Below are 286,388 nucleotides of genomic sequence, written 5' to 3' on the forward strand. Positions count from 1 at the left end.
TACCTAGGGTACTCACGTAGTTTACCAGAGGAAGCAGATAGGCTGGGGTCCTGGATAGCAGGGCCACAGCCTGGCTAAAGTCATAAAAACAGTCAAAACATCAGCAAAAAGTTGGGGGCAACTATGCAGTCGATGCCACTCTCCTACACTCGTACTCTGGCCTAATGGTTAAGGTCTTAACTCCTACTCTGGCCTAATAGCTAAGGTCCTAGACTTGTACTCTGGCCTAATGGTTAAGGTCTTAACTCTTACTCTGGCCTAATAGCTAAGGTCTTAGACTCGTACTGTGGACTACAGGTTAAGGTCTTAACTCTTACTCTGGCCTAATAGCTAAGGTCTTAACTCTTACTCTGGCCTAATAGCTAAGGTCTTAGACTCGTACTCTGGCCTAATGGTTAAGGTCTTAGACTCATACTCTGGCCTACTGGTTAAGGTCTTAACTCTTACTCTGGCCTAATAGCTAAGGTCTTAGAATTGTACTATGGCCTACAGGTTAAGGTCTTAACTCTTACTCTGGCCTAATAGCTAAGGTCTTAGACTCGTACTGTGGACTACAGGTTAAGGTCTTAACTCTTACTCTGGCCTAATAGCTAAGGTCTTAACTCTTACTCTGGCCTAATAGCTAAGGTCTTAGACTCATGCTATGGCCAACAGGTTAAGGTCTTAACTCTTACTCTGGCCTACTGGTTAAGGTCTTAATTCTTACTCTGGCCTAATAGCTAAGGTCTTAGACTCGTACTCTGGCCTACTGGTTAAGATCTTAACTCTTACTCTGGCCTAATAGCTAAGGTCTTAACTCTTACTCTTGCCTAATAGCTAAGGTCTTAGACTCGTACTCTGGCCTAATGGTTAAGGTCTTAACTCTTACTCTGGCCTACTGGTTAAGGTCTTAACTCTTACTCTGGCCTAATAGCTAAGGTCTTAGACTCGTACTCTGGCCTAATAGCTAAGGTCTTAGACTCATACTCTGGCCTACTGGTTAAGGTCTTAACTCTTACTCTAGCCTAATAGCTAAGGTCTTAGACTCGTACTCTGGCCTAATGGTTAAGGTCTTAACTCTTACTCTGGCCTAATAGCTAAGGTCTTAGACTCGTACTCTGGCCTAATGGTTAAGGTCTTAACTCTTACTCTGGCCTAATAGCTAAGGTCTTAGACTCGTACTGTGGCCTACAGGTTAAGGTCTTAACTCTTACTCTGGCCTAATAGCTAAGGTCTTAACTCTTACTCTGGCCTAATAGCTAAGGTCTTAGATGCGTACTCTGGCCTAATTGTTAAGGTCTTAACTCTTACTTTGGCCTAATAGCTGAGGTCTTAGACTCGTACTCTGGCCTAATGGTTACGGTCTTAACTCTTACTTTGGCCTAATAGCTGAGGTCTTAGACTCATACTCTGGCCTAATGGTTAGGGTCTTAACTCTTACTCTGGCCTAATAGCTAAGGTCTTAACTCTTACTCTGGCCTAATAGCTAAGGTCTTAGACTCATACTCTGGCCTACTGGTTAAGGTCTTAACTCTTACTCTGGCCAAATAGCTAAGGTCTTAACTCTTACTCTGGCCTAATGGTTAAGGTCTTAACTCTTACTCTGGCCTAATAGCTAAGGTCTTAGACTCGTACTCTGGCCTACTGGTTAAGGTCTTAACTCTTACTCTGGCCAAATAGCTAAGGTCTTAACTCTTACTCTGGCCTACTGGTTAAGGTCTTAACTCTTACTCTGGCCTACTGGTTAAGGTCTTAACTCTTACTTTGGCCTAATAGCTGAGGTCTTAGACTCGTACTCTAGCCTAATGGTTACGGTCTTAACTCTTACTTTGGCCTAATAGCTAAGGTCTTAGACTCGTACTCTGGCCTAATAGCTAAGGTCTTAGACTCGTGCAATGGCCAACAGGTTAAGGTCTTAACTCTTACTCTGGCCTACTGGTTAAGGTCTTAACTCTTACTCTGGCCTAATAGCTAAGGTCTTAGACTCGTACTCTGGCCTACTGGTTAAGGTCTTCACTCTTACTCTGGCCTAATAGCTAAGGTCTTAACTCTTACTCTGGCCTAATAGCTAAGGTCTTAGACTCGTACTCTGGCATAATGGTTAAGGTCTTAACTCTTACTCTTTCCTACTGGTTAAGATCTTAACTCTTACTCTGGCCTAATAGCTAAGGTCTTAACTCTTACTCTGGCCTAATAGCTAAGGTCTTAGACTCGTACTCTGGCCTAATGGTTAAGGTCTTAACTCTTACTCTGGCCTACTGGTTAAGGTCTTAACTCTTACTCTGGCCTAATAGCTAAGGTCTTAGACTCGTACTCTGGCCTAATAGCTAAGGTCTTAGACTCATACTCTCGCCTACTGGTTAAGGTTTTAACTCTTACTCTAGCCTAATAGCTAAGGTCTTAGACTCGTACTCTGGCCTAATGGTTAAGGTCTTAACTCTTACTCTGGCCTAATAGCTAAGGTCTTAGACTCGTACTCTGGCCTAATGGTTAAGGTCTTAACTCTTACTCTGGCCTAATAGCTAAGGTCTTAGACTCGTACTGTGGCCTACAGGTTAAGGTCTTAACTCTTACTCTGGCATAATAGCTAAGGTCTTAACTCTTACTCTGGCCTAATAGCTAAGGTCTTAGATGCGTACTCTGGCCTAATTGTTAAGGTCTTAACTCTTACTTTGGTCTAATAGCTGAGGTCTTAGACTCGTACTCTGGCCTAATGGTTACGGTCTTAACTCTTACTTTGGCCTAATAGCTAAGGTCTTAGACTCATACTCTGGCCTAATGGTTAGGGTCTTAACTCTTACTCTGGCCTAATAGCTAAGGTCTTAACTCTTACTCTGGTCTAATAGCTAAGGTCTTAGACTCATACTCTGGCCTACTGGTTAAGGTCTTAACTCTTACTCTGGCCAAATAGCTAAGGTCTTAACTCTTACTCTGGCCTAATGGTTAAGGTCTTAACTCTTACTCTGGCCTAATAGCTAAGGTCTTAGACTCGTACTCTGGCCTACTGGTTAAGGTCTTAACTCTTACTCTGGCCAAATAGCTAAGGTCTTAACTCTTACTCTGGCCTACTGGTTAAGGTCTTAACTCTTACTCTGGCCTACTGGTTAAGGTCTTAACTCTTACTTTGGCCTAATAGCTGAGGTCTTAGACTCGTACTCTGGCCTAATGGTTACGGTCTTAACTCTTACTTTGGCCTAATAGCTAAGGTCTTAGACTCATACTCTGGCCTAATGGTTAGGGTCTTAACTCTTACTCTGGCCTAATAGCTAAGGTCTTAACTCTTACTCTGGCCTAATAGCTAAGGTCTTAGACTCATACTCTGGCCTACTGGTTAAGGTCTTAACTCTTACTCTGGCCAAATAGCTAAGGTCTTAACTCTTACTCTGGCCTAATGGTTAAGGTCTTAACTCTTACTCTGGCCTAATAGCTAAGGTCTTAGACTCGTACTCTGGCCTACTGGTTAAGGTCTTAACTCTTACTCTGGCCAAATAGCTAAGGTCTTAACTCTTACTCTGGCCTACTGGTTAAGGTCTTAACTCTTACTCTGGCCTACTGGTTAAGGTCTTAACTCTTACTTTGGCCTAATAGCTGAGGTCTTAGACTTGTACTCTGGCCTAATGGTTACGGTCTTAACTCTTACTTTGGCCTAATAGCTAAGGTCTTAGACTCGTACTCTGGCCTAATAGCTAAGGTCTTAGACTTGTGCAATGGCCAACAGGTTAAGGTCTTAACTCTTACTCTGGCCTACTGGTTAAGGTCTTAACTCTTACTCTGGCCTAATAGCTAAGGTCTTAGACTCATACTCTGGCCTACTGGTTAAGGTCTTCACTCTTACTCTGGCCTAATAGCTAAGGTCTTAACTCTTACTCTGGCCTAATAGCTAAGGTCTTAGACTCGTACTCTGGCATAATGGTTAAGGTCTTAACTCTTACTCTTTCCTACTGGTTAAGGTCTTAACTCTTACTCTGGCCTAATAGCTAAGGTCTTAACTCTTACTCTAGCCTAATAGCTAAGGTCTTAACTCTTACTCTGGCCTAATAGCTAAGGTCTTAGACTCGTACTCTGGCCTAATAGCTAAGGTCTTAGACTTGTGCAATGGCCAACAGGTTAAGGTCTTAACTCTTACTCTGGCCTACTGGTTAAGGTCTTAACTCTTACTCTGGCCTAATAGCTAAGGTCTTAGACTCGTACTCTGGCCTACTGGTTAAGGTCTTCACTCTTACTCTGGCCTAATAGCTAAGGTCTTAACTCTTACTCTGGCCTAGTAGCTAAGGTCTTAGACTCGTACTCTGGCATAATGGTTAAGGTCTTAACTCTTACTCTTTCCTACTGGTTAAGGTCTTAACTCTTACTCTGGCCTAATAGCTAAGGTCTTAACTCTTACTCTAGCCTAATAGCTAAGGTCTTAACTCTTACTCTGGCCTAAAAACTAAGGTCTTAGACTCGTACTCTGGCCTAATGGTTAAGGTCTTAAATCTTACTCTGGCCTAATAGTAAGGTCTTAACACCTACTCTGGCCTAATAGCTAAGGTCTTAGACTCATACTCTGGCCTAATGGTTAAGGTCTTAACTCCTCCTCTGGCATAATAGCTAAGGTCTGAGACTCGTACTCTGGCCTAATAGCTAAGATCTTAGACTTGTACTCTGGCCTAATGGTTAAGGTCTTAACTCTTACTCTGGCCTAATAGCTAAGGTATTAGACTCGTACTCTGGCCTAATAGCTAAGGTCTTAGACTCGTACTCTGGCCTACTGGTTAAGGTCTTAACTCTTACTCTGGCCTAATAGCTAAGGTATTAGACTCGTACTCTGGCCTAATGGTTAAGGTCTTAACTCCTACTCTGGCCTAATAGCTAAGGTCTTAGACTTGTACTCTGGCCTAATGGTTAAGGTCTTAACTCTTACTCTGGCCTAATAGCTAAGGTCTTAGACTCGTACTGTGGACTACAGGTTAAGGTCTTAACTCTTACTCTGGCCTAATAGCTAAGGTCTTAACTCTTACTCTGGCCTAATAGCTAAGGTCTTAGACTCGTACTCTGGCCTAATGGTTAAGGTCTTAGACTCATACTCTGGCCTACTGGTTAAGGTCTTAACTCTTACTCTGGCCTAATAGCTAAGGTCTTAGAATTGTACTATGGCCTACAGGTTAAGGTCTTAACTCTTACTCTGGCCTAATAACTAAGGTCTTAGACTCGTACTCTGGCCTAATGGTTAAGGTCTTAACTCTTACTCTGGCCTACTGGTTAAGGTCTTAACTCTTACTCTGGCCTAATAGCTAAGGTCTTAGATGCGTACTCTGGCCTAATTGTTAAGGTCTTAACTCTTACTTTGGCCTAATAGCTGAGGTCTTAGACTCGTACTCTGGCCTAATGGTTATGGTCTTAACTCTTACTTTGGCCTAATAGCTAAGTTCTTAGACTCATACTCTGGCCTAATGGTTAAGGTCTTAACTCTTACTCTGGCCTAATAGCTAAGGTCTTAACTCTTACTCTGGCCTAATAGCTAAGGTATTAGACTCGTACTCTGGCCTAATGGTTAAGGTCTTAACTCCTACTCTGGCCTAATAGCTAAGGTCTTAGACTTGTACTCTGGCCTAATGGTTAAGGTCTTAACTCTTACTCTGGCCTAATAGCTAAGGTCTTAGACTCGTACTCTGGCATAATGGTTAAGGTCTTAACTCTTACTCTGGCCAAATAGCTAAGGTCTTAACTCTTACTCTGGCCTACTGGTTAAGGTCTTAACTCTTACTCTGGCCTACTGGTTAAGGTCTTAACTCTTACTTTGGCCTAATAGCTGAGGTCTTAGACTCGTACTCTGGCCTAATGGTTACGGTCTTAACTCTTACTTTGGCCTAATAGCTAAGGTCTTAGACTCGTACTCTGGCCTAATAGCTAAGGTCTTAGACTCGTGCAATGGCCAACAGGTTAAGGTCTTAACTCTTACTCTGGCCTACTGGTTAAGGTCTTAACTCTTACTCTGGCCTAATAGCTAAGGTCCTAGACTCGTACTCTGGCCTACTGGTTAAGGTCTTCACTCTAACTCTGGCCTAATAGCTAAGGTCTTAACTCTTACTCTGGCCTAATAGCTAAGGTCTTAGACTCGTACTCTGGCATAATGGTTAAGGTCTTAACTCTTACTCTTTCCTACTGGATAAGGTCTTAACTCTTACTCTGGCCTAATAGCTAAGGTCTTAACTCTTACTCTAGCCTAATAGCTAAGGTCTTAACTCTTACTCTGGCCTAATAGCTAAGGTCTTAGACTCGTACTCTGGCCTAATAGCTTCGGTCTTAGACTTGTGCAATGGCCAACAGGTTAAGGTCTTAACTCTTACTCTGGCCTACTGGTTAAGGTCTTAACTCTTACTCTGGCCTAATAGCTAAGGTCTTAGACTCGTACTCTGGCCTACTGGTTAAGGTCTTCACTCTTACTCTGGCCTAATAGCTAAGGTCTTAACTCTTACTCTGGCCTAATAGCTAAGGTCTTAGACTCGTACTCTGGCATAATGGTTAAGGTCTTAACTCTTACTCTTTCCTACTGGTTAAGGTCTTAACTCTTACTCTGGCCTAATAGCTAAGGTCTTAACTCTTACTCTAGCCTAATAGCTAAGGTCTTAACTCTTACTCTGGCCTAATAGCTAAGGTCTTAACTCTTACTCTGGCCTAATGGTTAAGGTCTTAAATCTTACTCTGGCCTAATAGTAAGGTCTTAACACCTACTCTGGCCTAATAGCTAAGGTCTTAGACTCATACTCTGGCCTAATGGTTAAGGTCTTAACTCCTCCTCTGGCATAATAGCTAAGGTCTGAGACTCGTACTCTGGCCTAATAGCTAAGATCTTAGACTTGTACTCTGGCCTAATGGTTAAGGTCTTAACTCTTACTCTGGCCTAATAGCTAAGGTCTTAGACTCGTACTCTGGCCTAATAGCTAAGGTCTTAGACTCGTACTCTGGCCTACTGGTTAAGGTCTTAACTCTTACTCTGGCCTAATAGCTAAGGTATTAGACTCGTACTCTGGCCTAATGGTTAAGGTCTTAACTCCTACTCTGGCCTAATAGCTAAGGTCTTAGACTTGTACTCTGGCCTAATGGTTAAGGTCTTAACTCTTACTCTGGCCTAATAGCTAAGGTCTTAGACTCGTACTGTGGACTACAGGTTAAGGTCTTAACTCTTACTCTGGCCTAATAGCTAAGGTCTTAACTCTTACTCTGGCCTAATAGCTAAGGTCTTAGACTCGTACTCTGGCCTAATGGTTAAGGTCTTAGACTCATACTCTGGCCTACTGGTTAAGGTCTTAACTCTTACTCTGGCCTAATAGCTAAGGTCTTAGAATTGTACTATGGCCTACAGGTTAAGGTCTTAACTCTTACTCTGGCCTAATAACTAAGGTCTTAGACTCGTACTCTGGCCTAATGGTTAAGGTCTTAACTCTTACTCTGGCCTACTGGTTAAGGTCTTAACTCTTACTCTGGCCTAATAGCTAAGGTCTTAGATGCGTACTCTGGCCTAATTGTTAAGGTCTTAACTCTTACTTTGGCCTAATAGCTGAGGTCTTAGACTCGTACTCTGGCCTAATGGTTATGGTCTTAACTCTTACTTTGGCCTAATAGCTAAGGTCTTAGACTCATACTCTGGCCTAATGGTTAAGGTCTTAACTCTTACTCTGGCCTAATAGCTAAGGACTTAACTCTTACTCTGGCCTAATAGCTAAGGTCTTAGACTCATACTCTGGCCTACTGGTTAAGGTCTTAACTCTTACTCTGGCCAAATAGCTAAGGTCTTAACTCTTACTCTGGCCTAATGGTTAAGGTCTTAACTCTTACTCTGGCCTAATAGCTAAGGTCTTAGACTCGAACTCTGGCCTACTGGTTAAGGTCTTAACTCTTACTCTGGCCTAATAGCTAAGGTCTTAACTCTTACTCTGGCCAAATAGCTAAGGTCTTAACTCTTACTCTGGCCTAATGGTTAAGGTCTTAACTCTTACTCTGGCCTAATAGCTAAGGTCTTAGACTCGTACTCTGGCCTACTGGTTAAGGTCTTAACTCTTACTCTGGCCAAATAGCTAAGGTCTTAACTCTTACTCTGGCCTACTGGTTAAGGTCTTAACTCTTACTCTGGCCTACTGGTTAAGGTCTTAACTCTTACTTTGGCCTAATAGCTGAGGTCTTAGACTCGTACTCTGGCCTAATGGTTACGGTCTTAACTCTTACTTTGGCCTAATAGCTAAGGTCTTAGACTCGTACTCTGGCCTAATAGCTAAGGTCTTAGACTCGTGCAATGGCCAACAGGTTAAGGTCTTAACTCTTACTCTGGCCTACTGGTTAAGGTCTTAACTCTTACTCTGGCCTAATAGCTAAGGTCCTAGACTCGTACTCTGGCCTACTGGTTAAGGTCTTCACTCTAACTCTGGCCTAATAGCTAAGGTCTTAACTCTTACTCTGGCCTAATAGCTAAGGTCTTAGACTCGTACTCTGGCATAATGGTTAAGTTCTTAACTCTTACTCTTTCCTACTGGATAAGGTCTTAACTCTTACTCTGGCCTAATAGCTAAGGTCTTAACTCTTACTCTAGCCTAATAGCTAAGGTCTTAACTCTTACTCTGGCCTAATAGCTAAGGTCTTAGACTCGTACTCTGGCCTAATAGCTTCGGTCTTAGACTTGTGCAATGGCCAACAGGTTAAGGTCTTAACTCTTACTCTGGCCTACTGGTTAAGGTCTTAACTCTTACTCTGGCCTAATAGCTAAGGTCTTAGACTCGTACTCTGGCCTACTGGTTAAGGTCTTCACTCTTACTCTGGCCTAATAGCTAAGGTCTTAACTCTTACTCTGGCCTAATAGCTAAGGTCTTAGACTCGTACTCTGGCATAATGGTTAAGGTCTTAACTCTTACTCTTTCCTACTGGTTAAGGTCTTAACTCTTACTCTGGCCTAATAGCTAAGGTCTTAACTCTTACTCTAGCCTAATAGCTAAGGTCTTAACTCTTACTCTGGCCTAATAGCTAAGGTCTTAACTCTTACTCTGGCCTAATGGTTAAGGTCTTAAATCTTACTCTGGCCTAATAGTAAGGTCTTAACACCTACTCTGGCCTAATAGCTAAGGTCTTAGACTCATACTCTGGCCTAATGGTTAAGGTCTTAACTCCTCCTCTGGCATAATAGCTAAGGTCTGAGACTCGTACTCTGGCCTAATAGCTAAGATCTTAGACTTGTACTCTGGCCTAATGGTTAAGGTCTTAACTCTTACTCTGGCCTAATAGCTAAGGTCTTAGACTCGTACTCTGGCCTAATAGCTAAGGTCTTAGACTCGTACTCTGGCCTACTGGTTAAGGTCTTAACTCTTACTCTGGCCTAATAGCTAAGGTATTAGACTCGTACTCTGGCCTAATGGTTAAGGTCTTAACTCCTACTCTGGCCTAATAGCTAAGGTCTTAGACTTGTACTCTGGCCTAATGGTTAAGGTCTTAACTCTTACTCTGGCCTAATAGCTAAGGTCTTAGACTCGTACTGTGGACTACAGGTTAAGGTCTTAACTCTTACTCTGGCCTAATAGCTAAGGTCTTAACTCTTACTCTGGCCTAATAGCTAAGGTCTTAGACTCGTACTCTGGCCTAATGGTTAAGGTCTTAGACTCATACTCTGGCCTACTGGTTAAGGTCTTAACTCTTACTCTGGCCTAATAGCTAAGGTCTTAGAATTGTACTATGGCCTACAGGTTAAGGTCTTAACTCTTACTCTGGCCTAATAACTAAGGTCTTAGACTCGTACTCTGGCCTAATGGTTAAGGTCTTAACTCTTACTCTGGCCTACTGGTTAAGGTCTTAACTCTTACTCTGGCCTAATAGCTAAGGTCTTAGATGCGTACTCTGGCCTAATTGTTAAGGTCTTAACTCTTACTTTGGCCTAATAGCTGAGGTCTTAGACTCGTACTCTGGCCTAATGGTTATGGTCTTAACTCTTACTTTGGCCTAATAGCTAAGGTCTTAGACTCATACTCTGGCCTAATGGTTAAGGTCTTAACTCTTACTCTGGCCTAATAGCTAAGGACTTAACTCTTACTCTGGCCTAATAGCTAAGGTCTTAGACTCATACTCTGGCCTACTGGTTAAGGTCTTAACTCTTACTCTGGCCAAATAGCTAAGGTCTTAACTCTTACTCTGGCCTAATGGTTAAGGTCTTAACTCTTACTCTGGCCTAATAGCTAAGGTCTTAGACTCGAACTCTGGCCTACTGGTTAAGGTCTTAACTCTTACTCTGGCCAAATAGCTAAGGTCTTAACTCGTACTCTGGCCTACTGGTTAAGGTCTTAACTCTTACTCTGGCCTACTGGTTAAGGTCTTAAATCTTACTCTGGCCTAATAGCTAAGGTCTTAGACTCGTACTCTGGCCAATGGTTAAGGTATTAACTCTTACTTTGGCCTAATAGCTGAGGTCTTAGACTCGTACTCTGGCCTAATGGTTACGGTCTTAACTCTTACTTTGCCCTAATAGCTAAGGTCTAAGACTCATACTCTGGCCTAATGGTTAAGGTCTTAACTCTTACTCTGGCCTAATAGCTAAGGTCTTAACTCTTACTCTGGCCTAATAGCTAAGGTCTTAGACTCATGCTATGGCCAACAGGTTAAGGTCTTAACTCTTACTCTGGCCTACTGGTTAAGGTCTTAACTCTTACTCTGGCCTAATAGCTAAGGTCTTAGACTCGTACTCTGGCCTACTGGTTAAGATCTTAACTCTTACTCTGGCCTAATAGCTAAGGTCTTAACTCTTACTCTGGCCTAATAGCTAAGGTCTTAGACTCGTACTCTGGCCTAATGGTTAAGGTCTTAACTCTTACTCTGGCCTACTGGTTAAGGTCTTAACTCTTACTCTGGCCTAATAGCTAAGGTCTTAGACTCGTACTCTGGCCTAATGGTTAAGGTCTTAACTCTTACTCTGGCCTAATAGCTAAGGTCTTAACTCTTACTCTAGCCTAATAGCTAAGGTCTTAACTCTTACTCTGGCCTAATAGCTAAGGTCTTAGACTCGTACTCTGGCCTAATGGTTAAGGTCTTAAATCTTACTCTGGCCTAATAGTAAGGTCTTAAAACTTACTCTGGCATAATAGCTAAGGTCTTAGGCTCATTCTCTGGCCTAATGGTTAAGGTCTTAACTCCTACTCTGGCCTAATAGCTGAGGTCTTAGACTCGTACTCTGGCCTAATGGTTACGGTCTTAACTCTTACTTTGGCCTAATAGCTAAGGTCTTAGACTCATACTCTGGCCTAATGGTTAAGGTCTTAACTCTTACTCTGGCCTAATAGCTAAGGTCTTAACTCTTACTCTGGCCTAATAGCTAAGGTCTTAGACTCATACTCTGGCCTACTGGTTAAGGTCTTAACTCTTACTCTGGCCAAATAGCTAAGGTCTTAACTCTTACTCTGGCCTAATGGTTAAGGTCTTAACTCTTACTCTGGCCTAATAGCTAAGGTCTTAACTCTTACTCTGGCCTACTGGTTAAGGTCTTAACTCTTACTCTGGCCTACTGGTTAAGGTCTTAAATCTTACTCTGGCCTAATAGCTAAGGTCTTAGACTCGTACTCTGGCCTAATGGTTAAGGTCTTAACTCTTACTTTGGCCTAATAGCTGAGGTCTTAGACTCGTACTCTGGCCTAATGGTTACGGTCTTAACTCTTACTTTGGCCTAATAGCTAAGGTCTTAGACTCGTACTCTGGCCTAATAGCTAAGGTCTTAGACTTGTGCAATGGCCAACAGGTTAAGGTCTTAACTCTTACTCTGGCCTACTGGTTAAGGTCTTAACTCTTACTCTGGCCTAATAGCTAAGATCTTAGACTCGTACTCTGGCCTACTGGTTAAGGTCTTCACTCTTACTCTGTCCTAATAGCTAAGGTCTTAACTCTTACTCTGGCCTAATAGCTAAGGTCTTAGACTCGTACTCTGGCATAATGGTTAAGGTCTTAACTCTTACTCTTTCCTACTGGTTAGGGTCTTAACTCTTACTCTGGCCTAATAGCTAAGGTCTTAACTCTTACTCTAGCCTAATAGCTAAGGTCTTAACTCTTACTCTGGCCTAATAGCTAAGGTCTTAGACTCGTACTCTGGCCTAATGGTTAAGGTCTTAAATCTTACTCTGGCCTAATAGTAAGTTCTTAACACCTACTCTGGCCTAATAGCTAAGGTCTTAGACTCATACTCTGGCCTAATGGTTAAGGTCTTAACTCCTCCTCTGGCATAATAGCTAAGGTCTGAGACTCGTACTCTGGCCTAATAGCTAAGATCTTAGACTTGTACTCTGGCCTAATGGTTAAGGTCTTAACTCTTACTCTGGCCTAATAGCTAAGGTCTTAGACTCGTACTCTGGCCTAATAGCTAAGGTCTTAGACTCGTACTCTGGCCTACTGGTTAAGGTCTTAACTCTTACTCTGGCCTAATAGCTAAGGTATTAGACTCGTACTCTGGCCTAATGGTTAAGGTCTTAACTCCTACTCTGGCCTAATAGCTAAGGTCTTAGACTTGTACTCTGGCCTAATGGTTAAGGTCTTAACTCTTACTCTGGCCTAATAGCTAAGGTCTTAGACTCGTACTGGGGACTACAGGTTAAGGTCTTAACTCTTACTCTGGCCTAATAGCTAAGGTCTTAACTCTTACTCTGGCCTATTAGCTAAGGTCTTAGACTCGTACTCTGGCCTAATGGTTAAGGTCTTAGACTCATACTCTGGCCTACTGGTTAAGGTCTTAACTCTTACTCTGGCCTAATAGCTAAGGTCTTAGAATTGTACTATGGCCTACAGGTTAAGGTCTTAACTCTTACTCTGGCCTAATAACTAAGGTCTTAGACTCGTACTCTGGCCTAATGGTTAAGGTCTTAACTCTTACTCTGGCCTACTGGTTAAGGTCTTAACTCTTACTCTGGCCTAATAGCTAAGGTCTTAGACTCGAACTCTGGCCTACTGGTTAAGGTCTTAACTAGGCCTGGGCAAAAATTTCGTTCCGTTCGCGGAAATTGCGATAATTTGACATTTTTGCGTTCCGCGGAGAGCGCGAAGATGTCAAAAATTCCGGTTTCCGCAGCTTGGCGATAATTTGTTTCTTGCTCGCGCTGTAAAATGATACATTCTCGCGCGCGCGCGATCGCCTTACCTGATTCCCTGCGTTCGCCGACAAGTTTTCTTGATCCGGTCGCGTTCTCCATGAGATGTTGTATTGTTTTTAGCCATTTGCGCTGTCTCGCGACAGTTCGCGCCCGCAGTGACGTCATGCGTCGCGCGATCACGTCTTTCTTCTCGCGATCATGCACCGCGAGAACAACTCAAAACAAGATGGCCGCGCCCGCAAGCAGCCACATGGGTAAGTTGGCGACCCGCAACCATGCAGAAAATCGCGCGAACATGCCGGAAAAAAACTTCCGCATCTTCGCGATATTTCTGCTTGTTTGCGATAATTTTAAACATTCTCGCGATAATTTGCGAAGGTTAATTCCGCAAATTCCGCCCACCCCTAGTCTTAACTCTTACTCTGGCCAAATAGCTAAGGTCTTAACTCTTACTCTGGCCTACTGGTTAAGGTCTTAACTCTTACTCTGGCCTACTGGTTAAGGTCTTAAATCTTACTCTGGCCTAATAGCTAAGGTCTTAGACTCGTACTCTGGCCCAATGGTTAAGGTCTTAACTCTTACTTTGGCCTAATAGCTGAGGTCTTAGACTCGTACTCTGGCCTAATGGTTACGGTCTTAACTCTTACTTTGCCCTAATAGCTAAGGTCTTAGACTCATACTCTGGCCTAATGGTTAAGGTCTTAACTCTTACTCTGGCCTAATAGCTAAGGTCTTAACTCTTACTCTGGCCTAATAGCTAAGGTCTTAGACTCATGCTATGGCCAACAGGTTAAGGTCTTAACTCTTACTCTGGCCTACTGGTTAAGGTCTTAACTCTTACTCTGGCCTAATGGTTAAGGTCTTAACTCTTACTCTGGCCTAATAGCTAAGGTCTTAGACTCATACTCTGGCCTAATGGTTAAGGTCTTAACTCTTACTCTGGCCTAATAGCTAAGGACTTAACTCTTACTCTGGCCTAATAGCTAAGGTCTTAGACTCATACTCTGGCCTACTGGTTAAGGTCTTAACTCTTACTCTGGCCAAATAGCTAAGGTCTTAACTCTTACTCTGGCCTAATGGTTAAGGTCTTAACTCTTACTCTGGCCTAATAGCTAAGGTCTTAGACTCGAACTCTGGCCTACTGGTTAAGGTCTTAACTCTTACTCTGGCCAAATAGCTAAGGTCTTAACTCGTACTCTGGCCTACTGGTTAAGGTCTTAACTCTTACTCTGGCCTACTGGTTAAGGTCTTAAATCTTACTCTGGCCTAATAGCTAAGGTCTTAGACTCGTACTCTGGCCAATGGTTAAGGTATTAACTCTTACTTTGGCCTAATAGCTGAGGTCTTAGACTCGTACTCTGGCCTAATGGTTACGGTCTTAACTCTTACTTTGCCCTAATAGCTAAGGTCTAAGACTCATACTCTGGCCTAATGGTTAAGGTCTTAACTCTTACTCTGGCCTAATAGCTAAGGTCTTAACTCTTACTCTGGCCTAATAGCTAAGGTCTTAGACTCATGCTATGGCCAACAGGTTAAGGTCTTAACTCTTACTCTGGCCTACTGGTTAAGGTCTTAACTCTTACTCTGGCCTAATAGCTAAGGTCTTAGACTCGTACTCTGGCCTACTGGTTAAGATCTTAACTCTTACTCTGGCCTAATAGCTAAGGTCTTAACTCTTACTCTGGCCTAATAGCTAAGGTCTTAGACTCGTACTCTGGCCTAATGGTTAAGGTCTTAACTCTTACTCTGGCCTACTGGTTAAGGTCTTAACTCTTACTCTGGCCTAATAGCTAAGGTCTTAGACTCGTACTCTGGCCTAATGGTTAAGGTCTTAACTCTTACTCTGGCCTAATAGCTAAGGTCTTAACTCTTACTCTAGCCTAATAGCTAAGGTCTTAACTCTTACTCTGGCCTAATAGCTAAGGTCTTAGACTCGTACTCTGGCCTAATGGTTAAGGTCTTAAATCTTACTCTGGCCTAATAGTAAGGTCTTAAAACTTACTCTGGCATAATAGCTAAGGTCTTAGGCTCATTCTCTGGCCTAATGGTTAAGGTCTTAACTCCTACTCTGGCCTAATAGCTGAGGTCTTAGACTCGTACTCTGGCCTAATGGTTACGGTCTTAACTCTTACTTTGGCCTAATAGCTAAGGTCTTAGACTCATACTCTGGCCTAATGGTTAAGGTCTTAACTCTTACTCTGGCCTAATAGCTAAGGTCTTAACTCTTACTCTGGCCTAATAGCTAAGGTCTTAGACTCATACTCTGGCCTACTGGTTAAGGTCTTAACTCTTACTCTGGCCAAATAGCTAAGGTCTTAACTCTTACTCTGGCCTAATGGTTAAGGTCTTAACTCTTACTCTGGCCTAATAGCTAAGGTCTTAACTCTTACTCTGGCCTACTGGTTAAGGTCTTAACTCTTACTCTGGCCTACTGGTTAAGGTCTTAAATCTTACTCTGGCCTAATAGCTAAGGTCTTAGACTCGTACTCTGGCCTAATGGTTAAGGTCTTAACTCTTACTTTGGCCTAATAGCTGAGGTCTTAGACTCGTACTCTGGCCTAATGGTTACGGTCTTAACTCTTACTTTGGCCTAATAGCTAAGGTCTTAGACTCGTACTCTGGCCTAATAGCTAAGGTCTTAGACTTGTGCAATGGCCAACAGGTTAAGGTCTTAACTCTTACTCTGGCCTACTGGTTAAGGTCTTAACTCTTACTCTGGCCTAATAGCTAAGATCTTAGACTCGTACTCTGGCCTACTGGTTAAGGTCTTCACTCTTACTCTGTCCTAATAGCTAAGGTCTTAACTCTTACTCTGGCCTAATAGCTAAGGTCTTAGACTCGTACTCTGGCATAATGGTTAAGGTCTTAACTCTTACTCTTTCCTACTGGTTAGGGTCTTAACTCTTACTCTGGCCTAATAGCTAAGGTCTTAACTCTTACTCTAGCCTAATAGCTAAGGTCTTAACTCTTACTCTGGCCTAATAGCTAAGGTCTTAGACTCGTACTCTGGCCTAATGGTTAAGGTCTTAAATCTTACTCTGGCCTAATAGTAAGTTCTTAACACCTACTCTGGCCTAATAGCTAAGGTCTTAGACTCATACTCTGGCCTAATGGTTAAGGTCTTAACTCCTCCTCTGGCATAATAGCTAAGGTCTGAGACTCGTACTCTGGCCTAATAGCTAAGATCTTAGACTTGTACTCTGGCCTAATGGTTAAGGTCTTAACTCTTACTCTGGCCTAATAGCTAAGGTCTTAGACTCGTACTCTGGCCTAATAGCTAAGGTCTTAGACTCGTACTCTGGCCTACTGGTTAAGGTCTTAACTCTTACTCTGGCCTAATAGCTAAGGTATTAGACTCGTACTCTGGCCTAATGGTTAAGGTCTTAACTCCTACTCTGGCCTAATAGCTAAGGTCTTAGACTTGTACTCTGGCCTAATGGTTAAGGTCTTAACTCTTACTCTGGCCTAATAGCTAAGGTCTTAGACTCGTACTGGGGACTACAGGTTAAGGTCTTAACTCTTACTCTGGCCTAATAGCTAAGGTCTTAACTCTTACTCTGGCCTATTAGCTAAGGTCTTAGACTCGTACTCTGGCCTAATGGTTAAGGTCTTAGACTCATACTCTGGCCTACTGGTTAAGGTCTTAACTCTTACTCTGGCCTAATAGCTAAGGTCTTAGAATTGTACTATGGCCTACAGGTTAAGGTCTTAACTCTTACTCTGGCCTAATAACTAAGGTCTTAGACTCGTACTCTGGCCTAATGGTTAAGGTCTTAACTCTTACTCTGGCCTACTGGTTAAGGTCTTAACTCTTACTCTGGCCTAATAGCTAAGGTCTTAGACTCGAACTCTGGCCTACTGGTTAAGGTCTTAACTAGGCCTGGGCAAAAATTTCGTTCCGTTCGCGGAAATTGCGATAATTTGACATTTTTGCGTTCCGCGGAGAGCGCGAAGATGTCAAAAATTCCGGTTTCCGCAGCTTGGCGATAATTTGTTTCTTGCTCGCGCTGTAAAATGATACATTCTCGCGCGCGCGCGATCGCCTTACCTGATTCCCTGCGTTCGCCGACAAGTTTTCTTGATCCGGTCGCGTTCTCCATGAGATGTTGTATTGTTTTTAGCCATTTGCGCTGTCTCGCGACAGTTCGCGCCCGCAGTGACGTCATGCGTCGCGCGATCACGTCTTTCTTCTCGCGATCATGCACCGCGAGAACAACTCAAAACAAGATGGCCGCGCCCGCAAGCAGCCACATGGGTAAGTTGGCGACCCGCAACCATGCAGAAAATCGCGCGAACATGCCGGAAAAAAACTTCCGCATCTTCGCGATATTTCTGCTTGTTTGCGATAATTTTAAACATTCTCGCGATAATTTGCGAAGGTTAATTCCGCAAATTCCGCCCACCCCTAGTCTTAACTCTTACTCTGGCCAAATAGCTAAGGTCTTAACTCTTACTCTGGCCTACTGGTTAAGGTCTTAACTCTTACTCTGGCCTACTGGTTAAGGTCTTAAATCTTACTCTGGCCTAATAGCTAAGGTCTTAGACTCGTACTCTGGCCCAATGGTTAAGGTCTTAACTCTTACTTTGGCCTAATAGCTGAGGTCTTAGACTCGTACTCTGGCCTAATGGTTACGGTCTTAACTCTTACTTTGCCCTAATAGCTAAGGTCTTAGACTCATACTCTGGCCTAATGGTTAAGGTCTTAACTCTTACTCTGGCCTAATAGCTAAGGTCTTAACTCTTACTCTGGCCTAATAGCTAAGGTCTTAGACTCATGCTATGGCCAACAGGTTAAGGTCTTAACTCTTACTCTGGCCTACTGGTTAAGGTCTTAACTCTTACTCTGGCCTAATAGCTAAGGTCTTAGACTCGTACTCTGGCCTACTGGTTAAGATCTTAACTCTTACTCTGGCCTAATAGCTAAGGTCTTAACTCTTACTCTGGCCTAATAGCTAAGGTCTTAGACTCGTACTCTGGCCTAATGGTTAAGGTCTTAACTCTTACTCTGGCCTACTGGTTAAGGTCTTAACTCTTACTCTGGCCTAATAGCTAAGGTCTTAGACTCGTACTCTGGCCTAATGGTTAAGGTCTTAATTCTTACTCTGCCCTAATAGCTAAGGTCTTAACTCTTAGTCTAGCCTAATAGCTAAGGTCTTAACTCTTACTCTGGCCTAATAGCTAAGGTCTTAGACTCGTACTCTGGCCTAATGGTTAAGGTCTTAAATCTTACTCTGGCCTAATAGTAAGGTCTTAAAACTTACTCTGGCCTAATAGCTAAGGTCTTAGGCTCATTCTCTGGCCTAATGGTTAAGGTCTTAACTCCTACTCTGGTCTAATAGCTGAGGTCTTAGACTCGTACTCTGGCCTAATGGTTACGGTCTTAACTCTTACTTTGGCCTAATAGCTAAGGTCTTAGACTCATACTCTGGCCTAATGGTTAAGGTCTTAACTCTTACTCTGGCCTAATAGCTAAGGTCTTAACTCTTACTCTGGCCTAATAGCTAAGATCTTAGACTCAAACTCTGGCCTACTGGTTAAGGTCTTAACTCTTACTCTGGCCAAATAGCTAAGGTCTTAACTCTTACTCTGGCCTAATAGCTAAGGTCTTAACTCTTACTCTGGCCTACTGGTTAAGGTCTTAACTCTTACTCTGGCCTACTGGTTAAGGTCTTAAATCTTACTCTGGCCTAATAGCTAAGGTCTTAGACTCGTACTCTGGCCTAATGGTTAAGGTCTTAACTCTTACTTTGGCCTAATAGCTGAGGTCTTAGACTCGTACTCTGGCCTAATGGTTACGGTCTTAACTCTTACTTTGGCCTAATAGCTAAGGTCTTAGACTCGTACTCTGGCCTAATAGCTAAGGTCTTAGACTTGTGCAATGGCCAACAGGTTAAGGTCTTAACTCTTACTCTGGCCTACTGGTTAAGGTCTTAACTCTTACTCTGGCCTAATAGCTAAGATCTTAGACTCGTACTCTGGCCTACTGGTTAAGGTCTTCACTCTTACTCTGTCCTAATAGCTAAGGTCTTAACTCTTACTCTGGCCTAATAGCTAAGGTCTTAGACTCGTACTCTGGCATAATGGTTAAGGTCTTAACTCTTACTCTTTCCTACTGGTTAAGGTCTTAACTCTTACTCTGGCCTAATAGCTAAGGTCTTAACTCTTACTCTAGCCTAATAGCTAAGGTCTTAACTCTTACTCTGGCCTAATAGCTAAGGTCTTAGACTCGTACTCTGGCCTAATGGTTAACGTCTTAAATCTTACTCTGGCCTAATAGTAAGGTCTTAACACCTACTCTGGCCTAATAGCTAAGGTCTTAGACTCATACTCTGGCCTAATGGTTAAGGTCTTAACTCTTACTCTGGCCTAATAGCTAAGGTCTTAGACTCGTACTCTGGCCTAATAGCTAAGGTCTTAGACTCGTACTCTGGCCTACTGGTTAAGGTCTTAACTCTTACTCTGGCCTAATAGCTAAGGTATTAGACTCGTACTCTGGCCTAATGGTTAAGGTCTTAACTCCTACTCTGGCCTAATAGCTAAGGTCTTAGACTTGTACTCTGGCCTAATGGTTAAGGTCTTAACTCTTACTCTGGCCTAATAGCTAAGGTCTTAGACTCATACTGGGGACTACAGGTTAAGGTCTTAACTCTTACTCTGGCCTAATAGCTAATGTCTTAACTCTTACTCTGGCCTAATAGCTAAGGTCTTAGACTCGTACTCTGGCCTAATGGTTAAGGTCTTAGACTCATACTCTGGCCTACTGGTTAAGGTCTTAACTCTTACTCTGGCCTAATAGCTAAGGTCTTAGAATTGTACTATGGCCTACAGGTTAAGGTCTTAACTCTTACTCTGGCCTAATAACTAAGGTCTTAGACTCGTACTCTGGCCTAATGGTTAAGGTCTTAACTCTTACTCTGGCCTACTGGTTAAGGTCTTAACTCTTACTCTGGCCTAATAGCTAAGGTCTTAGACTCGAACTCTGGCCTACTGGTTAAGGTCTTAACTCTTACTCTGGCCAAATAGCTAAGGTCTTAACTCTTACTCTGGCCTACTGGTTAAGGTCTTAACTCTTACTCTGGCCTACTGGTTAAGGTCTTAAATCTTACTCTGGCCTAATAGCTAAGGTCTTAGACTCGTACTCTGGCCCAATGGTTAAGGTCTTAACTCTTACTTTGGCCTAATAGCTGAGGTCTTAGACTCGTACTCTGGCCTAATGGTTACGGTCTTAACTCTTACTTTGCCCTAATAGCTAAGGTCTTAGACTCATACTCTGGCCTAATGGTTAAGGTCTTAACTCTTACTCTGGCCTAATAGCTAAGGTCTTAACTCTTACTCTGGCCTAATAGCTAAGGTCTTAGACTCATGCTATGGCCAACAGTTTAAGGTCTTAACTCTTACTCTGGCCTACTGGTTAAGGTCTTAACTCTTACTCTGGCCTAATAGCTAAGGTCTTAGACTCGTACTCTGGCCTACTGGTTAAGATCTTAACTCTTACTCTGGCCTAATAGCTAAGGTCTTAACTCTTACTCTGGCCTAATAGCTAAGGTCTTAGACTCGTACTCTGGCCTAATGGTTAAGGTCTTAACTCTTACTCTGGCCTACTGGTTAAGGTCTTAACTCTTACTCTGGCCTAATAGCTAAGGTCTTAGACTCGTACTCTGGCCTAATGGTTAAGGTCTTAACTCTTACTCTTGCCTAATAGCTAAGGTCTTAGACTCGTACTCTGGCCTAATGGTTAAGGTCTTAACTCTTACTCTGGCCTACTGGTTAAGGTCTTAACTCTTACTCTGGCCTAATAGCTAAGGTCTTAGACTCGTACTCTGGCCTAATAGCTAAGGTCTTAGACTCATACTCTGGCCTACTGGTTAAGGTCTTAACTCTTACTCTAGCCTAATAGCTAAGGTCTTAGACTCGTACTCTGGCCTAATGGTTAAGGTCTTAACTCTTACTCTGGCCTAATAGCTAAGGTCTTAGACTCGTACTCTGGCCTAATGGTTAAGGTCTTAACTCTTACTCTGGCCTAATAGCTAAGGTCTTAGACTCGTACTGTGGCCTACAGGTTAAGGTCTTAACTCTTACTCTGGCCTAATAGCTAAGGTCTTAACTCTTACTCTGGCCTAATAGCTAAGGTCTTAGATGCGTACTCTGGCCTAATTGTTAAGGTCTTAACTCTTACTTTGGCCTAATAGCTGAGGTCTTAGACTCGTACTCTGGCCTAATGGTTACGGTCTTAACTCTTACTTTGGCCTAATAGCTGAGGTCTTAGACTCATACTCTGGCCTAATGGTTAGGGTCTTAACTCTTACTCTGGCCTAATAGCTAAGGTCTTAACTCTTACTCTGGCCTAATAGCTAAGGTCTTAGACTCATACTCTGGCCTACTGGTTAAGGTCTTAACTCTTACTCTGGCCAAATAGCTAAGGTCTTAACTCTTACTCTGGCCTAATGGTTAAGGTCTTAACTCTTACTCTGGCCTAATAGCTAAGGTCTTAGACTCGTACTCTGGCCTACTGGTTAAGGTCTTAACTCTTACTCTGGCCAAATAGCTAAGGTCTTAACTCTTACTCTGGCCTACTGGTTAAGGTCTTAACTCTTACTCTGGCCTACTGGTTAAGGTCTTAACTCTTACTTTGGCCTAATAGCTGAGGTCTTAGACTCGTACTCTAGCCTAATGGTTACGGTCTTAACTCTTACTTTGGCCTAATAGCTAAGGTCTTAGACTCGTACTCTGGCCTAATAGCTAAGGTCTTAGACTCGTGCAATGGCCAACAGGTTAAGGTCTTAACTCTTACTCTGGCCTACTGGTTAAGGTCTTAACTCTTACTCTGGCCTAATAGCTAAGGTCTTAGACTCGTACTCTGGCCTACTGGTTAAGGTCTTCACTCTTACTCTGGCCTAATAGCTAAGGTCTTAACTCTTACTCTGGCCTAATAGCTAAGGTCTTAGACTCGTACTCTGGCATAATGGTTAAGGTCTTAACTCTTACTCTTTCCTACTGGTTAAGATCTTAACTCTTACTCTGGCCTAATAGCTAAGGTCTTAACTCTTACTCTGGCCTAATAGCTAAGGTCTTAGACTCGTACTCTGGCCTAATGGTTAAGGTCTTAACTCTTACTCTGGCCTACTGGTTAAGGTCTTAACTCTTACTCTGGCCTAATAGCTAAGGTCTTAGACTCGTACTCTGGCCTAATAGCTAAGGTCTTAGACTCATACTCTCGCCTACTGGTTAAGGTCTTAACTCTTACTCTAGCCTAATAGCTAAGGTCTTAGACTCGTACTCTGGCCTAATGGTTAAGGTCTTAACTCTTACTCTGGCCTAATAGCTAAGGTCTTAGACTCGTACTCTGGCCTAATGGTTAAGGTCTTAACTCTTACTCTGGCCTAATAGCTAAGGTCTTAGACTCGTACTGTGGCCTACAGGTTAAGGTCTTAACTCTTACTCTGGCATAATAGCTAAGGTCTTAACTCTTACTCTGGCCTAATAGCTAAGGTCTTAGATGCGTACTCTGGCCTAATTGTTAAGGTCTTAACTCTTACTTTGGTCTAATAGCTGAGGTCTTAGACTCGTACTCTGGCCTAATGGTTACGGTCTTAACTCTTACTTTGGCCTAATAGCTAAGGTCTTAGACTCATACTCTGGCCTAATGGTTAGGGTCTTAACTCTTACTCTGGCCTAATAGCTAAGGTCTTAACTCTTACTCTGGTCTAATAGCTAAGGTCTTAGACTCATACTCTGGCCTACTGGTTAAGGTCTTAACTCTTACTCTGGCCAAATAGCTAAGGTCTTAACTCTTACTCTGGCCTAATGGTTAAGGTCTTAACTCTTACTCTGGCCTAATAGCTAAGGTCTTAGACTCGTACTCTGGCCTACTGGTTAAGGTCTTAACTCTTACTCTGGCCAAATAGCTAAGGTCTTAACTCTTACTCTGGCCTACTGGTTACGGTCTTAACTCTTACTCTGGCCTACTGGTTAAGGTCTTAACTCTTACTTTGGCCTAATAGCTGAGGTCTTAGACTCGTACTCTGGCCTAATGGTTACGGTCTTAACTCTTACTTTGGCCTAATAGCTAAGGTCTTAGACTCATACTCTGGCCTAATGGTTAGGGTCTTAACTCTTACTCTGGCCTAATAGCTAAGGTCTTAACTCTTACTCTGGCCTAATAGCTAAGGTCTTAGACTCATACTCTGGCCTACTGGTTAAGGTCTTAACTCTTACTCTGGCCAAATAGCTAAGGTCTTAACTCTTACTCTGGCCTAATGGTTAAGGTCTTAACTCTTACTCTGGCCTAATAGCTAAGGTCTTAGACTCGTACTCTGGCCTACTGGTTAAGGTCTTAACTCTTACTCTGGCCAAATAGCTAAGGTCTTAACTCTTACTCTGGCCTACTGGTTAAGGTCTTAACTCTTACTCTGGCCTACTGGTTAAGGTCTTAACTCTTACTTTGGCCTAATAGCTGAGGTCTTAGACTCGTACTCTGGCCTAATGGTTACGGTCTTAACTCTTACTTTGGCCTAATAGCTAAGGTCTTAGACTCGTACTCTGGCCTAATAGCTAAGGTCTTAGACTTGTGCAATGGCCAACAGGTTAAGGTCTTAACTCTTACTCTGGCCTACTGGTTAAGGTCTTAACTCTTACTCTGGCCTAATAGCTAAGGTCTTAGACTCATACTCTGGCCTACTGGTTAAGGTCTTCACTCTTACTCTGGCCTAATAGCTAAGGTCTTAACTCTTACTCTGGCCTAATAGCTAAGGTCTTAGACTCGTACTCTGGCATAATGGTTAAGGTCTTAACTCTTACTCTTTCCTACTGGTTAAGGTCTTAACTCTTACTCTGGCCTAATAGCTAAGGTCTTAACTCTTACTCTAGCCTAATAGCTAAGGTCTTAACTCTTACTCTGGCCTAATAGCTAAGGTCTTAGACTCGTACTCTGGCCTAATAGCTAAGGTCTTAGACTTGTGCAATGGCCAACAGGTTAAGGTCTTAACTCTTACTCTGGCCTACTGGTTAAGGTCTTAACTCTTACTCTGGCCTAATAGCTAAGGTCTTAGACTCGTACTCTGGCCTACTGGTTAAGGTCTTCACTCTTACTCTGGCCTAATAGCTAAGGTCTTAACTCTTACTCTGGCCTAGTAGCTAAGGTCTTAGACTCGTACTCTGGCATAATGGTTAAGGTCTTAACTCTTACTCTTTCCTACTGGTTAAGGTCTTAACTCTTACTCTGGCCTAATAGCTAAGGTCTTAACTCTTACTCTAGCCTAATAGCTAAGGTCTTAACTCTTACTCTGGCCTAAAAACTAAGGTCTTAGACTCGTACTCTGGCCTAATGGTTAAGGTCTTAAATCTTACTCTGGCCTAATAGTAAGGTCTTAACACCTACTCTGGCCTAATAGCTAAGGTCTTAGACTCATACTCTGGCCTAATGGTTAAGGTCTTAACTCCTCCTCTGGCATAATAGCTAAGGTCTGAGACTCGTACTCTGGCCTAATAGCTAAGATCTTAGACTTGTACTCTGGCCTAATGGTTAAGGTCTTAACTCTTACTCTGGCCTAATAGCTAAGGTCTTAGACTCGTACTCTGGCCTAATAGCTAAGGTCTTAGACTCGTACTCTGGCCTACTGGTTAAGGTCTTAACTCTTACTCTGGCCTAATAGCTAAGGTATTAGACTCGTACTCTGGCCTAATGGTTAAGGTCTTAACTCCTACTCTGGCCTAATAGCTAAGGTCTTAGACTTGTACTCTGGCCTAATGGTTAAGGTCTTAACTCTTACTCTGGCCTAATAGCTAAGGTCTTAGACTCGTACTGTGGACTACAGGTTAAGGTCTTAACTCTTACTCTGGCCTAATAGCTAAGGTCTTAACTCTTACTCTGGCCTAATAGCTAAGGTCTTAGACTCGTACTCTGGCCTAATGGTTAAGGTCTTAGACTCATACTCTGGCCTACTGGTTAAGGTCTTAACTCTTACTCTGGCCTAATAGCTAAGGTCTTAGAATTGTACTATGGCCTACAGGTTAAGGTCTTAACTCTTACTCTGGCCTAATAACTAAGGTCTTAGACTCGTACTCTGGCCTAATGGTTAAGGTCTTAACTCTTACTCTGGCCTACTGGTTAAGGTCTTAACTCTTACTCTGGCCTAATAGCTAAGGTCTTAGATGCGTACTCTGGCCTAATTGTTAAGGTCTTAACTCTTACTTTGGCCTAATAGCTGAGGTCTTAGACTCGTACTCAGGCCTAATGGTTATGGTCTTAACTCTTACTTTGGCCTAATAGCTAAGTTCTTAGACTCATACTCTGGCCTAATGGTTAAGGTCTTAACTCTTACTCTGGCCTAATAGCTAAGGTCTTAACTCTTACTCTGGCCTAATAGCTAAGGTATTAGACTCGTACTCTGGCCTAATGGTTAAGGTCTTAACTCCTACTCTGGCCTAATAGCTAAGGTCTTAGACTTGTACTCTGGCCTAATGGTTAAGGTCTTAACTCTTACTCTGGCCTAATAGCTAAGGTCTTAGACTCGTACTGTGGACTACAGGTTAAGGTCTTAACTCTTACTCTGGCCTAATAGCTAAGGTCTTAACTCTTACTCTGGCCTAATAGCTAAGGTCTTAGACTCGTACTCTGGCCTAATGGTTAAGGTCTTAGACTCATACTCTGGCCTACTGGTTAAGGTCTTAACTCTTACTCTGGCCTAATAGCTAAGGTCTTAGAATTGTACTATGGCCTACAGGTTAAGGTCTTAACTCTTACTCTGGCCTAATAACTAAGGTCTTAGACTCGTACTCTGGCCTAATGGTTAAGGTCTTAACTCTTACTCTGGCCTACTGGTTAAGGTCTTAACTCTTACTCTGGCCTAATAGCTAAGGTCTTAGATGCGTACTCTGGCCTAATTGTTAAGGTCTTAACTCTTACTTTGGCCTAATAGCTGAGGTCTTAGACTCGTACTCTGGCCTAATGGTTATGGTCTTAACTCTTACTTTGGCCTAATAGCTAAGGTCTTAGACTCATACTCTGGCCTAATGGTTAAGGTCTTAACTCTTACTCTGGCCTAATAGCTAAGGTCTTAACTCTTACTCTGGCCTAATAGCTAAGGTCTTAGACTCATACTCTGGCCTACTGGTTAAGGTCTTAACTCTTACTCTGGCCAAATAGCTAAGGTCTTAACTCTTACTCTGGCCTAATGGTTAAGGTCTTAACTCTTACTCTGGCCTAATAGCTAAGGTCTTAGACTCGTACTCTGGCCTACTGGTTAAGGTCTTAACTCCTACTCTGGCCAAATATCTAAGGTCTTAACTCTTACTCTGATCTACTGGTTAAGGTCTTAACTCTTACTCTGGCCTACTGGTTAAGGTCTTAAATCTTACTTTGGCCTAATAGCTGAGGTCTTAGACTCGTACTCTGGCCTAATGGTTACGGTCTTAACTCTTACTTTGGCCTAATAGCTAAGGTCTTAGACTCGTACTGTGGACTACAGGTTAAGGTCTTAACTCTTACTCTGGCCTAATAGCTAAGGTCTTAACTCTTACTCTGGCCAAATAGCTAAGGTCTTAACTCTTACTCTGGCCTAATGGTTAAGGTCTTAACTCTTACTCTGGCCTAATAGCTAAGGTCTTAGACTCGTACTCTGGCCTACTGGTTAAGGTCTTAACTCTTACTCTGGCCAAATAGCTAAGGTCTTAACTCTTACTCTGGCCTACTGGTTAAGGTCTTAACTCTTACTCTGGCCTACTGGTTAAGGTCTTAACTCTTACTTTGGCCTAATAGCTGAGGTCTTAGACTCGTACTCTGGCCTAATGGTTACGGTCTTAACTCTTACTTTGGCCTAATAGCTAAGGTCTTAGACTCGTACTCTGGCCTAATAGCTAAGGTCTTAGACTCGTGCAATGGCCAACAGGTTAAGGTCTTAACTCTTACTCTGGCCTACTGGTTAAGGTCTTAACTCTTACTCTGGCCTAATAGCTAAGGTCCTAGACTCGTACTCTGGCCTACTGGTTAAGGTCTTCACTCTAACTCTGGCCTAATAGCTAAGGTCTTAACTCTTACTCTGGCCTAATAGCTAAGGTCTTAGACTCGTACTCTGGCATAATGGTTAAGGTCTTAACTCTTACTCTTTCCTACTGGATAAGGTCTTAACTCTTACTCTGGCCTAATAGCTAAGGTCTTAACTCTTACTCTAGCCTAATAGCTAAGGTCTTAACTCTTACTCTGGCCTAATAGCTAAGGTCTTAGACTCGTACTCTGGCCTAATAGCTTCGGTCTTAGACTTGTGCAATGGCCAACAGGTTAAGGTCTTAACTCTTACTCTGGCCTACTGGTTAAGGTCTTAACTCTTACTCTGGCCTAATAGCTAAGGTCTTAGACTCGTACTCTGGCCTACTGGTTAAGGTCTTCACTCTTACTCTGGCCTAATAGCTAAGGTCTTAACTCTTACTCTGGCCTAATAGCTAAGGTCTTAGACTCGTACTCTGGCATAATGGTTAAGGTCTTAACTCTTACTCTTTCCTACTGGTTAAGGTCTTAACTCTTACTCTGGCCTAATAGCTAAGGTCTTAACTCTTACTCTAGCCTAATAGCTAAGGTCTTAACTCTTACTCTGGCCTAATAGCTAAGGTCTTAACTCTTACTCTGGCCTAATGGTTAAGGTCTTAAATCTTACTCTGGCCTAATAGTAAGGTCTTAACACCTACTCTGGCCTAATAGCTAAGGTCTTAGACTCATACTCTGGCCTAATGGTTAAGGTCTTAACTCCTCCTCTGGCATAATAGCTAAGGTCTGAGACTCGTACTCTGGCCTAATAGCTAAGATCTTAGACTTGTACTCTGGCCTAATGGTTAAGGTCTTAACTCTTACTCTGGCCTAATAGCTAAGGTCTTAGACTCGTACTCTGGCCTAATAGCTAAGGTCTTAGACTCGTACTCTGGCCTACTGGTTAAGGTCTTAACTCTTACTCTGGCCTAATAGCTAAGGTATTAGACTCGTACTCTGGCCTAATGGTTAAGGTCTTAACTCCTACTCTGGCCTAATAGCTAAGGTCTTAGACTTGTACTCTGGCCTAATGGTTAAGGTCTTAACTCTTACTCTGGCCTAATAGCTAAGGTCTTAGACTCGTACTGTGGACTACAGGTTAAGGTCTTAACTCTTACTCTGGCCTAATAGCTAAGGTCTTAACTCTTACTCTGGCCTAATAGCTAAGGTCTTAGACTCGTACTCTGGCCTAATGGTTAAGGTCTTAGACTCATACTCTGGCCTACTGGTTAAGGTCTTAACTCTTACTCTGGCCTAATAGCTAAGGTCTTAGAATTGTACTATGGCCTACAGGTTAAGGTCTTAACTCTTACTCTGGCCTAATAACTAAGGTCTTAGACTCGTACTCTGGCCTAATGGTTAAGGTCTTAACTCTTACTCTGGCCTACTGGTTAAGGTCTTAACTCTTACTCTGGCCTAATAGCTAAGGTCTTAGATGCGTACTCTGGCCTAATTGTTAAGGTCTTAACTCTTACTTTGGCCTAATAGCTGAGGTCTTAGACTCGTACTCTGGCCTAATGGTTATGGTCTTAACTCTTACTTTGGCCTAATAGCTAAGGTCTTAGACTCATACTCTGGCCTAATGGTTAAGGTCTTAACTCTTACTCTGGCCTAATAGCTAAGGACTTAACTCTTACTCTGGCCTAATAGCTAAGGTCTTAGACTCATACTCTGGCCTACTGGTTAAGGTCTTAACTCTTACTCTGGCCAAATAGCTAAGGTCTTAACTCTTACTCTGGCCTAATGGTTAAGGTCTTAACTCTTACTCTGGCCTAATAGCTAAGGTCTTAGACTCGAACTCTGGCCTACTGGTTAAGGTCTTAACTCTTACTCTGGCCAAATAGCTAAGGTCTTAACTCGTACTCTGGCCTACTGGTTAAGGTCTTAACTCTTACTCTGGCCTACTGGTTAAGGTCTTAAATCTTACTCTGGCCTAATAGCTAAGGTCTTAGACTCGTACTCTGGCCAATGATTAAGGTATTAACTCTTACTTTGGCCTAATAGCTGAGGTCTTAGACTCGTACTCTGGCCTAATGGTTACGGTCTTAACTCTTACTTTGCCCTAATAGCTAAGGTCTAAGACTCATACTCTGGCCTAATGGTTAAGGTCTTAACTCTTACTCTGGCCTAATAGCTAAGGTCTTAACTCTTACTCTGGCCTAATAGCTAAGGTCTTAGACTCATGCTATGGCCAACAGGTTAAGGTCTTAACTCTTACTCTGGCCTACTGGTTAAGGTCTTAACTCTTACTCTGGCCTAATAGCTAAGGTCTTAGACTCGTACTCTGGCCTACTGGTTAAGATCTTAACTCTTACTCTGGCCTAATAGCTAAGGTCTTAACTCTTACTCTGGCCTAATAGCTAAGGTCTTAGACTCGTACTCTGGCCTAATGGTTAAGGTCTTAACTCTTACTCTGGCCTACTGGTTAAGGTCTTAACTCTTACTCTGGCCTAATAGCTAAGGTCTTAGACTCGTACTCTGGCCTAATGGTTAAGGTCTTAACTCTTACTCTGGCCTAATAGCTAAGGTCTTAACTCTTACTCTAGCCTAATAGCTAAGGTCTTAACTCTTACTCTGGCCTAATAGCTAAGGTCTTAGACTCGTACTCTGGCCTAATGGTTAAGGTCTTAAATCTTACTCTGGCCTAATAGTAAGGTCTTAAAACTTACTCTGGCCTAATAGCTAAGGTCTTAGGCTCATTCTCTGGCCTAATGGTTAAGGTCTTAACTCCTACTCTGGCCTAATAGCTGAGGTCTTAGACTCGTACTCTGGCCTAATGGTTACGGTCTTAACTCTTACTTTGGCCTAATAGCTAAGGTCTTAGACTCATACTCTGGCCTAATGGTTAAGGTCTTAACTCTTACTCTGGCCTAATAGCTAAGGTCTTAACTCTTACTCTGGCCTAATAGCTAAGGTCTTAGACTCATACTCTGGCCTACTGGTTAAGGTCTTAACTCTTACTCTGGCCAAATAGCTAAGGTCTTAACTCTTACTCTGGCCAAATGGTTAAGGTCTTAACTCTTACTCTGGCCTAATAGCTAAGGTCTTAACTCTTACTCTGGCCTACTGGTTAAGGTCTTAACTCTTACTCTGGCCTACTGGTTAAGGTCTTAAATCTTACTCTGGCCTAATAGCTAAGGTCTTAGACTCGTACTCTGGCCTAATGGTTAAGGTCTTAACTCTTACTTTGGCCTAATAGCTGAGGTCTTAGACTCGTACTCTGGCCTAATGGTTACGGTCTTAACTCTTACTTTGGCCTAATAGCTAAGGTCTTAGACTCGTACTCTGGCCTAATAGCTAAGGTCTTAGACTTGTGCAATGGCCAACAGGTTAAGGTCTTAACTCTTACTCTGGCCTACTGGTTAAGGTCTTAACTCTTACTCTGGCCTAATAGCTAAGATCTTAGACTCGTACTCTGGCCTACTGGTTAAGGTCTTCACTCTTACTCTGTCCTAATAGCTAAGGTCTTAACTCTTACTCTGGCCTAATAGCTAAGGTCTTAGACTCGTACTCTGGCATAATGGTTAAGGTCTTAACTCTTACTCTTTCCTACTGGTTAGGGTCTTAACTCTTACTCTGGCCTAATAGCTAAGGTCTTAACTCTTACTCTAGCCTAATAGCTAAGGTCTTAACTCTTACTCTGGCCTAATAGCTAAGGTCTTAGACTCGTACTCTGGCCTAATGGTTAAGGTCTTAAATCTTACTCTGGCCTAATAGTAAGTTCTTAACACCTACTCTGGCCTAATAGCTAAGGTCTTAGACTCATACTCTGGCCTAATGGTTAAGGTCTTAACTCCTCCTCTGGCATAATAGCTAAGGTCTGAGACTCGTACTCTGGCCTAATAGCTAAGATCTTAGACTTGTACTCTGGCCTAATGGTTAAGGTCTTAACTCTTACTCTGGCCTAATAGCTAAGGTCTTAACTCTTACTCTGACCTAATAGCTAAGGTCTTAGACTCGTACTCTGGCCTACTGGTTAAGGTCTTAACTTTTACTCTGGCCTTCTGGTTAAGGTCTTAACTCTTACTCTGGCCTAATAGCTAAGGTCTTAACTCTTACTCTGGCTTAATAGCTAAGGTCTGAGACTCGTACTCTGGCCTACTGGTTAAGGTCTTAACTTTTACTCTGGCCTAATAGCTAAGGTATTAGACTCGTACTCTGGCCTAATGGTTAAGGTCTTAACTCCTACTCTGGCCTAATAGCTAAGGTCTTAGACTTGTACTCTGGCCTAATGGTTAAGGTCTTAACTCTTACTCTGGCCTAATAGCTAAGGTCTTAGACTCGTACTGGGGACTACAGGTTAAGGTCTTAACTCTTACTCTGGCCTAATAGCTAAGGTCTTAACTCTTACTCTGGCCTATTAGCTAAGGTCTTAGACTCGTACTCTGGCCTAATGGTTAAGGTCTTAGACTCATACTCTGGACTACTGGTTAAGGTCTTAACTCTTACTCTGGCCTAATAGCTAAGGTCTTAGAATTGTACTATGGCCTACAGGTTAAGGTCTTAACTCTTACTCTGGCCTAATAACTAAGGTCTTAGACTCGTACTCTGGCCTAATGGTTAAGGTCTTAACTCTTACTCTGGCCTACTGGTTAAGGTCTTAACTCTTACTCTGGCCTAATAGCTAAGGTCTTAGACTCGAACTCTGGCCTACTGGTTAAGGTCTTAACTCTTACTCTGGCCAAATAGCTAAGGTCTTAACTCTTACTCTGGCCTACTGGTTAAGGTCTTAACTCTTACTCTGGCCTACTGGTTAAGGTCTTAAATCTTACTCTGGCCTAATAGCTAAGGTCTTAGACTCGTACTCTGGCCCAATGGTTAAGGTCTTAACTCTTACTTTGGCCTAATAGCTGAGGTCTTAGACTCGTACTCTGGCCTAATGGTTACGGTCTTAACTCTTACTTTGCCCTAATAGCTAAGGTCTTAGACTCATACTCTGGCCTAATGGTTAAGGTCTTAACTCATGCTATGGCCAACAGGTTAAGGTCTTAACTCTTACTCTGGCCTACTGGTTAAGGTCTTAACTCTTACTCTGGCCTACTGGTTAAGGTCTTAAATCTTACTCTGGCCTAATAGCTAAGGTCTTAGACTCGTACTCTGGCCCAATGGTTAAGGTCTTAACTCTTACTTTGGCCTAATAGCTGAGGTCTTAGACTCGTACTCTGGCCTAATGGTTACGGTCTTAACTCTTACTTTGCCCTAATAGCTAAGGTCTTAACTCTTACTCTGGCCTAATAGCTAAGGTCTTAGACTCATGCTATGGCCAACAGGTTAAGGTCTTAACTCTTACTCTGGCCTACTGGTTAAGGTCTTAACTCTTACTCTGGCCTAATAGCTAAGGTCTTAGACTCGTACTCTGGCCTACTGGTTAAGATCTTAACTCTTACTCTGGCCTAATAGCTAAGGTCTTAACTCTTACTCTGGCCTAATAGCTAAGGTCTTAGACTCGTACTCTGGCCTAATGGTTAAGGTCTTAACTCTTACTCTGGCCTACTGGTTAAGGTCTTAACTCTTACTCTGGCCTAATAGCTAAGGTCTTAGACTCGTACTCTGGCCTAATGGTTAAGGTCTTAATTCTTACTCTGCCCTAATAGCTAAGGTCTTAACTCTTACTCTAGCCTAATAGCTAAGGTCTTAACTCTTACTCTGGCCTAATAGCTAAGGTCTTAGACTCGTACTCTGGCCTAATGGTTAAGGTCTTAAATCTTACTCTGGCCTAATAGTAAGGTCTTAAAACTTACTCTGGCCTAATAGCTAAGGTCTTAGGCTCATTCTCTGGCCTAATGGTTAAGGTCTTAACTCCTACTCTGGTCTAATAGCTGAGGTCTTAGACTCGTACTCTGGCCTAATGGTTACGGTCTTAACTCTTACTTTGGCCTAATAGCTAAGGTCTTAGACTCATACTCTGGCCTAATGGTTAAGGTCTTAACTCTTACTCTGGCCTAATAGCTAAGGTCTTAACTCTTACTCTGGCCTAATAGCTAAGGTCTTAGACTCATACTCTGGCCTACTGGTTAAGGTCTTAACTCTTACTCTGGCCAAATAGCTAAGGTCTTAACTCTTACTCTGGCCTACTGGTTAAGGTCTTAACTCTTACTCTGGCCTAATAGCTAAGTCTTAGATGCGTACTCTGGCCTAATTGTTAAGGTCTTAACTCTTACTTTGGCCTAATAGCTGAGGTCTTAGACTCGTACTCTGGCCTAATGGTTATGGTCTTAACTCTTACTTTGGCCTAATAGCTAAGTTCTTAGACTCATACTCTGGCCTAATGGTTAAGGTCTTAACTCTTACTCTGGCCTAATAGCTAAGGTCTTAACTCTTACTCTGGCCTAATAGCTAAGGTATTAGACTCGTACTCTGGCCTAATGGTTAAGGTCTTAACTCCTACTCTGGCCTAATAGCTAAGGTCTTAGACTTGTACTCTGGCCTAATGGTTAAGGTCTTAACTCTTACTCTGGCCTAATAGCTAAGGTCTTAGACTCGTACTGTGGACTACAGGTTAAGGTCTTAACTCTTACTCTGGCCTAATAGCTAAGGTCTTAACTCTTACTCTGGCCTAATAGCTAAGGTCTTAGACTCGTACTCTGGCCTAATGGTTAAGGTCTTAGACTCATACTCTGGCCTACTGGTTAAGGTCTTAACTCTTACTCTGGCCTAATAGCTAAGGTCTTAGAATTGTACTATGGCCTACAGGTTAAGGTCTTAACTCTTACTCTGGCCTAATAACTAAGGTCTTAGACTCGTACTCTGGCCTAATGGTTAAGGTCTTAACTCTTACTCTGGCCTACTGGTTAAGGTCTTAACTCTTACTCTGGCCTAATAGCTAAGGTCTTAGATGCGTACTCTGGCCTAATTGTTAAGGTCTTAACTCTTACTTTGGCCTAATAGCTGAGGTCTTAGACTCGTACTCTGGCCTAATGGTTATGGTCTTAACTCTTACTTTGGCCTAATAGCTAAGGTCTTAGACTCATACTCTGGCCTAATGGTTAAGGTCTTAACTCTTACTCTGGCCTAATAGCTAAGGTCTTAACTCTTACTCTGGCCTAATAGCTAAGGTCTTAGACTCATACTCTGGCCTACTGGTTAAGGTCTTAACTCTTACTCTGGCCAAATAGCTAAGGTCTTAACTCTTACTCTGGCCTAATGGTTAAGGTCTTAACTCTTACTCTGGCCTAATAGCTAAGGTCTTAGACTCGTACTCTGGCCTACTGGTTAAGGTCTTAACTCCTACTCTGGCCAAATATCTAAGGTCTTAACTCTTACTCTGGCCTACTGGTTAAGGTCTTAACTCTTACTCTGGCCTACTGGTTAAGGTCTTAAATCTTACTTTGGCCTAATAGCTGAGGTCTTAGACTCGTACTCTGGCCTAATGGTTACGGTCTTAACTCTTACTTTGGCCTAATAGCTAAGGTCTTAGACTCGTACTGTGGACTACAGGTTAAGGTCTTAACTCTTACTCTGGCCTAATAGCTAAGGTCTTAACTCTTACTCTGGCCAAATAGCTAAGGTCTTAACTCTTACTCTGGCCTAATGGTTAAGGTCTTAACTCTTACTCTGGCCTAATAGCTAAGGTCTTAGACTCGTACTCTGGCCTACTGGTTAAGGTCTTAACTCTTACTCTGGCCAAATAGCTAAGGTCTTAACTCTTACTCTGGCCTACTGGTTAAGGTCTTAACTCTTACTCTGGCCTACTGGTTAAGGTCTTAACTCTTACTTTGGCCTAATAGCTGAGGTCTTAGACTCGTACTCTGGCCTAATGGTTACGGTCTTAACTCTTACTTTGGCCTAATAGCTAAGGTCTTAGACTCGTACTCTGGCCTAATAGCTAAGGTCTTAGACTCGTGCAATGGCCAACAGGTTAAGGTCTTAACTCTTACTCTGGCCTACTGGTTAAGGTCTTAACTCTTACTCTGGCCTAATAGCTAAGGTCCTAGACTCGTACTCTGGCCTACTGGTTAAGGTCTTCACTCTAACTCTGGCCTAATAGCTAAGGTCTTAACTCTTACTCTGGCCTAATAGCTAAGGTCTTAGACTCGTACTCTGGCATAATGGTTAAGGTCTTAACTCTTACTCTTTCCTACTGGATAAGGTCTTAACTCTTACTCTGGCCTAATAGCTAAGGTCTTAACTCTTACTCTAGCCTAATAGCTAAGGTCTTAACTCTTACTCTGGCCTAATAGCTAAGGTCTTAGACTCGTACTCTGGCCTAATAGCTTCGGTCTTAGACTTGTGCAATGGCCAACAGGTTAAGGTCTTAACTCTTACTCTGGCCTACTGGTTAAGGTCTTAACTCTTACTCTGGCCTAATAGCTAAGGTCTTAGACTCGTACTCTGGCCTACTGGTTAAGGTCTTCACTCTTACTCTGGCCTAATAGCTAAGGTCTTAACTCTTACTCTGGCCTAATAGCTAAGGTCTTAGACTCGTACTCTGGCATAATGGTTAAGGTCTTAACTCTTACTCTTTCCTACTGGTTAAGGTCTTAACTCTTACTCTGGCCTAATAGCTAAGGTCTTAACTCTTACTCTAGCCTAATAGCTAAGGTCTTAACTCTTACTCTGGCCTAATAGCTAAGGTCTTAACTCTTACTCTGGCCTAATGGTTAAGGTCTTAAATCTTACTCTGGCCTAATAGTAAGGTCTTAACACCTACTCTGGCCTAATAGCTAAGGTCTTAGACTCATACTCTGGCCTAATGGTTAAGGTCTTAACTCCTCCTCTGGCATAATAGCTAAGGTCTGAGACTCGTACTCTGGCCTAATAGCTAAGATCTTAGACTTGTACTCTGGCCTAATGGTTAAGGTCTTAACTCTTACTCTGGCCTAATAGCTAAGGTCTTAGACTCGTACTCTGGCCTAATAGCTAAGGTCTTAGACTCGTACTCTGGCCTACTGGTTAAGGTCTTAACTCTTACTCTGGCCTAATAGCTAAGGTATTAGACTCGTACTCTGGCCTAATGGTTAAGGTCTTAACTCCTACTCTGGCCTAATAGCTAAGGTCTTAGACTTGTACTCTGGCCTAATGGTTAAGGTCTTAACTCTTACTCTGGCCTAATAGCTAAGGTCTTAGACTCGTACTGTGGACTACAGGTTAAGGTCTTAACTCTTACTCTGGCCTAATAGCTAAGGTCTTAACTCTTACTCTGGCCTAATAGCTAAGGTCTTAGACTCGTACTCTGGCCTAATGGTTAAGGTCTTAGACTCATACTCTGGCCTACTGGTTAAGGTCTTAACTCTTACTCTGGCCTAATAGCTAAGGTCTTAGAATTGTACTATGGCCTACAGGTTAAGGTCTTAACTCTTACTCTGGCCTAATAACTAAGGTCTTAGACTCGTACTCTGGCCTAATGGTTAAGGTCTTAACTCTTACTCTGGCCTACTGGTTAAGGTCTTAACTCTTACTCTGGCCTAATAGCTAAGGTCTTAGATGCGTACTCTGGCCTAATTGTTAGGGTCTTAACTCTTACTTTGGCCTAATAGCTGAGGTCTTAGACTCGTACTCTGGCCTAATGGTTATGGTCTTAACTCTTACTTTGGCCTAATAGCTAAGGTCTTAGACTCATACTCTGGCCTAATGGTTAAGGTCTTAACTCTTACTCTGGCCTAATAGCTAAGGACTTAACTCTTACTCTGGCCTAATAGCTAAGGTCTTAGACTCATACTCTGGCCTACTGGTTAAGGTCTTAACTCTTACTCTGGCCAAATAGCTAAGGTCTTAACTCTTACTCTGGCCTAATGGTTAAGGTCTTAACTCTTACTCTGGCCTAATAGCTAAGGTCTTAGACTCGAACTCTGGCCTACTGGTTAAGGTCTTAACTCTTACTCTGGCCAAATAGCTAAGGTCTTAACTCGTACTCTGGCCTACTGGTTAAGGTCTTAACTCTTACTCTGGCCTACTGGTTAAGGTCTTAAATCTTACTCTGGCCTAATAGCTAAGGTCTTAGACTCGTACTCTGGCCAATGATTAAGGTATTAACTCTTACTTTGGCCTAATAGCTGAGGTCTTAGACTCGTACTCTGGCCTAATGGTTACGGTCTTAACTCTTACTTTGCCCTAATAGCTAAGGTCTAAGACTCATACTCTGGCCTAATGGTTAAGGTCTTAACTCTTACTCTGGCCTAATAGCTAAGGTCTTAACTCTTACTCTGGCCTAATAGCTAAGGTCTTAGACTCATGCTATGGCCAACAGGTTAAGGTCTTAACTCTTACTCTGGCCTACTGGTTAAGGTCTTAACTCTTACTCTGGCCTAATAGCTAAGGTCTTAGACTCGTACTCTGGCCTACTGGTTAAGATCTTAACTCTTACTCTGGTCTAATAGCTAAGGTCTTAACTCTTACTCTGGCCTAATAGCTAAGGTCTTAGACTCGTACTCTGGCCTAATGGTTAAGGTCTTAACTCTTACTCTGGCCTACTGGTTAAGGTCTTAACTCTTACTCTGGCCTAATAGCTAAGGTCTTAGACTCGTACTCTGGCCTAATGGTTAAGGTCTTAACTCTTACTCTGGCCTAATAGCTAAGGTCTTAACTCTTACTCTAGCCTAATAGCTAAGGTCTTAACTCTTACTCTGGCCTAATAGCTAAGGTCTTAGACTCGTACTCTGGCCTAATGGTTAAGGTCTTAAATCTTACTCTGGCCTAATAGTAAGGTCTTAAAACTTACTCTGGCCTAATAGCTAAGGTCTTAGGCTCATTCTCTGGCCTAATGGTTAAGGTCTTAACTCCTACTCTGGCCTAATAGCTGAGGTCTTAGACTCGTACTCTGGCCTAATGGTTACGGTCTTAACTCTTACTTTGGCCTAATAGCTAAGGTCTTAGACTCATACTCTGGCCTAATGGTTAAGGTCTTAACTCTTACTCTGGCCTAATAGCTAAGGTCTTAACTCTTACTCTGGCCTAATAGCTAAGGTCTTAGACTCATACTCTGGCCTACTGGTTAAGGTCTTAACTCTTACTCTGGCCAAATAGCTAAGGTCTTAACTCTTACTCTGGCCAAATGGTTAAGGTCTTAACTCTTACTCTGGCCTAATAGCTAAGGTCTTAACTCTTACTCTGGCCTACTGGTTAAGGTCTTAACTCTTACTCTGGCCTACTGGTTAAGGTCTTAAATCTTACTCTGGCCTAATAGCTAAGGTCTTAGACTCGTACTCTGGCCTAATGGTTAAGGTCTTAACTCTTACTTTGGCCTAATAGCTGAGGTCTTAGACTCGTACTCTGGCCTAATGGTTACGGTCTTAACTCTTACTTTGGCCTAATAGCTAAGGTCTTAGACTCGTACTCTGGCCTAATAGCTAAGGTCTTAGACTTGTGCAATGGCCAACAGGTTAAGGTCTTAACTCTTACTCTGGCCTACTGGTTAAGGTCTTAACTCTTACTCTGGCCTAATAGCTAAGATCTTAGACTCGTACTCTGGCCTACTGGTTAAGGTCTTCACTCTTACTCTGTCCTAATAGCTAAGGTCTTAACTCTTACTCTGGCCTAATAGCTAAGGTCTTAGACTCGTACTCTGGCATAATGGTTAAGGTCTTAACTCTTACTCTTTCCTACTGGTTAGGGTCTTAACTCTTACTCTGGCCTAATAGCTAAGGTCTTAACTCTTACTCTAGCCTAATAGCTAAGGTCTTAACTCTTACTCTGGCCTAATAGCTAAGGTCTTAGACTCGTACTCTGGCCTAATGGTTAAGGTCTTAAATCTTACTCTGGCCTAATAGTAAGTTCTTAACACCTACTCTGGCCTAATAGCTAAGGTCTTAGACTCATACTCTGGCCTAATGGTTAAGGTCTTAACTCCTCCTCTGGCATAATAGCTAAGGTCTGAGACTCGTACTCTGGCCTAATAGCTAAGATCTTAGACTTGTACTCTGGCCTAATGGTTAAGGTCTTAACTCTTACTCTGGCCTAATAGCTAAGGTCTTAGACTCGTACTCTGGCCTAATAGCTAAGGTCTTAGACTCGTACTCTGGCCTACTGGTTAAGGTCTTAACTCTTACTCTGGCCTAATAGCTAAGGTATTAGACTCGTACTCTGGCCTAATGGTTAAGGTCTTAACTCCTACTCTGGCCTAATAGCTAAGGTCTTAGACTTGTACTCTGGCCTAATGGTTAAGGTCTTAACTCTTACTCTGGCCTAATAGCTAAGGTCTTAGACTCGTACTGGGGACTACAGGTTAAGGTCTTAACTCTTACTCTGGCCTAATAGCTAAGGTCTTAACTCTTACTCTGGCCTATTAGCTAAGGTCTTAGACTCGTACTCTGGCCTAATGGTTAAGGTCTTAGACTCATACTCTGGCCTACTGGTTAAGGTCTTAACTCTTACTCTGGCCTAATAGCTAAGGTCTTAGAATTGTACTATGGCCTACAGGTTAAGGTCTTAACTCTTACTCTGGCCTAATAACTAAGGTCTTAGACTCGTACTCTGGCCTAATGGTTAAGGTCTTAACTCTTACTCTGGCCTACTGGTTAAGGTCTTAACTCTTACTCTGGCCTAATAGCTAAGGTCTTAGACTCGAACTCTGGCCTACTGGTTAAGGTCTTAACTCTTACTCTGGCCAAATAGCTAAGGTCTTAACTCTTACTCTGGCCTACTGGTTAAGGTCTTAACTCTTACTCTGGCCTACTGGTTAAGGTCTTAAATCTTACTCTGGCCTAATAGCTAAGGTCTTAGACTCGTACTCTGGCCCAATGGTTAAGGTCTTAACTCTTACTTTGGCCTAATAGCTGAGGTCTTAGACTCGTACTCTGGCCTAATGGTTACGGTCTTAACTCTTACTTTGCCCTAATAGCTAAGGTCTTAGACTCATACTCTGGCCTAATGGTTAAGGTCTTAACTCTTACTCTGGCCTAATAGCTAAGGTCTTAACTCTTACTCTGGCCTAATAGCTAAGGTCTTAGACTCATGCTATGGCCAACAGGTTAAGGTCTTAACTCTTACTCTGGCCTACTGGTTAAGGTCTTAACTCTTACTCTGGCCTAATAGCTAAGGTCTTAGACTCGTACTCTGGCCTACTGGTTAAGATCTTAACTCTTACTCTGGCCTAATAGCTAAGGTCTTAACTCTTACTCTGGCCTAATAGCTAAGGTCTTAGACTCGTACTCTGGCCTAATGGTTAAGGTCTTAACTCTTACTCTGGCCTACTGGTTAAGGTCTTAACTCTTACTCTGGCCTAATAGCTAAGGTCTTAGACTCGTACTCTGGCCTAATGGTTAAGGTCTTAATTCTTACTCTGCCCTAATAGCTAAGGTCTTAACTCTTACTCTAGCCTAATAGCTAAGGTCTTAACTCTTACTCTGGCCTAATAGCTAAGGTCTTATACTCGTACTCTGGCCTAATGGTTAAGGTCTTAAATCTTACTCTGGCCTAATAGTAAGGTCTTAAAACTTACTCTGGCCTAATAGCTAAGGTCTTAGGCTCATTCTCTGGCCTAATGGTTAAGGTCTTAACTCCTACTCTGGTCTAATAGCTGAGGTCTTAGACTCGTACTCTGGCCTAATGGTTACGGTCTTAACTCTTACTTTGGCCTAATAGCTAAGGTCTTAGACTCATACTCTGGCCTAATGGTTAAGGTCTTAACTCTTACTCTGGCCTAATAGCTAAGGTCTTAACTCTTACTCTGGCCTAATAGCTAAGGTCTTAGACTCATACTCTGGCCTACTGGTTAAGGTCTTAACTCTTACTCTGGCCAAATAGCTAAGGTCTTAACTCTTACTCTGGCCTACTGGTTAAGGTCTTAACTCTTACTCTGGCCTAATAGCTAAGGTCTTAACTCTTACTCTGGCCTACTGGTTAAGGTCTTAACTCTTACTCTGGCCTACTGGTTAAGGTCTTAAATCTTACTCTGGCCTAATAGCTAAGGTCTTAGACTCGTACTCTGGCCTAATGGTTAAGGTCTTAACTCTTACTTTGGCCTAATAGCTGAGGTCTTAGACTCGTACTCTGGCCTAATGGTTACGGTCTTAACTCTTACTTTGGCCTAATAGCTAAGGTCTTAGACTCGTACTCTGGCCTAATAGCTAAGGTCTTAGACTTGTGCAATGGCCAACAGGTTAAGGTCTTAACTCTTACTCTGGCCTACTGGTTAAGGTCTTAACTCTTACTCTGGCCTAATAGCTAAGATCTTAGACTCGTACTCTGGCCTACTGGTTAAGGTCTTCACTCTACTCTGGCCTAATAGCTAAGGTCTTAACTCTTACTCTGGCCTAATAGCTAAGGTCTTAGACTCGTACTCTGGCATAATGGTTAAGGTCTTAACTCTTACTCTTTCCTACTGGATAAGGTCTTAACTCTTACTCTGGCCTAATAGCTAAGGTCTTAACTCTTACTCTAGCCTAATAGCTAAGGTCTTAACTCTTACTCTGGCCTAATAGCTAAGGTCTTAGACTCGTACTCTGGCCTAATAGCTTCGGTCTTAGACTCGTGCAATGGCCAACAGGTTAAGGTCTTAACTCTTACTCTGGCCTACTGGTTAAGGTCTTAACTCTTACTCTGGCCTAATAGCTAAGGTCTTAGACTCGTACTCTGGCCTACTGGTTAAGGTCTTCACTCTTACTCTGGCCTAATAGCTAAGGTCTTAACTCTTACTCTGGCCTAATAGCTAAGGTCTTAGACTCGTACTCTGGCATAATGGTTAAGGTCTTAACTCTTACTCTTTCCTACTGGTTAAGGTCTTAACTCTTACTCTGGCCTAATAGCTAAGGTCTTAACTCTTACTCTAGCCTAATAGCTAAGGTCTTAACTCTTACTCTGGCCTAATAGCTAAGGTCTTAGACTCGTACTCTGGCCTAATGGTTAAGGTCTTAAATCTTACTCTGGCCTAATAGTAAGGTCTTAACACCTACTCTGGCCTAATAGCTAAGGTCTTAGACTCATACTCTGGCCTAATGGTTAAGGTCTTAACTCCTCCTCTGGCATAATAGCTAAGGTCTGAGACTCGTACTCTGGCCTAATAGCTAAGATCTTAGACTTGTACTCTGGCCTAATGGTTAAGGTCTTAACTCTTACTCTGGCCTAATAGCTAAGGTCTTAGACTCGTACTCTGGCCTAATAGCTAAGGTCTTAGACTCGTACTCTGGCCTACTGGTTAAGGTCTTAACTCTTACTCTGGCCTAATAGCTAAGGTATTAGATTCGTTCTCTGGCCTAATGGTTAAGGTCTTAACTCTTACTCTGGCCTAATAGCTAAGGTCTTAACTCTTACTCTGGCCTAATAGCTAAGGTCTTAGACTCATACTCTGGCCTACTGGTTAAGGTCTTAACTCTTACTCTGGCCAAATAGCTAAGGTCTTAACTCTTACTCTGGCCTAATGGTTAAGGTCTTAACTCTTACTCTGGCCTAATAGCTAAGGTCTTAACTCTTACTCTGGCCTACTGGTTAAGGTCTTAACTCTTACTCTGGCCTACTGGTTAAGGTCTTAAATCTTACTCTGGCCTAATAGCTAAGGTCTTAGACTCGTACTCTGGCCTAATGGTTAAGGTCTTAACTCTTACTTTGGCCTAATAGCTGAGGTCTTAGACTCGTACTCTGGCCTAATGGTTACGGTCTTAACTCTTACTTTGGCCTAATAGCTAAGGTCTTAGACTCGTACTCTGGCCTAATAGCTAAGGTCTTAGACTTGTGCAATGGCCAACAGGTTAAGGTCTTAACTCTTACTCTGGCCTACTGGTTAAGGTCTTAACTCTTACTCTGGCCTAATAGCTAAGATCTTAGACTCGTACTCTGGCCTACTGGTTAAGGTCTTCACTCTTACTCTGTCCTAATAGCTAAGGTCTTAACTCTTACTCTGGCCTAATAGCTAAGGTCTTAGACTCGTACTCTGGCATAATGGTTAAGGTCTTAACTCTTACTCTTTCCTACTGGTTAAGGTCTTAACTCTTACTCTGGCCTAATAGCTAAGGTCTTAACTCTTACTCTAGCCTAATAGCTAAGGTCTTAACTCTTACTCTGGCCTAATAGCTAAGGTCTTAGACTCGTACTCTGGCCTAATGGTTAAGGTCTTAAATCTTACTCTGGCCTAATAGTAAGGTCTTAACACCTACTCTGGCCTAATAGCTAAGGTCTTAGACTCATACTCTGGCCTAATGGTTAAGGTCTTAACTCCTCCTCTGGCATAATAGCTAAGGTCTGAGACTCGTACTCTGGCCTATAAGCTAAGATCTTAGACTTGTACTCTGGCCTAATGGTTAAGGTCTTAACTCTTACTCTGGCCTAATAGCTAAGGTCTTAGACTCGTACTCTGGCCTAATAGCTAAGGTCTTAGACTCGTACTCTGGCCTACTGGTTAAGGTCTTAACTCTTACTCTGGCCTAATAGCTAAGGTATTAGACTCGTACTCTGGCCTAATGGTTAAGGTCTTAACTCCTACTCTGGCCTAATAGCTAAGGTCTTAGACTTGTACTCTGGCCTAATGGTTAAGGTCTTAACTCTTACTCTGGCCTAATAGCTAAGGTCTTAGACTCATACTGGGGACTACAGGTTAAGGTCTTAACTCTTACTCTGGCCTAATAGCTAAGGTCTTAACTCTTACTCTGGCCTAATAGCTAAGGTCTTAGACTCGTACTCTGGCCTAATGGTTAAGGTCTTAGACTCATACTCTGGCCTACTGGTTAAGGTCTTAACTCTTACTCTGGCCTAATAGCTAAGGTCTTAGAATTGTACTATGGCCTACAGGTTAAGGTCTTAACTCTTACTCTGGCCTAATAACTAAGGTCTTAGACTCGTACTTTGGCCTAATGGTTAAGGTCTTAACTCTTACTCTGGCCTACTGGTTAAGGTCTTAACTCTTACTCTGGCCTAATAGCTAAGGTCTTAGATGCGTACTCTGGCCTAATTGTTAAGGTCTTAACTCTTACTTTGGCCTAATAGCTGAGGTCTTAGACTCGTACTCTGGCCTAATGGTTATGGTCTTAACTCTTACTTTGGCCGAATAGCTAAGGTCTTAGACTCATACTCTGGCCTAATGGTTAAGGTCTTAACTCTTACTCTGGCCTAATAGCTAAGGTCTTAACTCTTACTCTGGCCTAATAGCTAAGGTATTAGACTCGTACTCTGGCCTAATGGTTAAGGTCTTAACTCCTACTCTGGCCTAATAGCTAAGGTCTTAGACTTGTACTCTGGCCTAATGGTTAAGGTCTTAACACTTACTCTGGCCTAATAGCTAAGGTCTTAGACTCGTACTTTGGACTACAGGTTAAGGTCTTAACTCTTACTCTGGCCTAATAGCTAAGGTCTTAACTCTTACTCTGGCCTAATAGCTAAGGTCTTAGACTCGTACTCTGGCCTAATGGTTAAGGTCTTAGACTCATACTCTGGCCTACTGGTTAAGGTCTTAACTCTTACTCTGGCCTAATAGCTAAGGTCTTAGAATTGTACTATGGCCTACAGGTTAAGGTCTTAACTCTTACTCTGGCCTAATAACTAAGGTCTTAGACTCGTACTCTGGCCTAATGGTTAAGGTCTTAACTCTTACTCTGGCCTACTGGTTAAGGTCTTAACTCTTACTCTGGCCTAATAGCTAAGGTCTTAGATGCGTACTCTGGCCTAATTGTTAAGGTCTTAACTCTTACTTTGGCCTAATAGCTGAGGTCTTAGACTCGTACTCTGGCCTAATGGTTATGGTCTTAACTCTTACTTTGGCCTAATAGCTAAGGTCTTAGACTCATACTCTGGCCTAATGGTTAAGGTCTTAACTCTTACTCTGGCCTAATAGCTGAGGTCTTAACTCTTACTCTGGCCTAATAGCTAAGGTCTTAGACTCATACTCTGGCCTACTGGTTAAGGTCTTAACTCTTACTCTGGCCAAATAGCTAAGGTCTTAACTCTTACTCTGGCCTAATGGATAAGGTCTTAACTCTTACTCTGGCCTAATAGCTAAGGTCTTAGACTTGTACTCTGGCCTACTGGTTAAGGTCTTAACTCTTACTCTGGCCAAATAGCTAAGGTCTTAACTCTTACTCTGGCCTACTGGTTAAGGTCTTAACTCTTACTCTGGCCTACTGGTTTAGGTCTTAAATCTTACTCTGGCCTAATAGCTAAGGTCTTAGACTCGTACTCTGGCCCAATGGTTAAGGTCTTAACTCTTACTTTGGCCTAATAGCTGAGGTCTTAGACTCATACTCTGGCCTAATGGTTAGGGTCTTAACTCTTACTCTGGCCTAATAGCTAAGGTCTTAACTCTTACTCTGGCCTAATAGCTAAGGTCTTAGACTCATACTCTGGCCTACTGGTTAAGGTCTTAACTCTTACTCTGGCCAAATAGCTAAGGTCTTAACTCTTACTCTGGCCTAATGGTTAAGGTCTTAACTCTTACTCTGGCCTAATAGCTAAGGTCTTAGACTCGTACTCTGGCCTACTGGTTAAGGTCTTAACTCTTACTCTGGCCAAATAGCTAAGGTCTTAACTCTTACTCTGGCCTACTGGTTAAGGTCTTAACTCTTACTCTGGCCTACTGGTTAAGGTCTTAACTCTTACTTTGGCCTAATAGCTGAGGTCTTAGACTCGTACTCTGGCCTAATGGTTACGGTCTTAACTCTTACTTTGGCCTAATAGCTAAGGTCTTAGACTCGTACTCTGGCCTAATAGCTAAGGTCTTAGACTCGTGCAATGGCCAACAGGTTAAGGTCTTAACTCTTACTCTGGCCTACTGGGTAAGGTCTTAACTCTTACTCTGGCCTAATAGCTAAGGTCTTAGACTCGTACTCTGGCCTACTGGTTAAGGTCTTCACTCTAACTCTGGCCTAATAGCTAAGGTCTTAACTCTTACTCTGGCCTAATAGCTAAGGTCTTAGACTCGTACTCTGGCATAATGGTTAAGGTCTTAACTCTTACTCTTTCCTACTGGTTAAGGTCTTAACTCTTACTCTGGCCTAATAGCTAAGGTCTTAACTCTTACTCTAGCCTAATAGCTAAGGTCTTAACTCTTACTCTGGCCTAATAGCTAAGGTCTTAGACTCGTACTCTGGCCTAATAGCTAAGGTCTTAGACTCGTGCAATGGCCAACAGGTTAAGGTCTTAACTCTTACTCTGGCCTACTGGTTAAGGTCTTAACTCTTACTCTGGCCTAATAGCTAAGGTCTTAGACTCGTACTCTGGCCTACTGGTTAAGGTCTTCACTCTTACTCTGGCCTAATAGCTAAGGTCTTAACTCTTACTCTGGCCTAATAGCTAAGGTCTTAGACTCGTACTCTGGCATAATGGTTAAGGTCTTAACTCTTACTCTTTCCTACTGGTTAAGGTCTTAACTCTTACTATGGCCTAATAGCTAAGGTCTTAACTCTTACTCTAGCCTAATAGCTAAGGTCTTAACTCTTACTCTGGCCTAATAGCTAAGGTCTTAGACTCGTACTCTGGCCTAATGGTTAAGGTCTTAAATCTTACTCTGGCCTAATAGTAAGGTCTTAACACCTACTCTGGCCTAATAGCTAAGGTCTTAGACTCATACTCTGGCCTAATGGTTAAGGTCTTAACTCCTCCTCTGGCATAATAGCTAAGGTCTGAGACTCGTACTCTGGCCTAATAGCTAAGATCTTAGACTTGTACTCTGGCCTAATGGTTAAGGTCTTAACTCTTACTCTGGCCTAATAGCTAAGGTCTTAGACTCGTACTCTGGCCTACTGGTTAAGGTCTTAACTCTTACTCTGGCCTAATAGCTAAGGTATTAGACTCGTACTCTGGCCTAATGGTTAAGGTCTTAACTCCTACTCTGGCCTAATAGCTAAGGTCTTAGACTTGTACTCTGGCCTAATGGTTAAGGTCTTAACTCTTACTCTGGCCTAATAGCTAAGGTCTTAGACTCGTACTGTGGACTACAGGTTAAGGTCTTAACTCTTACTCTGGCCTAATAGCTAAGGTCTTAACTCTTACTCTGGCCTAATAGCTAAGGTCTTAGACTCGTACTCTGGCCTAATGGTTAAGGTCTTAGACTCATACTCTGGCCTACTGGTTAAGGTCTTAACTCTTACTCTGGCCTAATAGCTAAGGTCTTAGAATTGTACTATGGCCTACAGGTTAAGGTCTTAACTCTTACTCTGGCCTAATAACTAAGGTCTTAGACTCGTACTCTGGCCTAATGGTTAAGGTCTTAACTCTTACTCTGGCCTACTGGTTAAGGTCTTAACTCTTACTCTGGCCTAATAGCTAAGGTCTTAGATGCGTACTCTGGCCTAATTGTTAAGGTCTTAACTCTTACTTTGGCCTAATAGCTGAGGTCTTAGACTCGTACTCTGGCCTAATGGTTATGGTCTTAACTCTTACTTTGGCCTAATAGCTAAGGTCTTAGACTCATACTCTGGCCTAATGGTTAAGGTCTTAACTCTTACTCTGGCCTAATAGCTAAGGTCTTAACTCTTACTCTGGCCTAATAGCTAAGGTCTTAGACTCATACTCTGGCCTACTGGTTAAGGTCTTAACTCTTACTCTGGCCAAATAGCTAAGGTCTTAACTCTTACTCTGGCCTAATGGTTAAGGTCTTAACTCTTACTCTGGCCTAATAGCTAAGGTCTTAGACTCGTACTCTGGCCTACTGGTTAAGGTCTTAACTCTTACTCTGGCCAAATAGCTAAGGTCTTAACTCTTTCTCTGGCCTACTGGTTAAGGTCTTAACTCTTACTCTGGCCTACTGGTTAAGGTCTTAAATCTTACTCTGGCCTAATAGCTAAGGTCTTAGACTCGTACTCTGGCCCAATGGTTAAGGTCTTAACTCTTACTTTGGCCTAATAGCTGAGGTCTTAGACTCGTACTCTGGCCTAATGGTTACGGTCTTAACTCTTACTTTGCCCTAATAGCTAAGGTCTTAGACTCATACTCTGGCCTAATGGTTAAGGTCTTAACTCTTACTCTGGCCTAATAGCTAAGGTCTTAACTCTTACTCTGGCCTAACAGCTAAGGTCTTAGACTCATGCTATGGCCAACAGGTTAAGGTCTTAACTCTTACTCTGGCCTACTGGTTAAGGTCTTAACTCTTACTCTGGCCTAATAGCTAAGGTCTTAGACTCGTACTCTGGCCTACTGGTTAAGATCTTAACTCTTACTCTGGCCTAATAGCTAAGGTCTTAACTCTTACTCTGGCCTAATAGCTAAGGTCTTAGACTCGTACTCTGGCCTAATGGTTAAGGTCTTAACTCTTACTCTGGCCTAATAGCTAAGGTATTAGACTCGTACTCTGGCCTAATGGTTAAGGTCTTAACTCCTACTCTGGCCTAATAGCTAAGGTCTTAGACTTGTACTCTGGCCTAATGGTTAAGGTCTTAACTCTTACTCTGGCCTAATAGCTAAGGTCTTAGACTCGTACTGTGGACTACAGGTTAAGGTCTTAACTCTTACTCTGGCCTAATAGCTAAGGTCTTAACTCTTACTCTGGCCTAATAGCTAAGGTCTTAGACTCGTACTCTGGCCTAATGGTTAAGGTCTTAGACTCATACTCTGGCCTACTGGTTAAGGTCTTAACTCTTACTCTGGCCTAATAGCTAAGGTCTTAGAATTGTACTATGGCCTACAGGTTAAGGTCTTAACTCTTACTCTGGCCTAATAACTAAGGTCTTAGACTCGTACTCTGGCCTAATGGTTAAGGTCTTAACTCTTACTCTGGCCTACTGGTTAAGGTCTTAACTCTTACTCTGGCCTAATAGCTAAGGTCTTAGATGCGTACTCTGGCCTAATTGTTAAGGTCTTAACTCTTACTTTGGCCTAATAGCTGAGGTCTTAGACTCGTACTCTGGCCTAATGGTTATGGTCTTAACTCTTACTTTGGCCTAATAGCTAAGGTCTTAGACTCATACTCTGGCCTAATGGTTAAGGTCTTAACTCTTACTCTGGCCTAATAGCTAAGGTCTTAACTCTTACTCTGGCCTAATAGCTAAGGTCTTAGACTCATACTCTGGCCTACTGGTTAAGGTCTTAACTCTTACTCTGGCCAAATAGCTAAGGTCTTAACTCTTACTCTGGCCTAATGGTTAAGGTCTTAACTCTTACTCTGGCCTAATAGCTAAGGTCTTAGACTCGTACTCTGGCCTACTGGTTAAGGTCTTAACTCTTACTCTGGCCAAATAGCTAAGGTCTTAACTCTTTCTCTGGCCTACTGGTTAAGGTCTTAACTCTTACTCTGGCCTACTGGTTAAGGTCTTAAATCTTACTCTGGCCTAATAGCTAAGGTCTTAGACTCGTACTCTGGCCCAATGGTTAAGGTCTTAACTCTTACTTTGGCCTAATAGCTGAGGTCTTAGACTCGTACTCTGGCCTAATGGTTACGGTCTTAACTCTTACTTTGCCCTAATAGCTAAGGTCTTAGACTCATACTCTGGCCTAATGGTTAAGGTCTTAACTCTTACTCTGGCCTAATAGCTAAGGTCTTAACTCTTACTCTGGCCTAACAGCTAAGGTCTTAGACTCATGCTATGGCCAACAGGTTAAGGTCTTAACTCTTACTCTGGCCTACTGGTTAAGGTCTTAACTCTTACTCTGGCCTAATAGCTAAGGTCTTAGACTCGTACTCTGGCCTACTGGTTAAGATCTTAACTCTTACTCTGGCCTAATAGCTAAGGTCTTAACTCTTACTCTGGCCTAATAGCTAAGGTCTTAGACTCGTACTCTGGCCTAATGGTTAAGGTCTTAACTCTTACTCTGGCCTACTGGTTAAGGTCTTAACTCTTACTCTGGCCTAATAGCTAAGGTCTTAACTCTTACTCTAGCCTAATAGCTACGGTCTTAACTCTTACTCTGGCCTAATAGCTAAGGTCTTAGACTCGTACTCTGGCCTAATGGTTAAGGTCTTAAATCTTACTCTGGCCTAATAGTAAGGTCTTAAAACTTACTCTGGCCTAATAGCTAAGGTCTTAGGCTCATTCTCTGGCCTAATGGTTAAGGTCTTAACTCCTACTCTGGCCTAATAGCTGAGGTCTTAGACTCGTACTCTGGCCTAATGGTTACGGTCTTAACTCTTACTTTGGCCTAATAGCTAAGGTCTTAGACTCATACTCTGGCCTAATGGTTAAGGTCTTAACTCTTACTCTGGCCTAATAGCTAAGGTCTTAACTCTTACTCTGGCCTAATAGCTAAGGTCTTAGACTCATACTCTGGCCTACTGGTTAAGGTCTTAACTCTTACTCTGGCCAATAAGCTAAGGTCTTAACTCTTACTCTGGCCTAATGGTTAAGGTCTTAACTCTTACTCTGGCCTAATAGCTAAGGTCTTAACTCTTACTCTGGCCTACTGGTTAAGGTCTTAAATCTTACTCTGGCCTAATAGCTAAGGTCTTAGACTCGTACTCTGGCCTAATGGTTAAGGTCTTAACTCTTACTTGGGCCTAATAGCTGAGGTCTTAGACTCGTACTCTGGCCTAATGGTTACGGTCTTAACTCTTACTTTGGCCTAATAGCTAAGGTCTTAGACTCGTACTCTGGCCTAATGGTTAAGGTCTTAACTCTTACTCTGGCCTAATAGCTAAGGTCTTAACTCTTACTCTGGCCTAATAGCTAAGGTCTTAGACTCATGCTATGGCCAACAGGTTAAGGTCTTAACTCTTACTCTGGCCTACTGGTTAAGGTCTTAACTCTTACTCTGGCCTAATAGCTAAGGTCTTAGACTCGTACTCTGGCCTACTGGTTAAGGTCTTAACTCTTACTCTGGCCTAATAGCTAAGGTCTTAACTCTTACTCTGGCCTAATAGCTAAGGTCTTAGACTCGTACTCTGGCCTAATGGTTAAGGTCTTAACTCTCACTCCGGCCTACTGGTTAAGGTCTTAACTCTTACTCTGGCCTAATAGCTAAGGTCTTAGACTCGTACTCTGGCCTAATGGTTAAGGTCTTAACTCTTACTCTGGCCTACTGGTTAAGGTCTTAACTCTTACTCTGGCCTAATAGCTAAGGTCTTAGACTCGTACTCTGGCCTAATGGTTAAGGTCTTAAATCTTACTCTGGCCTAATGGTAAGGTCTTAACACTTACTCTGGCCTAATAGCTAAGGTCTTAGGCTCATACTCTGGCCTAATGGTTAAGGTCTTAACCCCTACTCTGGCATAATACCTAAGGTCTTAGACTTCTACTCTGGCCTAATAGCTAAGATCTTAGACTTGTACTCTGGCCTACTGGTTAAGGTCTTAACACTTACTCTGGCCTAATAGCTAAGGTCTTAATCTCGTACTCTGGCCTAATAGCTAAGGTGTTAGACTTGCACTCTGGCCTACTGGTTAAGGTCTTAACTCTTACTCTGGCCTAATAGCTAAGGTCTTAGACTTGTACTCTGGCCTAATGGTTAAGGTCTTAACTCTTACTCTGGCCTACTGGTTAAGGTCTTAACTCTTACTCTGGCCTAATAGCTAAGGTCTTAGACTCGTACTCTGGCCTAATGGTTAAGGTCTTAACTCTTACTCTGGCCTAATAGCTAAGGTCTTAACTCTTACTCTAGCCTAATAGCTAAGGTCTTAACTCTTACTCTGGCCTAATAGCTAAGGTCTTAGACTCGTACTCTGGCCTAATGGTTAAGGTCTTAACTCTTACTCTGGCCTAATAGCTAAGGTCTTAACTCTTACTCTAGCCTAATAGCTAAGGTCTTAACTCTTACTCTGGCCTAATAGCTAAGGTCTTAGACTCGTACTCTGGCCTAATGGTTAAGGTCTTAAATCTTACTCTGGCCTAATGGTTAAGGTCTTAACTCTTACTCTGGCCTAATAGCTAAGGTCTTAACTCTTACTCTGGCCTAATAGCTAAGGTATTAGACTCGTACTCTGGCCTAATGGTTAAGGTCTTAACTCCTACTCTGGCCTAATAGCTAAGGTCTTAGACTTGTACTCTGGCCTAATGGTTAAGGTCTTAACACTTACTCTGGCCTAATAGCTAAGGTCTTAGACTCGTACTTTGGACTACAGGTTAAGGTCTTAACTCTTACTCTGGCCTAATAGCTAAGGTCTTAACTCTTACTCTGGCCTAATAGCTAAGGTCTTAGACTCGTACTCTGGCCTAATTGTTAAGGTCTTAGACTCATACTCTGGCCTACTGGTTAAGGTCTTAACTCTTACTCTGGCCTAATAGCTAAGGTCTTAGAATTGTACTATGGCCTACAGGTTAAGGTCTTAACTCTTACTCTGGCCTAATAACTAAGGTCTTAGACTCGTACTCTGGCCTAATGGTTAAGGTCTTAACTCTTACTCTGGCCTACTGGTTAAGGTCTTAACTCTTACTCTGGCCTAATAGCTAAGGTCTTAGATGCGTACTCTGGCCTAATTGTTAAGGTCTTAACTCTTACTTTGGCCTAATAGCTGAGGTCTTAGACTCGTACTCTGGCCTAATGGTTATGGTCTTAACTCTTACTTTGGCCTAATAGCTAAGGTCTTAGACTCATACTCTGGCCTAATGGTTAAGGTCTTAACTCTTACTCTGGCCTAATAGCTGAGGTCTTAACTCTTACTCTGGCCTAATAGCTAAGGTCTTAGACTCATACTCTGGCCTACTGGTTAAGGTCTTAACTCTTACTCTGGCCAAATAGCTAAGGTCTTAACTCTTACTCTGGCCTAATGGATAAGGTCTTAACTCTTACTCTGGCCTAATAGCTAAGGTCTTAGACTTGTACTCTGGCCTACTGGTTAAGGTCTTAACTCTTACTCTGGCCAAATAGCTAAGGTCTTAACTCTTACTCTGGCCTACTGGTTAAGGTCTTAACTCTTACTCTGGCCTACTGGTTTAGGTCTTAAATCTTACTCTGGCCTAATAGCTAAGGTCTTAGACTCGTACTCTGGCCCAATGGTTAAGGTCTTAACTCTTACTTTGGCCTAATAGCTGAGGTCTTAGACTCATACTCTGGCCTAATGGTTAGGGTCTTAACTCTTACTCTGGCCTAATAGCTAAGGTCTTAACTCTTACTCTGGCCTAATAGCTAAGGTCTTAGACTCATACTCTGGCCTACTGGTTAAGGTCTTAACTCTTACTCTGGCCAAATAGCTAAGGTCTTAACTCTTACTCTGGCCTAATGGTTAAGGTCTTAACTCTTACTCTGGCCTAATAGCTAAGGTCTTAGACTCGTACTCTGGCCTACTGGTTAAGGTCTTAACTCTTACTCTGGCCAAATAGCTAAGGTCTTAACTCTTACTCTGGCCTACTGGTTAAGGTCTTAACTCTTACTCTGGCCTACTGGTTAAGGTCTTAACTCTTACTTTGGCCTAATAGCTGAGGTCTTAGACTCGTACTCTGGCCTAATGGTTACGGTCTTAACTCTTACTTTGGCCTAATAGCTAAGGTCTTAGACTCGTACTCTGGCCTAATAGCTAAGGTCTTAGACTCGTGCAATGGCCAACAGGTTAAGGTCTTAACTCTTACTCTGGCCTACTGGGTAAGGTCTTAACTCTTACTCTGGCCTAATAGCTAAGGTCTTAGACTCGTACTCTGGCCTACTGGTTAAGGTCTTCACTCTAACTCTGGCCTAATAGCTAAGGTCTTAACTCTTACTCTGGCCTAATAGCTAAGGTCTTAGACTCGTACTCTGGCATAATGGTTAAGGTCTTAACTCTTACTCTTTCCTACTGGTTAAGGTCTTAACTCTTACTCTGGCCTAATAGCTAAGGTCTTAACTCTTACTCTAGCCTAATAGCTAAGGTCTTAACTCTTACTCTGGCCTAATAGCTAAGGTCTTAGACTCGTACTCTGGCCTAATAGCTAAGGTCTTAGACTCGTGCAATGGCCAACAGGTTAAGGTCTTAACTCTTACTCTGGCCTACTGGTTAAGGTCTTAACTCTTACTCTGGCCTAATAGCTAAGGTCTTAGACTCGTACTCTGGCCTACTGGTTAAGGTCTTCACTCTTACTCTGGCCTAATAGCTAAGGTCTTAACTCTTACTCTGGCCTAATAGCTAAGGTCTTAGACTCGTACTCTGGCATAATGGTTAAGGTCTTAACTCTTACTCTTTCCTACTGGTTAAGGTCTTAACTCTTACTATGGCCTAATAGCTAAGGTCTTAACTCTTACTCTAGCCTAATAGCTAAGGTCTTAACTCTTACTCTGGCCTAATAGCTAAGGTCTTAGACTCGTACTCTGGCCTAATGGTTAAGGTCTTAAATCTTACTCTGGCCTAATAGTAAGGTCTTAACACCTACTCTGGCCTAATAGCTAAGGTCTTAGACTCATACTCTGGCCTAATGGTTAAGGTCTTAACTCCTCCTCTGGCATAATAGCTAAGGTCTGAGACTCGTACTCTGGCCTAATAGCTAAGATCTTAGACTTGTACTCTGGCCTAATGGTTAAGGTCTTAACTCTTACTCTGGCCTAATAGCTAAGGTCTTAGACTCGTACTCTGGCCTACTGGTTAAGGTCTTAACTCTTACTCTGGCCTAATAGCTAAGGTATTAGACTCGTACTCTGGCCTAATGGTTAAGGTCTTAACTCCTACTCTGGCCTAATAGCTAAGGTCTTAGACTTGTACTCTGGCCTAATGGTTAAGGTCTTAACTCTTACTCTGGCCTAATAGCTAAGGTCTTAGACTCGTACTGTGGACTACAGGTTAAGGTCTTAACTCTTACTCTGGCCTAATAGCTAAGGTCTTAACTCTTACTCTGGCCTAATAGCTAAGGTCTTAGACTCGTACTCTGGCCTAATGGTTAAGGTCTTAGACTCATACTCTGGCCTACTGGTTAAGGTCTTAACTCTTACTCTGGCCTAATAGCTAAGGTCTTAGAATTGTACTATGGCCTACAGGTTAAGGTCTTAACTCTTACTCTGGCCTAATAACTAAGGTCTTAGACTCGTACTCTGGCCTAATGGTTAAGGTCTTAACTCTTACTCTGGCCTACTGGTTAAGGTCTTAACTCTTACTCTGGCCTAATAGCTAAGGTCTTAGATGCGTACTCTGGCCTAATTGTTAAGGTCTTAACTCTTACTTTGGCCTAATAGCTGAGGTCTTAGACTCGTACTCTGGCCTAATGGTTATGGTCTTAACTCTTACTTTGGCCTAATAGCTAAGGTCTTAGACTCATACTCTGGCCTAATGGTTAAGGTCTTAACTCTTACTCTGGCCTAATAGCTAAGGTCTTAACTCTTACTCTGGCCTAATAGCTAAGGTCTTAGACTCATACTCTGGCCTACTGGTTAAGGTCTTAACTCTTACTCTGGCCAAATAGCTAAGGTCTTAACTCTTACTCTGGCCTAATGGTTAAGGTCTTAACTCTTACTCTGGCCTAATAGCTAAGGTCTTAGACTCGTACTCTGGCCTACTGGTTAAGGTCTTAACTCTTACTCTGGCCAAATAGCTAAGGTCTTAACTCTTTCTCTGGCCTACTGGTTAAGGTCTTAACTCTTACTCTGGCCTACTGGTTAAGGTCTTAAATCTTACTCTGGCCTAATAGCTAAGGTCTTAGACTCGTACTCTGGCCCAATGGTTAAGGTCTTAACTCTTACTTTGGCCTAATAGCTGAGGTCTTAGACTCGTACTCTGGCCTAATGGTTACGGTCTTAACTCTTACTTTGCCCTAATAGCTAAGGTCTTAGACTCATACTCTGGCCTAATGGTTAAGGTCTTAACTCTTACTCTGGCCTAATAGCTAAGGTCTTAACTCTTACTCTGGCCTAACAGCTAAGGTCTTAGACTCATGCTATGGCCAACAGGTTAAGGTCTTAACTCTTACTCTGGCCTACTGGTTAAGGTCTTAACTCTTACTCTGGCCTAATAGCTAAGGTCTTAGACTCGTACTCTGGCCTACTGGTTAAGATCTTAACTCTTACTCTGGCCTAATAGCTAAGGTCTTAACTCTTACTCTGGCCTAATAGCTAAGGTCTTAGACTCGTACTCTGGCCTAATGGTTAAGGTCTTAACTCTTACTCTGGCCTACTGGTTAAGGTCTTAACTCTTACTCTGGCCTAATAGCTAAGGTCTTAACTCTTACTCTAGCCTAATAGCTACGGTCTTAACTCTTACTCTGGCCTAATAGCTAAGGTCTTAGACTCGTAGTCTGGCCTAATGGTTAAGGTCTTAAATCTTACTCTGGCCTAATAGTAAGGTCTTAAAACTTACTCTGGCCTAATAGCTAAGGTCTTAGGCTCATTCTCTGGCCTAATGGTTAAGGTCTTAACTCCTACTCTGGCCTAATAGCTGAGGTCTTAGACTCGTACTCTGGCCTAATGGTTACGGTCTTAACTCTTACTTTGGCCTAATAGCTAAGGTCTTAGACTCATACTCTGGCCTAATGGTTAAGGTCTTAACTCTTACTCTGGCCTAATAGCTAAGGTCTTAACTCTTACTCTGGCCTAATAGCTAAGGTCTTAGACTCATACTCTGGCCTACTGGTTAAGGTCTTAACTCTTACTCTGGCCAAATAGCTAAGGTCTTAACTCTTACTCTGGCCTAATGGTTAAGGTCTTAACTCTTACTCTGGCCTAATAGCTAAGGTCTTAACTCTTACTCTGGCCTACTGGTTAAGGTCTTAAATCTTACTCTGGCCTAATAGCTAAGGTCTTAGACTCGTACTCTGGCCTAATGGTTAAGGTCTTAACTCTTACTTGGGCCTAATAGCTGAGGTCTTAGACTCGTACTCTGGCCTAATGGTTACGGTCTTAACTCTTACTTTGGCCTAATAGCTAAGGTCTTAGACTCGTACTCTGGCCTAATGGTTAAGGTCTTAACTCTTACTCTGGCCTAATAGCTAAGGTCTTAACTCTTACTCTGGCCTAATAGCTAAGGTCTTAGACTCATGCTATGGCCAACAGGTTAAGGTCTTAACTCTTACTCTGGCCTACTGGTTAAGGTCTTAACTCTTACTCTGGCCTAATAGCTAAGGTCTTAGACTCGTACTCTGGCCTACTGGTTAAGGTCTTAACTCTTACTCTGGCCTAATAGCTAAGGTCTTAACTCTTACTCTGGCCTAATAGCTAAGGTCTTAGACTCGTACTCTGGCCTAATGGTTAAGGTCTTAACTCTCACTCCGGCCTACTGGTTAAGGTCTTAACTCTTACTCTGGCCTAATAGCTAAGGTCTTAGACTCGTACTCTGGCCTAATGGTTAAGGTCTTAACTCTTACTCTGGCCTACTGGTTAAGGTCTTAACTCTTACTCTGGCCTAATAGCTAAGGTCTTAGACTCGTACTCTGGCCTAATGGTTAAGGTCTTAAATCTTACTCTGGCCTAATGGTAAGGTCTTAACACTTACTCTGGCCTAATAGCTAAGGTCTTAGGCTCATACTCTGGCCTAATGGTTAAGGTCTTAACCCCTACTCTGGCATAATACCTAAGGTCTTAGACTTCTACTCTGGCCTAATAGCTAAGATCTTAGACTTGTACTCTGGCCTACTGGTTAAGGTCTTAACACTTACTCTGGCCTAATAGCTAAGGTCTTAATCTCGTACTCTGGCCTAATAGCTAAGGTGTTAGACTTGCACTCTGGCCTACTGGTTAAGGTCTTAACTCTTACTCTGGCCTAATAGCTAAGGTCTTAGACTCGTACTCTGGCCTAATGGTTAAGGTCTTAACTCTTACTCTGGCCTACTGGTTAAGGTCTTAACTCTTACTCTGGCCTAATAGCTAAGGTCTTAGACTCGTACTCTGGCCTAATGGTTAAGGTCTTAACTCTTACTCTGGCCTAATAGCTAAGGTCTTAACTCTTACTCTAGCCTAATAGCTAAGGTCTTAACTCGTACTCTGGCCTAATAGCTAAGGTCTTAGACTCGTACTCTGGCCTAATGGTTAAGGTCTTAAATCTTACTCTGGCCTAATAGTAAGGTCTTAAAACTTACTCTGGCCTAATAGCTAAGGTCTTAGGCTCATTCTCTGGCCTAATGGTTAAGGTCTTAACTCCTACTCTGGCCTAATAGCTGAGGTCTTAGACTCGTACTCTGGCCTAATGGTTACGGTCTTAACTCTTACTTTGGCCTAATAGCTAAGGTCTTAGACTCATACTCTGGCCTAATGGTTAAGGTCTTAACTCTTACTCTGGCCTAATAGCTAAGGTCTTAACTCTTACTCTGGCCTAATAGCTAAGGTCTTAGACTCATACTCTGGCCTACTGGTTAAGGTCTTAACTCTTACTCTGGCCAAATAGCTAAGGTCTTAACTCTTACTCTGGCCTAATGGTTAAGGTCTTAACTCTTACTCTGGCCTAATAGCTAAGGTCTTAACTCTTACTCTGGCCTAATGGTTAAGGTCTTAACTCTTACTCTGGCCTACTGGTTAAGGTCTTAAATCTTACTCTGGCCTAATAGCTAAGGTCTTAGACTCGTACTCTGGCCTAATGGTTAAGGTCTTAACTCTTACTTTGGCCTAATAGCTGAGGTCTTAGACTCGTACTCTGGCCTAATGGTTACGGTCTTAACTCTTACTTTGGCCTAATAGCTAAGGTCTTAGACTCGTACTCTGGCCTAATGGTTAAGGTCTTAACTCTTACTCTGGCCTAATAGCTAAGGTCTTAACTCTTACTCTGGCCTAATAGCTAAGGTCTTAGACTCATGCTATGGCCAACAGGTTAGGGTCTTAACTCTTACTTTGGCCTACTGGTTAAGGTCTTAACTCTTACTCTGGCCTAATAGCTAAGGTCTTAGACTCGTACTCTGGCCTACTGGTTAAGATCTTAACTCTTACTCTGGCCTAATAGCTAAGGTCTTAACTCTTACTCTGGCCTAATAGCTCAGGTCTTAGACTCGTACTCTGGCCTAATGGTTAAGGTATTAACTCTTACTCTGGCCTACCGGTTAAGGTCTTAACTCTTACTCTGGCCTAATAGCTAAGGTCTTAGACTTGTACTCTGGCCTAATGGTTAAGGTCTTAACACTTACTCTGGCCTAATAGCTAAGGTCTTAACTCTTACTCTGGCCTAATAGCTAAGGTCTTAACTCTTACTCTGGCCTAATAGCTTAGGTCTTAGACTCATGCTATGGCCAACAGGTTAAGGTCTTAACTCTTACTCTGGCCTACTGGTTAAGGTCTTAACTCTTACTCTGGCCTAATAGCTAAGGTCTTAACTCTTACTCTGGCCTAATAGCTAAGGTCTTAGACTCGTACTCTGGCCTAATGGTTAAGGTCTTAACTCTCACTCCGGCCTACTGGTTAAGGTCTTAACTCTTACTCTGGCCTAATAGCTAAGGTCTTAGACTCGTACTCTGGCCTAATGGTTAAGGTCTTAACTCTTACTCTGGCCTACTGGTTAAGGTCTTAACTCTTACTTTGGCCTAATAGCTAAGGTCTTAGACTCGTACTCTGGCCTAATGGTTAAGGTCTTAAATCTTACTCTGGCCTAATGGTAAGGTCTTAACACTTACTCTGGCCTAATAGCTAAGGTCTTAGGCTCATACTGTGGCCTAATGGTTAAGGTCTTAACTCCTACTCTGGCATAATACCTAAGGTCTTAGACTTCTACTCTGGCCTAATAGCTAAGATCTTAGACTTGTACTCTGGCCTACTGGTTAAGGTCTTAACACTTACTCTCGCCTAATAGCTAAGGTCTTAATCTCGTACTCTGGCCTAATAGCTAAGGTGTTAGACTCGCACTCTGGCCTACTGGTTAAGGTCTTAACTCTTACTCTGGCCTAATAGCTAAGGTATTAGACTCGTACTCTGGCCTAATGGTTAAGGTCTTAACTCTTACTCTGGCCTAATAGCTAAGGTCTTAGACTTGTACTCTGGCCTAATGGTTAAGGTCTTAACTCTTACTCTGGCCTAATAGCTAAGGTCTCAACTCTTTCTCTGGCCTAATAGCTAAGGTCTTAGACTCATACTCTGGCCTAATGGTTAAGGTCTTAACTCTTACTCTGGCCTACTGGTTAAGGTCTTAACTCTTACTCTGGCCAAATAGCTAAGGTCTTAACTCTTACTCTGGCCTAATGGTTAAGGTCTTAACTCTTACTCTGGCCAAATAGCTAAGGTCTTACCTCTTACTCTGGCCTACTGGTTAAGGTCTTAACTCTTACTCTGGCCTACTGGTTAAGGTCTTAAATCTTACTCTGGCCTAATAGCTAAGGTCTTAGACTCGTACTCTGGCCTAATGGTTAAGGTCTTAGACTCGTACTCTGGCCTAATGGGTAAGGTCTTAACTCTTACTCTGGCCTAATAGCTAAGGTCTTAACTCTTACTCTGGCCTAATAGCTAAGGTCTTAGACTCATGCTATGGCCAACAGGTTAAGGTCTTAACTCTTACTCTGGCCTACTGGTTAAGGTCTTAACTCTTACTCTGGCCTAATAGCTAAGGTCTTAGACTCGTACTCTGGCCTACTGGTTAAGATCTTAACTCTTACTCTGGCCTAATAGCTAAGGTCTTAACTCTTACTCTGGCCTAATAGCTAAGGTCTTAGACTCATACTCTGGCCTAATGGTTAAGGTCTTAACTCTTACTCTGGCCTACTGGTTAAGGTCTTAACTCTTACTCTGGCCTAATAGCTAAGGTCTTAACTCTTAATCTAGCCTAATAGCTAAGGTCTTAACTCTTACTCTGGCCTAATAGCTAAGGTCTTAGACTCGTACTCTGGCCTAATGGTTAAGGTCTTAAATCTTACTCTGGCCTAATAGTAAGGTATTAACACTTACTCTGGCCTAATAGCTAAGGTCTTAGGCTCATACTCTGGCCTAATGGTTAAGGTCTTAACTCCTACTCTGGCATAATACCTAAGGTCTTAGACTTCTACTCTGGCCTACTGGTTAAGGTCTTAACTCTTACTCTGGCCTAATAGCTAAGGTCTTAGACTCGTACTCTGGCCTAATAGCTAAGGTCTTAGACTCGTACTCTGGCCTACTGGTTAAGGTCTTAACTCTTACTCTGGCCTAATAGCTAAAGTATTAGACTCGTACTCTGGCCTAATGGTTAATGTCTTAACTCTTACTCTGGCCTAATAGCTAAGGTCTTAGACTTGTACTCTGGCCTAATGGTTAAGGTCTTAACTCTTACTCTGGCCTAATAGCTAAGGTCTTAACTATTTCTCTGGCCTAATAGCTAAGGTCTTAGACTCGTACTCTGGCCTAATGGTTATGGTCTTAACTCTTACTCTGGCCTACTGGTTAAGGTCTTAACTCTTACTCTGGCCTATTAGCTAAGGTCTTAGACTCATACTCTGGCCTAATGGTTAAGGTCTTAACTCTTACTCTAGCCTACTGGTTAAGGTCTTAACTCTTACTCTGGCATAATAGCTAAGGTCTTAACTCTTACTCTGGCCTAATAGCTAAGGTCTTAGACTTGTGCTATGGCCAACAGGTTAAGTTCTTAACTCTTACTCTGGCCTACTGGTTAAGGTCTTAACTCTTACTCTGGCCTAATAGCTAAGGTCTTAGACTCATACTCTGGCCTACTGGTTAAGGTCTTAACTCTTACTCTGGCCTAATAGCTAAGGTCTTAACTCTTACTCTGGCCTAATAGCTAAGGTCTTAGTCTTGTACTCTGGCCTAATGGTTAAGGTCTTAACTCTTACTCTGGCCTACTGGTTAAGGTCTTAACTCTTACTCTGGCCTAATAGCTAAGGTCTTAGACTCGTACTCTGGCCTAATGGTTAAGGTCTTAACTCTTACTCTGGCCTACTGGTTAAGGTCTTAACTCTTACTCTGGCCTAATAGCTAAGGTCTTAACTCTTACTCTAGCCTAATAGCTAAGGTCTTAACTCTTACTCTGGCATAATAGCTAAGGTCTTAGACTCGTACTCTGGCCTAATGGTTAAGGTCTTAAATCTTACTCTAGCCTAATAGCTAAGGTCTTAAATCTTACTCTGGCCTAATAGTAAGGTCTTAACACCTACTATGGCCTAATAGCTAAGGTCTTAGACTCATACTCTGGCCTAATGGTTAAGGTCTTAACTCCTACTCTGGCATAATAGCTAAGGTCTTAGACTCGTACTCTGGCCTAATAGCTAAGATCTTAGACTTGTACTCTGGCCTACTGGTTAAGGTCTTAACTCTTACTCTGGTCTAATAGCTAAGGTCTTAGACTCGTACTCTGGCCTAATAGCTAAGGTCTTAGACTCGTACTCTGGCCTACTGGTTAAGGTCTTAACTCTTACTCTGGCCTAATAGCTAAGGAATTAGACTCGTACTCTGGCCTAATGGTTAAGGTCTTAACTCTTACTCTGGCCTAATAGCTAAGGTCTTAGACTTGTACTCTGGCCTAATGGTTAAGGTCTTAACTCTTACTCTGGCCTAATAACTAAGGTCTTAGACTCGTACTCTGGCCTAATGGTTAAGGTCTTAACTCTTACTCTGGCCTACTGGTTAAGGTCTTAACTCTTACTCTGGCCCAATAGCTAAGGTCTTAGAATTGTACTATGGCCTACAGGTTAAGGTCTTAACTCTTACTCTGGCCTAATAACTAAGGTCTTAGACTCGTACTCTGGCCTAATGGTTAAGGTCTTAACTCTTACTCTGGCCTACTGGTTAAGGTCTTAACTCTTACTCTGGTCTAATAGCTAAGGTCTTAGATGCATACTCTGGCCTAATTGTTAAGGTCTTAACTCTTACTTTGGCCTAATAGCTGAGGTCTTAGACTCGTACTCTGGCCTAATGGTTAAGGTCTTAACTCTTACTCTGGCCTACTGGTTAAGGTCTTAACTCTTACTCTGGCCTAATAGCTAATGTCTTAGACTCATACTCTGGCCTACTGGTTAAGGTCTTCACTCTTCCACTGGCGTAATAGCTAAGGTCTTAACTCTTACTCTGGCCTAATAGCTAAGGTCTTAGACTCGTACTCTGGCCTAATGGTTAAGGTCTTAACTCTTACTCTGGCCTACTGGTTAAGGTCTTAACTCTTACTCTGGCCTAATAGCTAAGGTCTTAACTCTTACTCTAGCCTAATAGCTAAGGTCTTAACTCTTACTCTGGCCTAATAGCTAAGGTCTTAGACTCGTACTCTGGCCTAATGGTTAAGGTCTTAAATCTTACTCAGGCCTAATAGTAAGGTCTTAACACTTACTCTGGCCTAATAGCTAAGGTCTTAGGTTCATACTCTGGCCTAATGGTTAAGGTCTTAACTCCTACTCTGGCATAATACCTAAGGTCTCAGACTTCTACTCTGGCCTACTGGTTAAGGTCTTAACTCTTACTCTGGCCTAATAGCTAAGGTCTTAGACTCGTACTCTGGCCTAATAGCTAAGATCTTAGACTCGTACTCTGGCCTACTGGTTAAGGTCTTAACTCTTACTCTGGCCTAATAGCTAAGGTATTAGACTCGTACTCTGGCTTAATTGATAAGGTCTTAACTCTTACTCTGGCCTAATAGCTAAGGTCTTAGACTTGTACTCTGGCCTAATGGTTAAGGTCTTAACTCTTACTCTGGCCTAATAGCTAAGGTCTTAACTCTTTCTCTGGCCTAATAGCTAAGGTCTTAGACTCGTACTCTGGCCTAATGGTTATGGTCTTAACTCTTACTCTGGCCTACTGGTTAAGGTCTTAACTCTTACTCTGGCCTATTAGCTAAGGTCTTAGACTCATACTCTGGCCTAATGGTTAAGGTCTTAACTCTTACTCTAGCCTACTGGTTAAGGTCTTAACTCTTACTCTGGCCTTCTGTTTAAGGTCTTAACTCTTACTCTGGCCTAATAGCTAAGGTCTTAACTCTTACTCTGGCCTAATAGTAAGGTCTTAACACCTACTCTGGCCTAATAGCTAAGGTCTTAGACTCATACTCTGGCCTAATGGTTAAGGTCTTAACTCCTACTCTGGCATAATATCTAAGGTCTTAGACTCGTACTCTGGCCTAATAGCTAAGGTATTAGACTCGTACTCTGGCCTAATGGTTAAGGTCTTAACTCTTACTCTGGCCTAATAGCTAAGGTCTCAACTCTTTCTCTGGCCTAATAGCTTAGGTCTTAGACTCGTACTCTGGCCTAATGGTTATGGTCTTAACTCTTACTCTGGCCTACTGGTTAAGGTCTTAACTCTTACTCTGGCCTATTAGCTAAGGTCTTAGACTCGTACTCTGGCCTAATGATTAAGGTCTTACTTCTTACTCTGGCCTAATAGCTAATGTCTTAACTCTTACTCTGGCATACTGGTTAAGGTCTTAACTCTAACTCTGGCCTAATAGCTAAGGTCTTAACTCTTACTCTGGCCTAATAGCTAAGGTCTTAGACTCGTACTATGGTCTACAGGTTAAGGTCTTAACTCATACTCTGGCCTACTGGTTAAGGTCTTAACTCTTACTATGGCCTTCAGGTTAAGGTCTTAAGTCTTACTCTGGCCTACTGGTTAAGGTCTTAACTCTTACTCTGGCCTAATAGCTAAGGTCTTAGACTCGTACTCTGGCCTAATGGTTAAGGTCTTAAGTCTTACTCTGGCCTAATAGCTAAGGTCTTAGACTCGTACTCTAGCCTAATAGTTAAGGTCTTAACTCTTACTCTGGCCTAATCGCTAAGGTATTAGACTTGTACTCTGGCCTAATGGTTAAGGTCTTAACTCTTACTCTGGCCTAATAGCTAAGGTCTTAACTCTTTCTCTGACCTAATAGCTAAGGTCTTAGACTCGTACTCTGGCCTACTGGTTAAGGTCTTAACTCTTACTCTGGCCTAATAGCTAAGGTCTTAGAATTGTACTATGGCCTACAGGTTAAGGTCTTAACTCTTACTCTGGCCTAATAACTAAGGTCTTAGACTCATGCTATGGCCAACAGGTTAAGGTCTTAACTCTTACTCTGGCCTACTGGTTAAGGTCTTAACTCTTACTCTGGCCTAATAGCTAAGGTCTTAGACTCATACTCTGGCCTACTGGTTAAGATCTTAACTCTTACTCTGGCCTAATAGCTAAGGTCTTAACTCTTACTCTGGCCTAATAGCTAAGGTCTTAGACTCGTACTCTGGCCTAATGTTTAAGGTCTTAACTCTTACTCTGGCCTACTGGTTAAGGTCTTAACTCTTTCTCTGGCCTAATAGCTAAGGTCTTAACTCTTAATCTAGCCTAATAGCTAAGGTCTTAACTCTTACTCTGGCTAATAGCTAAGGTCTTAGACTCGTACTCTGGCCTAATGGTTAAGGTCTTAAATCTTACTCTGGCCTAATAGTAAGGTCTTAACACTTACTCTGGCCTAATAGCTAAGGTCTTAGGCTCATACTCTGGCCTAATGGTTAAGGTCTTAACTCCTACTCTGGCATAATACCTAAGGTCTTAGACTTCTACTCTGGCCTACTGGTTAAGGTCTTAACTCTTACTCTGGCCTAATAGCTAAGGTCTTAGACTCGTACTCTGGCCTAATAGCTAAGGTCTTAGACTCGTACTCTGGCCTACTGGTTAAGGTCTTAACTCTTACTCTGGCCTAATAGCTAAAGTATTAGACTCGTACTCTGGCCTAATGGTTAATGTCTTAATTCTTACTCTGGCCTAATAGCTAAGGTCTTAGACTTGTACTCTGGCCTAATGGTTAAGGTCTTAACTCTTACTCTGGCCTAATAGCTAAGGTCTTAACTCTTTCTCTGGCCTAATAGCTAAGGTCTTAGACTCGTACTCTGGCCTAATGGTTATGGTCTTAACTCTTACTCTGGCCTACTGGTTAAGGTCTTAACTCTTACTCTGGCGTATTAGCTAAGGTCTTAGACTCATACTCTGGCCTAATGGTTAAGGTCTTAACTCTTACTCTAGCCTACTGGTTAAGGTCTTAACTCTTACTCTGGCATAATAGCTAAGGTCTTAACTCTTACTCTGGCCTAATAGCTAAGGTCTTAGACTCGTGCTATGGCCAACAGGTTAAGTTCTTAACTCTTACTCTGGCCTACTGGTTAAGGTCTTAACTCTTACTCTGGCCTAATAGCTAAGGTCTTAGACTTGTACTCTGGCCTAATGGTTAAGGTCTTAACTCTTACTCTGGCCTAATAGCTAAGGTCTTAACTCTTTCTCTGGCCTAATAGCTAAGGTCTTAGACTCGTACTCTGGCCTAATGGTTATGGTCTTAACTCTTACTCTGGCCTACTGGTTAAGGTCTTAACTCTTACTCTGGCCTATTAGCTAAGGTCTTAGACTCATACTCTGGCCTAATGGTTAAGGTCTTAACTCTTACTCTAGCCTACTGGTTAAGGTCTTAACTCTTACTCTGGCCTTCTGTTTAAGGTCTTAACTCTTACTCTGGCCTAATAGCTAAGGTCTTAACTCTTACTCTGGCCTAATAGTAAGGTCTTAACACCTACTCTGGCCTAATAGCTAAGGTCTTAGACTCATACTCTGGCCTAATGGTTAAGGTCTTAACTCCTACTCTGGCATAATATCTAAGGTCTTAGACTCGTACTCTGGCCTAATAGCTAAGGTATTAGACTCGTACTCTGGCCTAATGGTTAAGGTCTTAACTCTTACTCTGGCCTAATAGCTAAGGTCTCAACTCTTTCTCTGGCCTAATAGCTTAGGTCTTAGACTCGTACTCTGGCCTAATGGTTATGGTCTTAACTCTTACTCTGGCCTACTGGTTAAGGTCTTAACTCTTACTCTGGCCTATTAGCTAAGGTCTTAGACTCGTACTCTGGCCTAATGATTAAGGTCTTACTTCTTACTCTGGCCTAATAGCTAATGTCTTAACTCTTACTCTGGCATACTGGTTAAGGTCTTAACTCTAACTCTGGCCTAATAGCTAAGGTCTTAACTCTTACTCTGGCCTAATAGCTAAGGTCTTAGACTCGTACTATGGTCTACAGGTTAAGGTCTTAACTCATACTCTGGCCTACTGGTTAAGGTCTTAACTCTTACTATGGCCTTCAGGTTAAGGTCTTAAGTCTTACTCTGGCCTACTGGTTAAGGTCTTAACTCTTACTCTGGCCTAATAGCTAAGGTCTTAGACTCGTACTCTGGCCTAATGGTTAAGGTCTTAAGTCTTACTCTGGCCTAATAGCTAAGGTCTTAGACTCGTACTCTAGCCTAATAGTTAAGGTCTTAACTCTTACTCTGGCCTAATCGCTAAGGTATTAGACTTGTACTCTGGCCTAATGGTTAAGGTCTTAACTCTTACTCTGGCCTAATAGCTAAGGTCTTAACTCTTTCTCTGGCCTAATAGCTAAGGTCTTAGACTCGTACTCTGGCCTACTGGTTAAGGTCTTAACTCTTACTCTGGCCTAATAGCTAAGGTCTTAGAATTGTACTATGGCCTACAGGTTAAGGTCTTAACTCTTACTCTGGCCTAATAACTAAGGTCTTAGACTCATGCTATGGCCAACAGGTTAAGGTCTTAACTCTTACTCTGGCCTACTGGTTAAGGTCTTAACTCTTACTCTGGCCTAATAGCTAAGGTCTTAGACTCATACTCTGGCCTACTGGTTAAGATCTTAACTCTTACTCTGGCCTAATAGCTAAGGTCTTAACTCTTACTCTGGCCTAATAGCTAAGGTCTTAGACTCGTACTCTGGCCTAATGTTTAAGGTCTTAACTCTTACTCTGGCCTACTGGTTAAGGTCTTAACTCTTTCTCTGGCCTAATAGCTAAGGTCTTAACTCTTAATCTAGCCTAATAGCTAAGGTCTTAACTCTTACTCTGGCTAATAGCTAAGGTCTTAGACTCGTACTCTGGCCTAATGGTTAAGGTCTTAAATCTTACTCTGGCCTAATAGTAAGGTCTTAACACTTACTCTGGCCTAATAGCTAAGGTCTTAGGCTCATACTCTGGCCTAATGGTTAAGGTCTTAACTCCTACTCTGGCATAATACCTAAGGTCTTAGACTTCTACTCTGGCCTACTGGTTAAGGTCTTAACTCTTACTCTGGCCTAATAGCTAAGGTCTTAGACTCGTACTCTGGCCTAATAGCTAAGGTCTTAGACTCGTACTCTGGCCTACTGGTTAAGGTCTTAACTCTTACTCTGGCCTAATAGCTAAAGTATTAGACTCGTACTCTGGCCTAATGGTTAATGTCTTAATTCTTACTCTGGCCTAATAGCTAAGGTCTTAGACTTGTACTCTGGCCTAATGGTTAAGGTCTTAACTCTTACTCTGGCCTAATAGCTAAGGTCTTAACTCTTTCTCTGGCCTAATAGCTAAGGTCTTAGACTCGTACTCTGGCCTAATGGTTATGGTCTTAACTCTTACTCTGGCCTACTGGTTAAGGTCTTAACTCTTACTCTGGCGTATTAGCTAAGGTCTTAGACTCATACTCTGGCCTAATGGTTAAGGTCTTAACTCTTACTCTAGCCTACTGGTTAAGGTCTTAACTCTTACTCTGGCATAATAGCTAAGGTCTTAACTCTTACTCTGGCCTAATAGCTAAGGTCTTAGACTCGTGCTATGGCCAACAGGTTAAGTTCTTAACTCTTACTCTGGCCTACTGGTTAAGGTCTTAACTCTTACTCTGGCCTAATAGCTAAGGTCTTAGACTCATACTCTGGCCTACTGGTTAAGGTCTTAACTCTTACTCTGGCCTAATAACTAAGGTCTTAACTCTTACTCTGGCCTAATAGCTAAGGTCTTAGTCTTGTACTCTGGCCTAATGGTTAAGGTCTTAACTCTTACTCTGGCCTACTGGTTAAGGTCTTAACTCTTACTCTGGCCTAATAGCTAAGGTCTTAGACTCGTACTCTGGCCTAATGGTTAAGGTCTTAACTCTTACTCTGGCCTACTGGTTAAGGTCTTAACTCTTACTCTGGCCTAATAGCTAAGGTCTTAACTCTTACTCTAGCCTAATAGCTAAGGTCTTAACTCTTACTCTGGCCTAATAGCTAAGGTCTTAGACTCGTACTCTGGCCTAATGGTTAAGGTCTTAAATCTTACTCAGGCCTAATAGTAAGGTCTTAACACTTACTCTGGCCTAATAGCTAAGGTCTTAGGTTCATACTCTGGCCTAATGGTTAAGGTCTTAACTCCTACTCTGGCATAATACCTAAGGTCTCAGACTTCTACTCTGGCCTACTGGTTAAGGTCTTAACTCTTACTCTGGCCTAATAGCTAAGGTCTTAGACTCGTACTCTGGCCTAATAGCTAAGATCTTAGACTCGTACTCTGGCCTACTGGTTAAGGTCTTAACTCTTACTCTGGCCTAATAGCTAAGGTATTAGACTCGTACTCTGGCTTAATTGATAAGGTCTTAACTCTTACTCTGGCCTAATAGCTAAGGTCTTAGACTTGTACTCTGGCCTAATGGTTAAGGTCTTAACTCTTACTCTGGCCTAATAGCTAAGGTCTTAACTCTTTCTCTGGCCTAATAGCTAAGGTCTTAGACTCGTACTCTGGCCTAATGGTTATGGTCTTAACTCTTACTCTGGCCTACTGGTTAAGGTCTTAACTCTTACTCTGGCCTATTAGCTAAGGTCTTAGACTCATACTCTGGCCTAATGGTTAAGGTCTTAACTCTTACTCTAGCCTACTGGTTAAGGTCTTAACTCTTACTCTGGCCTTCTGTTTAAGGTCTTAACTCTTACTCTGGCCTAATAGCTAAGGTCTTAACTCTTACTCTGGCCTAATAGTAAGGTCTTAACACCTACTCTGGCCTAATAGCTAAGGTCTTAGACTCATACTCTGGCCTAATGGTTAAGGTCTTAACTCCTACTCTGGCATAATATCTAAGGTCTTAGACTCGTACTCTGGCCTAATAGCTAAGGTATTAGACTCGTACTCTGGCCTAATGGTTAAGGTCTTAACTCTTACTCTGGCCTAATAGCTAAGGTCTCAACTCTTTCTCTGGCCTAATAGCTTAGGTCTTAGACTCGTACTCTGGCCTAATGGTTATGGTCTTAACTCTTACTCTGGCCTACTGGTTAAGGTCTTAACTCTTACTCTGGCCTATTAGCTAAGGTCTTAGACTCGTACTCTGGCCTAATGATTAAGGTCTTACTTCTTACTCTGGCCTAATAGCTAATGTCTTAACTCTTACTCTGGCATACTGGTTAAGGTCTTAACTCTAACTCTGGCCTAATAGCTAAGGTCTTAACTCTTACTCTGGCCTAATAGCTAAGGTCTTAGACTCGTACTATGGTCTACAGGTTAAGGTCTTAACTCATACTCTGGCCTACTGGTTAAGGTCTTAACTCTTACTATGGCCTTCAGGTTAAGGTCTTAAGTCTTACTCTGGCCTACTGGTTAAGGTCTTAACTCTTACTCTGGCCTAATAGCTAAGGTCTTAGACTCGTACTCTGGCCTAATGGTTAAGGTCTTAAGTCTTACTCTGGCCTAATAGCTAAGGTCTTAGACTCGTACTCTAGCCTAATAGTTAAGGTCTTAACTCTTACTCTGGCCTAATCGCTAAGGTATTAGACTTGTACTCTGGCCTAATGGTTAAGGTCTTAACTCTTACTCTGGCCTAATAGCTAAGGTCTTAACTCTTTCTCTGGCCTAATAGCTAAGGTCTTAGACTCGTACTCTGGCCTACTGGTTAAGGTCTTAACTCTTACTCTGGCCTAATAGCTAAGGTCTTAGAATTGTACTATGGCCTACAGGTTAAGGTCTTAACTCTTACTCTGGCCTAATAACTAAGGTCTTAGACTCATGCTATGGCCAACAGGTTAAGGTCTTAACTCTTACTCTGGCCTACTGGTTAAGGTCTTAACTCTTACTCTGGCCTAATAGCTAAGGTCTTAGACTCATACTCTGGCCTACTGGTTAAGATCTTAACTCTTACTCTGGCCTAATAGCTAAGGTCTTAACTCTTACTCTGGCCTAATAGCTAAGGTCTTAGACTCGTACTCTGGCCTAATGTTTAAGGTCTTAACTCTTACTCTGGCCTACTGGTTAAGGTCTTAACTCTTTCTCTGGCCTAATAGCTAAGGTCTTAACTCTTAATCTAGCCTAATAGCTAAGGTCTTAACTCTTACTCTGGCTAATAGCTAAGGTCTTAGACTCGTACTCTGGCCTAATGGTTAAGGTCTTAAATCTTACTCTGGCCTAATAGTAAGGTCTTAACACTTACTCTGGCCTAATAGCTAAGGTCTTAGGCTCATACTCTGGCCTAATGGTTAAGGTCTTAACTCCTACTCTGGCATAATACCTAAGGTCTTAGACTTCTACTCTGGCCTACTGGTTAAGGTCTTAACTCTTACTCTGGCCTAATAGCTAAGGTCTTAGACTCGTACTCTGGCCTAATAGCTAAGGTCTTAGACTCGTACTCTGGCCTACTGGTTAAGGTCTTAACTCTTACTCTGGCCTAATAGCTAAAGTATTAGACTCGTACTCTGGCCTAATGGTTAATGTCTTAATTCTTACTCTGGCCTAATAGCTAAGGTCTTAGACTTGTACTCTGGCCTAATGGTTAAGGTCTTAACTCTTACTCTGGCCTAATAGCTAAGGTCTTAACTCTTTCTCTGGCCTAATAGCTAAGGTCTTAGACTCGTACTCTGGCCTAATGGTTATGGTCTTAACTCTTACTCTGGCCTACTGGTTAAGGTCTTAACTCTTACTCTGGCGTATTAGCTAAGGTCTTAGACTCATACTCTGGCCTAATGGTTAAGGTCTTAACTCTTACTCTAGCCTACTGGTTAAGGTCTTAACTCTTACTCTGGCATAATAGCTAAGGTCTTAACTCTTACTCTGGCCTAATAGCTAAGGTCTTAGACTCGTGCTATGGCCAACAGGTTAAGTTCTTAACTCTTACTCTGGCCTACTGGTTAAGGTCTTAACTCTTACTCTGGCCTAATAGCTAAGGTCTTAGACTCATACTCTGGCCTACTGGTTAAGGTCTTAACTCTTACTCTGGCCTAATAACTAAGGTCTTAACTCTTACTCTGGCCTAATAGCTAAGGTCTTAGTCTTGTACTCTGGCCTAATGGTTAAGGTCTTAACTCTTACTCTGGCCTACTGGTTAAGGTCTTAACTCTTACTCTGGCCTAATAGCTAAGGTCTTAGACTCGTACTCTGGCCTAATGGTTAAGGTCTTAACTCTTACTCTGGCCTACTGGTTAAGGTCTTAACTCTTACTCTGGCCTAATAGCTAAGGTCTTAACTCTTACTCTAGCCTAATAGCTAAGGTCTTAACTCTTACTCTGGCCTAATAGCTAAGGTCTTAGACTCGTACTCTGGCCTAATGGTTAAGGTCTTAAATCTTACTCTAGCCTAATAGCTAAGGTCTTAGACTCGTACTCTGGCCTAATAGCTAAGATCTTAGACTTGTACTCTGGCCTACTGGTTAAGGTCTTAACTCTTACTCTGGTCTAATAGCTAAGGTCTTAGACTCGTACTCTGGCCTAATAGCTAAGGTCTTAGACTCGTACTCTGGCCTACTGGTTAAGGTCTTAACTCTTACTCTGGCCTAATAGCTAAGGAATTAGACTCGTACTCTGGCCTAATGGTTAAGGTCTTAACTCTTACTCTGGCCTAATAGCTAAGGTCTTAGACTTGTACTCTGGCCTAATGGTTAAGGTCTTAATTCTTACTCTGGCCTAATAGCTAAGGTCTTAGACTCGTACAGTGGCCTACAGGTTAAGGTCTTAACTCTTACTCTGGCCTAATAGCTAAGGTCTTAACTCTTACTCTGGCCTAATAGCTAAGGTCTTAGACTCGTACTCTGGCCTAATGGTTAAGGTCTTAGACTCATACTCTGGTCTACTGGTTAAGGTCTTAACTCTTACTCTGGCCTAATAGCTAAGGTCTTAGAATTGTACTATGGCCTACAGGTTAAGGTCTTAACTCTTACTCTGGCCTAATAACTAAGGTCTTAGACTCGTACTCTGGCCTAATGGTTAAGGTCTTAACTCTTACTCTGGCCTACTGGTTAAGGTCTTAACTCTTACTCTGGTCTAATAGCTAAGGTCTTAGATGCATACTCTGGCCTAATTGTTAAGGTCTTAACTCTTACTTTGGCCTAATAGCTGAGGTCTTAGACTCGTACTCTGGCCTAATGGTTAAGGTCTTAACTCTTACTCTGGCCTACTGGTTAAGGTCTTAACTCTTACTCTGGCCTAATAGCTAATGTCTTAGACTCATACTCTGGCCTACTGGTTAAGGTCTTCACTCTTCCTCTGGCCTAATAGCTAAGGTCTTAACTCTTACTCTGGCCTAATAGCTAAGGTCTTAGACTCGTACTCTGGCCTAATGGTTAAGGTGTTAACTCTTACTCTGGCCTACTGGTTAAGGTCTTAACTCTTACTCTAGCCTAATAGCTAAGGTCTTAACTCTTACTCTGGCCTAATAGCTAAGGTCTTAGACTCGTACTCTGGCCTAATGGTTAAGGTCTTAAATCTTACTCAGGCCTAATAGTAAGGTCTTAACACTTACTCTGGCCTAATAGCTAAGGTCTTAGGTTCATACTCTGGCCTAATGGTTAAGGTCTTAACTCCTACTCTGGCATAATACCTAAGGTCTCAGACTTCTACTCTGGCCTACTGGTTAAGGTCTTAACTCTTACTCTGGCCTAATAGCTAAGGTCTTAGACTCGTACTCTGGCCTAATAGCTAAGATCTTAGACTCATACTCTGGCCTACTGGTTAAGGTCTTAACTCTTACTCTGGCCTAATAGCTAAGGTATTAGACTCGTACTCTGGCTTAATTGATAAGGTCTTAACTCTTACTCTGGCCTAATAGCTAAGGTCTTAGACTTGTACTCTGGCCTAATGGTTAAGGTCTTAACTCTTACTCTGGCCTAATAGCTAAGGTCTTAACTCTTTCTCTGGCCTAATAGTTAAGGTCTTAGACTCGTACTCTGGCCTAATGGTTATGGTCTTAACTCTTACTCTGGCCTACTGGTTAAGGTCTTAACTCTTACTCTGGCCTATTAGCTAAGGTCTTAGACTCATACTCTGGCCTAATGGTTAAGGTCTTAACTCTTACTCTAGCCTACTGGTTAAGGTCTTAACTCTTACTCTGGCCTTCTGTTTAAGGTCTTAACTCTTACTCTGGCCTAATAGCTAAGGTCTTAACTCTTACTCTGGCCTAATAGTAAGGTCTTAACACCTACTCTGGCCTAATAGCTAAGGTCTTAGACTCATACTCTGGCCTAATGGTTAAGGTCTTAACTCCTACTCTGGCATAATATCTAAGGTCTTAGACTCGTACTCTGGCCTAATAGCTAAGGTATTAGACTCGTACTCTGGCCTAATGGTTAAGGTCTTAACTCTTACTCTGGCCTAATAGCTAAGGTCTCAACTCTTTCTCTGGCCTAATAGCTTAGGTCTTAGACTCGTACTCTGGCCTAATGGTTATGGTCTTAACTCTTACTCTGGCCTACTGGTTAAGGTCTTAACTCTTACTCTGGCCTATTAGCTAAGGTCTTAGACTCGTACTCTGGCCTAATGATTAAGGTCTTACTTCTTACTCTGGCCTAATAGCTAATGTCTTAACTCTTACTCTGGCATACTGGTTAAGGTCTTAACTCTAACTCTGGCCTAATAGCTAAGGTCTTAACTCTTACTCTGGCCTAATAGCTAAGGTCTTAGACTCGTACTATGGTCTACAGGTTAAGGTCTTAACTCATACTCTGGCCTACTGGTTAAGGTCTTAACTCTTACTATGGCCTTCAGGTTAAGGTCTTAAGTCTTACTCTGGCCTACTGGTTAAGGTCTTAACTCTTACTCTGGCCTAATAGCTAAGGTCTTAGACTCGTACTCTGGCCTAATGGTTAAGGTCTTAAGTCTTACTCTGGCCTAATAGCTAAGGTCTTAGACTCGTACTCTAGCCTAATAGTTAAGGTCTTAACTCTTACTCTGGCCTAATCGCTAAGGTATTAGACTTGTACTCTGGCCTAATGGTTAAGGTCTTAACTCTTACTCTGGCCTAATAGCTAAGGTCTTAACTCTTTCTCTGGCCTAATAGCTAAGGTCTTAGACTCGTACTCTGGCCTACTGGTTAAGGTCTTAACTCTTACTCTGGCCTAATAGCTAAGGTCTTAGAATTGTACTATGGCCTACAGGTTAAGGTCTTAACTCTTACTCTGGCCTAATAACTAAGGTCTTAGACTCATGCTATGGCCAACAGGTTAAGGTCTTAACTCTTACTCTGGCCTACTGGTTAAGGTCTTAACTCTTACTCTGGCCTAATAGCTAAGGTCTTAGACTCATACTCTGGCCTACTGGTTAAGATCTTAACTCTTACTCTGGCCTAATAGCTAAGGTCTTAACTCTTACTCTGGCCTAATAGCTAAGGTCTTAGACTCGTACTCTGGCCTAATGTTTAAGGTCTTAACTCTTACTCTGGCCTACTGGTTAAGGTCTTAACTCTTTCTCTGGCCTAATAGCTAAGGTCTTAACTCTTAATCTAGCCTAATAGCTAAGGTCTTAACTCTTACTCTGGCTAATAGCTAAGGTCTTAGACTCGTACTCTGGCCTAATGGTTAAGGTCTTAAATCTTACTCTGGCCTAATAGTAAGGTCTTAACACTTACTCTGGCCTAATAGCTAAGGTCTTAGGCTCATACTCTGGCCTAATGGTTAAGGTCTTAACTCCTACTCTGGCATAATACCTAAGGTCTTAGACTTCTACTCTGGCCTACTGGTTAAGGTCTTAACTCTTACTCTGGCCTAATAGCTAAGGTCTTAGACTCGTACTCTGGCCTAATAGCTAAGGTCTTAGACTCGTACTCTGGCCTACTGGTTAAGGTCTTAACTCTTACTCTGGCCTAATAGCTAAAGTATTAGACTCGTACTCTGGCCTAATGGTTAATGTCTTAATTCTTACTCTGGCCTAATAGCTAAGGTCTTAGACTTGTACTCTGGCCTAATGGTTAAGGTCTTAACTCTTACTCTGGCCTAATAGCTAAGGTCTTAACTCTTTCTCTGGCCTAATAGCTAAGGTCTTAGACTCGTACTCTGGCCTAATGGTTATGGTCTTAACTCTTACTCTGGCCTACTGGTTAAGGTCTTAACTCTTACTCTGGCGTATTAGCTAAGGTCTTAGACTCATACTCTGGCCTAATGGTTAAGGTCTTAACTCTTACTCTAGCCTACTGGTTAAGGTCTTAACTCTTACTCTGGCATAATAGCTAAGGTCTTAACTCTTACTCTGGCCTAATAGCTAAGGTCTTAGACTCGTGCTATGGCCAACAGGTTAAGTTCTTAACTCTTACTCTGGCCTACTGGTTAAGGTCTTAACTCTTACTCTGGCCTAATAGCTAAGGTCTTAGACTCATACTCTGGCCTACTGGTTAAGGTCTTAACTCTTACTCTGGCCTAATAACTAAGGTCTTAACTCTTACTCTGGCCTAATAGCTAAGGTCTTAGTCTTGTACTCTGGCCTAATGGTTAAGGTCTTAACTCTTACTCTGGCCTACTGGTTAAGGTCTTAACTCTTACTCTGGCCTAATAGCTAAGGTCTTAGACTCGTACTCTGGCCTAATGGTTAAGGTCTTAACTCTTACTCTGGCCTACTGGTTAAGGTCTTAACTCTTACTCTGGCCTAATAGCTAAGGTCTTAACTCTTACTCTAGCCTAATAGCTAAGGTCTTAACTCTTACTCTGGCCTAATAGCTAAGGTCTTAGACTCGTACTCTGGCCTAATGGTTAAGGTCTTAAATCTTACTCTAGCCTAATAGCTAAGGTCTTAGACTCGTACTCTGGCCTAATAGCTAAGATCTTAGACTTGTACTCTGGCCTACTGGTTAAGGTCTTAACTCTTACTCTGGTCTAATAGCTAAGGTCTTAGACTCGTACTCTGGCCTAATAGCTAAGGTCTTAGACTCGTACTCTGGCCTACTGGTTAAGGTCTTAACTCTTACTCTGGCCTAATAGCTAAGGAATTAGACTCGTACTCTGGCCTAATGGTTAAGGTCTTAACTCTTACTCTGGCCTAATAGCTAAGGTCTTAGACTTGTACTCTGGCCTAATGGTTAAGGTCTTAATTCTTACTCTGGCCTAATAGCTAAGGTCTTAGACTCGTACAGTGGCCTACAGGTTAAGGTCTTAACTCTTACTCTGGCCTAATAGCTAAGGTCTTAACTCTTACTCTGGCCTAATAGCTAAGGTCTTAGACTCGTACTCTGGCCTAATGGTTAAGGTCTTAGACTCATACTCTGGTCTACTGGTTAAGGTCTTAACTCTTACTCTGGCCTAATAGCTAAGGTCTTAGAATTGTACTATGGCCTACAGGTTAAGGTCTTAACTCTTACTCTGGCCTAATAACTAAGGTCTTAGACTCGTACTCTGGCCTAATGGTTAAGGTCTTAACTCTTACTCTGGCCTACTGGTTAAGGTCTTAACTCTTACTCTGGTCTAATAGCTAAGGTCTTAGATGCATACTCTGGCCTAATTGTTAAGGTCTTAACTCTTACTTTGGCCTAATAGCTGAGGTCTTAGACTCGTACTCTGGCCTAATGGTTAAGGTCTTAACTCTTACTCTGGCCTACTGGTTAAGGTCTTAACTCTTACTCTGGCCTAATAGCTAATGTCTTAGACTCATACTCTGGCCTACTGGTTAAGGTCTTCACTCTTCCTCTGGCCTAATAGCTAAGGTCTTAACTCTTACTCTGGCATACTGGTTAAGGTCTTAACTATTACTCTGGCCTAATAGCTAAGGTCTTAGACTCTTACTCTGGACTACTGATTAAGTTCTTAACTCTTACTCTGGCCAAATAGCTAAGGTCTTAACTCTTACTATGGCCTAATAGATAAGGTCTTAGACTCGTACTCTGGCCTAATGGTTAAGGTCTTAACTCTAACTCTGGCCTAATAGCTAAGGTCTTAACTCTTACTCTGGCCTAATAGCTAAGGTCTTAGACTCGTACTATGGCCTACAGGTTAAGGTCTTAACTCATACTCTGGCCTACTGGTTAAGGTCTTAACTCTTACTATGGCCTTCAGGTTAAGGTCTTAAGTCTTACTCTGGCCTACTGGTTAAGGTCTTAACTCTTACTCTGGCCTAATAGCTAAGGTCTTAGACTCGTACTCTGGCCTAATGGTTAAGGTCTTAACTCTTACTCTGGCCTAATAGCTAAGGTCTTAGACTCGTACTCTGGCCTAATGGTTAAGGTCTTAACTCTTACTCTGGCCTAATCGCTAAGGTATTAGACTCGTACTCTGGCCTAATGGTTAAGGTCTTAACTCTTACTCTGGCCTAATAGCTAAGGTCTTAACTCTTTCTCTGGCCTAATAGCTAAGGTCTTAGACTCGTACTCTGGCCTACTGGTTAAGGTCTTAACTCTTACTCTGGCCTAATAGCTAAGGTCTTAGACTCGTACTCTGGCCTAATGGTTATGGTCTTAACTCTTACTCTGGCCTAATAGCTTGTAGTAAGGACTCCCTTAATACGTACATACATTGTTAAGTTAGCATAACCACGTTAGATGTTAGAAAGCCATCTTGCTGCTTTTGCGCACGACACTGCGTTTACATGTTATTGCTTAAACAAACTGCTGACTCGAGTTTTGCCTCACACAAAAGCAATCTGTTGTTACCATCCCGAGCTCTGCGCAGCGACCTTGGTCTGTGTATGGCGTGACAAACAGTCTGGGTTGTTAGACAATGCATGTTTTCTACTCTAGGTTGATCGACCCACTATTTAGCCATAACATACAGACAGCTGCAAACACCTGAAAGTTGGTGCTTTTAATATTGCAGACATCATGTTTAATATTCAGACCGAAGACGAGCCTTCCTGCTAGAAGACTCCTGATGCTCCTGTGATGTGATTTCACTAAGCTGATCTTTGAGGTACGGGGTCCCCTATTCAAGCCTAAGAGACCTTCTATTAGCATAATAATAATATTAGCTTCTTAGTAAAGGGAAGGTGGTAGTATCCACTGTCATTATAACATGATCACTCCTTTTATATTCTATGGTATTGTAACGATGCTGATGGTTTTAATTATAATCAGTTGTCTGCTTGTATTAGCCAAAGTACTGCATCTGAGGACACGTGGTCTATAAAAATAAACTCTTTTTATTTTCACCGTGTCTCTGTTGATTCTTGTTGTGGACTGATGTGAGAATAATATACGAACAGGTATTTCCGATTCCCACCATTCCTGAGAGTACACTGAGTCGCTTGTTCTGGGTTGTCTTTTCATTGGGACCGCCGAGCCAAATCTCGGATAACGAATGGGACACTTATGCTAGCCGGATACTGGGTTCTGGGTTCTGAGGTGAGTTTCTGGTACACCACAATTCACTGAGGTCCTGGGGTTCTACGCATAGTTCTGTGTATAAGCAGAATCCCTGCAACATGGCGCACCTAACGTTTGGTCTATGAGTTGAAACGCCTTAGTAGTGCTTGTATTAGTCCACAACACCCTCATTCTTGTTTCCGGATAACAAGTCTGACGGATTTAAACCTACCTATTTCTTTTGATATAGGTTTCTTCAAGCTTGATCATTAAAAAGGTTAATGAACCCTTGTGCTACTGATTTCTTCGAGTGTAGCTTGTCCTTCTGGCGGTAGATATTGCGGCGCATAGCCGTGCAGCTCTGAAACGTCATTTGACGCAGTATGGGGTACCGGACACTGGCATGAACGTCATCTTTGTGGTAGGAGCCGATGCGGCTCATCCTTATGAGTTATTCTACTCTTGGGTGACGATTGCGGCAGTGAGTGAGGACGACAATACCTTTCATTCTTACACTGCCACTGCCGTGCCAGCGAACTATACACCGTATAGGACACAGGAAATACCAATATCTGCTTGGCAGCATCTTATTTGGTTTAATGGCGCCCTTCCCCATGTGGTTATACCGCCGAGAATGGGCCCTTTATCGATTGCAGGGGCCACTTGGCCGGTACTAGCCGGATTTACGCCTCATCCCCGTTACCTCACGGTGACGGTGGCTGAGTTGCGTGTACTACACACTGCCCTTATTACGGTATATAGGGCTTTGGTGCAGTACGTGTCGCGCAATATGCAGGCGGGAACACCTGCTGTTGCGGGACAGCCTACTGACCATCACGCGGTGGTCATTAGTCCTGTTATGGTTAATTCTGTTATGGGCAAGCGCCCCCAAACGCGGGATGATTTCCCCTTTTGGCTTGCTGAAAAATTTGACCAAATAGAAGCGGTTTACCCGAATACATCTCCTGTGGAGAAACACAGGATCCTTACCATTAGTTTGCCTAAAGACTTGGTCCCCGACATTGATGATTGTGTAAACTGGGGCAAGGTCTTTGCAGCGACGTACTCGCAGTGCTTTGGCACTCCGTCTATGTCGGTACTACCCTCCGTTATTAAGCGTGTTCAAGATAACCACGGTGCGGAGTCTGCGGTAGAATTAGGAATGCGGCTCCTCGGACAGTTTGACCTGGTAGCTTCCATGATGATGTGTAACCTTAAGGGTGATGCTATGCAGTTCCAAGTTCGTAATGAACTGCAGAAACGTTGCTGATGAGGATAAGCCGTGGGAATTTGCAAAAATAATCTCGTCTGCGTACAGAGATTTGGGTCGTAGCTCTTTAGGAGTTAAGCCTGTGGTCAAAACCCCCGAGATTAAGCAGCAGGGTAAGGCGGAAGCCTCTGGCAAGGATGACCGTCCAAACTTTCCGAAACAAAATTGGCGGTCAAAACAACAGGGAAAGCAGCAGCAGAAACAGGGGTCTCGGCCTGCCTCTCCCGTTCAGTCAGGTAGTGAGCGCACTTATGATCTGCGTGATCATGCTACTATTAAGTCTCCTGATAGGTTTCAGGTTTCTGAACAACGTTCTCCTCGTTCTTCACAGGAAACATCGGCTTCACAGTCCGGTGGCGGAGGAGGTGGCAAAGTTCGGGGTGCTCCACAACCACGTGACCAGCCCCGACAGACTGAGGGTAAAGGCAAGCAGGACGAATTTGCACGACAAAGACCCCCGTTTCAGAAGAAGAAAGTGGCTGCTCTGACGGCAAGGTATGCCTCAGATAGTGCGGACACAGCTTTGGAACCGGACATGGGCGCTGACGCTACTGGACAGCGCAGCGCAGCGGAAATTACCATAGTCCGTCAAGCTCTGCGTCCATTTCTGGCGGCGACAGCAACTGATATATTGGTTACTGTTGAAACAGCTGACACCAGAGTGGCTCCCCCTGACAGACTTTATGAAATAGTCTTACTAATTGAGGGTGACATACAACGTACAATAAGGGGGATTTTTTGGGATAATCTGACTACCACCTATGATATCCTCTTAGCGGAGGCAGATTGGCCCACAGCTTTCATTTTAGAAGCTCCTAGAGGGGAGGAGGTGATCCTCCCGTCCTTTGCGCACACAGTGCCTAAGGACCAGGCTTAAGTGTACGCTGAGGAGTGGGCGCTGGCGCTTGGGCCAGCGGTGTATCGTACTCAGGTGGGATGGGACCGGTTGTCCCCCTGCCATGAGATTCCATTGCGGTCTATGCCCCAGCCTCAACCCCAATATCCCATGCGTCGTGAAGCTAGACCACACGTCGCGGCGATCCTTGAACAATTGGAATATCAGGGTGTTATTGAAACTTGTGTGTCCCCTATGAATAACCCTTTATTCACTGTAACGAAGCCTGACGGCTCGTACCGTTTAGTTTTGGATTACCGGCACCTAAATTCGCATTGCCGGACCTGCGCGGTACAAAATACTCACAGCTCGGCTCTTGTCGACAGTCTCGTGCGTAAGAAATTTAAAACGACACTTGACATTTCCAATGGCTTTTTTAGCCACAACCTGTCCACACTGAGTAGCCAGTGGACGGCGTTTACTTCGGGCGGCAAACAAAAACAGTTTACGAGATTAGCCATGGGCTACAAAAACAGCCCTGGCTTCTTTTCCGCTCGCGTGGTCTCTCTCTTAGAGAGAATAGACCCCGACGCATACTCCTATGTTGACGATATCTATCTCACGGATGATGAGCTGATGCCGCATCTGTCTCGAGTCGACAATATTATAGTGAGTTTTGCTGACTATGGCTACAAATTTAATTTTGCGAAGTCTCACATCGCGGAATATACAGTGTTGTTTTTGGGCTACGAGCTCAACAATGAAGGTAAGGGATTAGCTCCTCACTTTCTGGAGAAGTGCGCATGCTTGCGTGCTCCTACAACACTGAAAAAATTACAATCTCTGCTGGGCTTTCTGAATTTCGGCCGTACGTATATTCCTGATTATGCCCAGCGTATCAAGCCGCTTTACGCCTTGGTACAACCTTCTTTTTCGAAGTCTAGCTGGCAGCTAGAACACTCTGCTATTTTACAGTCTTTACAGGCTGATCTTCTTGCTTCACAATACTTGCTGACGCGTGATAACCGCACTAGCCTGGTAATAAGAATAGTACCAGGCGCCGTGGGTTTCACGTATTTGACGTTCAATGAGGGCGATACAGTCCCCATTGCGTATAAATCACACTTGTACACCTCTGCTGAATTACGTTTTTCCACCGTCGAGAAAGTTCTGACGGCAGTACAGATGGCGATCCTTAAAGAACGCGCACTGTCGCATGGGAAACAGATTCTGGTTGTAACACCTTATCCTGCCCTAGAGGCAGTGACTAAAGCAAGTGTACCAAACTCTAAAGCTTTGCATCCACGGTGGATACAATGGGCCACAACTCTGACATCACCAGATGTCACTTATATCTTTGACGCCTCATTACAGACTCAGGAGTACTTGCAGTATGAATTCGTTCATCCAGCTCCTCTGTCTTTGCGCCCGCTCGAAGAATACCATTGTGTCATATACACTGACGGCTCGGCGCAGCCCGCGATTGGATCAAAGCACGCCTATTCTGCGGCTTGCGCAATTGTCGTGGGTACATTCGTAAATGGTGAATTCCAATCTGATGCAGTGCATACGCAGTCATTGGGTGATTGTACCACGCAATTGGCGGAGCTTCGGGCTCTGGTGCTTGCACTGGAGTTTGCTGATCCCCGAGTCACAACTCTTATAGTAAGTGACTCCTTTTATTGTGTCCAGTCATACAATGACAACTTACACTTCTGGTCTCAAAATGATTATCGAGACACCAAAGGTAGCACAATTAAGCATAAACTGCTTTGGGTTCGAGTGGCAGACTTTAAAGAACGTCTACCTCTCGTGAATGTTATTCACACTCTTGGTCACCAACAACTTGGTGTCCATGCTGTCGGTAACAGCTTGGCTGACAAGGCAGCAAAAACCGCAGTGGCTACATACTTAGTGGCAGCAGTTACAAGATCCAAAAGTAAGATTGATGATGACATCTTGGCAGCTATTGCTGCTACAGAGAAGGGAAGTGATTACCCGAAGAGTTTTCCTTCTCGTTATTTTTATCATTTAAGTCCTGATAACGTCCCGTTAGTGAGGATTAACGACGTTGGTGACAGAATTATTCCCAACGCGGACTGCAGACCAGCTCTGATACTAGCAGTGCACGAGGGGTTGGCGTCAGCCCACGCCGGCGTGTCCGCTACTATATCTCTGTTACAACAGCGTTACTGGTGGTTTGGTTTATATAAACAAGCGCGCGCTTATGTTCTTGATTGTGACATTTGCCAACAGATTAAACCTTCTACTGTTGCGCGCCCACCACAAACACAGTTGTACATATCTAATAAGCCATTTGGTTGTGTTTATTTGGATCACTGCGGTCCTTTTTCTTCTGATACTGCGTACAAGTATATCTTGGTTGCAGTGGATTCGTGCACACGTTTTCTCTGGGTATGGCCACAAAGGAGTGCTGACTCGCGGACTGTCATCAGGGATTTGCGTGTCTTTGTGGGAACTTTTGCGTGTGGTACCTTCCATTCTAATCAGAGCCCTGCGTTCGCCTCTAAGGCTTACAAGGAGGCTATGAGAAATTTGGGGGTCCAAGTCAAATTTTCGTCCCCCTACCAACCTGAGGGTAATAGTGTGGTGGAGCGAATGAACCGTGACTTAAAGCAATCTTTGACAGCACGTGTTTTAGGCACAGGCCGGAACTGGCTAGCCCATTTGTATAACGTCCAACGTGCACTTAATAATCTCCCTAGAAGGTCTCTGGGTGGGCGGACCCCGTACATGATGCTCTTCGGAATCAGAATGTTTGTTCCAGACCTTGATGGTCTAGACATGGCGGCGTCGACCGCACCCTTTGACGTAGATGATCACTGTGCTGTTTTGCAGACTCTACAAGAAGCCAGAGACACTCTTTCAAAGGAACACTTGCCCTCCACGTCTGAAGCTGAGGTTCAGATTCCGGTAGTCGGCTGGCTACCCCGAGTTGGAGACCTGGTCCGTGAGAAGGTGGAGAACAAGAAGGAGTTCAGCCCCTCTTATCGTGCACCGGTTCCAGTGCTTGGAGTGCAGGGTACAAGAACAGTCATTTTACCTCCACTTCCTGGTCGAAAAGAAAACAGGTACATCTCTATTGACAATGTCAAACTTCAGCGAGTGGCTGATACTTCTTAGTCTGACTCCAGCAGTTTCATGCCAGACGATGCAAAGAAATTCAATGTTGGTTCCTGCTTCTAACACCTTGTCTGATGTTGCCATCGAGATGCAGTCAGTTACTGATCCCTTGTTAATGCCACCGGCTGGTGGTCTGCCTGAAGAGACTGAGTATGCTTATCCTACAAATGGTCACTCGCCTGTTTTACAATCTACGGCGATTGAACAGTCCCGCTTCTCCTTTGACACTAACTCATTGCCCTCCACTCCGCCTTCGAACATTGCTGTTTTTGTAAGCTGGTTTAAAAGACATTTTTTGGTTACCCCTTGGACATACATTTGGCTGTTGCTTTTCAGTATTTTTTTGTTTATGTCCATTGGATTTGTGATAGTGTTTTTCCGTCTGGTGGATGGCCACTATCTTAAAGAAAGAACTACAATTAGACTTATCAATGGAACTTTGGCCCCCCACTCATCGTCCCACATCATGAGAAGGGACCAGACTTTTGTGAATATTACTGCCTGGCCCGTTTTGGATGGAATTGCGTGGGATGCTGTTAAATTCCAAATTCATGGTCCTACAGAGGTCATCAATGTACCTAATGTATTTCGGTTTTCTATGGGTGATGTGGTTAAGCAGAACATTCGTTCTGATGATTGGGATGTTCATGCCATTGAAGCACTGTTTTCTGATTTGAAATATTATGCCGCCTTTGATGCAGAAGATTTGTATGAGAATGCGGCTAACTATGCGGAACAGTATTGTTTTCAGCATTATGGCAATCACTTCCTGCATAAGGCAAACACTTTTCGCAATTTTGTAAATTTTACCCAATGGGAACACTGTCCCGCCCCCTCTTTCGGCAGTTCACCTACATTAGTAGATAAGTATACTTATTTTACTGATTTCAGTGTTTCCGACCCGGCATCCTTTTATTTTAAAGTTATGCCTGAGTCTGCCTCGAAGGTTAGACTTACACACACCAAACTACTCTATTCTAAGTCCTTTATGGATGAGTTGTCAATCAAGGGTTATGATCTGTGGAAGGCTACTATTGATCTTAAATCGGTTTGGGGTTCCAAACCATGGCAGGTTCAGGGAACAGAAGCTTTACATCGTGCCTGTCTTGTACCGAATCATATGTTGTTTTTAAACTCAACCGTTTTCCAGACCACCTGTTTCGGATTGGCCACTTCTAAAAAACTAAATTCCCCTTCTGTTCCAGATCTGGGCGCTTACCCAAATTGGGATAACCACACAGATCTGTCCCTTCCTGCTTTGCAGTCATTGGTGTCTAATACATCTTTCAATATTTCGAAATTTAGTAGTGACGGATGGTTGATTTGGCAAAGCAGTTCAGATACCTGTCAACGTCGTTTTCTAGGTCTGAAACCGGGGTATACGCAGCAACGCGTGGACCCTCGGTTTGAGTCATCTCATACAGTGACTACCTACTCTGTAGGGAAATTATGTCAGTCCTGGCTGCGACATTCCACCTTGGCATCTGTCAAAGTTCATTTATCAAGATTACATGACAAAATAGATTTGAATGATTTTGTTAAAGGTCCTGTGGGTGGCAGATCCAAAAGGTGGGCGTATGCTATTTACAACGAAGTATGGAAATTGTCGCAAATTGAGGCGGCTTCAAGATTGAGAGCTATTGATCAGGCGAATATGGAAAAGGTATTAGCAGTTATAGATAACAGCATTAACACTCTTTTTTCCAGAATTTATACATTAGACAATATTGTTTCTTCAATTGTTGATATTGTACATGATGATGTGTCTGTGTTGTATCATGGTCAAAACCAATTGCGTTCTGTTATGCAGTTTGCATGGACTTTACAAACGTTAAAGGCAGGGAAGGTCCCCTGGGACTATCTGAATACAACATCATTATTTCTTCCCTTTAACCTAACTGAAAAACAGCAGTTCATGTCCATGAAAGATGCTACGTATTCATTGTTACATATTGAAAAGTTGGAGCCGTTACCTTTCTCTGTGGCGGAATTGGATTCAGCCGTGTGGTTATTACATGGGTTAATCACTCTCCCGTTCGCGCTTTTTAAGTTTACGTCCTGTATGAAACACTATGCTCTGGGTAGATATGAACAGCTGGGGACGATACTGAGGTTTATCTGAAAGGTGAGGAATGTACCACGACACCTGATCATTCTGTAGTATGTAGGCACATTCAGTTGCACGGTGCTTGCAATGTACACGCCCCGAATTTGGCCTGCGTCCTCAAAGGTATCCCGGTGCCAGTGATTACACCATCTTTCACGCTGCTTGCAAACGGTAGTTATTTGATGGTGAATAATGAAGCTTGCTGCGGGATGTTAGTGGGAATCCCATATATAGTAACTGTATCGCAGAGAGTAGTCTGCTGCAATAATGTTCTCTTTCCACCCCCGCATGGGCGGCTGGATGTTTTCATCTGGCCTTCGATTCCGACCTTGAAAGCAGAGTTCAACAAGATGAGCAGAATAAGAGCCCTATTGTCCCAAAAGGAGGTGCCATTGACTTCCTCCCGAGAAACATTTGTCCTTCACGTAGCAAATACGCGCACTGAGGTGCAGGCGCTTTTGAATACTGACCTCCCCCTGCATTTTGGAGCTTTGATCCAAACAATTTTCAATGCCTCGTCCACAACCGGCCTGGCTCATTTTTTTAAACTTGTGGGCTCAGGCCTCGTGACCACCTTCCAAACTATTTTTGGTGTGATTCCGGCATTTTTTCATTCTATTTTCTCGAGCGTCTTTGGAGGTGTCCCGCTGATTCTGGCGCTGGTGGCAGGTGTGCTGCTTTTACTTTTCATACTACGGAATGGCTGCTCTTTCTGTGCCACACGACAGCCTGTCCCGTCTGCATCTTCTTCATGACAGGATGCTTGAATATTATGGTACGCTGCCATTGGCGACTTTGAGCCTGGCGTATGGATTATCCTTCCGGTATTCCTACTTCACCTGCGTACAACCTGTTTTTCACTGCCTAGATTGTCCCTTTGAATGGCCTCTGGATTTGTGCTTAACCAACACGGTGTCTCCGGTGCCGGATTATGATCGACTGATGAGGCCCTTAGTGTCTCACGAGTTTGCCTGTTCTGGTGTTCGGATTATGGCCTGTGGTGCGGCGCATGGTATCCTGGGTAATTGGGACATCGCAAGGGCTGCCTATGACTTCTTGAATATGAGCTATCTGGAGGAACACGTCGGTTGCCCTCTGATCGTGCTAGAGGCTCCGCTTATTGAAGAACATGTATGTTCCTTTTCTTTGACTAACTGGATGGCTGAAACTTTTGGTGGCTCTGCAAACGATTTCCTGTTGGAAGCAGTTGCCACGTATGCTGCATATACGTTCATGGATTGAGTGAACTATCGTCCACTATGTTTTTACTCCCATGTCTTGAACATTACCTGTGCCTTTGGACTACTGCCCGGCGCAGCGTCTTTCATTTTTTCCCATTACAAGCTTTGAGTTTTTTTTTATCTTTTTCTCCCCTTTTCATGTTTCATTATCGGACTTTGCCTGAACTGAAACTTGTTTTTTAAATTGAATACGCCTTGTTCTGCTCTGTCTCAACTTAACTCTGCGTTCTCTATTTTCTTGCATACTGGATAGTGCTTCGATCAAGGGGGCATGTAGTAAGGACTCCCTTAATACGTACATACATTGTTAAGTTAGCATAACCACGTTAGATGTTAGAAAGCCATCTTGCTGCTTTTGCGCACGACACTGCATTTACATGTTATTGCTTAAACAAACTGCTGACTCGAGTTTTGCCTCACACGAAAGCAATCTGTTGTTACCATCCCAAGCTCTGCGCAGCGACCTTGGTCTGTACATGGCGTGACAAACAGTCTGGGTTGTTAGACAATGCATGTTTTCTACTCTAGGTTGATCGACCCACTATTTAGCCATAACATACAGACAGCTGCAAATACCTGAAAGTTGGTGCTTTTAATATTGCAGACATCATGTTTAATATTCAGACTGAAGACGAGCCTTCCTGCGAGAAGACTCCTGATGCTCCTGTGATGTGATTTCACTAAGCTGATCTTTGAGGTACGGGGTCCCCTATTCAAGCCTAAGAGACCTTCTATTAGCATAATAATAATATTAGCTTCTTAGTAAAGGGAAGGTGGTAGTATCCACTGTCATTATAACATGATCACTCCTTTTATATTCTATGGTATTGTAACAATGCTGATGGTTTTAATTATAATCATTTGTCTGCTTGTATTAGCCAAAGTACTGCATCTGAGGACACGTGGTCTATAAAAATAAACTCTTTTTATTTTCACCGTGTCTCTGTTGATTCTTGTTGTGGACTGATGTGAGAATAATATACGAACAGGTATTTCCGATTCCCACCATTCCTGAGAGTACACTGAGTCGCTTGTTCTGGGTTGTCTTTTCATTGGGACCGCCGAGCCAAATCTCGGATAACGAATGGGACACTTATGCTAGCCGGATACTGGGTTCTGGGTTCTGAGGTGAGTTTCTGGTACACCACAATTCACTGAGGTCCTGGGGTTCTACTCATAGTTCTGTGTATAAGCAGAATCCCTGCAACAAGCTAAGGTCTTAGACTTGTACTCTGGCCTAATGGTTAAGGTCTTAACTCTTACTCTGGCCTAATAGCTAAGGTCTTAGACTCTTACTCTGGCCTACAGTTTAAGGTCTTAACTCTTACTTTGGCCTAATAGCTAAGGTCTTAACTCTTTCTCTGGCCTAATAGCTAAGGTCTTAGACTCATACTCTGGACTACTGGTTAAGGTCTTAACTCTTACTCTGGCCTAATAGCTAAGGTCTTAACTCTTACTCTGGCCTACTGGTTAAGGTCTTAACTCTAACTCTGGCCTACTGGTTAAGGTCTTAACTCTTACTCTGGCCTAATAGCTAAGGACGTAGACTCATACTCTGGCCTAATGGTTAGGGTCTTAACTCTTACTCTGGCCTAATAGCTAACATCTTAGACTCGTACTCTGGCCTACTGGATAAGGTCTTAGCTCTTACTCTGGCCTACTGGTTAAGGTCTTAATTCTTACTCTAGCCTAATAGCTAAGGTCTTAGACTCGTACTCTGGCCTAATGGTTAAGGTCTTAACTCTTACTCTGGCCTAATAGCTAAGGTCTTAGATGCGTACTCTGGCCTAATTGTTAAGGTCTTAACTCTTACTTTGGCCTAATAGCTGAGGTCTTAGACTCGTACTCTGGCCTAATGGTTAAGGTCTTAACTCTTACTCTGGTCTAATAGCTAAGGTCTTAACTCTTACTCTGGCCTAATAGCTAAGGTCTTAGACTCGTACTCTGGCCTACTGGTTAAGGTCTTAACTCTTACTCTGGCCAAATAGCTAAGGTCTTAACTCTTACTCTGGCCTAATGGTTAAGGTCTTAACTCTTACTCTGGCCTAATAGCTAAGGTCTTAGACTCGTACTCTGGCCTACTGGTTAAGGTCTTAACTCTTACTCTGGCCAAATAGCTAAGGTCTTAACTCTCACTCCCGCCTAATGGTTAAGGTCTTAACTCTTACTCTGGCCTACTGGTTAAGGTCTTAACTCTTAGTCTGGCCTAATAGCTAAGGTCTTAGACTCGTACTCTGGCCTAATGGTTAAGGTCTTAACTCTTACTCTGGCCTACTGGTTAAGGTCTTAACTCTTACTCTGGCCTAATAGCTAAGGTCTTAGACTCGTATTCTGGCCTAATGGTTAAGGTCTTAACTCTTACTCTGGCCTACTGGTTAAGGTCTTAACTCTTACTCTGGCCTAATAGCTAAGGTCTTAACTCTTACTCTGGCCTAATAGCTAAGGTCTTAGACTCGTACTCTGGCCTAATGGTTAAGGTCTTAACTCTTACTCTGGCCTAATAGCTAAGGTCTTAGACTCGTACTCTGGCCTAATGGTTAAAGTCTTAACTCTTACTCTGGCCTAATGGTTAAGGTCTTAACTCTTACTCTGGCCTACTGGTTAAGGTCTTAACTCTTACTCTGGCCTAATAGCTAAGGTCTTAGACTCGTATTCTGGCCTAATGGTTAAGGTCTTAACTCTTACTCTGGCCTACTGGTTAAGGTCTTAACTCTTACTCTAGCCTAATAGCTAAGGTCTTAACTCTTACTCTGGCCTAATAGCTAAGGTCTTAGACTCGTACTCTGGCCTAATGGTTAAGGTCTTAAATCTTACTCTGGCCTAATAGTAAGGTCTTAACACCTACTCTGGCCTAATAGCTAAGGTCTTAGACTCATACTCTGGCCTAATGGTTAAGGTGTTAATTCCTACTCTGTCATAATAGCTAAGGTCTTAGACTCGTACTCTGGCCTAATAGCTAAGATCTTAGACTTGTACTCTGGCCTACTGGTTAAGGTCTTAACTCTTACTCTGGCCTAATAGGTAAGGTCTTAGACTCGTACTCTGGCCTAATAGCTAAGGTCTTAGACTCGTACTCTGGCCTACTGGTTAAGGTCTTAACTCTTACTCTGGCCTAATAGCTAAGGTATTAGACTCATACTCTGGCCTAATGGTTAAGGTCTTAACTCTTACTCTGGCCTAAAAACTAAGGTCTTAGACTTGTACTCTGGCCTAATGGTTAAGGTCTTAACTCTTACTCTGGCCTAATAGCTAAGGTCTTAGACTCGTACTGTGGCCTACAGGTTAAGGTCTTAACTCTTACTCTGGCCTAATAGCTAAGGTCTTAACTCTTACTCTGGCCTAATAGCTAAGGTCTTAGACTTGTACTCTGGCCTAATGGTTAAGGTCTTAGACTCATACTCTGGCCTACTGGTTAAGGTCTTAACTCTTACTCTGGCCTAATAGCTAAGGTCTTAGAATTGTACTATGGCCTACAGGTTAAGGTCTTAACTCTTACTCTGGCCTAATAACTAAGGTCTTAGACTCGTACTCTGGCCTAATGGTTAAGGTCTTAACTCTTACTCTGGCCTACTGGTTAAGGTCTTAACTCTTACTCTGGCCTAATAGCTAAGGTCTTAGACTCGTACTCTGGCCTACTGGTTAAGGTCTTAACTCTTACTCTGGCCAAATAGCTAAGGTCTTAACTCTTACTCTGGCCTACTGGTTAAGGTCTTAACTCTTACTCTGGCCTACTGGTTAAGGTCTTAAATCTTACTCTGGCCTAATAGCTAAGGTATTTGACTCGTACTCTGGCCTAATGGTTAGGGTCTTAACTCTTACTCTGGCCTAATAGCTAAGGTCTTAGACTCGTACTCTGGCCTAATGGTTAAGGTCTTAACTCTTACTCTGGCCTAATAGCTAAGGTCTTAACTCTTACTCTGGCCTAATAGCTAAGGTCTTATACTCATGCTATGGCCAACAGGTTAAGGTCTTAACTCTTAATCTGGCCTACTGGTTAAGGTCTTAACTCTTACTCTGGCCTAATAGCTAAGGTCTTAGACTCGTACTCTGGCCTACTATTTAAGATCTTAACTCTTACTCTGGCCTAATAGCTAAGGACGTAGACTTATACTCTGGCCTAATGGTTAGGGTCTTAACTCTTACTCTGGCCTAATAGCTAAGGTCTTAGACTCGTACTCTGGCCTACTGGATAAGGTCTTAGCTCTTACTCTGGCCTACTGGTTAAGGTCTTAACTCTTACTCTGGCCTAATAGCTAAGGTCTTAGACTCGTACTCTGGCCTAATGGTTAAGGTCTTAACTCTTACTCTGGCCTAATAGCTAAGGTCTTAGATGCGTGCTCTGGCCTAATTGTTAAGGTCTTAACTCTTACTTTGGCCTAATAGCTGAGGTCTTAGACTCGTACTCTGGCCTAATGGTTAAGGTCTTAACTCTTACTCTGGCCTAATAGCTAAGGTCTTAACTCTTACTCTGGCCTAATAGCTAAGGTCTTAGACTCGTACTCTGGCATACTGGTTAAGGTCTTAACTCTTACTCTGGCCAAATAGCTAAGGTCTTAACTCTTACTCTGGCCTAATGGTTAAGGTCTTAACTCTTACTCTGGCCGAATAGCTAAGGTCTTAACTCTTACTCTGGCCTAATGGTTAAGGTCCTAACTCTTACTCTGGCCTACTGGTTAAGGTCTTAAATCTTACTCTGGCCTAATAGTAAGGTCTTAACACCTACTCTGGCCTAATAGCTAAGGTCTTAGACTCATACTCTGGCCTAATGGTTAAGGTCTTAACTCCTACTCTGGCATAATAGCTAAGGTCTTAGACCCGTACTCTGGCCTAATAGCTAAGATCTTAGACTTGTACTCTGGCCTACTGGTTAAGGTCTTAACTCTTACTCTGGCCTAATAGGTAAGGTCTTAGACTCGTACTCTGGCCTAATAGCTAAGGTCTTAGACTCGTACTCTGGCCTACTGGTTAAGGTCTTAACTCTTACTCTGGCCTAATAGCTAAGGTATTAGACTCATACTCTGGCCTAATGGTTAAGGTCTGAACTCTTACTCTGGCCTAAAAACTAAGGTCTTAGACTTGTACTCTGGCCTAATGGTTAAGGTCTTAACTCTTACTCTGGCCTAATAGCTAAGGTCTTAGACTCGTACTGTGGCCTACAGGTTAAGGTCTTAACTCTTACTCTGGCCTAATAGCTAAGGTCTTAACTCTTACTCTGGCCTAATAGCTAAGGTCTTAGACTCATACTCTGGCCTAATGGTTAAGGTCTTAGACTCATACTCTGGCCTACTGGTTAAGGTCTTAACTCTTACTCTGGCCTAATAGCTAAGGTCTTAGAATTGTACTATGGCCTACAGGTTAAGGTCTTAACTCTTACTCTGGCCTAATAACTAAGGTCTTAGACTCGTACTCTGGCCTAATGGTTAAGGTCTTAACTCTTACTCTGGCCTACTGGTTAAGGTCTTAACTCTTACTCTGGCCTAATAGCTAAGGTCTTAGATGCGTACTCTGGCCTAATTGTTAAGGTCTTAACTCTTACTTTGGCCTAATAACTGAGGTCTTAGACTCGTACTCTGGCCTAATGGTTACGGTCTTAACTCTTACTTTGGCCTAATAGCTAAGGTCTTAGACTCATACTCTGGCCTAATGGTTAAGGTCTTAACTCTTACTCTGGCCTAATAGCTAAGGTCTTAACTCTTACTCTGGCCTAATAGCTAAGGTCTTAGACTCGTACTCTGGCCTACTGGTTAAGGTCTTAACTCTTACTCTGGCCAAATAGCTAAGGCCTTAACTCTTACTCTGGCCTAATGGGTTAAGGTCTTAACTCTTACTCTGGCCTAATAGCTAAGGTCTTAGACTCGTACTCTGGCCTACTGGTTAAGGTCTTAACTCTTACTCTGGCCAAATAGCTAAGGTCTTAACTCTTACTCTGGCCTACTGGTTAAGGTCTTAACTCTTACTCTGGCCTACTGGTTAAGGTCTTAAATCTTACTCTGGCCTAATAGCTAAGGTCTTAGACACGTACTCTGGCCTAATGGTTAAGGTCTTAACTCTTACTCTGGCCTAATAGCTAAGGTCTTAGACTCATACTCTGGCCTAATGGTTAAGGTCTTAACTCTTACTCTAGCCTAATAGCTAAGGTCTTAACTCTTACTCTGGCCTAATAGCTAAGGTCTTAGACTCGTACTCTGGCATAATGGTTAAGGTCTTAAATCTTACTCTGGCCTAATAGTAAGGTCTTAACACCTACTCTGGCCTAATAGCTAAGGTCTTAGACTCATACTCTGGCCTAATGGTTAAGGTGTTAATTCCTACTCTGGCATAATAGCTAAGGTCTTAGACTCGTACTCTGGCCTAATAGCTAAGATCTTAGACTTGTACTCTGGCCTACTGGTTAAGGTCTTAACTCTTACTCTGGCCTAATAGGTAAGGTCTTAGACTCGTACTCTGGCCTAATAGCTAAGGTCTTAGACTCGTACTCTGGCCTACTGGTTAAGGTCTTAACTCTTACTCTGGCCTAATAGCTAAGGTATTAGACTCATACTCTGGCCTAATGGTTAAGGTCTTAACTCTTACTCTGGCCTAAAAACTAAGGTCTTAGACTTGTACTCTGGCCTAATGGTTAAGGTCTTAACTCTTACTCTGGCCTAATAGCTAAGGTCTTAGACTCGTACTGTTTCCTACAGGTTAAGGTCTTAACTCTTACTCTGGCCTAATAGCTAAGGTCTTAACTCTTACTCTGGCCTAATAGCTAAGGTCTTAGACTTGTACTCTGGCCTAATGGTTAAGGTCTTAGACTCATACTCTGGCCTACTGGTTAAGGTCTTAACTCTTACTCTGGCCTAATAGCTAAGGTCTTAGAATTGTACTATGGCCTACAGGTTAAGGTCTTAACTCTTACTCTGGCCTAATAACTAAGGTCTTAGACTCGTACTCTGGCCTAATGGTTAAGGTCTTAACTCTTACTCTGGCCTACTGGTTAAGGTCTTAACTCTTACTCTGGCCTAATAGCTAAGGTCTTAGACTCGTACTCTGGCCTACTGGTTAAGGTCTTAACTCTTACTCTGGCCAAATAGCTAAGGTCTTAACTCTTACTCTGGCCTACTGGTTAAGGTCTTAACTCTTACTCTGGCCTACTGGTTAAGGTCTTAAATCTTACTCTGGCCTAATAGCTAAGGTATTTGACTCGTACTCTGGCCTAATGGTTAAGGTCTTAACTCTTACTCTGGCCTAATAGCTAAGGTCTTAGACTCGTACTCTGGCCTAATGGTTAAGGTCTTAACTCTTACTCTGGCCTAATAGCTAAGGTCTTAACTCTTACTCTGGCCTAATAGCTAAGGTCTTATACTCATGCTATGGCCAACAGGTTAAGGTCTTAACTCTTAATCTGGCCTACTGGTTAAGGTCTTAACTCTTACTCTGGCCTAATAGCTAAGGTCTTAGACTCGTACTCTGGCCTACTATTTAAGATCTTAACTCTTACTCTGGCCTAATAGCTAAGGACGTAGACTTATACTCTGGCCTAATGGTTAGGGTCTTAACTCTTACTCTGGCCTAATAGCTAAGGTCTTAGACTCGTACTCTGGCCTACTGGATAAGGTCTTAGCTCTTACTCTGGCCTACTGGTTAAGGTCTTAACTCTTACTCTGGCCTAATAGCTAAGGTCTTAGACTCGTACTCTGGCCTAATGGTTAAGGTCTTAACTCTTACTCTGGCCTAATAGCTAAGGTCTTAGATGCGTGCTCTGGCCTAATTGTTAAGGTCTTAACTCTTACTTTGGCCTAATAGCTGAGGTCTTAGACTCGTACTTTGGCCTAATGGTTAAGGTCTTAACTCTTACTCTGGCCTAATAGCTAAGGTCTTAACTCTTACTCTGGCCTAATAGCTAAGGTCTTAGACTCGTACTCTGGCATACTGGTTAAGGTCTTAACTCTTACTCTGGCCAAATAGCTAAGGTCTTAACTCTTACTCTGGCCTAATGGTTAAGGTCTTAACTCTTACTCTGGCCTAATAGCTAAGGTCTTAACTCTTACTCTGGCCTAATGGTTAAGGTCCTAACTCTTACTCTGGCCTACTGGTTAAGGTCTTAAATCTTACTCTGGCCTAATAGTAAGGTCTTAACACCTACTCTGGCCTAATAGCTAAGGTCTTAGACTCATACTCTGGCCTAATGGTTAAGGTCTTAACTCCTACTCTGGCATAATAGCTAAGGTCTTAGACTCGTACTCTGGCCTAATAGCTAAGATCTTAGACTTGTACTCTGGCCTACTGGTTAAGGTCTTAACTCTTACTCTGGCCTAATAGGTAAGGGCTTAGACTCGTACTCTGGCCTAATAGCTAAGGTCTTAGACTCGTACTCTGGCCTACTGGTTAAGGTCTTAACTCTTACTCTGGCCTAATAGCTAAGGTATTAGACTCATACTCTGGCCTAATGGTTAAGGTCTTAACTCTTACTCTGGCCTAAAAACTAAGGTCTTAGACTTGTACTCTGGCCTAATGGTTAAGGTCTTAACTCTTACTCTGGCCTAATAGCTAAGGTCTTAGACTCGTACTGTGGCCTACAGGTTAAGGTCTTAACTCTTACTCTGGCCTAATAGCTAAGGTCTTAACTCTTACTCTGGCCTAATAGCTAAGGTCTTAGACTCGTACTCTGGCCTAATGGTTAAGGTCTTAGACTCATACTCTGGCCTACTGGTTAAGGTCTTAACTCTTACTCTGGCCTAATAGCTAAGGTCTTAGAATTGTACTATGGCCTACAGGTTAAGGTCTTAACTCTTACTCTGGCCTAATAACTAAGGTCTTAGACTCGTACTCTGGCCTAATGGTTAAGGTCTTAACTCTTACTCTGGCCTACTGGTTAAGGTCTTAACTCTTACTCTGGCCTAATAGCTAAGGTCTTAGATGCGTACTCTGGCCTAATTGTTAAGGTCTTAACTCTTACTTTGGCCTAATAACTGAGGTCTTAGACTCGTACTCTGGCCTAATGGTTACGGTCTTAACTCTTACTTTGGCCTAATAGCTAAGGTCTTAGACTCATACTCTGGCCTAATGGTTAAGGTCTTAACTCTTACTCTGGCCTAATAGCTAAGGTCTTAACTCTTACTCTGGCCTAATAGCTAAGGTCTTAGACTCGTACTCTGGCCTACTGGTTAAGGTCTTAACTCTTACTCTGGCCAAATAGCTAAGGCCTTAACTCTTACTCTGGCCTAATGGGTTAAGGTCTTAACTCTTACTCTGGCCTAATAGCTAAGGTCTTAGACTCGTACTCTGGCCTACTGGTTAAGGTCTTAACTCTTACTCTGGCCAAATAGCTAAGGTCTTAACTCTTACTCTGGCCTACTGGTTAAGGTCTTAACTCTTACTCTGGCCTACTGGTTAAGGTCTTAAATCTTACTCTGGCCTAATAGCTAAGGTCTTAGACACGTACTCTGGCCTAATGGTTAAGGTCTTAACTCTTACTCTGGCCTAATAGCTAAGGTCTTAGACTCATACTCTGGCCTAATGGTTAAGGTCTTAACTCTTACTCTGGCCTAATAGCTAAGGTCCTAATTCTTACTCTGGCCTAATAGCTAAGGTCTTAGACTCATGCTATGGCCAACAGGTTAAGGTCTTAACTCTTAATCTGGCCTACTGGTTAAGGTCTTAACTCTTACTCTGGCCTAATAGCTAAGGTCTTAGACTCGTACTCTGGCCTACTAGTTAAGATCTTAACTCTTACTCTGGCCTAATAGCTAAGGACGTAGACTTATACTCTGGCCTAATGGTTAGGGTCTTAACTCTTACTCTGGCATATTAGCTAAGGTCTTAGACTCGTACTCTGGCCTACTGAATAAGGTCTTAGCTCTTACTCTGGCCTACTGGTTAAGGTCTTAACTCTTACTCTGGCCTAATAGCTAAGGTCTTAGACTCGTACTCTGGCCTAATGGTTAAGGTCTTAACTCTTACTCTGGCCTAATAGCTAAGGTCTTAGATGCGTACTCTGGCCTAATTGTTAAGGTCTTAACTCTTACTTTGGCCTAATAGCTGAGGTCTTAGACTCGTACTCTGGCCTAATGGTTAAGGTCTTAACTCTTACTCTGGCCTAGTAGCTAAGGTCTTAACTCTTACTCTGGCCTAATAGCTAAGGTCTTAGACTCGTACTTTGGCCTACTGGTTAAGGTCTTAACTCTTACTCTGGCCAAATAGCTAAGGTCTTAACTCTTACTCTGGCCTAATGGTTAAGGTCTTAACTCTTACTCTGGCCTAATAGCTAAGGTCTTAACTCTTACTCTGGCCTAATGGTTAAGGTCCTAACTCTTACACTGGCCTACTGGTTAAGGTCTTAAATCTTACTCTGGCCTAATAGCTAAGGTCTTAGACTCGTACTCTGGCCTAATGGTTAAGGTCTTAGACTCGTACTCTGGCCTAATGGTTAAGGTCTTAACTCTTACTCTGGCCTAATAGCTAAGGTCTTAACTCTTACTCTGGCCTAATAGCTAAGGTCTTAGACTCATGCTATGGCCAACAGGTTAAGGTCTTAACTCTTACTCTGGCCTACTGGTTAAGATCTTAACTCTTACTCTGGCCTAATAGCTAAGGTCTTAACTCTTACTCTGGCCTAATAGCTAAGGTCTTAGACTCGTACTCTGGCCTAATGGTTAAGGTCTTAACTCTTACTCTGGCCTACTGGTTAAGGTCTTAACTCTTACTCTGGCCTAATAGCTAAGGTCTTAACTCTTACTCTAGCCTAATAGCTAAGGTCTTAACTCTTACTCTGGCCTAATAGCTAAGGTCTTAGACTCGTACTCTGGCCTAATGGTTAAGGTCTTAATTCTTACTCTGGCCTAATAGTAAGGTCTTAACACTTACTCTGGCCTAATAGCTAAGGTCTTAGGCTCATACTCTGTCCTAATGGTTAAGGTCTTAACTCCTACTCTGGCATAATACCTAAGGTCTTAGACTTCTACTCTGGCCTACTGGTTAAGGTCTTAACTCTTACTCTGGCCTAATAGCTAAGGTCTTAGACTCGTACTCTGGCCTACTGGTTAAGGTCTTAACTCTTACTCTGGCCTAATAGCTAAGGTATTAGACTTGTACTCTGGCCTAATGGTTAAGGTCTTAACTCTTACTCTGGCCTAATAGCTAAGGTCTTAGACTTGTACTCTGGCCTAATGGTTAAGGTCTTAACTCTTACTCTGGCCTAATAGCTAAGGTCTTAACTCTTTCTCTGGCCTAATAGCTAAGGTCTTAGACTCGTACTCTGGCCTAATGGTTATGGTCTTAACTCTTACTCTGGCCTACTGGTTAAGGTCTTAACTCTTACTCTGGCCTATTAGCTAAGGTCTTAGACTCATACTCTGGCCTAATGGTTAAGGTCTTAACTCTTACTCTAGCCTACTGGTTAAGGTCTTAACTCTTACTCTGGCCTTCTGTTTAAGGTCTTAACTCTTACTCTGGCCTAATAGCTAAGGTCTTAACTCTTACTCTGGCCTAATAGCTAAGGTCTTAGACTCGTGCTATGGCCAATAGGTTAAGTTCTTAACTCTTACTCTGGACTACTGGTTAAGGTCTTAACTCTTAATCTGGCCTAATAGCTAAGGTCTTAGACTCATACTCTGGCCTACTGGTTAAGGTCTTAACTCTTACTCTGGCCTAATAGCTAAGGTCTTAGACTCGTACTCTGGCCTAATGGTTAAGGTCTTAACTCTTACTCTTGCCTAATAGCTAAGGTCTTAGACTCTTACTCCGGCCTACAGAGTTAAGGTCTTAACTCTAACTCTGGCCTAATGGTAAAGGTCTTAGACTCGTACTCTGGCCTAATGGTTAAGGTCTTAACTCTTACTCTGGCCTGATAGCTAAGGTCTTAGACTCGTACTATGGCCTACTGGTTAAGGTCTTAACTCTTACTCTGGCCTACTGGTTAAGGTCTTAACTCTTACTCTGGCCTACTGGATAAGGTCTTAACTCTTACTCTGGCCTAATAGCTAAGGTCTTAGACTCGTACTCTGGCCTACAGGTTAAGGTCTTAACTCTAACTCTGGCCTACTGGTTAAGGTCTTAACTCTTACTCTGGCTTAATAGCTAAGGTCTTAGACCCGTACTCTGGCCTAATGGTTAAGGTCTTAACTCTTACTCTGGCCTACAGGTTAAGGTCTTAACTCTTACTATGGCCTAATAGCTAAGGTCTTAACTCTAAATCTGGCCTAATAGCTAAGGTCTTAGACTCGTACTATGGCCTACTGGTTAAGGTCTTAACTCTTACTCTGGCCTACTGGTTAAGGTCTTAACTCTTACTCTGGCCTACTGGTTAATGTCTTTACTCTTACTCTGGCCTACTGGTTAAGGTCTTAACTCTTACTCTGGCCTAATAGCTAACGTCTTAGACTCGTACTATGGCCTAATAGCTAAGGTCTTAGACTCGTACTATGGCCTACAGGTTAAGATCTTAACTCTTACTGTGGCCTAATAGCTAAGGTTTTTGACTCGTACTCTGGCCTAATGGTTAAGGTCTTAACTCTTACTCTGGCCTACTGGTTAATGTCTTAACTCTTTTCTGGCCTACTGGTTAAGGTTTTAACTCTTACTCTGGCCTAATAGCTAAGGTCTTAACTCTTACTCTGGCCTAATAGTTAAGGTCTTAGACTCTTACTCTGGCCTACAGGTTAAGGTCTTAACTCTTACTCTGGCCTACAGGTTAAGGTCTCAACTCTTACTCTGGCCTAATAGCTAAGGTCTTAGACTCGTACTCTGGCCTAATAGTCAAGGTCTTAACTCTTACTCTGGCCTAATAGCTAAGGGCTTAACTCTTACTCTGGCCTACTGGTTAAGGTCTTAACTCTAACTCTGGCCTAATAGCTAAGGTCTTAGACTCGTACTATGGCCTAATGGTTAAGGTTTTAAGTCTTACTCTGGCCTAATAGCTAAGGTCTTAACACTTACACTGGCCTAATAGCTAAGGTCTTAGACTCATACTCTGGCCTAATGGCTAAGGTCTTAGACTCATACTCTGGCCTAATGGTTAAGGTCTTAACTATTACTCTGGCCTACTGGTTAAGTTCTTAACTCTTACACTGGCCTAATAGCTAAGATCTTAGACTCTTACTCTGGCCTACTGGTTAAGGTCTTAACTCTTACTCTGGCCTAATAGCTAAGGTCTTAGACTCGTACTGTGGCCTACTGGTTAATGTCCTAACTCTTACTCTGGCCTAATAGCTAAGGTCTTAACTCTTACTCTGGCCTACTGGTTAAGGTCTTAACTCTTACTCTGGCCTAATAGCTAAGGTCTTAGACTCGTACACTGGCCTACTGGTTAAGGTCTTAACTCTTACTCTGGCCTAATAGTAAAGGTCTTAGACTCATACTCTGGCCTACAGGTTAAGGTCTTAACTTTTAATCTGGCCTACTGGTTAAGGTCTTAACTCTTACTCTGGCCTACTGGTTAAGGTCTTAACTCTTACTCTGGCCTAATAGCTAAGGTCTTAGACTCGTACTCTGGCAACTGGTTAAGGTCTTAACTCTTACTCTGGCCTAGTAGCTAAGGTCTTAGACTCATACAATGGCCTACTGGTTAAGGTCTTAACTCTTACTCTGGCCTACTGGTTAAGGTCTTAACTCTTACTCTGGCCTACTGGTTAAGGTCTTAACTCTTACTCTGGCCTAATAGCTAAGGTCTTAACTCTTACTCTGGCCTAATATCTAAGGTCTTAGACTCGTACTCTGGCCTACAGGTTAAGGTCTTAAATCTTATTCTGGCCTACAGGTTAAGGTCTTAACTCTTACTCTGGCCTAATAGCTAAGGTACTAGACTCGTACTCTGGCCTAATAGTCAAGGTCTTAACTCTTACTCTGGCCTAATAGCTAAGGGCTTAACTCTTACTCTGGCCTACTGGTTAAGGTCTTAACTCTTACTCTGGCCTAATAGCTAAGGTCTTAGACTCGTACTATGGCCTAATGGTTAAGGTTTTAAGTCTTACTCTGGCCTAATAGCTAAGGTCTTAACTCTTACACTGGCCTAATAGCTAAGGTCTTAGACTCATACTCTGGCCTAATGGCTAAGGTCTTAGACTCATACTCTGGCCTAATGGTTAAGGTCTTAACTCTTACTCTGGCCTACTGGTTAAGTTCTTAACTCTTACACTGGCCTAATAGCTAAGGTCTTAGACTCTTACTCTGGCCTACTGGTTAAGGGCTTAACTCTTACTCTGGCCTAATAGCTAAGGTCTTATACTCGTACTCTGGCCTACTGGTTAAGGTCCTAACTCTTACTCTGGCCTAATAGCTAAGGTCTTAACTCTTACTCTGCCCTACTGGTTAAGGTCTTAACTCTTACTCTGACCTAATAGTTAAGGTCTTAGACTCATACTCTGGCCTACTGGTTAAGGTCTTAATGCTTACTCTGGCCAAATAGCAAAGGTCTTAGACTCATACTCTGGCCTACAGGTTAAGGTCTTAACTTTTACTCTGGCCTACTGGTTAAGGTCTTAACTCTTACTCTGGCCTACTGGTTAAGGTCTTAGACTCGTACTTTGGCCAACTGGTTAATGTCATAACTCTTACTCTGGCCTACTGGTTAAGGTCTTAACTCTTACTCTGGCCTACTGGTTAAGGTCTTAACTTTTACTCTGGCCTACTGGTTAAGGTCTTAACCCTTACTCTGGCCTAATAGCTAAGGTCTTAGACTCTTACTCTGGCCTAATAGCTAAGGTCTTAGACTCGTACTCTGGCCTACTGGTTAAGGTCTTAACGCTTACTCTGGCCTAATATCTAAGGTCTTAAACTCGTACTATGGCCTACAGGTTAAGGTCTTAACTCTTACTCTGGCCTACTGGTTAAGGTCGTAACTCTTACTCTGGCCTACTGGTTAATGTCTTAACTCTTACTCTGGCCTAATAGCTAAGGTCTTAACTCTTACTCTGGCCTAATAGCTATGGTCTTAGACTCGTACTCTGGCCTAATTGTTAAGGTCTTAACTCTTACTCTGGCCTACTGGTTAAGGTCTTAACTCTTACTCTGGACTAATAGCTAAGGTCTTAACTCTTACTCTGGCCTAATAGCTAAGGTCTTAGACTCGTACTATGGCCTACAGGTTAAGGTCCTAACTCGTACTCTGGCCTACTTGTTAAGGTCTTAACTCTTACTCTGGCCTACTGGTTAATGTCTTAACTCTTACTCTGCCTTATAGCTAAGGTCTTAGACTCGTACTATGGCCTACAGGTTAAGGTCTTAACTCGTACTCTTACCTACAGGTTAAGGTCTTAACTCTTACTCTGGCCTACAGGTTAAGGTCTTAGACTCGTACTCTGGCCTACTGGTTAAGGTCTCAACTCTTACTCTGGCCTACTGGTTAATGTCTTAACTCTTACTCTGGCCTAATAGCTAAGGTCTAAGACTCGTACTCTGGCCTACTGGTTAAGGTCTTAACTCCTACTCTGGCCTAATAGCTAAGGTCTTAGACTCGTACTCTGGCCTAATAGCTAAGGTCTTAGAATCGTACTCTGGCCTAATGGTTAAGGTCTTAACTCTTACTGTGGCCTTTTAACTAAGGTCTTAACTCTTACTCTGGCCTAATAGCTAAGGTCTTAGACTCGCACTCTGGCCTAATAGCTAAGGTCTTAACTCTTACTCTGGCCTAATAGCTAAGGTCTTAACTCTTACTCTGGCCTAATAGCTAAGGTCTTGGACTCGTACTCTGGCCTAATTGTTAAGGTCTTAACTCTTACTCTGGCCTACTGGTTAAGGTCTTAACTCGTACTCTGGCCTAATAGCTAAGGTCTTAACTCTTACTCTGGCCTACTGGTTAAGGTCTTAACTCTTACTCTGGACTAATAGCTAAGGTCTTAGACTAGTACTCTGGCCTAATCGTTAAGGTCTTAACTCTTACTCTGGCCTAATAGCTAAGGTCTTAACTCTTACTCTGGCCTAATAGCTAAGGTCTTAGACTCGTACTATGGCCTACAGGTTAAGGTCTTAACTCTTACTCTGGCCTACAGGTTAAGGTCTTAACTCTTTCTCTGGCCTACTGGTTAAGGTCTTAACTCTTACTCTGACCTAATAGCTAAGGTCTTAGACTCATACTCTGGCCTAATGGTTAAGGTCTTAACTCTTACTCTGGCCTACTGGTTAAGGTCTTAACTCTTACTCTGGCCTAATAGCTAAGGTCTTAACTCTTACTCTGGCCTAATAGCTAAGGTCTTAGACTCGTACTCTGGCCTACTGGTTAAGGTCTTAACTCTTACTCTGGCCTACTGGCTAAGGTCTTAACTCTTACTCTGCCTAATAGCTAAGTTCTTAGACTCGTACTATGGCCTACAGGTTAAGGTCTTAACTCGTACTCTTACCTACAGGTTAAGGTCTTAACTCTTACTCTGGCCTACAGGTTAAGGTCTTAGACTCGTACTCTGGCCTACTGGTTAAGGTCTCAACTCTTACTCTGGCCTACTGGTTAATGTCTTAACTCTTACTCTGGCCTAATAGCTAAGGTCTAAGACTCGTACTCTGGCGTACTGGTTAAGGTCTTAACTCGTACTCTGGCCTAATAGCTAAGGTCTTAGACTCGTACTCTGGCCTAATAGCTAAGGTCTTAGAATTGTACTCTGGCCTAATGGTTAAGGTCTTAATTCTTACTCTGGCCTACTGGTTAAGGTTTTAATTCTTACTCTGGCCTACTGGTTAAGGTCTTAACTCTTACTCTGGCCTAGAAGATAAGGTCTTAGACTCGTACTCTGGCCTAATGGTTAAGGTCTTAACTCTTTCTCTGGCCTACTGGTTAAGATCTTAACTCTTACTCTGGCCTAATAGCTAAGGTCTTAGACTCGTACTCTGGCCTACTGGTTAAGGTCTTAACTCTTTCTCTGGCCTAATGGTTAAGGTCTTAACTCTTACTCTGGCCTAATAGCTAAGGTCTTAGACTCCAACTATGTCTTACAGGTTAAGGTCTTAACTCTTACTCTGGCCTACTTGTTAAGGTCTTAACTCTTAGTCTGGCCTAATAGCTAAGCTCTTAGACTCGTACTATGGCCTAATGGTTAAGGTCTTAACTCTTACTATGGCCTAATAGCTAAGGTCTTAACTCTTACTCTGGCCTAATAGGGAAGGTCTTAACTCTTACTCCTTAGCTATTAGGCCAGAGTAAGAGTTAAGACCTTAGCTATTAGGCCAGAGTAAGAGTTAAGACCTTAACAAGAAGAGCAGAGTAAGAGTTAAGACCTTAACCATTAGGCCAGAGTACGAGTCTAAGACCTTAGCTATTAGGCCAGAGTAAGAGTTAAGACCTTAACCAGTAGGCCAGAGTAAGAGTTAAGACCTTAATCATTAGGCCAGAGTACGAGTCTAAGAGCTTAGCTAGTAGGCCAGAGTAAGAGTTAAGACCTTAACCAGTAGGCCAGAGTAAGAGTTAAGACCTTAACCAGTAGGCCAGAGTACGAGTCTAAGACCTTAGCTATTAGGCCAGAGTAAGAGTTAAGACCTTAGCTATTAGGCCAGAGTAAGAGTTAAGACCTTAGCTATTAGGCCAGAGTAAGAGGTACGACCTTAACCATTAGGCCAGAGTACGAGTCTAAGACCTTAGCTATTAGGCCAGAGTAAGAGTTAAGACCTTAACCAGTAGGCCAGAGTAAGAGTTAAGACCTTAACCATTAGGCCAGAGTACAAGTCTAGGACCTTAGCTATTAGGCCAGAGTAAGAGTTAAGACCTTAACCATTAGGCCAGAGAAAGAGTTAAGACCTTAACCAGTAGGCCAGAGTAAGAGTTAAGATCTTAACCATTAGGCCAGAGTACGAGTCTAAGACCTTAGCTATTAGGCCAGAGTAAGAGTTAAGACCTTAACAAGTAGGCCAGAGTAAGAGTTAAGACCTTAACCATTAGGCCAGAGTACGAGTCTAAGACCTTAGCTATTAGGCCAGAGTAAGAGTTAAGACCTTAGCTATTAGGCCAGAGTAAGAGTTAAGACCTTAACCATTAGGCCAGAGTACGAGTCTAAGACCTTAGCTATAAGGCCAGAGTAAGAGTTAAGACCTTAACCAGTAGGCCAGAGTATGAGTCTAAGACCTTAGATATTAGGCCAGAGTAAGAATTAAGACCTTAGCTATTAGGCCAGAGTAAGAGGTAAGACCTTAGCTATTAGGCCAGAGTAAGAGTTAAGACCTTAACCAGTAGGCCAGAGAAAGAGTTAAGACCTTAACCATTAGGCCAGAGTACAAGTCTAAGACCTTAGCTATAAGGCCAGAGTAAGAGTTAAGACCTTAACCATTAGTCCAGAGAAAGAGTTAAGACCTTAACCAGTAGGCCAGAGTAAGAGTTAAGATCTTAACCATTAGGCCAGAGTACGAGTCTAAGACCTTAGCTATCAGGCCAGAGTAAGAGTTAAGACCTTAACCATTAGGCCAGAGTACGAGTCTAAGACCTTAACCATTAGGCCAGAGTAAGAGTTAAGAACTTAACCAGTAGGCCAGAGTACGAGTCTAAGACCTTAGCTATTAGGCCAGAGTAAGAGATAAGACCTTAGCTATTAGGCCAGAGTAAGAGTTAAGACCTTAACCTGTAGGCCAGAGAAAGAGTTAAGTCCTTAACCAGTAGGCCAGAATAAGAGTTAAGACCTTAACCATTAGGCCAGAGTACGAGTTAAAGACCTTAGCTATCAGGCCAGAGTAAGAGTTAAGACCTTAACCAGTAGGCCAGAGTATGAGTTTAAGACCTTAGCTATTAGGCCAGAGTAAGAATTAAGACCTTAGCTATTAGGCCACAGTAAGAGTTAAGACCTTAGCTATTAGGCCAGAGTAAGAGTTAAGACCTTAACCATTAGGCCAGAGTATGAGTCTAAGACCTTAGCTATTAGGCCAGAGTAAGAATTAAGACCTTAGCTATTAGGCCAGAGTAAGAGTTAAGACCTTAGCTATTAGGCCAGAGTACGAGTCTAAGACCTTAGCTATTAGGCCAGAGTAAGAGATAAGACCTTAACCATTAGGCCAGAGTATGAGTCTAAGACCTTAGCTATTAGGCCAGAGTAAGAGTTAAGACCTTAACAAGTAGGCCAGAGTAAGAGTTAAGACCTTAGCTATTAGGCCAGAGTACGAGTCTAAGACCTTAGCTATTAGGCCAGAGTAAGAGTTAAGACCTTAACCATTAGGCCAGAGAAAGAGTTAAGACCTTAACCAGTAGGCCAGAGTAAGAGTTAAGATCTTAACCATTAGGCCAGAGTACGAGTCTAAGACCTTAGCTATCAGGCCAGAGTAAGAGTTAAGACCTTAACCATTAGGCCAGAGTAAGAGTTAAGACCTTAACCATTAGGCCAGAGTATGAGTCTAAGACCTTAGGTATTAGGCCAGAGTAAGAGTTAAGACCTTAACAAGTAGGCCAGAGTAAGAGTTAAGACCTTAACCATTAGGCTAGAGTATGAGTCTAAGACCTTAGGTATTAGGCCAGAGTAAGAGTTAAGACCTTAACAAGTAGGCCAGAGTAAGAGTTAAGACCTTAACCATTAGGCAAGAGTACGAGTCTAAGACCTTAGCTATTAGGCCAGAGTAAGAGTTAAGACCTTAACCAGTAGGCCAGAGTAAGAGTTAAGACTTTAGCTATTAGGCCAGAGTAAGAGTTAAGACCGTAACCAGTAGGCCAGTGTAAGAGTTAAGACCTTAACCATTAGGCCAGAGTAAGAGTTAAGACCTTAACCTGTAGGCCATAGTACGAGTCTAAGACCTTAGCTATTAGGCCAGAGTAAGCGTTAAGACCTTGTCCAGGAGGCCAGAGTACGAGTCTAAGACCTTAGCTCTTAGGCCAGAGTAAGAGATAAGACCTTAACCTGTAGGCCAGAGAAAGAGATAAGACCTTTACCTGTAGGCCAGAGTACAAGTCTAAGACCTTAGCTATTAGGCCAGAGTAAGAGTTAAGACCTTAGCTATTAGGCCAGAGTAAGAGTTAAGACCTTAACCAGTAGGTCAGAGTAAGAGTTAAGACCTTAACCAGTAGGCCAGAGTAAGAGTTAAAACCTTAACCAGGAGGCCAGAGTACGAGTCTAAGACCTTAGCTATTAGGCCAGAGAAAGAGTTAAGACCTTAGCTATTAGGCCAGAGTAAGCGTTAAGACCTTGTCCAGGAGGCCAGAGTACGAGTCTAAGACCTTAGCTCTTAGGCCAGAGTAAGAGATAAGACCTTAACCTGTAGGCCAGAGAAAGAGATAAGACCTTTACCTGTAGGCCAGAGTACAAGTCTAAGACCTTAGCTATTAGGCCAGAGTAAGAGTTAAGACCTTAGCTATTAGGCCAGAGTAAGAGTTAAGACCTTAACCAGTAGGTCAGAGTAAGAGTTAAGACCTTAACCAGTAGGCCAGAGTAAGAGTTAAAACCTTAACCAGGAGGCCAGAGTACGAGTCTAAGACCTTAGCTATTAGGCCAGAGAAAGAGTTAAGACCTTAGCTATTAGGCCAGAGTAAGAGTTAAGACCTTAACCATTAGGCCAGAGTACGAGTCTAAGACCTTAGCTATAAGGCCAGAGTAAGAGTTAAGACCTTAACCAGTAGGCCAGAGTATGAGTCTAAGACCTTAGCTATTAGGCCAGAGTAAGAATTAAGACCTTAGCTATTAGGCCAGAGTAAGAGGTAAGACCTTAGCTATTAGGCCAGAGTAAGAGTTAAGACCTTAACCAGTAGGCCAGAGAAAGAGTTAAGACCTTAACCATTAGGCCAGAGTACAAGTCTAAGACCTTAGCTATTAGGCCAGAGTAAGAGTTAAGACCTTAACCATTAGTCCAGAGAAAGAGTTAAGACCTTAACCAGTAGGCCAGAGTAAGAGTTAAGATCTTAACCATTAGGCCAGAGTACGAGTCTAAGACCTTAGCTATCAGGCCAGAGTAAGAGTTAAGACCTTAACCATTAGGCCAGAGTACGAGTCTAAGACCTTAACCATTAGGCCAGAGTAAGAGTTAAGAACTTAACCAGTAGGCCAGAGTACGAGTCTGAGACCTTAGCTATTAGGCCAGAGTAAGAGATAAGACCTTAGCTATTAGGCCAGAGTAAGAGTTAAGACCTTAACCTGTAGGCCAGAGAAAGAGTTAAGTCCTTAACCAGTAGGCCAGAATAAGAGTTAAGACCTTAACCATTAGGCCAGAGTACGAGTCTAAGACCTTAGCTATCAGGCCAGAGTAAGAATTAAGACCTTAACCAGTAGGCCAGAGTATGAGTTTAAGACCTTAGCTATTAGGCCAGAGTAAGAATTAAGACCTTAGCTATTAGGCCAGAGTAAGAGTTAAGACCTTAGCTATTAGGCCAGAGTAAGAGTTAAGACCTTAACCATTAGGCCAGAGTATGAGTCTAAGACCTTAGCTATTAGGCCAGAGTAAGAATTAAGACCTTAGCTATTAGGCCAGAGTAAGAGTTAAGACCTTAGCTATTAGGCCAGAGTACGAGTCTAAGACCTTAGCTCTTAGGCCAGAGTAAGAGATAAGACCCTAACCTGTAGGCCAGAGAAAGAGATAAGACCTTTACCTGTAGGCCAGAGTACAAGTCTAAGACCTTAGCTATTAGGCCAGAGTAAGAGTTAAGACCTTAGCTATTAGGCCAGAGTAAGAGTTAAGACCTTAACCAGTAGGTCAGAGTAAGAGTTAAGACCTTAACCAGTAGGCCAGAGTAAGAGTTAAAACCTTAACCAGGAGGCCAGAGTACGAGTCTAAGACCTTAGCTAGTAGGCCAGAGAAAGAGTTAAGACCTTAGCTATTAGGCCAGAGTAAGCGTTAAGACCTTGTCCAGGAGGCCAGAGTACGAGTCTAAGACCTTAGCTCTTAGGCCAGAGTAAGAGATAAGACCTTAACCTGTAGGCCAGAGAAAGAGATAAGACCTTTACCTGTAGGCCAGAGTACAAGTCTAAGACCTTAGCTATTAGGCCAGAGTAAGAGTTAAGACCTTAGCTATTAGGCCAGAGTAAGAGTTAAGACCTTAACCAGTAGGTCAGAGTAAGAGTTAAGACCTTAACCAGTAGGCCAGAGTAAGAGTTAAAACCTTAACCAGGAGGCCAGAGTACGAGTCTAAGACCTTAGCTATTAGGCCAAAGAAAGAGTTAAGACCTTAGCTATTAGGCCAGAGTAAGAGTTAAGACCTTAAACATTAGGCCAGAGTACGAGTCTAAGACCTTAGCTATAAGGCCAGAGTAAGAGTTAAGACCTTAACCAGTAGGCCAGAGTATGAGTCTAAGACCTTAGCTATTAGGCCAGAGTAAGAATTAAGACCTTAGCTATTAGGCCAGAGTAAGAGGTAAGACCTTAGCTATTAGGCCAGAGTAAGAGTTAAGACCTTAACCAGTAGGCCAGAGAAAGAGTTAAGACCTTAACCATTAGGCCAGAGTACAAGTCTAAGACCTTAGCTATTAGGCCAGAGTAAGAGTTAAGACCTTAACCATTAGTCCAGAGAAAGAGTTAAGACCTTAACCAGTAGGCCAGAGTAAGAGTTAAGATCTTAACCATTAGGTCAGAGTACGAGTCTAAGACCTTAGCTATCAGGCCAGAGTAAGAGTTAAGACCTTAACCATTAGGCCAGAGTACGAGTCTAAGACCTTAACCATTAGGCCAGAGTAAGAGTTAAGAACTTAACCAGTAGGCCAGAGTACGAGTCTGAGACCTTATCTATTAGGCCAGAGTAAGAGATAAGACCTTAGCTATTAGGCCAGAGTAAGAGTTAAGACCTTAACCTGTAGGCCAGAGAAAGAGTTAAGTCCTTAACCAGTAGGCCAGAATAAGAGTTAAGACCTTAACCATTAGGCCAGAGTACGAGTCTAAGACCTTAGCTATCAGGCCAGAGTAAGAGTTAAGACCTTAACCAGTAGGCCAGAGTATGAGTTTAAGACCTTAGGTATTAGGCCAGAGTAAGAATTAAGACCTTAGCTATTAGGCCAGAGTAAGAGTTAAGACCTTAGCTATTAGGCCAGAGTAAGAGTTAAGACCTTAACCATTAGGCCAGAGTATGAGTCTAAGACCTTAGCTATTAGGCCAGAGTAAGAATTAAGACCTTAGCTATTAGGCCAGAGTAAGAGTTAAGACCTTAGCTATTAGGCCAGAGTACGAGTCTAAGACCTTAGCTATTAGGCCAGAGTAAGAGATAAGACCTTAACCATTAGGCCAGAGTATGAGTCTAAGACCTTAGCTATTAGGCCAGAGTAAGTGTTAAGACCTTAACAAGTAGGCCAGAGTAAGAGTTAAGACCTTAGCTATTAGGCCAGAGTACGAGTCTAAGACCTTAGCTATTAGGCCAGAGTAAGAGTTAAGACCTTAACCATTAGGCCAGAGAAAGAGTTAAGACCTTAACCAGTAGGCCAGAGTAAGAGTTAAGATCTTAACCATTAGGCCAGAGTACGAGTCTAAGACCTTAGCTATCAGGCCAGAGTAAGAGTTAAGACCTTAACCTGTAGGCCAGAGAAAGAGTTAAGTCCTTAACCAGTAGGCCAGAATAAGAGTTAAGACCTTAACCATTAGGCCAGAGTACGAGTCTAAGACCTTAGCTATCAGGCCAAAGTAAGAGTTAAGACCTTAACCAGTAGGCCAGAGTATGAGTTTAAGACCTTAGCTATTAGGCCAGAGTAAGAATTAAGACCTTAGCTATTAGGCCAGAGTAAGAGTTAAGACCTTAGCTATTAGGCCAGAGTAAGAGTTAAGACCTTAACCATTAGGCCAGAGTATGAGTCTAAGACCTTAGCTATTAGGCCAGAGTAAGAATTAAGACCTTAGCTATTAGGCCAGAGTAAGAGTTAAGACCTTAGCTATTAGGCCAGAGTACGAGTCTAAGACCTTAGCTATTAGGCCAGAGTAAGAGATAAGACCTTAACCATTAGGCCAGAGTATGAGTCTAAGACCTTAGCTATTAGGCCAGAGTAAGAGTTAAGACCTTAACAAGTAGGCCAGAGTAAGAGTTAAGACCTTAGCTATTAGGCCAGAGTACGAGTCTAAGACCTTAGCTATTAGGCCAGAGTAAGAGTTAAGACCTTAACCATTAGGCCAGAGAAAGAGTTAAGACCTTAACCAGTAGGCCAGAGTAAGAGTTAAGATCTTAACCATTAGGCCAGAGTACGAGTCTAAGACCTTAGCTATCAGGCCAGAGTAAGAGTTAAGACCTTAACCATTAGGCCAGAGTAAGAGTTAAGACCTTAACCATTAGGCCAGAGTATGAGTCTAAGACCTTAGGTATTAGGCCAGAGTAAGAGTTAAGACCTTAACAAGTAGGCCAGAGTAAGAGTTAAGACCTTAACCATTAGGCTAGAGTATGAGTCTAAGACCTTAGGTATTAGGCCAGAGTAAGAGTTAAGACCTTAACAAGTAGGCCAGAGTAAGAGTTAAGACCTTAACCATTAGGCCAGAGTACGAGTCTAAGACCTTAGCTATTAGGCCAGAGTAAGAGTTAAGACCTTAACCAGTAGGCCAGAGTAAGAGTTAAGACTTTAGCTATTAGGACAGAGTAAGAGTTAAGACCTTAACCAGTAGGCCAGTGTAAGAGTTAAGACCTTAACCATTAGGCCAGAGTAAGAGTTAAGACCTTAACCTGTAGGCCATAGTACGAGTCTAAGACCTTAGCTATTAGGCCAGAGTAAGCGTTAAGACCTTGTCCAGGAGGCCAGAGTACGAGTCTAAGACCTTAGCTCTTAGGCCAGAGTAAGAGATAAGACCTTAACCTGTAGGCCAGAGAAAGAGATAAGACCTTTACCTGTAGGCCAGAGTACAAGTCTAAGACCTTAGCTATTAGGCCAGAGTAAGAGTTAGGACCTTAGCTATTAGGCCAGAGTAAGAGTTAAGACCTTAACCAGTAGGTCAGAGTAAGAGTTAAGACCTTAACCAGTAGGCCAGAGTAAGAGTTAAAACCTTAACCAGGAGGCCAGAGTACGAGTCTAAGACCTTAGCTATTAGGCCAGAGAAAGAGTTAAGACATTAACCAGTAGGCCAGAGTAAGAGTTAAGACCTTAACCAGTAGGCCAGAGTAAGAGTTAAGACCTTAACCTGTAGGCCATAGTACGAGTCTAAGACATTAGCTATTAGGCCAGAGTAAGCGTTAAGACCTTGTCCAGGAGGCCAGAGTACGAGTCTAAGACCTTAGCTATTAGGCCAGAGTAAGAGTTAAGACCTTAGCTATTAGGCCAGATTAAGAGTTAAGACATTAAGCAGTAGGCCAAAGTAAGAGTTAAGACCTTAACCAGTAGGCCAGAGTACGAGTCTAAGACCTTAGCTATTAGGCCAGAGAAAGAGTTAAGACCTTAGCTATTAGGCCAGAGTAAGACTTAAGACCTTAGCTTTTAGGCCAGAGTAAGAGTTAAGACCTTAACCTCTAGGCCAGAGAAAGAGATAAGACCTTAACCTGTAGGCCATAGTAGGAGTCTAAGACCTTAGCTATTAGGCCAGAGAAAGAGTTAAGACCTTAACCATTAGGCCAGAGTACGAGTCTAAGATCTTAGCTATTAGGCCAGAGTAAGAGTTAAGACCTTAACCAGTAGGCCAGAGTGAGAGTTAAGACCTTAAACATTAGGCCAGAGTATGAGTCTAAGACCTTAGCTATTAGGCCAGAGTAAGAGTTAAGACCTTAACCAGTAGGCCAGAGTAAGAGTTAAGACCTTAACCAGTAGGCCAGAGTATGAGTCTAAGACTTTAGCTATTAGGCCAGAGTAAGAGTTAAGACCTTAACCAGTAGGCCAGTGTAAGAGTTAAGACCTTAACCATTAGGCCAGAGTAAGAGTTAAGACCTTAACCTGTAGGCCATAGTACGAGTCTAAGACCTTAGCTATTAGGCCAGAGTAAGCGTTAAGACCTTGTCCAGGAGGCCAGAGTACGAGTCTAAGACCTTAGCTCTTAGGCCAGAGTAAGAGATAAGACCTTAACCTGTAGGCCAGAGAAAGAGATAAGACCTTTACCTGTAGGCCAGAGTACAAGTCTAAGACCTTAGCTATTAGGCCAGAGTAAGAGTTATGACCTTAGCTATTAGGCCAGAGTAAGAGTTAAGACCTTAACCAGTAGGTCAGAGTAAGAGTTAAGACCTTAACCAGTAGGCCAGAGTACGAGTCTAAGACCTTAGCTATTAGGCCAGAGTAAGAATTAAGACCTTAGCTATTAGGCCAGAGTAAGAGTTAAGACCTTAACCATTAGGCCAGAGTACGAGTCTAAGACCTTAGCTATTAGGCGAGAGTAAGAGTTAAGACCTTAACCAGTAGGCCAGAGTACGAGTCTAAGACCTTAGCTATTAGGCCAGAGTAAGAGTTAAGACCTTAACCATTAGGCCAGAGTACGAGTCTAAGATCTTAGCTATTAGGCCAGAGTAAGAGTTAAGACCTTAACCAGTAGGCCAGAGTGAGAGTTAAGACCTTAAACATTAGGCCAGAGTACGAGTCTAAGACCTTAGCTATTAGGCCAGAGTAAGAGTTAAGACCTTAACCAGTAGGCCAGAGTAAGAGTTAAGACCTTAACCAGTAGGCCAGAGTACGAGTCTAAGACCTTAGCTATTAGGCCAGAGTAAGAGTTAAGACCTTAGCTTTTAGTCCAGAGTAAGAGTTAAGACCTTAACCATTAGGCCAGAGTACGAGTCTAAGACCTTAGCTATAAGGCCAGAGTAAGAGTTAAGACCTTAACCAGTAGGCCAGAGTATGAGTCTTAGACCTTAGCTATTAGGCCAGAGTAAGAATTAAGACCTTAGCTATTAGGCCAGAGTAAGAGTTAAGACCTTAGCTATTAGGCCAGAGTAAGAGTTAAGACCTTAACCAGTAGGCCAGAGTAAGAGTTAAGACCTTAACCATTAGGCCAGAGTACAAGTCTAAGACCTTAGCTATTAGGCCAGAGTAAGAGTTAAGACCTTAACCATTAGGCCAGAGAAAGAGTTAAGACCTTAACCAGTAGGCCAGTGTAAGAGTTAAGATCTTAACCATTAGGCCAGAGTACGAGTCTAAGACCTTAGCTATCAGGCCAGAGTAAGAGTTAAGACCTTAGCCATTAGGCCAGAGTACGAGTCTAAGACCTTAACCATTAGGCCAGAGTAAGAGTTAAGACCTTAACCAGTAGGCCAGAGTACGAGTCTAAGACCTTAGCTATTAGGCCAGAGTAAGAGTTAAGACCTTAGCTATTAGGCCAGAGTAAGAATTAAGACCTTAGCTATTAGGCCAGAGTAAGAGATAAGACCTTAGCTATTAGGCCAGAGCAAGAGTTAAGACCTTAACCATTAGGCCAGAGTACGAGTCTAAGACCTTAGCTAGTAGGCCAGAGTAAGAGTTAAGACCTTAACCAGTAGGCCAGTGTAAGAGTTAAGACCTTAACCATTAGGCCAGAGTACAAGTCTAAGACCTTAGCTATTAGGCCAGAGTAAGAGTTAAGACCTTAAACATTAGGCCAGAGAAAGAGTTAAGACCTTATCCAGTAGGCCAGAGTAAGAGTTAAGACCTTAACCATTAGGCCAGAGTATGAGTTTAAGACCTTAGGTATTAGGCCAGAGTAAGAGTTAAGACCTTAACAAGTAGGCCAGAGTAAGAGTTAAGACCTTAACCATTAGGCCAGAGTATGAGTCTAAGACCTTAGCTATTAGGCCAGAGTAAGAGTTAAGACCTTAACCAGTAGGCCAGAGTAAGAGTTAAGACCTTAACCATTAGGCCAGAGTATGAGTCTAAGACATTAGGTATTAGGCCAGAGTAAGAGTTAAGAGCTTAACAAGTAGGCCAGAGTAAGAGTTAAGACCTTAACCATTAGGCCAGAGTACTAGTCTAAGACCTTAGCTATTAGGCCAGAGTAAGAGTTAAGACCTTAACCAGTAGGCCAGAGTAAGAGTTAAGACTTAAGCTATTAGGCCAGAGTAAGAGTTAAGACCTTAACCAGTAGGCCAGTGTAAGAGTTAAGACCTTAACCATTAGGCCAGAGTACGAGTCTAAGACCTTAGTTATTATGCCTGAGTAAGAGTTAAGACCTTAACCATTATGCCAGAGTAAGAGTTAAGACCTTAACCAGTAGGTCAGAGTAAGAGTCTAAGACCTTAGCTACTAGGCCAGAGTAAGAGTTAAGACCTTAACCAGTAGGCCAGAGTAAGAGTTAAGACCTTAACCATTGGCCAGAGTATGAGTCTAAGACCTTAGCTATTAGGCCAGAGTAAGAGTTAAGACCTTAACCAGTAGGCCGGAGTAAGAGTTTAGACCTTAGCTATTAGGCCAGAGTAAGAGTTAAGACCTTAACCTGTAGGCCAGAGAAAGAGATAAGACCTTAACCTGTAGGCCAGAGTACGAGTCTAAGACCTTAGCTATTAGGCCAGAGTAAGAATTAAGACCTTAGCTATTAGGCCAGAGTAAGAGTTAAGACCTTAGCTATTAGGCCAGAGTACAAGTCTAAGACCTTAGCTATTAGGCCAGAGTAAGAGTTAAGACCTTAACCATTAGGCCAGAGTACGAGTCTAAGACCTTAGCTATTAGGCCAGAGTAAGAGTTAAGACCTTAACCAGTAGGCCAGAGTAAGAGTTAAGACCTTAACCATTAGGCCAGAGTATGAGTCTAAGACCTTAGCTATTAGGCCAGAGTAAGAGTTAAGAACTTAACCAGTAGGCCAGAGTAAGAGTTAAGACCTTAACCATTAGGCCAGAGTATGAGTCTAAGACCTTAGGTATTAGGCCAGAGTAAGAGTTAAGACCTTAACAAGTAGGCCAGAGTAAGAGTTAAGACCTTAACCATTAGGCCAGAGTACGAGTCTAAGACCTTATCTATTAGGCCAAAGTAAGAGTTAAAACATTAACCATTAGGCCAGAGTAAGAGTTAAGACCTTAACCATTAGGCCAGAGTACGAGTCTAAGACTGTAGCTATTAGGCCAGAGTACGAGTCTAAGACCTTAGCTATTAGGCCAGAGTAAGAGTTAAGACCTTAACCATTAGGCAAGAGTACGAGTCTAAGACCTTATCTAATAGGCCAGAGTATGAGTCTAAGACCTTAGCTATTAGGTCAGAGTAAGAGTTAAGACCTTAACCAGTAGGCCAGAGAACGAGTCTAAGAACTTAGCTATTAGGCCAGAGTAAGAGTTAAGACCTTAACCAGTAGGCCAGAGTAAGAGTTAGGACCTTAACCATTAGGCTAGAGTATGAGTCTACGACCTTAGCTATTAGGCCAGAGTACGAGTTAAGACCTTAACCAGTAGGCCAGAGTAAGAGTTAAGACCTTAACCATTAGGCCAGAGTATGAGTCTAAGACCTTAGGTATTAGGCCAGAGTAAGAGTTAAGACCTTAACAAGTAGGCCAGAGTAAGAGTTAAGACCTTAACCATTAGGCCAGAGTACGAGTCTAAGACCTTAGCTATTAGGCCAAAATAAGAGTTAAGACCTTAACCATTAGGCCAGAGTAAGAGTTAAGACCTTAACCATTAGGCAAGAGTACGAGTCTAAGACCTTATCTAATAGGCCAGAGTATGAGTCTAAGACCTTAGCTATTAGGTCAGAGTAAGAGTTAAGACCTTAACCAGTAGGCCAGAGAACGAGTCTAAGACCTTAGCTATTAGGCCAGAGTAAGAGTTAAGACCTTAACCAGTAGGCCAGAGTAAGAGTTAGGACCTTAACCATTAGGCCAGAGTATGAGTCTACGACCTTAGCTATTAGGCCAGAGTACGAGTCTAAGACCTTAGCTATTAGGCTAGAGTAAGATTTAAGACCTTAACTATTAGGCCAGAGTACGAGTCTAAGACTTTAGCTATTAGGCCAGAGTAAGAGTTAAGACCTTAGCTATTAGGCCAGAGTATGAGTTAAGACCTTAGCTATTAGGCCAGAGTAAGAGTTAAGACTTTAACCAGTAGGCCAGAGTAAGAGTTAAGACCGTAACCAGTAGACCAGAGTATGATTCTAAGACCTTAGCCATTAGGCCAGAGTAAGAGTTAAGACCTTAACCAGTAGGCCAGAGTAAGTGTTAACACCTTAACCATTAGGCCAGAGTACGAGTCTAAGACCTTAGCTATTAGGCCAGAGTAAGAGTTAAGACCTTAACCAGTAGGCCAGAGTAAGAGTTAAGACCTTAACCATTAGGCCAGAGTACGAGTCTAAGACCTTAACCATTAGGCCAGAGTAAGAGTTAAGACCTTAACCAGTAGGCCAGAGTAAGAGTTAAGACCTTAACCTGTAGGCCATAGTACGAGTCTAAGACCTTAGCTATTAGACCAGAATAAGAGTTAAGACCTTAGCTATTAGGCCAGAGTAAGAGTTTAGACCTTAACCATTGGGCCAGAGTACGAGTCTCAGACCTTAGCTATTAGGCCAGAGTAAGAGTTAAGACCTTAGCTATTAGGCCAGAGTAAGAGTTAAGACCTTAACCTGTAGGCCAGAGAAAGAGTTAAGACCTTAACCAGTAGGCCAGAATAAGAGTTAAGAACTTAACCATTAGGCCAGAGTACGAGTCTAAGACCTTAGCTATTAGGCCAGAGTAAGAGTTAAGACCTTAACCAGTAGGCCAGAGTACGAGTCTAAGACCTTAGCTATTGGGCCAGAGTAAGATTTAAGACCTTAGCTATTACTCCAGAGTAAGAGTTAAGACCTTAACGATTAGTCCAGAGTACGAGTCTAAGACCTTAGCTATTAGGCCAGAGTAAGAGTTAAGAACTTAAACAGTAGGCCAGAGTAAGAGTTAAGACCTTAAACTGTAGGCCATAGTACAAGTTCAAGACCTTAGCTATTAAGCCAGAGTAAGAGTTAAGACCTTAGCTATTAGGCCAGAGTAAGAGTTAAGACCTTAGCTATTATGCCAGAGTAAGAGTTAAGACCTTAACAAGAAGGCCAGAGTAAGATTTAAGACCTTAACCATTAGGCCAGAGTACGAGTCTAAGACCTTAGCTATTAGGCCAGAGTAAGAGTTAAGACCTTAACCAGTAGGCCAGGGTAAGAGTTAAGACCTTAAACATTAGGCCAGAGTACGAGTCTAAGACCTTAGCTATTAGGCCAGAGTAAGAGTTAAGACCTTAACCAGTAGGCCAGAGTAAGAGTTAAGACCTTAACCAGTAGGCCAGAGTATGAGTCTAAGACCTTAGCTATTAGGCCAGAGTAAGAGTTAAGACCTTAGCTATGAGGCCAGAGTAAGAGTTAAGACCTTAACCAGTAGGCCAGAGTATGAGTCTAAGACCTTAGCTATTAGGCCAGAGTAAGAATTAAGACCTTAGCTATTAGGCCAGAGTAAGAGTTAAGACCTTAGCTATTAGGCCAGAGTAAGAGTTAAGACCTTAACCAGTAGGCCAGAGTAAGAGTTAAGACCTTAACCATTAGGCCAGAGTACAAGTCTAAGACCTTAGCTATTAGGCCAGAGTAAGAGTTAAGACCTTAAACATTAGGCCAGAGAAAGAGTTAAGACCTTAACCAGTAGGCCAGAGTAAGAGTTAAGATCTTAACCATTAGGCCAGAGTATGAGTCTAAGACCTTAGCTATCAGGCCAGAGTAAGAGTTAAGACCTTAACCATTAGGACAGAGTACGAGTCTAAGACCTTAACCATTAGGCCAGAGTAAGAGTTAAGACCTTAACCAGTAGGCCAGAGTACGAGTCTAAGACCTTAGCTATTATGCCAGAGTAAGAGTTAAGACCTTAACCTGTAGGCCAGAGAAAGAGTTAAGACCTTAACCGGTAGGCCAGAATAAGAGTTAAGACCTTAATCATATGGCCAGAGTACGAGTCTAAGACCTTAGCTATTAGGCCAGAGTAAGAGTTAAGACCTTAACCAGTAGGCCAGAGTAAGAGTTAAGACCTTAACCATTAGGCCAGAGTACGAGTCTAAGACCTTAGCTAATGGGCCAGAGTAAGATTTAAGACCTTAGCTATTAGTCCAGAGTAAGAGTTAAGACCTTAACGATTAGTCCAGAGTACGAGTCTAAGACCTTAGCTATTAGGCCAGAGTAAGAGTCAAGAACTTAACCAGTAGGCCAGAGTAAGAGTTAAGACCTTAACCTGTAGGCCATAGTACGAGTTCAAGACCTTAGCTATTAGGCCAGAGTAAGAGTTAAGACCTTAGCTATTAGGCCAGAGTAAGAGTTAAGACCTTAGCTATTAGGCCAGAGTAAGAGTTAAGACCTTAACAAGAAGGCCAGAGTAAGAGTTAAGACCTTAACCATTAGGCCAGAGTACGAGTCTAAGACCTTAGCTATTAGGCCAGAGTAAGAGTTAAGACCTTAACCAGTAGGCCAGAGTAAGAGTTAAGACCTTAAACATTAGGCCAGAGTACGAGTCTAAGACCTTAGCTATTAGGCCAGAGTAAGAGTTAAGACCTTAACCAGTAGGCCAGAGTAAGAGTTAAGACCTTAACCAGTAGGCCAGAGTACGAAATTAAGACCTTAGCTATTAGGCCAGAGTAAGAGTTAAGACCTTAGCTATTAGGCCAGAGTAAGAGTTAAGACCTTAACCATTAGGCCAGAGTACGAGTCTAAGACCTTAGCTATTAGGCCAGAGTAAGAGTTAAGACCTTAACCAGTAGGCCAGAGTAAGAGTTAAGACCTTAACCATTAGGCCAGAGTACAAGTCTAAGACCCTAGCTATTAGGCCAGTTTAAGAGTTAAGACCTTAACCATTAGGCCAGAGAAAGAGTTAAGACCTTAACCAGTAGGCCAGAGTAAGAGTTAAGATCTTAACCATTAGGCCAGAGTACGAGTCTAAGACCTTAGCTATTAGGCCAGAGTAAGAGTTAAGACCTTAACCATTAGGCCAGAGTATGAGTCTAAGACCTTAGCTATTAGGCCAGAGTAAGAGTTAAGACCTTAACAAGTAGGCCAGAGTAAGAGTTAAGACCTTAACCATTAGGCCAGAGTACGAGTCTAAGACCTTAGCTATTAGGCCAGAGTAAGAGTTAAGACCTTAGCTATTAGGCCAGAGTAAGAGTTAAGACCTTAACCATTAGGCCAGAGTACGAGTCTAAGCGCTTAGCTAGAATTCCAGAGTAAGAGTTAAGACCTTAACCAGTAGGCCAGAGTATGAGTCTAAGACCTTAGCTATTAGGCCAGAGTAAGAATTAAGACCTTAGCTATTAGGCCAGAGTAAGAGGTAAGACCTTAGCTATTAGGCCAGAGTAAGAGTTAAGACCTTAACCAGTAGGCCAGAGCAAGAGTTAAGGCCTTAACCATTAGGCCAGAGTACAAGTCTAAGACCTTAGCTATTAGGCCAGAGTAAGAGTTAAGACCTTAACCATTAGGCCAGAGAAAGAGTTAAGACCTTAACCAGTAGGCCAGAGTAAGAGTTAAGATCTTAACCATTAGGCCAGAGTACGAGTCTAAGACCTTAGCTATCAGGCCAGAGTAAGAGTTAAGACCTTAACCCTTAGGCCAGAGTACGAGTCTAAGACCTTAACCATTAGGCCAGAGTAAGAGTTAAGACCTTAACCAGTAGGCCAGAGTACGAGTCTAAGACCTTAGCTATTAGGCCAGAGTAAGAGTTAAGACCTTAGCTATTAGGCCAGAGTAAGAGTTAAGACCTTAACCTGTAGGCCAGAGAAAGAGTTAAGACCTTAACCAGTAGGCCAGAATAAGAGTTAAGACCTCAACCATTAGGCCAGAGTACGAGTCTAAGACCTTAGCTATCAGGCCAGAGTAAGAGTTAAGACCTTAACCAGTAGGCCAGAGTATGAGTTTAAGACCTTAGCTATTAGGCCAGAGTAAGAATTAAGACCTTAGCTATTAGGCCAGAGTAAGAGTTAAGACCTTAGCTATTAGGCCAGAGTAAGAGTTAAGACCTTAACCATTAGGCCAGAGTATGAGTCTAAGACCTTAGCTATTAGGCCAGAGTAAGAATTAAGACCTTAGCTATTAGGCCAGAGTAAGAGTTAAGACCTTAGCTATTAGACCAGCGTACAAGTCTAAGACCTTAGCTATTAGGCCAGAGTAAGAGATAAGACCTTAACCATTAGGCCAGAGTATGAGTCTAAGACCTTAGCTTTAGGCCAGAGTAAGAGTTAAGACCTTAACAAGTAGGCCAGAGTAAGAGTTAAGACCTTAGCTATTAGGCCAGAGTACAAGTCTAAGACCTTAGCTATTAGTCCAGAGTAAGAGTTAAGACCTTAACCAGTAGGCCAGAGTAAGAGTTAAGACCTTAACCAGTAGGCCAGAGTAAGAGTTAAGACCTTAACCATTAGGCCAGAGTACGAGTCTAAGACCTGAGCTATTGGGCCAGAGTAAGAGTTAAGAACTTAACCAGTAGGCCAGAGTAAGAGTTAAGACCTTAACCTGTAGGCCATAGTACAAGTTCAAGACCTTAGCTATTAGGCCAGAGTAAGAGTTAAGACCTTAGCTATTAGGCCAGAGTAAGAGTTAAGACCTTAGCTATTAGGCCAGAGTAAGAGTTAAGACCTTAACAAGAAGGCCAGAGTAAGAGTTAAGACCTTAACCATTAGGCCAGAGTACGAGTCTAAGACCTTAGCTATTAGGCCAAAGTAAGAGTTAAGACCTTAACCAGTAGGCCAGAATAAGAGTTAAGACCTTAACCATTAGGCCAGAGTACGAGTCTAAGACCTTAGCTATCAGGCCAGAGTAAGAGTTAAGACCTGAACCAGTAGGCCAGAGTATGAGTTTAAGACCTTAGCTATTAGGCCAGAGTAAGAATTAAGACCTTAGCTATTAGGCCAGAGTAAGAGTTAAGACCTTAGCTATTAGGCCAGAGCAAGAGTTAAGGCCTTAACCATTAGGCCAGAGTACAAGTCTAAGACCTTAGCTATTAGGCCAGAGTAAGAGTTAAGACCTTAGCCATTAGGCCAGAGAAAGAGTTAAGACCTTAACCAGTAGGCCAGAGTAAGAGTTAAGATCTTAACCATTAGGCCAGAGTACGAGTCTAAGACCTTAGCTATCAGGCCAGAGTAAGAGTTAAGACCTTAACCCTTAGGCCAGAGTACGAGTCTAAGACCTTAACCATTAGGCCAGAGTAAGAGTTAAGACCTTAACCAGTAGGCCAGAGTACGAGTCTAAGACCTTAGCTATTAGGCCAGAGTAAGAGTTAAGACCTTAGCTATTAGGCCAGAGTAAGAGTTAAGACCTTAACCTGTAGGCCAGAGAAAGAGTTAAGACCTTAACCAGTAGGCCAGAATAAGAGTTAAGACCTCAACCATTAGGCCAGAGTACGAGTCTAAGACCTTAGCTATCAGGCCAGAGTAAGAGTTAAGACCTTAACCAGTAGGCCAGAGTATGAGTTTAAGACCTTAGCTATTAGGCCAGAGTAAGAATTAAGACCTTAGCTATTAGGCCAGAGTAAGAGTTAAGACCTTAGCTATTAGGCCAGAGTAAGAGTTAAGACCTTAACCATTAGGCCAGAGTATGAGTCTAAGACCTTAGCTATTAGGCCAGAGTAAGAATTAAGACCTTAGCTATTAGGCCAGAGTAAGAGTTAAGACCTTAGCTATTAGACCAGCGTACAAGTCTAAGACCTTAGCTATTAGGCCAGAGTAAGAGATAAGACCTTAACCATTAGGCCAGAGTATGAGTCTAAGACCTTAGCTATTAGGCCAGAGTAAGAGTTAAGACCTTAACAAGTAGGCCAGAGTAAGAGTTAAGACCTTAGCTATTAGGCCAGAGTACAAGTCTAAGACCTTAGCTATTAGGCCAGAGTAAGAGTTAAGACCTTAACCAGTAGGCCAGAGTAAGAGTTAAGACCTTAACCAGTAGGCCAGAGTAAGAGTTAAGACCTTAACCATTAGGCCAGAGTACGAGTCTAAGACCTGAGCTATTGGGCCAGAGTAAGAGTTAAGAACTTAACCAGTAGGCCAGAGTAAGAGTTAAGACCTTAACCTGTAGGCCATAGTACAAGTTCAAGACCTTAGCTATTAGGCCAGAGTAAGAGTTAAGACCTTAGCTATTAGGCCAGAGTAAGAGTTAAGACCTTAGCTATTAGGCCAGAGTAAGAGTTAAGACCTTAACAAGAAGGCCAGAGTAAGAGTTAAGACCTTAACCATTAGGCCAGAGTACGAGTCTAAGACCTTAGCTATTAGGCCAAAGTAAGAGTTAAGACCTTAACCAGTAGGCCAGAATAAGAGTTAAGACCTTAACCATTAGGCCAGAGTACGAGTCTAAGACCTTAGCTATCAGGCCAGAGTAAGAGTTAAGACCTGAACCAGTAGGCCAGAGTATGAGTTTAAGACCTTAGCTATTAGGCCAGAGTAAGAATTAAGACCTTAGCTATTAGGCCAGAGTAAGAGTTAAGACCTTAGCTATTAGGCCAGAGTAAGAGTTAAGACCTTAACCATTAGGCCAGAGTATGAGTCTAAGACCTTAGCTATTAGGCCAGAGTAAGAATTAAGACCTTAGCTATTAGGCCAGAGTAAGAGTTAAGACCTTAACCAGTAGGCCAGAGTAAGAGTTAAGACCTTAACCATTAGGCCAGAGTACAAGTCTAAGACCTTAGCTATTAGGCCAGAGTAAGAGTTAAGACCTTAACCATTAGGCCAGAGAAAGAGTTAAGACCTTAACCAGTAGGCCAGAGTAAGAGTTAAGATCTTAACCATTAGGCCAGAGTACGATTCTAAGACCTTAGCTATTAGGCCAGAGTAAGAGTTAAGACCTTAACCATTAGGCCAGAGTATGAGTCTAAGACCTTAGCTATTAGGCCAGAGTAAGAGTTAAGACCTTAACAAGTAGGCCAGAGTAAGAGTTAAGACCTTAACCATTAGGCCAGAGTACGAGTCTAAGACCTTAGCTATTAGGCCAGAGTAAGAGTTAGGACCTTAGCTATTAGGCCAGAGTAAGAGTTAAGACCTTAACCATTAGGCCAGAGTACGAGTCTAAGACCTTAGCTATAAGGCCAGAGTAAGAGTTAAGACCTTAACCAGTAGGCCAGAGTATGAGTCTAAGACCTTAGCTATTAGGCCAGAGAAAGAATTAAGACCTTAGCTATTAGGCCAGAGTAAGAGGTAAGACCTTAGCTATTAGGCCAGAGTAAGAGTTAAGACCTTAACCAGTAGGCCAGAGTAAGAGTTAAGACCTTAACCATTAGGCCAGAGTACAAGTCTAAGACCTTAGCTATTAGGCCAGAGTAAGAGTTAAGACCTTAACCATTAGGCCAGAGAAAGAGTTAAGACCTTAACCAGTAGGCCAGAGTAAGAGTTAAGATCTTAACCATTAGGCCAGAGTAGGAGTCTAAGACCTTAGCTATCAGGCCAGAGTAAGAGTTAAGACCTTAACCAGTAGGCCAGAGTACGAGTCTAAGACCTTAGCTATTAGGCCAGAGTAAGAGTTAAGACCTTAACCTGTAGGCCAGAGAAAGATTTAAGACCTTAACCAGTAGGCCAGAATAAGAGTTAAGACCTTAACCATTAGGCCAGAGTACGAGTCTAAGACCTTAGCTATCAGGCCAGAGTAAGAGTTAAGACCTTAACCAGTAGGCCAGAGTATGAGTTTAAGACCTTAGCTATTAGGCCAGAGTAAGAATTAAGACCTTAGCTATTAGGCCAGAGTAAGAGTTAAGACCTTAGCTATTAGGCCAGAGTAAGAGTTAAGACCTTAACCATTAGGCCAGAGTATGAGTCTAAGACCTTAGCTATTAGGCCAGAGTAAGAATTAAGACCTTAGCTATTAGGCCAGAGTAAGAGTTAAGACCTTATCTATTAGGCCAGAGTACGAGTCTAAGACCTTAGCTATTAGGCCAGAGTATGAGTCTAAGACCTTAGCTATTAGGCCAGAGTAAGAGTTAAGACCTTAACAAGTAGGCCAGAGTAAGAGTTAAGACCTTAGCTATTAGGCCAGAGTACGAGTCTAAGACCTTAGCTATTAGGCCATAGTAAGAGTTAAGACCTTAACCAGTAGGCCAGAGTAAGAGTTAAGACCTTAACCATTAGGCCAGAGTATGAGTCTAAGACCTTAGCTATTAGGCCAGAGTAAGAGTTAAGACCTTAGCTATTAGGCCAGAGTAAGAGTTAAGACCTTAACCATTAGGCCAGAGTACGAGTCTAAGACCTTAACCATTAGGCCAGAGTAAGAGTTAAGACCTTAACCAGTAGGCCAGAGTAAGAGTTAAGACCTTAACCTGTAGGCCATAGTACGAGTCTAAGACCTTAGCTATTAGGCCAGAGTAAGAGTTAAGACCTTAGCTATTAGGCCAGAGTAAGAGTTTAGACCTTAACCATTAGGCCAGAGTACGAGTCTCAGACCTTAGCTATTAGGCCAGAGTAAGAGTTAAGACCTTAGCTATTAGGCCAGTGTAAGAGTTAAGACCTTAACCTGTAGGCCAGAGTAAGAGTTAAGAACTTAACCAGTAGGCCAGAGTAAGAGTTAAGACCTTAACCTGTAGGCCATAGTACGAGTTCAAGACCTTAGCTATTAGGCCAGAGTAAGAGTTAAGACCATAGCTATTAGGCCAGAGTAAGAGTTAAGACCTTAGCTATTAGGCCAGAGTAAGAGTTAAGACCTTAACAAGAAGGCCAGAGTAAGAGTTAAGACCTTAACCATTAGGCCAGAGTACGAGTCTAAGACCTTAGCTATTAGGCCAGAGTAAGAGTTAAGATTTTAACCAGTAGGCCAGAGTAAGAGTTAAGACCTTAAACATTAGGCCAGAGTACGAGTCTAAGACCTTAGCTATTAGGCCAGAGTAAGAGTTAAGACCTTAACCAGTAGGCCAGAGTAAGAGTTAAGACCTTAACCAGTAGGCCAGAGTACGAGTATAAGACCTTAGATATTAGGCCAGAGTAAGAGTTAAGACCTTAGCTAGTAGGCCAGAGTAAGAGTTAAGACCTTAACCATTAGGCCAGAGTACGAGTCTAAGACCTTAGCTATCAGGCCAGAGTAAGAGTTAAGACCTTAACCAGTAGGCCAGAGTATGAGTCCAAGACCTTAGCTATTAGGCCAGAGTAAGAATTTAGACCTTAGCTATTAGGCCAGAGTAAGAGTTAAGACCTTAGCTATTAGGCCAGAGTAAGAGTTAAGACCTTAACCATTAGGCCATAGTACGAGTCTAAGACCTTAGCTATTAGGCCAGAGTAAGAATTAAGACCTTAGCTATTAGGCCAGAGTAAGAGTTAAGACCTTAGCTATTAGGCCAGAGTACAAGTCTAAGACCTTAGCTATTAGGCCAGAGTAAGAGTTAAGACCTTAACCATTAGGCCAGAGTACGAGTCTAAGACCTTAGCTATTAGGCCAGAGTAAGAAATAAGACATTAACCAGTAGGCCAGAGTAAGAGTTAAGACCTTAACCATTAGGCCAGAGTATTAGTCTAAGACCTTAGCTATTAGGCCAGAGTAAGAGTTAAGACCTTAACCAGTAGGCCAGAGTAAGAGTTAAGACCTTAACCAGTAGGCCAGAGTAAGAGTTAAGACCTTAACCATTAGGCCAGAGTATGAGTCTAAGACCTTAGGTATTAGGCCAGAGTAAGAGTTAAGACCTTAACAAGTAGGCCAGAGTAAGAGTTAAGACCCTAACCATTAGGCCAGAGTACGAGGCTAAGACCTTAGCTATTAGGCCAAAGTAAGAGTTAAGACCTTAACCATTAGGCCAGAGTAAGAGTTAAGACCTTAACCATTAGGCCAGAGTACGAGTCTAAGACTGTAGCTATTAGGCCAGAGTACGAGTCTAAGACCTTAGCTATTAGGCCAGAGTAAGAGTTAAGACCTTAACCAGTAGGCCAGAGAACGAGTCTAAGACCTTAGCTATTAGGCCAGAGTAAGAGTTAAGACTTTAACCAGTAGGATAGAGTAAGAGTTAGGTCTTTAACCATTAGGCCAGAGTATGAGTCTACAACCTTAGCTATTAGGCCAGAGTACGAGTCTAAGACCTTAGCTATTAGGCCAGAGTAAGATTTAAGACCTTAACTATTAGGCCAGAGTACGAGTCTACGACTTTAGCTATTAGGCCAGAGTAAGAGTTAAGACCTTAGCTATTAGGCCAGAGTAAGAGTTAAGACCTTAGCTATTAGGCCAGAATAAGAGTTAAGACTTTAACCAGTAGGCCAGAGTAAGAGTTAAGACCTTAACCAGTAGACCAGAGTATGATTCTAAGACCTTAGCCATTAGGCCAAAGTAAGAGTTAAGACCTTAACCAGTAGGCCAGAGTAAGTGTTAACACCTTAACCTTTAGGCCAGAGTACAAGTCTAAGACCTTAGCTATTAGGCCAGAGTAAGAGTTAAGACCTTAACCAGTAGGCCAGAGTAAGAGTTAAGACCTTAACCTGTAGGCCAGAGTAAGAGTTAAGACCTTAACCATTAGGCCAGAGTACGAGTCTAAGACCTTAACCATTAGGCCAGAGTAAGAGTTAAGACCTTAACCAGTAGGCCAGAGTAAGAGTTAAGACCTTAACCTGTAGGCCATAGTACGAGTCTAAGACCTTAGCTATTAAGCCAGAGTAAGAGTTAAGACCTTAGCTATTAGGCCAGAGTAAGAGTTTAGACCTTAACCATTAGGCCAGAGTACGAGTCTCAGACCTTAGCTATTAGGCCAGAGTAAGAGTTAAGACCTTAGCTATTAGGCCAGTGTAAGAGTTAAGACCTTAACCTGTAGGCCAGAGAAAGAGTTAAGACCTTAACCAGTAGGCCAGAATAAGAGTTAAGATGTTAACCATTAGGCCAGAGTACGAGTCTAAGACCTTAGCTATTAGGCCAGAGTAAGAGTTAAGACCTTAACCAGTAGGCCAGAGTAAGAGTTAAGACCTTAACCATTAGGCCAGAGTACGAGTCTAAGACCTTAGCTATTGGGCCAGAGTAAGATTTAAGACCTTAGCAATTAGTCCAGAGTAAGAGTTAAGACCTTAACGATTAGTCCAGAGTACGAGTCTAAGACCTTAGCTATTAGGCCAGAGTAAGAGTTAAGAACTTAACCAGTAGGCCAGAGTAAGAGTTAAGACCTTAACCTGTAGGCCATAGTACGAGTTCAAGACCTTAGCTATTAGGCCAGAGTAAGAGTTAAGACCTTAGCTATTAGGCTAGAGTAAGAGTTAAGACCTTAACAAGAAGGCCAGAGTAAGAGTTAAGACCTTAACCATTACGCCAGAGTACGAGTCTAAGACCTTAGCTATTAGGCCAGAGTAAGAGTTAAGATTTTAACCAGTAGGCCAGAGTAAGAGTTAAGACCTTAAACATTAGGCCAGAGTACGAGTCTAAGACCTTAGCTATTAGGCCAGAGTAAGAGTTAAGACCTTAACCATTAGGCCAGAGTACGAGTCTAAGACCTCAGCTATCAGGCCAGAGTAAGAGTTAAGACCTTAACCAGTAGGCCAGAGTATGAGTCCAAGACCTTAGCTATTAGGCCAGAGTAAGAATTTAGACCTTAACCAGTAGGCCAGAGTATGAGTCTAAGACCTTAGGTATTAGGCCAGAGTAAGAGTTAAGACCTTAACAAGTAGGCCAGAGTAAGAGTTAAGACCCTAACCATTAGGCCAGAGTACGAGGCTAAGACCTTAGCTATTAGGCCAAAGTAAGAGTTAAGACCTTAACCATTAGGCCAGAGTAAGAGTTAAGACCTTAACCATTAGGCCAGAGTACGAGTCTAAGACTGTAGCTATTAGGCCAGAGTACGAGTCTAAGACCTTAGCTATTAGGCCAGAGTAAGAGTTAAGACCTTAACCAGTAGGATAGAGTAAGAGTTAGGTCTTTAACCATTAGGCCAGAGTATGAGTCTACAACCTTAGCTATTAGGCCAGAGTACGAGTCTAAGACCTTAGCTATTAGGCCAGAGTAAGATTTAAGACCTTAACTATTAGGCCAGAGTACGAGTCTACGACTTTAGCTATTAGGCCAGAGTAAGAGTTAAGACCTTAGCTATTAGGCCAGAGTAAGAGTTAAGACCTTAACCAGTAGGCCAGAGTAAGAGTTAAGACCTTAACCATTAGGCCAGAGAACGAGTCTAAGACCTTAGCTATTAGGCCAGAGTAAGAGTTAAGACCTTAACCAGTAGGATAGAGTAAGAGTTAGGTCTTTAACCATTAGGCCAGAGTATGAGTCTACAACCTTAGCTATTAGGCCAGAGTACGAGTCTAAGACCTTAGCTATTAGGCCAGAGTAAGATTTAAGACCTTAACTATTAGGCCAGAGTACGAGTCTACGACTTTAGCTATTAGGCCAGAGTAAGAGTTAAGACCTTAGCTATTAGGCCAGAGTAAGAGTTAAGACCTTAACCAGTAGGCCAGAGTAAGAGTTAAGACCTTAACCATTAGGCCAGAGTACGAGTCTAAGACCTTAGCTATTGGGCCAGAGTAAGATTTAAGACCTTAGCAATTAGTCCAGAGTAAGAGTTAAGATTTTAACCAGTAGGCCAGAGTAAGAGTTAAGACCTTAAACATTAGGCCAGAGTACGAGTCTAAGACCTTAGCTATTAGGCCAGAGTAAGAGTTAAGATTTTAACCAGTAGGCCAGAGTAAGAGTTAAGACCTTAAACATTAGGCCAGAGTACGAGTCTAAGTCCTTAGCTATTAGGCCAGAGTAAGAGTTAAGACCTTAACCATTAGGCCAGAGTACGAGTCTAAGACCTCAGCTATCAGGCCAGAGTAAGAGTTAAGACCTTAACCAGTAGGCCAGAGTATGAGTCCAAGACCTTAGCCATTAGGCCAGAGTAAGAATTTAGACCTTAACCAGTAGGCCAGAGTACGAGTATAAGACCTTAGATATTAGGCCAGAGTAAGAGTTAAGACCTTAGCTATTAGGCCAGAGTAAGAGTTAAGACCTTAACCATTAGGCCAGAGTACGAGTCTAAGACCTTAGCTATCAGGCCAGAGTAAGAGTTAAGACCTTAACCAGTAGGCCAGAGTATGAGTCCAAGACCTTAGCTATTAGGCCAGAGTAAGAATTTAGACCTTAGCTATTAGGCCAGAGTAAGAGTTAAGACCTTAGCTATTAGGCCAGAGTAAGAGTTAAGACCTTAACCATTAGGCCATAGTACAAGTCTAAGACCTTAGCTATTAGGCCAGAGTAAGAGTTAAGACCTTAACCATTAGGCCAGAGAAAGAGTTAAGACCTTAACCAGTAGGCCAGAGTAAGAGTTAAGATCTTAACCATTAGGCCAGAGTACGAGTCTAAGACCTTAGCTTTCAGGCCAGAGTAAGAGTTAAGACCTTAACCTGTAGGCCAGAGAAAGAGTTAAGACCTTAACCAGTAGGCCAGAATAAGAGTTAAGACCTTAATCATTAGGCCAGAGTACGAGTCTAAGACCTTAGCTATTAGGCCAGAGTAAGAGTTAAGACCTTAACCAGTAGGCCAGAGTAAGAGTTAAGACCTTAACCATTAGGCCAGAGTACGAGTCTAAGACCTTAGCTATTGGGCCAGAGTAAGATTTAAGACCTTAGCTATTAGTCCAGGGTAAGAGTTAAGACCTTAACGATTAGTCCAGAGTACGAGTCTAAGACCTTAGCTATTAGGCCAGAGTAAGAGTTAAGAACTTAACCAGTAGGCCAGAGTAAGAGTTAAGACCTTAACCTGTAGGCCATAGTACGAGTTCAAGACCTTAGCTATTAGGCCAGAGTAAGAGTTAAGACCTTAGCTATTAGGCCAGAGTAAGAGTTAAGACCTTAACAAGAAGGCCAGAGTAAGAGTTAAGACCTTAACCATTAGGCCAGAGTACGAGTCTAAGACCTTAGCTATTAGGCCAGAGTAAAAGTTAAGACCTTAACCAGTAGGCCAGAGTAAGAGTTAAGACCTTAAACATTAGGCCAGAGTACGAGTCTAAGACCTTAGCTATTAGGCCAGAGTAAGAGTTAAGACCTTAACCAGTAGGCCAGAGTAAGAGTTAAGACCTTAACCAGTAGGCCAGAGTACGAGTCTAAGACTTTAGCTATTAGGCCAGAGTAAGAGTTAAGACCTTAGCTATTAGGCCAGAGTAAGAGTTAAGACCTTAGCTATTAGGCCAGAGTAAGAGTTAAGACCTTAACCATTAGGCCAGAGTACGAGTCTAAGACCTTAGCTATTAGGCCAGAGTAAGAGTTAAGACCTTAACCAGTAGGCCAGAGTAAGAGTTAAGACCTTAACCATTAGGCCAGAGAAAGAGTTAAGACCTTAACCAGTAGGCCAGAGTAAGAGTTAAGATCTTAACCATTAGGCCAGAGTACGAGTCTAAGACCTTAGCTATCAGGTCAGAGTAAGAGTTAAGACCTTAACCATTAGGCCAGAGTATGAGTCTAAGACCTTAGCTATTAGGCCAGAGTAAGAATTAATATGTTAGCTATTAGGCCAGAGTAAGAGTTAAGACCTTAGCTATTAGGCCAGAGTACGAGTCTAAGACCTTAGCTATTAGGCCAGAGTAAGAGTTAAGACCTTAACCATTAGGCCAGAGTAAGAGTTAAGACCTTAACCAGTAGGCCAGAGTACGAGTATAAGACCTTAGATATTAGGCCAGAGTAAGAGTTAAGACCTTAGCTATTTGGCCAGAGTAAGAGTTAAGACCTTAACCAGTAGGCCAGAGTACGAGTCTAAGACCTTAGCTATCAGGCCAGAGTAAGAGTTAAGACCTTAACCAGTAGGCCAGAGTATGAGTCCAAGACCTTAGCTATTAGGCCAGAGTAAGAATTTAGACCTTAGCTATTAGGCCAGAGTAAGAGTTAAGACCTTAGCTATTAGGCCAGAGTAAGAGTTAAGACCTTAACCATTAGGCCATAGTACGAGTCTAAGACCTTAGCTATTAGGCCAGAGTAAGAATTAAGACCTTAGCTATTAGGCCAGAGTAAGAGTTAAGACCTTAGCTATTAGGCCAGAGTACAAGTCTAAGACCTTAGCTATTAGGCCAGAGTAAGTGTTAAGACCTTAACCATTAGGCCAGAGTATGAGTCTAAGACCTTAACCAGTAGGCCAGAGTAAGAGTTAAGACCTTAACCAGTAGGCCAGAGTAAGAGTTAACACCTTAACCATTAGGCCAGAGTATTAGTCTAAGACCTTAGCTATTAGGCCAGAGTAAGAGTTAAGACCTTAACCAGTAGGCCAGAGTACGAGTCTAAGACCTTAGCTATTAGGCCAGAGTAAGAGTTAAGACCTTAGCTATTTGGCCAGACTAAGAGTTAAGACCTTAACCATTAGGCCAGAGTACGGGTCTAAGACCTTAGCTATAAGGCCAGAGTAAGAGTTAAGACCTTAACCAGTAGGCCAGAGTATGAGTCTAAGACCTTAGCTATTAGGCCAGAGTGAGAATTAAGACCTTAGCTATTAGGCCAGAGTAAGAGTTAAGACCTTAGCTATTAGGCCAGAGTAAGAGTTAAGACCTTAACCAGTAGGCCAGAGTAAGAGTTAGGACCTTAACCATTAGGCCAGAGTACAAGTCTAAGACCTTAGCTATTAGGCCAGAGTAAGAGTTAAGACCTTAACCATTAGGCCAGAGAAAGAGTTAAGACCTTAACCAGTAGGCCAGAGTAAGAGTTAAGATCTTAACCATTAGGCCAGAGTACGAGTCTAAGACCTTAGCTTTCAGGCCAGAGTAAGAGTTAAGACCTTAACCTGTAGGCCAGAGAAAGAGTTAAGACCTTAACCAGTAGGCCAGAATAAGAGTTAAGACCTTAATCATTAGGCCAGAGTACGAGTCTAAGACCTTAGCTATTAGGCCAGAGTAAGAGTTAAGACCTTAACCAGTAGGCCAGAGTAAGAGTTAAGACCTTAACCATTAGGCCAGAGTACGAGTCTAATACCTTAGCTATTGGGCTAGAGTAAGATTTAAGACCTTAGCTATTAGTCCAGGGTAAGAGTTAAGACCTTAACGATTAGTCCAGAGTACGAGTCTAAGACCTTAGCTATTAGGCCAGAGTAAGAGTTAAGAACTTAACCAGTAGGCCAGAGTAAGAGTTAAGACCTTAACCTGTAGGCCATAGTACGAGTTTAAGACCTTAGCTATTAGGCCAGAGTAAGAGTTAAGACCTTAGCTATTAGGCCAGAGTAAGAGTTAAGACCTTAACAAGAAGGCCAGAGTAAGAGTTAAGACCTTAACCATTAGGCCAGAGTACGAGTCTAAGACCTTAGCTATTAGGCCAGAGTAAAAGTTAAGACCTTAACCAGTAGGCCAGAGTAAGAGTTAAGACCTTAAACATTAGGCCAGAGTACGAGTCTAAGACCTTAGCTATTAGGCCAGAGTAAGAGTTAAGACCTTAACGAGTAGGCCAGAGTAAGAGTTAAGACCTTAACCAGTAGGCCAGAGTACGAGTCTAAGACTTTAGCTATTAGGCCAGAGTAAGAGTTAAGACCTTAGCTATTAGGCCAGAGTAAGAGTTAAGACCTTAGCTATTAGGCCAGAGTAAGAGTTAAGACCTTAACCATTAGGCCAGAGTACGAGTCTAAGACCTTAGCTATTAGGCCAGAGTAAGAGTTAAGACCTTAACCAGTAGGCCAGAGTAAGAGTTAAGACCTTAACCATTAGGCCAGAGAAAGAGTTAAGACCTTAACCAGTAGGCCAGAGTAAGAGTTAAGATCTTAACCATTAGGCCAGAGTACGAGTCTAAGACCTTAGCTATCAGGTCAGAGTAAGAGTTAAGACCTTAACCATTAGGCCAGAGTATGAGTCTAAGACCTTAGCTATTAGGCCAGAGTAAGAATTAATACGTTAGCTATTAGGCCAGAGTAAGAGTTAAGACCTTAGCTATTAGGCCAGAGTACGAGTCTAAGACCTTAGCTATTAGGCCAGAGTAAGAGTTAAGACCTTAACCATTAGGCCAGAGTAAGAGTTAAGACCTTAACCAGTAGGCCAGAGTACGAGTATAAGACCTTAGATATTAGGCCAGAGTAAGAGTTAAGACCTTAGCTATTAGGCCAGAGTAAGAGTTAGAACCTTAACCATTAGGCCAGAGTACGAGTCTAAGACCTTAGCTATCAGGCCAGAGTAAGAGTTAAGACCTTAACCAGTAGGCCAGAGTATGAGTCCAAGACCTTAGCTATTAGGCCAGAGTAAGAATTTAGACCTTAGCTATTAGGCCAGAGTAAGAGTTAAGACCTTAGCTATTAGGCCAGAGTAAGAGTTAAGACCTTAACCATTAGGCCATAGTACGAGTCTAAGACCTTAGCTATTAGGCCAGAGTAAGAATTAAGACCTTAGCTATTAGGCCAGAGTAAGAGTTAAGACCTTAGCTATTAGGCCAGAGTACAAGTCTAAGACCTTAGCTATTAGGCCAGAGTAAGTGTTAAGACCTTAACCATTAGGCCAGAGTATGAGTCTAAGACCTTAACCAGTAGGCCAGAGTAAGAGTTTAGACCTTAACCATTAGGCCAGAGTACGAGTCTCAGACCTTAGCTATTAGGCCAGAGTAAGAGTTAAGACCTTAGCTATTAGGCCAGAGTAAGAGTTAAGACCTTAGCTATTAGGCCAGAGTAAGAGTTAAGACCTTAACCAGTAGGCCAGAGTAAGAGTTAAGACCTTAACCATTAGGCCAGAGAACGAGTCTAAGACCTTAGCTATTAGGCCAGAGTAAGAGTTAAGACCTTAACCAGTAGGATAGAGTAAGAGTTAGGTCTTTAACCATTAGGCCAGAGTATGAGTCTACAACCTTAGCTATTAGGCCAGAGTACGAGTCTAAGACCTTAGCTATTAGGCCAGAGTAAGATTTAAGACCTTAACTATTAGGCCAGAGTACGAGTCTACGACTTTAGCTATTAGGCCAGAGTAAGAGTTAAGACCTTAGCTATTAGGCCAGAGTAAGAGTTAAGACCTTAACCAGTAGGCCAGAGTAAGAGTTAAGACCTTAACCATTAGGCCAGAGTACGAGTCTAAGACCTTAGCTATTGGGCCAGAGTAAGATTTAAGACCTTAGCAATTAGTCCAGAGTAAGAGTTAAGATTTTAACCAGTAGGCCAGAGTAAGAGTTAAGACCTTAAACATTAGGCCAGAGTACGAGTCTAAGACCTTAGCTATTAGGCCAGAGTAAGAGTTAAGATTTTAACCAGTAGGCCAGAGTAAGAGTTAAGACCTTAAACATTAGGCCAGAGTACGAGTCTAAGTCCTTAGCTATTAGGCCAGAGTAAGAGTTAAGACCTTAACCATTAGGCCAGAGTACGAGTCTAAGACCTCAGCTATCAGGCCAGAGTAAGAGTTAAGACCTTAACCAGTAGGCCAGAGTATGAGTCCAAGACCTTAGCCATTAGGCCAGAGTAAGAATTTAGACCTTAACCAGTAGGCCAGAGTACGAGTATAAGACCTTAGATATTAGGCCAGAGTAAGAGTTAAGACCTTAGCTATTAGGCCAGAGTAAGAGTTAAGACCTTAACCATTAGGCCAGAGTACGAGTCTAAGACCTTAGCTATCAGGCCAGAGTAAGAGTTAAGACCTTAACCAGTAGGCCAGAGTATGAGTCCAAGACCTTAGCTATTAGGCCAGAGTAAGAATTTAGACCTTAGCTATTAGGCCAGAGTAAGAGTTAAGACCTTAGCTATTAGGCCAGAGTAAGAGTTAAGACCTTAACCATTAGGCCATAGTACAAGTCTAAGACCTTAGCTATTAGGCCAGAGTAAGAGTTAAGACCTTAACCATTAGGCCAGAGAAAGAGTTAAGACCTTAACCAGTAGGCCAGAGTAAGAGTTAAGATCTTAACCATTAGGCCAGAGTACGAGTCTAAGACCTTAGCTTTCAGGCCAGAGTAAGAGTTAAGACCTTAACCTGTAGGCCAGAGAAAGAGTTAAGACCTTAACCAGTAGGCCAGAATAAGAGTTAAGACCTTAATCATTAGGCCAGAGTACGAGTCTAAGACCTTAGCTATTAGGCCAGAGTAAGAGTTAAGACCTTAACCAGTAGGCCAGAGTAAGAGTTAAGACCTTAACCATTAGGCCAGAGTACGAGTCTAAGACCTTAGCTATTGGGCCAGAGTAAGATTTAAGACCTTAGCTATTAGTCCAGGGTAAGAGTTAAGACCTTAACGATTAGTCCAGAGTACGAGTCTAAGACCTTAGCTATTAGGCCAGAGTAAGAGTTAAGAACTTAACCAGTAGGCCAGAGTAAGAGTTAAGACCTTAACCTGTAGGCCATAGTACGAGTTCAAGACCTTAGCTATTAGGCCAGAGTAAGAGTTAAGACCTTAGCTATTAGGCCAGAGTAAGAGTTAAGACCTTAACCATTAGGCCAGAGAAAGAGTTAAGACCTTAACCAGTAGGCCAGAGTAAGAGTTAAGATCTTAACCATTAGGCCAGAGTACGAGTCTAAGACCTTAGCTATCAGGTCAGAGTAAGAGTTAAGACCTTAACCATTAGGCCAGAGTATGAGTCTAAGACCTTAGCTATTAGGCCAGAGTAAGAATTAATACGTTAGCTATTAGGCCAGAGTAAGAGTTAAGACCTTAGCTATTAGGCCAGAGTACGAGTCTAAGACCTTAGCTATTAGGCCAGAGTAAGAGTTAAGACCTTAACCATTAGGCCAGAGTAAGAGTTAAGACCTTAACCAGTAGGCCAGAGTACGAGTATAAGACCTTAGATATTAGGCCAGAGTAAGAGTTAAGACCTTAGCTATTAGGCCAGAGTAAGAGTTAGAACCTTAACCATTAGGCCAGAGTACGAGTCTAAGACCTTAGCTATCAGGCCAGAGTAAGAGTTAAGACCTTAACCAGTAGGCCAGAGTATGAGTCCAAGACCTTAGCTATTAGGCCAGAGTAAGAATTTAGACCTTAGCTATTAGGCCAGAGTAAGAGTTAAGACCTTAGCTATTAGGCCAGAGTAAGAGTTAAGACCTTAACCATTAGGCCATAGTACGAGTCTAAGACCTTAGCTATTAGGCCAGAGTAAGAATTAAGACCTTAGCTATTAGGCCAGAGTAAGAGTTAAGACCTTAGCTATTAGGCCAGAGTACAAGTCTAAGACCTTAGCTATTAGGCCAGAGTAAGTGTTAAGACCTTAACCATTAGGCCAGAGTATGAGTCTAAGACCTTAACCAGTAGGCCAGAGTAAGAGTTTAGACCTTAACCATTAGGCCAGAGTACGAGTCTCAGACCTTAGCTATTAGGCCAGAGTAAGAGTTAAGACCTTAGCTATTAGGCCAGAGTAAGAGTTAAGACCTTAGCTATTAGGCCAGAGTAAGAGTTAAGACCTTAACCAGTAGGCCAGAGTAAGAGTTAAGACCTTAACCATTAGGCCAGAGAACGAGTCTAAGACCTTAGCTATTAGGCCAGAGTAAGAGTTAAGACCTTAACCAGTAGGATAGAGTAAGAGTTAGGTCTTTAACCATTAGGCCAGAGTATGAGTCTACAACCTTAGCTATTAGGCCAGAGTACGAGTCTAAGACCTTAGCTATTAGGCCAGAGTAAGATTTAAGACCTTAACTATTAGGCCAGAGTACGAGTCTACGACTTTAGCTATTAGGCCAGAGTAAGAGTTAAGACCTTAGCTATTAGGCCAGAGTAAGAGTTAAGACCTTAACCAGTAGGCCAGAGTAAGAGTTAAGACCTTAACCATTAGGCCAGAGTACGAGTCTAAGACCTTAGCTATTGGGCCAGAGTAAGATTTAAGACCTTAGCAATTAGTCCAGAGTAAGAGTTACGATTTTAACCAGTAGGCCAGAGTAAGAGTTAAGACCTTAAACATTAGGCCAGAGTACGAGTCTAAGACCTTAGCTATTAGGCCAGAGTAAGAGTTAAGATTTTAACCAGTAGGCCAGAGTAAGAGTTAAGACCTTAAACATTAGGCCAGAGTACGAGTCTAAGTCCTTAGCTATTAGGCCAGAGTAAGAGTTAAGACCTTAACCATTAGGCCAGAGTACGAGTCTAAGACCTCAGCTATCAGGCCAGAGTAAGAGTTAAGACCTTAACCAGTAGGCCAGAGTATGAGTCCAAGACCTTAGCCATTAGGCCAGAGTAAGAATTTAGACCTTAACCAGTAGGCCAGAGTACGAGTATAAGACCTTAGATATTAGGCCAGAGTAAGAGTTAAGACCTTAGCTATTAGGCCAGAGTAAGAGTTAAGACCTTAACCATTAGGCCAGAGTACGAGTCTAAGACCTTAGCTATCAGGCCAGAGTAAGAGTTAAGACCTTAACCAGTAGGCCAGAGTATGAGTCCAAGACCTTAGCTATTAGGCCAGAGTAAGAATTTAGACCTTAGCTATTAGGCCAGAGTAAGAGTTAAGACCTTAGCTATTAGGCCAGAGTAAGAGTTAAGACCTTAACCATTAGGCCATAGTACAAGTCTAAGACCTTAGCTATTAGGCCAGAGTAAGAGTTAAGACCTTAACTATTAGGCCAGAGAAAGAGTTAAGACCTTAACCAGTAGGCCAGAGTAAGAGTTAAGATCTTAACCATTAGGCCAGAGTACGAGTCTAAGACCTTAGCTTTCAGGCCAGAGTAAGAGTTAAGACCTTAACCTGTAGGCCAGAGAAAGAGTTAAGACCTTAACCAGTAGGCCAGAATAAGAGTTAAGACCTTAATCATTAGGCCAGAGTACGAGTCTAAGACCTTAGCTATTAGGCCAGAGTAAGAGTTAAGACCTTAACCAGTAGGCCAGAGTAAGAGTTAAGACCTTAACCATTAGGCCAGAGTACGAGTCTAAGACCTTAGCTATTGGGCCAGAGTAAGATTTAAGACCTTAGCTATTAGTCCAGGGTAAGAGTTAAGACCTTAACGATTAGTCCAGAGTACGAGTCTAAGACCTTAGCTATTAGGCCAGAGTAAGAGTTAAGAACTTAACCAGTAGGCCAGAGTAAGAGTTAAGACCTTAACCTGTAGGCCATAGTACGAGTTCAAGACCTTAGCTATTAGGCCAGAGTAAGAGTTAAGACCTTAGCTATTAGGCCAGAGTAAGAGTTAAGACCTTAACAAGAAGGCCAGAGTAAGAGTTAAGACCTTAACCATTAGGCCAGAGTACGAGTCTAAGACCTTAGCTATTAGGCCAGAGTAAAAGTTAAGACCTTAACCAGTAGGCCAGAGTAAGAGTTAAGACCTTAAACATTAGGCCAGAGTACGAGTCTAAGACCTTAGCTATTAGGCCAGAGTAAGAGTTAAGACCTTAACCAGTAGGCCAGAGTAAGAGTTAAGACCTTAACCAGTAGGCCAGAGTACGAGTCTAAGACTTTAGCTATTAGGCCAGAGTAAGAGTTAAGACCTTAGCTATTAGGCCAGAGTAAGAGTTAAGACCTTAGCTATTAGGCCAGAGTAAGAGTTAAGACCTTAACCATTAGGCCAGAGTACGAGTCTAAGACCTTAGCTATTAGGCCAGAGTAAGAGTTAAGACCTTAACCAGTAGGCCAGAGTAAGAGTTAAGACCTTAACCATTAGGCCAGAGAAAGAGTTAAGACCTTAACCAGTAGGCCAGAGTAAGAGTTAAGATCTTAACCATTAGGCCAGAGTACGAGTCTAAGACCTTAGCTATCAGGTCAGAGTAAGAGTTAAGACCTTAACCATTAGGCCAGAGTATGAGTCTAAGACCTTAGCTATTAGGCCAGAGTAAGAATTAATATGTTAGCTATTAGGCCAGAGTAAGAGTTAAGACCTTAGCTATTAGGCCAGAGTATGAGTCTAAGACCTTAGCTATTAGGCCAGAGTAAGAGTTAAGACCTTAACCATTAGGCCAGAGTAAGAGTTAAGACCTTAACCAGTAGGCCAGAGTACGAGTATAAGACCTTAGATATTAGGCCAGAGTAAGAGTTAAGACCTTAGCTATTAGGCCAGAGTAAGAGTTAAGACCTTAACCAGTAGGCCAGAGTACGAGTCTAAGACCTTAGCTATCAGGCCAGAGTAAGAGTTAAGACCTTAACCAGTAGGCCAGAGTATGAGTCCAAGACCTTAGCTATTAGGCCAGAGTAAGAGTTAAGACCTTAGCTATTAGGCCAGAGTAAGAGTTAAGACCTTAACCAGTAGGCCAGAGTAAGAGTTAAGACCTTAACCATTAGGCCAGAGAACGAGTCTAAGACCTTAGCTATTAGGCCAGAGTAAGAGTTAAGACCTTAACCAGTAGGATAGAGTAAGAGTTAGGTCTTTAACCATTAGGCCAGAGTATGAGTCTACAACCTTAGCTATTAGGCCAGAGTACGAGTCTAAGACCTTAGCTATTAGGCCAGAGTAAGATTTAAGACCTTAACTATTAGGCCAGAGTACGAGTCTACGACTTTAGCTATTAGGCCAGAGTAAGAGTTAAGACCTTAGCTATTAGGCCAGAGTAAGAGTTAAGACCTTAACCAGTAGGCCAGAGTAAGAGTTAAGACCTTAACCATTAGGCCAGAGTACGAGTCTAAGACCTTAGCTATTGGGCCAGAGTAAGATTTAAGACCTTAGCAATTAGTCCAGAGTAAGAGTTAAGATTTTAACCAGTAGGCCAGAGTAAGAGTTAAGACCTTAAACATTAGGCCAGAGTACGAGTCTAAGACCTTAGCTATTAGGCCAGAGTAAGAGTTAAGATTTTAACCAGTAGGCCAGAGTAAGAGTTAAGACCTTAAACATTAGGCCAGAGTACGAGTCTAAGTCCTTAGCTATTAGGCCAGAGTAAGAGTTAAGACCTTAACCATTAGGCCAGAGTACGAGTCTAAGACCTCAGCTATCAGGCCAGAGTAAGAGTTAAGACCTTAACCAGTAGGCCAGAGTATGAGTCCAAGACCTTAGCCATTAGGCCAGAGTAAGAATTTAGACCTTAACCAGTAGGCCAGAGTACGAGTATAAGACCTTAGATATTAGGCCAGAGTAAGAGTTAAGACCTTAGCTATTAGGCCAGAGTAAGAGTTAAGACCTTAACCATTAGGCCAGAGTACGAGTCTAAGACCTTAGCTATCAGGCCAGAGTAAGAGTTAAGACCTTAACCAGTAGGCCAGAGTATGAGTCCAAGACCTTAGCTATTAGGCCAGAGTAAGAATTTAGACCTTAGCTATTAGGCCAGAGTAAGAGTTAAGACCTTAGCTATTAGGCCAGAGTAAGAGTTAAGACCTTAACCATTAGGCCATAGTACAAGTCTAAGACCTTAGCTATTAGGCCAGAGTAAGAGTTAAGACCTTAACCATTAGGCCAGAGAAAGAGTTAAGACCTTAACCAGTAGGCCAGAGTAAGAGTTAAGATCTTAACCATTAGGCCAGAGTACGAGTCTAAGACCTTAGCTTTCAGGCCAGAGTAAGAGTTAAGACCTTAACCTGTAGGCCAGAGAAAGAGTTAAGACCTTAACCAGTAGGCCAGAATAAGAGTTAAGACCTTAATCATTAGGCCAGAGTACGAGTCTAAGACCTTAGCTATTAGGCCAGAGTAAGAGTTAAGACCTTAACCAGTAGGCCAGAGTAAGAGTTAAGACCTTAACCATTAGGCCAGAGTACGAGTCTAAGACCTTAGCTATTGGGCCAGAGTAAGATTTAAGACCTTAGCTATTAGTCCAGGGTAAGAGTTAAGACCTTAACGATTAGTCCAGAGTACGAGTCTAAGACCTTAGCTATTAGGCCAGAGTAAGAGTTAAGAACTTAACCAGTAGGCCAGAGTAAGAGTTAAGACCTTAACCTGTAGGCCATAGTACGAGTTCAAGACCTTAGCTATTAGGCCAGAGTAAGAGTTAAGACCTTAGCTATTAGGCCAGAGTAAGAGTTAAGACCTTAACAAGAAGGCCAGAGTAAGAGTTAAGACCTTAACCATTAGGCCAGAGTACGAGTCTAAGACCTTAGCTATTAGGCCAGAGTAAAAGTTAAGACCTTAACCAGTAGGCCAGAGTAAGAGTTAAGACCTTAAACATTAGGCCAGAGTATGAGTCTAAGACCTTAGCTATTAGGCCAGAGTAAGAGTTAAGACCTTAACCAGTAGGCCAGAGTAAGAGTTAAGACCTTAACCAGTAGGCCAGAGTACGAGTCTAAGACTTTAGCTATTAGGCCAGAGTAAGAGTTAAGACCTTAGCTATTAGGCCAGAGTAAGAGTTAAGACCTTAGCTATTAGGCCAGAGTAAGAGTTAAGACCTTAACCATTAGGCCAGAGTACGAGTCTAAGACCTTAGCTATTAGGCCAGAGTAAGAGTTAAGACCTTAACCAGTAGGCCAGAGTAAGAGTTAAGACCTTAACCATTAGGCCAGAGAAAGAGTTAAGACCTTAACCAGTAGGCCAGAGTAAGAGTTAAGATCTTAACCATTAGGCCAGAGTACGAGTCTAAGACCTTAGCTATGAGGTCAGAGTAAGAGTTAAGACCTTAACCATTAGGCCAGAGTATGAGTCTAAGACCTTAGCTATTAGGCCAGAGTAAGAATTAATATGTTAGCTATTAGGCCAGAGTAAGAGTTAAGACCTTAGCTATTAGGCCAGAGTATGAGTCTAAGACCTTAGCTATTAGGCCAGAGTAAGAGTTAAGACCTTAACCATTAGGCCAGAGTAAGAGTTAAGACCTTAACCAGTAGGCCAGAGTACGAGTATAAGACCTTAGATATTAGGCCAGAGTAAGAGTTAAGACCTTAGCTATTAGGCCAGAGTAAGAGTTAAGACCTTAACCAGTAGGCCAGAGTACGAGTCTAAGACCTTAGCTATCAGGCCAGAGTAAGAGTTAAGACCTTAACCAGTAGGCCAGAGTATGAGTCCAAGACCTTAGCTATTAGGCCAGAGTAAGAATTTAGACCTTAGCTATTAGGCCAGAGTAAGAGTTAAGACCTTAGCTATTAGGCCAGAGTAAGAGTTAAGACCTTAACCATTAGGCCATAGTACGAGTCTAAGACCTTAGCTATTAGGCCAGAGTAAGAATTAAGACCTTAGCTATTAGGCCAGAGTAAGAGTTAAGACCTTAGCTATTAGGCCAGAGTACAAGTCTAAGACCTTAGCTATTAGGCCAGAGTAAGTGTTAAGACCTTAACCATTAGGCCAGAGTATGAGTCTAAGACCTTAACCAGTAGGCCAGAGTAAGAGTTAAGACCTTAACCAGTAGGCCAGAGTAAGAGTTAACACCTTAACCATTAGGCCAGAGTATTAGTCTAAGACCTTAGCTATTAGGCCAGAGTAAGAGTTAAGACCTTAACCAGTAGGCCAGAGTACGAGTCTAAAACCTTAGCTATTAGGCCAGAGTAAGAGTTAAGACCTTAGCTATTTGGCCAGAGTAAGAGTTAAGACCTTAACCATTAGGCCAGAGTACGGGTCTAAGACCTTAGCTATAAGGCCAGAGTAAGAGTTAAGACCTTAACCAGTAGGCCAGAGTATGAGTCTAAGACCTTAGCTATTAGGCCAGAGTGAGAATTAAGACCTTAGCTATTAGGCCAGAGTAAGAGTTAAGACCTTAGCTATTAGGCCAGAGTAAGAGTTAAGACCTTAACCAGTAGGCCAGAGTAAGAGTTAGGACCTTAACCATTAGGCCAGAGTACAAGTCTAAGACCTTAGCTATTAGGCCAGAGTAAGAGTTAAGACCTTAACCATTAGGCCAGAGAAAGAGTTAAGACCTTAACCAGTAGGCCAGAGTAAGAGTTAAGATCTTAACCATTAGGCCAGAGTACGAGTCTAAGACCTTAGCTTTCAGGCCAGAGTAAGAGTTAAGACCTTAACCTGTAGGCCAGAGAAAGAGTTAAGACCTTAACCAGTAGGCCAGAATAAGAGTTAAGACCTTAATCATTAGGCCAGAGTACGAGTCTAAGACCTTAGCTATTAGGCCAGAGTAAGAGTTAAGACCTTAACCAGTAGGCCAGAGTAAGAGTTAAGACCTTAACCATTAGGCCAGAGTACGAGTCTAAGACCTTAGCTATTGGGCTAGAGTAAGATTTAAGACCTTAGCTATTAGTCCAGGGTAAGAGTTAAGACCTTAACGATTAGTCCAGAGTACGAGTCTAAGACCTTAGCTATTAGGCCAGAGTAAGAGTTAAGAACTTAACCAGTAGGCCAGAGTAAGAGTTAAGACCTTAACCTGTAGGCCATAGTACGAGTTTAAGACCTTAGCTATTAGGCCAGAGTAAGAGTTAAGACCTTAGCTATTAGGCCAGAGTAAGAGTTAAGACCTTAACAAGAAGGCCAGAGTAAGAGTTAAGACCTTAACCATTAGGCCAGAGTACGAGTCTAAGACCTTAGCTATTAGGCCAGAGTAAAAGTTAAGACCTTAACCAGTAGGCCAGAGTAAGAGTTAAGACCTTAAACATTAGGCCAGAGTACGAGTCTAAGACCTTAGCTATTAGGCCAGAGTAAGAGTTAAGACCTTAACCAGTAGGCCAGAGTAAGAGTTAAGACCTTAACCAGTAGGCCAGAGTACGAGTCTAAGACTTTAGCTATTAGGCCAGAGTAAGAGTTAAGACCTTAGCTATTAGGCCAGAGTAAGAGTTAAGACCTTAGCTATTAGGCCAGAGTAAGAGTTAAGACCTTAACCATTAGGCCAGAGTACGAGTCTAAGACCTTAGCTATTAGGCCAGAGTAAGAGTTAAGACCTTAACCAGTAGGCCAGAGTAAGAGTTAAGACCTTAACCATTAGGCCAGAGAAGGAGTTAAGACCTTAACCAGTAGGCCAGAGTAAGAGTTAAGATCTTAACCATTAGGCCAGAGTACGAGTCTAAGACCTTAGCTATCAGGTCAGAGTAAGAGTTAAGACCTTAACCATTAGGCCAGAGTATGAGTCTAAGACCTTAGCTATTAGGCCAGAGTAAGAATTAATACGTTAGCTATTAGGCCAGAGTAAGAGTTAAGACCTTAGCTATTAGGCCAGAGTACGAGTCTAAGACCTTAGCTATTAGGCCAGAGTAAGAGTTAAGACCTTAACCATTAGGCCAGAGTAAGAGTTAAGACCTTAACCAGTAGGCCAGAGTACGAGTATAAGACCTTAGATATTAGGCCAGAGTAAGAGTTAAGACCTTAGCTATTAGGCCAGAGTAAGAGTTAGAACCTTAACCATTAGGCCAGAGTACGAGTCTAAGACCTTAGCTATCAGGCCAGAGTAAGAGTTAAGACCTTAACCAGTAGGCCAGAGTATGAGTCCAAGACCTTAGCTATTAGGCCAGAGTAAGAATTTAGACCTTAGCTATTAGGCCAGAGTAAGAGTTAAGACCTTAGCTATTAGGCCAGAGTAAGAGTTAAGACCTTAACCATTAGGCCATAGTACGAGTCTAAGACCTTAGCTATTAGGCCAGAGTAAGAATTAAGACCTTAGCTATTAGGCCAGAGTAAGAGTTAAGACCTTAGCTATTAGGCCAGAGTACAAGTCTAAGACCTTAGCTATTAGGCCAGAGTAAGTGTTAAGACCTTAACCATTAGGCCAGAGTATGAGTCTAAGACCTTAACCAGTAGGCCAGAGTAAGAGTTAAGACCTTAACCAGTAGGCCAGAGTAAGAGTTAACACCTTAACCATTAGGCCAGAGTATTAGTCTAAGACCTTAGCTATTAGGCCAGAGTAAGAGTTAAGACCTTAACCAGTAGGCCAGAGTACGAGTCTAAGACCTTAGCTATTAGGCCAGAGTAAGAGTTAAGACCTTAGCTATTTGGCCAGAGTAAGAGTTAAGACCTTAACCATTAGGCCAGAGTACGGGTCTAAGACCTTAGCTATAAGGCCAGAGTAAGAGTTAAGACCTTAACCAGTAGGCCAGAGTATGTGTCTAAGACCTTAGCTATTAGGCCAGAGTGAGAATTAAGACCTTAGCTATTAGGCCAGAGTAAGAGTTAAGACCTTAGCTATTAGGCCAGAGTAAGAGTTAAGACCTTAACCAGTAGGCCAGAGTAAGAGTTAGGACCTTAACCATTAGGCCAGAGTACAAGTCTAAGACCTTAGCTATTAGGCCAGAGTAAGAGTTAAGACCTTAACCATTAGGCCAGAGAAAGAGTTAAGACCTTAACCAGTAGGCCAGAGTAAGAGTTAAGATCTTAACCATTAGGCCAGAGTACGAGTCTAAGACCTTAGCTTTCAGGCCAGAGTAAGAGTTAAGACCTTAACCTGTAGGCCAGAGAAAGAGTTAAGACCTTAACCAGTAGGCCAGAATAAGAGTTAAGACCTTAACCATTAGGCCAGAGTACGAGTTAAGACCTTAGCTATTAGGCCAGAGTAAGAGTTAAGACCTTAGCTATTAGGCCAGAGTAAGAGTTAAGACCTTAACCATTAGGCCAGAGTACGAGTCTAAGACCTTAGCTATTAGGCCAGAGTAAGAGTTAAGACCTTAACCAGTAGGCCAGAGTAAGAGTTAAGACCTTAACCATTAGGCCAGAGTACGAGTCTAAGACCTTAGCTATTGGGCCAGAGTAAGATTTAAGACCTTAGCTATTAGTCCAGGGTAAGAGTTAAGACCTTAACGATTAGTCCAGAGTACGAGTCTAAGACCTTAGCTATTAGGCCAGAGTAAGAGTTAAGAACTTAACCAGTAGGCCAGAGTAAGAGTTAAGACCTTAACCTGTAGGCCATAGTACGAGTTCAAGACCTTAGCTATTAGGCCAGAGTAAGAGTTAAGACCTTAGCTATTAGGCCAGAGTAAGAGTTAAGACCTTAACAAGAAGGCCAGAGTAAGAGTTAAGACCTTAACCATTAGGCCAGAGTACAAGTCTAAGACCTTAGCTATTAGGCCAGAGTAAAAGTTAAGACCTTAACCAGTAGGCCAGAGTAAGAGTTAAGACCTTAAACATTAGGCCAGAGTACGAGTCTAAGACCTTAGCTATTAGGCCAGAGTAAGAGTTAAGACCTTAACCAGTAGGCCAGAGTAAGAGTTAAGACCTTAACCAGTAGGCCAGAGTACGAGTCTAAGACTTTAGCTATTAGGCCAGAGTAAGAGTTAAGACCTTAGCTATTAGGCCAGAGTAAGAGTTAAGACCTTAGCTATTAGGCCAGAGTAAGAGTTAAGACCTTAACCATTAGGCCAGAGTACGAGTCTAAGACCTTAGCTATTAGGCCAGAGTAAGAGTTAAGACCTTAACCAGTAGGCCAGAGTAAGAGTTAAGACCTTAACCATTAGGCCAGAGAAAGAGTTAAGACCTTAACCAGTAGGCCAGAGTAAGAGTTAAGATCTTAACCATTAGGCCAGAGTACGAGTCTAAGACCTTAGCTATCAGGTCAGAGTAAGAGTTAAGACCTTAACCATTAGGCCAGAGTATGAGTCTAAGACCTTAGCTATTAGGCCAGAGTAAGAATTAATACGTTAGCTATTAGGCCAGAGTAAGAGTTAAGACCTTGTGGTAAATAAAAATTCCTTTACCGGGACTGAATTTGATACAGGAACATAGTAAAATAGCTCAGTAAAATGAGAGGCAGAATCCGTGGTATTAGAGGTTCGGAATGGGCTTTATTCCAATAAGCGATTATAATCGGATGCCTCAAGTTCCATCACCACGGGGGTTCAGGAAGTGAAGTACATACTTTATTGACAAGAAGTAACTTTTATAGGACATACATTATAATGAAGTGAATACAGTAGGCGTAACAATTGATAAGGAAAATGACGTTTGGGCTGCGTAACCGAAAATGGGTGTAATAATGAGTAAAAAGGAACATGATTGGTTGTGATGTCATGTATAGGTGGATCTATAAGATAATACTTGGCATGGATGCGCGCGCAGCAGTATGACGTGTAATTGACGTGTAACTAGGGGGTGACGGGGACTTGACATTTAGCTCTATATGTGGAGACAAGAAGTCTGGGGGGTCAAGTCAACCTAATCCCAAATCATATCTAACATCCTATGTTTAAAGAACTATGTTATCCATAAAAGAAGGACTCTCGGACAGAATCTATTCTATACTGACTGTGCGTGCGTGTACAAGCGTCTAAGTGTCTACACTGAATGCGAGGGGGTAGGAATATTCCATGGTAACAGGGCTATGAATTACTTGCATGAGGACAGAGAAGTTGGGCCTTTTTGCTTGGTAACTGGAGGAATGTTTACTTAAACTACTAGGCAGGAATGCATCGGCTGAGGGGGAAGCAGATAATTCGAAGGTGAAATACAGTTCTTGGCAGAGAGTAGGCTGATGTCAGGCTTCGTGAGCCGCGCAGAGAATGAGACAAAGTTCATGGTCACAGATGCAGGCTCGGACTGGAGCTTTCAGAGGCAGAAGGCAAGAGGAGTTTTGATGACAGAATCAGGGCCTACTTGCCTGGACTGTAAAGTGGCATAAGTGAACCATATAAAGCCGGTGGCCTTTCATATTTAAGAATGGAATATCCGGCCTATTCATGGCGGATCTGGCAGAGGACATGTTGACGGTGGGCATACATGTATTTGCGTCTTCATAACTGGAACTGGAGGGAACATACATGTACTTGTGACATGCACATAGAACCGTTGGGGTCCAAGATAGGGGACATAACTGACCAGAAAAATCCACATTTCCACATTCCCTCCTTGTCCCCTCCTTGCCCTTCAAGAGATATCAATCTTCATCAATCCATTGATCTGTTCATATAGCATCATTTGTTCTTCTTTCTTCTTCCGGAATCTTGAATGAAAATCTTGATGTGGAATACATGATGTGGCACACAGACCACAAATCGCTGGTCCACATTGCAGACATAGACAGCAACTGAATAGTATGAGAAGGCCAATACCTAGGAAGGATAGAACTCTCCATCCCCAGGCTGATACCGCATTCCAAAACCAACTGGACCAAGTCCAAGTGCCTGGGTTCTGGTGTATCTGGCTTACAATCTTATGAAGGCGAGTGATGGCTTTATATACAGATGGCGAATTTTCTGGTATGAATACGCAACAGCTTGATCCGATGACCCTACAAGCTCCGCCCCTATCAGCCAGGATGACGTCAAGGACAAGACGATTTTGAAGCACAACAATCCGCATAGCAGACTGTTCTTCCGTTAAGTTGCCTAGGGCGGAAATAGTCTCATTCACTACTGCTTCAAGGGTTCTAGTTAATCTACGTATCAGCTTACTATTAGTAACAGTACCTATATAGGGAAAGATGCCTTTATTAAAATCTACATACTTATCCCATGCCGTCTCAGTGTAATCGACAATGGGGAGATCTCTCCGTTCTCTGTTGTGTACTAAATGAATATTTCTGTAATAATCAGGAGGAGCTAGGAAAACAGGTGGCAAAAGGAATGCTATGTAGCAGGTACCATCCCAATCTAGAGGTAGACGCATATATGCAGTCTGACCACATATAAAGTAGGAGTGGCGAGAAGCTCTGAATGAAGATTTTCCTTGATCACTGAATTCTACTATAGTAGTGCATTTACTATGGCCCATATGTATGGAACCAACCTTTCTTACACACAATTCACCTTTTGCTGGGAATACTGACATGGTGGGTAAGACTAGCTCAACTTCGGATACGACATTTAGAATCATGAGATTAGGTGTAAAATTACCTAATCCATACACTTCATTTTCTAGATCAGTTCCTGTTCTTTTGGGGCGACCCTCCTTGTCAGGGTAGCAGACTTTGAGTAAAACTAGGTTCAGGTTTCCCCATATCCAATGATCTTGGTAAACTGCTGTGTCTGAGTCTATGGAATTGATTAAACTGAACCATGCTCCACAGGAGCCATTTTGTGTAAATGGATGTGGAAAGAAAGGCAGGACTCCGTCATAATTCTGATAGGGAGGGAGTCGGCCACACACCCAACAATTGGTGGCATTACTAGTCTGATGGGAATGATGTAACATACTAATGAAAGTGTTATTGCGCAGCGCAAGTCTATAAGACAATTCATGCGGAGGTAAGTCACTAAAAGAATGTTCTGCAATAACATTGTGAACATTTCTGGCAATAGGGTAATATATGTGCAACAACATACTGGTAATAATTATTAAAAGACTTAAGGAAAACAAAATTAATAAGGTCTCTATACAATGGCTACGCAGTGATTTACAATACGCCTGTCGTTTCAACATTTTTCGCGATTGTTCATGATTCAGGTCTAGAGGATACATGTCAGAGACAGATTCAACCGCTTCACCTAGGGGAGGACTTAAACAATCAAACCGTCTGACGTCCTAGGCCTTAACTTAACTTTGTAAAGTTCGCTTTCAGTTTTTTCCACCAAAGGAAGTTTTGAATCAGTCTGTGAGGGAGTGCAGGGCACAATGTCTATATCCGAAGATAGTCCATGAAATTTCTTGATGTGGCTTGAATGAATCCAGCCCTTGCGGCCCTCGATCTTCACGGCTGTTCTTGTGGTCAACAGGACCAACTTGGGTGCTTTCCACCTGGGCTCCAGCTGAGTTTTTTGGTCGAAATTCCTCACAAAGACAAGATTACCCGGAACAACGTCATGGGGTTTCACCTCAGTGTTGTCGGGAAAAGCTGCAGCTACCTGTGAACGAGAAGATTGTAGTGCAGACATCAAGGAAGCCAAGTAATCTGTCAGCATATTACAGTCAATATCAGTTATTTTGCGTGGTACGGGCGTCCCCCACATATTTGGTGGTCTACCGAAGATCACCTCATACGGGGATAGCCCTGTTCGTGAATGTGCTACCATTCTCATGTAAAAGAGTGCAACTGGTAACGCTACTACCCAGTCGACACCTTTCTCTCTGCATATTTTGGACATTCTAATTTTCAGTATCTGGTTATGTCTTTCTACGAGACCTGCTGCCTCGGGGTGTCGGACACAGTGGAATTTCCACTGATAACCTAACAGAAGTGAAACGTGTTTCATTAATTCGGATGAGAACGGCTGGCCGTTATCTGAATAAACAGCACGTGGTAAACCGTATCGTGGGAAGAATTCTCGAACCAACTGTTTGGCAGTAGTCGGAGCAGTGTAATCTGAAACCGGGTATGCCTCCGTCCAACGGGACAGAGCGCAGACAACTACGAGAACATATTTGAATCCTCTGCATCGTTCCATCTGGATATAATCCATCTGGAGTACTTCAAAAGGATGATTAGGAGTATGAAATCCACCCTGTTCTACGGGAACGCTTTTTCCTGGGTTGAACTGACAACAGATCATACAGGTACGAACCTTTTGTTTTGCTGCTGCTCGTAAATGTTTATTGAACCAAATGTGTTGAATGCTGTCTAGCATAGCTTTTTCTCCTAGATGTGCTGGACTATGTATAGTGTTAATTATAACTTGGACCATTGAATCAGGAAGGAACCATACAGACTTTTCCTTCATCATCCATCCTTGGTCCGTTTGGATCCCTCCTAATTCAGTCCATTTCTTTATTTCGTCTGGTGTAGCATGTGTCTGTATGTCAATTACGTCAAGAGTAGGATCTTTAACTGTCATACAACGTGTCGGTGTCGGGACTATTGTCTTTGTCATGTCGGGGGTTTGAGTTTGAGCAGTCAGTTTAGCTGTTCTGTCGGCTAGATCATTGCCTTGGGAAATGATATCAGTAACCTTCGTATGAGCCTTACATTTCATAATTGATATTTCAGTGGGTAGATGTATTGCATCTAATAATGCATGAATGAGGGGTCCGTGCTGAATGTGGGCACCGTGGGAAGTTAAATAACCTCTCTCTCGCCACAGCACGCCGAAGTCGTGTACAACTCCGAATGCATAACGTGAGTCAGTGTATATGTTGACTTTTTTATTCATGGCTTGAATACAGGCTTGTGTCAGAGCGATAAGTTCTGCGGCTTGAGCTGACAAAGTATTTATACGATTAGTTTCAATGACTTCAGTATCTGTTGTGACTGCGTAGGCGGCTACTAACTCTCCTGTACTTGTTCTCATGCATGAACCATCTACATACAAGGTCAGGTCTGGATCTGGCAATGGGACATCGGTTAAGTCTTGTCTGGGTTTTGTTGTTATTGTAATAACTTCAATACAGTCATGGGCTAGTGGGTCTGTTCCGATTACAGGTAAAAGTGTGGCAGGATTCAATGTGTTACAGCGTCTGATTTCTATATGTGGCTGAAACAATGTAAGTTCATATCCTGTAAGTCGCGCTATAGTCAAGTGTTGTGTTTGCGTTCTGTTTACAAGAACCTCTACTGCGTGTGGTACTTGAACTGTCAATGGATGTCCTAACACTATGGCATCGCTTTGTCTGATTGCTAAAGCTGTCGCTGCTACTGATTTCAGGCACGCAGGCAAAGCCTGAGCTACGGGATCTAATGTACTAGAGAAATAGGCACATGGTTTGTGTGCTCCTGCTTGATCCTGTGTGAGTACTGACAAGGCAGTACCTTCGCGTTCTGTACCAAAGAGTGTAAACTGTTTTCTGTAACATGGCGTTGCTAAAACGGGTGCTTGACATAAAGCTTTCTTTAGGCTTTCAAAAGCTTGTGTGTGTTCCTGAGTCCAAGGGTGAACAGTCGATGTGGCTGCCTCCTGTGTGGTTAACTGAATGAGTGGTTTTGCTAGAAATGCATACTGAGGGATCCACTGCCTACAATATGAAGTGAGGCCTATGAAAGCCCGTACTTCCTTTTGTGTCTTGGGTATTGGCATGTTAGCTATTAACTGAATGCGGTCGGGTGTAAGCTGCCTTCCCTCCTTGGACAGCGAGTGACCAAGATAAATAACTCGCTGGACACAGAATTGCAGCTTAGAAGGGGACACCTTGTGCCCCTTTTCGGCTAGAAATTGTAAAACTGTCAGTGATGCTTTCTCACATTCGGGTTCGCTTTTAGCGGTGATCAGCAGATCATCGACATATTGAAGCAGGGCAGTGTTAACTGGCATGTGTATACTGTCGAGTTCTCGTTTCAGTGCTTGGCTATAAATGCTGGGGCTTTCTGTAAATCCTTGAGGTGCGCGGGAGAATTTAAAGCTACGCCCATTTAAACTAAATCCGAACAAATATTGACTTTCCGGATCTATTGGGACGCTGAAAAAGGCATTCTTGAGATCAATTACAGTAAAGAATGTTGCTTCGGAATCAATAGCTGTCAATAATGACGAGATATCTGGAACCACAGGAAATTGTGGCACAATGCATTTGTTTAACTCGCGCAGATCAATAACCAATCGGTATACTGGCGGAGCTGTAGGATCTGTTCGTTTAAGAATCGGAATTATTGGTGAATTACATACATTGGAGTCTGTTTCTACAACTACTCCTTGGGCAATAAGCTCTTCAATGATTTGTAGTAAAGCCACTACAGCATCTGGTGGTAACTTGTATTGTCGCATTCGTGGTAGCACCACTCCTGCCTTTAGTGTGACTCGATATGGTGTAATACTCATGCAACCAACATCAGTAGGGCCTTGTGCCCATAGATGTGTAGGTAAAGTCTGCAGTCGGGGATCCATGTCTCTAGATACATAGTGACCTTTAAAATCACGTAAAAACAACCTTACTCCTTCCGGAGAACAACATATTATGGCTCCTAGAGCTTTCAACGTTTTTATTCCTAATAGATTTTCTGGGCATGATTTAGTAAGCAATAAATCTGTAGTTCGGGTCAGAGGTCCTATCGTAAGTGGAAGAGGCTGTGACACTTCATTAACAATAGGTTTTCCTGAAAAACCAAGGGAAATATTCTGTGAGCCTGAGAGGGGTGCCCCTGGAACTTCACTACGTTTTATGGTCGTTCGACTTGCCCCTGTATCGAGTAGAAATTTTCTATCTTGGCCTAATAATTCACTATGTACATAAGGTCCTTCTTGGTCTACTGGGATTTCAATAAGGGGTAAGTCAACTTCCCTCTCTAGGCTTGTTCATGCGTAACGCTGATACTCGGGATATTCATACTGTGCGGTCTGATACATTTGTCGTGTTGTTGTCTGTGTGGCAGCAGCAGGCAACGGTGGTGCAGCTGGCACAAACTGTATTGGCTGTTGTGCGGCTGGCATGGCCTGGGCATGCTGCGTAGCTCCTTGTTCATTCTGATCTTGTCTAAGTGGCCGTGATCTTTCTTGTGTTTTACCTATGGCGATATTATGTTTTAAAACTGGACAATCGTGTACGTAATGACCTGGCTTTTTACAATAATTGCATGTCCCTTTTACAGGTCCTGCTGAATCGGAATGTGTCATACCCTTTTTATGTCCTTCAGCTGGAACTGTCTGGGAAACTAGCATTTTCATTTTCGTGTCTTTCATGCGTCTGTGTTCATGTTCTTGTTCCTCTTTAATTCTATTGTGGTGGTACTGTAACATTTGTAACATTTGTGTTGGAGTGTTACCTTGCCAGGTACTCTCGAATTTTAATACTCTATTCTTTACTGGGGGCAGGGCATTTTCCACTAATTTTGTTACAAACAGATGCGGGTATGATTCGCTACTTGCTTTTATGCCACTATTTATACCAAAACATTTCTCGAATCGGGCATAGTAATCGCTAGTGTCTTCAGCTTGCTTCTGTTTACAGGCTGAAATTGTACCCCAATCTTCCTTTTTCGTAGTTAATAAACGTGGCAGTACCTGTACTAGTAGACCTGGTAGTGCTTTAGTTTTGTCCCCAAGCCCCGAACCTGGACCTCGGGCCCTTTCTTCTGCTTCTAATGCTGACCATTCTATCTTTTGATCACCTACCTCCCACTCTTTTTCCTTGAGTTTCTCATAAATGCCAGCAGGCATCAACACCTTTAATATTGTCATAATGTCGGGGTAGGTATACTCTCCCATGAGTAACATGTCTTTGATTTCTCGGTGAAAACCCGCTGGGTCTTTGTCATGACTGGGTACTACTTTCTTCATTTCCAACAATTCTATTTTCGATATAGGCGTATATACAAATACACGTTTAAACTCATTGTCCTCGCCTTTTATTGGGTGTACTTCTCGTAAGGGATTCTGTCTATCCAGGTGATACGTCGTTCTTTCCTTGACAGGCAATGAGACATGCTCTGAGCATACAAAAAGAATATACTGCTTTCTAGATACTAGAATTTCTTTAATTAATTTAGTACCTGGACCTCTCCATTTATTCATAAGTAATTCAGTTAATATGTCAGGTAAAGGACCAGGGTCCGAATGCTGACTCTGATATAGTATAATGAGTTGTTGAATCATATAAATCCCAGCTAACCTCTGCTCATCTGGGGTGAGATTCAAAAATGTGCGTACTACTGTCTCATCACTATATTTTCCGGGACTGTCCACCCAGTGGACAGCTGCCCTTGCTAAATCTTGTTCATCCATAGAATCGAGAAAATGATAACCCCTTCGTTCTCGGAGTAGTTTGTCGGCGGTTTGGAACGAATGCTCGTTAGACCTTATATTAATTATAGGTATTTGAAAATTCCTGTTATCATCTGGACATATCGGATGTATTGAGTCAGTATGATATCTAGTCTGATTCCTATTACAAGATCTTCCTCTACCTACATAGGCTATGGTGTCCGACTGTCCTGTGGGCAGTCCTGACCCTTCTTCCTCGTTTTGTTCGAACTCGTCTATCTCTAATCTCTCCTCGTGTAGGCGTTCTATTTCTTTACGGATCTTTCGGCACATGGCTATTATACAATTTTGCTTATCGTGTCTCCCTTCTGATATATTCTGGCCCCATTTTGTAAGAATTTTCATTGCTTCCGGATCTACCCCCGGTCGGTCTTGATTTCTGATCACACAGTTTATGAGGAAACGTAACAGTTCCCCCTGTATCTCTACTTTCTGGTATTCCATAGCTCTGTTAATACATTCTGGATCTCGCCCTGTTTGAACAAAATGGTATATTTTATCTAGATGCGTAGTCATTCCTGGTAGCTTCGCTAAATACCCTGCGGCTCGTCTGATACGTAATGATGCCAGGATCATTTCGTCCTCTTTGCCGAGCACCGGGTCATATCTACAATCTATAAGAAGTTCCTTAAGCGTACGATCACTTACGAATTTGGGTGTACGTGAATGCGCTGACTCTTGAAAAATAAGTTTATTTATTCTAGGTGGCGTAGAAAAAATATTGGTAGCACCTCCCGTGGCCCCGTCTGGGGCGTCGGGTGTGAAAGGATTCGTCGAACGTGATACAGAAACTATAGGTGTGGACTCAGCTATAGAAGTACTTGTAGGAACAGATGCAGAAACAGATGTGCTTTCCGGAACTTGTGACTCGATTTGTTGCTGCAGGGATACGGGTGCTGGATCTTGGTGTTGGACCTCCCTGGTATACGGTCTACGTGGGGCGGAATTAGCATACTCGGGTGCTGCGTCATCTAAATATGAGGAAAGAAAAACATCTTCTGCGGTTCTAGGATGCCCCTTAGGATGTACCTTGATTGGGAATAATGGGGTTGGCAAGTCTTTTAGTATTTCTGGAGTAGCCTTAGGTAATCCTTCGGCCAGAAGGGGATACATACCATTCATAAGGGCATTTCTTTGTCTGTCTACTTGTTCTGATTTTACTCGGATACCTTCCTCAATTAATAGATTCTCTCGAACTTTATTGGAATTCTCTTTACTCTTCTCTTCCTGTCTACGTGCTTTTTCTGTTCGTCTATGTGATTCTTTACGCCATAATTCAACGGCGTCTTTCTGTGACTGTCTGACCTTCCTTTTCCATAACTCTTCCTCGACTTTCATGATGCACTCTGCATCCCAGGTTCCCGCTGTGGGCCACCTCTGACTTTCTGGTAATCCCTTGGTATAGTCTACCCATAAATCAAGAAATAATATAGCGTCTAAGCCATGTTTGTGATACATAAAGTGCCCTGGAGTGTCCCTAGGAGGAATAGGGACGGCTTCTTCGAGAACCCCTTTTCTGGTAGTGATCTGTCTTAATTTCGAAAAGAGCGGCATATTGAGAACTGACCTTATACTTGATTTTGACCTGATACTTGAATTTGAACAGACTTAATACAATAAACACGATAATGAACAGTCATTCATACCACGATATACAGAACATACTTAAACACTTTAAACATTAAACATTAAACCTTTAACTGAAACAACAATGATGATCGTCTGCATAACTAAATCACCATGCTTAATTCTTGACACTAACTAGACAATAACTAGATACTTCGGAATACTTCGGAATACTTGATATACTGCTAAACAGTACAGATACACTGCTAAAACAGTGCAGACCGGATTTGTGTACCCAAACCCGTCTTGACCGGCACAACCTATGTGCACGTCAGAAATGCCTCCCCAGCAATGGTACTCACCGGGTAGCTTCGGAAACGGAAGGCCTCAGTAACTTGAACTTGAACCGGACCGGACTCGACTCGACTCGACTCGTCGGACACTGGGCTTGACTTCGGACTGGTGGGTCTCTGTATACCTCGGATCTTGCTCTCTCAGCTAGGCTCTGGTCGGGATACTTCGCACTTCTCACCGCCTCGTCTGGGTGTTGATCGCAGTCTCAGACGCCCCCACTTGACCGGAGGGAGATACAGGAAATCCTGCTGGTACGCGTTATTGTCCGTCCAGCTGTGGCAGGAGACCGGGCCTGCAACGCACCGCCGGCGCGTGAGATGAGAAAGTGTCCCTGTTCGGGCGCCATCATGTGGTAAATAAAAATTCCTTTACCGGGACTGAATTTGATACAGGAACATAGTAAAATAGCTCAGTAAAATGAGAGGCAGAATCCGTGGTATTAGAGGTTCGGAATGGGCTTTATTCCAATAAGCGATTATAATCGGATGCCTCAAGTTCCATCACCACGGGGGTTCAGGAAGTGAAGTACATACTTTATTGACAAGAAGTAACTTTTATAGTACATACATTATAATGAAGTGAATACAGTAGGCGTAACAATTGATAAGGAAATTGACGTTTGGGCTGCGTAACCGAAAATGGGTGTAATAATGAGTAAAAAGGAACATGATTGGTTGTGATGTCATGTATAGGTGGATCTATAAGATAATACTTGGCATGGATGCGCGCGCAGCAGTATGACGTGTAATTGACGTGTAACTAGGGGGTGACGGGGACTTGACATTTAGCTCTATATGTGGAGACAAGAAGTCTGGGGGGTCAAGTCAACCTAATCCCAAATCATATCTAACATCCTATGTTTAAAGAACTATGTTATCCATAAAAGAAGGACTCTCGGACAGAATCTATTCTATACTGACTGTGCGTGCGTGTACAAGCGTCTAAGTGTCTACACTGAATGCGAGGGGGTAGGAATATTCCATGGTAACAGGGCTATGAATTACTTGCATGAGGACAGAGAAGTTGGGCCTTTTTGCTTGGTAACTGGAGGAATGTTTACTTAAACTACTAGGCAGGAATGCATCGGCTGAGGGGGAAGCAGATAATTCGAAGGTGAAATACAGTTCTTGGCAGAGAGTAGGCTGATGTCAGGCTTCGTGAGCCGCGCAGAGAATGAGACAAAGTTCATGGTCACAGATGCAGGCTCGGACTGGAGCTTTCAGAGGCAGAAGGCAAGAGGAGTTTTGATGACAGAATCAGGGCCTACTTGCCTGGACTGTAAAGTGGCATAAGTGAACCATATAAAGCCGGTGGCCTTTCATATTTAAGAATGGAATATCCGGCCTATTCATGGCGGATCTGGCAGAGGACATGTTGACGGTGGGCATACATGTATTTGCGTCTTCATAACTGGAACTGGAGGGAACATACATGTACTTGTGACATGCACATAGAACCGTTGGGGTCCAAGATAGGGGACATAACTGACCAGAAAAATCCACATTTCCACAACCTTAGCTATTAGGCCAGAGTACGAGTCTAAGACCTTAGCTATTAGGCCAGAGTAAGAGTTAAGACCTTAACCATTAGGCCAGAGTAAGAGTTAAGACCTTAACCAGTAGGCCAGAGTACGAGTATAAGACCTTAGATATTAGGCCAGAGTAAGAGTTAAGACCTTAGCTATTAGGCCAGAGTAAGAGTTAGAACCTTAACCATTAGGCCAGAGTACGAGTCTAAGACCTTAGCTATCAGGCCAGAGTAAGAGTTAAGACCTTAACCAGTAGGCCAGAGTATGAGTCCAAGACCTTAGCTATTAGGCCAGAGTAAGAATTTAGACCTTAGCTATTAGGCCAGAGTAAGAGTTAAGACCTTAGCTATTAGGCCAGAGTAAGAGTTAAGACCTTAACCATTAGGCCATAGTACGAGTCTAAGACCTTAGCTATTAGGCCAGAGTAAGAATTAAGACCTTAGCTATTAGGCCAGAGTAAGAGTTAAGACCTTAGCTATTAGGCCAGAGTACAAGTCTAAGACCTTAGCTATTAGGCCAGAGTAAGTGTTAAGACCTTAACCATTAGGCCAGAGTATGAGTCTAAGACCTTAACCAGTAGGCCAGAGTAAGAGTTAAGACCTTAACCAGTAGGCCAGAGTAAGAGTTAACACCTTAACCATTAGGCCAGAGTATTAGTCTAAGACCTTAGCTATTAGGCCAGAGTAAGAGCTAAGACCTTAACCAGTAGGCCAGAGTACGAGTCTAAGACCTTAGCTATTAGGCCAGAGTAAGAGTTAAGACCTTAGCTATTTGGCCAGAGTAAGAGTTAAGACCTTAACCATTAGGCCAGAGTACGGGTCTAAGACCTTAGCTATAAGGCCAGAGTAAGAGTTAAGACCTTAACCAGTAGGCCAGAGTATGAGTCTAAGACCTTAGCTATTAGGCCAGAGTGAGAATTAAGACCTTAGCTATTAGGCCAGAGTAAGAGTTAAGACCTTAGCTATTAGGCCAGAGTAAGAGTTAAGACCTTAACCAGTAGGCCAGAGTAAGAGTTAGGACCTTAACCATTAGGCCAGAGTACAAGTCTAAGACCTTAGCTATTAGGCCAGAGTAAGAGTTAAGACCTTAACCATTAGGCCAGAGAAAGAGTTAAGACCTTAACCAGTAGGCCAGAGTAAGAGTTAAGATCTTAACCATTAGGCCAGAGTACGAGTCTAAGACCTTAGCTTTCAGGCCAGAGTAAGAGTTAAGACCTTAACCTGTAGGCCAGAGAAAGAGTTAAGACCTTAACCAGTAGGCCAGAATAAGAGTTAAGACCTTAATCATTAGGCCAGAGTACGAGTCTAAGACCTTAGCTATTAGGCCAGAGTAAGAGTTAAGACCTTAACCAGTAGGCCAGAGTAAGAGTTAAGAGCTTAACCATTAGGCCAGAGTACGAGTCTAAGACCTTAGCTATTGGGCCAGAGTAAGATTTAAGACCTTAGCTATTAGTCCAGGGTAAGAGTTAAGACCTTAACGATTAGTCCAGAGTACGAGTCTAAGACCTTAGCTATTAGGCCAGAGTAAGAGTTAAGAACTTAACCAGTAGGCCAGAGTAAGAGTTAAGACCTTAACCTGTAGGCCATAGTACGAGTTCAAGACCTTAGCTATTAGGCCAGAGTAAGAGTTAAGACCTTAGCTATTAGGCCAGAGTAAGAGTTAAGACCTTAACAAGAAGGCCAGAGTAAGAGTTAAGACCATAACCATTAGGCCAGAGTACGAGTCTAAGACCTTAGCTATTAGGCCAGAGTAAAAGTTAAGACCTTAACCAGTAGGCCAGAGTAAGAGTTAAGACCTTAAACATTAGGCCAGAGTACGAGTCTAAGACCTTAGCTATTAGGCCAGAGTAAGAGTTAAGACCTTAACCAGTAGGCCAGAGTAAGAGTTAAGACCTTAGCTATTAGGCCAGAGTAAGAGTTAAGACCTTAACCATTAGGCCAGAGTACGAGTCTAAGACCTTAGCTATTAGGCCAGAGTAAGAGTTAAGACCTTAACCAGTAGGCCAGAGTAAGAGTTAAGACCTTAACCATTAGGCCAGAGAAAGAGTTAAGACCTTAACCAGTAGGCCAGAGTAAGAGTTAAGATCTTAACCATTAGGCCAGAGTACGAGTCTAAGACCTTAGCTATCAGGTCAGAGTAAGAGTTAAGACCTTAACCATTAGGCCAGAGTATGAGTCTAAGACCTTAGCTATTAGGCCAGAGTAAGAATTAATACGTTAGCTATTAGGCCAGAGTAAGAGTTAAGACCTTAGCTATTAGGCCAGAGTACGAGTCTAAGACCTTAGCTATTAGGCCAGAGTAAGAGTTAAGACCTTAACCATTAGGCCAGAGTAAGAGTTAAGACCTTAACCAGTAGGCCAGAGTACGAGTATAAGACCTTAGATATTAGGCCAGAGTAAGAGTTAAGACCTTAGCTATTAGGCCAGAGTAAGAGTTAGAACCTTAACCATTCGGCCAAAGTACGAGTCTAAGACCTTAGCTATCAGGCCAGAGTAAGAGTTAAGACCTTAACCAGTAGGCCAGAGTATGAGTCCAAGACCTTAGCTATTAGGCCAGAGTAAGAATTTAGACCTTAGCTATTAGGCCAGAGTAAGAGTTAAGACCTTAGCTATTAGGCCAGAGTAAGAGTTAAGACCTTAACCATTAGGCCATAGTACGAGTCTAAGACCTTAGCTATTAGGCCAGAGTAAGAATTAAGACCTTAGCTATTAGGCCAGAGTAAGAGTTAAGACCTTAGCTATTAGGCCAGAGTACAAGTCTAAGACCTTAGCTATTAGGCCAGAGTAAGTGTTAAGACCTTAACCATTAGGCCAGAGTATGAGTCTAAGACCTTAACCAGTAGGCCAGAGTAAGAGTTAAGACCTTAACCAGTAGGCCAGAGTAAGAGTTAACACCTTAACCATTAGGCCAGAGTATTAGTCTAAGACCTTAGCTATTAGGCCAGAGTAAGAGTTAAGACCTTAACCAGTAGGCCAGAGTACGAGTCTAAGACCTTAGCTATTAGGCCAGAGTAAGAGTTAAGACCTTAGCTATTTGGCCAGAGTAAGAGTTAAGACCTTAACCATTAGGCCAGAGTACGGGTCTAAGACCTTAGCTATAAGGCCAGAGTAAGAGTTAAGACCTTAACCAGTAGGCCAGAGTATGAGTCTAAGACCTTAGCTATTAGGCCAGAGTGAGAATTAAGACCTTAGCTATTAGGCCAGAGTAAGAGTTAAGACCTTAGCTATTAGGCCAGAGTAAGAGTTAAGACCTTAACCAGTAGGCCAGAGTAAGAGTTAGGACCTTAACCATTAGGCCAGAGTACAAGTCTAAGACCTTAGCTATTAGGCCAGAGTAAGAGTTAAGACCTTAACCATTAGGCCAGAGAAAGAGTTAAGACCTTAACCAGTAGGCCAGAGTAAGAGTTAAGATCTTAACCATTAGGCCAGAGTACGAGTCTAAGACCTTAGCTTTCAGGCCAGAGTAAGAGTTAAGACCTTAACCTGTAGGCCAGAGAAAGAGTTAAGACCTTAACCAGTAGGCCAGAATAAGAGTTAAGACCTTAATCATTAGGCCAGAGTACGAGTCTAAGACCTTAGCTATTAGGCCAGAGTAAGAGTTAAGACCTTAACCAGTAGGCCAGAGTAAGAGTTAAGACCTTAACCATTAGGCCAGAGTACGAGTTAAGACCTTAGCTATTAGGCCAGAGTAAGAGTTAAGACCTTAGCTATTAGGCCAGAGTAAGAGTTAAGACCTTAACCATTAGGCCAGAGTACGAGTCTAAGACCTTAGCTATTAGGCCAGAGTAAGAGTTAAGACCTTAACCAGTAGGCCAGAGTAAGAGTTAAGACCTTAACCATTAGGCCAGAGAAAGAGTTAAGACCTTAACCAGTAGGCCAGAGTAAGAGTTAAGATCTTAACCATTAGGCCAGAGTACGAGTCTAAGACCTTAGCTATCAGGTCAGAGTAAGAGTTAAGACCTTAACCATTAGGCCAGAGTATGAGTCTAAGACCTTAGCTATTAGGCCAGAGTAAGAATTAATACGTTAGCTATTAGGCCAGAGTAAGAGTTAAGACCTTAGCTATTAGGCCAGAGTACGAGTCTAAGACCTTAGCTATTAGGCCAGAGTAAGAGTTAAGACCTTAACCATTAGGCCAGAGTAAGAGTTAAGACCTTAACCAGTAGGCCAGAGTACGAGTATAAGACCTTAGATATTAGGCCAGAGTAAGAGTTAAGACCTTAGCTATTAGGCCAGAGTAAGAGTTAGAACCTTAACCATTAGGCCAGAGTACGAGTCTAAGACCTTAGCTATCAGGCCAGAGTAAGAGTTAAGACCTTAACCAGTAGGCCAGAGTATGAGTCCAAGACCTTAGCTATTAGGCCAGAGTAAGAATTTAGACCTTAGCTATTAGGCCAGAGTAAGAGTTAAGACCTTAGCTATTAGGCCAGAGTAAGAGTTAAGACCTTAACCATTAGGCCATAGTACGAGTCTAAGACCTTAGCTATTAGGCCAGAGTAAGAATTAAGACCTTAGCTATTAGGCCAGAGTAAGAGTTAAGACCTTAGCTATTAGGCCAGAGTACAAGTCTAAGACCTTAGCTATTAGGCCAGAGTAAGTGTTAAGACCTTAACCATTAGGCCAGAGTATGAGTCTAAGACCTTAACCAGTAGGCCAGAGTAAGAGTTAAGACCTTAACCAGTAGGCCAGAGTAAGAGTTAACACCTTAACCATTAGGCCAGAGTATTAGTCTAAGACCTTAGCTATTAGGCCAGAGTAAGAGTTAAGACCTTAACCAGTAGGCCAGAGTACGAGTCTAAGACCTTAGCTATTAGGCCAGAGTAAGAGTTAAGACCTTAGCTATTTGGCCAGAGTAAGAGTTAAGACCTTAACCATTAGGCCAGAGTACGGGTCTAAGACCTTAGCTATAAGGCCAGAGTAAGAGTTAAGACCTTAACCAGTAGGCCAGAGTATGAGTCTAAGACCTTAGCTATTAGGCCAGAGTGAGAATTAAGACCTTAGCTATTAGGCCAGAGTAAGAGTTAAGACCTTAGCTATTAGGCCAGAGTAAGAGTTAAGACCTTAACCAGTAGGCCAGAGTAAGAGTTAGGACCTTAACCATTAGGCCAGAGTACAAGTCTAAGACCTTAGCTATTAGGCCAGAGTAAGAGTTAAGACCTTAACCATTAGGCCAGAGAAAGAGTTAAGACCTTAACCAGTAGGCCAGAGTAAGAGTTAAGATCTTAACCATTAGGCCAGAGTACGAGTCTAAGACCTTAGCTTTCAGGCCAGAGTAAGAGTTAAGACCTTAACCTGTAGGCCAGAGAAAGAGTTAAGACCTTAACCAGTAGGCCAGAATAAGAGTTAAGACCTTAATCATTAGGCCAGAGTACGAGTCTAAGACCTTAGCTATTAGGCCAGAGTAAGAGTTAAGACCTTAACCAGTAGGCCAGAGTAAGAGTTAAGACCTTAACCATTAGGCCAGAGTACGAGTCTAAGACCTTAGCTATTGGGCCAGAGTAAGATTTAAGACCTTAGCTATTAGTCCAGGGTAAGAGTTAAGACCTTAACGATTAGTCCAGAGTACGAGTCTAAGACCTTAGCTATTAGGCCAGAGTAAGAGTTAAGAACTTAACCAGTAGGCCAGAGTAAGAGTTAAGACCTTAACCTGTAGGCCATAGTACGAGTTCAAGACCTTAGCTATTAGGCCAGAGTAAGAGTTAAGACCTTAGCTATTAGGCCAGAGTAAGAGTTAAGACCTTAACAAGAAGGCCAGAGTAAGAGTTAAGACCTTAACCATTAGGCCAGAGTACGAGTCTAAGACCTTAGCTATTAGGCCAGAGTAAAAGTTAAGACCTTAACCAGTAGGCCAGAGTAAGAGTTAAGACCTTAAACATTAGGCCAGAGTACGAGTCTAAGACCTTAGCTATTAGGCCAGAGTAAGAGTTAAGACCTTAACCAGTAGGCCAGAGTAAGAGTTAAGACCTTAACCAGTAGGCCAGAGTACGAGTCTAAGACTTTAGCTATTAGGCCAGAGTAAGAGTTAAGACCTTAGCTATTAGGCCAGAGTAAGAGTTAAGACCTTAGCTATTAGGCCAGAGTAAGAGTTAAGACCTTAACCATTAGGCCAGAGTACGAGTCTAAGACCTTAGCTATTAGGCCAGAGTAAGAGTTAAGACCTTAACCAGTAGGCCAGAGTAAGAGTTTAGACCTTAACCATTAGGCCAGAGTACAAGTCTAAGACCTTAGCTATTAGGCCAGAGTAAGAGTTAAGACCTTAACCATTAGGCCAGAGAAAGAGTTAAGACCTTAACCAGTAGGCCAGAGTAAGAGTTAAGATCTTAACCATTAGGCCAGAGTACGAGTCTAAGACCTTAGCTATCAGGCCAGAGTAAGAGTTAAGACCTTAACCATTAGGCCAGAGTATGAGTCTAAGACCTTAGCTATTAGGCCAGAGTAAGAATTAATATGTTAGCTATTAGGCCAGAGTAAGAGTTAAGACCTTAGCTATTAGGCCAGAGTACGAGTCTAAGACCTTAGCTATTAGGCCAGAGTAAGAGTTAAGACCTTAACCATTAGGCCAGAGTATGAGTCTAAGACCTTAGCTATTAGGCCAGAGTAAGAGTTAAGACCTTAACAAGTAGGCCAGAGTAAGAGTTAAGACCTTATCCATTAGGCCAGAGTACGAGTCTAAGACCTTAGCTATTAGGCCAGAGTAAGAGTTAAGACCTTAGCTATTAGGCCAGAGTAAGAGTTAAGACCTTAACCATTAGGCCAGAGTACGAGTCTAAGACCTTAGCTATAAGGCCAGAGTAAGAGTTAAGACCTTAACCAGTAGGCCAGAGTATGAGTCTAAGACCTTAGCTATTAGGCCAGAGTAAGAATTAAGACGTTAGCTATTAGGCCAGAGTAAGAAGTAAGACCTTAGCTATTAGGCCAGAGTAAGAGTTAAGACCTTAACCAGTAGGCCAGAGTAAGAGTTAAGACCTTAACCATTAGGCCAGAGTACAAGTCTAAGACCTTAGCTATTCGGCCAGAGTAAGAGTTAAGACCTTAACCATTAGGCCAGAGAAAGAGTTAAGACCTTAACCAGTAGGCCAGAGTATGAGTCCAAGACCTTAGCTATTAGGCCAGAGTAAGAATTTAGACCTTAGCTATTAGGCCAGAGTAAGAGTTAAGACCTTAGCTATTAGGCCAGAGTAAGAGTTAAGACCTTAACCATTAGGCCATAGTACGAGTCTAAGACCTTAGCTATTAGGCCAGAGTAAGAATTAAGACCTTAGCTATTAGGCCAGAGTAAGAGTTAAGACCTTAGCTATTAGGCCAGAGTACAAGTCTAAGACCTTAGCTATTAGGCCAGAGTAAGAGTTAAGACCTTAACCATTAGGCCAGAGTACGAGTCTAAGACCTTAGCTATTAGGCCAGAGTAAGAGTTAAGACATTAACCAGTAGGCCAGAGTAAGAGTTAAGACCTTAACCATTAGGCCAGAGTATTAGTCTAAGACCTTAGCTATTAGGCCAGAGTAAGAGTTAAGACCTTAACCAGTAGGCCAGAGTAAGAGTTAAGACCTTAACCATTAGGCCAGAGTATTAGTCTAAGACCTTAGCTATTAGGCCAGAGTAAGAGGTAAGACCTTAGCTATTAGGCCAGAGTAAGAGTTAAGACCTTAACAAGAAGGCCAGAGTAAGAGTTAAGACCTTAACCATTAGGCCAGAGTACGAGTCTAAGACCTTAGCTATTAGGCCAGAGTAAAAGTTAAGACCTTAACCAGTAGGCCAGAGTAAGAGTTAAGACCTTAAACATTAGGCCAGAGTACGAGTCTAAGACCTTAGCTATTAGGCCAGAGTAAGAGTTAAGACCTTAACCAGTAGGCCAGAGTAAGAGTTAAGACCTTAACCAGTAGGCCAGAGTACGAGTCTAAGACTTTAGCTATTAGGCCAGAGTAAGAGTTAAGACCTTAGCTATTAGGCCAGAGTAAGAGTTAAGACCTTAGCTATTAGGCCAGAGTAAGAGTTAAGACCTTAACCATTAGGCCAGAGTACGAGTCTAAGACCTTAGCTATTAGGCCAGAGTAAGAGTTAAGACCTTAACCAGTAGGCCAGAGTAAGAGTTAAGACCTTAACCATTAGGCCAGAGTACAAGTCTAAGACCTTAGCTATTAGGCCAGAGTAAGAGTTAAGACCTTAACCATTAGGCCAGAGAAAGAGTTAAGACCTTAACCAGTAGGCCAGAGTAAGAGTTAAGATCTTAACCATTAGGCCAGAGTACGAGTCTAAGACCTTAGCTATCAGGTCAGAGTAAGAGTTAAGACCTTAACCATTAGGCCAGAGTATGAGTCTAAGACCTTAGCTATTAGGCCAGAGTAAGAATTAATACGTTAGCTATTAGGCCAGAGTAAGAGTTAAGACCTTAGCTAATAGGCCAGAGTACGTGAAGTATTTCGGGGTTCCCAAGGCCTACACGCTCCAGAGATTACCCACATACACAAAAGAACTGTTGGCACGGAAGCTGTAAAAGGCAAAGAACAAGTTTATTAAGACCCCATGGGGTGGTGGTACACTCAAACAGCACCCTTCGGTATTGCAAAAGGTATCACCCCGAACACCGGTGTGACCCCGTTTATATACAATTTTGGGGCAATAAAAGATAGGCGGCACAAGTTAAGACGCAGTTTTAGAGACATACATAGTCATGTTTTGGAATACTGCCAGCTCATTGGAGGGTTTCAAACCCGCTGGTCAGTTAGCGGCACATTCCTGAAGGTATACGGGTCAGTGAGAACTGCGCATGTGTGGCTTGACCAGTACTAAAAATATCCTGTTGCTGGGCAGATGTGAGTGGTCAGTGGAATGGACAAAGGACTAAAGGGCACGTCGGCCACGAGGCCGCTCATGATCTAAGATGGCCGCCACAGTATTCAAAATGGCGTTTATCATATACAGCCAAGTTAAGGAGGACAACGTGTAGGTTCAGCTAATCGCTAACACGGACGGGCCAATTACGACAGACGACCCTTTTAGCGTTTAGCTGAATCTACCTCATAATGAACATAGTCTGGATGTTCGTCCTCGATGTCAATTAACATAATTTGTGTCACCTCCTTATGTAGCATCATTTTATCGTGGACAAGAGCTCGTCTCGATGGCAAACAGGCCGATAGGCACATTGAACATAATGCAGGACCACATTGGATAAACAAACAGATAAAAAACATTGTTCCCACAAGTATACAGAAAATTGTCAACAGTTTCCAGCCCCAAGTTGCAATCATGGACCAGAACCATCCAGAAAGTGTCCAAGTTCCATTGTCCGGTTGTATTTCGGCAGCTATTTTATGCAGCTTTGAAATCGCATCATACACAGATGGAGAATTATCAGGCACGTAAACGCAACAGCTGCTTCCAATGATCCTACATGCCCCCCCACGATCAGCCAAAACAACATCCAGCACCATCCGGTTTTGGAGGGTGACAATTCTGGAAATCTGCAGTTCTTCGGTTATATTCCCCAGGGCAATAGCAGTGTCATTTGCAACAGCCTCAACAACACGTGTCAGGCGTCTGATCTTCCGACTGTTCAGTGCGGCCCCCACAAAGGAGAATAGTCCCAGATTGAAATCCACATATTGTTGCAACGCAGTGTCCGTTTGATCAATGTCCTCTAGTGCAACAGTTCGCTTAACCCTGTTTAAAACAAAGTCATGGTACAGAGTATAGTCGTTGTGATACATCGGTGGGGCAATGAATACAGGAGGTAGCACAAACGATACATAACATGTGCCCAACCACCCCACTGGAAGCTGATGGTACCCCTTCGTTCCACAGATGAAGTAGGTGTTTCTGGATGCAACAAATGAAATGCCATTCGGGCTATCGAACGTGAGAGTAACGTTACATTCACTTTTCCCCACTGCAATCGTGCCCTTATTTCGGATACATAAATCAGCTTTCGTAGCAATGACATTTATAACATGAGCACTTGATACATTCACATTTCTCTGATTGCTGTATATTCGTGGAGCAGACACATTGTCGGGCTTATACTCTTCCCATTCAAAACGTGTACCCTCAGCCCGTGGAAACCCATCCTTGTCATGGGGACATTCTTTATTTAGGCGGAAAAGCACCCCCCCTTTGGTTGGCCATCTCAAGGTAAAGAGGAGGGTGTACCAGGCATTGCAAGACCCATTATGCGAAAACGGGAGTGGAATAAGTGGGGTGCCCCCTCTCTTCTGGTGCCCAGGCAACATTCCACACACCCAGCAATTAGAGGTATTGGTCATATTATGTGTGTGGTGAAGAATCTGAATGAAGCTGTTATTTAAATACGTTTGACGGTGGCGTTCTTCATGAAAAGGCAAGGTAAAGTGAAAATGTTCAGACGGTGCCGGGGTAGTCGGCAGCAAATGTTCACGTACAGGCACCACAAGTTCGACTACCCAGGCAATAACAGCTATCACCACAATCGTGAAAACAAAAAGAAAGGCACCCAGTATTTTCTTATCTCGCGATGCCATCGATGCCATAGTTCAAGAAAGTTTTGTGCAAAGTCTCAAAGAAAACAAATCGTTCACAGTTTCTCACAAATAATCTCTGATACACGTACGTGTATACCTGAAAAAAAGAAAAATGCGGTGCTGAACTCCGAGGTAGCCGTTGTTTTCTTCTCCGGGCCAAGACGGGTGTCGCTACTCTGGCAGAACTGATCCCCCCCCCTTGGAATTCCCGGTTTCCGTTTCACAAACCTGGAGCGGTTACCAACCAGTTCAAAAAGGGAAAAATCTTCTTTATCGCGGTCGTAGATTGTAGCGCTCTCTTCCAGCAGCAGCTTGGTCCGGGAAGGCTCCCTCTACTTCGGCCGACGTCACAGCTGGGCTCTTTTCTTTCTCCAAGATCTCTTTATAATCAGTAAGCACAGCAGGAGTCACCAGATCCGGAGAGACTCGGCGACAGTGAGTCGAATGCACCCACCGCTTCCTGTTGGTCACTCGTACTGCGGTGCGGGTTGCCAGAAGGACCTGCTCGGGGCCCTTCCACCTGGGCTCCAGACTGCTTGCTCTTTCAAACGAACGGATCATCACACGATCCCCAGGACGAAGATCGTGGCCCTCTCCAGTAGAGTTATCAGGGAGCGCTTCTCGAACCTGTTGGTGAATGGAGAGCAAATCATTTGTTAATCGTGCCAAATAATCATTCATCATAACACAAGGCACATCATGTATTAATCGCGGCTTGGGCACTCCCCAAATATTCATGGGGCGGCCAAACACCACCTCATAAGGTGTAAGGCCAGTTCGTGAATGGGGCACTGATCTAAGAGACAGTAGTGCTAGCGGCAACGCATCTGGCCACTTCAATGATGTAGACGCCACAATTTTGGCCAACTTAAGCTTCAACGTCGCATTATACCGCTCGACCAAACCTGCTGACTGAGGGTGGAATACAGCGTGGAACTTTTGCTGAATCCCCAACCCCTTCAGTACATACTCCACAATCTTTCCGACAAAATGGGGCCCATTATCGCTCCACAAAAATTTGCAAACTCCAAAGCGAGGAAAGAATTCCTTAAGCAACACCTTAGCTGTTGTCAAAGCCGTATTGTCTTTCGTGGGGTAGGCCTCAACCCATTTGCTAAAGGCACACACCACCACTAAAACGTACTTCAGGTTATTGCAGCGCTCGAGTTGGATGTAATCCATTTGAAGGACTTCAAACGGTGCAGAAGGTGGAACGAACCCTCCTTTCGGAGTATAGGCCCCCTTTCCAGGATTGTGTTGCAAACATACCAGGCAGGTCTGCACTACTCTCTTTGCAGTGTTCGCAATCTCGGGATGTTCCCAAACTCGTGTTAAAAGCTGAGTTATTGCAAGAGCTCCGACATGCGCCAGTCCATGCGTCATCTGGACCATCGCCTGTAAGTAAGCCGCAGGCAATTTCCACTTCTCCATGTCTTTGCTTCTCCAACATCCCTCATCATCTAGCACCCCATCTACTGCCCAAGCCGCAAGCTCAGATTCTGTAGCTGAATTTTGTATATCCCGTATCTCTACTCTAGCATCACTCCATCGTTCAGCCTGCGATTGTACCACGTACATGGGGGAGCTAGTTTGGGACATAGCCGTTTGCCTTGCTATGCTGTCTGCAAAGGCATTTCCTTGGCCCACCTTATCCGTAATTTTCTTATGGGCACTGCACTTCACTATCGCTACTTTTTTAGGGCCAAGCAGCGCATTTAGGAGATCACGCACTAACTCTCCGTGCATAATGTGCTCCCCATGTGACGTCAGAAACCCGCGTTCCCTCCAAAGAAGCCCGAAGTCATGGGCCACTCCAAAGGCGTACCGGCTGTCTGTGTATATGTTCACACATAGGCCAGCACTCAATTCGCAGGCTCTTGTTAAAGCTATCAGCTCTGCTGCCTGAGCCGATTTTTGTGGTATTCTAGCTGTTTCTACCACCGTCTTAAGAGTCGTGATCGCATATGCTGCGGAAGTCGTGCCATCTGGCAGCCTCAAACACGATCCATCAACCCACAGTTCCCCATCCACATCCGGAAGTGGCACATCCTGTAAGTCAACCCGACCCTTTGTCTGTTCCTCAGTCAGGAAAACACAATCATGATGTTTTTCTTCCTGACCCTCCTCGCCCGGATAGGGCAATAAAGTCGCAGGGTTCAAAGTAGCGCATCTCTTCAATGTTATGTGCGGCGCTAAAAGTGTCAGCTCATATCCTGTAAGTCGTGCACTCGTGAGGTATTGGGTCTTTGTTTGATTTAACAGGGCGTCTACCGCGTGAGGAACCAACACCAGCAATTTGTGTGATAACACTATGCCCTCACTCTGTCGTACGGCTACTGCTGTTGCCGCTACTGCTCGAAAACACCCAGGCAGCCCTCGTGCTACAGGATCCAAAATGGCAGAGAAGTATGCACATGGTCTCTGCTTATCCCCGTGTAACTGCACTAACACTGACAACGCGCACCCATCATTCTCGTGCACGTACAATGTGAAAAGTTTCGTGTAGTCTGGTGTTCCTAACACGGGTGCAGAACAAAGGGCCTGTCTCAACTGTTCAAAGGCTTTCTGACATTCGTCTGTCCATTCAAGAGGCATTGGTGTAGTTTTGGACAATAATGCTAGCAGAGGTTTTATGATATGTGAGAAACCCATGATCCATTGTCTACAAAAAGATGTCAACCCTATAAAGGCACGCACATCTCTCTGCGTGCGGGGGACTGGTGTATCTAAAATCGCCTGAATTCGATCAGATGTTAATGCCCTCCCCTCCTTAGACAACAGATGACCGAGGTAGGTCACCTGGGGTCTACAGTATTGAAGCTTTTTCTTAGAGACCTTGTGGTTGTTTTGTGCCAAAAAGGACAGCAACGCAAGCGTGCTCTGTTCACATTGTGTATAGGAGTCAGCAGCAAGCAAAAGGTCATCCACATACTGGATGAGCGCAACGCCAGACTGCAATTCGAAGGAATCTAGTTGTCGTTTCAAAGCCTGGCTGTAGATGCTAGGGCTCTCAGTATAACCTTGGGGAACACGACAAAATCTATACGATTTATTATTGAGCGTAAAACCAAACAGATATCTGCTATCTGGGTGAACAGGGATAGAAAAGAACGCATTCTTTAGATCGATAACGCTAAAAGTGGTGGCTGTCGGTGGAACCAAAGTAAGCAAAGTCGTGATATCAGACACCACTGGGTATTGGGGAATGACAATTTTATTTATTTCACGCAAATCAATAATAAATCGATAGATCCTGCCATCTGAATCTCTCTTAAGAATTGGTAGAATAGGGCTGTTACAGACATTATAAGGGACCTCCTCCACTACCCTCGCAGAAATCAAATCCTGAACAATATGTGTTAGTGCAATTTCACCTTCCTTCGAGATCTTATACTGTGGCACTCGTGGTAGAGGGGCCCCCTCCTTAACAGTGATATGTATTGGTGGAATACGCATCTCTCCCACATCCGTATCTGATGTCGCCCACAACGTGTGCGGCAGAGAGGCCAAAGCGGGAATATCTAAAATGACACGAAATCTGTCACGTGTAGGGCAGTCATCAGGATCAGGGTAGTTGTCATTCAGAATAACCCGCACTCCTTCTGGAGCGCAGCGTATTGTTGCTCGAAAATATTTGAGTAAATCAATGCCCAAGATATTATCTGGGGTATGGGGCGATAACAAAAATTGGCCAAAACTAAAGTACTTGTCAATACATAGTGCAAGGGGCTTGGACAATGGGCTGGGGGAGGGTGTGCCATCAAACCCTACACACGTAACCATTTCGCCAGACAGGGGAGCCCTCGGAACCAAGTTTTTCGACAAAGCGCTACGAGTAGCTCCTGTGTCGACTAGAAACTGATCAGTAGAACCCAAAATACCCGCTGTTACATATGGACCTTGCTGATCTACTGGCACTTCGACTGATTCCTTACCCCATCCTACGCGATCCTATGCATGCACATAATCCTGATGTTCCACATTCTCTCCTTCCAAAATCTGATATTGATTCCGTCTATCAAACGTATTTCGTTCGTCCTGACCACGGCCCCTCTCCTCAACCTGTCTACGATCACCTCCGCCACCTCTCGCTCCAGTATAACCTCCTCTTGACCTTCCACTGCCTCGACCACGCTGACTACGCTGTTCACGAAGTACCGGACAATCATCGGCCCAATGCCCAAACTCCTTACAATAAGCACACTGATCCTCCGCAATGTCCGTACGGCCATACGACGCATTTCCTCCACCTCGTCTACCTCTATCATTCCCTCTACTCTGTGTTCCCCGAACCTGTGCCAACATCACCTTCGTTTTCAATTCCTTCGTCTTTTTCTCTACATTTTCTTTAGCCTCCACTTCCTGCCGCTCATAGTACTGAGCCATAGTTAATAAGGACGCAGGGGTCGCCGTGGCCCAGGAACTCTCACTCGACTTCAATCGCTTTGCAATCTCTGGTAGGAGATTAGCCACATACTTATCTACAAACAAATGCCGACCCGTATCGTCAGTTAAAGATTGACCACTGTAATCATGAAATGCCTCCTCAAAGCGTGTAAAGAAATCTGAGACTGTTTCATCTGGTTTCTGCTTGCACGACGTTAACATGGTCCAATCTATCTTTTTGGCAGGAACAAGCGTTTTCAATTTATGCAAAATAGCTGCCGGAAGATCTAGAATTAGCTGACAAGGCTTACATGCTGGTTCTCTATCTAAATCTGCAGCATTTATCTCTTTCCAGGTCCCCCCCAAAATCGTTTCATCATTAGTTTTACGAATTTGCCTCCACATATCAGGCGGTAAAATCAACCCAAAAAACAAATCTATATCTACAAGAGTCATCACACAAGACGATATAGCCCCCTCTACCCCCTCATAGAATGCCGCTGGGTTCTTTCGGAGATCAGGTAAAGAGTTTTTAAGTGCCATGACATCTGCTCTATTCCATGGTGTATACACCCAATTGTACACAAAATATCCCTTCGCATCCTTTGACAATTTATCATCATCCGTACCTTCCCCTTTTGGTGGAACATACAAAGGCGCGGCTTCACGCATAGGCATAACATGCAACGCAGAGCTCTTATCTGAACCACGAAGAGAACACTCCTTAACCGCCCCGTCGTTTCCCGGCTCGGATTCCTTTTTCCTCCGTTTCAGTTCCTGGCGCAAATACGTCGTCTCATCCCGCAGCGCGATCAAATGTTTGAACAGGTCATCCACATCTGTAAGATCAAAATCCCCTTTAGCTAAATTCTCACGATATACCGACAAAGCTTTAGGTTCTAACGTTTCAGAAACTTCACGATATGCATTTACAACTTCATCCGCTAAAATGGACAAGAAATACATTAATTCAAGATCCGACCACCCCTGTTTCTCCGCTACCACCTGTTCCTGAGTAACACAATGCTTATTCACTTTACGAGCCCAACTGCGCAAATGAGCGGACCTCTCCGCAGTAAACCTGAGAGCCGATACCCCTTTCTGGCTCACTTGAATCTGCCCATCATCCTCGGAGTCCGCAGCCGGAGCCGTCGGTGAAACGTACGGAGGCGGTGACCGATCTAACAAAGAAAAATCATCAATTTCATCATTAAGGACAGGATAAAGCGGTCGGCGAATAGGAAACTGCCCAGTCATTTGCAATTTACGTTCCCGTTCCTCCCTCTCTTTCTTCTCCTGCGCCTCCTTCTCCTCGAGCTGTAAAGCCTTATCCCGAGCAGCCTTACGCTGCTCTTTATCCGCCAAGGCAACCTCACGCTTCATTCGTTCACGCGCCGCTTTCTCCCACATTCGTACACAATCAAACATATTTTGTCTAGACCTACGTTGAAACATACATTGCTCGACAAATTGGATTTTACTCAAATCGTATGACCCGTGTAGGGGCCATTGCAATTCAGAATCGGCCTTAGTGTACTTATGCCATAATTTACTGTACATAATAGGTGGAAGGCCGTGCTTGATATACATGTCCCTATTTGGTGTTCCCTCTGGGGGAGCCGGCTGTGATTCCGCTAACCTAATTGATGCATCATCTCCTAAGCAACACATTCCCCGGAGCTTGCTGAAAACAGGCATGTTCGAAAAGTATCACAAAAGCGTGACACCAGACCAAATGGCACTTACAGTTCTTCACACGATTGTGCCGCTCAAATGAAAAAACAAGGTTAGAGAAACATCTCTACATGCCTGCCTATGTGAAGTGCACTACACATATAAGTTCAAAGATCACAAATTCAAAATGTTAGCTAACTCAGATCAAAGTTCACAAAATTCGGCGAGCGTCCGAAGACTGCCTCACCGATCACAAATCTCAAGACTTCAGTAAGCGTCCGAAGACTACCTTACCGAACACAAAGCTTACCAATTCTCAAAAGTCCAGATTCCAACTGCCAAGGTCTTGTAAGCCAAATCAGCCAAACGGCACTTTCTCAGTGAAGCGGACACTCGAAAACTCAGTCGGAGACCGGCGCCACCTGGAAGGTCAGATCGGAAGGAAAGGAAAAAACACCTTGGCAGCCAAGACTCGGGTCACTCGTGGCAGTGCGCGTCCATGGCGAGTTTCCAAGCCTTCGTCACGACCTCTCCTTCGGGCATCCGAGTCGCCGATGAGTCCCTTGGTGGTCGCCAATTGAAGTATTTCGGGGTTCCCAAGGCCTACACGCTCCAGAGATTACCCACATACACAAAAGAACTGTTGGCACGGAAGCTGTAAAAGGCAAAGAACAAGTTTATTAAGACCCCATGGGGTGGTGGTACACTCAAACAGCACCCTTCGGTATTGCAAAAGGTATCACCCCGAACACCGGTGTGACCCCGTTTATATACAATTTTGGGGCAATAAAAGATAGGCGGCACAAGTTAAGACGCAGTTTTAGAGACATACATAGTCATGTTTTGGAATACTGCCAGCTCATTGGAGGGTTTCAAACCCGCTGGTCAGTTAGCGGCACATTCCTGAAGGTATACGGGTCAGTGAGAACTGCGCATGTGTGGCTTGACCAGTACTAAAAATATCCTGTTGCTGGGCAGATGTGAGTGGTCAGTGGAATGGACAAAGGACTAAAGGGCACGTCGGCCACGAGGCCGCTCATGATCTAAGATGGCCGCCACAGTATTCAAAATGGCGTTTATCATATACAGCCAAGTTAAGGAGGACAACGTGTAGGTTCAGCTAATCGCTAACACGGACGGGCCAATTACGACATACGAGTCTAAGACCTTAGCTATTAGGCCAGAGTAAGAGTTAAGACCTTAACCATTAGGCCAGAGTAAGAGTTAAGACCTTAACTAGTAGGCCAGAGTACGAGTATAAGACCTTAGATATTAGGCCAGAGTAAGAGTTAAGACCTTAGCTATTAGGCCAGAGTAAGAGTTAGAACCTTAACCATTAGGCCAGAGTACGAGTCTAAGACCTTAGCTATCAGGCCAGAGTAAGAGTTAAGACCTTAACCAGTAGGCCAGAGTATGAGTCCAAGACCTTAGCTATTAGGCCAGAGTAATAATTTAGACCTTAGCTATTAGGCCAGAGTAAGAGTTAAGACCTTAGCTATTAGGCCGGAGTAAGAGTTAAGACCTTAACCATTAGGCCATAGTACGAGTCTAAGACCTTAGCTATTAGGCCAGAGTAAGAATTAAGACCTTAGCTATTAGGCCAGAGTAAGAGTTAAGACCTTAGCTATTAGGCCAGAGTACAAGTCTAAGACCTTAGCTATTAGGCCAGAGTAAGAGTTAAGACCTTAACCATTAGGCCAGAGTATGAGTCTAAGACCTTAACCAGTAGGCCAGAGTAAGAGTTAAGACCTTAACCAGTAGGCCAGAGTAAGAGTTAACACCTTAACCATTAGGCCAGAGTATTAGTCTAAGACCTTAGCTATTAGGCCAGAGTAAGAGTTAAGACCTTAACCAGTAGGCCAGAGTACGAGTCTAAGACCTTAGCTATTAGGCCAGAGTAAGAGTTAAGACCTTAGCTATTTGGCCAGAGTAAGAGTTAAGACCTTAACCATTAGGCCAGAGTACGGGTCTAAGACCTTAGCTATAAGGCCAGAGTAAGAGTTAAGACCTTTACCAGTAGGCCAGAGTATGAGTCTAAGACCTTAGCTATTAGGCCAGAGTGAGAATTAAGACCTTAGCTATTAGGCCAGAGTAAGAGTTAAGACCTTAGCTATTAGGCCAGAGTAAGAGTTAAGACCTTAACCAGTAGGCCAGAGTAAGAGTTAGGACCTTAACCATTAGGCCAGAGTACAAGTCTAAGACCTTAGCTATTAGGCCAGAGTAAGAGTTAAGACCTTAACCATTAGGCCAGAGAAAGAGTTAAGACCTTAACCAGTAGGCCAGAGTAAGAGTTAAGATCTTAACCATTAGGCCAGAGTACGAGTCTAAGACCTTAGCTTTCAGGCCAGAGTAAGAGTTAAGACCTTAACCTGTAGGCCAGAGAAAGAGTTAAGACCTTAACCAGTAGGCCAGAATAAGAGTTAAGACCTTAATCATTAGGCCAGAGTACGAGTCTAAGACCTTAGCTATTAGGCCAGAGTAAGAGTTAAGACCTTAACCAGTAGGCCAGAGTAAGAGTTAAGACCTTAACCATTAGGCCAGAGTACGAGTCTAAGACCTTAGCTATTGGGCCAGAGTAAGATTTAAGACCTTAGCTATTAGTCCAGGGTAAGAGTTAAGACCTTAACGATTAGTCCAGAGTACGAGTCTAAGACCTTAGCTATTAGGCCAGAGTAAGAGTTAAGAACTTAACCAGTAGGCCAGAGTAAGAGTTAAGACCTTAACCTGTAGGCCATAGTACGAGTTCAAGACCTTAGCTATTAGGCCAGAGTAAGAGTTAAGACCTTAGCTATTAGGCCAGAGTAAGAGTTAAGACCTTAACAAGAAGGCCAGAGTAAGAGTTAAGACCTTAACCATTAGGCCAGAGTACGAGTCTAAGACCTTAGCTATTAGGCCAGAGTAAAAGTTAAGACCTTAACCAGTAGGCCAGAGTAAGAGTTAAGACCTTAAACATTAGGCCAGAGTACGAGTCTAAGACCTTAGCTATTAGGCCAGAGTAAGAGTTAAGACCTTAACCAGTAGGCCAGAGTAAGAGTTAAGACCTTAACCAGTAGGCCAGAGTACGAGTCTAAGACTTTAGCTATTAGGCCAGAGTAAGAGTTAAGACCTTAGCTATTAGGCCAGAGTAAGAGTTAAGACCTTAGCTATTAGGCCAGAGTAAGAGTTAAGACCTTAACCATTAGGCCAGAGTACGAGTCTAAGACCTTAGCTATTAGGCCAGAGTAAGAGTTAAGACCTTAACCAGTAGGCCAGAGTAAGAGTTAAGACCTTAACCATTAGGCCAGAGTACAAGTCTAAGACCTTAGCTATTAGGCCAGAGTAAGAGTTAAGACCTTAACCATTAGGCCAGAGAAAGAGTTAAGACCTTAACCAGTAGGCCAGAGTAAGAGTTAAGATCTTAACCATTAGGCCAGAGTACGAGTCTAAGACCTTAGCTATCAGGCCAGAGTAAGAGTTAAGACCTTAACCATTAGGCCAGAGTATGAGTCTAAGACCTTAGCTATTAGGCCAGAGTAAGAATTAATATGTTAGCTATTAGGCCAGAGTAAGAGTTAAGACCTTAGCTATTAGGCCAGAGTACGAGTCTAAGACCTTAGCTATTAGGCCAGAGTAAGAGTTAAGACCTTAACCATTAGGCCAGAGTATGAGTCTAAGACCTTAGCTATTAGGCCAGAGTAAGAGTTAAGACCTTAACAAGTAGGCCAGAGTAAGAGTTAAGACCTTATCCATTAGGCCAGAGTACGAGTCTAAGACCTTAGCTATTAGGCCAGAGTAAGAGTTAAGACCTTAGCTATTAGGCCAGAGTAAGAGTTAAGACCTTAACCATTAGGCCAGAGTACGAGTCTAAGACCTTAGCTATAAGGCCAGAGTAAGAGTTAAGACCTTAACCAGTAGGCCAGAGTATGAGTCTAAGACCTTAGCTATTAGGCCAGAGTAAGAATTAAGACGTTAGCTATTAGGCCAGAGTAAGAAGTAAGACCTTAGCTATTAGGCCAGAGTAAGAGTTAAGAGCTTAACCAGTAGGCCAGAGTAAGAGTTAAGACCTTAACCATTAGGCCAGAGTACAAGTCTAAGACCTTAGCTATTCGGCCAGAGTAAGAGTTAAGACCTTAACCATTAGGCCAGAGAAAGAGTTAAGACCTTAACCAGTAGGCCAGAGTATGAGTCCAAGACCTTAGCTATTAGGCCAGAGTAAGAATTTAGACCTTAACTATTAGGCCAGAGTAAGAGTTAAGACCTTAGCTATTAGGCCAGAGTAAGAGTTAAGACCTTAACCATTAGGCCATAGTACGAGTCTAAGACCTTAGCTATTAGGCCAGAGTAAGAATTAAGACCTTAGCTATTAGGCCAGAGTAAGAGTTAAGACCTTAGCTATTAGGCCAGAGTACAAGTCTAAGACCTTAGCTATTAGGCCAGAGTAAGAGTTAAGACCTTAACCACTAGGCCAGAGTACGAGTCTAAGACCTTAGCTATTAGGCCAGAGTAAGAGTTAAGACATTAACCAGTAGGCCAGAGTAAGAGTTAAGACCTTAACCATTAGGCCAGAGTATTAGTCTAAGACCTTAGCTATTAGGCCAGAGTAAGAGTTAAGACCTTAACCAGTAGGCCAGAGTAAGAGGTTAAGACCTTAACCATTAGGCCAGAGTATGAGTCTAAGACCTTAGGTATTAGGCCAGAGTAAGAGTTAAGACCTTAACAAGTAGGCCAGAGTAAGAGTTAAGACCCTAACCATTAGGCCAGAGTACGAGGCTAAGACCTTAGCTATTAGGCCAAAGTAAGAGTTAAGACCTTAACCATTAGGCCAGAGTAAGAGTTAAGACCTTAACCATTAGGCCAGAGTACGAGTCTACGACTTTAGCTATTAGGCCAGAGTAAGAGTTAAGACCTTAGCTATTAGGCCAGAGTAAGAGTTAAGACCTTAGCTATTAGGCCAGAATAAGAGTTAAGACTTTAACCAGTAGGCCAGAGTAAGAGTTAAGACCTTAACCAGTAGACCAGAGTATGATTCTAAGACCTTAGCCATTAGGCCAGAGTAAGAGTTAAGACCTTAACCAGTAGGCCAGAGTAAGTGTTAACACCTTAACCTTTAGGCCAGAGTACAAGTCTAAGACCTTAGCTATTAGGCCAGAGTAAGAGTTAAGACCTTAACCAGTAGGCCAGAGTAAGAGTTAAGACCTTAACCTGTAGGCCAGAGTAAGAGTTAAGACCTTAACCATTAGGCCAGAGTACGAGTCTAAGACCTTAACCATTAGGCCAGAGTAAGAGTTAAGACCTTAACCAGTAGGCCAGAGTAAGAGTTAAGACCTTAACCTGTAGGCCATAGTACGAGTCTAAGACCTTAGCTATTAGGCCAGAGTAAGAGTTAAGACCTTAGCTATTAGGCCAGAGTAAGAGTTTAGACCTTAACCATTAGGCCAGAGTACGAGTCTCAGACCTTAGCTATTAGGCCAGAGTAAGAGTTAAGACCTTAGCTATTAGGCCAGTGTAAGAGTTAAGACCTTAACCTGTAGGCCAGAGAAAGAGTTAAGACCTTAACCAGTAGGCCAGAATAAGAGTTAAGATGTTAACCATTAGGCCAGAGTACGAGTCTAAGACCTTAGCTATTAGGCCAGAGTAAGAGTTAAGACCTTAACCAGTAGGCCAGAGTAAGAGTTAAGACCTTAACCATTAGGCCAGAGTACGAGTCTAAGACCTTAGCTATTGGGCCAGAGTAAGATTTAAGACCTTAGCAATTAGTCCAGAGTAAGAGTTAAGACCTTAACGATTAGTCCAGAGTATGAGTCTAAGACCTTAGCTATTAGGCCAGAGTAAGAGTTAAGAACTTAACCAGTAGGCCAGAGTAAAAGTTAAGACCTTAACCTGTAGGCCATAGTACGAGTTCAAGACCTTAGCTATTAGGCCAGAGTAAGAGTTAAGACCTTAGCTATTAGGCCAGAGTAAGAGTTAAGACCTTAACAAGAAGGCCAGAGTAAGAGTTAAGACCTTAACCATTAGGCCAGAGTACGAGTCTAAGACCTTAGCTATTAGGCCAGAGTAAGAGTTAAGATTTTAACCAGTAGGCCAGAGTAAGAGTTAAGACCTTAAACATTAGGCCAGAGTACGAGTCTAAGACCTTAGCTATTAGGCCAGAGTAAGAGTTAAGACCTTAACCATTAGGCCAGAGTACGAGTCTAAGACCTTAGCTATCAGGCCAGAGTAAGAGTTAAGACCTTAACCAGTAGGCCAGAGTATTAGTCCAAGACCTTAGCTATTAGGCCAGAGTAAGAATTTAGACCTTAACCAGTAGGCCAGAGTACGAGTATAAGACCTTAGATATTAGGCCAGAGTAAGAGTTAAGACCTTAGCTATTAGGCCAGAGTAAGAGTTAAGACCTTAACCATTAGGCCAGAGTACGAGTCTAAGACCTTAGCTATCAGGCCAGAGTAAGAGTTAAGACCTTAACAAGTAGGCCAGAGTATGAGTCCAAGACCTTAGCTATTAGGCCAGAGTAAGAGTTAAGACCTTAGATATTAGGCCAGAGTAAGAGTTAAGACCTTAACCATTAGGCCATAGTACAAGTCTAAGACCTTAGCTATTAGGCCAGAGTAAGAGTTAAGACCTTAACCATTAGGCCAGAGAAAGAGTTAAGACCTTAACCAGTAGGCCAGAGTAAGAGTTAAGATCTTAACCATTAGGCCAGAGTACGAGTCTAAGACCTTAGCTTTCAGGCCAGAGTAAGAGTTAAGACCTTAACCTGTAGGCCAGAGAAAGAGTTAAGACCTTAACCAGTAGGCCAGAATAAGAGTTAAGACCTTAATCATTAGGCCAGAGTATGAGTCTAAGACCTTAGCTATTAGGCCAGAGTAAGAGTTAAGACCTTAACCAGTAGGCCAGAGTAAGAGTTAAGACCTTAACCATTAGGCCAGAGTACGAGTCTAAGACCTTAGCTATTGGGCCAGAGTAAGATTTAAGACCTTAGCTATTAGTCCAGGGTAAGAGTTAAGACCTTAACGATTAGTCCAGAGTACGAGTCTAAGACCTTAGCTATTAGGCCAGAGTAAGAGTTAAGAACTTAACCAGTAGGCCAGAGTAAGAGTTAAGACCTTAACCTGTAGGCCATAGTACGAGTTCAAGACCTTAGCTATTAGGCCAGAGTAAGAGTTAAGACCTTAGCTATTAGGCCAGAGTAAGAGTTAAGACCTTAACAAGAAGGCCAGAGTAAGAGTTAAGACCTTAACCATTAGGCCAGAGTACGAGTCTAAGACCTTAGCTATTAGGCCAGAGTAAAAGTTAAGACCTTAACCAGTAGGCCAGAGTAAGAGTTAAGACCTTAAACATTAGGCCAGAGTACGAGTCTAAGACCTTAGCTATTAGGCCAGAGTAAGAGTTAAGACCTTAACCAGTAGGCCAGAGTAAGAGTTAAGACCTTAACCAGTAGGCCAGAGTACGAGTCTAAGACTTTAGCTATTAGGCCAGAGTAAGAGTTAAGACCTTAGCTATTAGGCCAGAGTAAGAGTTAAGACCTTAGCTATTAGGCCAGAGTAAGAGTTAAGACCTTAACCATTAGGCCAGAGTACGAGTCTAAGACCTTAGCTATTAGGCCAGAGTAAGAGTTAAGACCTTAACCAGTAGGCCAGAGTAAGAGTTAAGACCTTAACCATTAGGCCAGAGTACAAGTCTAAGACCTTAGCTATTAGGCCAGAGTAAGAGTTAAGACCTTAACCATTAGGCCAGAGAAAGAGTTAAGACCTTAACCAGTAGGCCAGAGTAAGAGTTAAGATCTTAACCATTAGGCCAGAGTACGAGTCTAAGACCTTAGCTATCAGGTCAGAGTAAGAGTTAAGACCTTAACCATTAGGCCAGAGTATGAGTCTAAGACCTTAGCTATTAGGCCAGAGTAAGAATTAATACGATAGCTATTAGGCCAGAGTAAGAGTTAAGACCTTAGCTATTAGGCCAGAGTACGAGTCTAAGACCTTAGCTATTAGGCCAGAGTAAGAGTTAAGACCTTAACCATTAGGCCAGAGTAAGAGTTAAGACCTTAACCAGTAGGCCAGAGTACGAGTATAAGACCTTAGATATTAGGCCAGAGTAAGAGTTAAGACCTTAGCTATTAGGCCAGAGTAAGAGTTAGAACCTTAACCATTAGGCCAGAGTACGAGTCTAAGACCTTAGCTATCAGGCCAGAGTAAGAGTTAAGACCTTAACCAGTAGGCCAGAGTATGAGTCCAAGACCTTAGCTATTAGGCCAGAGTAAGAATTTAGACCTTAGCTATTAGGCCAGATTAAGAGTTAAGACCTTAGCTATTAGGCCAGAGTAAGAGTTAAGACCTTAACCATTAGGCCATAGTACGAGTCTAAGACCTTAGCTATTAGGCCGGAGTAAGAATTAAGACCTTAGCTATTAGGCCAGAGTAAGAGTTAAGACCTTAGCTATTAGGCCAGAGTACAAGTCTAAGACCTTAGCTATTAGGCCAGAGTAAGAGTTAAGACCTTAACCATTAGGCCAGAGTATGAGTCTAAGACCTTAACCAGTAGGCCAGAGTAAGAGTTAAGACCTTAACCAGTAGGCCAGAGTAAGAGTTAACACATTAACCATTAGGCCAGAGTATTAGTCTAAGACCTTAGCTATTAGGCCAGAGTAAGAGTTAAGACCTTAACCAGTAGGCCAGAGTACGAGTCTAAGACCTTAGCTATTAGGCCAGAGTAAGAGTTAAGACCTTAGCTATTTGGCCAGAGTAAGAGTTAAGACCTTAACCATTAGGCCAGAGTACGGGTCTAAGACCTTAGCTATAAGGCCAGAGTAAGAGTTAAGACCTTAACCAGTAGGCCAGAGTATGAGTCTAAGACCTTAGCTATTAGGCCAGAGTGAGAATTAAGACCTTAGCTATTAGGCCAGAGTAAGAGTTAAGACCTTAGCTATTAGGCCAGAGTAAGAGTTAAGACCTTAACCAGTAGGCCAGAGTAAGAGTTAAGACCTTAACCATTAGGCCAGAGTACAAGTCTAAGACCTTAGCTATTAGGCCAGAGTAAGAGTTAAGACCTTAACCATTAGGCCAGAGAAAGAGTTAAGACCTTAACCAGTAGGCCAGAGTAAGAGTTAAGATCTTAACCATTAGGCCAGAGTACGAGTCTAAGACCTTAGCTTTCAGGCCAGAGTAAGAGTTAAGACCTTAACCTGTAGGCCAGAGAAAGAGTTAAGACCTTAACCAGTATGCCAGAATAAGAGTTAAGACCTTAATCATTAGGCCAGAGTACGAGTCTAAGACCTTAGCTATTAGGCCAGAGTAAGAGTTAAGACCTTAACCAGTAGGCCAGAGTAAGAGTTAAGACCTTAACCATTAGGCCAGAGTACGAGTCTAAGACCTTAGCTATTGGGCCAGAGTAAGATTTAAGACCTTAGCTATTAGTCCAGGGTAAGAGTTAAGACCTTAACGATTAGTCCAGAGTACGAGTCTAAGACCTTAGCTATTAGGCCAGAGTAAGAGTTAAGAACTTAACCAGTAGGCCAGAGTAAGAGTTAAGACCTTAACCTGTAGGCCATAGTACGAGTTCAAGACCTTAGCTATTAGGCCAGAGTAAGAGTTAAGACCTTAGCTATTAGGCCAGAGTAAGAGTTAAGACCTTAACAAGAAGGCCAGAGTAAGAGTTAAGACCTTAACCATTAGGCCAGAGTACGAGTCTAAGACCTTAGCTATTAGGCCAGAGTAAAAGTTAAGACCTTAACCAGTAGGCCAGAGTAAGAGTTAAGACCTTAAACATTAGGCCAGAGTACGAGTCTAAGACCTTAGCTATTAGGCCAGAGTAAGAGTTAAGACCTTAACCAGTAGGCCAGAGTAAGAGTTAAGACCTTAACCAGTAGGCCAGAGTACGAGTCTAAGACTTTAGCTATTAGGCCAGAGTAAGAGTTAAGACCTTAGCTATTAGGCCAGAGTAAGAGTTAAGACCTTAGCTATTAGGCCAGAGTATGAGTCTAAGACCTTAGCTATTAGGCCAGAGTAAGAGTTAAGACCTTAACAAGTAGGCCAGAGTAAGAGTTAAGACCTTAACCATTAGGCCAGAGTACGAGTCTAAGACCTTAGCTATTAGGCCAGAGTAAGAGTTAAGACCTTAGCTATTAGGCCAGAGTAAGAGTTAAGACCTTAACCATTAGGCCAGAGTACGAGTCTAAGACCTTAGCTATAAGGCCAGAGTAAGAGTTAAGACCTTAACCAGTAGGCCAGAGTATGAGTCTAAGACCTTAGCTATTAGGCCAGAGTAAGAATTAAGACGTTAGCTATTAGGCCAGAGTAAGAAGTAAGACCTTAGCTATTAGGCCAGAGTAAGAGTTAAGACCTTAACCAGTAGGCCAGAGTAAGAGTTAAGACCTTAACCATTAGGCCAGAGTACAAGTCTAAGACCTTAGCTATTCCGCCAGAGTAAGAGTTAAGACCTTAACCATTAGGCCAGAGAAAGAGTTAAGACCTTAACCAGTAGGCCAGAGTAAGAGTTAAGATCTTAACCATTAGGCCAGAGTACGCGTCTAAGACCTTAGCTATCAGGCCAGAGTAAGAGTTAAGACCTTAACCATTAGGCCAGAGTACGAGTCTAAGACCTTAACCATTAGGCCAGAGTAAGAGTTAAGACCTTAACCAGTAGGCCAGAGTACGAGTCTAAGACCTTAGCTATTAGGCCAGAGTAAGAGTTAAGACCTTAGCTATTAGGCCAGAGTAAGAGTTAAGACCTTAACCTGTAGGCCAGAGAAAGAGTTAAGACCTTAACCAGTAGGCCAGAATAAGAGTTTAGACCTTAATCATTAGGCCAGAGTACGAGTCTAAGACCTTTGCTATTAGGCCAGAGTAAGAGTTAAGACCTTAACCAGTAGGCCAGAGTAAGAGTTAAGACCTTAACCATTAGGCCAGAGTACGAGTCTAAGACCTTAGCTATTGGGCCAGAGTAAAAATTAAGACCTTAGCTATTAGTCCAGAGTAAGAGTTAAGACCTTAACGATTAGTCCAGAGTACGAGTCTAAGACCTTAGCTATTAGGCCAGAGTAAGAGTTAAGACCTTAACCAGTAGGCCAGAGTAAGAGTTAAGACCTTAACCAGTAGGCCAGAGTACGAGTCTAAGACCTTAGCTATTAGGCCAGAGTAAGAGTTAAGACCTTAACCATTAGGCCAGAGTACGAGTCTAAGACCTTAGCTATAAGGCCAGAGTAAGAGTTAAGACCTTAACCAGTAGGCCAGAGTATGAGTCTAAGACCTTAGCTATTAGGCCAGAGTGAGAATTAAGACCTTAGCTATTAGGCCAGAGTAAGAGTTAAGACCTTAGCTATTAGGCCAGAGTAAGAGTTAAGACCTTAACCAGTAGGCCAGAGTAAGAGTTAAGACCTTAACCATTAGGCCAGAGTACAAGTCTAAGACCTTAGCTATTAGGCCAGAGTAAGAGTTAAGACCTTAACCATTAGGCCAGAGAAAGAGTTAATACCTTAACCAGTAGGCCAGAGTAAGAGTTAAGATCTTAACCATTAGGCCAGAGTACGAGTCTAAGACCTTAGCTTTCGTGCCAGAGTAAGAGTTAAGACCTTAACCTGTAGGCCAGAGAAAGAGTTAAGACCTTAACCAGTAGGCCAGAATAAGAGTTAAGACCTTAATCATTAGGCCAGAGTACGAGTCTAAGACCTTAGCTATTAGGCCAGAGTAAGAGTTAAGACCTTAACCAGTAGGCCAGAGTAAGAGTTAAGACCTTAACCATTAGGCCAGAGTACGAGTCTAAGACCTTAGCTATTGGGCCAGAGTAAGATTTAAGACCTTAGCTATTAGTCCAGGGTAAGAGTTAAGACCTTAATGATTAGTCCAGAGTACGAGTCTAAGACCTTAGCTATTAGGCCAGAGTAAGAGTTAAGAACTTAACCAGTAGGCCAGAGTAAGAGTTAAGACCTTAACCTGTAGGCCATAGTACGAGTTCAAGACCTTAGCTATTAGGCCAGAGTAAGAGTTAAGACCTTAGCTATTAGGCCAGAGTAAGAGTTAAGACCTTAACAAGAAGGCCAGAGTAAGAGTTAAGACCTTAACCATTAGGCCAGAGTACGAGTCTAAGACCTTAGCTATTAGGCCAGAGTAAAAGTTAAGACCTTAACCAGTAGGCCAGAGTAAGAGTTAAGACCTTAAACATTAGGCCAGAGTACGAGTCTAAGACCTTAGCTATTAGGCCAGAGTAAGAGTTAAGACCTTAACCAGTAGGCCAGAGTAAGAGTTAAGACCTTAACCAGTAGGCCAGAGTACGAGTCTAAGACTTTAGCTATTAGGCCAGAGTAAGAGTTAAGACCTTAGCTATTAGGCCAGAGTAAGAGTTAAGACCTTAGCTATTAGGCCAGAGTAAGAGTTAAGATTTTAACCAGTAGGCAAGAGTAAGAGTTAAGACCTTAACCAGTAGACCAGAGTATGATTCTAAGACCTTAGCCATTAGGCCAGAGTAAGAGTTAAGACCTTAACCAGTAGGCCAGAGTAAGTGTTAACACCTTAACCATTAGGCCAGAGTATTAGTCTAAGACCTTAGCTATTAGGCCAGAGTAAGAGTTAAGACCTTAACCAGTAGGCCAGAGTACGAGTCTAAGACCTTAGCTATTAGGCCAGAGTAAGAGTTAAGACCTTAGCTATTTGGCCAGAGTAAGAGTTAAGACCTTAACCATTAGGCCAGAGTACGGGTCTAAGACCTTAGCTATAAGGCCAGAGTAAGAGTTAAGACCTTAACCAGTAGGCCAGAGTATGAGTCTAAGACCTTAGCTATTAGGCCAGAGTGAGAATTAAGACCTTAGCTATTAGGCCAGAGTAAGAGTTAAGACCTTAGCTATTAGGCCAGAGTAAGAGTTAAGACCTTAACCAGTAGGCCAGAGTAAGAGTTAAGACCTTAACCATTAGGCCAGAGTACAAGTCTAAGACCTTAGCTATTAGGCCAGAGTAAGAGTTAAGACCTTAACCATTAGGCCAGAGAAAGAGTTAAGACCTTAACCAGTAGGCCAGAGTAAGAGTCTAAGACCTTAGCTTTCAGGCCAGAGTAAGAGTTAAGACCTTAACCTGTAGGCCAGAGAAAGAGTTAAGACCTTAACCAGTAGGCCAGAATAAGAGTTAAGACCTTAATCATTAGGCCAGAGTACGAGTCTAAGACCTTAGCTATTAGGCCAGAGTAAGAGTTAAGACCTTAGCTATTAGGCCAGAGTAAGAGTTAAGACCTTAACCTGTAGGCCAGAGAAAGAGTTAAGACCTTAACCAGTAGGCCAGAGAAAGAGTTAAGACCTTAACCAGTAGGCCAGAATAAGAGTTTAGACCTTAATCATTAGGCCAGAGTACGAGTCTAAGACCTTTGCTATTAGGCCAGAGTAAGAGTTAAGACCTTAACCAGTAGGCCAGAGTAAGAGTTAAGACCTTAACCATTAGGCCAGAGTACGAATCTAAGACCTTAGCTATTGGGCCAGAGTAAAAATTGAGACCTTAGCTATTAGTCCAGAGTAAGAGTTAAGACCTTAACGATTAGTCCAGAGTACGAGTCTAAGACCTTAGCTATTAGGCCAGAGTAAGAGTTAAGAACTTAACCAGTAGGCCAGAGTAAGAGTTAAGACCTTAACCTGTAGGCCATAGTACGAGTTCAAGACCTTAGCTATTAGGCCAGAGTAAGAGTTAAGACCTTAGCTATTAGGCCAGAGTAAGAGTTAAGACCTTAACAAGAAGGCCAGAGTAAGAGTTAAGACCTTAACCATTAGGCCAGAGTACGAGTCTAAGACCTTAGCTATTAGGCCAGAGTAAAAGTTAAGACCTTAACCAGTAGGCCAGAGTAAGAGTTAAGACCTTAAACATTAGGCCAGAGTACGAGTCTAAGACCTTAGCTATTAGGCCAGAGTAAGAGTTAAGACCTTAACCAGTAGGCCAGAGTAAGAGTTAAGACCTTAACCAGTAGGCCAGAGTACGAGTCTAAGACTTTAGCTATTAGGCCAGAGTAAGAGTTAAGACCTTAGCTATTAGGCCAGAGTAAGAGTTAAGACCTTAGCTATTAGGCCAGAGTAAGAGTTAAGACCTTAACCATTAGGCCAGAGTACGAGTCTAAGACCTTAGCTATTAGGCCAGAGTAAGAGTTAAGACCTTAACCAGTAGGCCAGAGTAAGAGTTAAGACCTTAACCATTAGGCCAGAGTACACGTCTAAGACCTTAGCTATTAGGCCAGAGTAAGAGTTAAGACCTTAACCATTAGGCCAGAGAAAGAGTTAAGACCATAACCAGTAGGCCAGAGTAAGAGTTAAGATCTTAACCATTAGGCCAGAGTACGAGTCTAAGACCTTAGCTATCAGGCCAGAGTAAGAGTTAAGACCTTAACCATTAGGCCAGAGTATGAGTCTAAGACCTTAGCTATTAGGCCAGAGTAAGAATTAATATGTTAGCTATTAGGCCAGAGTAAGAGTTAAGACCTTAGCTATTAGGCCAGAGTACGAGTCTAAGACCTTAGCTATTAGGCCAGAGTAAGAGTTAAGACCTTAACCATTAGGCCAGAGTATGAGTCTAAGACCTTAGCTATTAGGCCAGAGTAAGAGTTAAGACCTTAACAAGTAGGCCAGAGTAAGAGTTAAGACCTTAACCATTAGGCCAGAGTACGAGTCTAAGACCTTAGCTATTAGGCCAGAGTAAGAGTTAAGACCTTAGCTATTAGGCCAGAGTAAGAGTTAAGACCTTAACCATTAGGCCAGAGTACGAGTCTAAGACCTTAGCTATAAGGCCAGAGTAAGAGTTAAGACCTTAACCAGTAGGCCAGAGTATGAGTCTAAGACCTTAGCTATTAGGCCAGAGTAAGAATTAAGACGTTAGCTATTAGGCCAGAGTAAGAAGTAAGACCTTAGCTATTAGGCCAGAGTAAGAGTTAAGACCTTAACCAGTAGGCCAGAGTAAGAGTTAAGACCTTAACCATTAGGCCAGAGTACAAGTCTAAGACCTTAGTTATTCGGCCAGAGTAAGAGTTAAGACCTTAACCATTAGGCCAGAGAAAGAGTTAAGACCTTAACCAGTAGGCCAGAGTAAGAGTTAAGATCTTAACCATTAGGCCAGAGTACGAGTCTAAGACCTTAGCTATCAGGCCAGAGTAAGAGTTAAGACCTTAACCATTAGGCCAGAGTACGAGTCTAAGACCTTAACCATTAGGCCAGAGTAAGAGTTAAGACCTTAACCAGTAGGCCAGAGTACGAGTCTAAGACCTTAGCTATTAGGCCAGAGTAAGAGTTAAGACCTTAGCTATTAGGCCAGAGTAAGAGTTAAGACCTTAACCTGTAGGCCAGAGAAAGAGTTAAGACCTTAACCAGTAGGCCAGAATAAGAGTTTAGACCTTAATCATTAGGCCAGAGTACGAGTCTAAGACCTTTGCTATTAGGCCAGAGTAAGAGTTAAGACCTTAACCAGTAGGCCAGAGTAAGAGTTAAGACCTTAACCATTAGGCCAGAGTACGAGTCTAAGACCTTAGCTATTGGGCCAGAGTAAAAATTAAGACCTTAGCTATTAGTCCAGAGTAAGAGTTAAGACCTTAACGATTAGTCCAGAGTACGAGTCTAAGACCTTAGCTATTAGGCCAGAGTAAGAGTTAAGACCTTAACCAGTAGGCCAGAGTTAGAGTTAAGACCTTAACCAGTAGGCCAGAGTACGAGTCTAAGACCTTAGCTATTAGGCCAGAGTAAGAGTTAAGACCTTAGCTATTTGGCCAGAGTAAGAGTTAAGACCTTAACCATTAGGCCAGAGTACGAGTCTAAGACCTTAGCTATAAGGCCAGAGTAAGAGTTAAGACCTTAACCAGTAGGCCAGAGTATGAGTCTAAGACCTTAGCTATTAGGCCAGAGTGAGAATTAAGACCTTAGCTATTAGGCCAGAGTAAGAGTTAAGACCTTAGCTATTAGGCCAGAGTAAGAGTTAAGACCTTAACCAGTAGGCCAGAGTAAGAGTTAAGATCTTAACCATTAGGCCAGAGTACGAGTCTAAGACCTTAGCTTTCGTGCCAGAGTAAGAGTTAAGACCTTAACCTGTAGGCCAGAGAAAGAGTTAAGACCTTAACCAGTAGGCCAGAATAAGAGTTAAGACCTTAATCATTAGGCCAGAGTACGAGTCTAAGACCTTAGCTATTAGGCCAGAGTAAGAGTTAAGACCTTAACCAGTAGGCCAGAGTAAGAGTTAAGACCTTAACCATTAGGCCAGAGTACGAGTCTAAGACCTTAGCTATTGGGCCAGAGTAAGATTTAAGACCTTAGCTATTAGTCCAGGGTAAGAGTTAAGACCTTAATGATTAGTCCAGAGTACGAGTCTAAGACCTTAGCTATTAGGCCAGAGTAAGAGTTAAGAACTTAACCAGTAGGCCAGAGTAAGAGTTAAGACCTTAACCTGTAGGCCATAGTACGAGTTCAAGACCTTAGCTATTAGGCCAGAGTAAGAGTTAAGACCTTAGCTATTAGGCCAGAGTAAGAGTTAAGACCTTAACAAGAAGGCCAGAGTAAGAGTTAAGACCTTAACCATTAGGCCAGAGTACGAGTCTAAGACCTTAGCTATTAGGCCAGAGTAAAAGTTAAGACCTTAACCAGTAGGCCAGAGTAAGAGTTAAGACCTTAAACATTAGGCCAGAGTACGAGTCTAAGACCTTAGCTATTAGGCCAGAGTAAGAGTTAAGACCTTAACCAGTAGGCCAGAGTAAGAGTTAAGACCTTAACCAGTAGGCCAGAGTACGAGTCTAAGACTTTAGCTATTAGGCCAGAGTAAGAGTTAAGACCTTAGCTATTAGGCCAGAGTAAGAGTTAAGACCTTAGCTATTAGGCCAGAGTAAGAGTTAAGATTTTAACCAGTAGGCAAGAGTAAGAGTTAAGACCTTAACCAGTAGACCAGAGTATGATTCTAAGACCTTAGCCATTAGGCCAGAGTAAGAGTTAAGACCTTAACCAGTAGGCCAGAGTAAGTGTTAACACCTTAACCATTAGGCCAGAGTATTAGTCTAAGACCTTAGCTATTAGGCCAGAGTAAGAGTTAAGACCTTAACCAGTAGGCCAGAGTACGAGTCTAAGACCTTAGCTATTAGGCCAGAGTAAGAGTTAAGACCTTAGCTATTTGGCCAGAGTAAGAGTTAAGACCTTAACCATTAGGCCAGAGTACGGGTCTAAGACCTTAGCTATAAGGCCAGAGTAAGAGTTAAGACCTTAACCAGTAGGCCAGAGTATGAGTCTAAGACCTTAGCTATTAGGCCAGAGTGAGAATTAAGACCTTAGCTATTAGGCCAGAGTAAGAGTTAAGACCTTAGCTATTAGGCCAGAGTAAGAGTTAAGACCTTAACCAGTAGGCCAGAGTAAGAGTTAAGACCTTAACCATTAGGCCAGAGTACAAGTCTAAGACCTTAGCTATTAGGCCAGAGTAAGAGTTAAGACCTTAACCATTAGGCCAGAGAAAGAGTTAAGACCTTAACCAGTAGGCCAGAGTAAGAGTTAAGATCTTAACCATTAGGCCAGAGTACGAGTCTAAGACCTTAGCTTTCAGGCCAGAGTAAGAGTTAAGACCTTAACCTGTAGGCCAGAGAAAGAGTTAAGACCTTAACCAGTAGGCCAGAATAAGAGTTAAGACCTTAATCATTAGGCCAGAGTACGAGTCTAAGACCTTAGCTATTAGGCCAGAGTAAGAGTTAAGACCTTAGCTATTAGGCCAGAGTAAGAGTTAAGACCTTAACCTGTAGGCCAGAGAAAGAGTTAAGACCTTAACCAGTAGGCCAGAGAAAGAGTTAAGACCTTAACCAGTAGGCCAGAATAAGAGTTTAGACCTTAATCATTAGGCCAGAGTACGAGTCTAAGACCTTTGCTATTAGGCCAGAGTAAGAGTTAAGACCTTAACCAGTAGGCCAGAGTAAGAGTTAAGACCTTAACCATTAGGCCAGAGTACGAATCTAAGACCTTAGCTATTGGGCCAGAGTAAAAATTGAGACCTTAGCTATTAGTCCAGAGTAAGAGTTAAGACCTTAACGATTAGTCCAGAGTACGAGTCTAAGACCTTAGCTATTAGGCCAGAGTAAGAGTTAAGAACTTAACCAGTAGGCCAGAGTAAGAGTTAAGACCTTAACCTGTAGGCCATAGTACGAGTTCAAGACCTTAGCTATTAGGCCAGAGTAAGAGTTAAGACCTTAGCTATTAGGCCAGAGTAAGAGTTAAGACCTTAACAAGAAGGCCAGAGTAAGAGTTAAGACCTTAACCATTAGGCCAGAGTACGAGTCTAAGACCTTAGCTATTAGGCCAGAGTAAAAGTTAAGACCTTAACCAGTAGGCCAGAGTAAGAGTTAAGACCTTAAACATTAGGCCAGAGTACGAGTCTAAGACCTTAGCTATTAGGCCAGAGTAAGAGTTAAGACCTTAACCAGTAGGCCAGAGTAAGAGTTAAGACCTTAACCAGTAGGCCAGAGTACGAGTCTAAGACTTTAGCTATTAGGGCAGAGTAAGAGTTAAGACCTTAGCTATTAGGCCAGAGTAAGAGTTAAGACCTTAGCTATTAGGCCAGAGTAAGAGTTAAGATTTTAACCAGTAGGCAAGAGTAAGAGTTAAGACCTTAACCAGTAGACCAGAGTATGATTCTAAGACCTTAGCCATTAGGCCAGAGTAAGAGTTAAGACCTTAACCAGTAGGCCAGAGTAAGTGTTAACACCTTAACCATTCGGCCAGAGTACGAGTCTAAGACCTTAACCATTAGGCCAGAGTAAGAGTTAAGACCTTAACCAGTAGGCCAGAGTAAGAGTTAAGACCTTAACCTGTAGGCCATAGTACGAGTCTAAGACCTTATCTATTAGACCAGAGTAAGAGTTAAGACCTTAGCTATTAGGCCAGAGTAAGAGTTTAGACCTTAACCATTGGGCCAGAGTACGAGTCTCAGACCTTAGCTATTAGGCCAGAGTAAGAGTTAAGACCTTAGCTATTAGGCCAGAGTAAGAGTTAAGATGCTAACCAGTAGGCCAGAGTAAGAGTTAAGACCTTAACCTGTAGGCCAGAGTAAGAGTTAAGACCTTAACCATTAGGCCAGAGTACGAGTCTAAGACCTTAACCATTAGGCCAGAGTAAGAGTTAAGACCTTAACCAGTAGGCCAGAGTAAGAGTTAAGACCTTAACCTGTAGGCCATAGTACGAGTCTAAGACCTTATCTATTAGACCAGAGTAAGAGTTAAGACCTTAGCTATTAGGCCTGAGTAAGAGTTTAGACCTTAACCATTGGGCCAGAGTACGAGTCTCAGACCTTAGCTATTAGGCCAGAAAAAGAGTTAAGACCTTAGCTATTAGGCCAGAGTAAGAGTTAAGACCTTAACCTGTAGGCCAGAGAAAGAGTTAAGACCTTAACCAGTAGGCCAGAATAAGAGTTAAGAACTTAACCATTAGGCCAGAGTACGAGTCTAAGACCTTAGCTATTAGGCCAGAGTAAGAGTTAAGACCTTAACCAGTAGGCCAGAGTACGAGTCTAAGACCTTAGCTATTGGGCCAGAGTAAGATTTAAGACCTTAGCTATTAGTTCAGAGTAAGAGTTAAGACCTTAACGATTAGTCCAGAGTACGAGTCTAAGACCTTAGCTATTAGGCCATAGTAAGAGTTAAGAACTTAAACAGTAGGCCAGAGTAAGAGTTAAGACCTTAGCTATTAGGCCAGAGTAAGAGTTAAGACCTTAGCTATTAGGCCAGAGTAAGAGTTAAGACCTTAACAAGAAGGCCAGAGTAAGAGTTAAGACCTTAACCAATAGGCCAGAGTACGAGTCTAAGATCTTAGCTATTAGGCCAGAGTAAGAGTTAAGACCTTAACCAGTAGGCCAGAGTGAGAGTTAAGACCTTAAACATTAAGCCAGAGTACGAGTCTTAAACCTTAGCTATTAGGCCAGAGTAAGAGTTAAGACCTTAACCAGTAGGCCAGAGTAAGAGTTAAGAACTTAACCATTAGGCCAGAGTACGAGTCTAAGACCTTAGCTATTAGGCCAGAGTAAGAGTTAAGACCTTAACCAGTAGGCCAGAGTACGAGTCTAAGACCTTAGCTATTGGGCCAGAGTAAGATTTAAGACCTTAGCTATTAGTTCAGAGTAAGAGTTAAGACCTTAACGATTAGTCCAGAGTACGAGTCTAAGACCTTAGCTATTAGGCCATAGTAAGAGTTAAGAACTTAAACAGTAGGCCAGAGTAAGAGTTAAGACCTTAGCTATTAGGCCAGAGTAAGAGTTAAGACCTTAGCTATTAGGCCAGAGTAAGAGTTAAGACCTTAACAAGAAGGCCAGAGTAAGAGTTAAGACCTTAACCAATAGGCCAGAGTACGAGTCTAAGATCTTAGCTATTAGGCCAGAGTAAGAGTTAAGACCTTAACCAGTAGGCCAGAGTGAGAGTTAAGACCTTAAACATTAAGCCAGAGTACGAGTCTTAAACCTTAGCTATTAGGCCAGAGTAAGAGTTAAGACCTTAACCAGTAGGCCAGAGTAAGAGTTAAGACCTTAACCAGTAGGCCAGAGTACGAGTCTAAGACCTTAGCTATTAGGCCAGAGTAAGAGTTAAGACCTTAACCATTAGGCCAGAGAAAGAGTTAATACCTTAACCAGTAGGCCAGAGTAAGAGTTAAGATCTTAACCATTAGGCCAGAGTACGAGTCTAAGACCTTAGCTTTCGTGCCAGAGTAAGAGTTAAGACCTTAACCTGTAGGCCAGAGAAAGAGTTAAGACCTTAACCAGTAGGCCAGAATAAGAGTTAAGACCTTAATCATTAGGCCAGAGTACGAGTCTAAGACCTTAGCTATTAGGCCAGAGTAAGAGTTAAGACCTTAACCAGTAGGCCAGAGTAAGAGTTAAGACCTTAACCATTAGGCCAGAGTACGAGTCTAAGACCTTAGCTATTGGGCCAGAGTAAGATTTAAGACCTTAGCTATCAGTCCAGGGTAAGAGTTAAGACCTTAATGATTAGTCCAGAGTACGAGTCTAAGACCTTAGCTATTAGGCCAGAGTAAGAGTTAAGAACTTAACCAGTAGGCCAGAGTAAGAGTTAAGACCTTAACCTGTAGGCCATAGTACGAGTTCAAGACCTTAGCTATTAGGCCAGAGTAAGAGTTAAGACCTTAGCTATTAGGCCAGAGTAAGAGTTAAGACCTTAACAAGAAGGCCAGAGTAAGAGTTAAGACCTTAACCATTAGGCCAGAGTACGAGTCTAAGACCTTAGCTACTAGGCCAGAGTAAAAGTTGAGACCTTAACCAGTAGGCCAGAGTAAGAGTTAAGACCTTAGCTATTAGGCCAGAGTAAGAGTTAAGATTTTAACCAGTAGGCAAGAGTAAGAGTTAAGACCTTAACCAGTAGACCAGAGTATGATTCTAAGACCTTAGCCATTAGGCCAGAGTAAGAGTTAAGACCTTAATCAGTAGGCCAGAGTAAGTGTTAACACCTTAACCATTCGGCCAGAGTACGAGTCTAAGACCTTAACCATTAGGCCAGAGTAAGAGTTAAGACCTTAACCAGTAGGCCAGAGTAAGAGTTAAGACCTTAACCTGTAGGCCATAGTACGAGTCTAAGACCTTATCTATTAGACCAGAGTAAGAGTTAAGACCTTAGCTATTAGGCCAGAGTAAGAGTTTAGACCTTAACCATTGGGCCAGAGTACGAGTCTCAGACCTTAGCTATTAGGCCAGAGTAAGAGTTAAGACCTTAGCTATTAGGCCAGAGTAAGAGTTAAGATGTTAACCAGTAGGCCAGAGTAAGAGTTAAGACCTTAACCTGTAGGCCAGAGTAAGAGTTAAGACCTTAACCATTAGGCCAGAGTACGAGTCTAAGACCTTAACCATTAGGCCAGAGTAAGAGTTAAGACCTTAACCAGTAGGCCAGAGTAAGAGTTAAGACCTTAACCTGTAGGCCATAGTACGAGTCTAAGACCTTATCTATTAGACCAGAGTAAGAGTTAAGACCTTAGCTATTAGGCCTGAGTAAGAGTTTAGACCTTAACCATTGGGCCAGAGTACGAGTCTCAGACCTTAGCTATTAGGCCAGAAAAAGAGTTAAGACCTTAGCTATTAGGCCAGAGTAAGAGTTAAGACCTTAACCTGTAGGCCAGAGAAAGAGTTAAGACCTTAACCAGTAGGCCAGAATAAGAGTTAAGAACTTAACCATTAGGCCAGAGTACGAGTCTAAGACCTTAGCTATTAGGCCAGAGTAAGAGTTAAGACCTTAACCAGTAGGCCAGAGTACGAGTCTAAGACCTTAGCTATTGGGCCAGAGTAAGATTTAAGACCTTAGCTATTAGTTCAGAGTAAGAGTTAAGACCTTAACGATTAGTCCAGAGTACGAGTCTAAGACCTTAGCTATTAGGCCATAGTAAGAGTTAAGAACTTAAACAGTAGGCCAGAGTAAGAGTTAAGACCTTAGCTATTAGGCCAGAGTAAGAGTTAAGACCTTAGCTATTAGGCCAGAGTAAGAGTTAAGACCTTAACAAGAAGGCCAGAGTAAGAGTTAAGACCTTAACCAATAGGCCAGAGTACGAGTCTAAGATCTTAGCTATTAGGCCAGAGTAAGAGTTAAGACCTTAACCAGTAGGCCAGAGTGAGAGTTAAGACCTTAAACATTAAGCCAGAGTACGAGTCTTAAACCTTAGCTATTAGGCCAGAGTAAGAGTTAAGACCTTAACCAGTAGGCCAGAGTAAGAGTTAAGAACTTAACCATTAGGCCAGAGTACGAGTCTAAGACCTTAGCTATATGGCCAGAGTAAGAGTTAAGACCTTAACCAGTAGGCCAGAGTACTAGTCTAAGACCTTAGCTATTGGGCCAGAGTAAGATTTAAGACCTTAGCTATTAGTTCAGAGTAAGAGTTAAGACCTTAACGATTAGTCCAGAGTACGAGTCTAAGACCTTAGCTATTAGGCCATAGTAAGAGTTAAGAACTTAAACAGTAGGCCAGAGTAAGAGTTAAGACCTTAGCTATTAGGCCAGAGTAAGAGTTAAGACCTTAGCTATTAGGCCAGAGTAAGAGTTAAGACCTTAACAAGAAGGCCAGAGTAAGAGTTAAGACCTTAACCAATAGGCCAGAGTACGAGTCTAAGATCTTAGCTATTAGGCCAGAGTAAGAGTTAAGACCTTAACCAGTAGGCCAGAGTGAGAGTTAAGACCTTAAACATTAAGCCAGAGTACGAGTCTTAAACCTTAGCTATTAGGCCAGAGTAAGAGTTAAGACCTTAACCAGTAGGCCAGAGTAAGAGTTAAGACCTTAACCAGTAGGCCAGAGTACGAGTCTAAGACCTTAGCTATTAGGCCAGAGTAAGAGTTAAGACCTTAGATATTAGGCCAGAGTAAGAGTTAAGACCTTAACCATTAGGCCAGAGTACGAGTCTAAGACCTTAGCTATTAGGCCAGAGTAAGAGTTAAGACCTTAACCAGTAGGCCAGAGTACGAGTCTAAGACCTTAGCTATTGGGCCAGAGTAAGATTTAAGACCTTAGCTATTAGTTCAGAGTAAGAGTTAAGACCTTAACGATTAGTCCAGAGTACGAGTCTAAGACCTTAGCTATTAGGCCAGAGTAAGAGTTAAGAACCTAAACAGTAGGCCAGAGTAAGAGTTAAGACCTTAACCTGTAGGCCATAATACGAGTTCAAGACCTTAGCTATTAGGCCAGAGTAAGAGTTAAGACCTTAGCTATTAGGCCAGAGTAAGAGTTAAGACCTTAGCTATTAGGCCAGAGTAAGAGTTAAGACCTTAACAAGAAGGCCAGAGTAAGAGTTAAGACCTTAACCAATAGGCCAGAGTACGAGTCTAAGATCTTAGCTATTAGGCCAGAGTAAGAGTTAAGACCTTAACCAGTAGGCCAGAGTGAGAGTTAAGACCTTAAACATTAAGCCAGAGTACGAGTCTTAAACCTTAGCTATTAGGCCAGAGTAAGAGTTAAGACCTTAACCAGTAGGCCAGAGTAAGAGTTAAGACCTTAACCAGTAGGCCAGAGTACGAGTCTAAGACCTTAGCTATTAGGCCAGAGTAAGAGTTAAGACCTTAGATATTAGGCCAGAGTAAGAGTTAAGACCTTAACCATTAGGCCAGAGTACGAGTCTAAGACCTTAGCTATAAGGCCAGAGTAAGAGTTTAGACCTTAACCAGTAGGCCAGAATATGAGTCTAAGACCTTAGCTATTAGGCCAGAGTAAGAATTAAGACCTTAGCTATTAGGCCAGAGTAAGAGTTAAGACCTTAGCTATTAACCCAGAGTAAGAGTTAAGACCTTAACCAGTAGGCCAGAGTAAGAGTTAAGACCTTAACCAGTAGGCCAGAGTAAGAGTTAGGACCTTAACCATTAGGCCAGAGTATAAGTCTACGACCTTAGCTATTAGGCCAGAGTAAGAGTTAAGACCTTAACCAGTAGGCCAGAGTAAGAGTTAGGACCTTAACCATTAGGCCAGAGTATAAGTCTACGACCTTAGCTATTAGGCCAGAGTAAGAGTTAAGACCTTAACCAGTAGGCCAGAGTACGAGTCTAAGACCTTAGCTATTGGGCCAGAGTAAGATTTAAGACCTTAGCTATTAGTCCAGAGTAAGAGTTAAGACCTTAACGATTAGTCCAGAGTACGAGTCTAAGACCTTAGCTATTAGGCCAGAGTAAGAGTTAAGAACTTAAACAGTAGGCCAGAGTAAGAGTTAAGACCTTAACCTGTAGGCCATAATACGAGTTCAAGACCTTAGCTATTAGGCCAGAGTAAGAGTTAAGACCTTAGCTATTAGGCCAGAGTAAGAGTTAAGACCTTAGCTATTAGGCCAGAGTAAGAGTTAAGACCTTAACAAGTAGGCCAGAGTAAGAGTTAAGACCTTAACCATTAGGCCAGAGTACGAGTCTAAGACCTTAGCTATTAGGCCACAGTAAGAGTTAAGACCTTAACCATTAGGCCAGAGTAAGAGTTAAGACCTTAACCATTAGGCCAGAGTACGAGTCTAAGACAGTAGCTATTAGGCCAGAGTACGAGTCTAAGACCTTAGCTATTAGGCCAGAGTAAGAGTTAAGACCTTAACCATTAGGCAAGAGTACGAGTCTAAGACCTTATCTAATAGGCCAGAGTATGAGTCTAAGACCTTAGCTATTAGGTCAGAGTAAGAGTTAAGACCTTAACCAGTAGGCCAGAGAACGAGTCTAAGACCTTAGCTATTAGGCCAGAGTAAGAGTTAAGACCTTAACCAGTAGGCCAGAGTAAGAGTTAGGACCTTAACCATTAGGCCAGAGTATGAGTCTACGACCTTAGCTATTAGGCCAAAGTACGAGTCTAAGACCTTAGCTATTAGGCCAGAGTAAGATTTAAGACCTTAACTATTAGGCCAGAGTACGAGTCTAAGACTTTAGCTATTAGGGCAGAGTAAGAGTTAAGACCTTAGCTATTAGGCCAGAGTAAGAGTTAAGACCTTAGCTATTAGGCCAGAGTAAGAGTTAAGATTTTAACCAGTAGACCAGAGTATGATTCTAAGACCTTAGCCATTAGGCCAGAGTAAGAGTTAAGACCTTAACCAGTAGGCCAGAGTAAGTGTTAACACCTTAACCATTAGGGCAGAGTACGAGTCTAAGACCTTAACCATTAGGCCAGAGTAAGAGTTAAGACCTTAACCAGTAGGCCAGAGTAAGAGTTAAGACCTTAACCTGTAGGCCATAGTACGAGTCTAAGACCTTATCTATTAGACCAGAGTAAGAGTTAAGACCTTAGCTATTAGGCCAGAGTAAGAGTTTAGACCTTAACCATTGGGCCAGAGTACGAGTCTCAGACCTTAGCTATTAGGCCAGAGTAAGAGTTAAGACCTTAGCTATTAGGCCAGAGTAAGAGTTAAGACGTTAACCAGTAGGCCAGAGTAAGAGTTAAGACCTTAACCTGTAGGCCAGAGTAAGAGTTAAGACCTTAACCATTAGGCCAGAGTACGAGTCTAAGACCTTATCTATTAGACCAGAGTAAGAGTTAAGACCTTAGCTATTAGGCCAGAGTAAGAGTTTAGACCTTAACCATTGGGCCAGAGTACGAGTCTCAGACCTTAGCTATTAGGCCAGAGTAAGAGTTAAGACCTTAGCTATTAGGCCAGAGTAAGAGTTAAGACCTTAACCTGTAGGCCAGAGAAAGAGTTAAGACCTTAACCAGTAGGCCAGAATAAGAGTTAAGAACTTAACCATTAGGCCAGAGTACGAGTCTAAGACCTTAGCTATTAGGCCAGAGTAAGAGTTAAGACCTTAACCAGTAGGCCAGAGTACGAGTCTAAGACCTTAGCTATTGGGCCAGAGTAAGATTTAAGACCTTAGCTATTAGTTCAGAGTAAGAGTTAAGACCTTAACGATTAGTCCAGAGTACGAGTCTAAGACCTTAGCTATTAGGCCAGAGTAAGAGTTAAGAACTTAAACAGTAGGCCAGAGTAAGAGTTAAGACCTTAGCTATTAGGCCAGAGTAAGAGTTAAGACCTTAGCTATTAGGCCAGAGTAAGAGTTAAAACCTTAACAAGAAGGCCAGAGTAAGAGTTAAGACCTTAACCAATAGGCCAGAGTACGAGTCTAAGATCTTAGCTATTAGGCCAGAGTAAGAGTTAAGACCTTAACCAGTAGGCCAGAGTGAGAGTTAAGACCTTAAACATTAAGCCAGAGTACGAGTCTTAAACCTTAGCTATTAGGCCAGAGTAAGAGTTAAGACCTTAACCAGTAGGCCAGAGTAAGAGTTAAGACCTTAACCAGTAGGCCAGAGTACGAGTCTAAGACCTTAGCTATTAGGCCAGAGTAAGAGTTAAGACCTTAGATATTAGGCCAGAGTAAGAGTTAAGACCTTAACCATTAGGCCAGAGTACGAGTCTAAGACCTTAGCTATAAGGCCAGAGTAAGAGTTAAGACCTTAACCAGTAGGCCAGAGTATGAGTCTAAGACCTTAGCTATTAGGCCAGAGTAAGAATTAAGACCTTAGCTATTAGGCCAGAGTAAGAGTTAAGACCTTAGCTATTAACCCAGAGTAAGAGTTAAGACCTTAAACAGTAGGCCAGAGTAAGAGTTAAGACCTTAACCATTAGGCCAGAGCACAAGTCTAAGACCTTAGCTATTAGGCCAGAGTAAGAGTTAAGACCTTAACCATTAGGCCAGAGAAAGAGTTAAGACCTTAACCAGTAGGCCAGAGTAAGAGTTAAGATCTTAACCATTAGGCCAGAGTACGAGTCTAAGACCTTAGCTATCAGGCTAGAGTAAGAGTTAAGACCTTAACCATTAGGCCAGAGTACGAGTCTAAGACCTTAACCATTAGGCCAGAGTAAGAGTTAAGACCTTAACCAGTAGGCCAGAGTACGAGTCTAAGACCTTAGCTATTAGGCCAGAGTAAGAGTTAAGACCTTAGCTATTAGGCCAGAGTAAGAATTAAGACCTTAGCTATGAGGCCAGAGTAAGAGTTAAGACCTTAGATATTAGGCCAGAGTAAGAGTTAAGACCTTAACCATTAGGCCAGAGTACGAGTCTAAGACCTTAGCTAGTAGGCCAGAGTAAGAGTTAAGACCTTAACCAGTAGGCCAGAGTAAGAGTTAAGACCTTAACCATTAGGCCAGAGTACAAGTCTAAGACCTTAGCTATTAGGCCAGAGTAAGAGTTAAGACCTTAACCATTAGGCCAGAGAAAGAGTTAAGACCTTAACCAGTAGGCCAGAGTAAGAGTTAAGATCTTAACCATTAGGCCAGAGTACGAGTCTAAGACCTTAGCTATCAGGCCAGATTAAGAGTTAAGACCTTAACCATTAGGCCAGAGTATGAGTCTAAGACCTTAGCTATTAGGCCAGAGTAAGAATTAAGACCTTAGCTATTAGGCCAGAGTAAGAGTTAAGACCTTAGCTATTAGGCCAGAGTACAAGTCTAAGACCTTAGCTATTAGGCCAGAGTAAGAGTTAAGACCTTAACCATTAGGCCAAAGTACGAGTCTAAGACCTTAGCTATTAGGCCAGAGTAAGAGTTAAGACCTTAACCAGTAGGCCAGAGTAAGAGTTAAGACCTTAACCATTAGGCCAGAGTATGAGTCTAAGACCTTATCTATTAGGCCAGAGTAAGAGTTAAGGCCTTAACCAGTAGGCCAGAGTAAGAGTTAAGACCTTAACCATTAGGCCAGAGTATGAGTCTAAGACCTTAGGTATTAGGCCAGAGTAAGAGTTAAGACTTTAACAAGTAGGCCAGAGTAAGAGTTAAGACCTTAACCATTAGGCCAGAGTACGAGTCTAAGACCTTAGCTATTAGGCCAAAGTAAGAGTTAAGACCTTAACCATTAGGCCAGAGTAAGAGTTAAGACCTTAACCATTAGGCCAGAGTACGAGTCTAAGACTGTAGCTATTAGGCCAGAGTACGAGTCTAAAACCTTAGCTATTAGGCCAGAGTAAGAGTTAAGACCTTAACCATTAGGCCAGAGTACGAGTCTAAGACTGTAGCTATTAGGCCAGAGTACGAGTCTAAAACCTTAGCTATTAGGCCAGAGTAAGAGTTAAGACCTTAACCATTAGGCAAGAGTACGAGTCTAAGACCTTATCTAATAGGCCAGAGTATGAGTCTAAGACCTTAGCTATTAGGTCAGAGTAAGAGTTAAGACCTTAACCAGTAGGCCAGAGAACGAGTCTAAGACCTTAGCTATTAGGCCAGAGTAAGAGTTAAGACCTTAACCAGTAGGCCAGAGTAAGAGTTAGTACCTTAACCATTAGGCCAGAGTATGAGTCTACGACCTTAGCTATTAGGCCAGAGTAAGAGTTAAGACCTTAACCAGTAGGCCAGAGTACGAGTCTAAGACCTTAGCTATTGGGCCAGAGTAAGATTTAAGACCTTAGCTATTAGTCCAGAGTAAGAGTTAAGACCTTAACGATTAGTCCAGAGTACGAGTCTAAGACCTTAGCTATTAGGCCAGAGTAAGAGTTAAGAACTTAAACAGTAGGCCAGAGTAAGAGTTAAGACCTTAACCTGTAGGCCATAATACGAGTTCAAGACCTTAGCTATTAGGCCAGAGTAAGAGTTAAGACCTTAGCTATTAGGCCAGAGTAAGAGTTAAGACCTTAGCTATTAGGCCAGAGTAAGAGTTAAGACCTTAACAAGAAGGCCAGAGTAAGAGTTAAGACCTTAACCATTAGGCCAGAGTACGAGTCTAAGATCTTAGCTATTAGGCCAGAGTAAGAGTTAAGACCTTAACCAGTAGGCCAGAGTGAGAGTTAAGACCTTAAACATTAGACCAGAGTACGAGTCTTAAACCTTAGCTATTAGGCCAGAGTAAGAGTTAAGACCTTAACCAGTAGGCCAGAGTAAGAGTTAAGACCTTAACCAGTAGGCCAGAGTACGAGTCTAAGACCTTAGCTATTAGGCCAGAGTAAGAGTTAAGACCTTAGCTATTAGGCCAGAGTAAGAGTTAAGACCTTAACCATTAGGCCAGAGTACGAGTCTAAGACCTTAGCTATAAGGCCAGAGTAAGAGTTAAGACCTTAACCAGTAGGCCAGAGTATGAGTCTAAGACCTTAGCTATTAGGCCAGAGTAAGAATTAAGACCTTAGCTATTAGGCCAGAGTAAGAGTTAAGACCTTAGCTATTAGGCCAGAGTAAGAGTTAAGACCTTAACCAGTAGGCCAGAGTAAGAGTTAAGACCTTAACCATTAGGCCAGAGTACAAGTCTAAGACCTTAGCTATTAGGCCAGAGTAAGAGTTAAGACCTTAACCATTAGGCCAGAGAAAGAGTTAAGACCTTAACCAGTAGGCCAGAGTAAGAGTTAAGATCTTAACCATTAGGCCAGAGTATGAGTCTAAGACCTTAGCTATCAGGCCAGAGAAAGAGTTAAGACCTTAACCATTAGGCCAGAGTACGAGTCTAAGAACTTAACCATTAGGCCAGAGTAAGAGTTAAGACCTTAACCAGTAGGCCAGAGTACGAGTCTAAGACCTTAGCTATTAGGCCAGAGTAAGAGTTAAGACCTTAGCTATTAGGCCAGAGTAAGAATTAAGACCTTAGCTATTAGGCCAGAGTAAGAGTTAAGACCTTAGCTATTAGGCCAGAGTAAGAGTTAAGACCTTAACCATTAGGCCAGAGTACGAGTCTAAGACCTTAGCTAGTAGGCCAGAGTAAGAGTTAAGACCTTAACCAGTAGGCCAGAGATAAGAGTTAAGACCTTAGCTATTAGGCCAAAGTACGAGTCTAAGACCTTAGCTATTAGGCCAGAGTAAGATTTAAGACCTTAACTATTAGGCCAGAGTACGAGTCTAAGACTTTAGCTATTAGGGCAGAGTAAGAGTTAAGACCTTAGCTATTAGGCCAGAGTAAGAGTTAAGACCTTAGCTATTAGGCCAGAGTAAGAGTTAAGATTTTAACTAGTAGGCAAGAGTAAGAGTTAAGACCTTAACCAGTAGACCAGAGTATGATTCTAAGACCTTAGCCATTAGGCCAGAGTAAGAGTTAAGACCTTAACCAGTAGGCCAGAGTAAGCGTTAACACCTTAACCATTAGGCCAGAGTACGAGTCTAAGACCTTAGCTATTAGGCCAGAGTAAGAGTTAAGACGTTAACCAGTAGGCCAGAGTAAGAGTTAAGACCTTAACCTGTAGGCCAGAGTAAGAGTTAAGACCTTAACCATTAGGCCAGAGTACGAGTCTAAGACCTTAACCATTAGGCCAGAGTAAGAGTTAAGACCTTAACCAGTAGGCCAGAGTAAGAGTTAAGACCATAACCTGTAGGCCATAGTACGAGTCTAAGACCTTATCTATTAGACCAGAGTAAAAGTTAAGACCTTAGCTATTAGGCCAGAGTAAGAGTTTAGACCTTAACCATTGGGCCAGAGTACGAGTCTCAGACCTTAGCTATTAGGCCAGAGTAAGAGTTAAGACCTTAGCTATTAGGCCAGAGTAAGAGTTAAGACCTTAACCTGTAGGCCAGAGAAAGAGTTAAGACCTTAACCAGTAGGCCAGAATAAGAGTTAAGAACTTAACCATTAGGCCAGAGTACGAGTCTAAGACCTTAGCTATTAGGCCAGAGTAAGAGTTAAGACCTTAACCAGTGGGCCAGAGTACGAGTCTAAGACCTTAGCTATTGGGCCAGAGTAAGATTTAAGTCCTTAGCTATTAGTTCAGAGTAAGAGTTAAGACCTTAACGATTAGTCCAGAGTACGAGTCTAAGACCTTAGCTATTAGGCCAGAGTAAGAGTTAAGAACTTAAACAGTAGGCCAGAGTAAGAGTTAAGACCTTAGCTATTAGGCCAGAGTAAGAGTTAAGACCTTAGCTATTAGGCCAGAGTAAGAGTTAAGACCTTAGCTATTAGGCCAGAGTAAGAGTTAAGACCTTAACAAGAAGGCCAGAGTAAGAGTTAAGACCTTAACCAATAGGCCAGAGTATGAGTCTAAGATCTTAGCTATTAGGCCAGAGTAAGAGTTAAGACCTTAACCAGTAGGCCAGAGTGAGAGTTAAGACCTTAAACATTAAGCCAGAGTACGAGTCTTAAACCTTAGCTATTAGGCCAGAGTAAGAGTTAAGACCTTAACCAGTAGGCCAGAGTAAGAGTTAAGACCTTAACCAGTAGGCCAGAGTACGAGTCTAAGACCTTAGCTATTAGGCCAGAGTAAGAGTTAAGACCTTAGATATTAGGCCAGAGTAAGAGTTAAGACCTTAACCATTAGGCCAGAGTACGAGTCTAAGACCTTAGCTATAAGGCCAGAGTAAGAGTTAAGACCTTAACCATTAGGCCAGAGTATGAGTCTAAGACCTTAGCTATTAGGCCAGAGTAAGAATTAAGACCTTAGCTATTAGGCCAGAGTAAGAGTTAAGACCTTAGCTATTAACCCAGAGTAAGAGTTAAGACCTTAACCAGTAGGCCAGAGTACAAGTCTAAGACCTTAGCTATTAGGCCAGAGTAAGAGTTAAGACCTTAACCATTAGGCCAGAGAAAGAGTTAAGACCTTAACCAGTAGGCCAGAGTAAGAGTTAAGATCTTAACCATTAGGCCAGAGTACGAGTCTAAGACCTTAGCTATCAGGCCAGAGTAAGAGTTAAGACCTTAACCATTAGGCCAGAGTACGAGTCTAAGACCTTAACCATTAGGCCAGAGTAAGAGTTAAGACCTTAACCAGTAGGCCAGAGTACGAGTCTAAGACCTTAGCTATTAGGCCAGAGTAAGAGTTAAGACCTTAGCTATTAGGCCAGAGTACGAATTAAGACCTTAGCTATGAGGCCAGAGTAAGAGTTAAGACCTTAGCTATTAGGCCAGAGTAAGAGTTAAGACCTTAACCATTAGGCCAGAGTACGAGTCTAAGACCTTAGCTAGTAGGCCAGAGTAAGAGTTAGGACCTTAACCAGTAGGCCAGAGTAAGAGTTAAGACCTTAACCATTAGGCCAGAGTACAAGTCTAAGACCTTAGCTATTAGGCCAGAGTAAGAGTTAAGACCTTAACCATTAGGCCAGAGAAAGAGTTAAGACCTTAGCTAGTAGGCCAGAGTAAGAGTTAAGACCTTAACCAGTAGGCCATAGTAAGAGTTAAGACCTTAACCATTAGGCCAGAGTACAAGTCTAAGACCTTAGCTATTAGGCCAGAGTTAGAGTTAAGACCTTAGCTATTAACCCAGAGTAAGAGTTAAAACCTTAACCATTAGGCCAGAGTACAAGTCTAAGACCTTAGCTATTAGGCCAGAGTAAGAGTTAAGACCTTAACCATTAGGCCAGAGAAAGAGTTAAGACCTTAACCAGTAGGCCAGAGTAAGAGTTAAGATCTTAACCATTAGGCCAGAGTACGAGTCTAAGACCTTAGCTATCAGGCCAGAGTAAGAGTTAAGACCTTAACCATTAGGCCAGAGTACGAGTCTAAGACCTTAACCATTAGGCCAGAGTAAGAGTTAAGACCTTAACCAGTAGGCCAGAGTACGAGTCTAAGACCTTAGCTATTAGGCCAGAGTAAGAGTTAAGACCTTAGCTATTAGGCCAGAGTAAGAATTAAGACCTTAGCTATGAGGCCAGAGTAAGAGTTAAGACCTTAGCTATTAGGCCAGAGTAAGAGTTAAGACCTTAACCATTAGGCCAGAGTACGAGTCTAAGACCTTAGCTAGTAGGCCAGAGTAAGAGTTAAGACCTTAACCAGTAGGCCAGAGTAAGAGTTAAGACCTTAACCATTAGGCCAGAGTACAAGTCTAAGACCTTAGCTATTAGGCCAGAGTAAGAGTTAAGACCTTAACCATTAGGCCAGAGAAAGAGTTAAGACCTTAACCAGTAGGCCAGAGTAAGAGTTAAGATCTTAACCATTAGGCCAGAGTACGAGTCTAAGACCTTAGCTATCAGGCCAGATTAAGAGTTAAGACCTTAACCATTAGGCCAGAGTATGAGTCTAAGACCTTAGCTATTAGGCCAGAGTAAGAATTAGGACCTTAGCTATTAGGCCAGAGTAAGAGTTAAGACCTTAGCTATTAGGCCAGAGTACAAGTCTAAGACCTTAGCTATTAGGCCAGAGTAAGAGTTAAGACCTTAACCATTAGGCCAGAGTACGAGTCTAAGACCTTAGCTATTAGGCCAGAGTAAAAGTTAAGACCTTAACCATTAGGCCAGAGTACGAGTCTAAGACCTTAACCATTAGGCCAGAGTACAGGTCTAAGACCTTAGCTATTAGGCCAGAGTAAGAGTTAAGACCTTAACCATTAGGCCAGAGAAAGAGTTAAGACCTTAGCTAGTAGGCCAGAGTAAGAGTTAAGACCTTAACCAGTAGGCCAGAGTAAGAGTTAAGACCTTAACCATTAGGCCAGAGTACAAGTCTAAGACCTTAGCTATTAGGCCAGAGTAAGTGTTAAGACCTTAGCTATTAGGCCAGAGTAAGAGTTAAGACCTTAACCTGTAGGCCAGAGAAAGAGTTAAGACCTTAACCAGTAGGCCAGAATAAGAGTTAAGAACTTAACCATTAGGCCAGAGTACGAGTCTAAGACCTTAGCTATTAGGCCAGAGTAAGAGTTAAGACCTTAACCAGTAGGCCAGAGTACGAGTCTAAGACCTTAGCTATTGGGCCAGAGTAAGATTTAAGTCCTTAGCTATTAGTTCAGAGTAAGAGTTAAGACCTTAACGATTAGTCCAGAGTACGAGTCTAAGACCTTAGCTTTTAGGCCAGAGTAAGAGTTAAGAACTTAAACAGTAGGCCAGAGTAAGAGTTAAGACCTTAGCTATTAGGCCAGAGTAAGAGTTAAGACCTTAGCTATTAGGCCAGAGTAAGAGTTAAGACCTTAACAAGAAGGCCAGAGTAAGAGTTAAGACCTTAACCAATAGGCCAGAGTATGAGTCTAAGATCTTAGCTATTAGGCCAGAGTAAGAGTTAAGACCTTAACCAGTAGGCCAGAGTGAGAGTTAAGACCTTAAACATTAAGCCAGAGTACGAGTCTTAAACCTTAGCTATTAGGCCAGAGTAAGAGTTAAGACCTTAACCAGTAGGCCAGAGTAAGAGTTAAGACCTTAACCAGTAGGCCAGAGTACGAGTCTAAGACCTTAGCTATTAGGCCAGAGTAAGAGTTAAGACCTTAGATATTAGGCCAGAGTAAGAGTTAAGACCTTAACCATTAGGCCAGAGTACGAGTCTAAGACCTTAGCTATAAGGCCAGAGTAAGAGTTAAGACCTTAACCATTAGGCAAGAGTATGAGTCTAAGACCTTAGCTATTAGGCCAGAGTAAGAATTAAGACCTTAGCTATTAGGCCAGAGTAAGAGTTAAGACCTTAGCTATTAACCCAGAGTAAGAGTTAAGACCTTAACCAGTAGGCCAGAGTACAAGTCTAAGACCTTAGCTATTAGGCCAGAGTAAGAGTTAAGACCTTAACCATTAGGCCAGAGAAAGAGTTAAGACCTTAACCAGTAGGCCAGAGTAAGAGTTAAGATCTTAACCATTAGGCCAGAGTACGAGTCTAAGACCTTAGCTATCAGGCCAGAGTAAGAGTTAAGACCTTAACCATTAGGCCAGAGTACGAGTCTAAGACCTTAACCATTAGGCCAGAGTAAGAGTTAAGACCTTAACCAGTAGGCCAGAGTACGAGTCTAAGACCTTAGCTATTAGGCCAGAGTAAGAGTTAAGACCTTAGCTATTAGGCCAGAGTAAGAATTAAGACCTTAGCTATGAGGCCAGAGTAAGAGTTAAGACCTTAGCTATTAGGCCAGAGTAAGAGTTAAGACCTTAACCATTAGGCCAGAGTACGAGTCTAAGACCTTAGCTAGTAGGCCAGAGTAAGAGTTAGGACCTTAACCAGTAGGCCAGAGTAAGAGTTAAGACCTTAACCATTAGGCCAGAGTACAAGTCTAAGACCTTAGCTATTAGGCCAGAGTAAGAGTTAAGACCTTAACCATTAGGCCAGAGAAAGAGTTAAGACCTTAGCTAGTAGGCCAGAGTAAGAGTTAAGACCTTAACCAGTAGGCCATAGTAAGAGTTAAGACCTTAACCATTAGGCCAGAGTACAAGTCTAAGACCTTAGCTATTAGGCCAGAGTAAGAGTTAAGACCTTAGCTATTAACCCAGAGTAAGAGTTAAGACCTTAACCATTAGGCCAGAGTACAAGTCTAAGACCTTAGCTATTAGGCCAGAGTAAGAGTTAAGACCTTAACCATTAGGCCAGAGAAAGAGTTAAGACCTTAACCAGTAGGCCAGAGTAAGAGTTAAGATCTTAACCATTAGGCCAGAGTACGAGTCTAAGACCTTAGCTATCAGGCCAGAGTAAGAGTTAAGACCTTAACCATTAGGCCAGAGTACGAGTCTAAGACCTTAACCATTAGGCCAGAGTAAGAGTTAAGACCTTAACCAGTAGGCCAGAGTACGAGTCTAAGACCTTAGCTATTAGGCCAGAGTAAGAGTTAAGACCTTAGCTATTAGGCCAGAGTAAGAATTAAGACCTTAGCTATGAGGCCAGAGTAAGAGTTAAGACCTTAGCTATTAGGCCAGAGTAAGAGTTAAGACCTTAACCATTAGGCCAGAGTATGAGTCTAAGACCTTAGCTAGTAGGCCAGAGTAAGAGTTAAGACCTTAACCAGTAGGCCAGAGTAAGAGTTAAGACCTTAACCATTAGGCCAGAGTACAAGTCTAAGACCTTAGCTATTAGGCCAGAGTAAGAGTTAAGACCTTAACCATTAGGCCAGAGAAAGAGTTAAGACCTTAACCAGTAGGCCAGAGTAAGAGTTAAGATCTTAACCATTAGGCCAGTGTACGAGTCTAAGACCTTAGCTATCAGGCCAGATTAAGAGTTAAGACCTTAACCATTAGGCCAGAGTATGAGTCTAAGACCTTAGCTATTAGGCCAGAGTAAGAATTAGGACCTTAGCTATTAGGCCAGAGTAAGAGTTAAGACCTTAGCTATTAGGCCAGAGTACAAGTCTAAGACCTTAGCTATTAGGCCAGAGTAAGAGTTAAGACCTTAACCATTAGGCCAGAGTACGAGTCTAAGACCTTAGCTATTAGGCCAGAGTAAAAGTTAAGACCTTAACCATTAGGCCAGAGTACGAGTCTAAGACCTTAACCATTAGGCCAGAGTACAAGTCTAAGACCTTAGCTATTAGGCCAGAGTAAGAGTTAAGACCTTAACCATTAGGCCAGAGAAAGAGTTAAGACCTTAGCTAGTAGGCCAGAGTAAGAGTTAAGACCTTAACCAGTAGGCCAGAGTAAGAGTTAAGACCTTAACCATTAGGCCAGAGTACAAGTCTAAGACCTTAGCTATTAGGCCAGAGTAAGTGTTAAGACCTTAGCTATTAACCCAGAGTAAGAGTTAAGACCTTAACCATTAGGCCAGAGTACAAGTCTAAGACCTTAGCTATTAGGCCAGAGTAAGAGTTAAGACCTTAACCATTAGGCCAGAGAAAGAGTTAAGACCTTAACCAGTAGGCCAGAGTAAGAGTTAAGATCTTAACCATTAGGCCAGAGTACGAGTCTAAGACCTTAGCTATCAGGCCAGAGTAAGAGTTAAGACCTTAACCATTAGGCCAGAGTACGAGTCTAAGACCTTAACCATTAGGCCAGAGTAAGAGTTAAGACCTTAACCAGTAGGCCAGAGTACGAGTCTAAGACCTTAGCTATTAGGCCAGAGTAAGAGTTAAGACCTTAGCTATTAGGCCAGAGTAAGAATTAAGACCTTAGCTATGAGGCCAGAGTAAGAGTTAAGACCTTAGCTATTAGGCCAGAGTAAGAGTTAAGAGCTTAACCATTAGGCCAGAGTACGAGTCTAAGACCTTAGCTAGTAGGCCAGAGTAAGAGTTAAGACCTTAACCAGTAGGCCAGAGTAAGAGTTAAGACCTTAACCATTAGGCCAGAGTACAAGTCTAAGACCTTAGCTATTATGCCAGAGTAAGAGTTAAGACCTTAACCATTAGGCCAGAGAAAGAGTTAAGACCTTAACCAGTAGGCCAGAGTAAGAGTTAAGATCTTAACCATTAGGCCAGAGTACGAGTCTAAGACCTTAGCTATCAGGCCAGATTAAGAGTTAAGACCTTAACCATTAGGCCAGAGTATGAGTCTAAGACCTTAGCTATTAGGCCAGAGTAAGAATTAGGACCTTAGCTATTAGGCCAGAGTAAGAGTTAAGACCTTAGCTATTAGGCCAGAGTACAAGTCTAAGACCTTAGCTATTAGGCCAGAGTAAGAGTTAAGACCTTAACCATTAGGCCAGAGTACGAGTCTAAGACCTTAGCTATTAGGCCAGAGTAAGAGTTAAGACCTTAACCAGTAGGCCAGAGTAAGAGTTAAGACCTTAACCATTAGGCCAGAGTATGAGTCTAAGACCTTAGGTATTAGGCCAGAGTAAGAGTTAAGACTTTAACAAGTAGGCCAGAGTAAGAGTTAAGACCTTAACCATTAGGCCAGAGTACGAGTCTAAGACCTTAGCTATTAGGCCAAAGTAAGAGTTAAGTCCTTAACCATTAGGCCAGAGTAAGTGTTAAGACCTTAACCATTAGGCCAGAGTACGAGTCTAAGACTGTAGCTATTAGGCCAGAGTACGAGTCTAAAACCTTAGCTATTAGGCCAGAGTAAGAGTTAAGACCTTAACCATTAGGCCAGAGTACGAGTCTAAGACTGTAGCTATTAGGCCAGAGTACGAGTCTAAAACCTTAGCTATTAGGCCAGAGTAAGAGTTAAGACCTTAACCATTAGGCAAGAGTACGAGTCTAAGACCTTATCTAATAGGCCAGAGTATGAGTCTAAGACCTTAGCTATTAGGTCAGAGTAAGAGTTAAGACCTTAACCAGTAGGCCAGAGAACGAGTCTAAGACCTTAGCTATTAGGCCAGAGTAAGAGTTAAGACCTTAACCAGTAGGCCAGAGTAAGAGTTAGGACCTTAACCATTAGGCCAGAGTATGAGTCTACGACCTTAGCTATTAGGCCAGAGTAAGAGTTAAGACCTTAACCAGTAGGCCAGAGTACGAGTCTAAGACCTTAGCTATTGGGCCAGAGTAAGATTTAAGACCTTAGCTATTAGTCCAGAGTAAGAGTTAAGACCTTAACGATTAGTCCAGAGTACGAGTCTAAGACCTTAGCTATTAGGCCAGAGTAAGAGTTAAGAACTTAAACAGTAGGCCAGAGTAAGAGTTAAGACCTTAACCTGTAGGCCATAATACGAGTTCAAGACCTTAGCTATTAGGCCAGAGTAAGAGTTAAGACCTTAGCTATTAGGCCAGAGTAAGAGTTAAGACCTTAGCTATTAGGCCAGAGTAAGAGTTAAGACCTTAACAAGAAGGCCAGAGTAAGAGTTAAGACCTTAACCATTAGGCCAGAGTACGAGTCTAAGATCTTAGCTATTAGGCCAGAGTAAGAGTTAAGACCTTAGCTATTAGGCCAGAGTAAGAGTTAAGACCTTAACCATTAGGCCAGAGTACGAGTCTAAGACCTTAGCTAGTAGGCCAGAGTAAGAGTTAAGACCTTAACCAGTAGGCCAGAGTAAGAGTTAATACCTTAACCATTAGGCCAGAGTACAAGTCTAAGACCTTAGCTATTAGGCCAGAGTAAGAGTTAAGACCTTAACCATTAGGCCAGAGAAAGAGTTAAGACCTTAACCAGTAGGCCAGAGTAAGAGTTAAGATCTTAACCATTAGGCCAGAGTACGAGTACAAGACCTTAGCTATCAGGCCAGAGTAAGAGTTAAGACCTTAACCATTAGGCCAGAGTATGAGTCTAAGACCTTAGCTATTAGGCCAGAGTAAGAGTTAAGACCTTAACCAGTAGGCCAGAGTGAGAGTTAAGACCTTAAACATTAGACCAGAGTACGAGTCTTAAACCTTAGCTATTAGGCCAGAGTAAGAGTTAAGACCTTAACCAGTAGGCCAGAGTAAGAGTTAAGACCTTAACCAGTAGGCCAGAGTACGAGTCTAAGACCTTAGCTATTAGGCCAGAGTAAGAGTTAAGACCTTAGCTATTAGGCCGGAGTAAGAGTTAAGACCTTAACCATTAGGCCAGAGTACGAGTCTAAGACCTTATCTATAAGGCCAGAGTAAGAGTTAAGACCTTAACCAGTAGGCCAGAGTATGAGTCTAAGACCTTAGCTATTAGGCCAGAGTAAGAATTAAGACCTTAGCTATTAGGCCAGAGTAAGAGTTAAGACCTTAGCTATTAGGCCAGAGTAAGAGTTAAGACCTTAACCAGTAGGCCAGAGTAAGAGTTAAGACCTTAACCGTTAGGCCAGAGTACAAGTCTAAGACCTTAGCTATTAGGCCAGAGTAAGAGTTAAGACCTTAACCATTAGGCCAGAGAAAGAGTTAAGACCTTAACCAGTAGGCCAGAGTAAGAGTTAAGATCTTAACCATTAGGCCAGAGTACGAGTCTAAGACCTTAGCTATCAGGCCAGAGTAAGAGTTAAGACCTTAACCATTAGGCCAGAGTACGAGTCTAAGACCTTAAACATTAGGCCAGAGTAAGAGTTAAGACCTTAACCAGTAGGCCAGAGTACGAGTCTAAGACCTTAGCTATTAGGCCAGAGTAAGAGTTAAGACCTTAGCTATTAGGCCAGAGTAAGAATGAAGACCTTAGCTATTAGGCCAGAGTAAGAGCTAAGACCTTAGCTATTAGGCCAGAGTAAGAGTTAAGACCTTAACCATTAGGCCAGAGTATGAGTCTAAGACCTTAGCTAGTAGGCCAGAGTAAGAGTTAAGACCTTAACCAGTAGGCCAGAGTAAGAGTTAAGACCTTAACCATTAGGCCAGAGTACAAGTCTAAGACCTTAGCTATTAGGCCAGAGTAAGAGTTAAGACCTTAACCATTAGGCCAGAGAAAGAGTTAAGACCTTAACCAGTAGGCCAGAGTAAGAGTTAAGATCTTAACCATTAGGCCAGAGTACGAGTCTAAGACCTTAGCTATCAGGCCAGAGTAATAGTTAAGACCTTAACCATTAGGCCAGAGTATGAGTCTAAGACCTTAGCTATTAGGCCAGAGTAAGAATTAAGACCCTAGCTATTAGGCCAGAGTAAGAGTTAAGACCTTAGCTATTAGGCCAGAGTACAAGTCTAAGACCTTAGCTATTAGGCCAGAGTAAGAGTTAAGACCTTAACCATTAGGCCAGAGTACGAGTCTAAGACCTTAGCTATTAGGCCAGAGTAAGAGTTAAGACCTTAACCAGTAGGCCAGAGTAAGAGTTAAGACCTTAACCATTAGGCCAGAGTATGAGTCTAAGACCTTATCTATTAGGCCAGAGTAAGAGTTAAGACCTTAACCAGTAGGCCAGATTAAGAGTTAAGACCTTAACCATTAGGCCAGAGTTTGAGTCTAAGACCTTAGGTATTAGGCCAGAGTAAGAGTTAAGACCTTAACAAGTAGGCCAGAGTAAGAGTTAAGACCTTAACCATTAGGCCAGAGTACGAGTCTAAGACCTTAGCTATTAGGCCAAAGTATGAGTTAAGACCTTAACCATTAGGCCAGAGTAAGAGTTAAGACCTTAACCATTAGGCCAGAGTACGAGTCTAAGACTGTAGCTATTACGCCAGAGTACGAGTCTAAAACCTTAGCTATTAGGCCAGAGTAAGAGTTAAGACCTTAACCATTAGGCAAGAGTACGAGTCTAAGACCTTATCTAATAGGCCAGAGTATGAGTCTAAGACCTTAGCTATTAGGTCAGAGTAAGAGTTAAGACCTTAACCAGTAGGCCAGAGAACGAGTCTAAGACCTTAGCTATTAGGCCAGAGTAAGAGTTAAGACCTTAACCAGTAGGCCAGAGTAAGAGTTAGGACCTTAACCATTAGGCCAGAGTATGAGTCTACGACCTTAACTATTAGGCCAGAGTAAGAGTTAAGACCTTAACCATTAGGCCAGAGTAAGAGTTAAGACCTTAACCATTAGGCCAGAGTACGAGTCTAAGACTGTAGCTATTAGGCCAGAGTACGAGTCTAAAACCTTAGCTATTAGGCCAGAGTAAGAGTTAAGACCTTAACCATTAGGCAAGAGTATGAGTCTAAGACCTTATCTAATAGGCCAGAGTATGAGTCTAAGACCTTAGCTATTAGGCCAGAGTACGAGACTAAGACCTTAGCTATTAGGCCAGAGTAAGATTTAAGACCTTAACTATTAGGCCAGAGTACGAGTCTAAGTCTTTAGCTATTAGGCCAGAGTAAGAGTTAAGATCTTAGCTATTAGGCCAGAGTAAGAGTTAAGACCTTAGCTATTAGGCCAGAGAAAGAGTTAAGACTTTAACCAGGAGGCCAGAGTAAGAGTTAAGACCGTAACCAGTAGACCAGAGTATGATTCTAAGACCTTAGCCATTAGGCCAGAGTAAGAGTTAAGACCTTAACCAGTAGGCCAGAGTAAGTGTTAACACCTTAACCATTAGGCCAGAGTACGAGTATAAGACCTTAGCTATCAGACCAGAGTAAGAGTTAAGACCTTAACCAGTAGGCCAGAGTAAGAGTTAAGACCTTAACCTGTAGGCCAGAGTAAGAGTTAAGACCTTAACCATTAGGCCAGAGTAAGAGTCTAAGACCTTAACCATTAGGCCAGAGTCAGTTTTAAGACCTTAACCAGTAGGCCAGAGTAAGAGTTAAGACCTTAACCTGTAGGCCATAGTACGAGTCTAAGACCTTAGCTATTAGACCAGAATAAGAGTTAAGACCTTAGCTATTAGGCCAGAGTAAGAGTTTAGACCTTAACCATTGGGCCAGAGTACGAGCCTAAGACCTTAGCTATAAGGCCAGAGTAAGAGTTAAGACCTTAACCAGTAGGCCAGAGTATGAGTCTAAGACCTTAGCTATTAGGCCAGAGTAAGAATTAAGACCTTAGCTATTAGGCCAGAGTAAGAGTTAAGACCTTAGCTATTAGGCCAGAGTAAGAGTTAAGACCTTAACCATTAGGCCAGAGTACGAGTCTAAGACCTTAGCTATAAGGCCAGAGTAAGGGTTAAGACCTTAACCAGTAGGCCAGAGTATGAGTCTAGGACCTTAGCTATTAGGCCAGAGTAAGAATTAAGACCTTAGCTATTAGGCCAGAGTAAGAGTTAAGACCTTAGCTATTAGGCCAGAGTAAGAGTTAAGACCTTAACCAGTAGGCCAGAGTACAAGTCTAAGACCTTAGCTATTAGGCCAGAGTAAGAATTAAGACCTTAACCATTAGGCCAGAGAAAGAGTTAAGACCTTAACCAGTAGGCCAGAGTAAGAGTTAAGATCTTAACCATTAGGCCAGAGTATGAGTCTAAGACCTTAGCTATCAGGCCAGAGTAAGAGTTAAGACCTTAACCATTAGGCCAGAGTACGAGTCTAAGAACTTAACCATTAGGCCAGAGTAAGAGTTAAGACCTTAACCAGTAGGCCAGAGTACGAGTCTAAGACCTTAGCTATTAGGCCAGAGTAAGAGTTAAGACCTTAGCTATTAGGCCAGAGTAAGAATTAAGACCTTAGCTATTAGGCCAGAGTAAGAGTTAAGACCTTAACCATTAGGCCAGAGTACGAGTCTAAGACCTTAGCTAGTAGGCCAGAGTAAGAGTTAAGACCTTAACCAGTAGGCCAGAGTAAGAGTTAAGACCTTAACCATTAGGCCAGAGTACAAGTCTAAGACCTTAGCTATTAGGCCAGAGTAAGAGTTAAGACCTTAACCATTAGGCCAGAGTACGAGTCTAAGACCTTAGCTATCAGGCCAGAGTAAGAGTTAAGACCTTAACCATTAGGCCAGAGTATGAGTCTAAGACCTTAGCTATTAGGCCAGAGTAAGAGTTAAGACCTTAACCAGTAGGCCAGAGTGAGAGTTAAGACCTTAAACATTAGACCAGAGTACGAGTCTTAAACCTTAGCTATTAGGCCAGAGTAAGAGTTAAGACCTTAACCAGTAGGCCAGAGTAAGAGTTAAGACCTTAACCAGTAGGCCAGAGTTTGAGTCTAAGACCTTAGCTATTAGGCCAGATTAAGAGTTAAGACCTTAACCATTAGGCCAGAGTATGAGTCTAAGACCTTAGCTATTAGGCCAGAGTAAGAATTAAGACCTTAGCTATTAGGCCAGAGTAAGAGTTAAGACCTTAGCTATTAGGCCAGAGTACAAGTCTAAGACCTTAGCTATTAGGCCAGAGTAAGAGTTAAGACCTTAACCATTAGGCCAGAGTACGAGTCTAAGACCTTAGCTATTAGGCCAGAGTAAGAGTTAAGACCTTAACCAGTAGGCCAGAGTAAGAGTTAAGACCTTAACCATTAGGCCAGAGTACGAGTCTAAGACTGTAGCTATTAGGCCAGAGTACGAGTCTAAAACCTTAGCTATTAGGCCAGAGTAAGAGTTAAGACCTTAACCATTAGGCCAGAGTACGAGTCTAAGACTGTAGCTATTAGGCCAGAGTACGAGTCTAAAACCTTAGCTATTAGGCCAGAGTAAGAGTTAAGACCTTAACCATTAGGCAAGAGTACGAGTCTAAGACCTTATCTAATAGGCCAGAGTATGAGTCTAAGACCTTAGCTATTAGGTCAGAGTAAGAGTTAAGACCTTAACCAGTAGGCCAGAGAACGAGTCTAAGACCTTAGCTATTAGGCCAGAGTAAGAGTTAAGACCTTAACCAGTAGGCCAGAGTAAGAGTTAGGACCTTAACCATTAGGCCAGAGTATGAGTCTACGACCTTAACTATTAGGCCAGAGTAAGAGTTAAGACCTTAACCAGTAGGCCAGAGTACGAGTCTAAGACCTTAGCTATTGGGCCAGAGTAAGATTTAAGACCTTAGCTATTAGTCCAGAGTAAGAGTTAAGACCTTAACGATTAGTCCAGAGTACGAGTCTAAGACCTTAGCTATTAGGCCAGAGTAAGAGTTAAGAACTTAAACAGTAGGCCAGAGTAAGAGTTAAGACCTTAACCTGTAGGCCATAATACGAGCTCAAGACCTTAGCTATTAGGCCAGAGTAAGAGTTAAGACCTTAGCTATTAGGCCAGAGTAAGAGTTAAGACCTTAGCTATTAGGCCAGAGTAAGAGTTAAGACCTTAACAAGAAGGCCAGAGTAAGAGTTAAGACCTTAACCATTAGGCCAGAGTACGAGTCTAAGATCTTAGCTATTAGGCCAGAGTAAGAGTTAAGACCTTAGCTATTAGGCCAGAGTAAGAGTTAAGACCTTAACCATTAGGCCAGAGTACGAGTCTAAGACCTTAGCTAGTAGGCCAGAGTAAGAGTTAAGACCTTAACCAGTAGGCCAGAGTAAGAGTTAAGACCTTAACCATTAGGCCAGAGTACAAGTCTAAGACCTTAGCTATTAGGCCAGAGTAAGAGTTAAGACCTTAACCATTAGGCCAGAGAAAGAGTTAAGACCTTAACCAGTAGGCCAGAGTAAGAGTTAAGATCTTAACCATTAGGCCAGAGTACGAGTCTAAGACCTTAGCTGTTAGGCCAGAGTAAGAGTTAAGACCTTAGCTATTAGGCCAGTGTATGAGTCTAAGACCTTAGATATTAGGCCAGAGTAAGAATTAAGACCTTAACCAGTAGGCCAGAGTACGAGTCTAAGACCTTAGCTATTAGTCCAGAGTAAGAGTTAAGACCTTAACGATTAGTCCAGAGTACGAGTCTAAGACCTTAGCTATTAGGCCAGAGTAAGAGTTAAGAACTTAAACAGTAGGCCAGAGTAAGAGTTAAGACCTTAACCTGTAGGCCATAATACGAGCTCAAGACCTTAGCTATTAGGCCAGAGTAAGAGTTAAGACCTTAGCTATTAGGCCAGAGTAAGAGTTAAGACCTTAACAAGAAGGCCAGAGTAAGAGTTAAGACCTTAACCATTAGGCCAGAGTGCGAGTCTAAGATCTTAGCTATTAGGCCAGAGTAAGAGTTAAGACCTTAGCTATTAGGCCAGAGTAAGAGTTAAGACCTTAACCATTAGGCCAGAGTACGAGTCTAAGACCTTAGCTAGTAGGCCAGAGTAAGAGTTAAGACCTTAACCAGTAGGCCAAAGTAAGAGTTAAGACCTTAACCATTAGGCCAGAGTACAAGTCTAAGACCTTAGCTATTAGGCCAGAGTAAGAGTTAAGACCTTAACCATTAGGCCAGAGAAAGAGTTAAGACCTTAACCAGTAGGCCAGAGTAAGAGTTAAGATCTTAACCATTAGGCCAGAGTACGAGTACAAGACCTTAGCTATCAGGCCAGAGTAAGAGTTAAGACCTTAACCAGTAGGCCAGAGTAAGAGTTAAGACCTTAACCAGTAGGCCAGAGTACGAGTCTAAGACCTTAGCTATTAGGCCAGAGTAAGAGTTAAGACCTTAACAAGAAGGCCAGAGTAAGAGTTAAGACCTTAACCATTAGGCCAGAGTACGAGTCTAAGATCTTAGCTATTAGGCCAGAGTAAGAGTTAAGACCTTAGCTATTAGGCCAGAGTAAGAGTTAAGACCTTAACCATTAGGCCAGAGTACGAGTCTAAGACCTTAGCTAGTAGGCCAGAGTAAGAGTTAAGACCTTAACCAGTAGGCCAGAGTAAGAGTTAAGACCTTAACCATTAGGCCAGAGTACAAGTCTAAGACCTTAGCTATTAGGCCAGAGTAAGAGTTAAGACCTTAACCATTAGGCCAGAGAAAGAGTTAAGACCTTAACCAGTAGGCCAGAGTAAGAGTTAAGATCTTAACCATTAGGCCAGAGTACGAGTACAAGACCTTAGCTATCAGGCCAGAGTAAGAGTTAAGACCTTAACCATTAGGCCAGAGTATGAGTCTAAGACCTTAGCTATTAGGCCAGAGTAAGAGTTAAGACCTTAACCAGTAGGCCAGAGTGAGAGTTAAGACCTTAAACATTAGACCAGAGTACGAGTCTTAAACCTTAGCTATTAGGCCAGAGTAAGAGTTAAGACCTTAACCAGTAGGCCAGAGTAAGAGTTAAGACCTTAACCAGTAGGCCAGAGTACGAGTCTAAGACCTTAGCTATTAGGCCAGAGTAAGAGTTAAGACCTTAGATATTAGGCCAGAGTAAGAGTTAAGACCTTAACCATTAGGCCAGAGTACGAATCTAAGACCTTAGCTATTAGGCCAGAGTAAGAGTTAAGACCTTAACCATTAGGCCAGAGTACGAGTCTAAGACTGTAGCTATTAGGCCAGAGTACGAGTCTAAGACCTTAGCTATTAGGCCAGAGTAAGAGTTAAGACCTTAACCATTAGGCAAGAGTATGAGTCTAAGACCTTATCTAATAGGCCAGAGTATAAGTCTAAGACCTTAGCTATTAGGTCAGAGTAAGAGTTAAGACCTTAACCAGTAGGACAGAGAACGAGTCTAAGACCTTAGCTATTAGGCCAGAGTAAGAGTTAAGACCTTAAACAGTAGGCCAGAGTAAGAGTTAAGACCTTAACCACTAGGCCAGAGTATGAGTCTAAGACCTTAGGTATTAGGCCAGAGTAAGAGTTAAGACCTTAACAAGTAGGCCAGAGTAAGAGTCAAGACCTTAACCATTAGGCCAGAGTACGAGTCTAAGACCTTAGCTATTAGGCCAAAGTAAGAGTTAAGACCTTAACCATTAGGCCAGAGTAAGAGTTAAGACCTTAACCATTAGGCCAGAGTACGAGTCTAAGACTGTAGCTATTAGGCCAGAGTACGAGTCTAAAACCTTAGCTATTAGGCCAGAGTAAATGTTAAGACCTTAACCATTAGGCAAGAGTATGAGTCTAAGACCTTATCTAATAGGCCAGAGTATGAGTCTAAGACCTTAGCTATTAGGCCAGAGTACGAGTCTAAGACCTTAGTTATTAGGCCAGAGTAAGATTTAAGACCTTAACTATTAGGCCAGAGTACGAGTCTAAGACTTTAGCTATTAGGCCAGAGTAAGATTTAAGATCTTAGCTATTAGGCCAGAGTAAGAGTTAAGACCTTAGCTATTAGGCCAGAGTAAGAGTTAAGACTTTAACCAGGAGGCCAGAGTAAGAGTTAAGACCGTAACCAGTAGACCAGAGTATGATTCTAAGACCTTAGCCATTAGGCCAGAGTAAGAGTTAAGACCTTAACCAGTAGGCCAGAGTAAGTGTTAACACCTTAACCATTAGGCCAGAGTACGAGTATAAGACCTTAGCTATTAGACCAGAGTAAGAGTTAAGACCTTAACCAGTAGGCCAGAGTAAGAGTTAAGACCTTAACCTGTAGGCCAGAGTAAGAGTTAAGACCTTAACCATTAGGCCAGAGTAAGAGTCTAAGACCTTAACCATTAGGCCAGAGTCAGTTTTAAGACCTTAACCAGTAGGCCAGAGTAAGAGTTAAGACCTTAACCTGTAGGCCATAGTACGAGTCTAAGACCTTAGCTATTAGACCAGAATAAGAGTTAAGACCTTAGCTATTAGGCCAGAGTAAGAGTTTAGACCTTAACCATTGGGCCAGAGTACGAGCCTAAGACCTTAGCTATAAGGCCAGAGTAAGAGTTAAGACCTTAACCAGTAGGCCAGAGTATGAGTCTAAGACCTTAGCTATTAGGCCAGAGTAAGAATTAAGACCTTAGCTATTAGGCCAGAGTAAGAGTTAAGACCTTAGCTATTAGGCCAGAGTAAGAGTTAAGACCTTAACCATTAGGCCAGAGTACGAGTCTAAGACCTTAGCTATAAGGCCAGAGTAAGGGTTAAGACCTTAACCAGTAGGCCAGAGTATGAGTCTAAGACCTTAGCTATTAGGCCAGAGTAAGAATTAAGACCTTAGCTATTAGGCCAGAGTAAGAGTTAAGACCTTAGCTATTAGGCCAGAGTAAGAGTTAAGACCTTAACCAGTAGGCCTGAGTACAAGTCTAAGACCTTAGCTATTAGGCCAGAGTAAGAGTTAAGACCTTAACCATTAGGCCAGAGAAAGAGTTAAGACCTTAACCAGTAGGCCAGAGTAAGAGTTAAGATCTTAACCATTAGGCCAGAGTATGAGTCTAAGACCTTAGCTATCAGGCCAGAGTAAGAGTTAAGACCTTAACCATTAGGCCAGAGTACGAGTCTAAGAACCTAACCATTAGGCCAGAGTAAGAGTTAAGACCTTAACCAGTAGGCCAGAGTACGAGTCTAAGACCTTAGCTATTAGGCCAGAGTAAGAGTTAAGACCTTAGCTATTAGGCCAGAGTAAGAATTAAGACCTTAGCTATTAGGCCAGAGTAAGAGTTAAGACCTTAACCATTAGGCCAGAGTACGAGTCTAAGACCTTAGCTAGTAGGCCAGAGTAAGAGTTAAGACCTTAACCAGTAGGCCAGAGTAAGAGTTAAGACCTTAACCATTAGGCCAGAGTACAAGTCTAAGACCTTAGCTATTAGGCCAGAGTAAGAGTTAAGACCTTAACCATTAGGCCAGAGTACGAGTCTAAGACCTTAGCTATCAGGCCAGAGTAAGAGTTAAGACCTTAACCATTAGGCCAGAGTATGAGTCTAAGACCTTAGCTATTAGGCCAGAGTAAGAGTTAAGACCTTAACCAGTAGGCCAGAGTGAGAGTTAAGACCTTAAACATTAGACCAGAGTACGAGTCTTAAACCTTAGCTATTAGGCCAGAGTAAGAGTTAAGACCTTAACCAGTAGGCCAGAGTAAGAGTTAAGACCTTAACCAGTAGGCCAGAGTTTGAGTCTAAGACCTTAGCTATTAGGCCAGATTAAGAGTTAAGACCTTAACCATTAGGCCAGAGTATGAGTCTAAGACCTTAGCTATTAGGCCAGAGTAAGAATTAAGACCTTAGCTATTAGGCCAGAGTAAGAGTTAAGACCTTAGCTATTAGGCCAGAGTACAAGTCTAAGACCTTAGCTATTAGGCCAGAGTAAGAGTTAAGACCTTAACCATTAGGCCAGAGTACGAGTCTAAGACCTTAGCTATTAGGCCAGAGTAAGAGTTAAGACCTTAACCAGTAGGCCAGAGTAAGAGTTAAGACCTTAACCATTAGGCCAGAGTATGAGTCTAAGACCTTAGGTATTAGGCCACAGTAAGAGTTAAGACTTTAACAAGTAGGCCAGAGTAAGAGTTAAGACCTTAACCATTAGGCCAGAGTACGAGTCTAAGACCTTAGCTATTAGGCCAAAGTAAGAGTTAAGACCTTAACCATTAGGCCAGAGTAAGAGTTAAGACCTTAACCATTAGGCCAGAGTACGAGTCTAAGACTGTAGCTATTAGGCCAGAGTACGAGTCTAAAACCTTAGCTATTAGGCCAGAGTAAGAGTTAAGACCTTAACCATTAGGCCAGAGTACGAGTCTAAGACTGTAGCTATTAGGCCAGAGTACGAGTCTAAAACCTTAGCTATTAGGCCAGAGTAAGAGTTAAGACCTTAACCATTAGGCAAGAGTACGAGTCTAAGACCTTATCTAATAGGCCAGAGTATGAGTCTAAGACCTTAGCTATTAGGTCAGAGTAAGAGTTAAGACCTTAACCAGTAGGCCAGAGAACGAGTCTAAGACCTTAGCTATTAGGCCAGAGTAAGAGTTAAGACCTTAACCAGTAGGCCAGAGTAAGAGTTAGGACCTTAACCATTAGGCCAGAGTATGAGTCTACGACCTTACCTATTAGGCCAGAGTAAGAGTTAAGACCTTAACCAGTAGGCCAGAGTACGAGTCTAAGACCTTAGCTATTGGGCCAGAGTAAGATTTAAGACCTTAGCTATTAGTCCAGAGTAAGAGTCAAGACCTTAACGATTAGTCCAGAGTACGAGTCTAAGACCTTAGCTATTAGGCCAGAGTAAGAGTTAAGAACTTAAACAGTAGGCCAGAGTAAGAGTTAAGACCTTAACCTGTAGGCCATAATACGAGTTCAAGACCTTAGCTATTAGGCCAGAGTAAGAGTTAAGACCTTAGCTATTAGGCCAGAGTAAGAGTTAAGACCTTAGCTATTAGGCCAGAGTAAGAGTTAAGACCTTAACAAGAAGGCCAGAGTAAGAGTTAAGACCTTAACCATTAGGCCAGAGTACGAGTCTAAGATCTTAGCTATTAGGCCAGAGTAAGAGTTAAGACCTTAGCTATTAGGCCAGAGTAAGAGTTAAGACCTTAACCATTAGGCCAGAGTACGAGTCTAAGACCTTAGCTAGTAGGCCAGAGTAAGAGTTAAGACCTTAACCAGTAGGCCAGAGTAAGAGTTAAGACCTTAACCATTAGGCCAGAGTACAAGTCTAAGACCTTAGCTATTAGGCCAGAGTAAGAGTTAAGACCTTAACCATTAGGCCAGAGAAAGAGTTAAGACCTTAACCAGTAGGCCAGAGTAAGAGTTAAGATCTTAACCATTAGGCCAGAGTACGAGTCTAAGACCTTAGATATCAGGCCAGAGTAAGAGTTAAGACCTTAACCATTAGGCCAGAGTATGAGTCTAAGACCTTAGCTATTAGGCCAGAGTAAGAGTTAAGACCTTAACCAGTAGGCCAGAGTGAGAGTTAAGACCTTAAACATTAGACCAGAGTACGAGTCTTAAACCTTAGCTATTAGGCCAGAGTAAGAGTTAAGACCTTAACCAGTAGGCCAGAGTAAGAGTTAAGACCTTAACCAGTAGGCCAGAGTACGAGTCTAAGACCTTAGCTATTAGGCCAGAGTAAGAGTTAAGACCTTAGCTATTAGGCCAGAGTAAGAGTTAAGACCTTATCCATTAGGCCAGAGTACGAGTCTAAGACCTTAGCTATAAGGCCAGAGTAAGAGTTAAGACCTTAACCAGTAGGCCAGAGTATGAGTCTAAGACCTTAGCTATTAGGCCAGAGTAAGAATTAAGACCTTAGCTATTAGGCCAGAGTAAGAGTTAAGACCTTAGCTATTAGGCCAGAGTAAGAGTTAAGACCTTAACCAGTAGGCCAGAGTAAGAGTTAAGACCTTAACCATTAGGCCAGAGTACAAGTCTAAGACCTTAGCTATTAGGCCAGAGTAAGAGTTAAGACCTTAACCATTAGGCCAGAGAAAGAGTTAAGACCTTAACCAGTAGGCCAGAGTAAGAGTTAAGATCTTAACCATTAGGCCAGAGTACGAGTCTAAGACCTTAGCTATCAGGCCAGAGTAAGAGTTAAGACCTTAACCATTAGGCCAGAGTACGAGTCTAAGACCTTAACCATTAGGCCAGAGTACGAGTCTAAGACCTTAGCTATTAGGCCAGAGTAAGAGTTAAGACCTTAGCTATTAGGCCAGAGTAAGAATTAAGACCTCAGCTATTAGGCCAGAGTAAGAGTTAAGACCTTAGCTATTAGGCCAGAGTAAGAGTTAAGACCTTAACCATTAGGCCAGAGTACGAGTCTAAGACCTTAGCTAGTAGGCCAGAGTAAGAGTTAAGACCTTAACCAGTAGGCCAGAGTAAGAGTTAAGACCTTAACCATTAGGCCAGAGTACGAGTCTAAGACCTTATCTAATAGGCCAGAGTATGAGTCTAAGACCTTAGCTATTAGGTCAGAGTAAGAGTTAAGACCTTAACCAGTAGGCCAGAGAACGAGTCTAAGACCTTAGCTATTAGGCCAGAGTAAGAGTTAAGACCTTAACCAGTAGGCCAGAGTAAGAGTTAAGACCTTAACCATTAGGCCAGAGTATGAGTCTAAGACCTTAGGTATTAGGCCAGAGTAAGAGTTAAGACCTTAACAAGTAGGCCAGAGTAAGAGTCAAGACCTTAACCATTAGGCCAGAGGACGAGTCTAAGACCTTAGCTATTAGGCCAAAGTAAGAGTTAAGACCTTAACCATTAGGCCAGAGAAAGAGTTAAGACCTTAACCAGTAGGCCAGAGTAAGAGTTAAGATCTTAACCATTAGGCCAGAGTACGAGTACAAGACCTTAGCTATCAGGCCAGAGTAAGAGTTAAGACCTTAACCATTAGGCCAGAGTATGAGTCTAAGACCTTAGCTATTAGGCCAGAGTAAGAGTTAAGACCTTAACCAGTAGGCCAGAGTGAGAGTTAAGACCTTAAACATTAGACCAGAGTACGAGTCTTAAACCTTAGCTATTAGGCCAGAGTAAGAGTTAAGACCTTAACCAGTAGGCCAGAGTAAGAGTTAAGACCTTAACCAGTAGGCCAGAGTACGAGTCTAAGACCTTAGCTATTAGGCCAGAGTAAGAGTTAAGACCTTAGATATTAGGCCAGAGTAAGAGTTAAGACCTTAACCATTAGGCCAGAGTACGAGTCTAAGACCTTAGCTATTAGGCCAGAGTAAGAGTTAAGACCTTAACCATTAGGCCAGAGTACGAGTCTAAGACTGTAGCTATTAGGCCAGAGTACGAGTCTAAGACCTTAGCTATTAGGCCAGAGTAAGAGTTAAGACCTTAACCATTAGGCAAGAGTATGAGTCTAAGACCTTATCTAATAGGCCAGAGTATGAGTCTAAGACCTTAGCTATTAGGTCAGAGTAAGAGTTAAGACCTTAACCAGTAGGCCAGAGAACGAGTCTAAGACCTTAGCTATTAGGCCAGAGTAAGAGTTAAGACCTTAAACAGTAGGCCAGAGTAAGAGTTAAGACCTTAACCATTAGGCCAGAGTATGAGTCTAAGACCTTAGCTATTAGGCCAGAGTAAGAGTTAAGACCTTAAACAGTAGGCCAGAGTAAGAGTTAAGACCTTAACCATTAGGCCAGAGTATGAGTCTAAGACCTTAGGTATTAGGCCAGAGTAAGAGTTAAGACCTTAACAAGTAGGCCAGAGTAAGAGTCAAGACCTTAACCATTAGGCCAGAGTACGAGTCTAAGACCTTAGCTATTAGGCCAAAGTAAGAGTTAAGACCTTAACCATTAGGCCAGAGTAAGAGTTAAGACCTTAACCATTAGGCCAGAGTACGAGTCTAAGACTGTAGCTATTAGGCCAGAGTACGAGTCTAAAACCTTAGCTATTAGGCCAGAGTAAGTGTTAAGACCTTAACCATTAGGCAAGAGTACGAGTCTAAGACCTTATCTAATAGGCCAGAGTATGAGTCTAAGACCTTAGCTATTAGGCCAGAGTACGAGTCTAAGACCTTAGTTATTAGGCCAGAGTAAGATTTAAGACCTTAACTATTAGGCCAGAGTACGAGTCTAAGACTTTAGCTATTAGGCCAGAGTAAGAGTTAAGATCTTAGCTATTAGGCCAGAGTAAGAGTTAAGACCTTAGCTATTAGGCCAGAGTAAGAGTTAAGACTTTAACCAGGAGGCCAGAGTAAGAGTTAAGACCGTAACCAGTAGACCAGAGTATGATTCTAAGACCTTAGCCATTAGGCCAGAGTAAGAGTTAAGACCTTAACCAGTAGGCCAGAGTAAGTGTTAACACCTTAACCATTAGGCCAGAGTACGAGTATAAGACCTTAGCTATTAGACCAGAGTAAGAGTTAAGACCTTAACCAGTAGGCCAGAGTAAGAGTTAAGACCTTAACCTGTAGGCCAGAGTAAGAGTTAAGACCTTAACCATTAGGCCAGAGTAAGAGTCTAAGACCTTAACCATTAGGCCAGAGTCAGTTTTAAGACCTTAACCAGTAGGCCAGAGTAAGAGTTAAGACCTTAACCTGTAGGCCATAGTACGAGTCTAAGACCTTAGCTATTAGACCAGAATAAGAGTTAAGACCTTAGCTATTAGGCCAGAGTAAGAGTTTAGACCTTAACCATTGGGCCAGAGTACGAGCCTAAGACCTTAGCTATAAGGCCAGAGTAAGAGTTAAGACCTTAACCAGTAGGCCAGAGTATGAGTCTAAGACCTTAGCTATTAGGCCAGAGTAAGAATTAAGACCTTAGCTATTAGGCCAGAGTAAGAGTTAAGACCTTAGCTATTAGGCCAGAGTAAGAGTTAAGACCTTAACCATTAGGCCAGAGTACGAGTCTAAGACCTTAGCTATAAGGCCAGAGTAAGGGTTAAGACCTTAACCAGTAGGCCAGAGTATGAGTCTAAGACCTTAGTTATTAGGCCAGAGTAAGAATTAAGACCTTAGCTATTAGGCCAGAGTAAGAGTTAAGACCTTAGCTATTAGGCCAGAGTAAGAGTTAAGACCTTAACCAGTAGGCCAGAGTACAAGTCTAAGACCTTAGCTATTAGGCCAGAGTAAGAGTTAAGACCTTAACCATTAGGCCAGAGAAAGAGTTAAGACCTTAACCAGTAGGCCAGAGTAAGAGTTAAGATCTTAACCATTAGGCCAGAGTATGAGTCTAAGACCTTAGCTATCAGGCCAGAGTAAGAGTTAAGACCTTAACCATTAGGCCAGAGTATGAGTCTAAGAACTTAACCATTAGGCCAGAGTAAGAGTTAAGACCTTAACCAGTAGGCCAGAGTACGAGTCTAAGACATTAGCTATTAGGCCAGAGTAAGAGTTAAGACCTTAGCTATTAGGCCAGAGTAAGAATTAAGACCTTAGCTATTAGGCCAGAGTAAGAGTTAAGACCTTAACCATTAGGCCAGAGTACGAGTCTAAGACCTTAGCTAGTAGGCCAGAGTAAGAGTTAAGACCTTAACCAGTAGGCCAGAGTAAGAGTTAAGACCTTAACCATTAGGCCAGAGTACAAGTCTAAGACCTTAGCTATTAGGCCAGAGTAAGAGTTAAGACCTTAACCATTAGGCCAGAGTACGAGTCTAAGAACTTAACCATTAGGCCAGAGTAAGAGTTAAGACCTTAACCAGTAGGCCAGAGTACGAGTCTAAGACCTTAGCTATTAGGCCAGAGTAGGAGTTAAGACCTTAGCTATTAGGCCAGAGTAAGAGTTAAGACCTTAACCATTAGGCCAGAGTACGAGTCTAAGACCTTAGCTATCAGGCCAGAGTAAGAGTTAAGACCTTAACCATTAGGCCAGAGTATGAGTCTAAGACCTTAGCTATTAGGCCAGAGTAAGAGTTAAGACCTTAACCAGTAGGCCAGAGTGAGAGTTAAGACCTTAAACATTAGACCAGAGTACGAGTCTTAAACCTTAGCTATTAGGCCAGAGTAAGAGTTAAGACCTTAACCAGTAGGCCAGAGTAAGAGTTAAGACCTTAACCAGTAGGCCAGAGTTTGAGTCTAAGACCTTAGCTATTAGGCCAGATTAAGAGTTAAGACCTTAACCATTAGGCCAGAGTATGAGTCTAAGACCTTAGCTATTAGGCCAGAGTAAGAATTAAGACCTTAGCTATTAGGCCAGAGTAAGAGTTAAGACCTTAGCTATTAGGCCAGAGTACAAGTCTAAGACCTTAGCTATTAGGCCAGAGTAAGAGTTAAGACCTTAACCATTAGGCCAGAGTACGAGTCTAAGACCTTAGCTATTAGGCCAGAGTAAGAGTTAAGACCTTAACCAGTAGGCCAGAGTAAGAGTTAAGACCTTAACCATTAGGCCAGAGTATGAGTCTAAGACCTTAGGTATTAGGCCACAGTAAGAGTTAAGACTTTAACAAGTAGGCCAGAGTAAGAGTTAAGACCTTAACCATTAGGCCAGAGTACGAGTCTAAGACCTTAGCTATTAGGCCAAAGTAAGAGTTAAGACCTTAACCATTAGGCTAGAGTAAGAGTTAAGACCTTAACCATTAGGCCAATGTACGAGTCTAAGACTGTAGCTATTAGGCCAGAGTACGAGTCTAAAACCTTAGCTATTAGGCCAGAGTAAGAGTTAAGACCTTAACCATTAGGCCAGAGTACGAGTCTAAGACTGTAGCTATTAGGCCAGAGTACGAGTCTAAAACCTTAGCTATTAGGCCAGAGTAAGAGTTAAGACCTTAACCATTAGGCAAGAGTACGAGTCTAAGACCTTATCTATTAGGCCAGAGTATGAGTCTAAGACCTTAGCTATTAGGTCAGAGTAAGAGTTAAGACCTTAACCAGTAGGCCAGAGAACGAGTCTAAGACCTTAGCTATTAGGCCAGAGTACGAGTTAAGACCTTAACCAGTAGGCCAGAGTAAGAGTTAGGACCTTAACCATTAGGCCAGAGTATGAGTCTACGACCTTACCTATTAGGCCAGAGTAAGAGTTAAGACCTTAACCAGTAGGCCAGAGTACGAGTCTAAGACCTTAGCTATTGAGCCAGAGTAAGATTTAAGACCTTAGCTATTAGTCCAGAGTAAGAGTTAAGACCTTAACGATTAGTCCAGAGTACGAGTCTAAGACCTTAGCTATTAGGCCAGAGTAAGAGTTAAGAACTTAAACAGTAGGCCAGAGTAAGAGTTAAGACCTTAACCTGTAGGCCATAATACGAGTTCAAGACCTTAGCTATTAGGCCAGAGTAAGAGTTAAGACCTTAGCTATTAGGCCAGAGTAAGAGTTAAGACCTTAGCTATTAGGCCAGAGTAAGAGTTAAGACCTTAACAAGAAGGCCAGAGTAAGAGTTAAGACCTTAACCATTAGGCCAGAGTACGAGTCTAAGATCTTAGCTATTAGGCCAGAGTAAGAGTTAAGACCTTAGCTATTAGGCCAGAGTAAGAGTTAAGACCTTAACCATTAGGCCAGAGTACGAGTCTAAGACCTTAGCTAGTAGGCCAGAGTAAGAGTTAAGACCTTAACCAGTAGGCCAGAGTAAGAGTTAAGACCTTAACCATTAGGCCAGAGTACAAGTCTAAGACCTTAGCTATTAGGCCAGAGTAAGAGTTAAGACCTTAACCATTAGGCCAGAGAAAGAGTTAAGACCTTAACCAGTAGGCCAGAGTAAGAGTTAAGATCTTAACCATTAGGCCAGAGTACGAGTCTAAGACCTTAGCTATCAGGCCAGAGTAAGAGTTAAGACCTTAACCATTAGGCCAGAGTATGAGTCTAAGACCTTAGCTATTAGGCCAGAGTAAGAGTTAAGACCTTAACCAGTAGGCCAGAGTGAGAGTTAAGACCTTAAACATTAGACCAGAGTACGAGTCTTAAACCTTAGCTATTAGGCCAGAGTAAGAGTTAAGACCTTAACCAGTAGGCCAGAGTAAGAGTTAAGACCTTAACCAGTAGGCCAGAGTACGAGTCTAAGACCTTAGCTATTAGGCCAGAGAAAGAGTTAAGACCTTAGCTATTAGGCCAGAGTAAGAGTTAAGACCTTAACCATTAGGCCAGAGTACGAGTCTAAGACCTTAGCTATAAGGCCAGAGTAAGAGTTAAGACCTTAACCAGTAGGCCAGAGTATGAGTCTAAGACCTTAGCTATTAGGCCAGAGTAAGAATTAAGACCTTATCTATTAGGCCAGAGTAAGAGTTAAGACCTTAGCTATTAGGCCAGAGTAAGAGTTAAGACCTTAACCAGTAGGCCAGAGTAAGAGTTAAGACCTTAACCATTAGGCCAGAGTACAAGTCTAAGACCTTAGCTATTAGGCCAGAGTAAGAGTTAAGACCTTAACCATTAGGCCAGAGAAAGAGTTAAGACCTTAACCAGTAGGCCAGAGTAAGAGTTAAGATCTTAACCATTAGGCCAGAGTACGAGTCTAAGACCTTAGCTATCAGGCCAGAGTAAGAGTTAAGACCTTAACCATTAGGCCAGAGTACGAGTCTAAGACCTTAACCATTAGGCCAGAGTACGAGTCTAAGACCTTAGCTATTAGGCCAGAGTAAGAGTTAAGACCTTAGCTATTAGGCCAGAGTAAGAATTAAGACCTTAACTATTAGGCCAGAGTAAGAGTTAAGACCTTAGCTATTAGGCCAGAGTAAGAGTTAAGACCTTAACCATTAGGCCAGAGTACGAGTCTAAGACCTTAGCTAGTAGGCCAGAGTAAGAGTTAAGACCTTAACCAGTAGGCCAGAGTAAGAGTTAAGACCTTAACCATTAGGCCAGAGTACAAGTCTAAGACCTTAGCTATTAGGCCAGAGTAAGAGTTAAGACCTTAACCATTAGGCCAGAGAAAGAGTTAAGACCTTAACCAGTAGGCCAGAGTAAGAGTTAAGATCTTAACCATTAGGCCAGAGTACGAGTCTAAGACCTTAGCTATCAGGCCAGAGTAAGAGTTAAGACCTTAACCATTAGGCCAGAGTATGAGTCTAAGACCTTAGCTATTAGGCCAGAGTAAGAATTAAGACCCTAGCTATTAGGCCAGAGTAAGAGTTAAGACCTTAGCTATTAGGCCAGAGTACAAGTCTAAGACCTTAGCTATTAGGCCAGCGTAAGAGTTAAGACCTTAACCATTAGGCCAGAGTACGAGTCTAAGACCTTAGCTATTAGGCCAGAGTAAGAGTTAAGACCTTAACCAGTAGGCCAGAGTAAGAGTTAAGACCTTAACCATTAGGCCAGAGTATGAGTCTAAGACCTTATCTATTAGGCCAGAGTAAGAGTTAAGACCTTAACCAGTAGGCCAGAGTAAGAGTTAAGACCTTAACCATTAGGCCAGAGTTTGAGTCTAAGACCTTAGGTATTAGGCCAGAGTAAGAGTTAAGACCTTAACAAGTAGGCCAGAGTAAGAGTTAAGACCTTAACCATTAGGCCAGAGTACGAGTCTAAGACCTTAGCTATTAGGCCAAAGTATGAGTTAAGACCTTAACCATTAGGCCAGAGTAAGAGTTAAGACCTTAACCATTAGGCCAGAGTACGAGTCTAAGACTGTAGCTATTAGGCCAGAGTACGAGTCTAAAACCTAAGCTATTAGGCCAGAGTAAGAGTTAAGACCTTTACCATTAGGCAAGAGTACGAGTCTAAGACCTTATCTAATAGGCCAGAGTATGAGTCTAAGACCTTAGCTATTAGGTCAGAGTAAGAGTTAAGACCTTAACCAGTAGGCCAGAGAACGAGTCTAAGACCTTAGCTATTAGGCCAGAGTAAGAGTTAAGACCTTAACCAGTAGGCCAGAGTAAGAGTTAGGACCTTAACCATTAGGCCAGAGTATGAGTCTACGACCTTAGCTATTAGGCCAGAGTACGAGTCTAAGACCTTAGCTATTAGGCCAGAGTAAGAGTTAAGACCTTAACCATTAGGCCAGAGTACGAGTCTAAGACCTTAGCTATTAGGCCATAGTAAGAGTTAAGACCTTAACCAGTAGGCCAGAGTAAGAGTTAAGACCTTAACCATTAGGCCAGAGTATGAGTCTAAGACCTTAGCTATTAGGCCAGAGTAAGAGTTAAGACCTTAACCAGTAGGCCAGAGTAAGAGTTAAGACCTTAACCATTAGGCCAGAGTATGAGTCTAAGACCTTAGGTATTAGGCCAGAGTAAGAGTTAAGACCTTAACGAGTAGGCCAGAGTAAGAGTTAAGACCTTAACCATTAGGCCAGAGTACGAGTCTAAGACCTTAGCTATTAGGCCACAGTAAGAGTTAAGACCTTACCCATTAGGCCAGAGTAAGAGTTAAGACCTTAACCATTAGGCCAGAGTACAAGTCTAAGACTGTAGCTATTAGGCCAGAGTACGAGTCTAAGACCTTAGCTATTAGGCCAGAGTAAGAGTTAAGACCTTAACCATTAGGCAAGAGTACGAGTCTAAGACCTTATCTAATAGGCCAGAGTATGAGTCTAAGACCTTAGCTATTAGGTCAGAGTAAGAGTTAAGACCTTAACCAGTAGGCCAGAGAACGAGTCTAAGACCTTAGCTATTAGGCCAGAGTAAGAGTTAAGACCTTAACCAGTAGGCCAGAGTAAGAGTTAAGACCTTAACCATTAGGCCAGAGTATGAGTCTAAGACCTTAGCTATTAGGCCAGAGTAAGAGTTAAGACCTTAACCAGTAGGCCAGAGTAAGAGTTAAGACCTTAACCATTAGGCCAGAGTATGAGTCTAAGACCTTAGGTATTAGGCCAGAGTAAGAGTTAAGACCTTAACAAGTAGGCCAGAGTAAGAGTCAAGACCTTAACCATTAGGCCAGAGGACGAGTCTAAGACCTTAGCTATTAGGCCAAAGTAAGAGTTAAGACCTTAACCATTAGGCCAGAGTAAGAGTTAAGACCTTAACCATTAGGCCAGAGTACGAGTCTAAGACTGTAGCTATTAGGCCAGAGTACGAGTCTAAAACCTTAGCTATTAGGCCAGAGTAAGAGTTAAGACCTTAACCATTAGGCAAGAGTACGAGTCTACGACCTTATCTAATAGGACAGAGTATGAGTCTAAGACCTTAGCTATTAGGCCAGAGTACGAGTCTAAGACCTTAGCTATTAGGCCAGAGTAAGATTTAAGACCTTAACTATTAGGCCAGAGTACGAGTCTAAGATCTTAGCTATTAGGCCAGAGTAAGAGTTAAGACCTTAGCTATTAGGCCAGAGTAAGAGTTAAGACCTTAACCATTAGGCCAGAGTACGAGTCTAAGACCTTAGCTAGTAGGCCAGAGTAAGAGTTAAGACCTTAACCAGTAGGCCAGAGTAAGAGTTAAGACCTTAACCATTAGGCCAGAGTACAAGTCTAAGACCTTAGCTATTAGGCCAGAGTAAGAGTTAAGACCTTAACCATTAGGCCAGAGAAAGAGTTAAGACCTTAACCAGTAGGCCAGAGTAAGAGTTAAGATCTTAACCATTAGGCCAGAGTACGAGTACAAGACCTTAGCTATCAGGCCAGAGTAAGAGTTAAGACCTTAACCAGTAGGCCAGAGTAAGAGTTAAGACCTTAACCAGTAGGCCAGAGTACGAGTCTAAGACCTTAGCTATTAGGCCAGAGTAAGAGTTAAGACCTTAACAAGAAGGCCAGAGTAAGAGTTAAGACCTTAACCATTAGGCCAGAGTACGAGTCTAAGATCTTAGCTATTAGGCCAGAGTAAGAGTTAAGACCTTAGCTATTAGTCCAGAGTAAGAGTTAAGACCTTAACCATTAGGCCAGAGTACGAGTCTAAGACCTTAGCTAGTAGGCCAGAGTAAGAGTTAAGACCTTAACCATTAGGCCAGAGTACGAGTCTAAGACCTTAGCTATCAGGCCAGAGTAAGAGTTAAGACCTTAACCAGTAGGCCAGAGTAAGTGTTAACACCTTAACCATTAGGCCAGAGTACGAGTATAAGACCTTAGCTATTAGACCAGAGTAAGAGTTAAGACCTTAACCAGTAGGCCAGAGTAAGAGTTAAGACCTTAACCTGTAGGCCAGAGTAAGAGTTAAGACCTTAACCATTAGGCCAGAGTAAGAGTCTAAGACCTTAACCATTAGGCCAGAGTCAGTTTTAAGACCTTAACCAGTAGGCCAGAGTAAGAGTTAAGACCTTAACCTGTAGGCCATAGTACGAGTCTAAGACCTTAGCTATTAGACCAGAATAAGAGTTAAGACCTTAGCTATTAGGCCAGAGTAAGAGTTTAGACCTTAACCATTGGGCCAGAGTACGAGCCTAAGACCTTAGCTATAAGGCCAGAGTAAGAGTTAAGACCTTAACCAGTAGGCCAGAGTATGAGTCTAAGACCTTAGCTATTAGGCCAGAGTAAGAATTAAGACCTTAGCTATTAGGCCAGAGTAAGAGTTAAGACCTTAGCTATTAGGCCAGAGTAAGAGTTAAGACCTTAACCATTAGGCCAGAGTACGAGTCTAAGACCTTAGCTATAAGGCCAGAGTAAGGGTTAAGACCTTAACCAGTAGGCCAGAGTATGAGTCTAAGACCTTAGCTATTAGGCCAGAGTAAGAATTAAGACCTTAGCTATTAGGCCAGAGTAAGAGTTAAGACCTTAGCTATTAGGCCAGAGTAAGAGTTAAGACCTTAACCAGTAGGCCAGAGTACAAGTCTAAGACCTTAGCTATTAGGCCAGAGTAAGAGTTAAGACCTTAACCATTAGGCCAGAGAAAGAGTTAAGACCTTAACCAGTAGGCCAGAGTAAGAGTTAAGATCTTAACCATTAGGCCAGAGTATGAGTCTAAGACCTTAGCTATCAGGCCAGAGTAAGAGTTAAGACCTTAACCATTAGGCCAGAGTACGAGTCTAAGAACTTAACCATTAGGCCAGAGTAAGAGTTAAGACCTTAACCAGTAGGCCAGAGTACGAGTCTAAGACCTTAGCTATTAGGCCAGAGTAAGAGTTAAGACCTTAGCTATTAGGCCAGAGTAAGAATTAGGACCTTAGCTATTAGGCCAGAGTAAGAGTTAAGACCTTAACCATTAGGCCAGAGTACGAGTCTAAGACCTTAGCTAGTAGGCCAGAGTAAGAGTTAAGACCTTAACCAGTAGGCCAGAGTAAGAGTTAAGACCTTAACCATTAGGCCAGAGTACAAGTCTAAGACCTTAGCTATTAGGCCAGAGTAAGAGTTAAGACCTTAACCATTAGGCCAGAGTACGAGTCTAAGACCTTAGCTATCAGGCCAGAGTAAGAGTTAAGACCTTAACCATTAGGCCAGAGTATGAGTCTAAGACCTTAGCTATTAGGCCAGAGTAAGAGTTAGGACCTTAACCAGTAGGCCAGAGTGAGAGTTAAGACCTTAAACATTAGACCAGAGTACGAGTCTTAAACCTTAGCTATTAGGCCAGAGTAAGAGTTAAGACCTTAACCAGTAGGCCAGAGTAAGAGTTAAGACCTTAACCAGTAGGCCAGAGTTTTAGTCTAAGACCTTAGCTATTAGGCCAGATTAAGAGTTAAGACCTTAACCATTAGGCCAGAGTATGAGTCTAAGACCTTAGCTATTAGGCCAGAGTAAGAATTAAGACCTTAGCTATTAGGCCAGAGTAAGAGTTAAGACCTTAGCTATTAGGCCAGAGTACAAGTCTAAGACCTTAGCTATTAGGCCAGAGTAAGAGTTAAGACCTTAACCATTAGGCCAGAGTACGAGTTTAAGACCTTAGCTATTAGGCCAGAGTAAGAGTTAAGACCTTAACCAGTAGGCCAGAGTAAGAGTTAAGACCTTAACCATTAGGCCAGAGTATGAGTCTAAGACCTTAGGTATTAGGCCACAGTAAGAGTTAAGACTTTAACAAGTAGGCCAGAGTAAGAGTTAAGACCTTAACCATTAGGCCAGAGTACGAGTCTAAGACCTTAGCTATTAGGCCAAAGTAAGAGTTAAGACCTTAACCATTAGGCCAGAGTAAGAGTTAAGACCTTAACCATTAGGCCAGAGTACGAGTCTAAGACTGTAGCTATTAGGCCAGAGTACGAGTCTAAAACCTTAGCTATTAGGCCAGAGTAAGAGTTAAGACCTTAACCATTAGGCCAGAGTACGAGTCTAAGACTGTAGCTATTAGGCCAGAGTACGAGTCTAAAACCTTAGCTATTAGGCCAGAGTAAGAGTTAAGACCTTAACCATTAGGCAAGAGTACGAGTCTAAGACCTTATCTAATAGGCCAGAGTATGAGTCTAAGACCTTAGCTATTAGGTCAGAGTAAGAGTTAAGACCTTAACCAGTAGGCCAGAGAACGAGTCTAAGACCTTAGCTATTAGGCCAGAGTAAGAGTTAAGACCTTAACCATTAGGCCAGAGTATGAGTCTAAGACCTTAGCTATTAGGCCAGAGTAAGAATTAAGACCCTAGCTATTAGGCCAGAGTAAGAGTTAAGACCTTAGGTATTAGGCCAGAGTACAAGTCTAAGACCTTAGCTATTAGGCCAGAGTAAGAGTTAAGACCTTAACCATTAGGCCAGAGAAAGAGTTAAGACCTTAACCAGTAGGCCAGAGTAAGAGTTAAGATCTTAACCATTAGGCCAGAGTACGAGTCTAAGACCTTAGCTATCAGGCCAGAGTAAGAGTTAAGACCTTAACCATTAGGCCAGAGTATGAGTCTAAGACCTTAGCTATTAGGCCAGAGTAAGAATTAAGACACTAGCTATTAGGCCAGAGTAAGAGTTAAGACCTTAGCTATTAGGCCAGAGTACAAGTCTAAGACCTTAGCTATTAGGCCAGCGTAAGAGTTAAGACCTTAACCATTAGGCCAGAGTACGAGTCTAAGACCTTAGCTATTAGGCCAGAGTAAGAGTTAAGACCTTAACCAGTAGGCCAGAGTAAGAGTTAAGACCTTAACCATTAGGCCAGAGTATGAGTCTAACACCTTATCTATTAGGCCAGAGTAAGAGTTAAGACCTTAACCAGTAGGCCAGAGTAAGAGTTAAGACCTTAACCATTAGGCCAGAGTTTGAGTCTAAGACCTTAGGTATTAGGCCAGAGTAAGAGTTAAGACCTTAACAAGTAGGCCAGAGTAAGAGTTAAGACCTTAACCTGTAGGCCAGAGTAAGAGTTAAGACCTTAACCATTAGGCCAGAGTAAGAGTCTAAGACCTTAACCATTAGGCCAGAGTCAGTTTTAAGACCTTAACCAGTAGGCCAGAGTAAGAGTTAAGACCTTAACCTGTAGGCCATAGTACGAGTCTAAGACCTTAGCTATTAGACCAGAATAAGAGTTAAGACCTTAGCTATTAGGCCAGAGTAAGAGTTTAGACCTTAACCATTGGGCCAGAGTACGAGCCTAAGACCTTAGCTATAAGGCCAGAGTAAGAGTTAAGACCTTAACCAGTAGGCCAGAGTATGAGTCTAAGACCTTAGCTATTAGGCCAGAGTAAGAATTAAGACCTTAGCTATTAGGCCAGAGTAAGAGTTAAGACCTTAGCTATTAGGCCAGAGTAAGAGTTAAGACCTTAACCATTAGGCCAGAGTACGAGTCTAAGACCTTAGCTATAAGGCCAGAGTAAGGGTTAAGACCTTAACCAGTAGGCCAGAGTATGAGTCTAAGACCTTAGTTATTAGGCCAGAGTAAGAATTAAGACCTTAGCTATTAGGCCAGAGTAAGAGTTAAGACCTTAGCTATTAGGCCAGAGTAAGAGTTAAGACCTTAACCAGTAGGCCAGAGTACAAGTCTAAGACCTTAGCTATTAGGCCAGAGTAAGAGTTAAGACCTTAACCATTAGGCCAGAGAAAGAGTTAAGACCTTAACCAGTAGGCCAGAGTAAGAGTTAAGATCTTAACCATTAGGCCAGAGTATGAGTCTAAGACCTTAGCTATCAGGCCAGAGTAAGAGTTAAGACCTTAACCATTAGGCCAGAGTATGAGTCTAAGAACTTAACCATTAGGCCAGAGTAAGAGTTAAGACCTTAACCAGTAGGCCAGAGTACGAGTCTAAGACATTAGCTATTAGGCCAGAGTAAGAGTTAAGACCTTAGCTATTAGGCCAGAGTAAGAATTAAGACCTTAGCTATTAGGCCAGAGTAAGAGTTAAGACCTTAACCATTAGGCCAGAGTACGAGTCTAAGACCTTAGCTAGTAGGCCAGAGTAAGAGTTAAGACCTTAACCAGTAGGCCAGAGTAAGAGTTAAGACCTTAACCATTAGGCCAGAGTACAAGTCTAAGACCTTAGCTATTAGGCCAGAGTAAGAGTTAAGACCTTAACCATTAGGCCAGAGTACGAGTCTAAGAACTTAACCATTAGGCCAGAGTAAGAGTTAAGACCTTAACCAGTAGGCCAGAGTACGAGTCTAAGACCTTAGCTATTAGGCCAGAGTAGGAGTTAAGACCTTAGCTATTAGGCCAGAGTAAGAGTTAAGACCTTAACCATTAGGCCAGAGTACGAGTCTAAGACCTTAGCTATCAGGCCAGAGTAAGAGTTAAGACCTTAACCATTAGGCCAGAGTATGAGTCTAAGACCTTAGCTATTAGGCCAGAGTAAGAGTTAAGACCTTAACCAGTAGGCCAGAGTGAGAGTTAAGACCTTAAACATTAGACCAGAGTACGAGTCTTAAACCTTAGCTATTAGGCCAGAGTAAGAGTTAAGACCTTAACCAGTAGGCCAGAGTAAGAGTTAAGACCTTAACCAGTAGGCCAGAGTTTGAGTCTAAGACCTTAGCTATTAGGCCAGATTAAGAGTTAAGACCTTAACCATTAGGCCAGAGTATGAGTCTAAGACCTTAGCTATTAGGCCAGAGTAAGAATTAAGACCTTAGCTATTAGGCCAGAGTAAGAGTTAAGACCTTAGCTATTAGGCCAGAGTACAAGTCTAAGACCTTAGCTATTAGGCCAGAGTAAGAGTTAAGACCTTAACCATTAGGCCAGAGTACGAGTCTAAGACCTTAGCTATTAGGCCAGAGTAAGAGTTAAGACCTTAACCAGTAGGCCAGAGTAAGAGTTAAGACCTTAACCATTAGGCCAGAGTATGAGTCTAAGACCTTAGGTATTAGGCCACAGTAAGAGTTAAGACTTTAACAAGTAGGCCAGAGTAAGAGTTAAGACCTTAACCATTAGGCCAGAGTACGAGTCTAAGACCTTAGCTATTAGGCCAAAGTAAGAGTTAAGACCTTAACCATTAGGCTAGAGTAAGAGTTAAGACCTTAACCATTAGGCCAATGTACGAGTCTAAGACTGTAGCTATTAGGCCAGAGTACGAGTCTAAAACCTTAGCTATTAGGCCAGAGTAAGAGTTAAGACCTTAACCATTAGGCCAGAGTACGAGTCTAAGACTGTAGCTATTAGGCCAGAGTACGAGTCTAAAACCTTAGCTATTAGGCCAGAGTAAGAGTTAAGACCTTAACCATTAGGCAAGAGTACGAGTCTAAGACCTTATCTATTAGGCCAGAGTATGAGTCTAAGACCTTAGCTATTAGGTCAGAGTAAGAGTTAAGACCTTAACCAGTAGGCCAGAGAACGAGTCTAAGACCTTAGCTATTAGGCCAGAGTAAGAGTTAAGACCTTAACCAGTAGGCCAGAGTAAGAGTTAGGACCTTAACCATTAGGCCAGAGTATGAGTCTACGACCTTACCTATTAGGCCAGAGTAAGAGTTAAGACCTTAACCAGTAGGCCAGAGTACGAGTCTAAGACCTTAGCTATTGAGCCAGAGTAAGATTTAAGACCTTAGCTATTAGTCCAGAGTAAGAGTTAAGACCTTAACGATTAGTCCAGAGTACGAGTCTAAGACCTTAGCTATTAGGCCAGAGTAAGAGTTAAGAACTTAAACAGTAGGCCAGAGTAAGAGTTAAGACCTTAACCTGTAGGCCATAATACGAGTTCAAGACCTTAGCTATTAGGCCAGAGTAAGAGTTAAGACCTTAGCTATTAGGCCAGAGTAAGAGTTAAGACCTTAGCTATTAGGCCAGAGTAAGAGTTAAGACCTTAACAAGAAGGCCAGAGTAAGAGTTAAGACCTTAACCATTAGGCCAGAGTACGAGTCTAAGATCTTAGCTATTAGGCCAGAGTAAGAGTTAAGACCTTAGCTATTAGGCCAGAGTAAGAGTTAAGACCTTAACCATTAGGCCAGAGTACGAGTCTAAGACCTTAGCTAGTAGGCCAGAGTAAGAGTTAAGACCTTAACCAGTAGGCCAGAGTAAGAGTTAAGACCTTAACCATTAGGCCAGAGTACAAGTCTAAGACCTTAGCTATTAGGCCAGAGTAAGAGTTAAGACCTTAACCATTAGGCCAGAGAAAGAGTTAAGACCTTAACCAGTAGGCCAGAGTAAGAGTTAAGATCTTAACCATTAGGCCAGAGTACGAGTCTAAGACCTTAGCTATCAGGCCAGAGTAAGAGTTAAGACCTTAACCATTAGGCCAGAGTATGAGTCTAAGACCTTAGCTATTAGGCCAGAGTAAGAGTTAAGACCTTAACCAGTAGGCCAGAGTGAGAGTTAAGACCTTAAACATTAGACCAGAGTACGAGTCTTAAACCTTAGCTATTAGGCCAGAGTAAGAGTTAAGACCTTAACCAGTAGGCCAGAGTAAGAGTTAAGACCTTAACCAGTAGGCCAGAGTACGAGTCTAAGACCTTAGCTATTAGGCCAGAGAAAGAGTTAAGACCTTAGCTATTAGGCCAGAGTAAGAGTTAAGACCTTAACCATTAGGCCAGAGTACGAGTCTAAGACCTTAGCTATAAGGCCAGAGTAAGAGTTAAGACCTTAACCAGTAGGCCAGAGTATGAGTCTAAGACCTTAGCTATTAGGCCAGAGTAAGAATTAAGACCTTATCTATTAGGCCAGAGTAAGAGTTAAGACCTTAGCTATTAGGCCAGAGTAAGAGTTAAGACCTTAACCAGTAGGCCAGAGTAAGAGTTAAGACCTTAACCATTAGGCCAGAGTACAAGTCTAAGACCTTAGCTATTAGGCCAGAGTAAGAGTTAAGACCTTAACCATTAGGCCAGAGAAAGAGTTAAGACCTTAACCAGTAGGCCAGAGTAAGAGTTAAGATCTTAACCATTAGGCCAGAGTACGAGTCTAAGACCTTAGCTATCAGGCCAGAGTAAGAGTTAAGACCTTAACCATTAGGCCAGAGTACGAGTCTAAGACCTTAACCATTAGGCCAGAGTACGAGTCTAAGACCTTAGCTATTAGGCCAGAGTAAGAGTTAAGACCTTAGCTATTAGGCCAGAGTAAGAATTAAGACCTTAACTATTAGGCCAGAGTAAGAGTTAAGACCTTAGCTATTAGGCCAGAGTAAGAGTTAAGACCTTAACCATTAGGCCAGAGTACGAGTCTAAGACCTTAGCTAGTAGGCCAGAGTAAGAGTTAAGACCTTAACCAGTAGGCCAGAGTAAGAGTTAAGACCTTAACCATTAGGCCAGAGTACAAGTCTAAGACCTTAGCTATTAGGCCAGAGTAAGAGTTAAGACCTTAACCATTAGGCCAGAGAAAGAGTTAAGACCTTAACCAGTAGGCCAGAGTAAGAGTTAAGATCTTAACCATTAGGCCAGAGTACGAGTCTAAGACCTTAGATATCAGGCCAGAGTAAGAGTTAAGACCTTAACCATTAGGCCAGAGTATGAGTCTAAGACCTTAGCTATTAGGCCAGAGTAAGAATTAAGACCCTAGCTATTAGGCCAGAGTAAGAGTTAAGACCTTAGCTATTAGGCCAGAGTACAAGTCTAAGACCTTAGCTATTAGGCCAGCGTAAGAGTTAAGACCTTAACCATTAGGCCAGAGTACGAGTCTAAGACCTTAGCTATTAGGCCAGAGTAAGAGTTAAGACCTTAACCAGTAGGCCAGAGTAAGAGTTAAGACCTTAACCATTAGGCCAGAGTATGAGTCTAAGACCTTATCTATTAGGCCAGAGTAAGAGTTAAGACCTTAACCAGTAGGCCAGAGTAAGAGTTAAGACCTTAACCATTAGGCCAGAGTTTGAGTCTAAGACCTTAGGTATTAGGCCAGAGTAAGAGTTAAGACCTTAACAAGTAGGCCAGAGTAAGAGTTAAGACCTTAACCATTAGGCCAGAGTACGAGTCTAAGACCTTAGCTATTAGGCCAAAGTATGAGTTAAGACCTTAACCATTAGGCCAGAGTAAGAGTTAAGACCTTAACCATTAGGCCAGAGTACGAGTCTAAGACTGTAGCTATTAGGCCAGAGTACGAGTCTAAAACCTAAGCTATTAGGCCAGAGTAAGAGTTAAGACCTTTACCATTAGGCAAGAGTACGAGTCTAAGATCTTATCTAATAGGCCAGAGTATGAGTCTAAGACCTTAGCTATTAGGTCAGAGTAAGAGTTAAGACCTTAACCAGTAGGCCAGAGAACGAGTCTAAGACCTTAGCTATTAGGCCAGAGTAAGAGTTAAGACCTTAACCAGTAGGCCAGAGTAAGAGTTAGGACCTTAACCATTAGGCCAGAGTATGAGTCTACGACCTTAGCTATTAGGCCAGAGTACGAGTCTAAGACCTTAGCTATTAGGCCAGAGTAAGAGTTAAGACCTTAACCATTAGGCCAGAGTACGAGTCTAAGACCTTAGCTATTAGGCCATAGTAAGAGTTAAGACCTTAACCAGTAGGCCAGAGTAAGAGTTAAGACCTTAACCATTAGGCCAGAGTATGAGTCTAAGACCTTAGCTATTAGGCCAGAGTAAGAGTTAAGACCTTAACCAGTAGGCCAGAGTAAGAGTTAAGACCTTAACCATTAGGCCAGAGTATGAGTCTAAGACCTTAGGTATTAGGCCAGAGTAAGAGTTAAGACCTTAACGAGTAGGCCAGAGTAAGAGTTAAGACCTTAACCATTAGGCCAGAGTACGAGTCTAAGACCTTAGCTATTAGGCCACAGTAAGAGTTAAGACCTTACCCATTAGGCCAGAGTAAGAGTTAAGACCTTAACCATTAGGCCAGAGTACAAGTCTAAGACTGTAGCTATTAGGCCAGAGTACGAGTCTAAGACCTTAGCTATTAGGCCAGAGTAAGAGTTAAGACCTTAACCATTAGGCAAGAGTACGAGTCTAAGACCTTATCTAATAGGCCAGAGTATGAGTCTAAGACCTTAGCTATTAGGTCAGAGTAAGAGTTAAGACCTTAACCAGTAGGCCAGAGAACGAGTCTAAGACCTTAGCTATTAGGCCAGAGTAAGAGTTAAGACCTTAACCAGTAGGCCAGAGTAAGAGTTAAGACCTTAACCATTAGGCCAGAGTATGAGTCTAAGACCTTAGCTATTAGGCCAGAGTAAGAGTTAAGACCTTAACCAGTAGGCCAGAGTAAGAGTTAAGACCTTAACCATTAGGCCAGAGTATGAGTCTAAGACCTTAGGTATTAGGCCAGAGTAAGAGTTAAGACCTTAACAAGTAGGCCAGAGTAAGAGTCAAGACCTTAACCATTAGGCCAGAGGACGAGTCTAAGACCTTAGCTATTAGGCCAAAGTAAGAGTTAAGACCTTAACCATTAGGCCAGAGTAAGAGTTAAGACCTTAACCATTAGGCCAGAGTACGAGTCTAAGACTGTAGCTATTAGGCCAGAGTACGAGTCTAAAACCTTAGCTATTAGGCCAGAGTAAGAGTTAAGACCTTAACCATTAGGCAAGAGTACGAGTCTACGACCTTATCTAATAGGACAGAGTATGAGTCTAAGACCTTAGCTATTAGGCCAGAGTACGAGTCTAAGACCTTAGCTATTAGGCCAGAGTAAGATTTAAGACCTTAACTATTAGGCCAGAGTACGAGTCTAAGATCTTAGCTATTAGGCCAGAGTAAGAGTTAAGACCTTAGCTATTAGGCCAGAGTAAGAGTTAAGACCTTAACCATTAGGCCAGAGTACGAGTCTAAGACCTTAGCTAGTAGGCCAGAGTAAGAGTTAAGACCTTAACCAGTAGGCCAGAGTAAGAGTTAAGACCTTAACCATTAGGCCAGAGTACAAGTCTAAGACCTTAGCTATTAGGCCAGAGTAAGAGTTAAGACCTTAACCATTAGGCCAGAGAAAGAGTTAAGACCTTAACCAGTAGGCCAGAGTAAGAGTTAAGATCTTAACCATTAGGCCAGAGTACGAGTACAAGACCTTAGCTATCAGGCCAGAGTAAGAGTTAAGACCTTAACCAGTAGGCCAGAGTAAGAGTTAAGACCTTAACCAGTAGGCCAGAGTACGAGTCTAAGACCTTAGCTATTAGGCCAGAGTAAGAGTTAAGACCTTAACAAGAAGGCCAGAGTAAGAGTTAAGACCTTAACCATTAGGCCAGAGTACGAGTCTAAGATCTTAGCTATTAGGCCAGAGTAAGAGTTAAGACCTTAGCTATTAGTCCAGAGTAAGAGTTAAGACCTTAACCATTAGGCCAGAGTACGAGTCTAAGACCTTAGCTAGTAGGCCAGAGTAAGAGTTAAGACCTTAACCATTAGGCCAGAGTACGAGTCTAAGACCTTAGCTATCAGGCCAGAGTAAGAGTTAAGACCTTAACCAGTAGGCCAGAGTAAGTGTTAACACCTTAACCATTAGGCCAGAGTACGAGTATAAGACCTTAGCTATTAGACCAGAGTAGGAGTTAAGACCTTAACCAGTAGGCCAGAGTAAGAGTTAAGACCTTAACCTGTAGGCCATAGTACGAGTCTAAGACCTTAGCTATTAGACCAGAATAAGAGTTAAGACCTTAGCTATTAGGCCAGAGTAAGAGTTTAGACCTTAACCATTGGGCCAGAGTACGAGCCTAAGACCTTAGCTATAAGGCCAGAGTAAGAGTTAAGACCTTAACCAGTAGGCCAGAGTATGAGTCTAAGACCTTAGCTATTAGGCCAGAGTAAGAATTAAGACCTTAGCTATTAGGCCAGAGTAAGAGTTAAGACCTTAGCTATTAGGCCAGAGTAAGAGTTAAGACCTTAACCATTAGGCCAGAGTACGAGTCTAAGACCTTAGCTATAAGGCCAGAGTAAGGGTTAAGACCTTAACCAGTAGGCCAGAGTATGAGTCTAAGACCTTAGCTATTAGGCCAGAGTAAGAATTAAGACCTTAGCTATTAGGCCAGAGTAAGAGTTAAGACCTTAGCTATTAGGCCAGAGTAAGAGTTAAGACCTTAACCAGTAGGCCAGAGTACAAGTCTAAGACCTTAGCTATTAGGCCAGAGTAAGAGTTAAGACCTTAACCATTAGGCCAGAGAAAGAGTTAAGACCTTAACCAGTAGGCCAGAGTAAGAGTTAAGATCTTAACCATTAGGCCAGAGTATGAGTCTAAGACCTTAGCTATCAGGCCAGAGTAAGAGTTAAGACCTTAACCATTAGGCCAGAGTACGAGTCTAAGAACTTAACCATTAGGCCAGAGTAAGAGTTAAGACCTTAACCAGTAGGCCAGAGTACGAGTCTAAGACCTTAGCTATTAGGCCAGAGTAAGAGTTAAGACCTTAGCTATTAGGCCAGAGTAAGAATTAGGACCTTAGCTATTAGGCCAGAGTAAGAGTTAAGACCTTAACCATTAGGCCAGAGTACGAGTCTAAGACCTTAGCTAGTAGGCCAGAGTAAGAGTTAAGACCTTAACCAGTAGGCCAGAGTAAGAGTTAAGACCTTAACCATTAGGCCAGAGTACAAGTCTAAGACCTTAGCTATTAGGCCAGAGTAAGAGTTAAGACCTTAACCATTAGGCCAGAGTACGAGTCTAAGACCTTAGCTATCAGGCCAGAGTAAGAGTTAAGACCTTAACCATTAGGCCAGAGTATGAGTCTAAGACCTTAGCTATTAGGCCAGAGTAAGAGTTAGGACCTTAACCAGTAGGCCAGAGTGAGAGTTAAGACCTTAAACATTAGACCAGAGTACGAGTCTTAAACCTTAGCTATTAGGCCAGAGTAAGAGTTAAGACCTTAACCAGTAGGCCAGAGTAAGAGTTAAGACCTTAACCAGTAGGCCAGAGTTTTAGTCTAAGACCTTAGCTATTAGGCCAGATTAAGAGTTAAGACCTTAACCATTAGGCCAGAGTATGAGTCTAAGACCTTAGCTATTAGGCCAGAGTTAGAATTAAGACCTTAGCTATTAGGCCAGAGTAAGAGTTAAGACCTTAGCTATTAGGCCAGAGTACAAGTCTAAGACCTTAGCTATTAGGCCAGAGTAAGAGTTAAGACCTTAACCATTAGGCCAGAGTACGAGTTTAAGACCTTAGCTATTAGGCCAGAGTAAGAGTTAAGACCTTAACCAGTAGGCCAGAGTAAGAGTTAAGACCTTAACCATTAGGCCAGAGTATGAGTCTAAGACCTTAGGTATTAGGCCACAGTAAGAGTTAAGACTTTAACAAGTAGGCCAGAGTAAGAGTTAAGACCTTAACCATTAGGCCAGAGTACGAGTCTAAGACCTTAGCTATTAGGCCAAAGTAAGAGTTAAGACCTTAACCATTAGGCCAGAGTAAGAGTTAAGACCTTAACCATTAGGCCAGAGTACGAGTCTAAGACTGTAGCTATTAGGCCAGAGTACGAGTCTAAAACCTTAGCTATTAGGCCAGAGTAAGAGTTAAGACCTTAACCATTAGGCCAGAGTACGAGTCTAAGACTGTAGCTATTAGGCCAGAGTACGAGTCTAAAACCTTAGCTATTAGGCCAGAGTAAGAGTTAAGACCTTAACCATTAGGCAAGAGTACGAGTCTAAGACCTTATCTAATAGGCCAGAGTATGAGTCTAAGACCTTAGCTATTAGGTCAGAGTAAGAGTTAAGACCTTAACCAGTAGGCCAGAGAACGAGTCTAAGACCTTAGCTATTAGGCCAGAGTAAGAGTTAAGACCTTAACCATTAGGCCAGAGTATGAGTCTAAGACCTTAGCTATTAGGCCAGAGTAAGAATTAAGACCCTAGCTATTAGGCCAGAGTAAGAGTTAAGACCTTAGGTATTAGGCCAGAGTACAAGTCTAAGACCTTAGCTATTAGGCCAGAGTAAGAGTTAAGACCTTAACCATTAGGCCAGAGAAAGAGTTAAGACCTTAACCAGTAGGCCAGAGTAAGAGTTAAGATCTTAACCATTAGGCCAGAGTACGAGTCTAAGACCTTAGCTATCAGGCCAGAGTAAGAGTTAAGACCTTAACCATTAGGCCAGAGTATGAGTCTAAGACCTTAGCTATTAGGCCAGAGTAAGAATTAAGACCCTAGCTATTAGGCCAGAGTAAGAGTTAAGACCTTAGCTATTAGGCCAGAGTACAAGTCTAAGACCTTAGCTATTAGGCCAGCGTAAGAGTTAAGACCTTAACCATTAGGCCAGAGTACGAGTCTAAGACCTTAGCTATTAGGCCAGAGTAAGAGTTAAGACCTTAACCAGTAGGCCAGAGTAAGAGTTAAGACCTTAACCATTAGGCCAGAGTATGAGTCTAACACCTTATCTATTAGGCCAGAGTAAGAGTTAAGACCTTAACCAGTAGGCCAGAGTAAGAGTTAAGACCTTAACCATTAGGCCAGAGTTTGAGTCTAAGACCTTAGGTATTAGGCCAGAGTAAGAGTTAAGACCTTAACCATTAGGCCAGAGTACGAGTCTAAGACCTTAGCTATTAGGCCAAAGTATGAGTTAAGACCTTAACCATTAGGCCAGAGTAAGAGTTAAGACCTTAACCATTAGGCCAGAGTACGAGTCTAAGACTGTAGCTATTAGGCCAGAGTACGAGTCTAAAACCTTAGCTATTAGGCCAGAGTAAGAGTTAAGACCTTTACCATTAGGCAAGAGTACGAGTCTAAGACCTTATCTAATAGGCCAGAGTATGAGTCTAAGACCTTAGCTATTAGGTCAGAGTAAGAGTTAAGACCTTAACCAGTAGGCCAGAGAACGAGTCTAAGACCTTAGCTATTAGGCCAGAGTAAGAGTTAAGACCTTAACCAGTAGGCCAGAGTAAGAGTTAGGACCTTAACCATTAGGCCAGAGTATGAGTCTACGACCTTAGCTATTAGGCCAGAGTACGAGTCTAAGACCTTAGCTATTAGGCCAGAGTAAGAGTTAAGACCTTAACCATTAGGCCAGAGTACGAGTCTAAGACCTTAGCTATTAGGCCATAGTAAGAGTTAAGACCTTAACCAGTAGGCCAGAGTAAGAGTTAAGACCTTAACCATTAGGCCAGAGTATGAGTCTAAGACCTTAGCTATTAGGCCAGAGTAAGAGTTAAGACCTTAACCAGTAGGCCAGAGTAAGAGTTATGACCTTAACCATTAGGCCAGACTATGAGTCTAAGACCTTAGGTATTAGGCCAGAGTAAGAGTTAAGACCTTAACGAGTAGGCCAGAGTAAGAGTTAAGACCTTAACCATTAGGCCAGAGTACGAGTCTAAGACCTTAGCTATTAGGCCACAGTAAGAGTTAAGACCTTACCCATTAGGCCAGAGTAAGAGTTAATACCTTAACCATTAGGCCAGAGTACAAGTCTAAGACTGTAGCTATTAGGCCAGAGTACGAGTCTAAGACCTTAGCTATTAGGCCAGAGTAAGAGTTAAGACCTTAACCATTAGGCAAGAGTACGAGTCTAAGACCTTATCTAATAGGCCAGAGTATGAGTCTAAGACCTTAGCTATTAGGTCAGAGTAAGAGTTAAGACCTTAACCAGTAGGCCAGAGAACGAGTCTAAGACCTTAGCTATTAGGCCAGAGTAAGAGTTAAGACCTTAACCAGTAGGCCAGAGTAAGAGTTAAGACCTTAACCATTAGGCCAGAGTATGAGTCTAAGACCTTAGCTATTAGGCCAGAGTAAGAGTTAAGACCTTAACCAGTAGGCCAGAGTAAGAGTTAAGACCTTAACCATTAGGCCAGAGTATGAGTCTAAGACCTTAGGTATTAGGCCAAAGTAAGAGTTAAGACCTTAACAAGTAGGCCAGAGTAAGAGTCAAGACCTTAACCATTAGGCCAGAGGACGAGTCTAAGACCTTAGCTATTAGGCCAAAGTAAGAGTTAAGACCTTAACCATTAGGCCAGAGTAAGAGTTAAGACCTTAACCATTAGGCCAGAGTACGAGTCTAAGACTGTAGCTATTAGGCCAGAGTACGAGTCTAAAACCTTAGCTATTAGGCCAGAGTAAGAGTTAAGACCTTAACCATTAGGCAAGAGTACGAGTCTAAGACCTTATCTAATAGGCCAGAGTATGAGTCTAAGACCTTAGCTATTAGGCCAGAGTACGAGTCTAAGACCTTAGCTATTAGGCCAGAGTAAGATTTAAGACCTTAACTATTAGGCCAGAGTACGAGTCTAAGACTTTAGCTATTAGGCCAGAGTAAGAGTTAAGATCTTAGCTATTAGGCCAGAGTAAGAGTTAAGACCTTAGCTATTAGGCCAGAGTAAGAGTTAAGACTTTAACCAGGAGGCCAGAGTAAGAGTTAAGACCGTAACCAGTAGACCAGAGTATGATTCTAAGACCTTAGCCATTAGGCCAGAGTAAGAGTTAAGACCTTAACCAGTAGGCCAGAGTAAGTGTTAACACCTTAACCATTAGGCCAGAGTACGAGTATAAGACCTTAGCTATTAGACCAGAGTAAGAGTTAAGACCTTAACCAGTAGGCCAGAGTAAGAGTTAAGACCTTAACCTGTAGGCCAGAGTAAGAGTTAAGACCTTAACCATTAGGCCAGAGTAAGAGTCTAAGACCTTAACCATTAGGCCAGAGTCAGAGTTAAGACCTTAACCAGTAGGCCAGAGTAAGAGTTAAGACCTTAACCAGTAGGCCAGAGTACGAGTCTAAGACCTTAGCTATTAGGCCAGAGAAAGAGTCAAGACCTTAGCTATTAGGCCAGAGTAAGAGTTAAGACCTTAACCATTAGGCCAGAGTATGAGTCTAAGACCTTAGCTATTAGGCCAGAGTAAGAGTTAAGACCTTAACCAGTAGGCCAGAGTAAGAGTTATGACCTTAACCATTAGGCCAGAGTATGAGTCTAAGACCTTAGGTATTAGGCCAGAGTAAGAGTTAAGACCTTAACGAGTAGGCCAGAGTAAGAGTTAAGACCTTAACCATTAGGCCAGAGTACGAGTCTAAGACCTTAGCTATTAGGCCACAGTAAGAGTTAAGACCTTACCCATTAGGCCAGAGTAAGAGTTAAGACCTTAACCATTAGGCCAGAGTACAAGTCTAAGACTGTAGCTATTAGGCCAGAGTACGAGTCTAAGACCTTAGCTATTAGGCCAGAGTAAGAGTTAAGACCTTAACCATTAGGCAAGAGTACGAGTCTAAGACCTTATCTAATAGGCCAGAGTATGAGTCTAAGACCTTAGCTATTAGGTCAGAGTAAGAGTTAAGACCTTAACCAGTAGGCCAGAGAACGAGTCTAAGACCTTAGCTATTAGGCCAGAGTAAGAGTTAAGACCTTAACCAGTAGGCCAGAGTAAGAGTTAAGACCTTAACCATTAGGCCAGAGTATGAGTCTAAGACCTTAGCTATTAGGCTAGAGTAAGAGTTAAGACCTTAACCAGTAGGCCAGAGTAAGAGTTAAGACCTTAACCATTAGGCCAGAGTATGAGTCTAAGACCTTAGGTATTAGGCCAGAGTAAGAGTTAAGACCTTAACAAGTAGGCCAGAGTAAGAGTCAAGACCTTAACCATTAGGCCAGAGGACGAGTCTAAGACCTTAGCTATTAGGCCAAAGTAAGAGTTAAGACCTTAACCATTAGGCCAGAGTAAGAGTTAAGACCTTAACCATTAGGCCAGAGTACGAGTCTAAGACTGTAGCTATTAGGCCAGAGTACGAGTCTAAAACCTTAGCTATTAGGCCAGAGTAAGAGTTAAGACCTTAACCATTAGGCAAGAGTACGAGTCTAAGACCTTATCTAATAGGCCAGAGTATGAGTCTAAGACCTTAGCTATTAGGCCAGAGTACGAGTCTAAGACCTTAGCTATTAGGCCAGAGTAAGATTTAAGACCTTAACTATTAGGCCAGAGTACGAGTCTAAGACTTTAGCTATTAGGCCAGAGTAAGAGTTAAGATCTTAGCTATTAGGCCAGAGTAAGAGTTAAGACCTTAGCTATTAGGCCAGAGTAAGAGTTAAGACTTTAACCAGGAGGCCAGAGTAAGAGTTAAGACCGTAACCAGTAGACCAGAGTATGAGTATAAGACCTTAGCTATTAGACCAGAGTAAGAGTTAAGACCTTAACCAGTAGGCCAGAGTAAGAGTTAAGACCTTAACCTGTAGGCCAGAGTAAGAGTTAAGACCTTAACCATTAGGCCAGAGTAAGAGTCTAAGACCTTAACCATTAGGCCAGAGTCAGAGTTAAGACCTTAACCAGTAGGCCAGAGTAAGAGTTAAGACCTTAACCAGTAGGCCAGAGTACGAGTCTAAGACCTTAGCTATTAGGCCAGAGAAAGAGTTAAGACCTTAGCTATTAGGCCAGAGTAAGAGTTAAGACCTTAACCATTAGGCCAGAGTACGAGTCTAAGACCTTAGCTATAAGGCCAGAGTAAGAGTTAAGACCTTAACCAGTAGGCCAGAGTATGAGTCTAAGACCTTGGCTATTAGGCCAGAGTGAGAATTAAGACCTTAGCTATTAGGCCAGAGTAAGAGTTAAGACCTTAGCTATTAGGCCAGAGTAAGAGTTAAGACCTTAACAAGTAGGCCAGAGTAAGAGTTAAGACCTTAACCATTAGGCCAGAGTACAAGTCTAAGACCTTAGCTATTAGGCCAGAGTAAGAGTTAAGACCTTAACCATTAGGCCAGAGAAAGAGTTAAGACCTTAACCAGTAGGCCAGAGTAAGAGTTAAGATCTTAACCATTAGGCCAGAGTACGAGTCTAAGACCTTAGCTATCAGGCCAGAGTAAGAGTTAAGACCTTAACCATTAGGCCAGAGTACGAGTCTAAGACCTTAACCATTAGGCCAGAGTACGAGTCTAAGACCTTAGCTATTAGGCCAGAGTAAGAGTTAAGACCTTAGCTATTAGGCCAGAGTAAGAATTAAGACCTTAGCTATTAGGCCAGAGTAAGAGTTAAGACCTTAGCTATTAGGCCAGAGTAAGAGTTAAGACCTTAACCATTAGGCCAGAGTACGAGTCTAAGACCTTAGCTAGTAGGCCAGAGTAAGAGTTAAGACCTTAACCAGTAGGCCAGAGTAAGAGTTAAGACCTTAACCATTAGGCCAGAGTACAAGTCTAAGACCTTAGCTATTAGGCCAGAGTAAGAGTTAAGACCTTAACCATTAGGCCAGAGAAAGAGTTAAGACCTTAACCAGTAGGCCAGAGTAAGAGTTAAGATCTTAACCATTAGGCCAGAGTACGAGTCTAAGACCTTAGCTATCAGGCCAGAGTAAGAGTTAAGACCTTAACCATTAGGCCAGAGTATGAGTCTAAGACCTTAGCTATTAGGCCAGAGTAAGAATTAAGACCCTAGCTATTAGGCCAGAGTAAGAGTTAAGACCTTAGCTATTAGGCCAGAGTACAAGTCTAAGACCTTAGCTATTAGGCCAGAGTAAGAGTTAAGACCTTAACCAGTAGGCCAGAGTAAGAGTTAAGACCTTAACCATTAGGCCAGAGTATGAGTCTAAGACCTTATCTATTAGGCCAGAGTAAGAGTTAAGACCTTAACCAGTAGGCCAGAGTAAGAGTTAAGACCTTAACCATTAGGCCAGAGTTTGAGTCTAAGACCTTAGGTATTAGGCCAGAGTAAGAGTTAAGACCTTAACAAGTAGGCCAGAGTAAGAGTTAAGACCTTAACCATTAGGCCAGAGTACGAGTCTAAGACCTTAGCTATTAGGCCAAAGTATGAGTTAAGACCTTAACCATTAGGCCAGAGTAAGAGTTAAGACCTTAACCATTAGGCCAGAGTACGAGTCTAAGACTGTAGCTATTAGGCCAGAGTACGAGTCTAAGACCTTAGCTATTAGGCCAGAGTAAGAGTTAAGACCTTAACCATTAGGCCAGAGTACGAGTCTAAGACCTTAGCTATTAGGCCATAGTAAGAGTTAAGACCTTAACCAGTAGGCCAGAGTAAGAGTTAAGACCTTAACCATTAGGCCAGAGTATGAGTCTAAGACCTTAGCTATTAGGCCAGAGTAAGAGTTAAGACCTTAACCAGTAGGCCAGAGTAAGAGTTAAGACCTTAACCATTAGGCCAGAGTATGAGTCTAAGACCTTAGGTATTAGGCCAGAGTAAGAGTTAAGACCTTAACGATTAGGCCAGAGTAAGAGTTAAGACCTTAACCATTAGGCCAGAGTACAAGTCTAAGACCTTAGCTATTAGGCCACAGTAAGAGTTAAGACCTTACCCATTAGGCCAGAGTAAGAGTTAAGACCTTAACCATTAGGCCAGAGTACAAGTCTAAGACTGTAGCTATTAGGCCAGAGTACGAGTCTACGACCTTAGCTATTAGGCCAGAGTAAGAGTTAAGACCTTAACCATTAGGCAAGAGTACGAGTCTAAGACCTTATCTAATAGGCCAGAGTATGAGTCTAAGACCTTAGCTATTAGGTCAGAGTAAGAGTTAAGACCTTAACCAGTAGGCCAGAGAACGAGTCTAAGACCTTAGCTATTAGGCCAGAGTAAGAGTTAAGACCTTAACCAGTAGGCCAGAGTAAGAGTTAAGACCTTAACCATTAGGCCAGAGTATGAGTCTAAGACCTTAGCTATTAGGCCAGAGTAAGAGTTAAGACCTTAACCAGTAGGCCAGAGTAAGAGTTAAGACCTTAACCATTAGGCCAGAGTATGAGTCTAAGACCTTAGGTATTAGGACAGAGTAAGAGTTAAGACCTTAACAAGTAGGCCAGAGTAAGAGTCAAGACCTTAACCATTAGGCCAGAGGACGAGTCTAAGACCTTAGCTATTAGGCCAAAGTAAGAGTTAAGACCTTAACCAATAGGCCAGAGTAAGAGTTAAGACCTTAACCATTAGGCCAGAGTACGAGTCTAAGACTGTAGCTATTAGGCCAGAGTACGAGTCTAAAACCTTAGCTATTAGGCCAGAGTAAGAGTTAAGACCTTAACCATTAGGCAAGAGTACGAGTCTAAGACCTTATCTAATAGGCCAGAGTATGAGTCTAAGACCTTAGCTATTAGGCCAGAGTACGAGTCTAAGACCTTAGCTATTAGGCCAGAGTAAGATTTAAGACCTTAACTATTAGGCCAGAGTACGAGTCTAAGACTTTAGCTATTAGGCCAGAGTAAGAGTTAAGATCTTAGCTATTAGGCCAGAGTAAGAGTTAAGACCTTAGCTATTAGGCCAGAGTAAGAGTTAAGACTTTAACCAGGAGGCCAGAGTAAGAGTTAAGACCGTAACCAGTAGACCAGAGTATGATTCTAAGACCTTAGCCATTAGGCCAGAGTAAGAGTTAAGACCTTAACCAGTAGGCCAGAGTAAGTGTTAACACCTTAACCATTAGGCCAGAGTACGAGTATAAGACCTTAGCTATTAGACCAGAGTAAGAGTTAAGACCTTAACCAGTAGGCCAGAGTAAGAGTTAAGACCTTAACCTGTAGGCCAGAGTAAGAGTTAAGACCTTAACCATTAGGCCAGAGTAAGAGTCTAAGACCTTAACCATTAGGCCAGAGTCAGAGTTAAGACCTTAACCAGTAGGCCAGAGTAAGAGTTAAGACCTTAACCTGTAGGCCATAGTACGAGTCTAAGACCTTAGCTATTAGACCAGAATAAGAGTTAAGACCTTAGCTATTAGGCCAGAGTAAGAGTTTAGACCTTAACCATTGGGCCAGAGTACGAGCCTAAGACCTTAGCTATAAGGCCAGAGTAAGAGTTAAGACCTTAACCAGTAGGCCAGAGTATGAGTCTAAGACCTTAGCTATTAGGCCAGAGTAAGAATTAAGACCTTAGCTATTAGGCCAGAGTAAGAGTTAAGACCTTAGCTATTAGGCCAGAGTAAGAGTTAAGACCTTAACCATTAGGCCAGAGTACGAGTCTAAGACCTTAGCTATAAGGCCAGAGTAAGAGTTAAGACCTTAACCAGTAGGCCAGAGTATGAGTCTAAGACCTTAGCTATTAGGCCAGAGTAAGAATTAAGACCTTAGCTATTAGGCCAGAGTAAGAGTTAAGACCTTAGCTATTAGGCCAGAGTAAGAGTTAAGACCTTAACCAGTAGGCCAGAGTAAGAGTTAAGACCTTAACCATTAGGCCAGAGTACAAGTCTAAGACCTTAGCTATTAGGCCAGAGTAAGAGTTAAGACCTTAACCATTAGGCCAGAGAAAGAGTTAAGACCTTAACCAGTAGGCCAGAGTAAGAGTTAAGATCTTAACCATTAGGCCAGAGTATGAGTCTAAGACCTTAGCTATCAGGCCAGAGTAAGAGTTAAGACCTTAACCATTAGGCCAGAGTACGATTCTAAGAACTTAACCATTAGGCCAGAGTAAGAGTTAAGACCTTAACCAGTAGGCCAGAGTACGAGTCTAAGACCTTAGCTATTAGGCCAGAGTAGGAGTTAAGACCTTAGCTATTAGGCCAGAGTAAGAATTAAGACCTTAGCTATTAGGCCAGAGTAAGAGTTAAGACCTTAGCTATTAGGCCAGAGTAAGAGTTAAGACCTTAACCATTAGGCCAGAGTACGAGTCTAAGACCTTAGCTAGTAGGCCAGAGTAAGAGTTAAGACCTTAACCAGTAGGCCAGAGAAAGAGTTAAGACCTTAACCAGTAGGCCAGAGTAAGAGTTAAGATCTTAACCATTAGGCCAGAGTACGAGTCTAAGACCTTAGCTATCAGGCCAGAGTAAGAGTTAAGACCTTAACCATTAGGCCAGAGTATGAGTCTAAGACCTTAGCTATTAGGCCAGAGTAAGAGTTAAGACCTTAACCAGTAGGCCAGAGTGAGAGTTAAGACCTTAAACATTAGACCAGAGTACGAGTCTTAAACCTTAGCTATTAGGCCAGAGTAAGAGTTAAGACCTTAACCAGTAGGCCAGAGTAAGAGTTAAGACCTTAACCAGTAGGCCAGAGCACGAGTCTAAGACCTTAGCTATTAGGCCAGATTAAGAGTTAAGACCTTAACCATTAGGCCAGAGTATGAGTCTAAGACCTTAGCTATTAGGCCAGAGTAAGAATTAAGACCTTAGCTATTAGGCCAGAGTAAGAGTTAAGACCTTAGCTATTAGGCCAGAGTACAAGTCTAAGACCTTAGCTATTAGGCCAGAGTAAGAGTTAAGACCTTAACCATTAGGCCAGAGTACGAGTCTAAGACCTTAGCTATTAGGCCAGAGTAAGAGTTAAGACCTTAACCAGTAGGCCAGAGTAAGAGTTAAGACCTTAACCATTAGGCCAGAGTATGAGTCTAAGACCTTAGGTATTAGGCCAGAGTAAGAGTTAAGACTTTAACAAGTAGGCCAGAGTAAGAGTTAAGACCTTAACCATTAGGCCAGAGTACGAGTCTAAGACCTTAGCTATTAGGCCAAAGTAAGAGTTAAGACCTTAACCATTAGGCCAGAGTAAGAGTTAAGACCTTAACCATTAGGCCAGAGTACGAGTCTAAGACTGTAGCTATTAGGCCAGAGTACGAGTCTAAAACCTTAGCTATTAGGCCAGAGTAAGAGTTAAGACCTTAACCATTAGGTCAGAGTACGAGTCTAAGACTGTAGCTATTAGGCCAGAGTACGAGTCTAAAACCTTAGCTATTAGGCCAGAGTAAGAGTTAAGACCTTAACTATTAGGCAAGAGTACGAGTCTAAGACCTTATCTAATAGGCCAGAGTATGAGTCTAAGACCTTAGCTATTAGGTCAGAGTAAGAGTTAAGACCTTAACCAGTAGGCCAGAGAACGAGTCTAAGACCTTAACTATTAGGCCAGAGTAAGAGTTAAGACCTTAACCAGTAGGCCAGAGTAAGAGTTAGGACCTTAACCATTAGGCCAGAGTATGAGTCTACGACCTTAGCTATTAGGCCAGAGTAAGAGTTAAGACCTTAACCAGTAGGCCAGAGTACGAGTCTAAGACCTTAGCTATTGGGCCAGAGTAAGATTTAAGACCTTAGCTATTAGTCCAGAGTAAGAGTTAAGACCTTAACGATTAGTCCAGAGTACGAGTCTAAGACCTTAGCTATTAGGCCAGAGTAAGAGTTAAGAACTTAAACAGTAGGCCAGAGTAAGAGTTAGGACCTTAACCTGTAGGCCATAATACGAGTTCAAGACCTTAGCTATTAGGCCAGAGTAAGAGTTAAGACCTTAGCTATTAGGCCAGAGTAAGAGTTAAGACCTTAGCTATTAGGCCAGAGTAAGAGTTAAGACCTTAACCATTAGGCCAGAGTACGAGTCTAAGACCTTAGCTAGTAGGCCAGAGTAAGAGTTAAGACCTTAACCAGTAGGCCAGAGTAAGAGTTAAGACCTTAACCATTAGGCCAGAGTACAAGTCTAAGACCTTAGCTATTAGGCCAGAGTAAGAGTTAAGACCTTAACCATTAGGCCAGAGAAAGAGTTAAGACCTTAACCAGTAGGCCAGAGTAAGAGTTAAGATCTTAACCATTAGGCCAGAGTACGAGTCTAAGACCTTAGCTATCAGGCCAGAGTAAGAGTTAAGACCTTAACCTTTAGGCCAGAGTATGAGTCTAAGACCTTAGCTATTAGGCCAGAGTAAGAGTTAAGACCTTAACCAGTAGGCCAGAGTGAGAGTTAAGACCTTAAACATTAGACCAGAGTACGAGTCTTAAACCTTAGCTATTAGGCCAGAGTAAGAGTTAAGACCTTAACCAGTAGGCCAGAGTAAGAGTTAAGACCTTAACCAGTAGGCCAGAATATGAGTCTAAGACCTTAGCTATTAGGCCAGAGTAAGAGTTAAGACCTTAGCTATTAGGCCAGAGTAAGAGTTAAGACCTTAACCATTAGGCCAGAGTACGAGTCTAAGACCTTAGCTATAAGGCCAGAGTAAGAGTTAAGACCTTAACCAGTAGGCCAGAGTATGAGTCTAAGACCTTAGCTATTAGGCCAGAGTAAGAATTAAGACCTTAGCTATTAGGCCAGAGTAAGAGTTAAGACCTTAGCTATTAGGCCAGAGTAAGAGTTAAGACCTTAACCAGTAGGCCAGAGTAAGAGTTAAGACCTTAACCATTAGGCCAGAGTACAAGTCTAAGACCTTAGCTATTAGGCCAGAGTAAGAGTTAAGACCTTAACCATTAGGCCAGAGAAAGAGTTAAGACCTTAACCAGTAGGCCAGAGTAAGAGTTAAGATCTTAACCATTAGGCCAGAGTACGAGTCTAAGACCTTAGCTATCAGGCCAGAGTAAGATTTAAGACCTTAACCATTAGGCCAGAGTACGAGTCTAAGACCTTAACCATTAGGCCAGAGTAAGAGTTAAGACCTTAACCAGTAGGCCAGAGTACGAGTCTAAGACCTTAGCTATTAGGCCAGAGTAAGAGTTAAGACCTTAGCTATTAGGCCAGAGTAAGAATTAAGACCTTAGCTATTAGGCCAGAGTAAGAGTTAAGACCTTAGCTATTAGGCCAGAGTAAGAGTTAAGACCTTAACCATTAGGCCAGAGTACGAGTCTAAGACCTTAGCTAGTAGGCCAGAGTAAGAGTTAAGACCTTAACCAGTAGGCCAGAGTAAGAGTTAAGACCTTAACCATTAGGCCAGAGTACAAGTCTAAGACCTTAGCTATTAGGCCAGAGTAAGAGTTAAGACCTTAACCATTAGGCCAGAGAAAGAGTTAAGACCTTAACCAGTAGGCCAGAATAAGAGTTAAGATCTTAACCATTAGGCCAGAGTACGAGTCTAAGACCTTAGCTATCAGGCCAGAGTAAGAGTTAAGACCTTAACCATTAGGCCAGAGTATGAGTCTAAGACCTTAGCTATTAGGTCAGAGTAAGAATTAAGACCCTAGCTATTAGGCCAGAGTAAGAGTTAAGACCTTAGGTATTAGGCCAGAGTACAAGTCTAAGACCTTAGCTATTAGGCCAGAGTAAGAGTTAAGACCTTAACCATTAGGCCAGAGTACGAGTCTAAGACCTTAGCTATTAGGCCAGAGTACAAGTCTAAGACCTTAACCAGTAGGCCAGAGTAAGAGTTAAGACCTTAACCATTAGGCCAGAGTATGAGTCTAAGACCTTATCTATTAGGCCAGAGTAAGAGTTAAGACCTTAACCAGTAGGCCAGAGTAAGAGTTAAGACCTTAACCATTAGGCCAGAGTTTGAGTCTAAGACCTTAGGTATTAGGCCAGAGTAAGAGTTAAGACCTTAACAAGTAGGCCAGAGTAAGAGTTAAGACCTTAACCATTAGGCCAGAGTACGAGTCTAAGACCTTAGCTATTAGGCCAAAGTATGAGTTAAGACCTTAACCGTTAGGCCAGAGTAAGAGTTAAGACCTTAACCATTAGGCAAGAGTACGAGTCTAAGACCTTATCTAATAGGCCAGAGTATGAGTCTAAGACCTTAGCTATTAGGTCAGAGTAAGAGTTAAGACCTTAACCAGTAGGCCAGAGAACGAGTCTAAGACCTTAGCTATTAGGCCAGAGTAAGAGTTAAGACCTTAACCAGTAGGCCAGAGTAAGAGTTAGGACCTTAACCATTAGGCCAGAGTATGAGTCTACGACCTTAGCTATTAGGCCAGAGTACGAGTCTAAGACCTTAGCTATTAGGCCAGAGTAAGAGTTAAGACCTTAACCATTAGGCCAGAGTACGAGTCTAAGACCTTAGCTATTAGGCCAGAGTAAGAGTTAAGACCTTAACCAGTAGGCCAGAGTAAGAGTTAAGACCTTAACCATTAGGCCAGAGTATGAGTCTAAGACCTTAGCTATTAGGCCAGAGTAAGAGTTAAGACCTTAACCAGTAGGCCAGAGTAAGAGTTAAGACCTTAACCATTAGGCCAGAGTATGAGTCTAAGACCTTAGGTATTAGGCCAGAGTAAGAGTTAAGACCTTAACGAGTAGGCCAGAGTAAGAGTTAAGACCTTAACCATTAGGCCAGAGTACGAGTCTAAGACCTTAGCTATTAGGCCAAAGTAAGAGTTAAGACCTTACCCATTAGGCCAGAGTAAGAGTTAACACCTTAACCATTAGGCCAGAGTACGAGTCTAAGACTGTAGCTATTAGGCCAGAGTACGAGTCTAAGACCTTAGCTATTAGGCCAGAGTAAGAGTTAAGACCTTAACCATTAGGCAAGAGTACGAGTCTAAGACCTTATCTAATAGGCCAGAGTATGAGTCTAAGACCTTAGCTATTAGGTCAGAGTAAGAGTTAAGACCTTAACCAGTAGGCCAGAGTATGAGTCTAAGACCTTAGGTATTAGGCCAGAGTAAGAGTTAAGACCTTAACAAGTAGGCCAGAGTAAGAGTCAAGACCTTAACCATTAGGCCAGAGTACGAGTCTAAGACCTTAGCTATTAGGCCAAAGTAAGAGTTAAGACCTTAACCATTAGGCCAGAGTAAGAGTTAAGACCTTAACCATTAGGCCAGAGTACGAGTCTAAGACTGTAGCTATTAGGCCAGAGTACGAGTCTAAAACCTTAGCTATTAGGCCAGAGTAAGAGTTAGGACCTTAACCATTAGGCAAGAGTACGAGTCTAAGACCTTATCTAATAGGCCAGAGTATGAGTCTAAGACCTTAGCTATTAGGTCAGAGTAAGAGTTAAGACCTTAACCAGTAGGCCAGAGAATGAGTCTAAGACCTTAGCTATTAGGCCAGAGTAGGAGTTAAGACCTTAACCAGTAGGCCAGAGTAAGAGTTAGGACCTTAACCATTAGGCCAGAGTATGAGTCTACGACCTTAGCTATTAGGCCAGAGTAAGAGTTAAGACCTTAACCAGTAGGCCAGAGTACGAGTCTAAGACCTTAGCTATTGGGCCAGAGTAAGATTTAAGACCTTAGCTATTAGTCCAGAGTAAGAGTTAGGACCTTAACGATTAGTCCAGAGTACGAGTCTAAGACCTTAGCTATTAGGCCAGAGTAAGAGTTAAGAACTTAAACAGTAGGCCAGAGTAAGAGTTAGGACCTTAACCTGTAGGCCATAATACGAGTTCAAGACCTTAGCTATTAGGCCAGAGTAAGAGTTAAGACCTTAGCTATTAGGCCAGAGTAAGAGTTAAGACCTTAGCTAATAGGCCAGAGTAAGAGTTAAGACCTTAACAAGAAGGCCAGAGTAAGAGTTAAGACCTTAACCGTTAGGCCAGAGTACGAGTCTAAGATCTTAGCTATTAGGCCAGAGTAAGAGTTAAGACCTTAGCTATTAGGCCAGAGTAAGAGTTAAGACCTTAACCATTAGGCCAGAGTATGAGTCTAAGACCTTAGCTATTAGGCCAGAGTAAGAGTTAAGACCTTAACCAGTAGGCCAGAGTGAGAGTTAAGACCTTAAACATTAGACCAGAGTACGAGTCTTAAACCTTAGCTATTAGCCCAGAGTAAGAGTTAAGACCTTAACCAGTAGGCCAGAGTAAGAGTTAAGACCTTAACCAGTAGGCCAGAGTACGAGTCTAAGACCTTAGCTATTAGGCCAGAGTAAGAGTTAAGACCTTAGCTATTAGGCCAGAGTAAGAGTTAAGACCTTAACCATTAGGCCAGAGTACGAGTCTAAGACCTTAGCTATAAGGCCAGAGTAAGAGTTAAGACCTTAACCAGTAGGCCAGAGTATGAGTCTAAGACCTTAGCTATTAGGCCAGAGTAAGAATTAAGACCTTAGCTATTAGGCCAGAGTAAGAGTTAAGACCTTAGCTATTAGGCCAGAGTAAGAGTTAAGACCTTAACCAGTAGGCCAGAGTAAGAGTTAAGACCTTAACCATTAGGCCAGAGTACAAGTCTAAGACCTTAGCTATTAGGCCAGAGTAAGAGTTAAGACCTTAACCATTAGGCCAGAGAAAGAGTTAAGACCTTAACCATTAGGCCAGAGTACGAGTCTAAGACCTTAGATATCAGGCCAGAGTAAGAGTTAAGACCTTAACCATTAGGCCAGAGTACGAGTCTAAGACCTTACCCATTAGGCCAGAGTAAGAGTTAAGACCTTAACCAGTAGGCCAGAGTACGAGTCTAAAACCTTAGCTATTAGGCCAGAGTAAGAGTTAAGACCTTAGCTATTAGGCCAGAGTAAGAATTAAGACCTTAGCTATTAGGCCAGAGTAAGAGTTAAGACCTTAGCTATTAGGCCAGAGTAAGAGTTAAGACCTTAACCATTAGGCCAGAGTACAAGTCTAAGACCTTAGCTAGTAGGCCAGAGTAAGAGTTAAGACCTTAACCAGTAGGCCAGAGTAAGAGTTAAGACCTTAACCATTAGGCCAGAGTACAAGTCTAAGACCTTAGCTATTAGGCCAGAGTAAGAGTTAAGACCCTAACCATTAGGCCAGAGAAAGAGTTAAGACCTTAACCAGTAGGCCAGAATAAGAGTTAAGATCTTAACCATTAGGCCAGAGTACGAGTCTAAGACCTTAGCTATCAGGCCAGAGTAAGAGTTAAGACCTTAACCATTAGGCCAGAGTATGAGTCTAAGACCTTAGCTATTAGGCCAGAGTAAGAATTAAGACCCTAGCTATTAGGCCAGAGTAAGAGTTAAGACCTTAGCTATTAGGCTAGAGTACAAGTCTAAGACCTTAGCTATTAGGCCAGAGTAAGAGTTAAGACCTTAACCATTAGGCCAGAGTACGAGTCTAAGACCTTAGCTATTAGGCCAGAGTAAGAGTTAAGACCTTAACCAGTAGGCCAGAGTAAGAGTTAAGACCTTAACCATTAGGCCAGAGTATGAGTCTAAGACCTTATCTATTAGGCCAGAGTAAGAGTTAAGACCTTAACCAGTAGGCCAGAGTAAGAGTTAAGACCTTAACCATTAGGCCAGAGTTTGAGTCTAAGACCTTAGGTATTAGGCCAGAGTAAGAGTTAAGACCTTAACAAGTAGGCCAGAGTAAGAGTTAAGACCTTAACCATTAGGCCAGAGTACGAGTCTAAGACCTTAGCTATTAGGCCAAAGTATGAGTTAAGACCTTAACCATTAGGCCAGAGTAAGAGTTAAGACCTTAACCATTAGGCCAGAGTACGAGTCTAAGACTGTAGCTATTAGGCCAGAGTACGAGTCTAAAACCTTAGCTATTAGGCCAGAGTAAGAGTTAAGACCTTAACCATTAGGCAAGAGTACGAGTCTAAGACCTTATCTAATAGGCCAGAGTATGAGTCTAAGACCTTAGCTATTAGGTCAGAGTAAGAGTTAAGACCTTAACCAGTAGGCCAGAGAACGAGTCTAAGACCTTAGCTATTAGGCAAGAGTAAGAGTTAAGACCTTAACCAGTAGGCCAGAGTAAGAGTTAGGACCTTAACCATTAGGCCAGAGTATGAGTCTACGACCTTAGCTATTAGGCCAGAGTACGAGTCTAAGACCTTAGCTATTAGGCCAGAGTAAGAGTTAAGACCTTAACCATTAGGCCATAGTACGAGTCTAAGACCTTAGCTATTAGGCCAGAGTAAGAGTTAAGACCTTAACCAGTAGGCCAGAGTAAGAGTTAAGACCTTAACCATTAGGCCAGAGTATGAGTCTAAGACCTTAGCTATTAGGCCAGAGTAAGAGTTAAGACCTTAACCAGTAGGCCAGAGTAAGAGTTAAGACCTTAACCATTAGGCCAGAGTACGAGTCTAAGACCTTAGCTATTAGGCCAAAGTAAGAGTTAAGACCTTACCCATTAGGCCAGAGTAAGAGTTAAGACCTTAACCATTAGGCCAGAGTACGAGTCTAAGACTGTAGCTATTAGGCCAGAGTACGAGTCTAAGACCTTAGCTATTAGGCCAGAGTAAGAGTTAAGACCTTAACCATTAGGCAAGAGTACGAGTCTAAGACCTTATCTAATAGGCAAGAGTATGAGTCTAAGACCTTAGCTATTAGGTCAGAGTAAGAGTTAAGACCTTAACCAGTAGGCCAGAGAACGAGTCTAAGACCTTAGCTATTAGGCCAGAGTAAGAGTTAAGACCTTAACCAGTAGGCCAGAGTAAGAGTTAAGACCTTAACCATTAGGCCAGAGTATGAGTCTAAGACCTTAGCTATTAGGCCAGAGTAAGAGTTAAGACCTTAACCAGTAGGCCAGAGTAAGAGTTAAGACCTTAACCATTAGGCCAGAGTATGAGTCTAAGACCTTAGGTATTAGGCCAGAGTAAGAGTTAAGACCTTAACAAGTAGGCCAGAGTAAGAGTCAAGACCTTAACCATTAGGCCAGAGTACGAGTCTAAGACCTTAGCTATTAGGCCAAAGTAAGAGTTAAGACCTTAACCATTAGGCCAGAGTAAGAGTTAAGACCTTAACCATTAGGCCAGAGTACGAGTCTAAGACTGTAGCTATTAGGCCAGAGTACGAGTCTAAAACCTTAGCTATTAGGCCAGAGTAAGAGTTAAGACCTTAACCATTAGGCAAGAGTATGAGTCTAAGACCTTATCTAATAGGCCAGAGTATGGGTCTAAGACCTTAGCTATTAGGCCAGAGTACGAGTCTAAGACCTTAGCTATTAGGCCAGAGTAAGATTTAAGACCTTAACTATTAGGCCAGAGTACGAGTCTAAGACTTTAGCTATTAGGCCAGAGTAAGAATTAAGACCTTAGCTATTAGGCCAGAGTAAGAGTTAATACCTTAGCTATTAGGCCAGAGTAAGAGTTAAGACCTTAACCAGTAGGCCAGAGTAAGAGTTAAGACCTTAACCATTAGGCCAGAGTACAAGTCTAAGACCTTAGCTATTAGGCCAGAGTAAGAGTTAAGACCTTAACCATTAGGCCAGAGAAAGAGTTAAGATCTTAACCAGTAGGCCAGAGTAAGAGTTAAGATCTTAACCATTAGGCCAGAGTACGAGTCTAAGACCTTAGCTATCAGGCCAGAGTAAGAGTTAAGACCTTAACCATTAGTCCAGAGTACGAGTCTAAGACCTTAACCATTAGGCCAGAGTAAGAGTTAAGACCTTAACCAGTAGGCCAGAGTACGAGTCTAAGACCTTAGCTATTAGGCCAGAGTAAGAGTTAAGACCTTAACCATTAGGCCAGAGTATGAGTCTAAGACCTTATCTATTAGGCCAGAGTAAGAGTTAAGACCTTAACCAGTAGGCCAGAGTAAGAGTTAAGACCTTAACCATTAGGCCAGAGTATGAGTCTAAGACCTTATCTATTAGGCCAGAGTAAGAGTTAAGACCTTAACCAGTAGGCCAGAGTAAGAGTTAAGACCTTAACCATTAGGCCAGAGTTTGAGTCTAAGACCTTAGGTATTAGGCCAGAGTAAGAGTTAAGACCTTAACAAGTAGGCCAGAGTAAGAGTTAAGACCTTAACCATTAGGCCAGAGTACGAGTCTAAGACCTTAGCTATTAGGCCAAAGTATGAGTTAAGACCTTAACCATTAGGCCAGAGTAAGAGTTAAGACCTTAACCATTAGGCCAGAGTACGAGTCTAAGACTGTAGCTATTAGGCCAGAGTACGAGTCTAAAACCTTAGCTATTAGGCCAGAGTAAGAGTTAAGACCTTAACCATTAGGCAAGAGTACGAGTCTAAGACCTTATCTAATAGGCCAGAGTATGAGTCTAAGACCTTAGCTATTAGGTCAGAGTAAGAGTTAAGACCTTAACCAGTAGGCCAGAGAACGAGTCTAAGACCTTAGCTATTAGGCAAGAGTAAGAGTTAAGACCTTAACCAGTAGGCCAGAGTAAGAGTTAGGACCTTAACCATTAGGCCAGAGTATGAGTCTACGACCTTAGCTATTAGGCCAGAGTACGAGTCTAAGACCTTAGCTATTAGGCCAGAGTAAGAGTTAAGACCTTAACCATTAGGCCATAGTACGAGTCTAAGACCTTAGCTATTAGGCCAGAGTAAGAGTTAAGACCTTAACCAGTAGGCCAGAGTAAGAGTTAAGACCTTAACCATTAGGCCAGAGTATGAGTCTAAGACCTTAGCTATTAGGCCAGAGTAAGAGTTAAGACCTTAACCAGTAGGCCAGAGCAAGAGTTAAGACCTTAACCATTAGGCCAGAGTACGAGTCTAAGACCTTAGCTATTAGGCCAAAGTAAGAGTTAAGACCTTACCCATTAGGCCAGAGTAAGAGTTAAGACCTTAACCATTAGGCCAGAGTACGAGTCTAAGACTGTAGCTATTAGGCCAGAGTACGAGTCTAAGACCTTAGCTATTAGGCCAGAGTAAGAGTTAAGACCTTAACCATTAGGCAAGAGTACGAGTCTAAGACCTTATCTAATAGGCAAGAGTATGAGTCTAAGACCTTAGCTATTAGGTCAGAGTAAGAGTAAAGACCTTAACCAGTAGGCCAGAGAACGAGTCTAAGACCTTAGCTATTAGGCCAGAGTAAGAGTTAAGACCTTAACCAGTAGGCCAGAGTAAGAGTTAAGACCTTAACCATTAGGCCAGAGTATGAGTCTAAGACCTTAGCTATTAGGCCAGAGTAAGAGTTAAGACCTTAACCAGTAGGCCAGAGTAAGAGTTAAGACCTTAACCATTAGGCCAGAGTATGAGTCTAAGACCTTAGGTATTAGGCCAGAGTAAGAGTTAAGACCTTAACAAGTAGGCCAGAGTAAGAGTCAAGACCTTAACCATTAGGCCAGAGTACGAGTCTAAGACCTTAGCTATTAGGCCAAAGTAAGAGTTAAGACCTTAACCATTAGGCCAGAGTAAGAGTTAAGACCTTAACCATTAGGCCAGAGTACGAGTCTAAGACTGTAGCTATTAGGCCAGAGTACGAGTCTAAAACCTTAGCTATTAGGCCAGAGTAAGAGTTAAGACCTTAACCATTAGGCAAGAGTATGAGTCTAAGACCTTATCTAATAGGCCAGAGTTTGGGTCTAAGACCTTAGCTATTAGGCCAGAGTACGAGTCTAAGACCTTAGCTATTAGGCCAGAGTAAGATTTAAGACCTTAACTATTAGGCCAGAGTACGAGTCTAAGACTTTAGCTATTAGGCCAGAGTAAGAATTAAGACCTTAGCTATTAGGCCAGAGTAAGAGTTAAGACCTTAGCTATTAGGCCAGAGTAAGAGTTAAGACCTTAACCAGTAGGCCAGAGTAAGAGTTAAGACCTTAACCATTAGGCCAGAGTACAAGTCTAAGACCTTAGCTATTAGGCCAGAGTAAGAGTTAAGACCTTAACCATTAGGCCAGAGAAAGAGTTAAGATCTTAACCAGTAGGCCAGAGTAAGAGTTAAGATCTTAACCATTAGGCCAGAGTACGAGTCTAAGACCTTAGCTATCAGGCCAGAGTAAGAGTTAAGACCTTAACCATTAGTCCAGAGTACGAGTCTAAGACCTTAACCATTAGGCCAGAGTAAGAGTTAAGACCTTAACCAGTAGGCCAGAGTACGAGTCTAAGACCTTAGCTATTAGGCCAGAGTAAGAGTTAAGACCTTAGCTATTAGGCCAGAGTAAGAATTAAGACCTTAGCTATTAGGCCAGAGTAAGAGTTAAGACCTTAGCTATTAGGCCAGAGTAAGAGTTAAGACCTTAACCATTAGGCCAGAGTACGAGTCTAAGACCTTAGCTAGTAGGCCAGAGTAAGAGTTAAGACCTTAACCAGTAGGCCAGAGTAAGAGTTAAGACCTTAACCATTAGGCCAGAGTACAAGTCTAAGACCTTAGCTATTAGGCCAGAGTAAGAGTTAAGACCTTAACCATTAGGCCAGACAAAGAGTTAAGACCTTAACCAGTAGGCCAGAATAAGAGTTAAGATCTTAACCATTAGGCCAGAGTACGAGTCTAAGACCTTAGCTATCAGGCCAGAGTAAGAGTTAAGACCTTAGCCATAAGGCCAGAGTATGAGTCTAAGACCTTAGCTATTAGGCCAGAGTAAGAATTAAGACCCTAGCTATTAGGCCAGAGTAAGAGTTAAGACCTTAGCTATTAGGCCAGAGTACAAGTCTAAGACCTTAGCTATTAGGCCAGAGTAAGAGTTAAGACCGTAACCATTAGGCCAGAGTACGAGTCTAAGACCTTAGCTATTAGGCCAGAGTAAGAGTTAAGACCTTAACCAGTAGGCCAGAGTAAGAGTTAAGACTTTAACCATTAGGCCAGAGTATGAGTCTAATACCTTATCTATTAGGCCAGAGTAAGAGTTAGGACCTTAACCAGTAGGCCAGAGTAAGAGTTAAGACCTTAACCATTAGGCCAGAGTTTGAGTCTAAGACCTTAGGTATTAGGCCAGAGTAAGAGTTAAGACCTTAACAAGTAGGCCAGAGTAAGAGTTAAGACCTTAACCATTAGGCCAGAGTATGAGTCTAAGACCTTAGCTATTAGGCCAAAGTATGAGTTAAGACCTTAACCATTAGGCCAGAGTAAGAGTTAAGACCTTAACCATTAGGCCAGAGTACGAGTCTAAGACTGTAGCTATTAGGCCAGAGTATGAGTCTAAAACCTTAGCTATTAGGCCAGAGTAAGAGTTAAGACCTTAACCATTAGGCAAGAGTATGAGTCTAAGACCTTATCTAATAGGCCAGAGTATGAGTCTAAGACCTTAGCTATTAGGTCAGAGTAAGAGTTAAGACCTTAACCAGTAGGCCAGAGAACGAGTCTAAGACCTTAGCTATTAGGCCAGAGTAAGAGTTAAGACCTTAACCAGTAGGCCAGAGTAAGAGTTAGGACCTTAACCATTAGGCCAGAGTATGAGTCTACGACCTTAGCTATTAGGCCAGAGTACGAGTCTAAGACCTTAGCTATTAGGCCAGAGTAAGAGTTAAGACCTTAACCATTAGGCCATAGTACGAGTCTAAGACCTTAGCTATTAGGCCAGAGTAAGAGTTAAGACCTTAACCAGTAGGCCAGCGTAAGAGTTAAGACCTTAACCATTAGGCCAGAGTATGAGTCTAAGACCTTAGCTATTAGGCCAGAGTAAGAGTTAAGACCTTAACCAGTAGGCCAGAGTAAGAGTTAAGACCTTAACCATTAGGCCAGAGTATGAGTCTAAGACCTTAGGTATTAGGCCAGAGTAAGAGTTAAGACCTTAACGAGTAGGCCAGAGTAAGAGTTAAGACCTTAACCATTAGGCCAGAGTACGAGTCTAAGACCTTAGCTATTAGGCCAAAGTAAGAGTTAAGACCTTACCCATTAGGCCAGAGTAAGAGTTAAGACCTTAACCATTAGGCCAGAGTACGAGTCTAAGACTGTAGCTATTAGGCCAGAGTACGAGTCTAAGACCTTAGCTATTAGGCCAGAGTAAGAGTTAAGACCTTAACCATTAGGCAAGAGTACGAGTCTAAGACCTTATCTAATAGGCCAGAGTATGAGTCTAAGACCTTAGCTATTAGGTCAGAGTAAGAGTTAAGACCTTAACCAGTAGGCCAGAGAACGAGTCTAAGACCTTAGCTATTAGGCCAGAGTAAGAGTTAAGACCTTAACCAGTAGGCCAGAGTAAGAGTTAAGACCTTAACCATTAGGCCAGAGTACGAGTCTAAGACCTTAGCTATTAGGCCAAAGTAAGAGTTAAGACCTTAACCATTAGGCCAGAGTAAGAGTTAAGACCTTAACCATTAGGCCAGAGTACGAGTCTAAGACTGTAGCTATTAGGCCAGAGTACGAGTCTAAAACCTTAGCTATTAGGCCAGAGTAAGAGTTAAGACCGTAACCATTAGGCAAGAGTACGAGTCTAAGACCTTATCTAATAGGCCAGAGTATGAGTCTAAGACCTTAGCTATTAGGCCAGAGTACGAGTCTAAGACCTTAGCTATTAGGCCAGAGTAAGATTTAAGACCTTAACTATTAGGCCAGAGTACGAGTCTAAGACTTTAGCTATTAGGCCAGAGTAAGCGTTAAGATCTTAGCTATTAGGCCAGAGTAAGAGTTAAGACCTTAGCTATTAGGCCAGAGTAAGAGTTAAGACTTTAACCAGGAGGCCAGAGTAAGAGTTAAGACCTTAACCTGTAGGCCAGAGTAAGTGTTAACACCTTAACCATTAGGCCAGAGTACGAGTATAAGAACTTTGCTATTAGGCCAGAGTAAGAGTTAAGACCTTAACCAGTAGGCCAGAGTAAGAGTTAAGACCTTAACCTGTAGGCCAGAGTAAGAGTTAAGACCTTAACCATTAGGCCAGAGTACGAGTCTAAGACCTTAACCATTAGGCCAGAGTCAGAGTTAAGACCTTAACCAGTAGGCCAGAGTAAGAGTTAAGACCTTAACCTGTAGGCCATAGTACGAGTCTAAGACCTTAGCTATTAGACCAGAATAAGAGTTAAGACCTTAGCTATTAGGCCAGAGTAAGAGTTTAGACCTTAACCATTGGGCCAGAGTACGAGTCTCAGACCTTAGCTATTAGGCCAGAGTAAGAGTTAAGACCTTAGCTATTAGGCCAGAGTAAGAGTTAAGACCTTAACCTGTAGGCCAGAGAAAGAGTTAAGACCTTAACCAGTAGGCCAGAATAAGATTTAAGAACTTAACCATTAGGCCAGAGTACGAGTCTAAGACCTTAGCTATTAGGCCAGAGTAAGAGTTAAGACCTTGACCAGTAGGCCAGAGTACGAGTCTAAGACCTTAGCTATTTGGCCAGAGTAAGATTTAAGACCTTAGCTATTAGTCCAGAGTAAGAGTTAAGACCTTAACGATTAGTCCAGAGTACGAGTCTAAGACCTTAGCTATTAGGCCAGAGTAAGAGTTAAGAACTTAAACAGTAGGCCAGAGTAAGAGTTAAGACCTTAACCTGTAGGCCATAGTGTGAGAAGTTGGCCTGGCATATGCTGTTCCTAGTTATAGGGACATCTTGCACCAGTCCAATTCGACTCCTATTGATGATAGGTTTAAGACAACCTTTAAAGAAAGCTATCCTAGTGGTAGCTGTGGAGAGCAGCCTTCAGGCTAAGTCTTGAAGGAGTGTTAAGCTTATTGTTTTACCATAATAACCTCTTGAGTATCCAAATGAAAGAGTAGCCCACACAGGTATATATATAAAATATATGTATTTATTCTAGACAGAATCCCACAGTCACTTTATGTGGCTAGTGGCAAAGTTACACTTCAAACAAGCATTTATAAACACAATAAATAGCACAGAAATCAATGGGCCCCAGGGGGGGACCAAACCATATACTAAAATAGTGGTATAAGAACCACGACAATTCTACAGGCAATGCCTAGGGCATTCAGGATCGCTTGCCCCTTCAGAATCCACCCACAGTTAAGAGGAAGGGGACCCACGGGAGGCGTGTGCAGTGCGAGAAGCTGCTATTGGGATTGCAATGTTAGCCTATGGAGAATGTCGCGGTTGAATAATTAAGGTTTAAGGCCACTTCTAACAACAGTACAAAGTTAAGGCTTGAGACTTAAGGCTTTGTAGAGCCCACCACCACGGGAGTACCGAAGTACCACTGTTACCTGCCCCAGGGAAGCCGGGTGCATAGGTCGATTCTGGTGTCGGGTCGCGGGCTGATTTTCTATGGAAAAGTAGTCCAAACTGCTGCTAGCTGGAAGCGTCGTTGAAGTCGTGAAGATTAAAGTTGAAGAGAAGATAAAGGTGAACCTGAAAGCAGAGGGGACAGAGTCTGGGTCACAGCAAAGTGACCAGGGAGCTCACAGGAAGGAGCTCGTGGATGTCGGGTGCTTCAGGTGTCGAAGGTACAGCTGGGCTCTGCAGTCACGGGCTCCGGGAGGCTTTAAGGAAGGCCAGCTTCTGGAGGGCAACTGTCCCACGTCGGCTGAGGGTCGCTGCAGTGTTAGTGTCCCGATTGGATCCACTAAGCATTGGCAACCGCAACCCATGCAAGATGTACAAAGCAGCTGCTGGTGCAGACCCACGAGGTCTGAGGGTGCTCTCCTTTGCAGGGAGCGTAGAGCACCCCTGGAGCAACCAGGGGAACTCTTGGAAAAGTAGATTGTCCTCCGTCAGGGCCCACAAGTCGAGAGACAAGGGACCGTGGAAGGCAGCAAAATGGAGTGCTTAAAAGGGCTCCCACGGGCCACTGGAGTGGACTAGGGGGCTGAGCTTTGGCACGGATGCTGCTTGAAGGTTGGCTCAGAAATGGGCCAAAGCACAACTTCCCCACTGGTCGGGGTCGTGTGCTATGCAAGAGGTGGCTGGGGTCTCGGGGTATGCAGGGATCTCGGCACCCACGTGGTCCACGGTGCTCAGACTTGCTGGGCACGCTCGCAGGACTCTGGGATGCACTGGAGACCCACCTCAAGGTTGATGGAAGGCGTTGAAGTTCATGAGAGCAGCAAAGTTCCAACCGGGTATCTTGCAGTCTTTTAGGTGCCTGCCAAGCAGGGGGATAACTCCTTTATCCCAAGGGAGATTTCTTCAGTCAGCTGGGCAGCAGCTCGTCGAAGGTCAGTTCTGTGAAGTCCTGTACGAATCTAAGGCTCTAGGGCAAAGCTATTCCCATATATCCCCAAGATTAGGGGATGGTCCAAAATAGAGCCTACCAATCAGAGTAGAGGCGGGAAAGGGTGGCTACACCCACTCCCCTTTGTGTGTTTCCCGCCTGGGCGAGGGGCAGGATGCCCCTGAACCGGTTCCAGGCGGTGTATGCAGAATTGGGGCTCTGCAGCTGCCTACGTGCAACTCTGAAAGGACATTTGGTGCACCCACCCTGTTCCAATCCACATATCCTGTCTGGGGAGGTGCTGGCACCTCCCTGCCACAGGAGCCCTATTGTCCAGATGGCGAGGCTGGGGTTTTCCCCAGCAACAGCCAGCCAGAGTCGTGTAGGTGGCGGACAGTAGCCATTTTGTGGTACATGTGCACTTTTAAATTGGTGTCTAAATTCTACCGCTTTTCCCATATCACCCTCCTAGCAAGGGGGAATCGTGCCCCCATGCCCATGGCTGGACTGGGGGTATGATTCCTTCATGTTTGACACCAAACACGATATGGTTCTGTGTAGCCATTCCCAAGTTACAGCGATGACGCAATAACTTATAATGCGGTTAAGAGTATATGGTATGGCTACACTACAAACAACCCAGTAACGATTTTACGAAGGTTGCAGAGAGGTCCTACTCACATAGGGGTCCCCCTCACACATACCTCAGCACCCAGCCCTGTAGGATTACCAGGGCCTGCCATAGGGGTGACCTATGAGAGTATATGTGTTGTAATGGTATGGGATATAGGGTACCTACATCCCTGTAAGGGGTGCTAGCACCACCTTACCCAGACTACAGTAGTGGTCTGGTGGTGTCAGTTTGGGTGGCTGTCCCAGGGTGGCACAATAAGTGCTGCAGCCCTGGTAGGCCTACTGAGGGACCCATGCCCTGGGTACCTAGGGTACCATCTACAAGGGACTGGTAGGGCATGCCCAGCATCCAATTATGTTTGTACCTAGAGTACTCACAACAGTTTTAGGGAGAAAGCAGATAGGCTGGGGTCCTGGATAGCAGGATCCCAGCCAGACTAGTCAAAAACCACTTAAACACCAGGCAAAAAGTTGGGGGCAACCATTAGTCAGATTCCACTCTCCTACATAACCCCCCCCCAAACGAAAGGAGATAAGGCTAACCTTGTCCAGATAAGCCTTTATTTCCTGAGTGGCCATATAAGGAAGAACCTGTACTAACATGGTTGCTCCCTGTGTCATGGTCCACTTGGGAAATCCTACCCCAAGGGGTTCTAGAGTTTCTCCAAAGTCTAGGGAAATTACCTGTATTGGTTTTTGGGTCAGAGGTGGGCTGGTGGGGTGTCTGAGTCTGGAAGTGAGACCCTACTTGGGTTGGTCTCAACCTCCTCAGATCACTGGCCACTATGGAAACCTTTCTGCCCATGACTGTGTCATATCTGGCCCTAAGGGTCAACCTCTGGCTGCCTACAGCTGGGGGTTGGATCCCTTTGGCTGGAATAGTGGAGGGCACTGGAAGGTTTGGGGCAGCTAGGCCCCAGGTTTTCCTGTGCTCAACAACATCCATTTGAGGGGTGCCTATACCTAGGGGTAAGGGGGATCCCTCAGTTTGTAGAGGAATATTCACCTGGCTGAAACTACTCCGCTGGGTGTCCCTAATCTGTTGATGAGGGGGTTCCTCTGGACAGGGGCCCAGTAAGGGTCCACTGACCTCCCTGACCTCTGCGGCCCTGGGCTGACTGAGGCAGGGTAGAGAGGGGCAGTATACCTGCTCCAGACTGGGTACCACCTTGGAAGGGTCCCCTGCCATCAGAGAGGTGGGCAGGCCAGGCCTGTCCACTTCTGGGGCAGTTACTTCACAAGGGGCAGGATCAGTTCCCTGAGAAACTGGACCTTTACCTGTAGTCTGGTGGGGGGAAGACTGCTCCTCCTCCCCTATGCTCTCTGTTTGGGTAGAGTGATCCATAGTTTCAGGCTTCACTCTTTCTATTTTCTCCTGGGGTGGAGGTGAGGCCCTCAGGGTCTCATCCACTCTCTCAGGGATTCCTACCATTTTCAAATGGGCCTTGTGGTCAACCTCAGCCCAGGCTGAGATTTCAAGATCATTCCCCAGTAGACAATCTACAGGCAAGTTTGGGGACACTGCCACTCTCTTGGGGCCAGTGACCCCTCCCCAGCTGAGATTTATCACTGCCATGGGATGATCTGTCCTGATTCCATCTATATTGGTCACCTGGTAGCTAAACCCAGGTAAAAGCTGATCTAGGGGCACTAGCCTCTTGGTCACCATGGTGACACTGGCCCCTGTGTCCTTATAGGCCACAGCCTTCTGACCATTGATTATTGGTTCTTGTCTGTACCTGCCCAGAATACTGGGGCTCATGGTAAAGTTGGCAAACCCCATGCCACCATCACAGACCATAGTTGCTAATGCAGGGGATCTGGCTGGGCCAGACTCCACTGGTGTCCCCAAAGAGAACCCAACTAAGTTTTTGGGTGCACTCCCACCACCTGGGGGATTACTACTAGTAGTAACAGGAGGTGTTGGAGCTGGTTTTGGAGGAACATTCTCTTTATTGCCATTCTTTGGACAGCTGGAGTCAGTTTTCCAGTGGCCAGGTTGCTTACACACATGGCAATATGGTTTCTTATTATTAGAGGAAGTATTTTGGGACCCACCCCCAGCACTGGGTTTTTGGGGCCCTTCAGAGGACTTTTCTTGTTTATCATCCCCACCTTTCTCTTTGGGCTTAGTGGAATCCTTCTTCTGGTCACCAACTTGGTTCTTAGGCCTAATCCTGGTTCTGACCCATTTGTCTGCCTTCTTTCCCAATTCTTGGGGAGAGGTCAGATCAGAGTCCACCAGGTGCTGGTGTAAAAGTTGGTTTTGACAATTATTAAGAATCTGCTCCCTCATAATGAGATTATACAATCCTTGATAATCATTAACTTTACTGCCATTTAACCAACCTTCCAGTGCCTTGGTTGCACAATCCACAAAGTCTACCCAATCTTGATTCTGTGCTTTCTGGGTGTCTCTGAACTTAAGTCTGTATTGATCAGTGGTTAAGCCAAACCCATCTATTAAAGCAGCTTTCAAGATATAATAATCATCAGCATCCTCTTCTCTTACAGAGAGGAGCTTGTCTCTACCTTTATCTGAAAAGGAGAGCCACAGGATTGCTGCCCACTGCTCTACTGGGACCCTCTGTACTCTACAGGCCCTTTCAAGAGCAGATATCCATTTGTGGATATCATCCCCATTCTGATAGGGGGGCACAATCTTGTGGAGGTTCCTATTGTCAGGGACTTTCTCTCTAACTCTAGGGGTTTCATCACTGCCACCAGGGATCTCTAGACCCCACTTCTTTGAAGCTTTCTGAAGCTCCAGGGATTCCCTGTCCAATGCTAACTGTTCTCTTTTAAGCTGAAGCTTAGCCTGCTCAAATTTGATCAGTCTGCATTTCCTCTCATGGGAGGATTCTCTTCTCTGAGAAGAGGCAGAGGACCCTTTGGATCTCTGAGAATGGTTGGATCCCACTGAGGGGGATCTGTTCCTTCTTGGATCCACCACTCTCCTTTTAAGGGTGGAGGGAGTGCCTCTTGAGCCATCACCTCCATGTTGTGAGTGGTTTGTTTCTTCCAGGTCAGGACTTTCATCCTCTTCCTGGTCATCATCAGAATCCACTCTGGGAGTGTCCTCTTCTGATGGATGCCCACCCACTCTGTCTGTTCCTCTGGACCCTATGGACTCCATAAAGTCTGCTATGAGCAGGATTTCCCTGAGACGTTGGGTGTTGGCACCTTTGTTTGTCTTCAGTTTTCTAAGGGTGCACATTTCCCTGAGCTCTGCAAAGGAGAAATGATCATACTTATCTACTGGGACCCTGTGGGGTCCTTCTGGAGCCTTAGTGGCACCTGCTCCTGAAGACATGTCTAGTGTAGTGATGTATCTACCTACACTAAGTGTGGCCTACTGAACCCTCTCTTGAGTTGTAGTCAAGGTGTGCTAAACCCTCTACACACAACTCTAAGTTCAGTAGAACTTATTGTATTCTAGCTTGAATTTTATATGTACCTTTGGTACCTAGTGGCTTTCACTTTAGAAATTCAATTTGTTATCTGGTAAAACAATGGCAAGCTTGAATCCAACCGCTGCACACCAATGTGAGAAGTTGGCCTGGCATATGCTGTTCCTAGTTATAGGGACACCTTGCACCAGTCCAATTCGACTCCTATTGATGATAGGTTTAAGACAACCTTTAAAGAAAGCTATCCTAGTGGTACTGTGGAGAGCAGCCTTCAGGCTAAGTCTTGAAGGATTGTTAAGCTTATTGTTTTACCATAATAACCTCTTGAGTATCCAAATGAAAGAGTAGCCCACACAGGTATATATATAAAATATATGTCAGTCAGTCAGTCATAAGCTTTTATTCGATATGCAAGATATCTTGTAAGCACATAAAAAATACAATAGACACATAAAAATCACAGTTACAAGAAGCCAGTATGAAATTCATAAGAATATAAAAAAGGGCATAAATTTCCCATAATAAATTATCTAAAAAAAGAATTAAACAGCTACTGACAATCTCTTGCAGCGAATAAGCCAGGACCACTTTAAAAATTTCGCAATTCCACACACAAAGAGGGGGGAAGTGTCCGTAGTTAAAATACGCAGGGCTTCAAGGTGACTACGTGTGCCCATATTGCGACAGAGGGGTTTCAACCAGGCACCCCTGGGCCTTGCATAGTCCGGGCAAACAAATAAGACATGTACAATAGTCTCAGCCTTGCTAGGGCAACAGGCACAGTTGGGAGAAATGCGGGGCACAGGTGACCAACTCGATACCAATGCACCTAGGGGGAGGCATCCAACTCTAAATTTGAAATAAAGGGCTCGGTCATAAGGGAGAGTTATCAAGTCCAGGTAGGGTTCAAAAGCCACAGTGTCTTTAATTTGCAAAAAGGCGACAGTCGACTTGCAGTGATTAGAGGTTGTATTTAACCGCTCCGCACACCAGTTCCAATAATGCGCCTTGACAACTTCTTTTGTAGGGGCTGAACGTGATGACCAGCAGCCTCCTAGACCGACATTCTCCAAAAGCTTTTTGGTATCTCTAAGCCACTTTATTTTAGCCCAGCCCCCCAAACTCATAATTTCTCCCAAGGCATCAGCATAAGATTTCAATTCTTCACCCCTCCAGATTCTTGTCCATAACAAAAGCGGGCGAAGCTGGGCCTGGTCTTTAATATTTTTGCAGCCCATGTCCAACCGGACAGGTACGGATGGAGTACTCAGGGGGACGGAGATAAGGGATTTCAATAACTTACTCTCCGCTGTCTCTAGGTCTTTCAAACAACAGTGGCCCCACAATTCTGCCCCATACAAGGCTGATGACACTACTTTAGCCTTGTAAATATCAACTACTGGGGTGAGTGATCTTCTTGGAGAGGCCCTGAACTCCCTCATAAGGGCACCTCCCACTCTCCTGTGACTGAGGACCATTTTATCAATATGACTAGCCCAGGACATCCTATCCGTAATCCGGATGCCAAGGTAGTCGAATTCGGCTACTTTCTCTAGGGGGATCGAATTTAAAGTCGGAGGGCGGCCCAGTTTCTTAGGAGGATTTAGGACTAGATATTTTGTTTTATCCACATTTATTGTTAATCCTCTTGCATCACAGAACTCCTGAAATCGTGTTAATAATTTCTGGAGACCTTGAGGGGTCTTCGAAATCAGGAGCGTGTCATCCGCAAATAGCAGGGTGGGGATCCGGACTCCACCGAGACAGGGGGCGTCGGCTGGTTCATGCTGGAGATGTTTTACCACCCCATTCACATAAAGTGAAAATAGGGTTGGTGCCAAGACGCAGCCTTGCCTTACGCCCCTAGAGACTGGAATCTTCTCAGTAAGTTCACCGTTTTTACCCCAACGGACCTGGGCAAAGGTATGGGCGTGAAGGCTGATAAGAAGTGACAAGATGTAAGGGGGTAAGCCCAGCTCGAGGAGTACCCTCCAAAGATCTTCTCGGGGGACTAGGTCAAAGGCAGTCTTCAGGTCTATAAAGGCCAGATAAAGGCTGCCCTTGCCCAGTTCCACCACCTTCCACCCCAATAATACCAGCCTAAACACCTGCTCAATTGTCCCCATTCCAACCCGAAAACCTGCCTGAAAGTCTGAAAGAATTTTATTCTCCTCCACCCAATGGAGAATCCTTCCAAGGATAGCTTTACCTGCTATCTTTTGGGTGGAGTCGATCAGACTTATGGGTCGGTAATTACCTGGAGCTTCCCTGCACCCTTTTTTATAAATTGGGACCACCACCGCCCCTTTCCAGGATTCAGGTACTGCCCCTCCCATCATGATGTCATTAAGTAGCGCTGCTATGACCCGTGCCCATTCCGCTGGGTATGCCCTCATAAGGTCTCCCGGGAGGCCATCGGGACCCGCAGCCTTGCGTGGGGCTACCCACCCTATAACCCCCTCAAGTTCTAGCGGGGTAAAGAGATCGTAGGCATGAGGTTCAATTATATGCGTAAGAGCCATCCCCGCATTACAATCCCCATCTGGAGGGAGGTATAAAGACCCAAAGTGCTTTACCCAGCTTTGTGGCGAGATGTTACAGGGTCTCATAAGTGCATCGGGGTTTTTCCGTGCACTTATAAGTTTCCAAAATGCCCTTGGGTCTCTACTTTTGCTGGCCTGGAGCAGGTCATCCCAATATTTATCTTCCCACTCCCTCCTGGCTAGTTTAAGAGAGTTATTGTAGGCCCTCCTTGCTTCCTGTATCTCAAGACGGGACTTAGCTTTGATCGCCTCAACTAACTTAGCCTTTAGAACCCTACATGGTTGGGAATACCAACCGTCGGGGGTTTTTTTAGAGAGTTTATTACCCAATTTATTGTGGTGAAGAGTAAAGACATTAGTCAAGGCATCTGTCAGGGAGACAAAGAGCCCACTTGCTCTGCCCACACCTTCCGAGGATGTTCCAAGGTTTAGTACTGTATGGTTTAGGAGAGATTTTATTTCTTCTACCTTCCCCTCTGATAAAACCAGTTTGGCCCATATAATTCGCCTACCACAAGGGGAGACTTCCGATACCTCAGGTGGTGCTGCTACCTGGTTTATAGAATCCTTACTTGAGTGACGCCACCACTGAGCCATACTTAAAGAAAGCAGGTTGTGGTCGCTTTCAACCGAGGGAACCACCTGCATGTCCTTTACATAGGGCCAAAGACACACGTCTACTAAAAGATAATCTAACCTAGAGGTATGTCCGGGCCTATTATACGTGTGTGCGCCCCGCCTATCCGAGGGTGTCCTCCCATTAGCAGCCCTTAGATTGAATTCAAGGCTCAGGGAGTATAACTGCAGCGCCACAGGAGAGATGATCATACTTATCAACTGGGACCCTTTGGGGTCCTTCCATAGCCTTAGTGGCACCTGCACCTGAAGACATGTTTAGTGTAGTGATAGTGATGTATCTACCTACACTAAGTGTGGCCTACTGAACCCTCTCTTGAGTTGTAGTCAAGGTGTGCTAAACCCTCTACACACAACTCTAAGTTCAGTAGAACTTATTGTATTCTAGCTTGAATTTATATGTACCTTTGGTACCTTGTGGCTTTCACTTTAGAAATTCAATTTGTTATCTGGTAAAACAATGGCAAGCTTGAATCCAACCGCTGCACACCAATGTGAGAAGTTGGCCTGGCATATGCTGTTCCTAGTTATAGGGACACCTTGCACCAGTCCAATTCGACTCCTATTGATGATAGGTTTAAGACAACCTTTAAAGAAAGCTATCCTAGTGGTAGCTGTGGAGAGCAGCCTTCAGGCTAAGTCTTGAAGGAGTGTTAAGCTTATTGTTGTACCATAATAACCTCTTGAATAACCAAATGAAAGAGTAGCCCACACAGGTATATATATAAAATATATGTATTTATTCTAGACAGAATCCCACAGTCACTTTATGTGGCTAGTGGCAAAGTTACACTTCAAACAAGCATTTATAAACACAATAAATAGCACAGAAATCAATGGGCCCCAGGGGGGGACCAAACCATATACTAAAATAGTGGTATAAGAACCACGACAATTCTACAGGCAATGCCTAGGGCATTCAGGATCGCTTGCCCCTTCAGAATCCACCCACAGTTAAGAGGAAGGGGACCCACGGGAGGCGTGTGCAGTGCGAGAAGCTGCTATCGGGATCGCAATGTTAGCCTATGGAGAATGTCGCGGTTGAATAATTAAGGTTTAAGGCCACTTCTAACAACAGTACAAAGTTAAGGCTTGAGACTTAAGGCTTTGTAGAGCCCACCACCACGGGAGTACCGAAGTACCACTGTTACCTGCCCCAGGGAAGCCGGGTGCATAGGTCGATTCTGGTGTCGGGTCGCGGGCTGATTTTCTATGGAAAAGTAGTCCAAACTGCTGCTAGCTGGAAGCGTCGTTGAAGTCGTGAAGATTAAAGTTGAAGAGAAGATAAAGGTGAACCTGAAAGCAGAGGGGACAGAGTCTGGGTCACAGCAAAGTGACCAGGGAGCTCACAGGAAGGAGCTCGTGGATGTCGGGTGCTTCAGGTGTCGAAGGTACAGCTGGGCTCTGCAGTCACGGGCTCCGGGAGGCTTCAAGGAAGGCCAGCTTCTGGAGGGCAACTGTCCCACGTCGGCTGAGGGTCGCTGCGGTGTTAGTGTCCCGATTGGATCCACTAAGCATTGGCAACCGCAACCCACGCAAGATGTACAAAGCAGCTGCTGGTGCAGACCCACGAGGTCTGAGGGTGCTCTCCTTTGCAGGGAGCGTAGAGCAGGCATGGAGCAACCAGGGGAACTCTTGGAAAAGTAGATTGTCCTCCGTCAGGGCCCACAAGTCGAGAGACAAGGGACCGCGGAAGGCAGCAAAATGGAGTGCGTAAAAGGGCTCCCACGGGCCACCGGAGTGGACTAGGGGGCTGAGCTTTAACACGGATGCTGCTTGAAGTGTGGCTCAGAAATGGGCCAAAGCACAACTTCCCCACTGGTCGGGGTCGTGTGCTATGCAAGAGGTGGTTGGGGTCTCAGGGTATGCAGGGATCTCGGCACCCACGTGGTCCACGGTGCTCAGACTTGCTGGGCACGCTCACAGGACTCTGGGATGCACTGGAGACCCACCTCAAGGTTGATGGAAGGCGTCGAAGTTCGTGAGAGCAGCGAAGTTCCAACCGGGTATCTTGCAGTCTTTTAGGTGCCTGCCAAGCAGGGGGATAACTCCTTTATCCCAAGGGAGATTTCTTCAGTCAGCTGGGCAGCAGCTCGTCGAAGGTCAGTTCTGTGAAGTCCTGTACGAATCTAAGGCTCTAGGGCAAAGCTATTCCCATATATCCCCAAGATTAGGGGATGGTCCACAATAGAGCCTACCAATCAGAGTAGAGGCGGGAAAGGGTGGCTACACCCACTCCCCTTTGTGTGTTTCCCGCCTGGGCGAGGGGCAGGATGCCCCTGAACCGGTTCCAGGCAGTGTATGCAGAATTGGGGCTCTGCAGCTGCCTACGTGCAACTCTGAATGGACATTTGGTGCACCCACCCTGTTCCAATCCACATATCCTGTCTGGGGAGGTGCTGGCACCTCCCTGCCACAGGAGCCCTATTGTCCAGATGGCGAGGCTGGGGTTTTCCCCAGCAACAGCCAGCCAGAGTCGTGTAGGTGGCGGACAGTAGCCATTTTGTGGTACATGTGCACTTTTAAATTGGTGTCTAAATTCTACCGCTTTTCCCATATCACCCTCCTAGCAAGGGGGAATCGTGCCCCCATGCCCATGGCTGGACTGGGGGTATGATTCCTTCATGTTTGACACCAAACACGATATGGTTCTGTGTAGCCATTCCCAAGTTACAGCGATGACGCAATAACTTATAATGCGGTTAAGAGTATATGGTATGGCTACACTACAAACAACCCAGTAACGATTTTACGAAGGTTGCAGAGAGGTCCTACTCACGTAGGGGTCCCCCCTCACACATACCTCAGCACCCAGCCCTGTAGGATTACCAGGGCCTGCCATAGGGGTGACCTATGAGAGTATATGTGTTGTAATGGTATGGGATATAGGGTACCTACATCACTGTAAGGGGTGCTAGCACCACCTTACCCAGACTACAGTAGTTGTCTGGTGGTGTCAGTTTGGGTGGCTGTCCCAGGGTGGCACAATAAGTGCTGCAGCCCTGGTAGGCCTACTGGGGGACCCATGCCCTGGGTACCTAGGGTACCATCTACAATGGACTGGTAGGGCATGCCCAGCATCCAATTATGTTTGTACCTAGAGTACTCACAACAGTTTTAGGGAGAAAGCAGATAGGCTGGGGTCCTGGATAGCAGGATCCCAGCCAGACTAGTCAAAAACCACTTAAATACCAGGCAAAAAGTTGGGGGCAACCATTAGTCAGATTCCACTCTCCTACACATAGTACAAGTTCAAGACCTTAGCTATTAGGCCAGAGTAAGAGTTAAGACCTTAGCTATTAGGCCAGAGTAAGAGTTAAGACCTTAGCTATTAGGCCGGAGTAAGAGTTAAGACCTTAACAAGAAGGCCAGAGTAAGAGTTAAGACCTTAACCATTTGGCCAGAGTACGAGTCTAAGACCTTAGATATTAGGCCAGAGTAAGAGTTAAGACCTTAACCAGTAGGCCAGAGTAAGAGTTAAGACCTTAAACATTAGGCCAGAGTACGAGTCTAAGACCTTAGCTATTAGGCCAGAGTAAGAGTTAAGACCTTAACCAGAAGGCCAGAGTAAGAGTTAAGACCTTAACCAGTAGGCCAGAGTACGAGTATAAGACCTTAGATATTAGGCCAGAGTAAGAGTTAAGACCTTAGCTATTAGGCCAGAGTAAGAGTTAAGACCTTAACCATTAGGCCAGAGTACGAGTCTAAGACCTTAGCTATCAGGCCAGAGTAAGAGTTAAGACCTTAACCAGTAGGCCAGAGTATGAGTCCAAGACCTTAGCTATTAGGCCAGAGTAAGAATTTAGACCTTAGCTATTAGGCCAGAGTAAGAGTTAAGACCTTAGCTATTAGGCCAGAGTAAGAGTTAAGACCTTAACCATTAGGCCATAGTACGAGTCTAAGACCTTAGCTATTAGGCCAGAGTAAGAATTAAGACCTTAGCTATTAGGCCAGAGTAAGAGTTAAGACCTTAGCTATTAGGCCAGAGTACAAGTCTAAGACCTTAGCTATTAGGCCAGAGTAAGAGTTAAGACCTTAACCATTAGGCCAGAGTATGAGTCTAAGACCTTAGCTATTAGGCCAGAGTAAGAATTAAGACCTTAGCTATTAGGCCAGAGTAAGAGTTAAGACCTTAGCTATTAGGCCAGAGTAAGAGTTAAGAACTTAACCAGTAGGCCAGAGTAAGAGTTAAGACCTTAACAATTAGGCCAGAGTAAAAGTCTAAGACCTTAGCTATTAGGCCAGAGTAAGAGTTAAGACCTTAACCATTAGGCCAGAGAAAGAGTTAAGACCTTAACCAGTAGGCCAGAGTAAGAGTTAAGATCTTAACCATTAGGCCAGAGTATGAGTCTAAGACCTTAGCTATCAGGCCAGAGTAAGAGTTAAGACCTTAACCAGTAGGCCAGAGTACGAGTCTAAGACCTTAACCATTAGGCCAGAGTAAGAGTTAAGACCTTAAACAGTAGGCCAGAGTACGAGTCTAAGACCTTAGCTATTAGGCCAGAGTAAGAGTTAAGACCTTAGCTATTAGGCCAGAGTAAGAGTTAAGACCTTAACCTGTAGGCCAGAGAAAGAGTTAAGACCTTAACCAGTAGGCCAGAATAAGAGTTAAGACCTTAATCATTAGGCCAGAGTACGAGTCTAAGACCTTAGCTATTAGGCCAGAGTACGAGTCTAAGACCTTAGCTATTAGGCCAGAGTAAGAGTTAAGACCTTAACCATTAGGCCAGAGTATGAGTCTAAGACCTTAGCTATTAGGCAAGAGTAAGAGTTAAGACCTTAACCAGTAGGCCAGAGTAAGAGTTAAGACCTTAACCATTAGGCCAGAGTATGAGTCTAAGACCTTAGCTATTAGGCCAGAGTAAGAGTTAAGACCTTAACCAGTAGGGCAGAGTAAGAGTTAAGACCTTAACCATTAGGCCAGAGTATGAGTCTA

Source organism: Triturus cristatus, chromosome 10 (genome assembly GCF_964204655.1).
Source record: "Triturus cristatus chromosome 10, aTriCri1.1, whole genome shotgun sequence".
NCBI lineage: Eukaryota > Metazoa > Chordata > Amphibia > Caudata > Salamandridae > Triturus > Triturus cristatus.